The sequence below is a fragment of the Crinia signifera genome, chromosome 7, assembly GCF_055691185.1.
Source record: "Crinia signifera chromosome 7, ASM5569118v1, whole genome shotgun sequence".
Taxonomy (NCBI): Eukaryota; Metazoa; Chordata; class Amphibia; order Anura; family Myobatrachidae; genus Crinia; species Crinia signifera.
Window position 1 is genome coordinate 62209725 of NC_139223.1, and position 245987 is coordinate 62455711.

The 245987-nt window shown below is 46.4% G+C and overlaps 3 protein-coding genes, 1 long non-coding RNA gene and 1 other non-coding gene across 11 annotated transcripts; 2 read left to right on the forward strand and 3 right to left on the reverse strand.

The window, feature by feature from the left end:
• Window positions 1-5334: 5334 nt before the first annotated feature.
• On the reverse strand, window positions 5335-86869 carry EEF2K (eukaryotic elongation factor 2 kinase). Of its 6 annotated transcripts, none has more exons than XM_083153229.1 (19): window positions 86692-86869; window positions 76606-76928; window positions 62043-62093; window positions 59580-59680; window positions 55702-55762; window positions 53880-53917; window positions 51870-52041; window positions 43751-43900; window positions 43094-43226; window positions 42206-42333; window positions 41703-41904; window positions 40824-40891; window positions 40670-40741; window positions 37556-37615; window positions 19794-19928; window positions 19495-19683; window positions 12968-13092; window positions 11914-12095; window positions 5335-11224 (listed from the first exon to the last, which is right to left on the reverse strand). In XM_083153229.1, exons 2-19 carry the CDS (start codon window positions 76846-76848, stop codon window positions 11115-11117), a joined length of 2220 nt encoding a protein of 739 aa, XP_083009355.1. In that variant the 5' UTR covers window positions 76849-76928; window positions 86692-86869; the 3' UTR covers window positions 5335-11114. The 6 variants fall into 6 exon arrangements, with proteins under 6 accessions (XP_083009355.1, XP_083009356.1, XP_083009357.1 ...); XM_083153230.1 differs by having other exon boundaries at window positions 11914-12092; window positions 86692-86866; XM_083153231.1 differs by lacking the exon at window positions 62043-62093 and having other exon boundaries at window positions 86692-86867.
• On the forward strand, window positions 37188-171287 carry LOC146020257 (uncharacterized). 2 transcript variants are annotated; one of them, XR_014450759.1, is made up of 5 exons: window positions 37188-37207; window positions 37468-37611; window positions 62098-62143; window positions 78187-78336; window positions 169730-171287. It is a non-coding gene; the product is annotated as an uncharacterized LOC146020257 (long non-coding RNA). The 2 variants fall into 2 exon arrangements; XR_014450758.1 differs by lacking the exon at window positions 169730-171287 and adding an exon at window positions 86672-86791.
• On the reverse strand, window positions 92966-97176 carry LOC146019470 (uncharacterized). Its single transcript, XM_083151996.1, has 3 exons — window positions 97111-97176; window positions 93705-94108; window positions 92966-93628 (listed from the first exon to the last, which is right to left on the reverse strand). Exons 2-3 carry the CDS (start codon window positions 93984-93986, stop codon window positions 93275-93277), a joined length of 636 nt encoding a protein of 211 aa, XP_083008122.1. The 5' UTR covers window positions 93987-94108; window positions 97111-97176; the 3' UTR covers window positions 92966-93274.
• Window positions 118031-118112, forward strand: TRNAL-UAG (transfer RNA leucine (anticodon UAG)). Its single transcript has one exon. It is a non-coding gene; the product is annotated as a tRNA-Leu (tRNA).
• Window positions 155799-219074, reverse strand: SDR42E2 (short chain dehydrogenase/reductase family 42E, member 2). Its single transcript, XM_083153235.1, has 11 exons — window positions 218722-219074; window positions 218513-218608; window positions 197880-197937; window positions 196985-197103; window positions 193373-193448; window positions 183532-183614; window positions 181499-181636; window positions 171521-171586; window positions 168893-168956; window positions 157319-157392; window positions 155799-156260 (listed from the first exon to the last, which is right to left on the reverse strand). The coding sequence occupies exons 1-11, from the start codon at window positions 219046-219048 to the stop codon at window positions 156051-156053; spliced, it is 1311 nt and encodes a 436-aa protein (XP_083009361.1). The 5' UTR covers window positions 219049-219074; the 3' UTR covers window positions 155799-156050.
• Window positions 219075-245987: the final 26913 nt, after the last annotated feature.

The window sequence follows — 245987 nt, forward strand, 5'->3', positions numbered from 1 at the left end:
ACCATTAAAAATATTACCATATTAAAAGAAAAGACCACACTCATTTCTTTTAAAATAACTTTTTTTTTTACTGGCAAATATTACCACACTCATTTCTTTTAAAATAACTTTTTTTTTTTTACTGGCAAATATTACCACACTAATTTCTTTTTAAATAACATTTTAAATATTTTACTGTAAAATATTAAATATTTGGAACTTTTAAAAGTTTCTTCACACAATACAAGAAAAGACATGCCAAAAAAGGGTAACAAACAGAGTCCTGGGTGCTTCTTTCTGGTGTTATGCTGCCTTGCCCTAAACCTGAGGGCTATTCCTTCTTCGCCCCAATAGAAGCAATGCAAATAGGTATTTTGGTAAGGAATCTGATGTAGCGCCTTATTCCTTACCAAAAAAACTATTGACAAGAAAAGAAATGCCAAAAAAGGGTAACAAACAGAGTCAGGTAAAATGTTTGCCGTACACCTGAGCCTTTGGCATACATAACAATGAAAAAAGTGCACGTAAACATGTTAAAAAACAAGTGCCCATAAGAATTTTTAAAAGTGCAAGATGTAGGCTTTAACCAAACTGTGCCCACAAGGCGACTGAATGCTATAAATGTATTCAACATTGTTATTGCAATAATGCAATAAAGAACTTCGAAGAAAAAAAACCAAGTATTTCTTAGGACAAATTACGATATACCGTAAATTCAGGGGAGTCTAGGTTTGGCAGCAGCGTGTTGTCAAGGCTAGTGGTGTTTGCCTCACTATACTCTGGGTTTAGTGGGGCACTGGTAGCAGTGCTGGAGGCATAGCTAGTGGAAGTGTTGGGTGCGTGGCTAGCACCAGTGGTGGGGTGGTAGCTAATTGCTGTGCTGGGGGCGTGGCTACTGGGGCCTCTATATGGTTGAGGCTCTCGGTGTGGCTGTTGCTCACACGAAGTGCTAGGGGCGGAGGGAGTTGGCCCTCTACTGTATTGGCCATATGCATACTCATGGTGTGCTGGGTATGCTGGGGCCTGTGAAGCATGTGGCGGATACATTGGATAATGAGGAGGTGGCATATACCCACGATTAAGTATCCGTTCCAAGAAGGACAATTGTCTGTCCTGCATGTCCTTTAATTGATCCAAGAAAGAGTGCTGCATCTGTCTTTCATTTTCTAAAAACTTCTCCATACGAGCATCCTCATTGGCCTGCATGTCGGAGTCCATTTCACGCAGTTGATCTATTACTACTGAAGAGAAAGCTCTCGCTGCTTGATCGGAACGGTTTGCTTTTTTCTTCTTTGGAGGCACCTTGTAAACTGCAAGTGGGACAAACAAAAATACACTATAAACATTAAATAGCAGAGGTGTTTGCAGCCCTGTGCTTGCGGCCCTATCCCACCTGCACACTTGCGGCACTCTGCAACATATACCGTTGATTACTGGGATAAATGTTTTTTTTACTTACTATTTGAACGCAGTTTTGCTGTTTGATGTTCAGTCGCTTGCTCCGTTGCTGTTTCGGACCCCTCCTCCACCATGGACTGTGCGGTGTCAGAAAAAGCAGACCTATCAAGTAGACTGCACTCTTCATCGCCATCTTCCGAAATCAGGAGCGGAGAAGTTGGGCAGCACGGTGACATTGCCATGGTGGACTGTGTGTCAGGTGGCTCCTGGCTACTCTCCATTGGTGGCTCCTGGCTACTCTCCATCTGGCTGGCCAACGAGGATGACAGTGCCACAGGATTAATCAGAGCTGTGTTGCCAAATGCCCTGCAGCATAGATCGTAATGGACCCACTCGACACGTGCGGCACTGCTTTTTTTCCTGTTCTGGTCACAGACCTTGGTGAACTGCCTCTTTAGTGCTTTCAATTTGTTAAGCACTTGCTGGTGAGAGCGGTGTATCCCCCTAGACTCCAGCATCTGGGCAATATTTCTGTACAAGATTGCGTCTTTTACGGTACCAGTCACCTGGCGCTTGATTTCCTCCTTCACTTCAGCATCAGACCAATTGCTGGCAGCCATAATGAAGTTGTGCTGCGGGATTAGCAGTGTCCGCTGGGGAAGCCTGTGGTGCTGGCGGCAGAGAGGAAGGTGGCTGCTGGAGCAGCCTCTGATACAGCAGGGGAAAGTCAGCAGGACAGACATGCAGCACATGTGCACACAACGCTGTCCTCCGTGCTATGTGCGCAGTCTGCGGGGCTCTGAGTGATGACATCACTCACCAGCGCCCCAGCAGCACCAATCAGTGAAGATTTTTACATGCTCAGTCAAATAACCCGGTTAGGGAGCGTTTCCACTACCCTTGAAGCCGGGTGCGAACCGGGTGCTACCCTGATCATGACCTGGGTAGGATTGCCGGGGAATCCAAACCGGGTTATTTGAAAGGGAGCATTTCCACTAGCAGAAAAACCCAGGTAGAAGCGCGTCCCCGCGGAGATTACCGGGTTATTTCTTCTAGTGGAAAAGGGGTATAACATTTGTGATTTATTGCAAACTGCTGATTCCCACCCATAGAGTTCTATGGATAAAAATTCCCACCTAAGGGCCCTTTGACAACAGGAGGGCCCTCTTCCCTCCTGTTGTCAAAGCCCACTTCTCTTCACATTTCACTCTCACAGCTCTCCTATACTCCAACACTCAGTGACCATCTTCGTCTGCATACTCATGTCCATCATTGGCCTCAAGCCTCTAGTTGTATGTTTATTGAGTCCCCACTACTTATATTTAAGCTGTAATGTGTATTGAACTGTGGCGCTCTTTATTTGTACTCTATTTTTGTTACTTATTCAATGTTATGCCAAGTTTTGTCTCCCTGTATTGTTCCTTTGTACGGCGCTGCGAAACACTTGTAGCGCCTTATAAATAAAATAATAATAATAATACCTAAAGAAGCATATGGGCTCTGGTTAAGTGAAAGATCAGCAGAGATCAGCCAATCTGGAGAGTCCTACTTCGTGGTGCTTCCCGATAGGCTGGCGGGTCTCAAAGTGACACATGTAGTGAAATGTAATAGGATGAGAGATTCAGAAAGTGAGAAATTTGGTAAGAAATCTGCAGGTTTTTTGAAAGCTGCAATCATTTACACTTCAAAATCAAACTGCTATGTAAATGACTGCAGCTTTAAAAAAATGGAGATTTCTTAACAAATCTCTCACTTTCTCATACCTCCCAACTGTCCCGTTTTTTTGCGGGACTGTCCCGCTTTTTTGGGATGGTCCCGCATCCCTCCCGGGGCCGGCAGTGTCCCGCGGCAAGGGGGGGGGGGCAGTTGAGAGCCCACCCAGCCTAATGACAGACAGAAAAACTGGGCGTGGCCTAATCGTGGCTAATTTGTGTATGCAGCATGCTCATTAGCATAGACCACGCCCCCTTTTCAGCAGCGCAAGTGTCCCTACTTCAGAAGAACATAAGTTGGGAGGTATGCTTTCTGAATCTCTCATCCTATTACATTTCACCCACCATTCAGCAAAGAGAATCCATGTACAAACATGGATTTTCTTTAGTTTGTTTGGTTCACTTTTCTTTTTTTAACCCCTGGATGCCTACATGGATCGATCTACACTGGATTAGGTATGTGTAATTTATTGGTGACCAATGAATTTTACTGGACAATGGGCCAAAGAACTATGGGGACTGTAGGTAAGCATGTGTGGGTGTGTCACTATGGGCCTTATTCTAGTTCACTCTTAGAGGCAAATTCCTTCTTAGCTGGACAAAACCATGTGCACTGCATGTGGGGCAGATGTAACATGTGCAGAGAGAATTAGATTTGGGTGGAGTTTTTCTTCAAAGTGAGATCTATATTGCAGTGTAAAAATAAAGCAGTCAGTATTTTCCCTGCACAGAAACAAAATAACTCACCAAATCTAATTCTATCTGCACCTGTTACATCTGCCCCCCTGCAGTGCACATGGTTTTGTCCAGCTAAGAAGGAATTTGCCTCTAAGAGTGAACTAGAATATGTGAGTGCAGCATTTAATGAAAGCTATACTGTTATGGTGCATGTGTGTCCGGTCATTGTTGTTATATTTATTTTACTGGTGGGGCTACGGTACTAGCGGGCCCATTAATGTCCCAGATGATGGTACTTATGGTTCTCCATTGTCCATGATTTAGGACCATCAAATAATATTGTTGTAAAAACTGATGTGTTCAATACCTTAATTTTTGTGACAATCAAAAAGGTCCTGTTGGTTCCAAAGGCCTTTGTTAGGAGATGCAAAGGCAGCTGTGGCACAACCTATATGACTTGTGATGTCACTTGTAACAACTATCTGTTGAGTAGTGATAGTTGAACGCTTTTAATTGTAAAGTGCAATGGAATATGCTGCGCTATATAAGAAACTGTAAATAAATAAATACATTTTGTATTGTTATTTCCATCTAGGCATAGTTTCAGTAAAAATTTACTTATTTCTTCTCTTTTATTTGTAAGCCAAGCTTTCCTGCATTTTTGCGGAGCTTATTTAGAATATTTTGGGCATCCTGTATGTTTTTCGCTAGAAACACGCTATCATGGGTATATACGAGGGTGGATCAATAAGTACCCATGTTTGAAGGGATTCAGTATGAAATCCTGGCGGTCGGGATCCCGGCGTTCAAAATCCCGACGCCGGAATCCCGACAAGGGGGGACATGGATTGCCCCCCCTTGTGGGCTCGCTGAGCTCGCCACGCAGCGGGCCCGGTGCCTCGCTACGCTCGGCACGCTAATTTATTCTCCCTCCAGGGGTGTCGTGGACACCCACGGAGGGAGAAAGTGTCGGGATTTCGGCGGTCGGGATTCCAGCGTCGGGATTCTGAACGCCGGGATTTAAACTGCATCCCGTTTGAAGACAGGTGGCGTTGCTGAGGAAAGTTGATATTACTATCCTGTACTACCATCTTTCAAACTACGCCATACCAAATTTCAGATTGATTCATAGGTTAGTTTTTTTTCCAAAATGACAATGCACCAGCTCCCTCACCCGGAATTGTTGCTGCCAAATTGCATGAATTGCACTATGAATTGTTGCCGCATCCACCGTACTCGCCCGACTTGGCTCCCTGCAACTTCTTTCTGTTCCCTAACCTAATAACATGGCTCGCAGGAAAAAAATTCAGCTCAAACGAGGAGGTTATCATTGCTACAGAAGCCTATGTGAGCTTAACAAATCGTATTTTGAGGGTTTAATGAAATGGCAGGGACGTTGGGAAAAGTGTATTGAAAAACAACAAAAAAAATGCGTGAAATTTTCATCTTCATCCTTTCGTACTTATTGATCAACCCTCGTACTAGTTCTTTGAGTGTTTTCTGATTATTGACTGTAAAATATTGAACAGATACATTATTGATAACAAAATTGACTGGCACGATAATGTATGAAACAGAATTACTGTTTATTTGATCAAATAAAACAGAACATGGAAACAATTAATTAAAAACCCATAAAACATGCTTTTGCACATTAAGTCATTAGCACATTCGCTTTACCAAGCTTTTCTGTAATTATTAAAACATAATTTTGCTTTTTTTTTTTTTTTTGGTTTATACAAGTTATTATAATGAATGTATATTTTACACAGGCATTACTAGTACAATCCCTATGGGATTACAAAAAAACATTGCATATTTTTATTTCTTTTGTAAACATTGCATGTCGCACTACCCATTACATATAGGGTTAAAATTGGTGTATATATGAATGTATTCAGTGGTCGAAGTGGAAATTTTGAAGTGGGGGTATGGAAAAGTAAAGAGTGAATATAGTGCGCACCTTCGGACACCCCCCTGTCCATCAACGTCCCCTGCCAGACTGCCCCGTTGTACAGGGGTATTACAAAAGCACAATATGTGCTGCTGAGTGATCAGAGAGCATCCTGAGGGGGAAAAAAAACTTTTTTTTTTATCTTCAGATTAAAGTGGGGGTATGCCATACCCCCGTATACCGCCCCACTTCGACCACTGAATGTATTAATGAAAACGCTGTCATTGTACAAAACAAATTGACAATGAAATACAATTCATACTACTCTCATCATCTTAATAAAAGCCGAAATCTACAGACTAAAAACTCTCATTCAATTTAATTCACATAATTTGAGAGCGAAAAGCGATCTTTTAACCTTAATGTCCATGATTGGTGGTAATCCTGAGAATTTTCCGGGCTATGTCTCAGTGCCCAGACTGGCAATACCGGAAATTTCTGGGGATTGCCGCTGGTTAGAGCCGATGGCTGAACTCAGCACAGCGCCCCCTTTCTCTCTCTCCCCCCCCCCCTTCCCCCCTCCGGCTGTGTGAGAGTCTGCGCCTGTGTGGTCACGTCACACCGTTTGCCGGGAGCAGGGCTGGGTAGCGACTGACAGTGTTCAGCGGCACTGCCCAGACCTTGGACACAGCGTGGTGTTTTTTTCTTAGGTAGCACTCCCCCTAAAAAACTCACCCAGTGGGGAGCACTACCTTTAAATAAAACACCACTGAAGGGGTTAATGCATATAAAGCGTCTTTTTGATGGCAATAAACAAAAACATCTTATGGTTGGGATGCTTACAATCCATGAAAATACTATTTACCATTCTTAGACTATGCTGTAGATTTAATTAACATTAATTTCTTGAAGCTGCCAATCATCAATGGGTTTGTAGAGTTTACTATTTATTCCTCTTGGCATACTAAAACTATCACTGAAAGCTGCCATCATCAATTTATAAAATCCTCCTCACATTTTTTTTAGGTGAAGTACCGCCAGCTTCCACTAGAGGCCAATCGATGGACCATATTACTCCTTAACAGAAAATGAAACCAAAATGATGTTTCAAACTTCCTGGATATGGAGACAGAGATTGCAAGTAGAAGCAGATAGGGACTAAGCCGTAATTTTAAATGGCTTTTAACTAGTTTGTAATAAATGTCCACAATAGGGGGCAGCAAACCTCACCACTTTTTAGAAGAGCCATTGTGCTATTCTCATAATACACTTTCTACAACTCAGCGGTCAAAGCTATAAGGTTTCTCCAAGACAAAATTACAGCCCAAAAATGTTTTAAGATATTTAAACAGTGTTTTTTTTTTTTTTTAAAGTTCTACATTGGGCTTAATCAGTACAACACAGTATAAGTATATGTCTAGCAGGTGGAATATTCTATTCATCCCCCATTTGTAAGCAAAAAAACTTTTGGCCGGTGATTGGCAAGTTATACATGCCCTGTAATATCTCAGCCTTGCCTATACACAGATAACTACATTCTGCTTTCCATATGGGATATGTATCAGATGCAGCCATTGTGCTAAATTGGCAATCCCTCCAGAAGGACACAGAACACAGCCCTTTGACCTATTTGGGTAATTTCAATGAAACTACTGTACACATAAAACTGGAAAGTAATATAAGAATTTTATCTACAAATCTTGGATATTCCTCATTAGGGGGGACCTAAAACATTTCATTCTCTAAGCACCTCAAAACAATAATGAAAAATGTAAAAATGCAATTAGCTAATGAACAAAGGGACAGAAGTGAATAAAAGATTAATGACAGTCCTGTCATTACAATCCGCTTGTAGATTTTCAAACACAGAGGAGGTTAATTTAAACATGCAACATCATGGCAACATCATGACGTAAATTTTTGTTCCCGTCAAAGCAAAAACAATACTGGTCTTCCCCATCTATGTATATCTGCATGCGGCATGTGGACTACCTTAAGGTGGCCATACATCAGAAAGAACGGTCTTACAATCATGATTGTGTCCAATTTCCCTTCAACTCCCCTGCAGTCCTTGGTGGTTTTTGGACACACAATGCACTCACAATCTGTCATACAATCTACTGCGTGATTGTATGATTGAAGCTTCATTTAAATAGGGGGCTGGCCTACTAGGATCAAAAGTATATGAGTACCGAAAATCCATTTTTTTTATTTACCAGGTTGCCAGCAACTACCGATCTGCTCACATCTGCTGTGTTATGCCATTATTAAATAGCCCGAATGCAGCAATCCTGTAGTGACAGAATTGTGCAAAAGGACATCCACCGCTCTCTTCAGCCGCCCGCCCGTCTGCCGCTTGGATACCTCTGCGGCTCCCAGCATCTTCACTGCCACGGGCCGCCCGGAAGCTGCACCTCTCTTCTCTGCTAGTCGGGGAGGGAGTGTCACATGACTCTGGTTGTATAAGCCATCTAAAAGACAAATTGCATGTACTTAAAAGCACATGCAATCTGCTCCCAATCCCAATTTATCTGACGTGCAGCACGTCAGATCAGTGGACCAATCCTCCAATCTCCCGGGGCCGGGAGATTGCGTGATTGTATGATTGTGTACACACGATGTGCGCACACAATCTATATACAATCCATCTTACAATCAATTGAGATTGTATGATTGGGTACAATATCTTTCTGATGTATGGCAACCTTTACTGTTCAGAAACAATATGGAAAGAACTTACGTAGGGTTATTGCTAATATTCGAATGCTCTGCAAAACTTCAATAGAAAACTCAGGTTTTTATCTCAGATAAAGAAGTTATAAACATGGTAGAAAGAGCTAAATATATTTATCCTGTAGCAAAAGGGGTGTGGTATATGGTCCCGACAGTTGGGATCCCGACAGTCATTAGCCCGACGTCATTATCCCGACTGACCGGCTCAGACAGCGGGGCGAGCGCAACAAAGCCCCTTGCGGGCTGGCTGTGCTCACCACGCTGCGGGCACGGTAGCTCGCCACCTATTCTGTTCTCCCTCTATGGGGGTCGTGGACTCCCACGAGGGAGAATAGCCGGTGGCCATCGGGACCCCGAGTGTCGGGGTTTTGACTGTCAGGATCCCGACGTCGGGGTAATGACTGTCGGGATCCCGACTGTCGGGAAACTGTACGGCACCCTAGGAAAAGTATGCATCTGTGAGTAAGTCGTGTGCAATAGTGTGTGTATGAGAAGTATGGATATACATATAGAAATATTCAGAGATCTGCTAGGTCTAGAAGAGCAAGACAGTGAAAGTCAGAAACAAAGCTCCTATGTATTCACTGTCTGTGGAACATGATTGACTGGAAATGTTGTTGACCTGTTTGCAAAGGAAAAAAGAAGTATAATTTTTTGTTGACATTGCTGGCATTGGCCAACATGCCACCATCTGAGGATATATAAAGCACGTTTGCATTATGTGTCATAGGATGTTTGGTTTGACAGATGACCCACAGTCTTTATACTGTCAGCTATTAAACCACTATGGGTTTGGGCCCTCATTCTGGTTGACTCGATAAGCCGCAAAGCGAAATCATTCGATGGTTCCATAGAAAACAGGGCAGTCAGCCGCCCGCCCCCGGCACACCTCCTCCTGCCCACATTCCCATGAGAACGCTCGGTGCTGTCATGGGGACGCCCATCAAATGCTGGGCGATCCCATGGGCGACACCCAGGCCAGCAGACCCGCGCCTCCCGCCCGCACTGCTCCGTGTGAATGGGCCGGCGACTATGAAAGTCGCCAAGTCCATTCATCAAAAAAGTCTGCACATGCGCATAGCTGATTATGTACATGTGCAGAAACAAAACATTGCTTCACTGTGCGAACGCACGGGGGAGCGAACCTACCAGAATATCTCCCTTTGTGTGTTTCCACTTTAATTATTGTGACTGTGTCTCTATCTTAAGCAGTCAACTTAGGTATCAACCAATAGGGTTGAGGAGGAGCATGAGGAGGAGCATGAGGAGGAGCATTTAGAATTATGACGAGCGTGAGGCATAGTAACTGACTCTGTTCCAGTTATGTGTATGGTTTGCAAGTTGTGGTAAAGAACGGTAGGTTTGTTTGTTAAGTTTTAGCCTTAGTGGGTTTGGTCTGTGTGTGTGTGTGTTTCTTCTTGTCTGTTCTTTAATGCCGCAACCATTTAAAAGAAAAAAAAATTTAAAAAAAATTTATCATAGAATTTAAATGTCGGCACTGTTGTCCTTTTTTTTTTTATTAGCTGCTAAGTTATGTAAGTGTAGTTGTTTACAAATAATATGTAAATGATTAGGAGGCATACAGACATTGGGACCCATGCTTTGTGCTGAGCGACAGGCTTAAGCACAGTTGCTCAGCACACATCGAGGTGCACCCACAATGCTGTATTTCTGAGCGATTGCGCTGTGCGGGGCTTTGCCTAATTTTTTTAGGCAAAGCTCCGCGGTCTAGTAGGAAAGCCAGTGCAAGCACTGCTAGCTAAAGCGACGTGTGGGACCGTGCATCACCATCGCTGCCGGGCATACACATGGAGCAATCAGTACCCCATTTATAAGCAATCTAGTCAGATCACTTAGAAATGGGTCTGAAATTGCCCCGTGTGTACGCCCCTTAACACAGACATGCCCTATTCGTGAGTTTATTATTTATTTCTGTTATTGGCTTATCCCTTGAATAGATGTTTATGAGGACAAAAAGAATGGAGGTTTGTCCATGGTAAAATTAAGCTTTTGTATAAACCTTCCCTTCTGAACCAAATAAAAGTCTATACATGTTGGATGCAGAACTATACTGTACTGTATAGTTTGCGAGTAATGACAATTTAACAGTCTCGTATCTTAAAGCTACGAGACCTTCTAGCAAAATATTTAGCTAAGGAGACCCCACTTGCTAGCCAAAGCCCCATTTCTCTCACAGCTCTCTTGCAGCTTGTGATTGGTCCTATATCTATCTGTCCTCCCTCTAAACACAGCCATGAAATAACTTATTTTAGGGTTTCAGCATTTCAAAACCGCCCTGGGATAAAAGTGTGGATGGGTAGAATCCAAGTTGCTTTACAGACAAATTTTGCTTAATCCAAACACAGCAAAAATAAAGCAATATGGCAGCTAGGACTTCATTCCTGAGAGACGCTCCAACAACCGGGAGTGCACAGGACCTGGGTTAGCAGTTCGGCTTTATGTAATCTGCAGCGGAGAGAACGAGTAGCTCACCCATGGCCATATAAAGCGCACACAGTATCAGCCAGCACACACGGGGGCTACTGCTAGATCTGTGGGCATTCTCACCCACCAAACAACAGCTAACAAAACTCTTTCTGTGTCTCAGTGTAAACGTATTGGGTCCAGCGACCCATAACTCCTTCTGTAACAAATACAAGATATCATTCTTGTTTAAAGAGTATCTTAATATGCCCTTTGTGGGGTTTTAAGGTGGCATATTATTCCTCCATGAGGGCCCAAGCTTCCTCAGCCTTCTGGTAGTACTGGTTGGCAAGCCTTCCTTTCATAGCCTCCATTGCAGCTTCAGCGGCTTCTGTGTAAAGGTCACCTAGACGGAACATAGGATATTGTGAACAATTGAATAGCAACACGGTGTGTTATTTCCTGCCATGCAGAAGGGTTCTGTAGAGGAGGGATATGGAGATCCAAGTCAACCACACTCCTGATATACATCTGATGCTTGACACTATGGGCCTTATTCTAGTTCACTCTTTCTGACAAAATCCTTCTTAGATAGACAAAACCATGTGCACTGCAATTGGGGCAGATGTAACTTGTGCAGAGAGAATTAGATTTGGGTGGGGTTTTACTTCAAAGTAAGATCTATATTGCAGTGTAAAAATTAAGCAGCCAGTATTTACCCTGCACAGAAACAAAATAACTCACCCAAATCTAATTATCTCTGCACATTTCACATCTGCCCCCCTGCAGTGCACATGGTTTTGACCATCTAAGAAGTATTTTGTCAGAAAGAGTGAACGAGAATAAGGCCCTATGTTCTTACTGTAGGTCATTACCTCTATTGCAGTAAAGTACATTACAGTATTTAAGTCACAATTCATACTGGACTATTAGGAACATGCTAAAAATATAGCAGTGTAAGTCAATAGAAAGTGGATGATTAGAATGGGCAACTGAGAAAGGTAAGGGGGCAACTAGAAATGTTTGGCAAGTTGCAATAAGCACATTTCAGGGGCTGTTTCTAACCCCCAAAATTATACAAAATTAATATTTTACCTGATCTTTGTGGATCTTTCTCCAGTTCAAATCCTCCAGTGAGCAACATCTCAGCTTCCCTAGCGAGCAACAGGTACTTTGGTTCATCTTGGGTTCCATCAAATTCTCCGCCTTCGTCATAATCAGTCATGTTTAGAGCGGAATTGTACCAGAAAAGGGCCTCCTGCCAGTTTTGTAACCTGATGGTAGACAGTCAGGATTACGTATACAGATTAATGTACAGGCAAAATGTATTAATACTCTGCCTCTCTGCTACTCCATATAATAGTTTTAGTAGACCAGTAGAACATCCTCTAAACTAAACTACTTTCAAACATTTCTCGCTCCCCTTTAGATTGTAAGCTCTTGCGAGCAGGACCTTCCTCCTCATGAGCTATTCTTAGAATGATTTCTCTCCCCTTTGGTCGCATGTGAGGGGCTGTGTTCGAGTACACATCCCCTTGCATGGTAGTGAGGGAATTATGGGGCATTTGGCAGGGCGGCACGTACCTGTTCGCTAGGCTAGCGAAGCGGTCTGAATCAGGCCCTATATGTGCTCCTACTGTTATTGTGGGAGTCCATTATTTCAACATTGTTGCAAGTCTCAGATAGTTTGTATAGCACAAAGGAAGTGATTTTTGCATCTTGACAAAGCATGAAACCATGCAAGAGGTGCAAAAATTATTATTTTTGAATGCTGGGTAAATACTGGCTGCATTTGCATGTAGCCATGAACAGCATTATTATTACACTGAATTTAGAGTTTGGGCAACGCTCTGGCTCCTGCCGGGCAGCAAAACCCTGCACAGCCAAATGCCGTGCCGCACACAGTAGTTAATAATGGACACGATTGTGTCCATTCACACGGGGCGGCCATGGCCCGGCCGCAGCCGGATTCCACCACTGGAAGGGGCAGCTGCCGGGCTGTGCCCATCCCCACCATTGAAAACTTCTGAGTGTGGCACGGCTTCTTGGCCGTGAAATAGCCCTTTAGGCCGCATATTTTGGATTGCAGTAATGCATTTGTCACACCATATACTACTGAATGTGGTGTAAGTGCAGTGTTGTTAATGACCTGTCTTTTCCAAGATTTATTCCAGTGTCATATGCCCGAGCAATGTGGATCATGGATGGCCGATCAGCAGCTTCTGCTGCCATCAATAAGTAGTTGAATCCTTTAATTCTGTTTTCTTCTGTGTCCTTTTGGGGAAAAAAAGAGAGTTGACCAGCATTTCAACATGATCTTTAAATGACAAACTCAGCAGACAACAGGCAGAGCAGGCACAGTGGTGTAACTACAGAAGGTGCAGGGGATGCAACTGCTATGGGGCCAGGGGGCTTTTGGGGACGAGTGCCCAGCAGGCTATACCTGCACCCTTTTAATTTCGTTTTAGAGGTTTTTTTTTTTAAATAGTATAGTGTGGGTTGCAGCAGGCAGTGGCTGTGTTGGTGTCTTGTATCCGCCTTCAGTGGGAGTAGGAGCAGGGCACCAGGCACTGCAAAAGACACTCCACTGCTTGCACCGCTGCCCAGGTGATCCGCAGCTGCTACTGGAGTGTGGGAGACCCGGCCAGTGTCGAAGCTGCCCAAGAGGCCCAGGGCCGCTGCTGGTGAGTGTAAATCCCAGCACTGCCAGATGTACCCAGGCCACTTATACTGGAGGGGGGGATTATGAGAGAAAAAGTAGTCACTTTTAAACACCTGCTCTCCATCCTCTCCCCTAACTAAACCCCTCCTCGCCTCCCCTCCATCTTTCTCTCCACCTGCCTCTCACACCCCTCTGTCTCACCTCTTTTACTTTTTCTCCCCACGACCATTTCTCATCCCCCTCCCTCATCTCTTTCGTTCTTTTCTCTCACCCTGGGTGACATTCTATGATATGCGGTAAAATCCGCATGTTTTTTATCGCACCTAATCGCACTTTTGAAAATCGCAAGATTGGTCCGTTTTTCGCATATTTAATGAGATGCGAAAAACGGGCCAAATAGTGCGATTAGGTGCGATTTGATGCGATTTCTTTAGTCCTGAAAATGTGCGATTTTCAGGTCTGAAAATCGCACGTTTGCAGGAAATCGCAATTTAAAATAAAGAAAAAACAGCGCGGGGTCCCCCGCCAGAGCATAACCAGCCCCGGGCTCATTGAGCCAGTGCTGGTGACATAAAATCACGGTCCCCGACAAATAGGGGTCCCCTTGATTTAATGAAACCAGCACCAGGCTCAAGGTCCGGCGCTGGTTCCCGAAATACGGGGGACAAAATGACTAGGGGTCCCCCGTATTTTAAGAACCAGCACCAGACCCAACCAGCCAGCAGGGTAATGCCACAGCCGGGGGACACTTATTATATAAGGTCCCGCGGCCAAAGCATTATCCCCGTGGCTGGTCAGCATGGGCAGGGGTCCTGGGGAAGTGGGGACCCCCCAATGAAGGGGTCCCCCCCCTCCAGGACATACCAGCCCAAGCTGAAAGTCCGGGGCTGTCCCCGATGCCCCTGGGCGGTGGGCATCGGGCTGATGAAAAGTGTAAAAAAAAGAAAAAAAACTATTGTCTTCTACTGTAGAATTATGAGTCCCAGCAAGCCTACCCCGCATGTTGGGACTTGGAGAACCACAAGTCCCAGCATGCGGGGCATTAAAGGGCCCGCTGGCACTTGTAGTTCTACAGTACAAAAAATAGTTAAATAAAACACACTGACACCCTGAAAAATAAAAGTTTAATACATACATAACACACACATACTGATACTTACCTACCTTGAGCCCGTAGGTTGGTCCCTGGATCCTGGGTCCGGGGCTCCAGGACAGAAGAGTCCGGTTCCGGGGCCTTGGTCCTGGTTCCGGGGCTGGTCCGGGGTCCTGGGCTCCAGGGCTGATGTTTCTGGGGTCCAGGATCCGAAGTAGTCCAAAAGGGATACCTAAGGAAGGAAATCCTACTCACCTGGTCCCCGGCGACGACCTCGGCATCCTCTCCGGCAGACGCGCTGCTCCCGGCTGGTACCTGCTCACGGACTGGAGAGGCGCAGAGATGTTTCATCTTCCGCGCCTTTCCTCAGAATGATTCTATTGGCCGCCTAGTGGCCAATCAGGAGCCGAGAAAGTCGGCTCCTGATTGGCCCCTTTTGTCCCCCGTATTTCGGGAACCAGCGCCGGACCTTGAGCCTGGTGCTGGTTTCATTAAATCAAGGGGACCCCTATTTGTCGGGGACCGTGATTTTATGTCGCCAGCACCGGCTCAATGAGCCCGGGGCTGGTTATGCTCTGGCGGGGGACCCCCCGCTGTTTTTTTATTTTTATTTTCACTGTTTAACTTTTTTTTTGCACCAGAACCCTGCACAGATCGCAATGATCTGTGCAGGGTTCTGGCTAATTCGCCCATCAGAACCTGGTCTAATTTTTGGGCGAATTATAGACACATTTATACAAATCGCATACCATTAAATATGCGATTTGTAATCTTTTAAATGTGAAAACATCTGGATGCGATGTGCTGCGAAAAGCAGCCATCGCATTTCCAGTGTGTCCAATTTGTTGGCCAAAATCGCACTTTTTTCACATTTTCGCAGCTCATTAAATATGCGAAAATGGAAAAACATGCGATTTCGGCCGTTTTTGCAAAAAAAAAAATCGCAAAAAAAACCCCCCGCATCCCATAGAATGTCACCCCCTGTCTTTTATTTATTCTCTCGCCCTACCTTTTTCATCTTTTCCTATCGCTCTGTCTCTTTCATATTTTTTCTCTTCCTCCGTCGCTTTCAACTTTTTCTCTCACCCTGTATCTTTCATCTTTTTCTCTCGCCCCATCTCTTTCATCTTTTTCTCTCGCCCCGTCTCTTTCATCTTTTTCTCTTACCCCATCTCTTTAATATTTTGCTCTCCCTCCGTCTCTTTCATATCCCCCATCTTTCTACTTTTTCGCTCTCTCTTGATCCCCTTTTTCTATGCCACACCCCAGGTCTTTACCCTGCTCTATTCCCTTTCTCTCTTCCCTGTCCCTTCCCTCTTCCCCTGCTCATTCTCTTAGCACTTTTTAACTACCTCTCCATCTTACCTCCCTTTATTGCTCTGCCCCTAGACTATTTTTCACCTCTACTGTATTTCTCTCTTGCCCTCCCCTTTCCCTACTTTCCCCCTCTCTCTCACACCCTCTATCGCTCCCTGCCCCTCCCTCACTCTGTTTCTCCCTCACACCCTCTTGCTCCCTGCCTCTCCCTCTAACCTTCTCTCACTCCCTGCCTCTCCCTCACACCCTCTTTCACCCACTGGGGGAAATTTACAAAGATGTGAGTTCTATTTCACTCGAGATGTTGCTATGGGCAACCAATCAGAATCTACTTATTTATTTAGCACACTCTAGAAGATAATAGATAGTATCTGAATGATTGCCTATAGCAACATCCCATGTGAAAAAGTACTCCCATCTTAGTAAATAGCCCCCACTGTCTCTGTCTTTCACACACACACACACACACACACACACACACACACACACCCTTCCTCACACCCTCTCTCACTCCCTGCCTCTATTTCACACCCTCTCTATCTCTCGGTCTCTCTCTCTCTCTTGTGGCAATTGTGTGTGCGTATGTTTGTGTGTGTGGGAGGGCTCTTTCCAAAAAATTGCCATGGGGCCTACAGAGTTCTAGTTACACCCCTGGGAGCAGTTTAAGTGCCAAACTTCCACTGAACCACAGCCACCAAAAAGACACCTATCTTCCCATGTAATATGCTCTAGACAGAAAAAAGCCGATTGCAGAGTGATTTCCTTTAATGTTTTCCAAAAACGTTTTAGCAACGGAGCATTCATGTGTGGGAGAGAAAAGCATTCTGGAACTCTAGTAATTAATTAGCACCACCCAACATAATTACACTGTATGTATGAGTTCAAAGTCTCACATTTTTCTTTGTAAGCAAAGATCAATAACAGAGCAATAAATGCTCCAAACAGCATTCAACTATCTTTGACTTCCCTGCACTTCAGATCTCCCTAATCACTCATTGTGATCCTGCCAAAATACAAAAGAGTATCTCCAGCATAAAGTTGCTAAGCTTGTTGTTCACTGAATACAATTTAAGTTTTTGTTAAAAGCATCTAATAAAAGAGAATTCTAGTAAAACATTAATTCGGTGCCATCTGGCACTTACACTGGCTACACATATAACCTATTATATCTACCTATTATAATAGGCAATATTTTTAAACAACCGCAGCTACATGTGTTATATACAAGGTTGTAGCTACTATAGATGCAAGGAGTGCAGCTACTATGAGGCCCAGAGCTGAGAGGGGCCACCTTCCCTGTCATAGTTACAGGTGTAAAGCCCGGTACACATTAGACAACTCGCTGCACCACCGATATCATTAATAATACACATTTGACTACCCACAGCCATACCGATATCGTTAACGATACACACAGAGCCATATCGTTAATAATACTGTTCAATGACATCACCGGGACAACATGTAGGTTGTATGTAGCCAACATTTACCTGCATGTTCCACCGAAGGGGATGCGGGGATACGTTAATGATGTGCCGGAGTGTGCATCAACGATACTGAGCATACACACTACCCGGTTTTTTTACGGTATCGCTCAGAGGGGCCCTTCTGAACAATATATTTTAGAAAATATGGTCGTTTGTATGAGGCTTTATGCACAAGGGTGTAGCTACCATAGGTACAGGTTGTGCAGCTGCTATGGGGCCCAAAGCTGAGAGGGGCCACCTTTCCTGTCAGTTACATGTGTTATAGATAACGGCATAGCTGCCAAATGTGCAGGGAGTGCAGCTGCTATAGGACCCAGAGCTGAGAAGGGTTCACCTTCCCTGTCAAGTTACATGTGTCCCATACATGTGACACCATTGGGTGGTACAGAGGGGGCCTTATAGACTTTTGCCATGCTCCTCGACCTGCTCATTGTAATGTGGTATAAAATTAACTAGAGAGCATTATAACGTTATATAATGTGAACTGGAGCACTGTAATGTGGTACAATATGAAGTGGAGGCACTATAGCGTGGCCTATTATGAACTGGGGGCATTTTATTGTGACATAACATGAACTGTATTTTATGTCATAATGTGAATTTAGGTTATCATTATTCATAATGTGTACTGGCAGTATTACAATGTGACATAATGTAAACTAGGGCACTACTGGGATTCATAACATAAACTAGAGCACTAGTATGGGGCATTTGGGTAGGGGGCATTATGGGGGTGTGTCTCTAGAAGCATTGGGACAGGGACCTTTTTTTCAAACATGTTACTATGGGGCCTGCAAATTTTTGGCTACGCCCCTGATGTTACTGGTTGCCATGCCTTCACCATACAATACAGTACTGTATGAGTACTGAAATGATTGCCCCCTTTGCATCTAGTTTTAATAACACTTGCTACTGGTATGCACCAATGTAACTTGTGTTAATCTATTTTCCTATTCCATCCATGATTTTGAAGATATAGGATATCTTTGTATTGCCACTGCTTCCTGTACCATACCTAGTTTTCTCTGGTTGCCAAGAGATGTCATCTACCCTACAAATACATCCAATATCTACAGGATGTTCTATTTTCATGAAAAACATACTTTAAAAAAAGAATAATTTAATGGTTAAACATGGAACACCCTATTGTTGGGCAGCATGGCCGCTGGAATTAAGATGCAAATGCAAACTGTAACAGGCATAACAGGCCTCTGAGATGAATGCAACATGTCTGCATATCAGTCTCCCCCATTACCACCCACCAATGGTTCCTGACTGTGAATCAATTTGCCAATAAATCTCTGTTACAACCAATGGCACAAGATTATTGCAGTGCATGTGCATTGTGACTTAGGGCGGGATGTATTAATATACATTGCCGCCCCTCGCCACAATGCCAGTGCATATGTACTAACATATGCGGCTGGCATCACAGTGCGGTGACGGAGGCCCCCACAATACCTGTAATGTGGTGTGTGGGGGTCCCCGTCACCTCCCTGGCGCCTCCTCCACTCATGCCGGGACAGCTCAGCGTGGCTGTCCCCGGCGCCTCCTCCTCCCTCTGCAGCCGGAAGGATGTCCGGCTGCCTTGCTAGGGGGAGGAGGGGTTTACCTTCCGGGTCCAGGAGGACCTGCAGCAAGGTAAGCTGGAGGGAGGGGGAGAGGGGGTGATCGGCAGAGGCGGCGGACTGCGAAAAGAAGCCCATAGGCTTCTATAGGGTGTCGCAACCCAAAGGTCACGATATCCTGCTATGCGGTGATGCGGCAGCTGGGGATTTATACATTAGGAAATGTGGTAAACCCCCGAAAATGGGGCCAGATGTTTTAAGCTTTAAAAAGTGATAAAATGGACAGTGAAAAACAGTCAGCCAATCAGCTCCTACCTGTCATGTGACAGGCTGGGTTTGAAAAATGACAAGTAGGAGTTGATTGGCTGTTTGTTTATCACTCTCCACTTTATCACTTTTTGAAGCTTAGTACATCTGGCCCTTAGACACAGGTGCAGCGGTAAGAAGTCTCTCCATGGCATACAATGTGTCACCATCTCTGGATCAGGAAATATAAGCAATTTTTTTTTGTAGAAGAAATAGCAAAGGGCCTAGTTATAAAAGCCTTACCTGCACAGAGATTTCAGTCAGGATATGATGCGGCAGCTGAGAATACATGAGACCAAGGCCTATAATGGCTTCCAGTTCCCCACAGCGAGCAGCATGTTCCAGGTGGAATATGGCAGATACCTGATCCCAGTCCTGATCTTTTTCACAGAAACGCCCCGCTTCATGATAGCGCACCATTGCCAAGTGAACCTGCAAAATAGTATATCGTTGTGTGCATGTAACTTACTACACACAGTTGTTGCACTTTGCGTCACTTCAGTAGTGCTGATACACTAAAGGCTACTCCGTGTATCTTTTACCTTCCCGAGAATGGATTTCCCAATTTTCTTTTCAATCTCAAGGTCATTAAGTCTTTGGACTTCCACTGCGACACAGGACGATCGGTGAATGTGCACGCGGGATGCATGGAACTGGTTCCATTTCTCCACAGTCACCTAGAACATCAAGGATAAAGAACTGTTGTAATCATGAAGCCATATGTTATAGAACTTTCTCACACAACTCTTCTGCGTCACAGTGGAACTCATTTGCAAAGCACAATTCCCATAGTGCCCTGCAGTAAGGTGCACACACGCTGCTCTCAGGACATGCACCTGTAACCTAACCTGTGCCTGGGTGTGTGATAACGTGGGAAACTCTGAAAAGGAACACTGCAAAAATATATACATCAATGTCCAGCACCTCTTTATGAATTAAACATTTCCATGGTTCCCTTAAAATACAGCTTGTATTGTGAGGGGACATTAGTGTGAGGGGACATTTTATAACATGTTTTACTTCTTTGTATTGCAATGTATGAAGGGCACCCATACATTTGTTCTCTTCTGTACTTTGCAGATAAATCATTTATTAAACCCAACTCTTCCCCTTGGCCTGTGCAAATTTCGACAAACACTGTCGACCTGCTTCTGTATACCTATGTAGCTTGGTAGAAATATCAGATTCCTTAACCCCTTCCCGACATTTGACGTATATATACGTCATGGCCGGGATGTACTTCCCGACACATGAAGTATATATAAGTCATGACTTTAAACTGTCCCCGCGTCTATAGACGCGGTGACAGTTTAAACATGTCTGCTGTCCCTGACAGCAGACATGTCCCAGCATGTCCAGGGGGGGCGGCGATGCCTCCCCCCCCGTCGGCGATCGCTGTGATTGGCTGTTCAATGTGAACAGCCAATCGCAACGTTTTCCTGTGTTACCGGCGAATATGACGCTCGGTAACACAAGTGTCAATCACCGCCGGGTGTGAGGGGGCATGAGGGGGTCACCGGTGATGACCACACCTCACCCCACCTCACCCCACCTGCCCCCAAGGCTGTGATTGGTCCGTCGGACCGACGGACCAATCACAGCCAAGGCGCGTCATTTAAAACTAACGGTGATTGCGCTGCAGACGCCATTCCGGTCTGGAATTGCGTGCAGAGCGGTCACCGGCCACTCTGTAGTGCTATACATACCTGAACCTTGCCTGATACTTACCTGATCACCGCTGATCACCGCTGGTAGCGTGCTGCCAGCAGCTGGATGCTTCCTGGATCTTGTGACTTCCTGTGTGTTGCTGCTGCAGTGTCATAGAGTCACAGATCGTGAGAGATAGTGAGAGATAGTGACAGAAAATGATAGAGAGTGCTATATTTTGTGTCTGCTGCACCCCTTTTGTGCTGATCAGTATATCTGTGCTGATCAGCAACTTTTTTTTTTTTTATATATATATCTGTCAGTTGCACCAAAGGTTGTGCTGCCTGTGCAACTGACTGCTGCCCCCCCTTTTGTGCTGATCAGTTTAAATTAATTAACTGATCAGCAACTTTTTGGGGGTCCAGGTTTTTTTTTTTATATATACCCTGTCAGGTTGCACCCACAGTTGTCTGCCTGCTGCCCCTCACTGCTAATCAGTGTTGCATCACTGCATCACTGATCTACAGTTTTTTTTTTTTTTTTGGGGGGGGATTACAGTGGGGTTTTGTTTTTACACCCACGTTGCTTTTGTGGGTGCTTTTGTGGGTGTCCTGTGGCCGCTGATCAGTGACGTACATCACTGAACAGCATTTTTGGCACAGGGTTGATATAATTTTTTTTCTGCAGTTTTTTTAAATTGTTTTTTTTTTGGAGAGTGCTGTGGTATTTTTTTTTATTGTTTTTACACCCACGTTGCTTTTGTGGGTGTCCTGTTGCCTTTGAGCGCTGTTCAGTGACGGACGTTACTGACCAACATCTGTGCTCAATTTTTGGCGCAGGACCTTTTTTTTTTTTTTTTAACCCCTTCAATTTTTTTTTTTTTTTATTGGGATCAAATTCCTGTATAAAGTATTTTTTTTTCTGCACTACATACACACTACACACTACATACCCCCCGTGTTGAAATAAAGTTTGTACACTATACACGTGTTGAAACATTACACTTACAGAAACACAAAAATAAAAATGGCATCCCAAATGTCATCCCAAATGTCATCCCAGTCATCCAGAAGAATGTATTCAGCGGAGGAGGCATATGCCATGCTTGCCTCTGACTCTGACACAGCCAGTGATGCAAGCGGGGAATTTGAAGGATTCGTCTTAAGCTCCTCTTCCTCCTCTAGTGATGAGGAACCCCCTCAAAGACGCCCCCGTAGAGCAGCTGAGACCCCCCCCCAAATGATTGATCCCGTATGGACCCCACCACCAGACAATTTTGAGCCCCAGGTTCCTGAGTTTTTGGCCATCCCAGGAATCCAATTTGATTCAACAGGTCTCAGAGAAATTGACTTTTTCAAATTATTTTTCTCTGATGATTTTATAAATTTAATGGTGGACCAAAGTAATTTATATGCCCAGCAGTTTATTGCTCAAAACCCCACGTCATCATTTGCTAGGTGGACCCAGGGCCGCCAAGAGAAATCCTGGGCCCCGGTACAACAACTTCTTGGGGCCCCCATGGATGGAGATCCCCACACACTCTGCGGACCCGGTGTTACACCACTGCTTCCAAGGTGGATACACGTGCAAAAATGTACACTGTAATGTATATTACACATGTCACACACCCATTACATATTATATCACATGCCATAATGCTCATTACACGTTATGCCACACACCGTAATGCTCATTGCATATTAAGAAGTTAACATGCTCTACCAGGAGTTAACATGCTCTGCCAGGGGTTAACATTCTGTGCCAGGGATTAACCTGTCTGCCCTGATTTACATGCTCTGCCAGGGGTTACATGCTCTTTGCAAAGGATTTACACATACCCTCCAACATGGCCCATTCCATTAGGTACAAAATGCTCTGTTCCTGGACTTCCCTGCTAGTGGCAATTACAGACGTGAGCCTGCAGCACAGTCCAATATTCAAAATGGGGGGTCACATATACTGCCACCCCATGCATCACTGTCCTGGACACACTGGCAGTTGATGTGACACCCCTCTTTGAATTTTGGACTGTGCTGGAGTCCAACCTCTGTAACTACCACTGGCAGGGAAGTCCAGGAACAGAGCATTTTGTACCTAATGGAATGGGTCATGTTGGGGGTACTTGCCACCAAATAAAAAAAAAAACCTGTGTGTCCAGACCAGGGCCCCCCAGACAGGCCTGGGCCCGGGTAAATTGTACCTGCTCCCCCCCTCTCTCGGCACCCCTGGGTGGACCCCTGTAGATGCAGTAGAGATGATGACGTTTTGGGGTCTGGTGTTACATATGGGCATAGTAAAAAAGCCAGAAATTAGGCAATATTGGAGTACAGATGTTCTGTACAGCACCCCATTTTACCGTATGGCCATGACTCGGACTCGTTTTGAGACAATCCTTAAATTTTTACATTACACCGATAATGCACAGTGCCCACCCAGAGATGATCCCACCTTTGACCGGCTATTCAAAGTCAGGCCGGTCATTGATCATTTCAGTGCCAAATTTGCAGAGATGTACATCCCTGAAAAATTTATTTGTATCGACGAGTCCCTTATACATTTTAAAGGAAGGGTTAAATTCCGCCAGTACTGTGTGAAAGCACCTCAGGGTACACCCACAGGTTTAGGGTATATGAAGGGAAGGATTCAAGAATTGAACCGCCAGAATGCCCCCCCTCCCTAGTAGGTGTTAATGGAAAAATTGTCTGGGATTTAGTGCACCCCTTCCTGGATAAAGGTTATCATCTCTATGTGGATAACTTTTACACTAGCATCCCCCTGTTTAAGGCCCTTGGTTCAAGAGGTACAGCAGCTTGCGGTACTGTGCGCAAGAATTAAGAGGCCTCCCCAAAACGCACATTGCCCAAGTACTGAGAAGGGGTGAAAGCAGGGCACAATCCACCGAAAATATGTTGTTGGTCAAATATAAGGACAAGAGGGATGTCCTTATACTGACAACAATTCATGGAGACAGTACCACCTCAATCCCTGTACGAGGTACCAGTACCCACACCTCAAAACCTAATTGTATCCTAGATTACAATAAGTACATGGGCGGAGTGGATCTTTCAGATCAGGTACTGAAGCCGTACAGTCCCCTGCGGAAAACAAAAATCTGGTACAAGAAGCTGGCCGTGTATATCATCCAGATGGCACTGTATAACGCTTACGTGCTATTCCGTTCTACCAGCCAGAGGGGGACATTTATGCACTTTCAAGAGGAAGTCATAAAGGGCCTAATATTTGGGAACCAGCAGGCAGAGGGCCCCAGTACTTCTAGTACTGGCCCCCGTATTGTACCAGGGCAGCATTTTCCTAACGAAATCCCCTCCACTGCAAGAAAGGGCAGGACACAAAAAAGGTGCAAAGTTTGCTATAAAAAGGGAATAAGAAAGGATACTATTTTCCACTGTGAAACTTGCCCCGACAAACCCGGCCTATGTATAAAGGAGTGTTTTAAAATATACCACATCTCTATGGATTATTAGGTTCATCATTTCACCGTGCTTCGGGGGTCTTGCTAATGCCACATAGCACCCACCATTCATTCCACCAGAATCTGAGCTGCAAAATCCAAAAATCACTCCTTCCCTTCTGAGTCCTGCCATGCACCCAACTGGTATTTTTTGGTCACATATGAGGCATTGCCGTACTCGGGAGAAATTGGGGCACAGATTTTGGGGTGCTTTGTCTCCTTCATTCCTTGTGAAAATGAAAAATTTTGAGCCAGAACTGCATTTTTGTGTAAAAAATGTAATTTTTCATTTGCACAGCCCAGTTGTATCAAAATTGGTGAAACCCCTGGGGGTTTGAAATGTACACTATACCCCTAGATGAATTCCCTGAGGGGTGTAGTTTGCAAAATGGGGTCACTTGTGGGGGGGTTCCACTGTATTGGTGCTTTGGGGGTCTTGCTAATGCGACATAGCACCCACCAACATTCCACCAGAATCTGTGCTGCAAAATCCAAATATCACTCCTTCCCTTCTAAGTCCTGCCATTTTTTGGTCACACATGAGGCATTGCCGTACTCGGGAGAAATTGGGGCACAGATTTTGGGGTGCTTTGTCTCCTTCATTCCTTGTGAAAATGAAAAATTTTGAGCCAGAACTGCATTTTTGTGTAAAAAAAATTAATTTTTCATTTTCACTGCCCAGTTGTACCACAATTGGTGAAACCCCTGGGGGTTTGAAATGTACACTATACCCCTAGATGAATTCCCTGAGGGGTGTAGTTTGCAAAATGGGGTGACTTGTGGGGGGGTTCCACTGTATTGGTGCTTCGGGGGTCTTGCTAATGCGACATAGCACCCACCAACATTCCACCAGAATCTGAGCTGCAAAATCCAAAAATCACTCCTTCCCTTCTGAGTCCTGCCATGCACCCAAATGGTATTTTTTGGTCACATGTGAGGCATTGCCGTACTCGGGAGAAATTGGGGCACAGATTTTGGGGTGCTTTGTCTCCTTCATTCCTTGTGAAAATGAAAAATTTTGAGCCAGAACTGCATTTTTGTGTAAAAAATTTAATTTTTCATTTGCACAGCCCAGTTGTATCAAAATTGGTGAAACCCCTGGGGGTTTGAAATGTACACTATACCCCTAGATGAATTCCCTGAGGGGTGTAGTTTGCAAAATGGGGTCACTTGTGGGGGGGTTCCACTGTATTGGTGCTTCGGGGGTCTTGCTAATGCGACATAGCACCCACCAACATTCCACCAGAATCTGAGCTGCAAAATCCAAAAATCACTCCTTCCCTTCTGAGTCCTGCCATGCACCCAAATGGTATTTTTTGGTCACATGTGAGGCATTGCCGTACTCGGGAGAAATTGGGGCACAGATTTTGGGGTGCTTTGTCTCCTTCATTCCTTGTGAAAATGAAAAATTTTGAGCCAGAACTGCATTTTTGTGTAAAAAATTTAATTTTTCATTTGCACAGCCCAGTTGTATCAAAATTGGTGAAACCCCTGGGGGTTTGAAATGTACACTATACCCCTAGATGAATTCCCTGAGGGGTGTAGTTTGCAAAATGGGGTCACTTGTGGGGGGGGTTCCACTGTATTGGTGCTTCGGGGGTCTTGCTAATGCGACATAGCACCCACCAACATTCCACCAGAATCTGAGCTGCAAAATCCAAAAATCACTCCTTCCCTTCTGAGTCCTGCCATGCACCCAAATGGTATTTTTTGGTCACATGTGAGGCATTGCCGTACTCGGGAGAAATTGGAGCACAGATTTTGGGGTGCTTTGTCTCCTTCATTCCTTGTGAAAATGAAAAATTTTGAGCCAGAACTGCATTTTTGTGTAAAAAATGTAATTTTTCATTTGCACAGCCCAGTTGTATCAAAATTGGTGAAACCCCTGGGGGTTTGAAATGTACACTATACCCCTAGATGAATTCCCTGAGGGGTGTAGTTTGCAAAATGGGGTCACTTGTGGGGGGGTTCCACTGTATTGGTGCTTCGGGGGTCTTGCTAATGCGACATAGCACCCACCAACATTCCACCAGAATCTGAGCTGCAAAATCCAAAAATCACTCCTTCCCTTCTGAGTCCTGCCATGCACCCAAATGGTATTTTTTGGTCACATGTGAGGCATTGCCGTACTCGGGAGAAATTGGGGCACAGATTTTGGGGTGCTTTGTCTCCTTCATTCCTTGTGAAAATGAAAAATTTTGAGCCAGAACTGCATTTTTGTGTAAAAAAATTAATTTTTCATTTTCACTGCCCAGTTGTACCACAATTGGTGAAACCCCTGGGGGTTTGAAATGTACACTATACCCCTAGATGAATTCCCTGAGGGGTGTAGTTTGCAAAATGGGGTCACTTGTGGGGGGGTTCCTAACTTTTAGCATCTTATGGTGCCTAGAAACCTACATGGTGCCTAAAAAATAATCTCATAAAAAGGAGGCTCCAAAATCAAGTAGGTGCTCCTTCTATTATGAAGCCTGTGGTTTGGTCAACGTGCACACTAGGGCCACATATAGGATATTTATGAAAACAAAAGAATTGGGGGAATCAATTTTTAGTCACATTTCTCTAGTAAAATCTACTGTGTTCCTTAGAAAAATGGGTACTTGTTTCCTAGCACGGCCACAATCGTATGGATCGTGTACCTTTAAGTTAAGGTACACGATCCATACGATGGACCCGATTTCCTTTGAAATCAGGTCCATTTGGCCGGCTAGGACAAAATATCAGGGGCATCGCGTCGGTCGGGACCGTTAACAATGGTCCCGACGCGACCGACGCGATGCCCCCGATTTCCCCATAGGCTTCAATGTTAAAAAATATTTTAACATTGAAATCGTGTCGGGAAAGGTAAAATATCGGGAGCATCGCGTTGGTCGGGACCATTAACAATGGTCCCGACGCGATGCCCCCGATTTTTCTATAGGCTTCAATGTTAAAATATTTTTTAACATTGAAATAGTGAAAAAATGTGAAAAATGTGAAATGGGCCAATATGACCCATTTCACATTATAGATGTCCCCGTCGTCACCCCACGATAGACGCCAACCCGAAGCGTGGCGAGCCCACGAGGGGCGGCGGTGCGCGTCCTCCGACCTTTTCATTCCCCTACTATCCACGTCGGCGTGGAGTTGAGAATAGAATAGTGTGGCGAGCGCAGCGAGCCACCGAGCCCGAAGCGTGGCGAGCCCCGCGAGGTATACGCGTCCCCTCGCGGGGCTCGCTACGCTTCGGGCTCGGTGGCTCGCTGCGCTCGCCACACTATTCTATTCTAAACTCCACGCCGACGTGGATAGTAGGGGAATGTAAAGGTCGGAGGACGCGCACCACCGCCCCTCGCGGGCTCGCTGCGCTCGCCACGCTTCGGGTTGGCGTCTATCGTGGGGTGGGGTGTACGCCGTTAAATTTGGGGGGGTTGGGAATATTTTACATTGAATCCAATGTAAAATCGGGTCCCAGGGACCCGATTTACATTTCATTAAAAAAAAAAAATCGGGTCCAAAATCGGTCGGTCGCATCGCATGCGACCAAATCGCATGCGATGCGATCGACCCGATTTTTCCGACATGACCACCCCGATGTAAATCGGTGTGGCCGTGCTAGGAAACAAGTACCGAAAAATGTATTAAAATTGCAAATCTGCAAAAAAAAATGAAATTTTGAAATTTCACCTACACTTTGTTTTAATTTCTGTGAAACACCTAAAGGGTTAACAAACTTCCAAAATGCTGTTTTGAATACTGTGAGGGGTGCAGTTTTTGAAATGGCATCATTTATGGGGGTGTCTCACATACAAGTCCCTCAAAGTCACATCAGAACTGAACTGGTCCCTAAAAAAATCAGTGTTTGAAATTTTCTTGAAAATTTGAGAATTTGCTATTCATATTTTAAGCCTCCTAGTGTCCAAAAAAAATAAAAGGAGGCTGAAATAATGATGGAAACATAAAGTAGACATATGGTCTATGTTAGTTATTAACTATTTTGAGTGGTATGATTATTTGTCTCACAAGCAGAAAATTTAACATTTTGAAAATTGCTAAATTTTCAATTTTTTTACGACATTTTGGTATTTTTCACAAAAAAACACAGACTGTATCGACCCAAATTTACCACTAACTTGAAGTACAATGTGTCACGAGAAAACAATCTCAAAATCACTGAGATAAGTAAAAGCAAAAAAAAGTTATCCCCACTTAAGTGATACATGTCAGATTTGAAAAAAAGGGCTCTGTCAGGAAGGCAAAAACATGCTGCGTCAGGAAGGGGTTAAGCAAATCGGTATACAATCGGTCTGAATAGGATTTTGCAGTCCTAACCAACACCTACTTATATAGTCTTTCAAACAAAATGCATCAATGATTGTGAGCCAGTGTAGTACCTTCTTGCAGACTGTAGATGTAGCTGTTGCTCTCATAATTAGGGGTACATGTATCTTAGCAGCCCATCAGGGACAATACAATAATGTGGTCCATACACCAGATCATTTTTCCTCCAATCATACAACTGACCAACCTCCCAACTTGTCTGTCCAACTAAAACTCTGCCCCACACACCTAACCAACTATTTCAACAGACCAGCTAACCAGCCAACTCCTCTCCAACCGGAGATACTTCTGCATGTTTTAAAAATAGGTTTATATATGGACCCACAGGGTGACACGGAGAGGGTGTCAGCTCTGACGCGGGCACACATGATGAAAAGGAAGAGTGTATCACAGACACAAGTTGTGACAGGTAGAGGGTGTCAGGTGTTACACAGGCACATGGGGTGACAGGTAAAGGGTGTCAGGTGTTCCACAGGCACATGGGGTAACAGGTAGAGGGTGTCAGGTGTTCCACAGAGTGACAGGGAGCAGAGGGCTGAAGACAGTGAAAAGAGCTGCTGGCTGTTGCTGATTTACAAATTACTTCAGAGTTGGTCTTCACTTTTAACCCTTTGAGCGCCAAATTCATTTGTCAAACATAGGTGTGAAAATTGCCAAGCAAAATTTTTATTCATCATAATGACCTGTAATGTTTGCCATAAATATTTTTTTACACAACATTTTTTATTTGAATTTATATAACAAATGTAAGGGACGCTGGCATTTTTAGCAGATAATTTGCACATCTTTTACAGAGATGCTGGCACTTAAAGTGTTAAACACCCAGCAGATCCCGCATAGTAACAGCAATCATGTCTAACCTAGTAACATAGCAGTTTAGGTTGAAAAAAGACTTATATCCATCAAGTTTCTACTCTCCAAAAACTCTTCTGCAAGAGCTGATGGCTCTTTGGGTGCTGGGGAACTACAAGTCCCAGCAAGCCCAGCTACATGTTGCTCTGTACATTTAACCATAGAACTAACAGAACAGACATGATTGTATTTAATAACAATAAAGGAGGGCTCAGCTCCTTATGCTGTAATCCAGACAGTCTCGGGGAGCACCTACAGTCAGGTTCATAAATATTAGGACATCAACACAACTGTCATATTTTGGGCTCTATACACCATCACAATGGATTGAAATGAACAAAACAAGATGTGCTTTAACTGCAGACTTTCAGCTTTAATTTCAAGTGTATTTACAACCAAATCAGGTGAACGGTGTAGGGATTACAACGGTTTCTATATGTGCCTCCCACTTCTTAAGGTACCAAAAGTAATATAGGACAAACTAAACAATACTAAATCAAACTTTCACTTTTTAATACTTTGTTGCAAATACTTTGCAGTCAATTACAACCTAAAGTCTGGAACGCATAGACATCACCAGATGCTGGGTTTCATTCCTGGTGATGATCTGCCAGGCCTATATTGCATTGGTCCTGCTTGTTCTTGGGGCATTTTCTCTTTAGTTTTGTCTTCATCAAGTGAAATGCATACTCAATCGGATTCAGGTCAGGTGACTGACTTGGCCATTGCATAACATACTACTTATTTGCCTTAAAAAAACTCTGGTAGCTTTTGCAGTATGCTTCAGGTCATTGTCCATTTGCACTGTGAAGCGCCGTCCAATGAGTTCTGAAGCATTTGACTAAATATGAGCAGACTAGGTGATTCATCGCGCCTTACGGGCGCTCTTCACACCGGCGTAAGGGGCTACGCCCCTTAATTTGTGAACATTTGTATTGTGAGAAATATGGTTAGAATTGTATGAAAGATGCCCTGTATTGCAGCTTCTGGCAGTGGGTGAGGGTCCAGCGTGGCAGCACAGGAGTACCGGACGGTGGCCCTGAGTCAGTGTCTCCTCCTACTGGGTGGGAGTTAGGGTGAATGAGAGCAGGAGGCTGGGATATGAGGCAAGATAGGGGTTTGTGGGCAACACAGCGTCAGCGATTACCCAGTGGTGGAAGTTACGGTTCAGGAGAGCAGGAAGCTGGGTAGTGATAGGGGTGTGTGGGCATACGGGGGACTAAAGAGGGTGGTGGACACTGTGCAGCTTCTGCCAGTGGGTGAGGGTCCAGCGTGGCAGCACAGAAATACAGGAGTCAGTGTCTCCTCCGACTGGGTGGGAGTTAGGGTGCATGAGAGCAGGAGGCTGGGCGGTAAAGCATGATAGGGGAATGTGGGCAACACAGGGTGAGCGGGTCTCCACTGGCGAAAGTTACGGGGCAGGAGAACAGGAGGCAGGGCAGTGTCCTCCCACATTGATGGCAAAAGTATTCAACATCGGCCATAAACCATCGATTATTTGAAAATCATTGATGGTCGATGGGCATCCCTAGAACTGGAGGAGGGTGGGGGACAGTATGCAGCTCCCGGCAGTGGGTGAGCGTCTCCTCCCACTGGGAGGGAGTGAGCGTGCATGAGAGCAGGAGGCTGTATAATAGTGGTATGTGGGCAAGACATTGATAAAAGTTGTGGCGCTGGTGCAGAGGACAGTGGGGAAACCTGCAGTGCGGCAGCCAGGGCCGGATTTCCCACCTAGGGGCGGTACCTGCTTGTGGTGGTACAGGATCCCCCATTGTCACGGGGGTACGTGAAATGCGGGAGCGGGGGCCGCGGTGGTCCGCTGGGGGGTGGAATTGCCGGAAGGGGGTCTGGGGGGTCTGCAAATTGCGGGAGGGGGGGTGGTGTGTGGGGATCCGCGGTTAGCGGGAGGGGGCGGGGGTCCGCAAATCGTGGGCGGGGGCGCGGGGGGGCTTGAATCGTGGGAAGGGGGGTCCGCAAATTGCGGGAGGGGGGTTGTCGGGGTTAGTGAATTGCGGGAGGGGGGGTTGCGGAGGTCCGTGAATTGCGGGAGGGGCGCGTGGGGTGTCGTGAGTCAAGGGGGGGTGGTGCGGGGGTCCGTGAATCACGGGAGGGGTCATGAATCGCAGGAGGCGGGGGTCGTGGGGGGGCTGCGAATCGCAGGAGGGGGGGTGTGGGGGGTTGCCGTGAATTGAATGAGGGGGGCGTGAATCAAGTGAGGGTGGGCGCAGGGGGGTGGTGCGGGGGTCCGTGAATTGCGGGAGGGGGCATGAATCGCGGGAGGGGGGGTCGTGGGGGGTTCCGAATCGCAGGAAGGGGGGTATGGGGGGGTGCCGTGAATTGCGTGAGGGGGGCATGAATCGCGGGAGGGGGGGTCCCCGAATGTGTGAATTACGGGGCGGTCGCAAATCGCGAGAGGTGCCGAGGGGGCCCGCAAATCGCGGGAGGGGGGCACTACGGGGGGTTTCGTGAATCGCGGGAGGTGGGGTCGTGAGGGGTTGCGAATCGCAGGAAGGGGGGTGTGGGGAGTGCCGTGAATTGCGTGAGGGGGGCATAAATCGCGGGAGGTGGGGTCCCTGAATGTGTGAATTAGGGGGCGGTCGCAAATCGCGAGAAGCGCCGAGGGGGCCCGCAAATCGCGGGAGGGGGGCGCTACGGGGGGTTTCGTGAATCGCGGGAGGGGGCGGCGCGAATTGCGGGAGGGGGGTCGCAAATCATAGTAGGGGGGGGGGGGTGCCGTGAATCGCGGGAGGGGGGGTCGCGGGGGGCCCTTTTAATGCCGGGAGGGGGGGTCGCAGGGGTCCCGCGAATCGCGGGAGGGGAGGATGCAGGGGTCCTGCGAATCGCGGGAGGGGGCGCGCGGGAGGGAGGGGTCGCTGGGGTCCCGCGATTTGCGGGAGGGTCGCGGGGGCCCCGCGTTTCGCGGGAGGGGGTGGTCGCGGAGGTCCAGTGAATCGCGGGAGGGGTGGTCGGGTCTGGGACGGATATTAGACAGCACTTACATCGACAGCCATTACATCGACACCATTAGTTCGACAGCTCAATAGGTCGACATGGTTTTAGGTCGACATACCATTAGGTCGACATGTCATTATGTCGACAGCTCATTAGGTCGACATGTTTTTAGGTCGACACTGCCATTAGGTCGACAGAGTCTATGTCGACAGTCAAAAGGTCGACATGGGTTTTTTCACTGTTTTTTGGCCGAAATGTCGACACAGTCGACATGGACACAGTTTGAAGTGTACCGCAGCCGCTCGCTATGCTTCGGGCACGGTGCCTCGCTGCGCTCGGCACACTATTTTATTCTCCCACCACGCCCTAGTGGATAGTAGGGCATGAAATACCGCCTGGCGGCACATGTCGGCTCAATAAACAGTGAAAAAACCCATGTCGACCTTTTGACTGTCGACATAGACACTGTCGACCTAATGGCAGTGTCGACCTAAAAACATGTCGACCTAATGATCTGTCGACCTAATGAGCTGTCGACCTAATGAGCTGTCGACATAATGGTATGTCGACCTAAAACCATGTCGACCTATTGAGGTGTCGAACTAATGGTGTCGATGTAAGTGCTGTCTAACAATAGTCCGGATACCGGGGTGGTCGCGGGGGTCCCGCGAATCGCGGGAGGGGGGTCGCGGGGGTCCCGTGAATCACGGGAGGGGGGGTCGCGGGGGTCCCGTGACTTGCGGGAGGGTGGAAAGCGGGGGTCCCGCGAATGGCGGGAGGGGGGGTGCGGGGTCCTGCGAATGGCGGGAGGGGGGGTCACGGGGGTTCCGCAAATCGCGGGAGGGGGGGTCGCGGGGGTCCCGCGAATCGCGGGAGGGGGGACGCGGGGGTCCCGCGATTCGCGGGAGGGGGGGGTTCGCGGGAGGGGGGGTCAGGGGGGGTCCTGCAAATCGCGGGAGGGGGGCGTCGCGGGGGGTCCCGCGAATCGCGGGAGGGGGGTCGCGGGGGTCCTGGCAGAGGGTAGGGATGTGCAGGAGTAATGGTGGATGGTGGCTGTGGAGTAATGGTGGATGGTGGGCGTGTACTGTAGCCCTGGCTGGGCGGGGGGAGGTGATGTCAAGGGGGTGGAACGTCAGACACATGAAAGTGAAACTGTTCTACACAGGAACGTTCTCCACAGGGGTTGAGTGACAGATCTGGCTAAATATATAAGAGATAATATTGACTGGATCACTTCAGAATTCACCCTGCTGTTCTTCTGTCATCCACCACAGTTGTTTTCCATGGTCTTTCGGGTCTTTTGGTTTGCTGAGCTCTCCGGTGCATTCTTTCTTTTTAAGAATGTTCTAAACAGTTGATTTGTCCACACCTAATGTTTTTGCAATATCTCTGATGGGATTTTTTAGCCTAATGATCTCATATTGATAGTCAACAGCAAATGATTCCAAATTCAAATGTCACACCTGGAATCAACGCCAGACCTTTTACCTGCTTAATTGATGATGAAATAACAAGGGAATAGCCCACACCTGTCCATGAAATAGCTTTTGAGTCGATTGTCCCTTTACTTTTGGTTCATTAAAAAGTGGGAGGCACATGTAGAAACCATTGAGATTCCTACACCGTTCACCTGATTTGGATATAAATGCCCTCAAATGAAAGCTAAAAGGCTGCAGTTAAAGCACATGTTGTTTGGTTCATTTCAAACCCATTGTGGTGGTGTACAGAACCCAAAATATGAGAATTGTGTCAATGTCCCAATATTTATTGACCTGACTGTATACCTTAATCACCAGGGTGCTCCTCAGCGGCGTAACTATAGCACCGCAGCCCCCGCCACCGCGGGGGGGGCGCTGTGCATGTGGGGGCGCCGAGGGCTGCGGTGCTATAGTTACACCCCCCCAATCCCCCGCAGACTTACCTATCTCGCTGGTCCCGGCGGCTCCTTTCTTCTGCTGAGGACCACCACAAAATGGCCGCCCCCATATAGCACACAGTTCTCTGAAACTGTCTGCTGTATGGGGGCGGCCATTTTGTGGTGGTCCTCAGCAGAAGAACGGAGCCGCCGGGACCAGCGCGATAGGTAAGGCTGCAGGGGATTGGGGGGGTTTGCATGGGCGGCGGCGGGGGATTGGGGGGGGCGCCCCCCCCCCCTAACGGCGGGGGGCGCCCAAAACTTAGTTACGCCACTGGTGCTCCTATAGATGTGGCCACATATATACATACACCCTTCTTGTGCGTAAAATGCTGTGGTGTGACTCGGTAGCAAAGAGCATCTTTCGGGCAAAATGATGTGCGGCATGTCTATATTCTGTGTGCGACTGCGGCTGTATACCAAATGCTACATTACAGTGTTTTTCAGTATGAGGCTGGGTACACACCAGAATTATTTTGGCTCAATTCCTCTGATTTTGACACATCGTACGACCGATTTGATGTAAAACGATCCGATACGAATTGGAAAACCTGCTGCACTAAAGATTCATTATCTATATTGAATTGGGTACTGATCATGGTCAGATTGTGTACTCCAATCCATCGTGCGACCATCGTACGAAATTGTTTCACGATCGTTGCACGATCATGGTCGTTCTGGTGTGCATCCTACATAATACGGTAGCAGTGCATTTCATATGCAAATACAGCTAATTTTTCAATTATTAAGACTGAATGGCCTGTGGGCCAATCAGAACTTGGGGGCGGGACTTCCAGGTGACGGGGTGGAGCCATGCTCCTGTCCCGGCACCTTGGAAGAAAAAAAAAAGAAACATCGTTTCTCCTTTGCCATCTATGTAGAGCAGGGGTGGGGAACCTCAGGCCCGGGGGCCGTATGCGGCCCCTGTAGCCGGTCTGAGTGGCCCTTCCACCCGCCTGGCAGCTTTGCCGGGAGTCAAGTACAGGGGAATTCTCGCAAGAGGTCGGTAGTTCTCGATTCCTCATAATCAACAGCAGCCGGAGACTGTCAGTCCTATTCAGCGGCAGCCACCGGAGCGTGGGGCGGCTGCAGCAGGACAATTTGTAAGTCAATTTTTTACATATGGCCCTCGAAGGATTTTTTTCCCATACAAATGGCCCTTGGCACAAAAATGGTTCCCCACCCCTGATGTAGAGAAACCATCTGGTTGATGGCATTGATGGCAAAAGTATTCAACATCGGCAATAAACCATCAATTATTTCAAATCATCGACGGTCATCCCTATTTAAAATATAGACATTCTGATAAAGCAAAACAGCCATTCTGTAAAGTAACGCCTTTTTACACAATGACATATTTTCATGCACAGCCATCATGTTCATAGGGTAGAAGTCAAAATTTATATATATATACGCCTGCTTCTCACTTAGAACTTGTCTGACGTGCTACACTGTAAAACAACGCAGTATCACATGTTGCATGCTGTCATTTCACGCAGGAATAACCCTTTTTGCACAATGTTAACATCTGTATAGGACATTAACATCTACACTGAAGTATAAACTGATTATAATAATTATTAAAACAAAAGCCACATAATATATGGACAGTTCTGTATAGCACAGTATGGATGGATACCTGCAATTTGCAGATGGGTATATTATTCTGCCAATATGGAAAGGGGGGGGACTACGACAAGTGACCCGTTTTGGATCTTGACTCTAGGTACTATTTTATACATGTAATTTGGCACAGAGGTGTACATAGCATTTGTCCACTATGGTCACATGTGCTGGACACAATCCATAATGTAATATAAGACAATAATCATACAATGGCATAAATATTATAGGATGTATTTTTTTATTTTACAAAGGAGAACAATGTTATGGGACTATGGGCTGTGAAGAGAATGCCACATACTGCGTATGATGGTATCCATCCAAACATTACACCAGCAATAAAAATCCATTGTCAGGGCGACATGCAGAATCACCAGTTTACTCCGGGGGCTGTTTCTAAGGATCACATGGCCCTTACTAATAAGACATTTGCTCTGGTTGGAGAAAAGATTAGAAAGGGATAGATGAAGTGATGGGTTACATAACAAAAATCAACAAATGAAATGAAAAACAGAAAACAGCAGTACTAGGCATCGCATTAGCTAATTCATTTGTTTGTTTTCGGCTATCTACTAAGCTAAGGTACGTATCGGGAGGAAACACTGCTAAATTAGGACACAACTTAGATTTGCTGTATCTCCCTGGAAATGGCACTGCTGTGGTAACGTCAGGCATGCTGAACAGGGTTCCCACCCATCAGTAAATTTACTGACAGACAAAAATAAAGCGACACACAGTATGGCCCAGCTGCTAGCTTGAGTACCAATCAGCAGGATCAATGGGCAAGGGGTCAAACTGGTCACTAGAATGGCCTTCAGGCCGAGCATTCTGATCTCTTTTGGTAACACAGATTCTATTAGAACAGTCACAAGATGAGCACATGCACCAAGAGAGGCCATCCGTGGTCACCCAAACTGTATTTCATAACATGTCCGATAATTGTCTGACTGACTTGTATTATATTATTATCAGCCGCCGTGAGGATCAGTTGGACAATGCACGTGATCCTTCCTGTCAGGCTTAAGCCAGGTTTCACTTAATAAACTGCGGCAACTGTGAGCTACAGGAAAAATGTTCCTGGAAGTACTACAGTATATGACACTACACATTGCCAAACTAATGTAGGCGGGAAACTGTTCACGGACAGTCTTTCCTCAGCAGATACTGTAACTATGGTTATTTGATGTAACCTAAAAATATGTTACAGTATAAAAATGGTGTCTGTCAGTAAATTTGGCATTCAGTAGTAAGTAAAAACTATGCGCCTCATTCAGACCTGTTTGCTAAGCTGTGTATACTCGTCTTCTAGTGCTCAGGTCAGAGCCTCCCCGCCGAACGCTTTTTATTCATATATATATATATATATATATATATATATATATATATATATATATACATACTGATTTAATATCTGAAGTGTGAACTGCCGTTTCAGCTGTTTCATGGATTAAACAGAAAATGGTGAAATGTTGGGAAATGGGGTTGAAACGAAGACAACTACTGTTACAGCGGTCTTCACTTACCTTCCCAAAGCTGTCTTCCGACTCAGACTCCATCCGTCTCCGGCTATAATTTACAGGTATCTACATAAATGATAAATATAAAATGAAATTCAGGTTTTACAAAATACAGAGTATATTATCCATTATCTATTCCCCTGCTATAAAATGATCTGATGCTCTAAAGCCAGTAGGATGCCAACTTCAGAATGGACCATACAGTGGGCCTGAGTCTCAGCTGGGAATGTATACACACCGGCTTTTGCGAATATGTCCAAATGTCGCAGCCACCTGGATTTGTATGGGGATAACCAATGGCAGATTTGGCTATTCCAGCAGTTGTGTACAAAGACTCAGCATACATCACAGTGCAGTCGATTAGTGAAGTCCCAAGTAGCCCTATGGTGCCGCAGTATGGCTGCAGGAAGTAAGAACACAGAGCCATTGCAGCTGTAGCCTCAATCATGCACACAGCCTGCATTTTGGTCACAAGACCATCACAGAACATGCACAGCATTACTTAGATGCATGGAGAGGCTGCGGATAATTGCGGAAAAGAATCCGGCCCAATCTATTGCTCGATATTATTTGATCAGTAAGAGAGCTGGTTACATGGTTCATCTGTCCTATATAGGACAATGTCAATTCAGAAATACTTGTACACAGGGGCAATTTAAGATAGAAGGAGGCCTGTGCACAGCCCCCTCCAGTTTCAGAGAGCAGCAGAGTCTGAGCATTAGACTTTTATTTACGTGGTGCGGCTGGCCTGTGATGTCAGCCGCCCGCATAGCCATGAGAATGCCCAGCGTTTTCATGGGGACACCCATAAAACGCTGTGCGTTCCCATGGGCATTCCCGGTCCACGCCGCCATCCGCCCCAATGTATGCGAATGGCTCGGTGACCATGCAAGTCACGGAAGCCATTTGCAAAGGAGGCCTGCACACGAGAATAATAGACCCTGCGCAGAGCCCCAAACATCGGAATGGGACCAAATTCGCCCATTCCGATCAGAGCAGAATGAGGGTCATTATGACATTTGGAAAGTAACACTCTCCTTCCCTGCTTTTAATTATTAACTTTGATGTCTTAAAGATTGATTTTTGAATATACACAACTGCTCTGAGTGTGGGTTCTACAATATAAGAATGTTGAGGGAACCATTTAGATATAAATAATGTATCAGACGTTCTGCAGTCATGGCGCGTATAAATCTAATCTGCAGTTCCACTTAAGTGCAATTAAAGACTGAAAAAGCAGGAAGAGATTATTTAAGCATTATTCATACCGATGACTAAAATAAATTGATACACATAAAAAAACAAGTATCAAGTTGCTTTAACCCTTCGAATTGATGTTGTGCCGTCTTTCTGGTTACATTCTATGACCACTGACATGGACATAGCAACTGACCTTTTCTAACATAAGTGAAACAAGAATTTGCTGAGCATGACAGTATGTCTCTTCTATAGACAAGTGCTTGCATGCTTAGCCTTAAATTCATCTCCTGAATTCCTCTTTAGGGGACACTATAGCAAAACCAGTATTTTTGTCTTCTAACATGGAATAAAGAAATTCTTAGAAGTCACACTTAATAGGAAGAAACTTAATAAAAGATATAACAGTTTATTAAGTTTATTTGGTTTATTTTTTTAATGACCAGCCAGTGGGTGAGGGGCACCTCTCCTGCTCAGCACTTTCCTGCTCTGCAGGTTGATGTGTGCTTTAATTAGACATTTTGCTGCTGTGTGCCAGAAAGCAATCTGTGCCCCTTACCCACAGTGAAAGTGCATGCCGAAGGCGAGTGTCAAAAATGTAGCATAGTGGCTTAATTGGGAAAGGGCATGGTCATATAATAGTACCAATAATGCCAACACGAGTAGTGTGATTTATAGCATGCGACTCCAGGTGAGCTGCAGCCAGGGGACAGTAGAACAAAAAAAAAACATTCTCTCAGCCAATCAGTGGTCGCCCATTCCTCTGTATGTTTATTTTTAAAATGACCAGCCAGCCACCCACTGGGGATGCAGAGCGGGAAAGGGGGTCGGGGAGCACCTACCCATGTCAAAAATGCTTCACTGGGAAGGGTCGTGGTCACGTAACAGTACCAAAAAATGCCAACAGGAGTTGCTCCCCTTACACAAGGGGTGGATTGGGAAATAAAAGCGGCCATGGAAAAACTTCTAGAAGTGGCCTCACGTGAGTGGCACCAACACCATATAGGCAGGATTAATACATCACTACACCTGTGTGGAAGCCATTGGTTTCAATATGCTTGGCAGTCTGATGGCCCCCCGGACCTCTCAGATGCTGGGACAAATCACAAACCTCCACATTTCACACATTTCTCCATCAAGCAGACAAGTAATTCATTACCATAATCCGCTGAATATCACGTATACCCCCAGCCCTCCCCAGTGGTGCCCAGAAACACCCCAGGCATTGATACACCCCCAGATAGCACCCACTCCTGTGCCTTTAGCAGATGCCACTATGGATATAGTTGGTAGCCCACAATGGATATATATATGGGCGACCACAAAGGCTGTTTGTGTGGAAGGCAGAAGGGGGAACAGGGACACTACACTGGGCAGGGCCATATATTACACTTTCCCACAGTGTCAGCCCTGTACCCCTTCTACCATTTTTACACACCAATTTTTTGGGCTGCCAGTGCCCACTATATCCTCCACACCAAAGCCAGTGACAGCACATCCTCTCCACACTGCACTGTGTTTCCCACTCGGCTGCTCCTATCCACAGTAAGTCATGTTGCCACCTGCCGAGTCCCAGACTTGTGCCACCTTCACTTATAGGGTGGGAAGATGCCAGGAATCTATGTGGTTTCATGGAGATTTCCAGGCCTTTGTGATGGGCAGCTAGTGCATCCCCATGCGTGCTGTGAGCAGTCTGATGGTCAATGATCTGATTATGCATCCTGGGATGGTCAGATCAATACTGCAGCAGGAGGCATCTTGTAAGTACCATACAGATCTAAAATCGTTGTATCCAAGTAACCAGCAGTGATAGCGACAATTCTGTATAACCCCCATTGTAGCTACCGTATTTCTGGCTCTTGCATATCAAAGGTGACAATGGTAGTTTGAATTTCTAGTGTTGCAATACCAGTCCGAACTTACCCGATGCTCCATTTCATCAGATTCACTTCTCTTTTCACTGGGACACCCGCTATCTCCACCATTTTCAGAATCCTTTAAACAAAATACAGAAAAAAATTAATTTGTGCATTACTTATGTGCACTGTAACAAAGAAGAATATTACACAAAACTTACTCTGCGGCTATCTAGGCTGCTATTATCTTCATTAACCAAGTTGTCAACCTCGTTGAAAATGGGCCATCCTGTGCCAAAAACAAACACTTAATGCAAACATACCGAATATTAAGACAAAGGTGCAGAGCTGGCTATTATATTCTCACAATGTTACGATGGAGCCGCTCTCAATAGAGTGGCTCCCACCGCACTATGCGCTGCCCCCGCCGTCCGCCAGATTGGGCCGCACTCGCGCGCCTCATTCTTGGCAATGGGATGGCAATCCATCCACCAGTGATCGCCAGCTATCTAGATATGGTGCGTTGGCAGATTGACAGAGAGCGGTTCCATCTGTAGGGGTTATTTAGACCTGATTGCATGGCTGAAAATTCTGCAATAAAATCCTGCTACTTTTTTAATTGCCGATTGGTAGCCGGCCGTGTCCTGGGAGTGTCAGAAAGAATGGCAGACGTGCCCAGCTGTTTGAATGGAGCGTGTGTGATGTCAGCTCCGGACTTGATTCTCATGTTTCTATCACACTGGCTGTGTAAGTTCTGGACTACGCACAGACTGCACACAGTGGGAAAATCATTTGATGATGAGCGAGTTGCGAAATGATTTGCAGCTTATTAGAAGGCCTGCAATATTTTTGAAGGCCATTTGCAGGCTTGCACAAGCGGTAATGAGTGTGAGTGTGTGCGCGAGTCTGTGTGTGTGTCCCTGGCTTACATCTCCTAGCAGGTCCTGTGGCTCCCAGCAGCCTCGGAGCCTCCCAGCAGCCCCCTCCTAAGTGTAAACAAGGAGGGGGTCCACCTGTTGCCCATCACTGTATAATCAGACTAAATGCAGGTCTGATAACTGAGTTCCTCCTATTATACCATCAAAGGATGTTCTACTTACCATGCACATCAAATCTGTGTCCATGCGGGGTGACTGGGGAAGGCGAGTTGGGCAAGGAGTCAAACGTCATGTCGCTTATGTTCTCATCCCCAGAGTTTTCAGAAAAGCGGGATAACAAAGGTGGGCGGCTTCCAGACATAGTTCTCACCCGAGAGCTGCCACATTTCTCTTCTATGCCACGCACGACTGTCTGAGCAGATTGCTGTAACATTGTTGTAGATGGGATTCATTAATATCCAATGTTTTCAGTTGCTATTCCCAAAGCTTTAAATACATAAAGGTGATAAAGTGGAGAGTGATAAACAACCAGCTCCTACCTGTCATTTTTTCAAACCCAGCCTGTAACATGGCAGATAGGATCTGATTGGCTGGTTGTTTATCACTCTCCACTTTATCACTTTTTGAAGCTTGATACATCTATCCCTTAGTAGTAAATGTTGCAATATTGCCAATACTATATATCACACGTCATCTACTGGACTTTGTTTAGAACCGGTGCATACCAGAAGCTTGCTGCAGTTGTCTAAAACGGTTTTCTCCTGAGCAGAAAGGTCAAACGGCGTCAGTCGCATGCTTTTGCAGATTTTGTTGCAGGCGTGGGAATGAAAGAACAGGGCCATTCCTCGCACCCCTAAAGGCAAGTGGGAAGCAATATTTACAAAAAAAACAGAAGAGAAACCCCAAGATCAAAAAGTCAATCATTAAAAATCTATTTTTTTAAAGTATTCAATCAATATAATCAGCACTTTGCCGTCAATTCCTTAAACAATCTAAATACAGGACCTAAGTTTAGAAAACATGAAGCTTTCATAAGATTTTTCTTGAAAAATGAATGCTTGTAGGATTGGGCACATTTTGTGTAAGGAGAATGGGCATAAAATGCACCCAAAACAGATAACCGCATTTGGCTGTATGATAAGAGGCGCCCATGTCTGCAAGGGTAGCACATGCAGGAGTTTTACATTCTTCAAAGGCTGGTGACAGGAGAAAATAAGGTGCGCTTAGCGGGCGGGATTCTATCTGTCACAATACTGACGCCAGCATTCCAACTAGTGCCAGAAGACCGGAATACCGTCAGGAGGTGTAACACTTACAACGAATGTGGTTTGTAGGAGGCGCATTTGTGTGGCCTCTGCCTTATTGCACGTGGCCAACACTAGCACGCCCCCATCCATTCTCCCGTCTGCCTATCTAAGAGGAAGGAGGCATAAGTGCAAAATATGTTTGGAATGGATTTGCTCATTCTTAGTACAAATATAATCTCAATATGCCCAACATCAACCCCCTACTTGGGTCTCTTTTTGACAAGTTTCTGGTAGCAAGTCCCCCCGCTGTCCCCCCCACCCCACTGAGCCAAGTCAAAGTGGTGAACACATGGTGGAACATTATACCTAAGTTGCCGTCTCCGAAGTCCGTTCCGCTCTCTGTGTGGATTTGAGGATCTGTGTATAAATCGCCCACACCTTGAATGTCAACTACAATCAGCTGGTGCCCTGATCTCTCAAACGTGAAGTGACTGAAAGCCTGGAGAACAAAATACATTGATGCAATGAGGAACTTATAGACGACACGCATCTGGCCACACAAGTTAGTCATGCAACACTGTACACACCAGAAAGACATATTCTGCGTAGCAGAGTAGGAACATTATTAGGAATGTACAAAAATGGAGTGTTGCTCAAATCACTGAATTAGTCCATGACAGGTTCTTACAAAGGAGTGGCTAATCTAGACAAGAAAACACACAAATTTAATAGGATGAGAGATTCAGAAAGTGTGAGATTTGGGATGAAATCGCCAGGGTTTGTTTTTTTTTTTAAAGCGGCAATCATTTACACTTCAAAATAAAACTGATTTTAAAGTGTAAATGATTGCCGCTTTAAAAAAAAACAGAGATTTCTTACAAAGGGCGGGATGTACTAAGCCGAAAATGCAGTAAATAAATAATGAAATATACACTTACCTTACGTTCTCTGCTCATGTGAAGCCAACAGAACAATGGGACATTCAAAAACAGTCACTATAGCAGCGAACATAAATAGTCCTACCTGTGGGGTGAGACGAATGTTCTCATCTCGGACAAATCCTGAGTTGGAGTTATATTTAATATATTTGCCCTCGATGTAATGCTCTAAGTGGTACAATGGTTTGCCAGGTCTGTCTTTCATTTCAATGATGCACATCTGCATAATGTCCACCTGCCAGGTGAGTGGTTATAGAAAAAATAAGCATACACTGGTAGCAGACATTAGTAATTATAGCGTTACCCCAGGAATACTTCACATACTATAACACTGGATGTAAAAAAAAAAGTTTGTTCAGATTTTATTATTTACCTATAAATGGTGAACATGGACTTGTCAACACACAAATGTCATGACATTTGATGGTAGGGTTCAGCACTCTGGGATGGGTTAGGCTGCCGGAGGTGTCTGATGTGGTTATGTACATGGCAGAGAGTTAGGGAGCATTAGAAGGAGGGTTACGGTTTGGCACTAGTGGGGAGAATTTGTGCCAAACCCTAACCCTCCTACTAGTGCAAAACCCTAACCCTCCCACTAGTGCGAGGGTTAGGGTTTGGCACTAGTAGGAGGGTTAGGGTTTGGCACTATTAGGAGGGTTAGGGTTTGGCACTCATGGGATGGTAAAGGTTAGGCACTAGTGGAAGGGTTAGGCACTAGTGCGAGGGTTAGGGTTTGGCACTAGTAGGAGGGTTAGGGTTTGGCACTAGTAGGAGGGTTAGGGTTTGGCACTAGTAGGAGGGTTAGGGTTTGGCACTCATGGGATGGTAAAGGTTAGGCACTAGTGGAAGGGTTAGGCACTAGTGGGAGGGTTAGGGTTTGGCACTAGTGGGAGGGTTAGGCACAATTGGAAGGGTTAGGGTTTGGCACTAGTGGGAGGGTTAGGGTTAGGCACTAGTGGGAGAATAAAGGTTAGGCACTAGTGGGAGGCTTAGGGTTAGACACTAGTGGGGGGTTAGGCACTAGTGGGAGGGTTAAGGTTAGGCATTAGTGCAGGGCTGGGCAACACCGGCCCTCCAGATGTTAATGAACTACATATCCCAGGATGCTTTGCATTAGTTTTGCTATGTGGCCATGCTGAAACTGATGCAAGGCATGCTGGGATGTCTAGTTCATTAACATCTGGAGGGCCGGTGTTGCCCAGCCCTGCATTAGTGGAAGGGTTAGGGTTAGACACTAGTGGAAGGGTTAGACACTAGTGGGAGGGTTAGGGCTTGGCACTAGTGGGAGGGTTAGGTATTGGCACTAGTGGGAGGGTTAGGTATTGGCACTAGTGGGAGGGTTAGGTATTGGCACTAGTGGGAGGGTTAGGGTTTGGCACTAATGGGAGGGTTAGGGTTTGGCACTAATAGGAGGGTTAGGGTTTGGCACTAATGGGAGGGTTAGGGTTTGGCACTAATGGGAGGTTTAGGCACAATTGGAAGGGTTAGGGTTAGGCACTAGTGGGAGGGTTAGGCACTAGTGGGAGAATAAAGGTTAGGCACTAGTGGAAGGCTTAGGGTTAGACACTAGTGGGAGGGTTAGGCACTAGTGGGAGGATTAAGGTTAGGCATTAGTGGAAGGGTTAGGGTTAGACACTAGTGGAAGGATTAGACACTAGTGGGAGGGTTAGGGTTTGGCACTAGTGGGAGGGTTAGGTTTTGGCACTAGTGGGAGGGTTAGGTTTTGGCACTAGTGGGAGGGTTAGGCACTAGTGGAAGGGTTAGGGTTTGGCACTAGTGGGAGGGTTAGGGTTTGGCACTAGTGGGAGGGTTAGGTTTTGGCACTAGTGGTAGGGTTAAGGTTTGGCACTAGTGGGAGAGTTATGGTTTGGCACTAGTTGGAGGGTTAGGGACTAGTGGAAGGGTTAGGGTTTGGCACTAGTGGCAGGGTTAGGGACTAGTGGAAGGGTTAGGGTTTGGCACTAGTGGCAGGGTTAGGGACTAGTGCAGTGGTTCCCAAACTGTGTGCCGTGGCTCCCTGGGGTGCCTCGGGACACTTGCAGGGGTGCCACGGGTTGGTGGACCAGGACCAATTCAAATTATTTATGATCAATCATTTATGGACAAAACCAGTGCTGGTGGCTTCCAATCATAAAATGTGTACAATCAGAAGCAAATCCTGCCATTTAACATATAACTGAACCAAATAAGCACATATAAACACAATCTACTTAATTTTATATATATTTATTTGGGCCTAGGGGTGCCGTGGAAAAATTCTGATACTCTAGGGTGCCGTGATTTGAAAAAGATTGGGAACCCCTGGACTAGTGGAAGGGTTAGGGTTTGGCGCTAGAGGCAGGGTTAGGGACTAGTGGCATAGTTAGGGACTAGTGGAAGGGTTAGGGATTGGCACTAGTGGGAGGGTTAGGCACTAGTCGAAGGGTTAGGTTTAAACATTAGTGGGAGATTAAGGGTTAGGCACTAGTGCAGGGGTGGGCAATTATTTCGGCTGGGGGCCACTTAACACTACAGTGATTAATGGAGGAATTCTTCATGTCAAACTGTTCTTGGACAAGAGCAGGTGGTATCGCCATTCCGTCTTAAGTACAGAATGCACCAATCGCTCCAATCGTCCCAGAGGTTCCCAGTGGGGTTAAGATCTGGACTCTGAGCTGCCCAGTCCATCTGGGTTACCAAATTTTGTTTGTAAAACCTGTTGAAACAGCCGCACAGCATAACGTCACCCCCTCCATGCTTTACTGTAGGTACTGTATTTGTTTCTGGTCCATTGACCAATAACAACACAATTAGTTAGCTGGTTTGAGGGGGGTTCAGTATATGAACAAAACAGAGCACACTGCATTTTATTTTTCCCATACTATTAAAATGTATTTCCAAATTTATTTCCACAAGAAAAGCTGGAGGTTACTGGTTCTGCTGAGGGCTCTTATCTTTGACATGAGAGAGATTAGATGTCAGATGAGCTCAAACAAAAAGCAGTCTGCAGAAATGGAAGTGGCTGTGAGTGAGCCTGTGGGAACTGGTCACGTGGTCTGAGGTCACATGCTGATTCAGCCATTCCCCCTGCACCCAGGCTCACGTTTCAGTGTCTATAGAATGTAAATAAGGCTATGCACAATGCACTGCCTCACGTATGCCACGTCTCAGGCTGACACATGCTGTACACTGTGTACGCTGCACCCCAGCTGTCCGTTCCCACCTGCTCATGTTACTAGCTATAACTGGTGACATGCTGCCTTATGTTATAACATAACATATTACAGAGATACTGGAGATGCACCGACAGGATATAGTAGAAATGCAATATTTCTGCTGGCTTTGCAGTGCGAGTGTAAAAAAATGCTTGTAACGGTTGTGACACACCAAAACTTTCAGAAAGAGATATATACATACTCGCCCACATTCTATTTCTCCTCCCCGGGAGAAGGCTATTTGCGCATGTGAAGACCCTGAACATCGGGGAAGGGGCCAAATTCGGACTCGTACGAACAGGTCTGGGGCCCAGATTCTCTAAGCTTCAAAAGTGATAAAATGGAGAGTGATAAACAGCCAGCCAATCAGCTCCTACCTGTCATGTCACAGGCTGTGTTTGAAAAATGGCAGACAGGAGCTGATTGGCTGGCTGTTTATCACTCTCTATTTTATCACTTTTGAAGCTTAGAGAATCTGGCCCCTGAATTGGCCCCTAATTCTGCCCACACTGACCGTAATATTTTTGTAGTATTACCAAGTAATAGATATTACAAATGACTGAACAAGGATATCCATTTCAGGGTGATCTTTTAGATGACCCTGCATTGTTCTGCACAGGTCTGTGCCACAATAATAGTGATAACTGTTGTATAGAATAGCATCAGAATAGAAAACTGTGTCATGTGGGGACCTTAATGGTCGCAACCAGGTCAGCCATTAGGGGGGTCTTCGGGGACTCCAGTCCTGGGCCCAGACAGAAAGGTGGCCCAGGGCTGGAATACATCAAGTATTATTTCTCATAAACAAAGAGAATGGGATCATTGGATAGACAGTAATTAGGTTGACACCACTAGGTCGACATGCATGAAGGTCAACGTGACTAAAAGTCGGCATGCATGAAGGTCAACATGGGTTAGGTCGATAGGTCATTAGGTCGACCTGGGGATGGTCCAAGTCAAAAGGGCGACATGGGGTTTTCCCCTTTTTTTTGCTCCGAATTTCAACACAGTCGTCATGGACACTAAAACGTAGCACCGCGTCCCCTCACTGCTTCGGGCATGGTGTGCTGCGCAAGCCATGCTCGGCACACTATTTTATTCTCCCGCCAGGCCCTAGTGGATGATAGGGCATGAAATACCGCCTGTCGGCACATGTCGCCTCAAAAAAAAAGTGAAAAACTCCATGTCCAATATCATAGAGCAGGCTCTGAATTAATGTACAAGTATCCTCCAATACATTGGCATAACTCTATTCATATATTCCTCTATCCCTTCTAGCAGAATATTCTATAGAGGATCTACACTAATATAGTAACATACTCCCCAGAGAAATAATCATCGCACACTGCCAGTGCATTAATTTCACTATTATTTCCATAGAACAGGAAGAGAATCTTCCTTCAGTGTGGCACAAATACAGCATGTATCCCATACCAGCAGTAGCTGACATGTTACCTGGAGAACACCCTGTTTAGAGTTTGAACGTAAAGGCAAGGGTGCTGACTTCTAGGTGATACACTGGGCCCATGCAGAGTTCAATGTAAATTGTCTGTAGATTAATGTATAATGTGCACAGAAAGGACTGCATGTCTGGGTGCACAGCCGCTATATCTAACTATAATCTGTACACTTGCTTTGCTACTTGTCATTATCATCATGAGAACAGACTTGTGCCAGTCTATAGATTGGGCAGATGATATGCCTGGAAACAGGAGTACTTACACTTCCATCCAAGCATGTCATAAGTGAAATGGAACTACACCTTGATTCTGGCATATGCACACGACATACACATCCGGTAACAGGAGTACATTAAACTCAGCATCAGATCCTTTGTCTTGCAGCTATTAGGAAACTGTGCTAATATTCAACCTATGAGGCAAGAGGCATAAAATGTCTCAAGCCTCAATTATACGGCTAGATCCTATGGATTTAAAGGCTTTATTTTAATGAGTTCCAAATGGCTGCAATGTACAGACCATGGAGGAAATGTAATAGGGTGAGGGAATCAGAAAGAGAGAGGTTTGGTAAGAAATCTCCAGGTCTTTTTAAAGCAGCAATCGTTTACTCTGCAAAGTGGGGTTTTCCAGTGTAAAGGATTGCCGGTTTAAAAAAAACCCTATTACATTTCATCCCAAAAAATACGAAGGGGCCCATTTATTAAGGATCACATTGCACTGCGATCTGGGAGGAATATTACCGCCCAGGATTGCATTGTAAAATGTTATCCTAACGGAGGGCTGTATCATCTCTGTCTTGTAGGGACAGGGCTGCGATGAGCTGAGCCGGGCGCCGTTGGGGTCTGCGCATGTGCGGTTAGCACTGATCCCCTGCCGATCACACTGCCCCCGCAGCAGTGCAGTGTTTAGCCCACAGGCTACATTGGGCTACCGCCATCTCAGCATGGGATGCGATACGCTGCTGCCCGATGTTGATACATTGGGTAGCTTCGCATCCCCATAGAAACAACGTCCAGAAGCGGTGCAGGAGGGATCGCAGGAGGGATCGGAGATTCCTGCTGCAGTCCCTCCTGATACATTTGGTGGATTTTTATTATTTGCGGCTAACCCCCCAAACCAGGTGTTTTCAGGGATTTAGACGCAAATATTGAATGATAAATGGGCCCCTAAGTGGTTAAGATTTTATAACATATTTTAAGGAGAAGGAAAACCCTCAACCTCATCTATCATCTACACTGTGGCTGGGGAACTGGGCAGCAATAAACATACAGTACATGTCAAGGGGGGTTGTCCCAGGATTGGCTGTGAGCTGCTCACATGACCCTCTAGACCACATAATATTTTCTTTAGTGTTCTACAATATAGCAAAGCTTCCTAAGAGACAATCTAAACGTGCCTATACACCAGTGGTGTCAAACTCATGGCCCTTCAGCTGTTGTGGAACTACACTTCCCAGCATGCCCCGTCACAGATAATATATAAATGGATTGCTAAAACTGTGGCAGGACATGCTGGGAAGTGTAGTTCCACAACAGCTGGAGGGCCATGAGTTTGACACCACTGCTATACACGCTGCAAGGGTGCTGTGTGATGCGCGCTCCCATAGGCATCCCATCAAACAGCACATAAATTCTGTGCAGGCCGTGCATATTGTACCGTATATGGGCACCTTAAGTACGAAATCAAGGCACTCTGTGATGTTATGCGAAGAGGTTATTATTGTATTCTTGTCAGCTGAAAGCTGTTTATGTATTAGTCCATGGTGATAGATACAGTAGGTGCAACAGTACGTGTTTGGAACACAAGATCACGAGTTCCTGTATCACCGGTCTGCCAAAAAATTGTGTAAACCAGTTCATCATATAAGATTTCTGTGCAAACATTATGTCATATGGCTTCTGCGGCAACAGAAAAAGAGCACAGATCAAGACCGCTGAATGCACAATGGCCCTTATTCAGATCTGATCGCAGTACAAACTTGTTCTCAAAATGGGCAAAACCATGTGCACTGCAGGTGGGGCAGATGTAACATGTATAGAGAAAGTTAGATTGGGGTGGGGTGTGTTGAAACTGAAATCTAAATTGCAGTGTAAAAATAATGCAGACAGTATTTACCCTGCACAGAAACAAAATAACTCCCCCCATATCTAACTCTCTGTGCACGTTACATCTGCCCCACCTGCAATGCTCATGGTTTTGCCCACTTTGAGAACAAATTTATTCTGCGATCAGATCTGAATAAGGGCTAATAACTGAACTGGTGCTACAATATTCTGTACATGGGAGCCAGAATTGCTTAAGATTGAGGGATCTAACTTTGACATCACCATGACATTTTTTGTCAATCACAACCTAGAAGGATTCATTTTTATTTTTTTATTTTAAAAGTACTTTGTAAAAGTAATATTATGGAGAATGCAGCAGCTGCAACTTATATGACACAGACCGTATTAATATGGCTGTCTACTGCTCATATCATGTATGTGGGCTCCCTTTTTGTTTTGTTTATTTATATACAGTTTCTTATATATAGCGCAGCATCTTCCGTTGCGCTTTACAATAGGAAACAGTGATAAAACAAACTGGGTAGTAACAAACCGACATAGAGATAGGAGTGCCCTGCTCGCAAGCTTACAATCTATAGATCAACAACAGAACAAGAAGCCCCTGAAGAGGTTAAAAACAGAAATACTAAACGCTTGCAATCATTATACCAATTGTAGCTAGATTTGTAGGTTTTATTTGCTCTACAGATCGTGGATAATAACATCGGACTCTCTAAGACTACGGGCCTTATTCTGGTTCACTCTTAGAGGCAAATTCCTTCTCAAATGGACAAAACCATGTGCACTGCAGGTGGGGCAGACGTAACATGTGCAGATAGAGTTAGATGTGGGTGAGTTATTTTGTTTCTGTGCAGGGAAAATACTGACTACTCTGTTTCTACATTGCAATATAGATCTCACTTTGAAGTAAAACCCCACCCAGATCTAATTCTCTCTGCAAATGTTACATCTGCCCCACCTGCAGTGCACATGGTTTTGTCCAGCTAAGAAGGAATTTGCCTCTGAGAGTGAACCAGAATAAGGCCCTATAAGAGAAGACAAATATTATTAACTCCTCTCAGTACATGGGGCCAATTCAGACTAGCATGGTGAGCAGCAAATTTGGCCCCGTTCCTTGATGGTTGGGGGAGAGAACGCCTTCAGCGAGTTTTAGACTCATCGGGGTGTTCGCAAACTGATGGACAGACGGGGTGGTCGTTGGGGTCTGCCCTGCATTTTTTGGGCGTGCCCACAAAAACAGTGGCGTGGCCCTGCCTGTTTCAGAAGATGTCACATTTCGGCCATCACCATGCAGGATAAAAGTCTCCGTTTACTTTTATCTACGAGGAGAAATCACTTGATGGTGAGCCGTTTGGCGGGGAGGGGGGTGGGTGCGTTCAGCGGTGTTCACCTACCCGCTAGGCAGAGAATATACGCAGCCTAGTAAGCAGGTCGAAATTACCCTCATGGTATGACCGAAACAATTCTCAAGACAATAACCCTACCTGCTTGGGAGGCTTGTGTCGGTTGTACTCCTCCCCCCACAGTTTCGCCTCCATCTGAAGTCGGACATCTTCAAAGTACACATCCCTGTCAACCGTCTCCAGATACCGTTTGGCTACATAATTGTAAGCGCTTTTCCACTGCTGTTTGTGTGAGAAATTAGACAGCTTCTTCCTATTAAAAAAAAAAAAAAAGATTTGAACACATGTATCAATGTTAATTGAAATAAATCTCAAAGTGTTTTTTTAGTAAAGGTTATCCAAGCCTGGGTAGTTGGAAAAGTCACAGAGGCCCAAATCCAGGCCGCATACACATTACTGCTCTGCTTGGGTTTACTACTCATGTAGGTTGCACTAAAACCTCTCTCCCAGCAAAAGGTGTACAAGTACATGGAACGGCGAATGCTTCTGGCTGATTTTGTACATGGGTTTTGTAATGATTTTATTGAATGCACACTTGTGTTATATTGCTATACTGTTATGTAAAGAATATAATTTTGTGTATGCCTGGGTCTATATAACTACAGTATATCGTTAATTTTATAGTGCCAATGCTATGACCAATATGCCCTGAAAGGTTACATACTCGGAGGCAGTGGCACAGAAACAGTCCCCGCAGACCACGTGGTGGCTTTAAGAGGCGGGGTGGCTTGTGGGTTCTGGGGGTCTGCAGGGGCTATTGCTACACCTCTGATAAAACTTGCAGATACTTGTCTACAGCCCTGTCATGACTGCCCGAAATGAAAATGCCCTTTAAAAAATAGCAGTTATATAGGATGCTAGAAGAGGTGGCAGCCATTTTGAAAATGACCCCAGTGACAAGAAGCAGGACATGTGCAAGACCTGCAGTGGCACGGGGAAAGCGGATCTATAATGGGGGGGGGGGGGGGGGGTTGCTGGGATGTATAGCTATGCCACTGCTCACAGGAAGTTTCTGGCATGTTCGGGCACTCAGGTGTTTTGGTGGTTGGGAGTGGAGGCGCTTGGGCACGATCGGGTGCATTCACGTGTTTGTATATTAGGGTGTTCGTATGCGTTCAGACGCTTTGGTGTTCGAACACTTGGGTGTTCGGGAATTTGGGAGCTGGTGCGCTCAGGTGTTCGGCAGTGTTCGGGTATACAGGCGCATTCAGGCATGTTGGGATGCTCGAGAATGTTCGGGAGCTCGGAAATTCAAGCACTCAGGTAGTAGGGTGCGCTAGAGTGTTCGGATGTTGGGGTGCTTGGACAAATTTAGGCGCTCAAATGTTTGGGTGTTCGTCGCCCAGGAGATCAGTGGGGGAGCAGCGATGGGGCGGCGTGCATTCCATGGGGTGAGTCACATGTGTGTGGGGGAGCGACAACAGCGTACATCTACATGTCAGTGGAATGCATGGAATCTTCTGATGGAGCCCTCGCCAGCAGCGCAGCTCAGCCCGGGAAATTTCCAGCCATGTGACTGAAGGGGTTCAAATTTTTCTCAAATCTTAAGATTAATCTTTGTCTAAGGGGCAGATTTATTAAGCTTGGAGAAGAGATAAACTGGAGATAAAGCAGAGAAAAGGTAAAAGGAGATAAAGCACCAGCCAATCAGCTGTGTTTGAAAAAGACAGTTGGGAGTTGATTGGCTGGTGCTTTATCTCCTTTTACCTTTTCTCCGCTTTATCTCCAGTTTATCTCTTCTCCAAGCTTAATAAATCTGCCCTTAAATCTTTTGTCCAAAGCTTTCTAGTGTGTGGGCAAACAAATGAAAGTTTGTTTGATCTCTGTTGTTAAGAATCTTATCAGAGCCTGCTATAAAACAGCCCACATATCTGGTGTACAAACATGATCTGGGGTCAATGTTTTATTTTGTCTACGATCATTTTAGCTCTACAGTATTTGGGGTGAAATGTTATAGGATGAGAGAATCAGAAAGTTTTTTTAAAAGCGCCAATAATTTACACCGCAAAACCAGTTTGATTTTGCAGTGTAAATGATTGCTGAATTAAATTAAAAAAGACACTCCATATCATAAAAATAATCTTTACTTACATTCTGTAACATTCTCTCATAGCACCACGCCCAAACGGCTGTTAAAAAAAAAAAAAACAGAAACGGAACAACTGATATTAAGATATGTTTCTTTGCCTATAAATTATTGCACAATATCATTACTTTAACTCAAACACTAGCATATTTAAACGAATAAAATATGCATACTGTATGTCCTAACTGCACAAATATTGTCTAGAACAGGCATGGGCAATCTGTGGCTATGTGTGGGTTGTTAGGCCTACACCAACTAGGTCGATAAAGCATTGGGTCGACACCACTAGGTCGACAGGCCGCAAGGTCGACATGGGTCAAGGTCAACATGTGTCTAGGTCGACACAAGCATTAGGTCGACATGGGCAATGTCGACAGTCAAAAGGTTGACATGGGGTTTTTAGCTGTTTTTTGACCCGAATGCCGTCACAGTCGACATGGACACAGTTTGAAGTTCACTGCATCCACTCGCATCGCTCGCTTCACTCGCAAAGCTTCGGGCACACTATTTTATTCTCCCACCATGCCCTAGTGGATGATAGGGCATGAAATACCACCTGTCGACACATGTCGGCTCAAAAAACAGTGAAAAACCCCCATGTCGACCTTTTGACTGTCGACCTAGCCCATGTCGACCTAATGCTTGTGCCGACCTAATGACCTGTCGACCCATATCAACCTAGACCCATTTCAGCCTTGAACCATGCCGATCTAAACCCATGTCGACCTTGCTGCCTGCGACCTAGTGGTGTTGACCCAATGCTTGTCGATCTAGTTGGTGTAGACCTAATGACCGTATCCCTCTGAGGCTCCCCAGCTGTTGTGAAACAACACATCCCAGCATGCATTGCCACAGTTTTAGCATTCCCTAATAGCAAAGCTGTGACAAGGAATGCTGGTACTTGTAGTTTCACAACAGCAGGAGAGCTACATGTTGCCCATGCCTTGCCACCTCAGAAAGGGCAGGAATATGTAGAGTGAAAGTTTTACAGAAAGTCTGCATTTATGGGCAGATCAGGAACTGACTGGGTATGGGTCGACACCAAGAAGGTGGATATACAGTACATGAAATAGGTCTAAATGGCTAAGGTCAACAGGGTCGAAACATTGTCACAAACATTAGGTCGACAATGGGAAAGTCGACAGTCAAAAGTTTGTCCCGAATTTACAAGGAGGTCAACTTGGACACTGTATCAGTGTACCGCTGCGCTCGCCAGGCTTAGGGAACGATGATATTCTACCTCCACGCCCTAGTGGATGGTACGTTATAAAATAGTGCCTATCGGCACAAGTCGGCAAAAAAATAAATAAAAACCTTGAAAAACTCATGCCAAACTTTTCACTGTCAACCTCCTCATTGTCAGCCTAATGCTTGTGTCGACCTTCGCCATGTCGTGCTATTTCATATGCCGACATAAGCCCTGTGTATGTCGACCTTCATAGTCGCGACCTAGCAGCCATATCCTGCTAGACTTCCCTAGAGATGTTTTTCACTAAAAAAGTTTAAATATATGTAATTTAATAAAATGCTTTTGTCTGAAGTAAAGCAAAAATACAAAAAACTACAACTACAGTATACAGGTCACTGCTGAAATAACTAATCATCAGTTTAGTGGTTTATTTGCAATCTTGTCTTTTTTCCCTTTCATTAATCATTATTCAATCCTTCAAAAACAATACAGGTGTGGAATTGGCACTAATCATGTTATTATGATTTTACAGTATAAAGTTAGAGTTCAACGCAATGGGATGGATTCCAAATGACAGTTCTGGTTACCAGGCAACAATCTAGAGAAGGAGAACAGGAGTAATAGAAGGAAGCACATACCTGAGAGGCCATCTTAATCAACACGTCATCCTGCACCCACTGGCCGGACACAACATTGTACCTACAGACAAAGCATACATCTGATTAATAGTCCGGCTCTGCACCGCACAGTTGTCTGTTTACAAATTCGAATTTAAAAAATAATGGGGCCGATTCAGTGCCTAATTCAGCCCCAGCTGCAATGTTTTTGGTCTGCACATGCGCATCGTTGTCAATGCACATGTGCACTCCCCGGCTGCAAGCACCTTTGGCCAAGTTTCTCTTCGCCGAGGCTTGCGCAGCCCGAGTGACAGGCAGGGGGTATTCGCTGGGGTCTGCCCAGTGTTTTATGGGTGTGCCCCCAAAAACGGTGGACGCATCCTTAGAAATGCTGGACGGACCCCAGCAAATGCAGGTGTGCCCCTGCCTGCTCGGGGCGGGCATTGACATCACTAGACGTCAGCACCCGCCCCCTATTCGTCAGAAAGTGTATAAATGAAAAGTAAGCCTTGGCTTATCGTTCACAACGAACCGTGGAAACATCATTCGATGGTGAGCATGCGAGCAGATGTGTAAACATACACATCCGCTCGCAGTTTAGCACGAGGATTTGGGCCGCGGGGTGGGCGTGCGTGCGTGCTTTCAGCGGGGCGGCGTCACACACACACACACACACAACCTGGTAGGAAATCATTGGGCATGTGCAACAGCTCCATTCTGCCCGTTATACTGTATGCAATGGCCGGTCAGGTTTCTGGGCAACTGGAAACCTCCCCTGTAGTCGACAATCGTTGACATTTACTAAGATAGGAGTTCTTTTTCATTGCTATGGGCATCCAATCAGAATCTACTTCTTATTTTATTTAGCACTCCTAGAAAATAATAGATAGAGGGGGAGATTCTCTAAGCGAAAAATGCGGTAAAAACCCCGTTATTGGGGTTTTTACCGCATTTTGGGATGCTGTAACCCGGCGGGGGGGCATCGCCAGAAAAATCTGGCGATGCCCAATAGAAGCCAAAGGGCTTCTACCGCAACCCTCCGCCGCCCCGCGCCGACCCCCTGCCGCCCCGCATCGCCCCCTCCTACCTCACCTGTGTCCGAGCAGCACAGAGCTGTGCTGCCCGGACCTGTGACCTCCTCCCTGCACTGATCCTCTTCCGGGTGCAGGGAGGAGAGCCCGGCGCAGCAGCAGCGCCGGGTGTGTGAGGGAGAGGGAAGCCGCCGGGACCTGCTTGGACCCGGCGACTCTCACCGCAAAGGACAGCTCTTAACGCAAGAGCTGTCCTTAATTATCGCATATGTTGTAAATGCGATGGGCGGCAAAGGGGGGCGGAGATTCTTAGAGAATCTCCCCCAGAATCTGATTGGTTGCCCATAGCAACATCCCATCTGAAATAGAACTCCTATTTTAGTAAAGTGACTTTTGGGTAATATGTTCCTAAATGAAAATGAAGTTTGACAAGCTGATATTTTGCTGAATATATAAAAGAGAACAACAGAACATAAAGCACAGATAAAACGTACAAAATACAGTTGTTTGTCATATAAAGTAGTGAGATAAAGTTCAGCTATATGTAATTGCATGTCACATATTGGAATCATCCTATTTTCAGGACTGTTCTTTATCAGTGGTTACTAGACAGTTTAATGACATGAAGCATTTGCCGGACATTGGCTGGTTATGAATAACCACAATCATCTCTCTGTGCTATTCTTAGCTGTTCATGATGTTGCTGACGTCGCTGAGCTTTAGCTAAACCCATGTTTATGCTTAGCCAAGTCCCAGGCCATGGCCTATATACAACATGGATGTGAGAAAACACATAAACATACAGACTTTATCATAATGCTCCATAACCACATGAGCTGAACACATCACAGGGAAAGTGCCTCTTGTCATCATTCTGCACACATTTTACTTCTTTATTTTCAGGGTTGTTTTTTTTTTTATTTAATATTAACTTTTATATATTGGGTGAAATTTAATAGGATGAGAGATTCGGTAAAAAATAATACAGCAAAAGATCCTGGTAATAACTGCAAAGAGGTACATTTCAAGAGCTTGTGCCCCTATTTTACATGACTGCATAAGTAGGTTGCTCGGTGTGTACACATGGTGCATGCGATTTTGACTATATAGTCAAAATCTCATGCTGGATTGTACCGTGTGTACACAGCATGAGTTTGCTGGCTGACTGAGTGTCACAAGGAACCACTCCAAATTTACAGGGAACATTCCTGGAACTCAACCAGGTTTCCAGAAGCGAGGGAGCCAGCCTTTTAAAATGCAAGCACTGATACACAGCACTCACTGTGAATTGCAGCTATCATCTAGACCAGGGATGGGGAACCTTTGGGTCCCAGCTATTTTTGAACTATACATCCCAGCATGCCCTGCTACAGTTTTGCTATTTGCAAATGCTAAAATTGTTGCAGGGCATGCTGGGATGTGTAGTAGAACAACAGCTGGGAACCAAAGGGTCCCCATCCTTGATCTAGACAGCACAGTGTAGACAACAACACCATTTCAGTAATGCAAAGCTCTCTAGAGAAGATTTTAATCTCCTGGCAGATAATGCAGAAATAGCACACAGCAGTCTTTGTGTGCAGGTAATACTTTAGCCAGTAACAAAGGTATCGGCAGCCATTTATGTTCCCGTGTTTGTTTGTTTTGGAAACAAATAACGGAAATGTCTGCCATCGGAACTGGATTTTTTTTATCCGGCTGAAGTTGATTCAGATCCAATTGGATAATATTTTAAATAAACATGATGGCTTCTGAAATAAAGGTCTAAATTTGTTGGAACAGACCTCAGTGGTCACCAGGAGTGTGTGCAGAGAAACAGCAAGAAGAGCCACGTATTCACTACACTGGAGTATTAATAAAAAAATGGAACACAGTGGGCCAATTTATGACCATATCAAAGGACCTATTTATCTATCATTGTTTGTAGGATATTGGGTGGATTTTTTGGGGTGAAAAGAGGGGACAGCAAATAATAAGTACCCCCCAAGTATATTTACAGGGGGATTGCTTTTTGGCTGAATTGACCAAGCTCCGGAATATAATGCATTTCGGAGATGGCCTGTTAGCTAACGTCATCTAAAGATGGTGTTAACTATCGCCTATATGCTACACTTTGCAAGAGTTACCAGGAAAAGGATCCTATGGATCCCTCTCTGGCACTCTCCACTTGTGCAGACAGGACATGCGGAGTAGTGCACATGGCATTGCTAGTGCGATACATACACACTGCTTACACACTGCAGGGATGGGTCCTTTTGGAGGTCATGTCAGTATAGATGCATTTTAATACTGTACATTTGGGCAACAGTCCTTTATTATTTTCACAAATAGTGACAAGACTCAAGGACCTGATAACTATTACACATTCCCCTAAAAGCTACAAATTAAATGTTTACATTGTTTGTAAACATTAGCGTTGATTTCACTCATTCTGGACTCTACAGGTTTATTTACTAAGATGGGAATTTTATTTTTCGATGGGATTGGGCAACCAATCAGAATCTACTTATTACTTATTTATTTAGCACCTTCTACAAGACAATATCATCCGATTGGTTGTCCAAAGCAACATCCCATCTGAAGCAGAACTCCCATCTTAGTATATAAGCCCCTATTCATCTATCCGGCCATGCATGCTAGACACAAACACATGCTTAATGACATCTCTTTTGTGACAGATCCCACCAGGAGGATGATGATGATGATGCTGTATACCAGAGATGGGTCAGTATATGAAAGGATGACTATCACGATGTCAGGCAAAAGCTGTATCCTGACGTCACCTCAGACATGGCCTTGAGGAGCCTTGTACAGTCGTGTCAGGATACTTCATTGGAATTTTCTATCCGACTATCAGGAGCTACTACGGACCTGTGTCGGGTTGCATGTTCTGCTTCTATGTCTTCCAAGTGAAACTCAGCCCATGGGTCAGGCATCTGCTTGGCTTTCTGGATGGCATGTTTCCAGGCCTCCTGTGGATGGCACAGAAGAACCCATTAGTATTGCAGCCTACAGCAACAGCTGAATACTGAAAGGAGAATGTAAATTCAGTGAGATTAATAGAAACACAACTAGGTCAATGCATTGCTCTGAATGGATGGGAATGAGCAGGACAGTATATAGATGGAGAAACAGGTAGTAAGATGTGTTGGATGTAATACAATGCATGGAGACATTTATTCTGCAATACCTGTACATCATCAGCTGCAATTACACTAAAGAGAATAAGGTCAGATACACAATCTGGAATAACAGATGAATCCGTCACTGTACAAAATCTCTGGAACATGGAAAGCTAGTATCAGATGTGCATAAAGCCTGTGAGTGTCTGCACTCACTGCTGCCACATAGAAGTGATGTGCACTCGGAGGACTAATGCAGGACATTCTTCTGAGACGGTGCCTCATGCCTCAGTATCATCATTCATTTCTAGTGTACTGATCGTCTGTATCCCCATAACTATTGGTGCAGCCCTGAGTATAGCTTACGGCAAACAAAAGGCTTCCTAATACCACTTTCAGACAGAAACATCAACTAAATCACGGCTTTTACTCAGCATTTGAATATCAGGTTGTTTTGCAGGTGCCAGCCTGACCCCCCTTACACACAATACTGGGTAAAGCCTTTCTACCCAGTAATTTGCTGATTATGGGTATTTCTTCTGTGTGAAAGGGTCAACCCGGGTCAAAATTCCCAGGTCTTCTAGATACAAGACTCTGGCATAAAAGACATCTAGATAAAAGACTCTGGCATTTCAACCCGGGTTGACCCTTCCACACAAGAAAAGGACCCTTGTTGAAAAGCAAATTACAGGGTAGAAAGGTTTGACCCGGTAATTTTGTTTTTTGTGTGAGAGAGGTATAACCAGGGCTATTTTTCAGTAGGCTCCAGCAGGAACTGAGGCCCTAATTCTAGTTCACTCTTTCTGACAAAATATTTCTTAGATGGACAAAACCATGTGCACTGCAGGTGAGGCAGGTGTTACTTGTGCAGAGAGAATTAGATTTGGGTGGGGTTTTACACCTGCCTCACCTGCAGTGCACATGGTTTTGTCCATCTAAGAAATATTTTGTCAGAAAGAGTGAACTAGAATAAGGGCCACAGTTCCTGCTGGAGCCTGCTGAAAAATAGCCCTGGGTATAACAGACTAGTTGCACGGGAAGCAGCACACAGTAATTACATCGAACATTATAAATGTTTGGAACCTACAATTAAATGGTGAATTGTGATGATTCAAGTGTGGCTAACACAAGCCTGTGACATTGGTTTACAATCTCCTGCTGCACAATGCGGAATGCACATATATTATGGAGCACACAAGTACACAACACAGGTAAGGATTAGATGAAGGAGGTCATATATTCAGGGCCCCTGTTCTCTGTGTTCTCAATGTTCAGAATAAATATACTGTAGGTGAAGTGAATATTGTGCCCGATTCAGACCTGCTGAACGCATGCCTAGGCGGCATAGATTCGTAGCCTAGCGAGCAGGTAAACGCTGCCCCGCTGAACGCATGCCCCTCCCCCTGGTTGAGCGAATCCCTGCGTCATGATGAGGGCGGATATGAACACTTACACATCAGCTCGCATGCGGCCACACAAGGAGAAATCACTCCATGGTCGCTTACCATCTAATGACTTGCCCACCCTTATGGAAAGTAAGTTTGTACTAACATTGGAGATAGCCACTTTCTGACCAATCACGTGATGTCTGCCGTCTGCCCCAAGCAGGCATGAGCACGCCGGTGTTCACAGGGGTATGCCCAGCATTTCTATTGGCACACCCACTGTTTTTGTCCTCTGCTACCGCCCCCTGCATGCCCGTTATGTAGCGAACGCCCCGGCAAGGGTATACCTCACTGAGGGGCAGATTTATTAAGCTCGGTGAAGTGATAATGGGGCTGGTACTTTATCACCGGCCAATCAGCTCCTGACTGTTAAGTTACAGGCTTGGTTAGAAAAATGACAGGAAAGAGCCGATTGGCCAGTGATAAAAACCAAAACACTTTATCACTTCACCGGGCTTAATAAATCTACCCCAGTAGGCGCTTGCTGTGGGGGTTTTGCTCATGGGCATAATCGCGCATGCGCAAACACCCAACATCGGCCGGGGGAGTGAATTTGGACAACAGCGAGCAGGTCTGAATCGCCCCTATTGTTTCATGAGAAATATGTGAAATTATTATCATGTGTAAATTCCTTTATTTACAATAAAAATATAAAACAAAAATCAAACATGTTTGTGAATGCTGGGTGAGCACAGAGAATCAGGTGCCCTATATATATGTATTTGTTATAGAAGTGATACAATGACCAAATTTGTAGTAACACATACCCGGCCTCGTTCAGCCAAGCAGCCATGCTTAATATACCGGTGTTTGTCATTCTAGGAAATGCATGAAAAGCGTTAATGGGCCGTCACCAAAGCCACCCACAGTAAGTACAACACATACACAGCAAAGGGTAACATACTGCATACAGGGGACGACTGCAAACTGCATACAGAGGATGAAATAGTCCAGTATCTTATACCAGGACACTAGCGGAAAACACACATTACAACTAGCATTGTTCCAAACATGCCCTGAAAAAAGGTAATCATTAGTTACAACACTAACATCAAACGGGAACATCAACAAAATAGGTTTTTTTTATTGTTATTATTAATATTTTTAATAATAATAAATACTTTTTGTCACCTTTTACATTTAAATGTAAGCCGCCTCTTACCTGAAAAAAGGTGGACCCTCCTCTGGGTCCGCCTTCCTCTGCACTTTTTTGGGGAAATGTACTGTTTATGTGCCACCAAGCGTTACCTCAATAATGGCTGTTTTACGGTACCCCCAAACTTCATGCTCTTACCAGAATGTGAAATACCATACTCTCCAACATGGCCCATTCTATCAGGTACAAGATCCTTGTTTCTGGACTTTCTGCCAGTCGCACTTGTAGGTGCGGCTGTGGTACATTCCTAACATTCAATAGGGGAGCATACCATCTACCAATGCCAAGGCAAGGAAGTCCAGAACATTTTGTACCTTGTTGGAGGGTATTGCTGGCCATACATTACTACGACCAGCATCTGATCCCAATCATCTCACAATTTCCCTTGAACTCCATGGCAGTCCGGACTAACACATTGGTTTATTTTGACATACAATGCGCTAACATAGTACTTACATACCCATGTGCAGGGCTGCTGTGCAAACAGGGGGTGGGGGGGGGAGGCTTGGAGGGCATTGGGCAAACAGGGGGCTGGCACATGGGGATGCCCAGTGTTTCCTGGGTGTGCCCATAAAAATGGTACTGTACGGCCATCCTCGGCCCAGGTAAAAGTCAGATCAGACTGACTTATCTGCCTGTACTGCCGCATCCGAATGGATGTGTAAGCAAATACATCTATTTGCATGCAAATGTGGCCATTCATTCCGTAAAGGGTAGCCGATGTTCGGTCGCCTGGCGGGCGGCATTTAACCACTCAGTAAGCAGCGAATATACACTGCTTACCAAGCCAAATCACTCCCCCATACAGAGCCGGTGCTAGGGTGTCCGGCGTACTCCTGCAAACCATAAATTTTGTGCCCTTTCACATTGCCATTGCAACAAGCTGCAGCCCGATTGTGGGAGCATATGCAACATGCGATCCTATGGAGGATCTCGGGTGCATGTACTTGTATGCATACACTATCTCAGTGCTGTGTCCGCAAAATGTTGCAGGCACTAAAGGTGCCCATACACGCTGCGAGAATCGCATACGTTATGTGCTAGATTGCATCGCACCGCACGGCATGCGATGCGATCTGAAAGCAGTACAAAAAGTATGTGCATCACATACTTTTTTGTACTGTGCAATGCGATGCCTGCAGGAGCGCACAACGCATCGCAGTGGCACTGGCACAGCACACTGAGAAGAGGGAAGGAAGGGCGGCACTGCTGCCTGTTCGTCATTTGTTTGACAGCTGACAGACGCAAGTAGCAATGGGTAGGGGGCAGATCCGTACATGACATGTCATCCAGGCATTCACAGACAGCGCTTCATGCCTCAGCGCAAGTGTACATGAGGAGGAGGGGGCAGGTCGCAGAAGGAGGACAGTGTGTGCGCGGTGCAGGGAGCAGTTCTTTATACTGCCGCCTGCTGTCAGACAGGCGCTGCGGGCGGCATGCAGGAGGCAGTGACAGTGAGGGCTGAGGCAGCTTTAGCTGAGCAGGGAGGGAGACAGCGCCTTTTCAGCATGGCGCCTCCCTGCTTTGCAGGAGCTGCTGAGTGGGTAGCGCCGGCCCTGCCCCCATATGTGCAGAATTATAGGATCCATCTCACGACCTGCAGGCCTGCGCATCAGATCGCAATCGTACCGAAATACCTCACGATGTGCACAAAAACACACTCAATGCATCGCCAGAGCCATCAAAATCGCACATTCGGCAATGCAATCGCTCTAATGTACGGCCAGCATATGAAGTACAGATGCTGACTTGTATAACTCGGATAACTGGGGCAATACTGATTACAGAGCTGCAGTTTACAGGTCCTCTATTGTGTATTAGGTAACGGAAAGGTTAAAAGAATTTAGACTGTCTTTTTTCATATCTTCTCCTGTATTTTAGTTTTATGATCATTCAGCCTGTGAGTTGACTTAAGTGTTTAATAGCATTACAAAAGGTGTTTTTACGTTTGGCTTGGTGTCCCGGTTATTCCTGTTTTTCTTGTGTACACTAATGAAAGTTAGTAAGACGTGCTTTTACTGCCCAGTGTCACATGACCCATACGCCTACAACTTGCAGGAAAGACTGTGTTGTAGGAAGGGGATCACATATCTGTAATATCTCTGTGTGTGGCTAGCACAGTATGGCATCATGTGGGGGATACCGTGTTTACCAAATATTACAGATAAATGGAAGAAACCAATCAACTTCTGTCATTTATCTAGCTCAGTCTATGAAATGACAGTTAGAAGCTAGTCTTTTGCTATGGGTAACTTCATTGTACGCAACTAAACTATTATTGGCAGGTTGCATATGTGCTGCGATCACAATGTGCATACGCCAAGTGTCGCAGTGATTTTGTTCACAATGAGGGTTTCATAGAAAAATGATAGACAGGAAGTGACTGGAGGGGTCAACAGGGAGTGGCATAAAAAGAAACACATGGTATACTGGAGAAAAAGAAGACTCTTTGTGGGGGCACTCTTAGTGCATGTACATGAGTACATGCGTATACAATACCTATTGGTACCAAAAAAATGTGGTGAGTGGCTATCGAAATGGTGACACTGTTTAAAATTTAACTTTTAATATTTACGTTTTAATATAGATTGGTAATTAACACAAGGTATATGATTAAATTACATACAATTTCAACACACAATTAAAGTTAAAATATGCACTGCAACTAATAATTCTGTTACTGTCTGTAAATAAAGATTCACCAAAAGACAGTCCAATGAGTCCTTGCCTCGATTTATATACCAGTTAGATGGGTTGAAAGTTCATACAAACAAACAACAATCACTGTATTCACTGAAACCAAAGAATAGTGTTGATTTGAGGCAGTCTGTGTCACCTTATTTTAGTGATACAATTGGGATAAGAGCCTGTCAGCTCCTAGTATCAAAAGAGCTCAGTTGCCAAAATAGTCAAAAAAGGGGGACCCACAATGTTGCATTTGTGTGTAGATAGTATGAAGAGGGTATAGTGTTCTAACCCCTTAACATCTGCACACTCTTTTGTTGCTAGAACAGATCTAAATAAGTGTATTGACGACTGTCAGATTGTAAACAGGTATTGAGTAGAAGAGAGAGCTAAAGTAGGAGAGTGATAATTAGTTTGCAAGTGTCTATGTCTCACCCAAAACCCACCTTCCTACCATCATACGTTTATAGGGTGGTAGATGGGGGAGTCGGGGAGAGACTCCGCAAATGAAAAGAGTGGAGTGGCCACAGTACCTTCTGCTGCTCGTTTGGTCGGATCGTCCATCCACTGTTACTCTGCTGAGTATTGCAGTGTAGGGATCCAGCCGACTTTAGGAGTGAGAGAGGATTAGTTATCCTAGGATAGGAATTTAGAGTGTCTGACAGACAGAAAATATTAGTGTGTCAGAAAGGAGAGGTAAAGTAGGAGAGATCATTTCAGATCGCAAGTGTCTATATCTCACCCAATTTCTGCTTTCCAACCATCATAATTTAGAGGATGGTGGATGAGATAGTCAGGGAGAGACTCAGTTGATGAAGGAAGTAGATCAGATGGCCAAAGTACCTTCTGCTGTTTGTTTAATCCGACTGTGTGGTCACTGTTGCCCGGTTGGGTATTGCAGTGTAACGACACAGGTGATCTCAGGAGTGAGAGAGGATTAAGTTGCCCTCAAAAAGGGACTTTTAAAGATAGATTGATATAAAGTATACACAGTTGTATATCTATTATCTAGTATTCTAGCAACCAAGATGTGGAAATAATAAGAAGCAGATAGATTTGACAAAAAACTATATGAGCTGTTCTCTATAGACACTAATGTATATATACAGATCGCAATTTATCAGTTTGCCATTATTGAGATTTCTTGTTAATACAAAGTTTTTTATATACACATATTATTATATAACAGCTGTCAAATTACTTCACAGGCTGCTGGTCAACTGTGCTTTTCGAATAAATGTGACAGAATCACCAGATAAAGCCGCTGGATAGCGGTAATTTTGTGAGGATCACAATCTGTTGTTAATTTGTACAAGACCCTTTGATTAACCTAACATAACAGGATTTGGATCTTTCTTGAATTATTCACTCCACTTCAATTAAAAAATTGATGGTAATAATCAATAAACAGTGGAGTATCCAGTGCGGGACCAAAACAAAAAGACGTATAAAAAGAAACACCACAGGCATGGCCATTTTGGGTCTTCATTCAGCTACATTCTTGTATGTGGTAAAACATGAAGTTGAGTTGAGTTTGCAATGGCTCCATGATGCAGTTTAACTTACTAACAGTAGCAGCTCCACCGTACAAAGAACATGATACAAAGTGAATAAAGATCTGTGTTAAAAATATGTTTAGAATCTGATTGGTTGCTACGGGCAACATTTTATGGTACTTGTTTCCTAGCACGGTGCCCATCGCATACCATGCCATAAGGTATGCGATGGTATGCAAAGCGATATTCGGGAATATTACCCGGATTGTACAATTAAATTTCGCATAGCATCGCATGCCAGCAAATGGCATACGATGCGATGCGATTTTTAATTGTACAAGCACCCTGATGGGTGCTTACAATGATAAATGCACCCCCATTGTCCACACCACCTCCACTATCAACGCCAACCCGAAGCGTGGCGAGCGCAGCGTGCCCGCGAGGGGCGGCGGTACGCGTCCTCCGACCTTTTCTTACCCCCACTATCCACGTCGGCGTGGAGTTGATTTTAGAAAGTGTGGCGAGTGCAGCGCGCCACCGAGCCCGAAGCGTGGCGAGCGGCCGAGGAATACATGTAAAGTAATTTGCATCCGCTCGCCACACTATCTAAAATCAACTCCACGCCGACGTGGATAGTGGGTGTTTGAAAAGGTCGGAGGACGCGTACCGCCGCCGCTCGCCACGCTTCGGGTTGGCGTTGATAGCGGGGGTGGCGTTCAGAATGGGGGTGCATTTCACATTGTAAGCACCCATTAGGGTGCTTGTACAATTAAAAATCGGATCACTTCGAATGCATCGCATGCCACTATATTGCATGCGATGCGATGCCATGTTGTACGATGGAAATCGGAGGCGTCGTGCTAGGAAACAAAGTACCCATTTTATTTATTTATTACCAGTTATTATATAGCGCACACATATTCCACAGCACTTTACAGAGAATATTTATACATTAACATCAGTCCCTGTCCCAGTGGAGCTTACAATCTATATTCCCTAAGATATGCGGTCACTAGGTCAACAAGCATTAGGTCGACCACTGAAGGTCAATACGTGAAAAAGGTTGATATGTCTTTAGGTCGACAGGGTCATTAGGTCGACACAAGCATTAGTCGGACATTGGGAAGGTCAACAGTCAAAAGGTCGACATCGTATGGTGAGCGGACGTGGTGCACTTTTTCAGCTTCCATGCCGACTAGGTCGACATTAGAGTTAATTTTGTTGGCAGCCAATTAGCCTACCAGTATGTTTATGGATCGTGGGAGAAAACCGGAGTACCCGGAGTAAACCCATGCAAACACGGGGAGAATATACAAACTCTGTACAGTTAGAGTCATTGTGAGAATAGAACCCATGACCTCAGTGCTGTGAGGCAGTAACGCTAACCATTACACCATCCATGCAACAACAAAAAACCTGCACCTCAGTAAATGTACCCCATAAGAGGGTGTAATAAACCAGTTTGTCATATAGGATGCAGAAGGCTCCTGTACGGTTTGATGTGTGCTAACAGCTAAACGAGACTTGTAATGGGCAGTGAAAGAGGAATGAGCAGGCTGTAGCCTGTGCTTTCCTGGAGGGCAGGGATAATAATAACACTTTGGCGGATCATTACAGAAAGTGCAGGCAAATAATCCCAACATGTTGCTGAAATGGATTGTACATTATGTCCGGATGCCAAGGAATGGATAAAGCACATCACTTGCTGGAGTCACAGAGAAATAAATGTTCTGCAATGTATATCTAAAGTAGGTTAGTCATTGGTATGCTGCAGAAATATGCAAATGAGTATTGCAGGAGGAGTGAGTGACAGTGACGAATCACATTGTGACTGATGCAGAATGAGTAGAAAGCCATCTGTCTAGCGTTGTCTGTATTCACATTGCACATGCTCAGAATCTGGTCAATAAGTCAACAGCATCCATGTCACCATCCATATGGTCGACATGCTCAAATAGCAATGGAGTTCTTGTTTTACAATTTTTTTAATTTTTTGAACTTTTTCATAATGCCAAGCGCAGCGGTACACTATATGGGGGTCCGTGTCTTGAAACCTACACATTTACACCAAATGAAAACCTTTAAAATTCATGTTGGCCATTTCCATGTTGTTCTTTTGCTTGTGTCGACGTTGTCCATGTTGACCGTTTGGCGCCGGCCTAGACCCTGCCGACCTTTGGACTGTAGACCTTTTATGCCATAATGGCTCAGAGTGAACATAGACATATGGGGGCCAAATGTAATAGGGTGAGAGTTTCAGAAAGTGAGAGATTTTGGGAGAGCCACGACTCCCACAGAGGGAGAATAGAACCTGTGGCCAGCGAAGAGGAAAAATCATTCAACGGTTACTCAGCATCTAATTACTTGTCCGCTGCACGCCGCTACCGTGTAGCCCAGGACTTTCTCGGCGGCTGCATGTCGTCCTCCAAATAGGGACGGACGCTGACATCATGTGAAATCAGCCGCCAACCTCTAGCACAGTGATTTTCAACCGGTGTGCCGCGGCACACTAGTGTGCCGCGGCCAGCTGACAGGTGTGCCGCCATGCCTCGGGTCACGGCGACACACCAGCGGAGTTTCACTTTGACAGGGGGGACGGGCAGGCGGCTCGGCATCATCCGCCCCCCCTGTCAGTGTGCGTCCATGTGCGCACTGCCCGCCCGCTCACGGCTCCCCCGCTGTGCACTGTCCGGGACTCGAGAGACATGCTGTGCTGCTATGCAATAATCATATATCCCGCTGGACCACTAGCCAATGGGCGCTTGCGGTCCAGCAGCCAATCAACTGGTGGCTGCTGGACCGCGAGCGCCCATTGGCTAGTGGTCCAGCAGCGGGAGATATGAATATTACATATCAGAACAGCACGTCTCTCTCCCGTACATAGCGGGGGAGCCGTGAGCGGCACACTGGACGCACACTGACAGGGGGGAGGGGTCGTCGGCGTGTAAGCACAGGCAGGAGGGGGGTTTGCACACAGACGCACACTGGGAGGAGGAGGTGGGGGGGAGTGAGGTGAGCGGGCCGGCTAACCATCGGCTGGCTAACTTAGTATGGTGTACTCCCACCCACTCTCCCACCCTCCTGCACTCACCCAGCCACCCTCCCACTCCACTGCAGATACCCTCCCAGCCACCCTTCCACCCCACTGCAGATACCCTCCCAGCCACCCTCCCACCCCACTGCAGATACCCTCCCAGCCACCCTCCCACCCCACTGCAGATACCCTCCCAGCCACCCTCCCACCCCACTGCAGATACCCTCCCAGCCACCCTCCCACCCCACTGCAGATACCCTCCCAGCCACCCTCCCACCCCACTGCAGATACCCTCCCACCCTACTGCTCCCACCCTCCCTCCCTGCTGCACACTACTGGCGGTGCATTGAATTGCAAATAGCGGACGGGAGCCAGGAGTGGGCCACTGCACAGTTCTGTCCCCCTTGGCAACGAGCAAATTCAGTCCACCTTGGCATCGAGCATGAAGCCCCTGGCATTGAGCATGTAGGTAAGTGGCACTTAAGTGTCAAATGTGTATGGTGTGTTATATAGTATGTCATGGGCATTGCGGTGTGTTATATAGTATGTCATGGGCATTGCGGAGTGTTATATAGTATGTCATGGGCATTGCGGAGTGTTACATAGTATGTCATGGGCATCATGTGTGGGCTTATGTGTAATCGGAATTACAAAGTTCACTAAAATGTGCAATGGGCATTACGGTGTGTGGCATAACATGTAATGGCCATTATGGCATGTGGTATACTATATAATGGGTGTGCGGTGTGTTGGCATTATGTTAAAAATTTGGCGCACGCCTTCGGCGCGCGGTGTCCATATTATCCCTCGTTTGCAAGAAATTTGTTGAGTCCTGGCATAATGTGTAATGGCCATTGCGGTATATGGCATAGCTTATAATTGGCATCACGATGTGTGGCATAACTTGTAATGGCCATTAATGTGTGTGATATAACATGTAACTGGCATTATGGTATGCAAAATATCTGGAATATCTGATTAAAAAATGTTGGTGTGCCTTGGCAATTTTGAAGTCTTGTCTGGTGTGCCGCGACCTGAAAAAGGTTGAAAATCACTGCTCTAGCAGGAACGCCTCTGTTCACCAGGGCTCCCGGGCCTGCCAATCACCCTACGATCGGCTTCAAGCATCTGAAGTAGATAGTAGCAGGGCCCTGCTATACTTTGGTGGCAGCGTGTAAAATATAGCGTACATGTAGGTACCAAGTACCAGGCACTTTATCACTTCTCCTCCCTTATTACTGATTTATACATCTACTCCTAAGTCTCGATTGACTGAGACCCGCAGTAATTATAACACACAAAATAAATGGTCTCCTCCTATGAGTCCCAACCACTGCATTTCTCTTTTACACCACATCAAAGGTAACAAAAGCACTCCAGTGTTTAGATAGATTATTTGTGTTCTCTTTATAAGCAATAATAAAACTGTGAACATATAGGGAGTGAGGTCAATAAATCTCCACCATGTACTTAAGCCTAGCTGCGCTGTCTTATGCTATTTGCACAACAGAGGGGAGATGATTGGTGTGTTTGATGCAGTATTAAGCCAGTGATATTTGTCCTCTGTAAGAAGGCTGGGGGATTTCTATAGAGAAACTAGTTTTAGCTAGCTGCACTTACACATAATTCCCTCTTCATTAGTCTGAAGCATCTCTCTATACACCAGTAACCCTTCTATCAAGTACAGGCATCATTGTATAGAACAGTGGTCTCCAACCTTTTTTGGGTCGGGAGCTACTCGCGACAAAATAAACCGCCCGAAGAGCTACTAAAGTAAAAAAAAAATTTAAAATCTGCATAATATCCAAAAAAATGCCCCCGACACATTATGACACACACTGCAATGCCCCAGACACAATATGCCACACACTGCAATGTCCAATATGTCACAAACATACCTCCCAATACTGGAGGTAGAGGAGAAGAGACATCTGCGCGTGCCGAAGGCACGCGCCAAAAATTAGAGGGTTCAGCTACTACCGTGGAACTCCTGCGAGGCTACATCCCCCATTTTTTCCGCTATGGGGGCATGGTCAGCTCTCTAAGAGCTGTAGCCACATGGGGTGCGGCCATGGAAAATGGGGATGTGATACACATATGCCCTCAATAGTGCAGTGCCAGATACACATGACCCCAATAGTGCAGTCCGTGATACCCATTATAAATATGCCCCGCACCGTGATGCTCCATTATACAAATGCCCCACACCGTGATACTCCATTATACATATGCCACACCGTGATGCCCATTATACATATGCCCCACACCGTGATGCTCCATTATACATATGCCACAATGTGAGGCTCCATTATACAAATGCCCCACAGCGTGATACTCCATTATACATATGCCACACACACACGATGCCCATTATACATATGCCCAACAACGTGATACTCCGTTATACAAATGCCCCACAGCGTGATACTCCATTACACATATGCCACACCGTGATGCCCATTATACATATGCCCCACACCGTGATGCTCCATTATACATATGCCACAATGTGAGGCTCCATTATACAAATGCCCCACACCGTGATGCCCCATTATACATATGCACCACACTCTGTGATGCACCATTATCTATATGTCCCATACCGTGATGCTGCATTATACATATGATACACACCGTGAAGCTCCATTATACAAATGCCCCACAGCGTGATGCTCCATTATACATATGCCACACAGACACGATGCCCATTATACATATGCGCAACAACGTGATTCTCCGTTATACAAATGCCCCACTGCATGATACTCCATTATACATATGCCACACCGTGATGCTCATTAAACATATGCCACACACATGATGCCCATTATACAAATGCCCCACAGCGTGAAGCTCATTATTAATGAGCATCAAGGTGTGGGGCATTTGTATAATGGGCAACATGTGTGTGGCATCATGTGTGTGGCATATGCCCCACACACCTTGATGATTATTAATTAATGAGCATCAAGGTGTGGGGCATATGTTTAATGGGCATCATGTGTGTGGCATATGTTTAATGACTCATTAAACATATGCCACACACATGATGCCCATTATACCTCAAGCAGTGAAAACAGAATGCAGGCTGGAGTCACCCCTAATGTATTGCGCACACACAGTTTAAAAATGATTTTTACCTAACGCAGGAGTTGAGCAGGGCTGTGGCGTCGATAAAAAAAGTGCGGCATGTTGCGCGAATGTATACACTGGGGACGTCAGGAGGTCTCTTCCGACAAGTGAGGAACGCGACACATGAAGTCACTTTCTGACCTCCTGCCGCCAAGCGAGGATGCACTACGCGGCAGGAGGTCACTGCCGTCAAGTCAGGTCCAGCATTAAGTCCCTTTTTGACCTCCTGCCGCCAAGCAAGGAACCGCTATGCGGCAGGAGGTCACTGACAGCCCTGAAACATGCCGAGCTACTGGAAATCACCCGGCGAGCTACCCGTCGCTCGCGAGCGACGGGTTGGCGAACGCTGGTATAGAACGTACTAAATAAAGTATAGCTAGAATCTGATTGGTTGAAATAGGCAACACCTCCAATTGTCCTGTTTGAAAGGACTAATAAAGTTCCCCCACAGTAAACCATGGAAAACATTTATGAAATCTGTTAGACAATTATCACTTAATTATGTGTAAACATTCCTATTCTAGTATGTTCCAGGTATATTCCCTATTGCCAAGCCTTGAAGAATATTCTGCTCTTAATAAATGTTAATATTAATAATAAAAAAATAATTATAGGCAGCTAGGCACAAAGGGTGGTGTGCCCATAGCACCTCATAACATTATACTCGCCATTTTTTAGTACATTTAAGCCCCGCCTTCATAGTAGTGCTGGTAAATTAAAGTCACTGCGAGGGGATTTGGCGGCGGGGGTATTCGGCCGTGCCGCGCCTCACAGCTTACCAGTGTTCACAGTTTATCGAGTCAGCATGAATCAGGAGCTTTAGGTCAAAGTCTTCATAAAATATAGTGGTTACCTTTTGGCGGTAAAAATGTTTCCCAAAAAATGTAATTAGAATAAAACTATTTTTTATTTGTACATATTACAAGTGACTTGTAAAATTGTTGAATAGATCACACATTGTGGCCTAGCCAATTAGCTGTGGTAAATTACCTTGGCTACTGGATTCCATTATGCTTCGAGTGCCTCAAGAAAGTGCAGCCATCAGAGCCCAACACATGGGTCCTGCAACTTATCCCATGTGTTTAGTAAAAAAAAAAGGGCTTTTATAATGATCATTTCATACAAACATTTGCATTTAAGAACACAAGATACAAAATAAGCTTAAAGGCGATTTGGCACTTGATATGCCATTTTTACATGTGATTTACAGCATGTAAATAGTGCCCCCAGGGGAGCTGCAGAGGAAGTTCAATGTTCAAATGAATGGTAGTTTTTGTAGCGGCGGGTGGGCAGGAGATTTCAAAATTCCCAATCAGCTGCCACCCATTCTTTTGGATGGGAGTTATGAAATCTCCTGGCCGCCTGCCACTACCGCAGCCTGTTCCACACAGCATGCAGAGCGGGGAGAGTGCCTCTCCTGCCTGGCGCTTCCCCACTCTGCAGTCTATAGGTGTGAGCCAGCGGTGGTACCACTGGCACACACCTACAGACCTGATTGGATGCGATACATCACGGGTGCTAAAAAGCACCCGCAATGTACCACCGATGGGTCCGATTCCAACTCAGTTTATGATCTGCCTGTCCGACCGCCTACTCTGATCCGCACGGGATTGCGCGTTGGATATGCTGATTTCACCCGATTTCTCATCCCGATCAGTTGGAATTGGGGGTAATCGGGCCCAAATCGGACAAGAGTATGGGGAGGCCTTAGCAAGGGGACGCGGATTACTTTACATGTATTCCGCGTCCGCTCGCCACGCTTCGGGCTCGCTGGCTCGCTGCGCTCGCCACACTATATAAAATCAACTCCACGCAGACGTGCATAGTGGGGGTATGAAAAAGTCGGAGGACGCGTTCCGCTGTGCTCGCCACGCTTCGGAGTGCCGTGGATAGTGGGGGGGGGGGGGGGGGGAAGCGTAAACCTATTTTTTAGGACATACAATCATATTATTGTATACCTAATGTAATGGAATCGTACACCCTATAAAATCGCATACGATCGCATGTGATTTTGCGGGAGGTGCGATGCGAAGCGATGCCCAGGGGGGCACATAGCAGTGAATAACTTACATGAAAAAATCGCATCGCATATCGCATGGCACTAAAATGGCCCATGCGATGTCCCTACGCAGAATAGACGTCTTAACAAGATGTGGACACAATATATGGGAAGCATCTGGTCTGTGTCTCAGTGAAGTTCACTGATGGGAGTCTGTGTTATCACACACGACATGATTGCAGAGTGACCAGGTCTGCTATCGAGTGTCTGTATCCCTTTTACATGAGATAAGAATGAGAATGTCACCAAACATGTATAATCTGCTCAGAGTCTTTTAATTTCTGATAATGGGGCAATAAAACAGTCAGCATTCATTTCATGGAGATCCTTGTCTTGTGTCTGCTGGCGGTACTCAGATGGTCATGTGATCGTTACACACCTAGCAATTAGTACTGCATGTATTACAGACAGCATGTCACACAAAGTAGCCATAGACAAATACCTCCCGATCAATATGCCTGCGCGGTAATACCAATGATACAGGTAGTGGGGGAGTTATAGGGGTTTTTACAGCATTTTGGGATGCTCTAAAGAGCAAAAGCTGGCGATGCCCCATAGAAGCCTATGGGCTTCTACCACGACCCACCACCGCCCCGCACCGACCACCCTCACGTGTGTCCGGGCAGCACAGAGCTGTGCTGCCCGGACCTATGACCTCCTCCTCCCTGCACTGTAATCCTCTTCTGGGTGCAGGGAGGAGGAGAGCCGGCCCCCCCGCAGCATCAGCACCACCACAATCCGGGTAAGGGAGGGAGGGGGGACCTGCCGGCTCACTGCAAAGGACAGCTCTGATGGGGTCCCAGAGAAAAGTAGTTTGAGGACCCCTGTATTAGATAAACACATCTGTAGAATCTATAAAACACACCTCAGAGGGTTACAGTTGTGCCAAATTTAAGAAGCAGCAACAGTAAATAAACTCTTTTTTGATGAAAACATTCTGTTCTGTGCGGTAATCTAGTTGATCTACAGTTATGATTATTGACTGTATTATTGTAACTGGCCTATCGGTTAGTCTAGTTCACAGGTTCTCAAAGTCGGTCCTCAGGACCCCACACAGTGCATGTTTTACAGGTCTCCTCACAGAATCAAGTGAAATAATTAGCTTCACCTGTGGATCTTTTAAAATGTGTCAGTACTGAGCGCACCTGTCAGGTGACCTGGAAAACATGAACTGTGGGCCTAATTCAGATCTGTTCGCCTGTTTGCTAGGCTGCGTATGTTTCAACATCGAATTAGGGGAACAGTTTTTATGGGTGCGCCCTTCTTCCTCCCCCTGCCCGCCTTTCCCTCCCCTCACTTAACAAACGCCCCAGCAAAAGTAATGATTCTCAAAGGCGTTCGCACAGGGAGCTTGAGAGATTGAGAGATATGTGCTGAGTGATCTTTGTGTTAGAGAACACTGGAGATGACTAGATTTTAACTGGCGACAGCGAATCGCTGGACCGAGCATCGCTGTCGCTAGGGGGGGGGGGGGGGGTATACAGACTGGGTGATGCATGCTTAATTTCTAAGCAATCTAGTCAGATAATTTAGAAATAGCCCTACAATCGGCCCGAGTGTATGGGCCTTTCAGAATGATGTGAAATTGTAACCCAAGTACCTGGCACAACCTAAAGATTATTCTAGTTAGATAAACCCCTTTTTAGACTCTGCAAAAAATTTGACAAAACTCTTGGTGCAGGTGGATGGGCCAACAAATTACAATATGGTTACAAAGATTAGTAGTGTAGAAAGCAACATCTGCATCCAGTAAATTATTGGGACAAACCTTGAAACTAAAGCTCCTGGGAGATGAGCTGGAACCATATTGAGTTTCCTTTGTTAGGCTGCCCAAAAAGCGGGTCTTTTTGGTCTTTGTTTCGTGGTGTGATGATGGGTCATCTGTTATGGGGCAGATGATGTAGTTATCCTCCTCATCGCTGTCAGCCTTACTGTAATCTGAGCAGTGCTCTTTCAGCACGTGGGAGTTATCCAGACCCTCGATTCTAAACATGAGATCTTCGTCTGCCATTGTCGGTGGGAAGTAGGGAGTATTCGCTGGAGGACTGAGCTAGCCAGACTGCTGCTGTAGATTAGCATTCAGGAGAGGGCCTGCAAACCAATAAACACAAACCATAAACCATGAATGGAAAACCAGGGATTTATAATCCTTAGCGGCACAACATCACACAATATATATCACCATATTACATAAACATAAAGCATGACAAGATCTATCACATAACATTACACTACATACATCATATTAAGTGGTAAATTCAAATATATGCAATGTAAGATGGCATATTCCGGTTCGATGTATGGGCAATGCCTAGTGCGTACAAATCCCTTACATACGTTAGTCTTTCATCGTGCAGATTTCTACACACCCTCTGGAGCTATGAGGTGACATATACAATGTAGTTGCCATGTGTGGTGCTATTGCCAAGGTCAAATGCTGCTACAGCGGCACATCCCCAGCACTGCCCATACAGTAGGCCTATGTTGCATTCAATTGACTTGCCAACTAAAATATAACATCACAAGGTTTTTCACATCACATTGCAAACATCAAATGAAGAGATTACATATTACAGCCACCATTTTGTGTAGTTCTTAACAATATCCTTCAGTGGGGCAGATGTATTAAATCTGGTAAAGTGATAAAGTGGAAGGTGATAATGCACCAGCATCAACTCCTAACTGTCATTTTTCAAACACAGCAGATTGGCTGTTGTGTTATTACCTTCCACTTTATCGCCACTTTGGGCCAGATGCACTAAGCGTCAAAAGTGATAAAATGGAGAATGATAAACAGCCATCCAATCAGCTCCTACCTGTCATGTTACAGAGCGTGTTTGAAAAATGTCAGGTAGGAGCTGATTGGTTGGTTGTTTATCACTCTCCATTTTATCAATTTTGAAGCTTAGTGCATCTGGCCCTATATCTCTTCTCCAGACTTAATACATCTGCCCCATTGTTAGTGAAATACTGTATCTGCCTGATTTTATATATTTTACAATAATAAAAATGTTACTTATATAGTGCTTTTCCCCAATTCCAACAGGACTGTTGGCACTTAATATGTACTATGAATACAATACAGATATATAAATCTGCATGAAATACAAAAGGAAAAAAAAAAGAATAAAAAGGTGCAGCAGTCATTTTGAATCACCAATTCCAAGGACAATAATTATTTATCCTACACAGAATGAATAATCAAGTTCCCTTTAGAAAATGTCTGAGGAGTTGTTTTAATTGTCTTTTATTGTTTGATTATGTTTTTTTGTTTTATTTTGTTTTTTACTACTCGCAGTAGAACGCTTACAAACTCAGTGTTTGTTTTGTGTCTTCTTTTGTTTTCCAGGAGAAAATGGCCCCAGGATGATACCCTTCCACTGAACTATGCGGATGCTATCACATTTCATCATGGCAGAATACCAAGACATAGAACCACATATGTCTTTGTACAGAAAATCCTAAATGTATCTGTTACTATTTTGAGCAAAAGTCAAATGTAAGTAAATCCTGCTCATAAACAGTTTATACTATGTCCCTTAAGTGCACGTTCAGCAGCACAGAACCTGGTTATTTATACCATGATTTTAGGGTTTATAAAAAAAAAGAATGCATATGGATGTTTTTGTCTGCGCAAATCTTCATCATTCACAATCTTACATTGCCGAGTGACTGTTTAATGGGAGATTTGCTGGAAGGAATTCTGCAGTAATGTGAGAGTTGCTTTAGGTTCATACAGATCAGTACTGATCTCATTGTATATATATTTATACAGTGCTAGCAAATTCTGGTGAACCAAAGGCCCTGTATGTGCAACTGGAAGTCCTATTATGTCCTGATAGCCAATGGCAGTGACATCTAGGTGAGCCACTGAAGCACAGGTAAGCAGCATATAGACATGTGAGCACTATGCAGGTGGGAATGCAGCCTCTTTGTAGCCCCGGCTAATATTCTCAAACTAATGAGGCCTACACATGGGAAGATTTGCTGAGCGTTCTGAGCTAGAATCCTCAGCAAGATCGATCAGCACACAGCGATGTGTCAGCGCTGTGTGCAGGGCCGGTGCAAGGCACCGGAGCGCCCCAGGCGAGTCAGGGTGGGGGCGCCCCGGTGCCGGGGGAGGGGTACCTGTCCTGCGGCACTGTGTATTTAAAGCTGGCGGCGGCAGAGAGGGGTCCCTGCAGTTAACGAGCGCTAACCGCCGGGCTATGCGGAAGCGCTTCTGTTGTGAAAACACTGGCCGCACGCTGATTGGCTGAATCTCAGCCAATCAGCGTGCGGACAGTGTTTTCACAACAGAAACGCTTCCGCATAGCCCGGCGGATAGCGCTCGTTATTTCTTATTGACTGCAGGGACCCCTCGCTGCCTCCGCCGCCAGCTTTAAATACACTGCGCCGCAGGACAGGTACCCCCGCGGCACGGGGGGCAAAATGCCGCCCTCCAGTGGCCGGCGCCCTAGGCAAATGCCTAGATTTGCCTAGTGGTGGCACCGGCCCTGGCTGTGTGCTGAGCGATCTGTCAGGGGCAGTATTCTCTGGTGGGAACTCTGGCCCTGACCGGAATGCAGGATATTAATCACTGGGCGATAGTGACGCGCTGGGCCGTACATGGCTATCGCTATGGTCCCTACACTTAGGGGGTTATTCTGGTTTACTCCTTCTGGTCAACTTCCTTCTCAAATGGACAAAACCATGTGCACTGCAGGTGGGGTAGATGATACTTGTGCAGAGAGAGTTAGATTTGGGTGGGGTTTTACTTCAAAGTGAGATCTATATTGCAGTGTAATAATAAAGCAGCCAGTATTTTCCCTGCACAGAAACAAAATAACTCACCCAAATCTAATTCTCTCTGCACATTTTACATCTGCCCTCCTGCAGTGCACATGGTTTTGTCCATTTAAGAAGGAATTTGCCAGAAGGAGTAAACCAGAATATCCCCATTAGAGTGATGTAAGGGCATTTTCCAACGGATCTAATGAGATCACTTACGAAATGCCCTGAAATCGCCCCGTGTGTAGGGCCTATGACATACACTGAGGATGCAGCCAGTGCTGTTTATTATCATTTTGATGTTTATGAAAGAAAAGAAAATGACACCATTCTCCTTCCATACAAAGCAACAAAATATTTCTTAATTGTGTTACAAACTGCAACTAAAAAGAATATCAGTGGAATTCTGGGGTAGATGTATTAAGCCTGGTGAAGTAATTAAGTGGTCGGACATAACGCATCAGCCAATCAGCTCCTAATTGTCATTTTTAAACCCAGCCTTAACCCAGACTTAACAGTTAGGAGCTTATTAACTAGTGCGTTATCATTGACCACTTTATAATTTCACCAGGTTTAATACATGTGCCCCTCAGTTTTTTGTGATGAGTGCAAGGTAATGATGGAACAGTGTGGTAACAGTACTACCGATGCATCGCTCAGTTTACCGAGAACACTCTTAATGGGACAGTAAATGATGGGTCACAGTGGTATTGGCAATGTGTGGTGCCCCATCATTGTGTTTAGTTATAAAATATGTTTCTTCGGTACTGGATTTACCATGAACAAAATAAATTATAATCTACATGACATGCTGAGACCCAACACCCTGAATCCTGCTGCACCCTGACTCCTGTTGGAGAAATTGCCCATAGCAACCAATCAGTTGGTCACTGTCATTTTATAAATCGATCGCTAGAAGTGGATTGGTTGCTAGGGACAACGTCTCCCTTTGCTCTATTTAAAAAGTTTGGTGCCTCTCCCTCTTTTGGGGAGATTCGGCCGGTATCCTGCACCTCCGGCGACCTCGGACGTTATTACCTATGCCCCACATAGAGCTCTGTGGGTGTTATAAACAAATATTATAACAGCTAAGATGTCGCCGCCAGGCAGCAGCAGGACCATATGCTGAAACATTTCATTTGGCAACATTTGGATTTGGATTAGTACTGTAGGTGGCATTGTTCTGTTACTGAATGCCAGAAGACAAATATTGTTTTGTAAGGAACTTCACTTTCTGCAAGTATCGCACATCCATTTATACTGTATACATCTCTACATGGTATCTGCAGAAACAGACTGAATGAGCGTTCTAAAAGATTAATAAGAGCTGTAGGAAGTGCTCCTATTTCATTGGTGACCGCACAGCATCACAGCGTTATGCATCTGTGCTCATCATTATCAATGGATTTCCAATAAGTAATGATCGCGGCCTGCTAGCCTGGGGCAGCCAATGTGCAAACCCTTCAGTGATTACAGATAGCTCCTTGTGCTTTACATATCTAGTCGTATATATCACATGCAGGGAAATACATTATAAGGCATAGTCAATAATAATGAAGGGGGTTATTCTGGTCCGTTCGCACGGGGCGGATGGTGGTTGCGCAGGGTCATTTCTGCGCATGTGCATACACCAGGTGCGTGTGGCCATGGCGAACAGACTGTTCACCAGGTGCACATACCCAAGGCCGCGGGCAAGGGGCATTGGGCGGCGTTGGATAGTCACGTCCATGGGAACACCCAGCGTTTCATGGGAGATTCCATATAAACGCGGGATGCTCCCATGGTGATTGGCCCGTGAAATCACCGGGTGTCAGCTGACTGCCCACTTGCTCCCGAGGCTGCACGCAAATCTAAGTGACCTGAGAGTCACTTAGATATGCGTGCACACTCCACATCATTCAATGGTCGGCGACCAGCGAATGATGTGGGAGTTTACCCGCAGGCTGCAAATGGATGTTTATTAGTGTTCCCACTAGGCTGTTTTAGCGGGGCGATGCGCCCTGCCCGATTTTTAAAGGGCAAAGTGCACCCTGCCCCTCTAGCAGCACCCCGCTAAAAGAGCCTGGTGCCTGCCCCGACGGTGTGCACAGGGAAGCCCAGTGCCGCCGTAGACGATTATGCCTGGCGCTTCCCCGGCAGCACAGCAACTTCGCCGGGCCCGCCCCCTTTAGTGACGTCGCGCCCAGGCACGCCCCTTTTGTGATGTCGGCGGACCGGGACCGCCCACAACTCTGCCGTGGGCGGGCCTGGTCCGCCCCCCTTGCAGCGGCGCCCTGCCCGCACAAAATCCTAGAGTGAACACTATATTAAACATCCATTTGTAGAACCTGCGTGCGAACACACACTGAATTTGGGTGGTACAATAAAGTAAGGTAACAAGACCTCTCACGTGTGTAATGTTCTCTAGTTCATTCTACTTTCCCACTGTGTCACAGCAGGTAGACCACTGCTTCTCCTCACAGCCATCAGACATTGCCTCATATCAGTAATAGGGTGGGATGTACCAAGCATTTGCAGTACATCCCACCACACATCGCAATGCTACTAAAAGCATATGTACTCTTGCGAGAAGAGCCTCCCTTTGCGAAACATCCGGCGCAGTGGTGAGCGGACTCTCCCCCTCCTCCGGTGCTCAGATGGCTGCAGGCTCATTGCACCAGGAAGGGAGATGTTCCGGTGCTAGGGAGGAGGAGTTCACTGGTCTGTGCAGCACAGTAGGAGGCTGCTCGAACATCAGGTGGGGGGGGCTAGTCCGGGTAGTACGAGGATGCGGGGGCAGTGTGGGGCGGCGGGGGACGCAAGAAGAAGCCCATAGGCTTTGATGGGGTTATGCCAAATAGAGCAACTTTGTGGGACTGCTATGCTATTACTGGAGCCTGTCCTCGTATTTCACTCCTATTTCCCTATAGATTGTAAGCTTGCAGCAGGGCCCTCCTTCCTCAACCTACGTCTGTTTCACCCAGTTTGTTCTTTCAGTGTAAAGTGCCAGGGAATCTGTTGCGCTATATAAGAAACTGTAAATAAATAAATATATAACCCCCGTGGCGAAGACCAGGCAGTGGGGCTTTAGTGAATCTGAAAATGCAGTAAAAACCCTAATAAAAGGGTTTTTTACCACATGTTCAGTTTAGTACATCCCACCAATACTGTCCCAACATTAGTTGTAAGATGGCGGAAACATGGTCAAACACGTGTTGAACAATGTGATCACATTTCTGCATCTAAAGAGAACATCAGCAGATGAAATTCATCATCAACTTGTCAAGTTGTACAGTAATAACGTCATGTCATGAAACAGGTGGGTGTTGGTGCACTGCCAGTGGGGGAGGTGCTGGGCCGGTGGGATCACTGATCATCTTGAACGTCTGACGTGCCATTTGCACCAAACTCAAACATGTTTTCATGCCATGTCGCTATCACCGTACCTTGACATTTGCTCTTTAGACACAAGAATCTGATCACACTACATGTTAGGACAGTATGGGCGAGATGTACTAAGCCTTGAAAAGTGGTGATAAAATGGAGAGTGATAATTCAGCAACCAATCAGCTTCTACCAGACATTTTTCAAACAGTCTGTGACATGGTAGTTAGGAGCTGATTGGCTGCTGGTTTATCACTCTCCATTTTATCCCTTTTCAAGCTTAGGGCGGGATGTATTAATATACATCGCCGCCCCTCGACGCCCAGATGCTACCACATATGTACTAACATATGCGGCTAGCATCGGGGTGCGGTGACGGAGACTCCCCCGCTATACCTGTAATGTGGTGTGCGGGGGTCTCCGTCACATCCTGGTGGTTGTCAGTGTCCCCCGGCGTCTCCTCCTCCCCCCTGCAGCCGGATGTCCTCTCGGCTGTGACACCTGCTGGGGGAGGAGATCGATGGTGGATGGAAGGGGGGGTCGTGTGGATGGCGGGCAGTGGGTGGCGATAGAAGCCCATAGGCTTCTATAGGGTATCGCCACCCAAATGTGGCGATACCCTGCCCGGCGGAGACGGGCGAACAGGTAATGGTACATAGGAAAATGCGGTAAACCCCCAGTTTTACCGCATTTTCCCTTTAGTACATCCCGCCCTTAGTCAGTGGCAGCTCATACCTTATTGGGGGAGGGGGGCTGCCTCTGGCCGCAGCGGGGGTACCTCCTCTCCTGGGTTCCCAGCGCCTGTGCTTTGATGACAGGTCCCGGGACTGGCGCATGCGCAGTACCAACATCTGTACTGCGCATGAGGCCAGCTTTTTTGGGCTGCTTCGGCAACTGACAGGCACCGGGACCAGCGCGTGTGCAGTACTGATATAGGTATTGCGCATGCGCAATCACCGTTTTTGCACAGCAGCCCACAGAGAGGCATCCCAGAGGGAGGGAACACCTCCCAATGGGACTGCCTTTGTGACTGGCAGGTCGGACTTCCAATAGGAAGTCACTGTCAGTTACAGTGAAGCCAGTGCAGTCTCACAGACTGCATCTGGCTTCACTACAGTGGCGGATTTTACCTGGGGGGGCTTCAGCCCTGCAGAACATAGGTAAAAACCGCCACTGAGCTAAGTACTTCTGGTCCTGTGACTGACATGGGCAAGTCTAATGGCTGTGAGGAGCAGTGCTCTTACTGCTCTGGTGGGAAATCAGAGGGAAATAGAGAACATTACACACGTGAGAGGTCTTATTATCTTACTTATTGACCCACCCTTGTAATTATTGACTAAGAACTCCTCCGAGTGATCTGCTGAAACACAGTTGAACTGTCTGTAAACATGCAGAGCTGTATTTGTTAGTAGAAGCATATAGAAAGCCTTAGATGGAGGGACAAATTCGGTGTGTGACCAAGAGACGTGACATTATAATTTGGTATATATGAGACGTCATTACAAGCAGTCACAACGACACAGAGCTTAGGTGATATCATGTAATACGGACGCACACACCAGCTAGCTATTTTCATGTCAGTAACACATTCCCCCCTCCCTCCAGCCCTCCTGGCACACTTCGCAGATTGCTGTGCACACACCATGTGACTGCTATGTGTGAAGAAGGAACACAAGTAGAAGTTTTAATGCTAGTGTTCCTTTAATGTCAGTGCAACCCAATGGAACTTGGGCGTGGAGTTGAGAATAGAAAGTGTGGCGAGCGCAGCGAGCCACCGAGCCCGAAGCGTGGCGAGGGGCCGCGAGGGGACTCCGGTACCTGTGAAGGTATCTGCGTCCCCTCGCCACGCTTCGGGCTCGGTGGCTCGCTGCGCTCGCCACACTTTCTATTCTCAACTCCACGCCGACGTGGATAGTGGGGGTATGAAAAGGTCGGAGGACGCGTACCGCCGCCCCTCGCGGGCTCGCTGCGCTCGCCACGCTTCGGGTTCACGTTTATAGTGGGGGGGGGGTGGCGTGGGGGTGCATTTAACATTGTAAGCACCCATTACGGTGCTTAAAAGCACCCTTTAGGGTGCTTATACAATCTTTCATCGTATAGGGGGCAAAGGCATGCGATGCGATGCGATTAAAACATCACGCGATGGGAATCGGGGGCACCGCTATAACACACAAGTACCAGGGATTTTTCAGTTTTTTAAATTTTTTTTACATATTTAACTGGTCCCCTGGTGGTGCCCCGATGGTCCCACAAGGGGACCATCAGGGCACAAACACAATTATAACTGTGTGTGCCTTATTAGTATGATAAAAAGGGTGCAAAGTAACAATATATTTTGTTGCTCCAAGATCCTAAATGCAAAAATGTCATGCATTGTACCTATTACTATTATTGTTTATTTATACAATGCTACAAGGGTTTCATAGCACCTAACAAGACATAAATCAGCAAAAAAATAAGAAGATAACTAACTACAGTACAAGGCAATTTAAGACAAGTACATGGTAAATAAAAACAATTGCAGCAGGGGAGGGGACAGGACACGCGTGTGGTGTGCAGGCCCGACAGTTGGGATTCTGATAGTGCCAGATACAGTCCATATGGAATATTGCAAGCGGCACTCAGAGACTTGTAGTCCACACTTTAAATAGGTGAAGCAAAGAAGTGCTTTATTCACATCAACGTTTTCGGGGTCTCCGCCCCTTCGTCAGGATCCTGCGTCAGGATTTTGAGTTCAAAACGCATCGCTTGCAGCTCAAATCGCACTGTGTTTCTTTTGGCTTGCGATGCGAAGCGTGCTCCCATGTAGTTCACATTGTAAGCCAAGAGAGTATGTTCAGACAGTACTTTTTGTACTAGATCGCATCTATTTCAAATCGCACGCTGCTGTAGCGTATCACATGTAATTTGAACTAGATGCGATGTGATCTAGTACAAAACGCACCTAGCACCGTATGTGGGCACCTTAAGGAAACATAAGATGGTTTACAATTACCACCAAACACATATAGATAATAAATTGTAATTTCACATGCATGTTTGCCCTATATTTTTTTTCTTATTTGAGTACAAGGTCCAACAAAAGCTAAACTACAATACTGACATCCTCATACCCTTTAGTCAATTGTCTGCCTGTTTTGCATCCTGCGCCAGCACAGCAGGAGCTTACTGTAGGCTGACAGGGAACTTGCTGATTCCTGTTTGTTTTTCGGTGCCATGTGGCCAATCCATAGCTTAGTATCATGGCACCATCAGTGCGAGCATCTAGTGCCTGGCAGGCTTTCTTGGCACATAATATGATATAGTTCTCCGTAAAGGCATCATGGAAATAATTGGACGCATGTCCATCAGCATGTCATAGCCATATAAGGTATTATTGACATCTGAGAACTGTATATAGATGTATATGTAAATAGACACTCCTACTTCAAAGGCCAGGCCCACTTTAACAAAAACACACAAGTAACATACAACCCTTTACATGACATAATACCATATGGATCAGCATTTTGAAGATAATTGTATACATTATTGCATTCCCTGGATTTTACCAAAGCATTGCTGTACATTAAGCTCCATAGAATGTAACCAGCCATTGTTGTGCATGTAAACAGCACTAGTTAGTACAGTAGTAATACAGATCGCTGCATGCACATGTAATAATGACTTACTGTATGCATAATCTTGTAATGTATATACAGTATAAGAAGAGAAGCCTTACCCTGCACAGATGGCACACCCTAGCACAGCTATTACAGCTGGGAGAAGGCTGGATAGTCGGATTAGGACCCTTGGTAACTGCACAGGAAGCCTGCACACAACTCTGCAGTGAATGCAATGAAATCCCCTTTCTTTCTGCAGAATGAGCAGCAGGAGGAAGGAAGAGCTCTACAGACCCTGACACACTATTTGTGCTGTCTGTTGGCTCCTCCCAGTCCCCGCCCACTGGCTGACACAACGTTAATCATCTGGTTCGCAGCTCATCAATGGAGAGGGTCCAGGAGCACGTTGTCCCGGAATATGAAGTATACGTTTATGATTTTTGTAGCAAATATTGAAGATCTGATATGTATAGCAATGCAAAATAAACAAACACAAGGTAATAGATTAAATGGGGAACGTTTAAAAGTATAGCTGAGATTAAATTTATAACAAAAAGTTACAAATATTTGTTTAAATCATTATAACAACAACAACAATGTGACTTATTACAGAACCTCGTACAATTTACCATCTATGTGTCGTGTAAAAAAGCCCCCATACACTAGGGCAATTTACATGCAGTTTGGGCACTTTCCATGCGACTGGACGATCAATCACAGTAAAAGAGCCCAAATTGTAGGTGACTGACAGCAGGTGGGATGAGATTTGCGATCCCATGCGTATCGCACTGGAGCCTACGAGCTGCACCGTCTGCAGAAGCAGTCTGTCATATGTAAGGTTGCCTCAGCACAACCTTACATATGCGTGCACATTTCACATCATTTGATGGTCGCCGACTATCGACTGATGTGGGTGTCCCCCCGCAGCATGCGGATGATTCGCAGCGTGTGCTGGGGAACACACACTGCGAAGGGGGGCGGCAGCCTGGCATTAATCGGGCGGAGTGTGGTGGACTCGCAAGGCTGCGAATTAGCATTTCTAATCAGCCACAATAACCCCCACAGTCTGTGAAGCCCCATGTTTCACATCCTTTCCACTTGAATGAAAGTGTATGCAGATTAAAGGTCCAAACACACGGGGCGACTATGCCCAGCATGTATGGACAGCGATGATGTCCATCATCGCTGGGGGGAAAGCCGCTCAGTGCATACACACGGAGCGGCTTTCCCCCTGCCCTGCACCGTCAGCAGGGAGAGGACGGCTTTGCATAGTGCGGTGCTATGCAAAGCCATCCTCAAAGCCGCTCATCTGCTGGTAATACCAGCAGATGAACGGCTTTCCCAGCGATGATGCGGGAGCACGCAGCAGCGCTCACCGCTCATAGCCGGGGCATACACACTGGGCGGCATTGAGCTGTTTTGAGCGACTTTCGGCTCAAAAACGCCCAGTGTGTATGGGCCTTTAAGACCAGAGAGAAATGTATCAGTAACATGTGTAAAAGGCTTTGGAGATGTGTACAGTGAGCGAGGTATAGTATTGAATGCTCAACGGAGAGGTACCGCAGGTCTTTTCTACCTGCTGCAATCAGAATGTACAACTGTCATGGTCTGTAGAGACCTACATGTTCTTAAGGCCCCCATACACTATGCGATTTTGGTCCGATTTCATCCGATTTCGGCACTTGGTGCCGATAATCGGATGAAATCGGCCCAAAATCGTATGTGTGTGATATCTGATCCGATCCGATGCGCGGTCCCGTGCGCATCGGACCGGATCAGGGAGGTCGGACGGTCTGTACATACGATCACGTCCGACCTCCCTGTATGCATATGCCTGCCACCTGACAGGCATATGCATGCAGACACCGGGCGGGTAGCGGGTCCCTGAGCACCGGCTGACTGACCTGGCCGGGCGGTGGTGCGTGCGGGCAGCGGCCAGCGGTGGTGGGGGCGGGCGGCAGGTGCGGTGAGCGCTGCTGACCTGGCCGGGCAGTGTACTTACACATAGCAGCAGCGAGGACGGGCAGCGCAGTGGCGGCTATTATATTTTTAAAATACTTGTCAAATGACCGGCCGCTCTCTGATTGGCTGAGAGCTCTCCGGCCAATCAGAGAGCGGCCGGTCATTTGACAAGTATTTTCAAAATATAATAGCCGCCACTGCGCTGCCCGTCCCCGCTGCTGCTATGTAAGTAAGTACACTGCCCGGCCAGGTCAGCAGCGCTCACCGCACCCGCCGCCCGCCCCCACCACCGCTGGCCGCCCCCACCACCGCTGGCCGCCCCCACCACCACCGCTGGCCGCCCCCACCACCACCGCTGGCCGCCCCCACCACCACCGCTGGCCGCCCCCACCACCGCAGCCGCCGCTGCCCGCCGCCACTGCCCGCCCCCACTACTGCCGCTGCCCGCCCCCACTACTCCTCACTGCCCTGCAGCTCCCCGGGTTTTTTTTAACATGGGATAAATCGCATGCGATTTATCCCATGTAAAAAATGGCACATCAAGTGCCAAATTGTATGTGAGCCTCCCGGGGAGCTGCCGGGCGGCTCGCAGGTAAATTGGGTCCGACTTGTCCCTAGGACAAGTCGGCCTAATGTATGGGGGCCTTTAGATTCTAGATTTATATTGTTTGGACTTCTTATCTTATTTGCTATTTTCACCCTTATCTGTACTTGAACCTTGCTGTAACAATTGTAAATTTCTCCATTGTGAGACGAATAAAGGAATTCTATCTATCTATCTATGAATCTGATGCGCAAACTGTAAGTTTCACAGTGGCTGCTGCAATTGCAGGTTTTGTTTTCCATAGCACAGAAGTGAAGCACTGTAATCTGCTCTGCTTGAATTGTACAGCTGCAGTTACAGGCAGTCCAGCAATTCGAATCATTGTCACCCGTATATAGCAGTGATGTTATTGTAATAAAAATAATATTGCACATTGCATGCAGTGGAAATCTGGGTCCACATATAAGGACCAAGGACAATCTGATCATCACTGGGAATTCATGGTTGTGCTCATTTAGCTGGAATGGCAGAAAAAAAAGTGCCGGTGTGCATAGGATTACGATGAATCAAAGGAATATGGTCGCTAGGTCAACACTATGAAAGTTGACATACATTAGGTCGGCCACTAAAAGTTGATACATGAAATAGGTTGACGTGACTAAGGCCGACACGGCCAGAAGGTTGACACAAGCATTAAGTTGACAATGGGAAGTTCAACAGTGAAAAGGTCGACATGAGCCGACAGGAGGTATTTCATACCCTACCATCCACTAGGGTGTGAAGGAAGAATATAATAGTGCCCGAAGCATGGCGAGGGGACGCAGAACACTGATACTATGTCCATCGACTTATGTCAACATTTTTAAGGAAAAGTGAAAAACGGTCGACCTGACTTATGTCGACCTTCATACAGTCGACCCTGTGTTTCTTGCAATGCAATTGAAGCAAGTCGAATAAATAACTTGCTGATGAACACAAATTTACATGAAGCACCTGTCTGCCATACTGTATATTGACATAGAAACGGTACTAAGTGGAACCTGACCTTTAACCACACACTGCAACTTGACCTGTCTTGAGATGTCATGATATGTCACATGACTGTCCTAGAGGTCAGGAACCCTGTAAAGCTGACGCATGCTAATGTGATGTGATGATGCTCAGAAGGGTGGTTCTTACATAAGATCTAGCAGCAACACCATCATTGATGGATGGCGAGCATCTGGAATGACCAGTCACGTACTACTTCCTAAATACCGCGTAGCTCAGATTTCACTGGGGTTGTGGAACGGTATTAAAGAAGCACAGTGGTGTATTAGGTCAGGACCAAAAGTATTCAGATGGTAGCTACACATTCCTTTGTTTGTTTTGGTAGTTGTTTACAGACACGTCTACACTGCAAAGTCTCAGCCACAACAACAACAACACAATATATCAATCTAATGGTGTGTACACATGGTGCAATATGATTGCTCAGCTATTGTGGCTTAAGCCCCGTACACACACAGTGCGAATTTTTGAAAATAATCACTAAGCAACCATATACCCACGTGTACAGGGCGACGGTCACCGGGACCAGCGACCAGCCCTGTGGTGGTTGCTGGTCGGAGGATCATGCTCCTCCACCTAGCTGCTTCCCCTGGCAGTCAGACGTTTCCATACCTCCCAACTATCACGCTTACCGCGGGAACATCCCGATATTCGGGGACGTTCCCGCGTCCCGCCCGGGGCCGCCATTGTCCCGCGGTGGGGGGGACAGTTGGGAGCCCCCCCAGCTTGCCGAGAATAGACGCTGTGCACATGCGTACAGCGTCTATTCAGCGCCGATGAGCGGTGAAAACGGGGGCGCGGCCGGAGTTCGCGTCACCCATGAGGCCACGCCCCCCTTTTCTCGAGGCCGCGCGAACGTCCTGACCTCCCAACATCAAAAGTTGGGAGGTATGCGTTTCCCTGCCTTTCCCCCTGGCAGTGTCTCATTTTTTATTGGCAACCATCTCTGGACGCTGATGAAAACGGGACACTGAACAATATAGTGCTCCGTGTGTATGGAGCTTTAATATCTCTCAGCAATATATTGCTCAGTGTACTGTTGTCATCAGAGACCACCGAGTTTGTCTGAAAATTGCAAGCGTTTCTGTCTAAAAAATTTTTAACCTCTATTCAAATTTATTTATGATTGACATGGGTTGTGGGCAGTCCTTCTGGAGTGGATAAAAAGGTCAGGGGCCATTTCAATTCTTATGGTGCATGCACACGGTGAGATTTATTTTCTATTATTTTCTATTAGATCTGGGTCTGTATCTGGGTCAGGTGCATACACACGGTGAGATTTCACTTTCTATTCGACCTCTATCTGGATAGTCTTTCCTGCCAAACTATTTTTCTATTAGATTTCTATAAAATTTAGCTTGAGCCTCTAGCCATGCCCCCAGCCCCCAGGCTGCGGGAATAGACGCAGTGCGCATGCGCACAGCATTTATTCCCCGCTGCTCAGCAGCCGACAGGGGGACTCCCAACAGCCCCCCCTCGCCGCGGGACACTGCCGGCTGCGGGAAGGACGCGGGAATGTCCCCGAAAACGGGGACATTCCCACTGTAATCGGGACTGTTGGGAGGTATGCATATGTCACTTTGTGTACCCTCAGATCCAGACCCAGATCGAACAGCATTAATGCTCTGTGGCTAGTTTGTTTAGGTTATACCTGCTGAACGTTGTTACATTCTAGTTTGCTCTGCTTTGTATTTGACTGGTATATGGTCATTAGGTTGACACTATTAAGGTCGATATACATTGGGTTGACTGACCTTAGGTCGACATATGGATATGGTTGACATGGCTAAGGTCAACAGGGTCAAAAGTTCGGCATCAGCATTAGGTCGACAAAGGAAAGGGGTTTTCACCTTTTTTTGAGCCGACAGGTGCCAATAGGCATGGAGGGAGATTCTAATAGTGTACCAAGCATAGCGAGGCACCGTACACGAAGCATGCCATGTGAGCCATGTGAGGGGATGCGGTGCGCTTTCCTGGTGTCCATGTTGACTGTGTCAACATTCGAGACAAACGAAACATGAAAAACCCATGTCAACCTTTTGACTGGCGACCTTCCCAAAATTTACCTAATCTTTGTGTCGACCTAATGACCCTGTAGACCTTACCCATGTCGACATAAGCCCTGTCGACCCAATGCATGACAACCTTAGTTTGACCTAGTGTTCCCGCTAGGCTGTTTTAGCGGGGCGCTGCGCCCTGCCCGATTTTTAAAGGGCAAAATACGCCCTGCCCGTCTCGCAGCGCCCTGCTAAAACAGCCTCACGGGGAAGCCCAGCGTCGCCGTTGATGGCGATGCCTGGCGCTTCCCCGGCAGCACAGTGTATTCGGAGGGGCCGGGCCCGCCCCCTTTGATGACTGTGGTGGCCGGGACCGCCCCCTTTGATGACAATGGCGGCCCAAGCACGCCTCTTTCATTACGGCGGCGGCCTGGGCACGCCCCCTTCATGACGTCGGTGGCCCGGGCACGCCCCTTTCATGACGTCGCAGCCCGGGTACGCCCCCAGCTGTGACGTCGGTGTGCCCGGTCTGCCCCCAGCAGGGCACCCGGTGTCACTCCTAGAGTGAACACTATTGACCTGTTGAAACCTTGTGTTTCTCTGCCTTCCACATCAATGTGGAGTGGGAGAACCTGCACAAGGGGGTAATGTAATAGTCTGCGCTAGGGTACCCACTTGGCCACCCAGTACCTTCACCCAGGAGCCCACTCCGTACCTTCACCCAGGAGCCCACCCAGTACCTTCACCCAGGAGCCCACCCAGGAACTCTAACCTTCACCCTACCATACAGGAAACGTCACAACACTTTTTATTTTCTTTTAATAGAGAATTACGCTCAGGCCTGAAATCACACTGCCAACATCATTTGGTGCCAAGAAGAAGATACATAAAGTTCCGTACAGTGTTTTTTGAGGAACACAAGAAGTACATGGCTTGTCCCAGCAACCAGTTTTCATATTACTTTTTAATAAAATAAAAAAAAAAACCCACTAATTTAAAAAAATATTCAGAACTTTTGAAAATTGGGGTCCCAATCAGCTGAGAGCAGTCCACTCGACGAGCTGGTGGCTTGGGTGAGGGGTTGGTGTTGGCTGGCAGCCAGGGCAGTGGAGTATCTAACGACGGATGAATATAAGGGGGTGGCGGCGATCATTGACATTGTAGGGAGATTGTGCATGGCGTAAAGTCATCATTGTCAGTCAGTATATTACTGCTGACATGTGACATTACGCTATATATAAGGCACTTAAAATGTCCTTGTTGGGTCTCGGACATTTTACGCATGTCATGGAGCACAATGTTCGCAAAGGCATCAAATTCATCCAGCTGCCTCAATTTCTTAAGCAGCTCCTCCTCTGTTGGTGCTGTCGCTGACCTCCTTGGAGCCATCCTCCTCCTGGGGCTTGGAGGAGGCAGAGGGGATGCTTGGTCCACAGTAGAACTCTCGCTCAGGTTGGCGAAACAGCTGGGCAAGGGGTCCACTTCTAACTTGCCCGAAGTAGCCTAGAGGAAAAAAATAAATTAACATTTGCATGGCATGAAAATTATACAGTTGCTGGAAAAAATAAAGTACTCTTACTAGTAATGGACTCTCTCGAAACATCTGTTCCGCCGGCAATGGCTCCATCATAGAATTCAGCAACTCTTCCTTTGGGCCTTGGTCCAGAGCAAAGAGGAGCAGGTCATAGTACCAGGTCTTTGGTTTCCGGATGTTGTCTGCCCCAGCTCCAGAATGCTGCGACTCCTTATACTTCTTGTGCTCTTTCAAAAACACTGCTTGGTAGTTATGCATCTTTTTCTTTACCGTCTGGTCCGTCTCGATGTTGGCATTGCTATTTCGGGCCTTGGCATAATCCACCATTTGTTGATAAGTCAGATTTCTTCATTGTTTATTGCTGAAGTCCTTGCTGGTGGTTCTCCAAAGGCACTAGTTCTCTCTGTATATGTTAGTGAACCAAGCCCAGAATGCCTGATCAGACATGACTGTTAAAACACAAGTAGGATAAAACTGGTTAATGTACTTACATTTTAGCAAAAATAAAAAAAAATCTAAATGATGTGACATGTAGCTGGCTGCGATTTTCTGACTTTTGTGAATTTTGGACAAAAAACAGCCAAATTCGCATGATTTGTGTAATTCGCACATGTAATAGAGTGCGAGTAGAGATTTAATTTGCACATTTTGTTGTCAAAATCTCACTTTTTGACATACCACCAAATTTGCACACTTTAATTCCCATTCAGATAAAGTATACAATTCTCATGACAAAGTATACAATTTGAAATGTAATAAGGTACAATTTTTGGTAAATGTTATCAAAAATAAACAAATAGACCAAGTTCAGATTGGCGAATTTGACTGAATCATGCACAGAACAATGAGATCTGTGCATGGTTCTAACCATAAAAATGTGTAAAATGTAAAATATTTGAAAAACAAAAATGGCGTGGGATAACCCTTCCCGAGCATAACCAGCCCTGAGCTCATTGAGCCGGTCCTGGTTCCAAAAATATGGGGGGGGGGGGGGGGGGGTTGGGGGGAGAGCATAAGAGCCCTGTACTTATAAAACCAGCCCCGGTCTCTTGGACAAGTCCTGGTTTAAAAAATATGGGGGACAAGAAAACTGGGGGTCCCCCATATTTTGGAACCTGCACGAGATCAAACAGCCAGTGGTGTCATGCCACAGCTGGGGGACACTTTTTATGTAAGGTACATGACCACTGTGGCTGGTCAACAATGGCTGGGGTACCCAATAAATGGCTCTCCCCTCAGACTTCACCCGTCCAAGGCTAAAGCCCGGGGCTGTCCCCGGCATCCCAAGGCGGTAGATGCAGGCTGATGTGTGTAAAAAAATATAGGTCCGGGGCTGGTTCCCAAAATACGGGGGACAAAATGACTAGGGGTCCCCCGTATTTTAAGAACCAGCCAGCAGGGTAATGCCACAGCCGGGGGGAGACATTTTAGGGGGCGGGGCGTATGCAAATGAGGGCGCGGTTTATGCTAATTAGCCGCGACCTCATTTTCATACGAGAATAGACGCTGTGCGCATGCGCACAGCGTCTATTCTACTAGATTGGGGGGTCTCCCAACTGCCACCCCCCGCAGCGGGACAATGCCTGCCGCGGGTGGGATGTCGGGACAGGACCCGAAAATCGGGACTGTCCCGACGGAATCGTGACAGTTGGGAGGTATGGGAGCAGGTGAGTAGGATTTGCTTCCCTAGGTACCCCTTTGGATTACTACGGATCCAGGACTCTTCAGCCCTGGAGCCCCGGACCCGGACCAGCCCCGGAACCAACCGACGGGCTCAAGATAGGTAAGTATCAGTGTGTTTGTGTAATGTATGTATTAAACTTTTATTTTTCTAATGTGTCAGTGTGTATTTATTTAACTATTTTTTTTTCTGTGGAACAACAAGTGCCAGCGGGCCCTTTAATGCCACGCATGCTGGGACTTGTGGTTCTCCAAGTGCCAGCATGCGGGGGAAGCTTGCTGGGACTCATAGTTCCACAGGAAAAAAACAATCGTTTTTATTCTATTTTTTTTACACAATCATCAGCCCGGTGGCCACCGCACAGGGCCACCGGGGACAGCACCAGGCTTCAGCCTGGTCAGGTAAGTCCTGAAGGGGGGGACCCCTTTATTGGGGGGGGGGTCAAAACTCCCCCAGGACCCCTGGCCAGGCTGACCGGTCAGAGGGCTGAATGCTTTGGCCGCGGGACCTTATATAATAAGTGTCCCCCGGCTGTGGCATTACCCTGCTGGCTGGTTTGGCCTGGGGCTGGTTCTTAAAATACGGGGGACCCCTGGTCATTTTGTCCCCCGTATTTTGGGAACCAGCCCCGGACCTGGAGCCTGGGGCTGGTTTTAAAAAATCAGCGAAGCCCTATTTGTCGGGTTTCCTGATTTTTTAATACCAGCCCCGGCTCTTTCAGCCTGGTGCTGGTTACGGCTGTGGGGGGGACCCCACTCCGTTTTTTTTTTTTTGTCACCCTGCCAGAGATGCTGCAGCTATGGAACGCCCACATGGGCTTTCCAGATTTGGCAGTATAGTCGCAAGGACGGCAGCATATCGGTCGAACGTGCGTACACACTGCACTTTTGTACCGATATGAAGCCGTCCTGTCGGATGAAAATTAAACAGCAAAGAACCGTCGACTGACCGAGTATGGACGGTCAAGACAGTTTTTTTGCCATTTATCGCTCGTACGGGACAGCGTACACACATATACAATTGAACGGCTGTCCGACCCAGAATGAAAGAACGGCCCGACAATTGTATATATGTGTACCCAGCTTAAGCCAATCTTGAAAACGATTTGCCATTTTAGAGGTAGCCAGTGAAGGGATTGTAGAATGGGAGTTATGTGGCAGGAGCGGGGCTGGTCAGTTAATAGTCTGGCGGCTGCATTTTGTACCAGCTGCAAGCGGTGCAATTATTTTAATGGGAGACCCAGGTAGAGAGCATTGCAGTAGTCTAGGCGTGATGATATAAATGCATGTATGACATTAGGCAGGTCTTCTGAGGGAATTAAGTGCGTGATTCTGGCTATATTCCTTAGATGATAGAATGAGTATTTGATTGATATTTGGCTGACACCTGATGTTTAATCATGCTGCCAGATACCGATGAGGCCCTCTTTTTCTAAATGGGTGAAATGCCAAATTGATGTCGGGCAGCATGGTAATTCTTTCTCCTGCAGTGGAGACATGCAAGGAGATTTGTTTTCTTACACATGCCCCTGCATGTTTAAGAGGGGAATCCTCATTGGCAGAGGGGCAGGCACACTAACTGTGATCCAGGCCAAAGAGAATCACCCCCTGTATGTATGTATATATATATATATATATATATATATATACACACACACACACACACACACGCATGCACACACAGGCCCGCCGACAAGGGGGGTCTGGAATCCTGGGCCCTGAGGGGGCCCAGACCTGGTCCTACAACTATAAATACTAAATAGCTCCTTACCAGCTATCTATCTGCCTCTGAGTTCTATCCCCTGTAGGCGTAGTAGTGTGTGTCCATCAGCTCTGCTGCAGCCAGACTCTGCAGTGCTCTGGTCTCGGACAGCAGGGGCTGCTGGGACATGTAGGTTTTTTTTAAGTGTCTGGCAGCCAGGCACTTAAAACAAAACTACATGTCCCAGCAGCCCCTGCTGTCTGGGACCTGAGCAGACCAGACTAATGGATGCCTGAAAGCAGTTCTCGGTAAAATGAGAGCATGCCTGGTGCACTGCCTGTGCGGATTAGGGGAGGAGGACCCAGCAAGTCACAGTGATTTTAAAGCAAACCCTGCAGCAAGGGATCTCCCTGTCAGCCACCACCACAGTGAGTACTTGTATTATATGTTCTTGTTCAGGCTGATCTCTCTATTGTTCTCTCTCTCTATTCCTCCTTTCCCTCTCTCTCTTCTGTTTCTCACTCTGTCACACACTCACCAACTTTGTCACACACTCTGTCACACACTCACCAATCACTGTCTTTTTTGACAGTCCCGGGCCCCATCATTTCTGCCCTGCACACACACACACACTCTCTCTCACTTTACTTTGGTACTCAGAATAATAGGGCTGAAACGTTGACTACCTGAAGCTGCTTTAAATTGTCTTTACGATTTTGGAATGCTGCTGCTGTCTATCAATCTATCTATCTAGTACATGGGGTAGCAAACTCCAGTCCTCGAGAGCTACCAACAGTTCACGTTTTCCAGCTCACCTCACAGGTACACAGGTGCACTCATTACTGACTGACACATTTTAAAAGATCCACAGGTGGGGCTAATTACTTCACTTGTGATTCTGTAAGGAGATCTGGTAAACATTAACTGTTGGTAGCTCTCGAGGACTGGAGTTGGCTACCCCTGATCTAGTATATAGACGGGAAACGGTCATCTGTCAGACCAGACTTAGGTCGACAGTCATTAGCGCAGCGAGGCACCATGCCCGAAGCATTGCGAGCGAAGCGAGCGGCTGCGGTTCGACTCGAACTGCGCCCATGTCGACTGTGTCGACATTCGGGTCAAAAAACAGTGAAAAACTCATGTCGACCTAATGACTGTCAACCTTAAGTCATGTCGACCTTGAGCCATGTCGACCTTTAACCCTGTCGACCTTGGGGACAGTCGACCTTCCGGGGTCGACCTAATGACTGTAGACCTAAGTCTGTTCTGACAGATGTACCGCTTCCATATAGACTAGGTCAGTAGATATATATTGGGATGCCCGATGACTGACCGATGGTTGGGATCCCTATGATCAGTATACCGATGTCGAAATCCCGACGGCCTGACAGTAGGGTTACCACCTAGTCCCTTTAATTCCGGACACATATTAATTACACAGGTTCTGTGGCTGGCTGACTTCAAGACTCCACTTCACCTGATTTTAAACTGCCACAGAACCTGTGTAATTAACATGTGTCCGGAATTAAAGGGACTAGGTGGTAACCCTACCTGACAGTCAGGATCCCAACAAACGGGCTATTTACCCTCATGGGATCCATGACCCCCATAGAGGCAGAAAATAACCTGTGATGAGCCACCAAGCCCGCAAGGGGCTTTTTTTGTGCTCACCCCCAAAAAAATCATTCATCTCGGGTAGGAGGGTACACAATGTGATATATGTGATATGCAGGAGGGGGGATGTTTGAAAAGTACAGGGTGTCAAAATGCACACACAGAGGCAGGAGGTAAGACACACAGGGGTAGTGGCCTACAGGAGGGTCAAACACAGAGGAAGGTGGTACAGTACTACAGGGGGTCACAGTGGTGGTAGGGGCAAGAAGGTGTCACACACAGGCATAGTGGGTTCAGGGGGTCTCACACAGAGGAAGGATGTAGAGAGTGGGGAAGGCGACACTTACAGGGGACGTGTGGTACAGGAGGGTTATAGACCAGGGATGAGGGTCGAAGAGGGTCAAGGTGTCATACAAGAGAATAGGGGGTAATACACCAGGGGTGATGGGGGGTGAAAAGGGTCACACACAGAGGAAGCAGGTAGGTTGGTCATACGGTTTCACACACACGCACACACACTCTGGGTACAGAAAAGAGGGTACAGTGCTCCAAGGGCACTTACCAAGCAGGGGGTAAGCTCCAAGCACAGGGTCAAGTGGCAGGGGAATTCATGCTGGACATAGCAGCAGTGTCATCCCTGTGCGGATGCTGGAGGCAGGCCCAGCGCTGTGTTCCCATCATGGTGCGGCTACTGGAGAGGAGGTGGGTGCCGGACTGCTAGGCGGGGGAGAGGGTTGCGCAATATCTCTGGCGTCTGGGGGGTGGGCAGCGCGGCGGCGGGATGCAGATCTCTGGCATCTAGGAAGAGGGTGGGGGACCCGGGAGGTCGCAGGGCACAATGGGGCAGATGTATTAAGCCTGGCGAAGAGATAAACTTGAGATAAAGTGGAGATAAATTGGAAGGAGATAACGCACCAGCCAATCAGCTGTGTTTGAAATATGACAGTTGAAAGTTGATTGGCTGGTGCGTTATCTCTTTCCAATTTATCTCCACTTTATCTCAAGTTTATCTCTTCGCAAAGCTTAATACATCTGCCCCATTACCGGCTATTGGTGGCGGGCGGGTCGGCGCAGGACACACGCACATCTCTGGCACCGGAAATGGGGTGGGGGAGGTCAGTGCAGACCAGGGTACATCGCCGGCGGCTATTGAGGGGCGGGGCAGGACCCAAAATGATCTCTGGCGTCTGAGGGGGGGCGGAGGTTGTCGCTGCAGTGGGTGCCATTGCCTTTTTTTTTATAGGGTGCAGGGGGAGCAGCGGGCCCTACCGACAGCTTAGGCCCCTTAGCAGCTGCACCCACGGCAGTTTTGCCACTGCGCTCCCCCCTCTGTGAGACGGCCGGGATCCGTTGTCGGTATACTGACCATCGAGATCATGACCGTCGGCCAGTCATACCACACCCAGATATGTATATAATTTGTGCATCAATTTATACTTGTTTAATGGACCAGGTGTATTCCGATTCACCTTAGTCTCAACCCCATGAGTCTATGCACCCCTCTCTGGAAACCCCTACTTGCAAATCCTGCATTTGCCCCTTTTCAACTATGATACTATGTTTCTAGTAGAATGACTAATTCCCGTTGGCCCTTGATTTTCTTGTTAGCTATGATTTTGTGCAATTAGCCCAGATCATTAAGAAGGCATTTCTATAAAATCTGCTAATTTGCAGATGACATTAAAACCATCTGTTCATGCTCTACATAAGCTTTCAAAAACATTATTATGTTAATTAATATTACAAATAAATAATGATTGTATGAAAAAAATAATTCTCTTACTACTTAGAAATCTATTCTGCACTTATACGAATGGTCTCATGCCAAGCTATTACATTTGGCTTATATTATTTATCTTCTAATAATTACACGTCCCCAATTTCTACACCCATTCCACATCATATTTATTGAACTGTAACCTAGAAGTTAACCTTTTTTTTTTTTTAGAACTAAAATTCCAATACTCATATGCAAAAGAAATTCATATATTTCTGAAGCCCTCTGCACATGTTCCCACCATGCAGGTGCAAAACAATAACAGTGGGGCAGATGTATTAAGCCTTAACGAGATAAATGCAAGGGTGATAAAGAGAGATAAACGTCCAACCAATCAGCTCCTTACTAACTTTTTTCAGACACAGCCTGTAACATGGCAGTTAGCCGGTGATTGGCTGGACGTTTATCTCTCTATCACCCTGGGCCAGATGTATCAAACTTTAAAAAGTGATAAAATGGAGAGTGATAACAGCCAGCCAATCAGCTCCTGCCTGCCATGTCACAGACTGTGTTTGAAACATGTCAGGATGGAGCTGATTGGCTGGTGGTTTATCACTCTGCATTTTATCACTTTGTGAAGCTTGATACATCTGGCCCTTTGGCCTTTATCTCTTGTTAAGGCTTAATACATCTGCCCCAATCCCCTGTTTCACACTTTTATCAAATGGTTCTTACATTTTCAATTTCAACTAGTTCCACAGCAAGCTTTAGGGTTGCATCTGGTACATAGAGTTGCATATAGGTACATGTTTAAGGTTGAGCAAATCCTTTTTGGTAAAAAGGTACAGTTTATGCAGCCTAGTGAACAGTTCCAAATTAGACCACATGTCTTGTGGATTTCTCTCTGCGGAAGCAGGTTTTATAATGAACCAGCAATATAGATTCCCTCATCTATGAATCATCAAAACATGACCAACATGGTGAAACACAATGGCACTTGAGGATTAAAGGTGCCCACAGACGCATCAATTATCGAATGCGTTTTGTACTTTTTAAGCACAAATTGCATCTTATGTACAATTATTGGATGGTCCAAAAAATGGGGATTTGGGTGGTCTCCGTGCGCACTATTTTAACTGTGGAGAAACCTGCAGCCCTCTGTTGCCAAAGAAAGAGTGCAACACTCACTCTTAGATATACTGGTTTTGAGGAGGTAGGTCAACAGGGTAGGCGCATGTAGTCCACAGTGGATATGTAATAAATCTGGACCCACAATGGGATTATATTGACCAGATACATTTATTAACAAAACAAATGCAATTGCAACAAGTGCATGGATGCAATGCAAAATAAACAATACAAAATAAACAATACAGTTAAAAAGTGCAGTAATTTTAGTTCCGCTTCCGGCTTCAGGCAGGACGGCCGCGTGAGGGGAGAGCTCCGTGGACGGCGAGGAGGGCGGCACCCCTAACTCGCTGGATCGCGGTCCCCAGCAGCTCAGACTAGCGGCAACGTTCACCGGAAGACAGCGCGCAGTGCATGGAGGGGTCTTTACCTCCCATGCCTAAAAGACAGACCCGCCGCACATCAGCAAAGCCGCAGACGCAGGCTTCCAAAATGGCGGCCGCACCTTCCTCCCTGGCTGGCAAAATCCCGGCGGAGAAGCAGACAGAACAGGGACAGGCAGCCCAGCAGCAGCACAAGAATAACGAAGCCCTAGCAGAGGGGAAGCGGGCACCTGTGCAGTTACAACAATTTCAGTACCAGCCACAGCAGAAACAGGTACCAGGCACCCCACACTCCCCTATCACTGACTACCAAAGCACTCCTGAATGCCTAGTGCAGGACACAGGCAGTGGTGATGAGGAAGACACAGATGCTGGGGAATATAAGGGGATGATGAAGGCTATCAAAGCAACGATAGCACCTATGTTTAAGGAGCAAGTAGAGGCATTTAATTTAAGCTTTGCTGATCTGAAAGGACACATGTCACAGCTTACACAGAGAGTATCACAGAATGAGGTGCAGATTGGGGCAACATTTCATGATGTACAAGAGTTAAAAACCCACAATGCTGAACTGCAAAAATCTGTATATGCTTTAACCAATAAGGTCGATGACCTTGAAAATAGATCAAGGAGATCGAACCTCAGATTAGTGGGACTCCCAGAGACGGTCAGAGGCCCTGCACTGCATCATTTTGTTCGCAACACCCTGCCATCCCTGCTGGGAGTACAACAGGACTGCACGGATATGGTGATAGAAAGAGCCCATAGGCTGGGGCCTGAAAAGGAGGGAGTAAACGTGAGACCAAGAGTCATAATATTTAAATGCCTTAACTATTTACATAAGGAAACTTTATGGACAGCCTCGCGAAAGCTAAAGTCATTGCAGTGGGAAGGTCATAAGCTGCATTTATTTCAAGACTATTCGGCGGAAGTGACCAGGGCGCGGAAAGAATTTACCAGCATTTGTTCAAAGCTTATTGCAGACAAAAAGAAGTTCGCCCTGTTGTACCCCGCCCGTCTTAGGGTGTTTGAAGGGGACTCATTCAAGGATTTTTCTACAGCAGCAGATGCCAGGGCATATCTCCGGATGGAGAACGCGGAATCTGCCCAGCCGTAAGAAATATAAGTGGCACAGCTGGCTAATGTATCAGCCACAAGGCTTTGGGGGTTGATATTTAATAGTAATTTGCACGTGGTTAATTCTAAAAGAACCTTCATGGCTTGAGGCCTTTATATGCACTTAGTACTTTAAGATGAAAAAGCTAATAAGTGTGATTTATGTATGGTTTACATGGGATACTAAGGGGAACGTGAATTACATGTTATAAATTCTGTTTAAATATTAGGGGTGCCGACCCGACTACGCAACCGGGGAGATTGGTTAGCTCTGGTTAACCCGGGTGCGTAGCGATAGACGGAGGTAAGGCAATTGCCGTTAGAAGGTTGTTGGGGAGGGAGGAGCCACAATATTTAGGCTCATCCCTCACTGCTAGAGGTATGAAAGTTAAATTGCACTGCATGAGAGCGATTTTATTCGCAGGGGATTTTTGGGGGGTGGGGGGCGGGGGGATGGGAAAGTTGCGGGTATGTTTTTCTGTGGTTTGTTTAGGGGGGGGATGGGGGGGGGGTGGGACTCAGGGCCGAGTGCATTTTTAGTAGGGAATATTCTTACAATAAGTTAGATGTCTAATTTGAAATTGTGTTCTTGGAATGTGGGAGGGATCAATTCCCCGATAAAGAGAAAGAAGCTACTGTTATACCTTAAAAAGCAAAAAGCAGACATCGTCCTGCTACAGGAAACACATCTCACTGATAGTGAGCATGAAAAACTGGGAGCAATGGGATTCAAGGTGGAAGCTTATGCTTCCTTTAATTCAAAGGCAAGGGGGGTGGCGATATTGTCGAGGAGGGCATTGGGGGCGGAGGTTGCCAAAACCATTAAAGACCCGGAGGGGCGCTATATTCTTGCAGAAATGACAATTCAGGGGGAAAAGTATGTGATATGTAATATATATGCACCTAATGTTTACTCAAAAAAGTTCTTTACTGCTTTATTGACAAAATTGTACTCATATGCAGACTCACGATTGATTCTAGGGGGGGATTTTAATATAGTTGCCAAACCATCAATAGATAAATCCTCTAAACCCAAACGAAAACCCACTAATCCAGCATTAGGCATTGGGGATATTTCATCACAACTACAGGTAGTAGATAGCTGGAGACTACTACATCCAACTGATAGAGAATACTCCTGTGTTTCCGCAGCTCATGGGTCACTGTCACGAATTGACTACATACTTGTGTCTACTGGCCTCTGTGGGCGTCTCCTAGAAGCTGGAATGGAACCGATAGTTTTGTCGGACCATTCCATGATATGGATAATGCTAGAAACGGAGCTGGACGTTGGGAGGCACCGCCAATGGCGGTTTCCCTCGTACCTAGCGTCGTCAAAAACGTTCAGGGATGCCCTGGAGGCCAAGTGGATGGAGTACCAACATAACAATGGGGAGCACAATTCAGACCCACTGTTGAAATGGCAAGCGGCAAAGGCAGTTCTCAGAGGAGAAATCATTTCATACGTAAATAAACATCGCAAGGACAGGACGGCGGATTTGTTTAGGGCTCAAGAGCTATTGACCTCTGCTTATGCTAATTATAGTGCATCCCCTACCATGACACACAAAAATGACTACATGCAGGCAAAAACTCAGTTTGATGCGTTGCTGGAATCCCAAACCTTGTCAAGTATAGATAATACTAATTTTCAATTCTACCGGCACGGCAACAAAAATGGACGTTTGCTGTCCAATTTAATAAGAGGCACAAGAACATCTGCACACATTAAAACCCTACATACATCAGGGGGTAATAGGGTACACAAAGGGCCAGATATACTTGAAGTATTGAGGGGATTCTACTCTAAACTTTACTCCCAGGGAGAATTAAATCAGGAGGAAAAAAATAAATTTTGGAACTCGGTTTCCATGCCACAGATTTCTACAGCTGCGGCGGAACGAATCATGGCCCCCATAACAGTAGAAGAAGTGACACAGGCAATAACCAAATTAAAACCCCTTAAAGCCCCTGGGCCTGATGGTTATTCAGGGGAATTTTATAAGATTCTAAAACCTAGGATAAGTGAAAATCTGACAGCAGTCTTTAATGCCATACTTGAGGGACAGCAACTACCGCTGTATTTCAATTCGGCAGTAATTAAGGTGCTCCCGAAGCCGGGAAGGGACCTAGAGGAGCCGGGGTCTTATAGGCCCATCTCGTTATTAAACACCGACTATAAGTTGTTAACCAAAATTATTTCTGAAAGGATTAAGTACATTTTGCCTACAGTTATCTCCGAGGATCAGACCGGGTTTATACACGGCCGCCATTCGGTGGTAAATGTACGCAAGTTACTGTCGGTGGTCCAGAGGCTAAGGGAAGAGGGGGGCTCGGGTGACCGGGTCATAATATCTATGGACGCCGAAAAGGCATTTGATCTGGTCACCTGGGACCATCTGTACGAAACGATGGCTAGATTTGGATTCCCTCAGACCTTTATTCAACTGATAAATTCCCTATACACCTTACCCTACACACAAGTTGCATGTAACGGATATATCTCACTCCCTTTCCTTATTCAAAAGGGGACGAGGCAGGGGTGCCCGCTGTCCCCACTCCTATTCGCAATGGCTCTGGAACCACTTGCAGTGGCACTTAGGGCCAATCAGGGTTTTAGGGGGATCACTGTAGGAAACACAGAATTAAAAGTCAGTCTCTTCGCAGATGATATGCTGCTATTTGTATCCCGGTTATCGGAATCCTTACCGGCCATTAAGACATGTATTAATGGATTTGGATCTTTTGCAGGTTATAAGATAAATTACCACAAATCAGAAATATTGCAGGTATTAGGACCTCAGGTAGCAGAAATACCGAGACACGTCATAGCCCCCTTCAAGCTAAATTCTAAAGCCATTAAGTACTTAGGCATAAATGTCCCAGGCAATATTGGTGATTTATACAAACTAAATTATTCCTCTATTATTGGAGAGTTGGAGAGACTGCTGGGGATTTGGAAATCATTACCGATATCAATGCTGGGAAGGGCGGTAGTCATACAGGTTATTGCATTCCCAAAGATCTCATATAGCATCCAGATGCTTCCAATTAGGCTATCCAGAACTGACATACAGAAAATTAATAAAATATTCTTCTCCTTTTTGTGGCAGGGGAAAAAACCACGTATTTCCAGACATAAAACATATCTTAAAAAAGCTGATGGGGGGTTAGGAATACCAAATGTGCTGGCCTTCAGCCAAGCAGTCCACATGAGGTATGTATTGGACTGGCTTCAGGGGTCTGATGCATACACACACAGGGCACTAGAGGGAGACATAGTCTCACCATATTCATTAGCAGGCCTGCTTCATGTCCCTAGAACTAAAATTCCACAGCAAATATTAACAAATATATTGTTTAAAGACACATACTCCGCATGGTTATTCATTAACAAAAAATTAGGCCGCAGCCACCAGAATACAAAATATGATACACTATGGGGAAACCCAGGATTTACTCCAGGAATGTCGGAATTAGGATATGATAGATGGAAAAAGCAAGGGATACTGGCGGTCAAAGACGTATTTGACCCTGGAGGAAAGCTCCTATCATTCCAAGAAATAGCAACTAAATATTCATTGCCCAACAGAGATTTCTTCATGTTTTTGCAGGTCAGGCACTTTATTCAATCTAAAAAGGGTCCTATGCTGGAGGCTGGTACTCCAGATGTGATCCAACAAGTGTTTGCTTTGAGCTCCACGGGTCCTTATAGGATAAAATATATATATGGGGAAATACTGCCGACTTCACCTGAAAAGGTTTGGAACGCTATGGTACCAAAGTGGCAGACAGACATCCCAGGGGTTACTTCAGGTGAAACACTCCATGAACATATGGGGAAAACACTTAAAGTCTTACATTCCACTATGCTGCAGGAAGTCCACATAAAAACTCTGCATAGAGCGTACATCTCGCAAGCCCAGAGAAAATACTTTATACCTGGGGAACTAGGAATGTGTCTTAAATGCAAGGGCTCTAATGCCACATTCTTCCATCATATGTGGGACTGCGGGAAAATTAGGAAATTTTGGGACAAAGTAATGATGTATATTAATACCACATGTGGAATAAAACTTACAAAAGACCCTTTGGCAATGCTTTGCGCGAACTTCTCCAATTGGAGCATACCTGGCCGAAAAACTGAACTGTTCCCTCTCTTAACCATAATTGTGACAGTTGCAAAGAAAGTAATCTTGCGCAGTTGGACTAGCCCATCTCCTCCATTTCTGCAGGATGTAAAAGTAGCACTAACACAACTGCTATATTTTGATAGGAGAGCCACACTGCCGATGGTGGAGGTAGGCGTTAAGAAATTTTATGCAAAGTGGGGAACATTTATAAGATCATTGGGTGAAGACACACAGAAACATGTCATGAAAATATTTGAGGGCACATCTTGGTACTTACTCAGATCATTGTCAAATAACTGAGATGCACGGAGTCCTAGAGGGGGGAGGGAATGGGAGGGAGGTTGGGAGTTTATGGGGTTAAGGTTAGTTAGGATAGAAGTAAGACATTTGTTATGTTCAAATACTGATAGTTATTGTATAAGTAAAAGGTATATTTAGGGCGGTAATTGAAAGAGTTGGGGTCAATACAGAGACCCAGGTAATCTAAAATATTATGTCCCGCATAGTTTTGAATAGGAGATAGAAAATCCAGGTAACATGTTACAGTAAGCAAAATAATTGTGACTCAAGATCCCTTTTTGTATACAATTGTTGTGCTTTATTTTGTGATTTTTTTTTTTGAGTTGTTCTGCGAAACAAATATTACAATGTACAGAAAATGTTTTACTATGGAAATGTTTTACATTGAAAAATTTAATAAAAAACGTTTTATAAAAAAAAAAAAAAAAAAAAGTGCAGTAATTTTTTTAAAGTGACAATGCAGTATTATTCAAAGTGCATGTACAAAAGGATTTGACGGGGCAATCTGTCCTTGTTATCTCACCATTCCAGGGTGGTGCGGTGGGCTAGGTGCTAAAGTTGGTAAGTCCCGGGTAGCAGGATGAATGCACCACCGCACAGGCTTCGAATGGGGATAAAGATGGAATTTGTCAGAGTCCTCCCGTCAGCGTCTTGGCATCCTCATAACATGTTTCGGAAACTTGGTTCCTTCTTCAGATGTGGATCCAAATTCCATCTTTATCCCCATTCGAAGCCTGTGCGGTGGTGCATTCATCCTGCTACCCGGGACTTACCAACTTTAGCACCTAGCCCACCGCACAGGCTTGTGGGTCCAGATTTATTACATATCCACTGTGGACTACATGCGCCTACCCTGTTGACCTACCTCCTCAAAACCAATTATTGGATGGTGTTTATGGGCTTGTGCGATGCGATGCGCGTTCCCGGGAGCCCGATATTGTATGTCTAAAAAAGTACGTGCTGCACGTACTTTTTAGACTACATCTGAAATTTAACATTACAAACATGGGTTCATCACATGCATCCAAGTGCACATCTCATAGCAAGCTGGAAGAAAAATTGTATAGAACCATTGTACAGTCAAAAACGCATAGCACAGTACAATTGTAGCGTCTGTGGGCACCTTAAGGTTAAGCACCCCAGGTACAGAGAGACTCTGTAGTTTCAAATATTTGATAAAATATGTGAGTTATCAATAAATCCACTTCCTGGGACTTGTTCTTCCACCATGAAAATATGTATTCTGCTTTCTTAATAAACAGTGAACACAATGATTACAGCATACCTCCCAACATTGATGAATGGGGAGGAGGGATGCTTCGCACTCCTTCGGCGCATGCCTGAAATTTTTGGGCTGTGACCTTGTGGCAAGGGGGTATGGCCCTATTGCTGTGAGGCCATGCCCCATGACTTCCAACTGCCCCCCCACCGCGGGACACTGCTGGCCCCGGCAGGGACGTGGGAATGTCCCAAAAAAAAAGGACGTTCCTGCAATAAGCGGGACAGTTGGGAGGTATGTTACAGGTTCTGCTTACCTTTGGTGACACTACTTCCATTTCCGTTGTGCTGGGGCTGTTAGCCCTGGAGGTGATAGAGGACTGTAAATGCAAAATAAATCAGCAAATGGGTTTTCAGTCTAGAAAATCTAGAAAAACTCTATTGGGTACATTTGCAAGCAAGTGTCTTCACTGCAGAACATTGCATCCCTTGTGTGTGGGATTGTCTTATAGGTAAATTCAACTTTGTCACAGGCATACGTGCAGACTATCTCTCTCTGCTGTAACATCCACATGCTTTTGAACTCTATTGGGTACATTTGCAAGCAAGTGTCTTCACTGCAGAACATTGCATCCCTTGTGTGTGGGATTGTCTTATAGGTAAATTCAACTTTGTCACAGGCATACGTGCAGACTATCTCTCTCTGCTGTAACATCCACATGCTTTTGAACTCTATTGGGTACATTTGCAAGCAAGTGTCTTCACTGCAGAACATTGCATCCCTTGTGTGTGGGATTGTCTTATAGGTAAATTCAACTTTGTCACAGGCATACGTGCAGACTATCTCTCTCTGCTGTAACATCCACATGCTTTTGAACTCTATTGGGTACATTTGCAAGCAAGTGTCTTCACTGCAGAACATTGCATCCCTTGTGTGTGGGATTGTCTTATAGGTAAATTCAACCAAATATCTGATCTGTGTAAATAACAACAGTACCTTGCCTGTGTGTAGTGAGGCATGTATTTTTTTATTCTAAAAGAGATATAGTATCCTGGAATGCCAGAACTGTTTTTGTAAGCCACTTTTATTGCTCTGTATAGCAGGGGGTGGGGACTGAGGGTGTAGATTCTTCCAATTATTGGAAATTGGGAAGAAGGCATTGTTAGAGTATATTAGTTCTCATTGCATACGGCTGTGGCCGGATAGGCTGTGGCCATAGTTTAGCTGTGGCCCTGTATTGAAGTGGACCGTTTTAAAGTGGGAAAACAGAGTCATAACTACGAGCGTTATAAGTGGACCGTTTTAAAGTGGGAAAACAGAGTCATAACTACGAGCGTTATAAGTGGACCGTTTTAAAGTGGGAAAACAGAGTCATAACTACGAGCGTTATAAGTGGACCGTTTTAAAGTGGGAAAACAGAGTCATAACTACGAGCGTTATAAGTGGACCGTTTTAAAGTGGGAAAACAGAGTCATAACTACGAGCGTTATAAGTGGACCGTTTTAAAGTGGGAAAACAGAGTCATAACTACGAGCGTTATACCTGCGTTACACCGAAGGAAAACTGAAGGCAAACTACTACAATTCAACAAAAACACACATGGACTGCATTGATACCTCAAGAGTATGTAATTCATCTCCAATATGCTCTCTTTATTTCTGTGTTATGCAAACTCTTGTATGATTTGAAAAGTTCTGATTTAATGAATTGTTTGTAATTGTTATTACTTGTTTGGTGAAGTTGTTCAGTGAAGTATAGTTTAGTGTTGCATTCTGCCTGATGTCTACTCAAACACAGTGCAAATTATCTCCTTCACAGTGCAAATTATCTCATTTGGCCATTAGTGTTCAGGTGTAGCCTGACCTGAACAGACTCACTATATTCTTAGAATTAGTGACCTGCAGCTTTTCTGAACAGTAAAAAAATAAAAACAGACATTGAACAACATCATCAAACAGGTAATTTCAACTTTAGATTTTGATTTTGTACTGTATGAACATGGCTAGGAATAACAGAGGCACAGGCAAAATTTTTAAAACTATGTGTGCAAACGCTAGAAGCCTAGGAGACAAAATTCCTGATCTAATCGCAATAATGACAAGGGATGACCTAGACATTGTGGCTATCACAGAGACATGGTGGAATGAGAACCATGGCTGGGACGTAGCTATACCAGGATACAATTTATTTAGGAAGGACAGAATGGGAAGAATCGGAGGAGGGGTAGCAATGTATGTAAAGAAAAGCATAAATGCTACTTTAATACAAAACATTGAAGAAAAAACTGAGGCCCTTTGGGTGACCATAGAAATGGGGGAGAAGGACATTATTCGTACTGGGGTCATCTATAGGCCACCAGGCCAGGGGCAGGATTTGGACAGGAGCCTATTGCTTGATGTCACTAAAATTGCTTTAAAGGGGGAAGTCATAATCATGGGAGACTTTAATCTACCTGATGTGAATTGGGAGGAGTCTTTTGCAAGATCATCTACAAGTGGCAAATTTCTAAATTCCCTACAGGGAGCCTCTCTCAAGCAATTGGTGAGGGAGCCTACTCGCAAAGACTCAATATTAGATTTAATACTCACAAATGGTGACAGGATATCAGACATATATGTAGGTGAGAACCTGGGATCCAGTGATCATCAAGCAGTATGGTTTAGTATCAAGGCAGGGTCCAACTCCAGTCACACAAAAACTAAGGTGTTGGATTTTAGGAAGGCTGACTTTGCAAAAATGGGGAGATGTTTAAGCGACTCATTAGCGGATTGGACGAACTTGAAAGGAGTGCAGGAGAGGTGGAGAAAATTAAAAAGTGCAATACTAAAGGCAACGGACCTTTGTATCAAAAGGGTTAAGAAAAGTACCAGGAAAAGGAAGCCAGTGTGGTTTACAAAAGAGGTATCAACTAGTGTAAAAGCAAAAAAGATGGCCTTTAGGACATACAAGCAGACTCAAAATAATAATGACAAAGAAGTGTATCTTGCCAGACGCAAAGAGGCTAAGAAAGTGATCAGGCGTGCCAAGGCACAAGCTGAGGAGAAAATGGCTCAGTCGGTAGATAAAGGAAACAAAACTTTTTTTAAGTATATAAATGAAAGGAGAAAATCAAATGGAGGAATAATAAGACTGCGGACAGACACTGAGAATTTGGTGGAGGGAGACAAGGCAATTGCAGATCATCTAAATAATTACTTTTGCTCTGTATTCACTATAGAAGGAGAAGGGAAGGGACCACAGTTAAGTTGCAAGGACATTCATAAAAATAAGGTAGATGGAGGTACATTTACTAGGGAGAAAGTCCTAACAGAACTTTCAAGACTGAAAGTGGATAAATCAATGGGGCCAGACGGAGTGCATCCAAGGATACTAAAAGAACTAAAAGATGTGTTGGTAGCGCCATTAACAGATTTATTCAATCAGTCACTAGATACAGGTGCAGTTCCAGAGGACTGGAGAAAAGCAAATTTAGTTCCACTGCACAAAAGCGGAAGCAAAGAAGAAGCAAGTAACTACAGACCAGTAAGCCTTACATCAGTAGTAGGGAAAATAATGGAAACACTATTAAAAGAAAGAATAGTGGAATATCTTAAATTAAACAACTTACAGGATCCAAAACAGCATGGTTTTACTGCAGGGAGATCATGCCAAACAAGTCTCATTGACTTTTTTGACTCCGTGACCAAAATACTAGATGAAGTGGGGGCTGTAGATGTGGCATATCTAGACTTTAGTAAGGCATTTGACACTGTCCCACATCGCAGGCTGCTAAATAAACTTGAAAGTGTGGGATTGGATTATAAAACAATTAAATGGATAAGAACCTGGTTGCAGGATAGGAAACAGACAGTTGTCGTAAATGGAGTGCATTCTATGGAGGGACATGTTACCAGTGGAGTACCCCAGGGATCTGTACTTGGACCAGTGCTCTTTAATATCTTTGTTAGTGACATTGCAAATGGTATTGAAGGGAAAGTATGCCTTTTTGCAGATGATACAAAGATATGCAACAGAGTAGACACACCAGGAGGGGTAAATCAAATGACTGATGATCTAAGTAAACTTGAGAATTGGTCAAGAGAATGGCAACTACAGTTTAATGCTAAAAAATGCAAAATTATGCACTTGGGACTCAAAAACCCAAAGGCTCAATATAGTATCAAGGGTACTATAATGGAAACTACTGAGGAGGAAAGAGATCTAGGAGTCACTATTTCAAGTGACTTAAAGGCAGGGAGGCAATGTAACAAAGCAATGAGGAAGGCTAGTCAGATGCTTGGTTGCATAGGGAGAGGAATCAGTAGCAGAAAAAAAGACGTAATAATGCCACTTTATAGGTCATTGGTATGACCTCATCTGGAATACTGTGTCCAGTTCTGGAGGCCATATCTTCAGAAGGATATAAATACATTGGAGAGTGTACAAAGAAGGGCAACTAAAATGGTGCATGGCCTACATCACAAAACTTACCTGGATAGACTAAAAGATCTTAACATGTATAGTTTGGAGCAGAGAAGGGAAAGGGGGGACATGATAGAAATCTTCAAATATATCAAGGGTTTTAACATAGTACAGGAGGGAAATTTTCTTCAAAGGAAAACAAGTAATAAAACACGAGGACATGCACTGAAACTGGAGGGAGGTAGGTTCAGGGGAAATGTTAGAAAGAATTACTTCACAGAAAGGGTAGTGGATAAGTGGAATAGCCTCCCATCAGAGGTGGTAGAGGCTAAGACAGTAGAACAATTTAAACATGCTTGGGATAGGCATATGAATATCCTTACAAAGAAATAAGGATTAAAAAGGGTTGAGTTTACCTGAAGGGTAAAAAAGGGGCAGACTAGATGGGCCAAATGGTTCTTATCTGCCGTCAAATTCTATGTTTCTATGTTTCTATGTTTCTAAAATGTCAGAAGGGCTGATGGCCAACTGGGCTAGTGTGGACATCTGAAAGGTTTTTATGCGCATGTGCAGCACACAGTGCTCGCACACAGAGGTCCGAGCAGGAGGCGCGGAGGTGCGTGGCGAGGCAAGTGGATGTCAGCTGCCCACCCTGTCCGAGCACAGGGCGCCCACAGTCTCAGATCTGCGGCGGGCGGCGTCTGGGGGACTCGCAAGGCTGCAAAATTCGCAGTCTTGTGAGTCAGCCAGAATAAGTAGATGAACCATGATGTAAAGCGACGCTCAGTGACTTGTGGCACACTGCATCAGCTGCAGTCAGTCCCCAATGAGGTGTGGTTGCACTGATTCACACTGCCTGGGGCCACTGTTAATGTAAGATTTCTCTTTTATATAAATTAATGGATTGGTAAGAAGAGAGATATTTGGATCCAATATAAAAAATGATACATCTATAACATTTGGTGGTGCAGCGGGTGGCGCTGACCTGTTCGCTAGGCTGCGAGTATATGCAGCCTAGGGAACAAGTCTGAATCAGGCAATTTGTCCGGTGCTCTTGCTCCCATGGCTTCCCGAATGAAAGACAACTGTCTTTAAACAGTAGGTTATCTGTATAACATGTCCTGCTGTCCAACATGTTCTATAAATGGGCAGATATTTATACGCTGCCAAGGAACTGCTGAGAAAGACCTTGTGCAGAGATGCGGTTATCATCCTGACAGACAGGATTCTGAATGTCTGCTTTCCAACACAAGACTGAGTGCTGGAATCCCGACATTGATGAGGATGCTGATGTCAGCATACCCAGGTCCAGTATGTTTATGACCAGTCATGCCTACATAACGCCACACTTCCGAACTGTCCCGCTTTACGCAGAAAGTCACGTTTTTTGGGGGACGTTCACACGTCGCGCCAGGGGCCGGCAGTGTCCTGCGGTGGGGGGACAGTTGGGAGTCCCCTCCTGTCACCCGTGAATTGATGCTATGCGCACAGTGCCTATTCATGTCCCCGTAACTGGGGGCGTGGCCTCATGGGAGCATCGCGACTTCCCCTTCCCAAAATTTTCGGAAGCGTGTCTGGCGTGCACCAGCATCCCTCCTCTTTCCTCCTCAAAGTTGGGAGGTAAGTAACGTTGGTGACACACAGATGGGCTACCCGAGTGTATGGTGGCATGATCGCATCACAGTGGCTCCGCCCCACTCTACAGTACAGAGAAAACAGGTTTGGGCTGCTTCTCATGACCACGGAGGAGATAATGGGAGATCAGCTGCCATCTGTAAATGATAAGATGATGGAAGCAGGAAAGGCTGGGAAAGAGAGGCCGATAACATATGTGCACAAACAAGTAAAATAAATACAGCTCCCTCTGCATGCACCACAGCGAGCAGAAATAAAACACACAATCAATTTACTGTGTAAACTCCTAGATGATTAATTTCTATCCAAATCTTCACCACCCCCATTAATTAAACAATTCATTATTGATCACAACTGCACCAGGAAAATAAGCCAAGTAGAGGTGACACTATAGAAACACAGTGCAGTACAGTTCAACATTGTATTAATGCATACTTGCCGACCAGGGCCGCCATTAGAGGGGTGCTTTGGAAACAACTGTCCTGGGCCCCGCTGCTCTGACAGGGGGTAGGGCCCGGGCCGCTACATCCCTGCAGCACAAAAGGCTGCCAGCAGCCCCTTTCACTTAACAGCTTGTCTCCGCAGGTTGTCTCTGGTCGCCACCTCAACAGTGGTGGGCTGCGCGTCGTCTGTAGCCCGCCAACACACAGCCCCCTCCCACGTCCCATCATTGCTGATTCAGCACCTGCACGTCTGCCCTACTGCCTGCTGCCATTCACACAGGTAGTGCAGTGGGCAGCAGGAGCAGGGAGCCCCCAGAAAAAGCCCCCACAGCGCTATAGTGACATGACGTAATGATGTCATGCCGTGCACCAGATGACGGGGATCAGTCGGAAAGTGGCTGCCCATTTGCCTGCCGGTAAATAAATAAAGAGGGGGCACCATGCAGAGATCACCTTGTGGGCTTGCTGCACTCGCGGCTTGATGCATTTTGACCACCGGGATCCAGACTGACGGCGAGTCATCCGGCACCCAATAATGGGTTTGGCATGATTTGTCAATGGGCAGGATACCAATGGTCAGTATACCAACATCGGAATCCCAGCCGCCTAACACCAATATAAGGAAAACACATATTAACAATGACAATAACCAATACAGCAGCCACTTGTTTTAATCAACAATTAACTTTACTTTACTTTATTCACACTTCTTATTTTTTTGCGTGTTACCTATGAGAGAATCATGGAAAAAACATAATTCATAGTACAGGAATCTAATTAAAAGATGTATTTTATATGGGAATGGGAAATCTGACAGGTCTCATATTTCTTTCTTTGACCGTTAGTAGAAGGGATACGGTTCGTTTTATCGAATGACATTAGGTCGAATGTCATTTGGTCGACCCCACTAGGTCGAATGTGTAAAAAGGTCGACATGGGTTTATGTCAAACTTCCGACTATGTCGACTGCCATTAGGTCGACTGGGGTTAGGTCGAATTGCTCTTTTTGGGTTTTTTTTGGCCGAAATGTCAACAGTGTCGACATGGACACTGTTGACATAGTGAATCGGACCCTCGCTTCGCTCGCGATGCTTCGGGCACGGTGGCTCGATTCGCTCGCCACAGCTTTAATAACCTCCTCCACGCCCTAGTGGATGGTAGGGCATGAACCACCGCCTGTCGGCACATGTCGGCACCAAAAAAAAACCAAAAAGAGCAATTCGACCTAACCCCAGTCGACCTAATGGCAGTCGACATAGTCGGAAGTTCGACATAAACCCATGTCGACCTTTTTACACATTCCACCTAGTGGGGTCGACCAAATGACATTCGACCTAATGTCATTCGATAAAACGACCGTATCCCAGTAGAAGCTATTCTGTTATGAGGACAGGTGGCACTGTTCCTCCTATAATAAGTAATATAAGGAACTTGTGGAAGATGAATGCGGGTGGCGGCTGTGGAACATGCCTTTTGCATGTGATATACTGCATTTGATCCCATTCCCCTCTGCCAGGAGCCTGCCTGAGTCGGGGGTTGGACGTGCAAGCAGAGCTGATCTCCGACTCCAATCCAATGGGTATGGGACCGTGAATTGGATCGGATCAGATGTCACCCTGCGATATGGTCACTTTTCCCACGATTTCTCAATCTGTCGGACTGGGGTGAAAGTGTATGGCCAGTATAAGATGGCACATCCACACTTTAATTAGAAGTGCTGGAAAGTGGGTGTTGGTGTCAGTGTGGATTTGGGGTGGGGTCAATAGTTTGAAGCTTTGTCTAGGGTGCCGCGAAGCCTAAAGGTTCGTACACACTGGGCGATTTTGCCCAGAGTGTATGGACAGTGATGATGTGACAATCGATGGGATGAGTATCGTTTAGTGCATATACACTGAGTGATTTTCCCTCTGCAGGGCGCTATGGAAAGCCATCCACCCCATCACTCATCTGCTGGTAATACCATGATAACAATGATAATGCGGGAGCTCGCATCAGCGATCACTGCTCATCGCTGGCCCGTACTAGGCATCCCTCTCCTGCACCACACATTGTGCGCTTGTATGGACTCCTGCTCCCCAGGCTGAAAGTAGCCTGACAATAATATTTACACAAGAGATTCCCAGAGTTTTACACTGTAAATATTAGTACTATGCAAGTAATGGTGTGTACACACGTTATGGTGTGTACACACGTTAGATGTGCCTTAAGATCCTATCCACGATCTGATCAGATAGGATTGTGGATAGGATCTTAAGGCACATCCAATTTGCATCCTATCTTGACTATATAGTGCAGATCTGCACTATATAGACAAGGCAGCCAAGACTTTCTGGCTTCCGATACGTGAACGCGCATCGGGATCGCAAGGGTTAAAACCCTTGCGATCTGCATCCGATTCCGATCCAATGTTGACTATATCGTCAACATCGGAAAGGAAATCGGACCGTGTGTACACAGCATTAGACAATGAAGGCAAATATCTGCTTGCTATAAATTGCCGACCATTCTCGCCATGATGCAGCTGCAAAGTAACCATCATAGGACTACTTTGTGTGTGCGGCTACACTTGCAGTAATAGCCCAAACAGCAGCACATAAAAGGTTAAATTGTCTAGAGAGAAGTGGGAGTGATCCCTGTGCATCAACCAATGAATTATGTGAACAACAGTGCCATCCAGTGGCAATAAGTGGATTTGCTGCAGGACAGGAAATTTCTCTTTTCTTTTACGGAAGGGATTTTTAGCCATGGAAATAGTGAAAAAAAAAGAGTAGAAATAGAATTAACCCCTAACTTTAGGTTACCACTTTGTACATTTTGCATACTGATGATGTAAATTGAGAAAATATTCTCATTTTGTTACCGGGAGTTATATCAACAAGACAGCTTGTTAAGCTGAGATTGGTAGCGTGGCCGAGTGGTCTAAGGCGCTGGATTTAGGCTCCAGTCATTTCGATGGCGTGGGTTCGAATCCCACCGCTGCCATTTTTTTTTTTAATCCATTTACGGAATTATTATAATATGCATATGTCACCAAAAATGAATAAAATACTGAAATTAATTGGAAAGCAAAATATTTGTTGTTTCATAACACATCAACACATTAAGAATTGTGCCTTTGAGCCTGTCTTTCAACAGCAACTCTGATCCTGTCTGTCCTTCGGGGATACGAACGGAATACAGGTTACACTGAATGTGTGTGTTATTGAAAGAGTGCATTTTTTCCCCAGGAGACCTAATATGATTGCTATATAAATAAAAAAATAAAAAAAACCTCCAATATGTGTGTATCTATATATATATATATATATATATATATATATATATATATATATATATATATATATATATATATATATATAACTGAATCATTTTCACACCCCCATGAGTTTTCGACAATAATTGGAAAACATTTCATAGTGTCTCCTACCCTTCCCTTTAATCCCCCCTCCCCCCCTTCTTCCTGCATGTGGGTCAATGGGTCGACAAACTTTGGGTCGATGTCTTACTGTCTCTAACGGATTATATTGTATTATTTGATCATAATATTTTAGTATTGTAGTGAATCTTTTCCCTGTCAATAATTTTTTTGGGGAAAACCTTTAAATCACATGTTTTGGGTCAACCACTGAAGTTCGACACCTGAAATAGGTTGACATGCCTAAGGTCGACATTGATGGGACACAAGCATTAGGCCGTCAGTCAGAAGGTGAACATGAGTTTTTCACTGGTTTTGTCCCAAACGTCGACACAGTCGTCATGCTTCGGCACTATTCTACTCTCCCTCCACCCCCCCATGAAATACTACCCCTTTAGAATGTAAGCTCTCATGAGCAGGGCCCTCTCTCCTCATGTGCCTTTCTTAGAATATATAAACCTCTGCCACCCTGATGATTGCTTCAGTGTCCTGTCCCCTGATGCAACTATCCATATTTACCATGTAATTGTCCTAAATTGTCTTGTACTGTAATTCGTTATGTGTTTTTGCTCATAACTATACTCTGTAAAGTACTACATAATATGTGTGCGCTATATAAAAACCTGTAAATAAATAAATACTACCTGTCGGCTAAAAAAAGAAGTGAAAAACTTATGTCAACCTTTTGACTGTCAACCTAGCCAGTGTTGACCTAATACTTGTGACTACCATCCATCCATGTCAACCTTAGACATGTCGACCTATTTCGGGTGTCAACTTAAGCCATGTCGAGCTTCAGTTTTTGACCAAATGCATTTCGACCTTTGCTGTGTCGACCTCGTATTATTACTGTGTTATTATATTGATGCTACCCCCTTATGGCACGTTATACATACAAATATTTATTTGTAACATTATAATGAATCTTGTGCCTCTTGATATAATTGTATATAATAAAATGCTGTAATTTACTTTATTATTATTCTGATTGTATTGATGTTTTACCAGCATATGTCACTGTTGCTATATTTATTCACAAGGAGGATTAAACTATTATGTGTCATAGGCAGGGTCAACTAAGCCCCACCTCATTCCAAGATATCGATCATACAGGGTTTGTATAAAAAGTAATAAGACCAAATTCAGGATAAAATATTTATTGAAGATATCGCTACAAAGAATTACATTTTCTTCAAAATAAGACCCTTGTGCGTCGAAACACTTCTGCCAACGAGTTGTCTAAGCTTGGAAGGCGCCCTGGAAGTCCTTTTGCGGAACGTCCTTCAAGCAGCGCGTCAAAGCCTCTTTGAACTCTGCTATGGTCCCATGGCATTTATCACATTGTCCAAAAACTCAGGGTCTGTTTGAGTGCTCTGCAAAAGATCTTCGCAAACAAGCACACGGTTTTGCTTTTGAACATCTGTCAAAACTTTTGGGACGAGCTTGGCACAGATATTTCCCATCTGCAAATCCTTGGTAATGATGGTTTTTATCAATTCCTACATGGTCTGCGTTCAACACACCGTGCACATTGTCCTCGATTCTGCTTGTGGACGGGTGGCCTGTGCGGAGTTCGTCTTCCACATTTCTTTGAAGCACTTTCTCTTTCAATGGTCCCGGTGACACAGCTCAACATTGGGATGTAGGAGGGTCCGAAGGAGCCAGGCACCTATCCTAAAGCTTTAGAGGGTAGGCTCCTCCCCTACTGCATCCCAGACTCTTCAGTTCGTGTTAGGTGCCCACTGGAGTGGGTGCTATTCTAAAGGGCTGCAGGAGCAGCCGAAGAATTAGAGTAGTTAGGGTTTTTTATTATTTTTTTTAACTTTTCACTCTAGCTAGGTAGGCACACTGTGAGGATTCTCATTAGTGAATCCTCACACTGCTAGCGCAGCAGGAGCTGACAGAAGCGCGTCCTGTCAGCTCGCTGTGCACAGGGGAGACGCTGTCTGGCCTCCCTGTGCAGCGCTTACAGCTACAGGGCTCCGGGGCTGCCTGGGCTCCGGAGCACTCTGAAACCGGCTTCACGCTAGGTGGGGATCATGGAGGACAGGCGCTCCGTGATGGCGGCGGCCATTTTCTGCGGAGCTTACACACTGAGCTCCTATATGAGAGGACAGCAGTGTGTTACAGGCATGTTCCAAATGGTCCCCGGCCGAGGGGGAGATACTGGAACTAGGAGATCCTACTAAGGGAGCGGCTGTCTGGGGGTGGTTGGCGCCAAAAGTCACGGACCCCGCAGCAGCAGGGACTTGGTCTCTTCCCTCACTGTTTTGACGCCATTCGGAACGCTTGTAGCGGAGCTGAGCTGGCTGACAGATCCTGACAGAGTGATTGGATTTCCTGGGCATCGCTTTCCCTATCTGAAGACTACAGACAGCTAAGTGACTGAGTACATTGGCTCTGTGTAAACGCCTGTACATTTGCGCTGTGACTGTGTTAATTGTGAACATCATGTCTGTGCATCAGTCTGTGGTTTTGGGGGAGGGAGCCCCAGATACATTGAGCGCTTGCAGTGTTTGTACACTGAAATTTATCCCTGAGCAGATGGCCAAGGGGGGCTTGTGTATTGCTTGCGCTGCTGTGAAACCCATGGGGAGTGAACCCCAGAGAGTAGAGCAATTGGAACCAGCGTGGGCCAGTGCCCTGGGCAGGTCGGTTAATGCTTTAGTGCAATTGCTGGACAGACAGAGTGATGTCTTGGTAGATTCTCAGAGACCTATGTCATCATCTCAGCAGTCCTCTGGCTCCTTGCCTCTTACCCAGGCAGATCCTGGTTTCATACAGGTGATGCAGGATACTGCAAAGGGGATCAACAGGTTTAGTGACTTGCTAGACAAAATTGATGTTGATGCTGTTGACAATATTGGTTGATGAAGAGGATGGAGCATATGCAGACATCCCCTGGGAGCAGGGTGATGATTCTGAGGATTCCTCAGCCGCAGGGGTGGAGGATTTGATTACAGCTGTTAAACAGGCGTTAAATTTGTCTGTGGAAGATAAAACTCCTGCTAAAGGGGTATTTAAATGGCAGCGTAAGGAAGCTTTTACCTTCCCTTCAGACGAAGGTTTACAGGATTTATTGGAAGGGGCTTGGAAAACGCCCGATAAAAGGCTGCTGATGCCTAAGAGATTCTTAAGTCTATACCCCATGCCTGAAGCTGGGTACACATCTATACAATCCCTTTTTTTTGCAAGCGTTCGGCCGACCGTACTCCCGTCGGACCGTCCACAAACAACAGCCGACACGCGCGTACACACCTGTACAATTTACTTGCGACGTCTGATGTACTCCCGTCCAAACAGTCACAAGAAAAGGATTGTACCACCGTACACACTCTCCCGATTTGGGCTATTCACACTTCACATGTGACCAAAATTATAATAATGGGCTGGGTTAGGGCAGCAGTCACCCTTTTACCTATTAAAAAAAAAAAATGGCGTGGGGTCCCCCCCACTGCTGTAACCAGCACCAGGCTTAAGAGCCGGGGCTGGTATTAAAAAATCAGGAAACCCGACAAATAGGGCTTCGCTGATTTTTTAAAACCAGCCCCAGGCTCCAGGTCCGGGGCTGGTTCCCAAAATACGGGGGACAAAATTACTAGGGGTCCCCCGTATTTTAAGAACCAGCCCCAGGCCAAACCAGCCAGCAGGGTAATGCCACAGCCGGGGGACACTTATGATATAAGTTCCCGCGGCCAAAGCATTCATCCCTACTGACCAGTCAGCCTGGCCAGGGGCCCTGGGGGAGTGGGGACCCCCCCAATGAAGGGGTCCTCCCCCTCCAGGACTTACCTGACCAGGCTGAAGCCTGGTGCTGTCCGAGATGCCCCTGGGCGGTGGGCATCGGGCTGATGGAATGGTGTAAAAAATAGAATAAAAACTATTGTTTTTTCCTGTGGAACTATGAGTCCCAGCAAGCCTCCCCCGCAAGCTGGGACTTGGAGAACCACAAGTCCCAGCATGCGGGGCATTAAAGGGCCCGCTGGCACTTGTAGTTCCACAGAAAAAAAAATAGTTAAATTAATACACACTGACACATATGAAAAATAAAAGTTTAATACATACATACATTACACAAACACACTGATACTTACCTATCTTGATCCCGTCGGTAGGTCCCTGGGTCCGGTACGGTGGCTTGATTCCGGGGCTGGTCCGGGTCCGGGGCTCCAGGGCTAAAGAGTCCGGGGTCCTGGATCCATAGTAATCGGAGTAAAAGTGTCTTCTGGCGACCACCCCGGCATCTGGCGACCACCCCGGCATCTGCTGTTCAAGACGCGCTGCTCCCGGCTTCTGTGGTACCCGCTCTGCCTCCGCTGTATACTAGAGATGCAGAGGTCTTTCTCCCTCGGCGTCTCTGCTCAGAATGATTTCTGGCCAATCAGGAGCCGAGAAAGTCGGCTCCTGATTGGCCAGAAATCATTCTGGAGAAGGACCTCTGCATCTCTAGTATACAGCGGAGCAGAGCGGGTACCAGCAGCCGGGAGCAGCGCGTCTTGAATTGAAGATGCCGGGGTGGACGCCAGAGGACAGGTGAGTAGGATTTGCTTCCCCAGGTACCCATTTGGATTACTACAGATCCAGGACCCCAGACTCTTCAGCCCTGGAGCCCCGGACCCTGGGACCTACCTACGGGCTCAAGATAGGTAAGTATCAGTATGTGTGTGTAATGTATGTATTAAAGTTTTATTTTTCTGTGTTATCAGTGTGTGTTTATTTAACTCTTTCTTTTACTGTAGAACTACAAGTGCCAGCGGGCCCTTTAATGCCCCGCAGGCTGGGACTTGTGGTTCTCCAAGTCCCAGCCTGCGGGGGAGGCTTGCTGGGACTCATAGTTCCACAGTAAAAGACATAAGTTTTTATTCTATTTTTTACACCATTCCATCAGCCCGATGCCCACCGCCCAGGGGCATCGGGGACAGCACCAGGCTTCAGCCTGGTCAGGTAAGTCCTGGAGGGGGGGACCCCTTTATTGGGGGGGTCCCCACTCCCCCAGAACCCCTGGCCAGGCTGACCGGTCACAGGGATAAATGCTTTGGCCGGGGGGACTTGTATAAAAAGTCCCCCCCCCGGCTGTGGCATTACCCTGCTGGCTGGTTTGGCCTGGGGCTGGTTCTTAAAATACGGGGGACCCCTAGTCATTTTGTCCCCCGTATTTTGGGAACCAGCCCCGGACCTGGAGCCTAGTAAACTTTAACTAGTAAAAGGGTGACTAAAATGTAGATGCAGTAACCCGTCTATATAGAATTTTAGTCACCCTGTCGGCTGACTAAAATTCTATGTAGACGGGTTTGCGCCTAAATTTTAGTCAGCCGGCAGGGTGACTAAAGTTCTATATAGATGGGTTTGCGTCTAAATTTTAGGCACCCTACCGGCTGACTAAAATTTTGACGCTAACCCGTCTATATAGAACTTTAGTCAGCCGGCAGGGTCTCATGCAGATCTCTGGGAGAAAGTTCCAGTGGTTGATGCTTCTGTGGCACGTTTGTCAAAAGCTACTGTTTTACCAGTGCAAGGGGGAGCAGCTTTTAAGGACCCCATAGACAAAAAGCTGTAGGGTAACCTCAAAGCAATATTTGAAGGGGTGGGATATACCCTTCGTCCTCTGATTGCTTCAGCCTGGGTCTCTAAGGCCATGATTGTGTGGGCTAATGATTTGTGCACTATTTTACATGCTGACCCTTGTGTGTTGTTGCTTGCGGAGAAGCTGAAAGCAGCAGCAGAGTATGTGCTGGAGGCTGAGGAGGAAGCTCTCAAAATGGCTGCTAGAGTTTCCACAGTGTCTGTCAATGTCAGGAGAGTGCTCTGGCTTAAGGCTTGGGAGGCAGATAATGAGTCTAAAAAGGCCTTAGAGGCATTAGCTTTTAAGGGAAAGCTGTTATTTGGATCTGAGCTGGAAGAGATTATTAAGCAGGCCACAGGTGGCAAAAGTACCTTCCTGCCTGCCCCCGCAGCCAAGCAGACATCAAGATTTTCTGCTTTCAGGCCGTCCTTTCGGCCCTCCCCTAGAGGAGGTGCGTCCTTTCGAGGACAGTCATTTAGGGGAAAGTTTCAGTCCTCCAGGGGTAAGGCCCCAAAGTCAAAATATGGTTCCTTTAATAAGAAACCAAACACCAAAGGAGAGGACAAACCCTCCGCATGACTGCCAGGGGATTTGCACGGCGGTGGTCAAGGTGGGGGGCGTCTATCACAATTCAGGGACGCATGGGCATTGTTAGACCAGGATTCCTGGGTATTAGACATTATAGCCCAGGGTTACAGAATTCCCTTCAAAGGTCTTCCTCCGAGAAGATTCATTCCCACCCCACTACCAAAGGAGGCTCGGCTCCGTACGGCTCTTTTGGGAGCGGCTCACTCTCTCTTAGAAAAGGGGGTGGTGATTCTGGTTCCCAGAGCGGAGTGGAAAAGAGGCTTTTATTCCACCCTGTTTCTGGTGCCCAAACCAGACGGGTCCTTCAGACCATTTCTGAATTTAAAGTCACTAAATGTCCATTTGTGGGTGGACCATTTCAAAATAGAGTCTCTACGGTCAGTGCTACTAAGCCTGGACCAGGGAGAATTTTTGGCGTCCATGGATGTCCAGGACGCGTACCTTCATGTTCCTATACACCCAGAACACCAGGCTCTGTTGAGGTTTGCTATAGGAAACCTGCACTTGCAATTCCAGGCGTTGCCCTTTGGACTGGCAACAGCGCCAAGGGTATTCACCAAAATAATGTCTGTAATGGCGGCTGTGCTTCGACTGAGGGGAATCACGGTGATACCATATTTGGACGACCTGCTGTTCAAAGCGGAGTCAGCAGACATGTTGCAGTCACTTGGCAGAAGCCATCAGTTTTTTGCAGGCTCACGGCTGGCTTTTAAACTTACAAAAGTCTCAGTTGGTGCCGTCACAGAGACTCCAATTCCTGGGAGTTGTGCTGGATACCCACCTACATCGGGTATTTTTACCAGAGGCAAAGGCCAGGGATCTGGCTGCCTTGGTCCAGGAGATTCTCGGCTCTCGGAGCACATCAGTATGGAGGTGCCTCAAGCTGCTGGGGAAGATGGTGGCGTCTTTCGAGACGTTGCAGTTCGCCAGGTTCCACTCTCGAGTGTTCCAGTGGAACATTTTGACGACTTGGTCAGGAAACACGCAGACAATGAAGTCAGAACAGATAGTGCTGTCTTCAGAAACTCGATCCTCCCTGATATGGTGGACAGAGGTGGATTCCCTTCAGTGGGGTCGGTCCCTGCAGTCCTGGAGCTGGCTGGTAGTCACTACCGACGCTAGTCTCAGGGGCTGGGGGGCAGTAGTCTTGGACCTGCGTCTGCAGGGCTTGTGGACACCAGAGGAGTCTGCCTTACCGATCAACATCTTGGAACTGAGAGCTGTGTGGAAGGTGATTTCTCTGGCAGGAGACAAGTTACAGAGGCTCCCTTTAAGGATTCAGACCGACAACGCCACAGCTGTGGCATATCTGAATCACCAGGGAGGCACACGCAGCAAGCTGGCTATTTGGGAGGTGTCCAGAATTTTCTTGTGGGCGGAACAGAATGTTCCAGCATTATCAGCTATATTCATACCAGGAGTGGAGAATATAGAGGCCGACTTCCTGAGCAGGGAGGAGCTGAAGGAAGGGTAATGGAGCCTGAACCCACAAGTATTTCATCAGATTACTTTGAGGTGGGGAACCCCGGATGTGGACCTGATGGCATCCAGGTTCAACCATCAGGTACCCAGGTTTTATGCCAGGATGAGGGACCCACTGGCAGAGGCAGTGGATGCCATGACTTTCCCCTGTGAGGGGAATCTTCTTTATGTTTTTCCGCCAGTTCCAATGCTGGCAAGAGTGTTGAAAAAGATACAGGCCCAGGCAATCCCAGTGATTTTAGTGGCCCCAGATTGGCCAAGGAGGTCCTGGTACTCGAGGCTTCAGAGATTGTCTGTGGACTCGTGGCATCTACCTCTGAGGTCAGACCTTCTAAAACAAGGACCGTTCAACCATCGAGATTCAGCTCGATTAATTTTGACGGCCTGGCTGTTGAAACCGCCATTTTGAGGAATAAAGGATTCTCAGAAGCGGTGGTTAACACAATGATAAAAGCCAGAAAGTCAGTGTCTTCTGCAAATTATTATAGGGTCTGGAAGACCTATATTCGATGGTGTGAAAGACAAAAGTCACACACATCACGATTTAAATTGGCAAAATTGTTGGAGTTTTTGCAGGATGGCTTTTCCTCCGGGTTAAGCCTTCAGTCACTCAAAGTACAGATCTCGGCCTTGTCTATTTACTTCCAAAGAAGGATTGCATTATTACCGGAAGTACAGACCTTCCTGCAGGGGGTGTCTCGGTTGAAGCCTCCCTACAAACAACCAGTAGAACCATGCGATTTATCTCTGGTTTTGGAGTGTCTTCAAAAGGCACCTTTTGAACCATTAAGGTCGGCTGACCTTAAATTCCTTACTTGGAAACTGGTATTTTTGTTGGCAGTGGCGTCAGCAAAGAGAGTATCGGAGTTGGGAGCATTGTCATGCAAGTCTCCCTTCCTTATATTTCACGATGATAGGGCTGTCCTTCGGACAGTACCCCAATTTTTACCAAAAGTAGTCTCTGCTTTTCATCTAAATCAGGAGATAGTTCTGCCTGTGTTTCAACCCCCAGAGGGTTCAAGGAAAAGGGACAAATTGAGGAATTTGGATGTTGTGCGCGCCTTGCGCGTTTATGTGGACAGAGTTAAGTGTCAGAAAGACTGACACCTTGTTAGTTTTGTATGACATACATAAAATTGGTTGGCCTGCTTCTAAGCAGACCATTGCTAGGTGGTTGCGCTCTGTTATAGCGTTTGCATATACTAAAGTTGGTAGGCCTGTACCGGCCAGGATCAATGCGCATACCACCAGGTCGGTGGCCACCTCTTGGGCGGTTCGACATGGGGCTACAGCTGAGCAGGTTTGCAGGGCTGCCACTTGGTCATCTGTTCATACCTTTGCCAAATTCTATAGGTTCCATGAGTTCGCGTCGGAGGACGCATCATTCGGGCGAGCAGTGATGAGAGCTGCAGACCTGAGCGTACCCACCCAAAGGACCGGCTCTGGAACGTCCCAATGTTGAGCTGTGTCACCGGCACCATTGAAAGAGAAAAAGGGATTTTTGTAAGAACTTACCGTTCGAATCCCTTTCTCTGATATGGTCCCAGTGACACAGCGATCCCTCCCTTACGCTCAGTAAGTATGCCAGGTTCATGATATTTCATGTTATATGGTTAAAAGTTATTTTTGAGAAATGTGCATATAATGTGTGCAGGTGTTTGTACTGAGTTAATGTATTCCAGTGGCTTTGAAAGATTGAACTGAAGAGTCTGGGATGCAGTAGGGGAGGAGCCTACCCTCTAAAGCTTTAGGATAGGTGCCTGGCTCCTTCGGACCCTCCTACATCCCAATGTTGAGCTGTGTCACCGGGACCATGGGGCCTTATTCTGGTTGGAGCGTCCGGGCCGTACGCGTACGTCCCGGGGTTTTTCACGATCTGCGCATGTGCAGATACGCTAATGCGCCGGCGCGAACACCCCACAACGCTTACGGCCGGTGTCTCAACGTGCGAAAAAACCTGTACGCGAGTGTACGGGTAATGGGGCGGCATAGGGGCGTGTTGATGGGAGCGGCCGAAATAATGAGGGAAAATGGGCGTAAATATGGGCGTACACGGGGGTGTGCACCAAAAATGAGCGGTGCTACTACCGCACGATCGACTAAGGCACCGTTCATTTCGGACACCAAACAGGCGGCCGCCACCCGCCAGCTCAAACCACCCCTACAGATACCGCATGCCAGCGTGCGCCTGAGTTGGCTAATTAACGCTGATTACTACTCAAACACATACACCTGAATGTAATAAGCAATGCTGCAGTCTATTAACTCCAAACCATGATTTCACTGCCTGCAAGCCACACATACAGCACGCAAACACATTGGAAGCTTATGTTTCTATACTTCTCCACATTTAAAGGTTTGTTTAATTTAAGGTAAGAATCTTTTTATACGCTAAGGTAGGTATTTGATAAACAGACACATTCACTACGTGCTTTCATAGACTTTACGCAGTAGCACACTCAATCTACACAAGTCGACATGTGTCAACGTGTTCACTCTAATACTAACATAGGTTTTGTATTTAGGATACAATAACATAAACCACATCTAACACCTACAAAGGATGTTTCAGCAATGTTTGAAGCCCATGACCACTATTTTCCACACAATCTTCAATTGAGTTAATAGAAAACAATAATTGAATAACAATTAGAATAATTAATTAATTGTCAGAATTCTAGTTGAAAGGCAAGATTTGCAGGTCCATATATGTGAAGGGTATGCCAGCGTGCACGGACGTACGCTCACTCTCACGAGCGGTGACATAAGCTGAGTTTTCCATTGAAAACAATAGGGACCCGTCCGTGCAAACTGGCGTACGCTCAGATCTCTGCAAGAAGTCGGTGGGGAGACGGAGGAAAGACGGCCGTACACGGCGCCGTACGCTCAGTTGTACGCCTGTTGTCGGAGTGCAAGGGCTGGCCCGTCCGCGTACGTTGCCGTACGCTCATTTGTACGCCACTCCCCTTCTACGTTATTTCTGCCCGTACGTAAGCGGCTGATTTGTGGGTGGACTTAACCCTAACGGCCGCGTACGGCTAGCGTGCGGTAATGGCGAACGTACGCACGTTTGGCCGCTCCGACCAGAATAACCTCCCATGTCAGAGAAAGGGATTTGAACAGTAAGTTCTTACAAAAATCCCTTTTTGCCATCTCAAAACAGCAGGTTTTGATAGGCTTTTACTCCCGAACACTTTCTTGATCATGGCCAATGTCTCCATAGTCGGTTTTCCAAGTCCCACACAGAATTTAGTGGCATAGCACTGTTCAATAGAACGTTGTATTTTTAAGCTTTAACCGAGCCTAGGGATAGGAGTCCACTAAAATCACAATAGAAATCACATGGAAGCTCGTAGGCGACTGACAGTTGGTGCATGTTGAAGCTGAATTCCCCCTACATCGAACCCGCCTGGAGCATGCGTGCTGAAATGTACATTTGCATCAGAAAAAAATAGGTCTCATTACTTTTTATACAAACCCAGTATAATAATTTTCAGCTATATTTTCAGTCAAACTGATACATTACTCGAACAAAGGAGGAAGATGTCAGTCGCGAGGTTCTAACTGGCATTATACCGTTGGTGGAATATAAACACCGACAGTGAGTGACGGTGATCCGGTGTATAGACTAAGGTGAATGTCCATCTGCGGGCCCTCAGTGGACTCCATACCAGCCACGCTGAAACGATACCCAGTACTGACCCCTAGATACATCCCATAATATTTGGGTAACGGGAAATAGTCAGTCACATAGTAGTATCGTCTGCAGCATTATGCATGTACCTGACAAAGGGCATTACCACAAGTGATTGACCAAACTTTCCCCACCACAGAAGCCTAACCCTTACCTCCCTTACTCCTGCAGCCTAAGCCTAACCTCCTCCACCCCTGCAGTCTAACCCTAACCTCCTACACTCATACAGCCTAACCCAAACCTCTTCCACCCCTGCAGCCTAACCCTAACCTCCCCACCCCTGCAGCCTAACCCCCCCCCACTCCTGCAGCCTAACAATAACCTCCTCCAACCCTACAGCCTAACCAAAACCTCCCCTACCCCTGCAGCCTAACCCTAAACTCCTCCACCCATGCAGCCTAACCCTAACCTCCACCCCTACAGCCTAACCGAAACCTCTTCCACCCCTGCAGCCTAACACTAACCTTCCCCACTCCTGCAGCCTAACCCTCACCTCTTCCACCCCTACAGCCTAACCCAAACCTCCCCCAGCAGCCTAACCCTAACCTTCCACACTCTTGCTGCCTAACCCTAACCTCCTCCAACCCTGCAGCCTAACTCAAACCTCCCCCACCCCAGCAGCCTAAGAGAACTCGGTGTGGAACATATTCCCCACACGAAAAGAGGGGGAAATAGATATCATAGACTCTGTAGACAAGAAACAAAATGGATGTTCAAGATTAATTCGATTTACCCAGAGGGTCTTAATGAAGCAGTGGAATTTAATAATATTAATACATGTGTGTTTTTTGTAGTTTTTTTGTACCTTCTTCCAGTAACACCAACCAATGCTGGCTTATATATATATATATTTTTTTTTTGAGGGGTCAAGGGAATAAAAAGAAAGGTGTGGAGAGAATAGGACCAATGAGGGGATGAGGGAGGGAGTGTTAGGGGGTAGGGAGTATTAAGTATATTCTAAGTAATCCAATTAAAACCATGTCGAATATCTCTGTTATTTTACCTGCTGATGATTGTCATAAAATAAAAAATAAATACATTTCCTCTTTTAATTCATCATCACTCTCTGTATAAAAATTAAATAAGATCACTTTAATAATAGGGGAACAACAAATCATATATGATATGTTGCTATCCTTGTTTGCACTTTAAAACAGCATCTAAATGTACCTGTTCTCTGGGCTAATAATAGAGGATATATTATATTGTTTCATCTTTGCTTTGGAATGTAATTGCTATATAATCTTATAATCAGCTTGCTGGCCCTATATATAAATCTATAAACATTTGAGACATTCAGAAAATTATATTATTATACAGCTTTTAATTGTACATAATTTCTTTTACAGTTTAAAATATTAATATCTTGCATAGTTATGCTCATTTACAACAGAGTGACCAGCAGCCTGTGTTACCATGACAATGTGTATACAATCAATATTGGAGCTGTGGACACGGGAAGATCTAGGTGCCGGTAACCATGCGTTCCGGCACCTGGAAGTCTCCTGCGTTCCATGGACCTGAAATACGTCACCCTCAAGCCGGACCCCAGAGGAAAAGCGGAATTACCTCTACTCCGGGTTCCTAAACTTTAGAATAAACGTTCTTCTATTTCTAACACTAGTTTCCAATAAAATTTAGAAGGGAGTCATTAAGGTTTGTCTCCTGCGTGTCATTTTATATGTATTTTTTTTTCTATTAATATGTTTGATTATTGGGATTGCCTGCACAGGTGTGGGTGTTAACTAATCTAATACAGGTATAAAATCCCAAACAGTCAGAGCAGCAACATCACCTTGAAAAAGCTGATATAATTCAGCGAAATGCGTTGGTGCTGCTTATTGAAGAACCACCCACCTGGCTAACTACTTTGGCGTGAACTACAAACCTCTCCTCTAATCAAGTCAGCAACAACTATGGACATCTAGTACCAACCAAATTGGTAACAAACCACCTGGGACACCACCCCACCCATTGGGAAGCTCCACAAGGTCTTAGATATTCCTCCGGCGGCCCCTTACCAACATTGCACAACCGCACTCTAGTGAGGACAACTGGACCCAAGCCCGAAAAAAAGAACAAATATTCAAGTGGTAAGACTGCATAAACTGCATTTAAGCCATCTGTCCCCAGAGCCGGATTAACAATGGGCCTGATGGAGCTATAGCTCCAGGCCCACTCTCCAAATAGGCCCATTTTGTAGCTGAGGGTCAGGGCTTTCCAATGAGACCAGCCCCGCGTTGCTAGCCCCCCGGGAACTGGAGATACCGCCAGGCAAACCTGGAACGTTTTCCCCATAGGATAACATGGGACCCACTAATTCCGACCTACACCCAGTTCAGCGGCTACCAGTTACCCCTACAGCATCACAGAAACTTGAGGTTGATCTCAGTCGAACCCAAATCGCTGGGCCTTCAATCTAATACAAGGCTGGATCCATATGGGTTAATTTTTTTCATTTCTGAAATGTAATTTCATGGCTGTTCATGTTGTTTGAGGACAGATTTCTCTGGAACCAAACGGCCCAGTTTCACGGGACCAAAATCATTCGAAGGCTACATGTAAATGGGTCAGTTGGTTCCGAAGATATAGCTGGTTGTTTAAAGGGGGGCAGGGGTGGTTTTATCTCCCCCTCACACCAGAAAATGCAGGGACTAGGCTGGTGTAAAAGGGGACAGCCCGGGACTGTCCCTGCATGATCCTGGGACCATATTCCTGGGTAAGTCCCTGCATTTTCTGGTGTGAAAGGGGTATTATTTCAAATAGCCAGGACATGCAGTGCTCTGAATACAGCCAGGCAGCCCCCTGCTCTCTGCCCAGCTGTCAATGGCTGCCATTTCTGCCCGGCGGCGGCTGTCCCCCAGTTATCGCGAGCATGTATTTCCCCTTGGCAATAAGCATGTAATCCCACATGGCAACGAGCATGGAACCCATGGCAATGAGCATGGAACCCCTGGCAATGAACATGAAACCCCTGGCAATGAACATGTAGGTAAGCAACACTTATGTAGCATAATTTTTAATAGGCATTATGGTGTTTGGCATAATATGTAATGGAGATTATGGTGTGTGGCCTAACATGTAATGGGCATTATGGTGTAAATTTTTAATGCCCGCCTTTGGCGCACAATGCCCCTGTTTATGAAGCATATTGTGCATTATTGCTCAATCTGTTTGGTATAGTGCAGGCATGTCCAAACTATGGCCCTCCAGCTGTGAAACTACAAGTCCCATCGTGCATTGCCACAGTTTTGCAATTAGGGAATGCTAAAACTATGTCAAGGCATGCTGGGACGTGTAGTTTCACAATAGCTGGAGGGCCACTGTTTGGACATGCCTGGTATAGTGTGTATTTTGGCTCAATCCATGTGGCATAACGTGAATTTTGACTCAATCTGTGTGCCATAGTGTGAATTTTTGCTCATACGGTGTGAACTTTGTCTCATTCCATGTGGCATAATGTGTAAGAAGCAAGTACAGTATAAGGGGGTTACTATTGTGTTGCATGATTTGTATAAGGAGTATATGGTGTGGTAAACTTAGGTTACCACATAAAAGGTGCTGACATATTGTCTACCAAGTTTCGGTTTTCAGTATTTTTTTATGACTGGAGTGCCGCCTCACCCTGCAAGTATCTTAGGACATCGCCGTCCTGCGGGTGCACCTTTGGAGTGCACCCGCCAATATATCTCCCTGCATTTTTCTTATGCCAGCCCCCTGCCTTTTCCAGACATACAGGGGCGGATTGGCCATTATAATTACCGGGAACTTTCCCGGGAGGCCGATGCTCCTGAGGCCGAATTTAAAGTTGCAGGCAGCAGGGGCAGCACTGAGCAGTTCCCTGAGGCTGGCCCCGCCCACCACACTGTGTGCTGCGTGTATCCAGCCCTGCTCTTCCTGGTCCTGCAGCAGCTCCTCTACGTGCTCTATGCTGCCTCCCCTAACAGAAGCAGTCACAGACACTACAAAACAGATCGTTGGGTGAGTGCATATTGGGTGTAATATTGATGCAGGGGCTGTGTGTAATGTACTGGGTGTAATTTGGTTGAGGGGGGGAGGCTGTGTATAATGTCCTGTTTGTAACTTAGGGGAGGGGGGCCTGTGTATAATATCCTGTGTGTAATTTGGTTGAGGGGGGGGGGGGGGGGGAGGGTGTATCTATGTATGAGAGCGGCAGGGTGTATGTGTGTATGAGAGCGGCAGGGTGTATGTATGTATGAGAGCGTCAGGGTGTATGTATGTATGAGAGCGGCAGGGTGTATGTATGTATGTATGAGAGCGGCAGGGTGTATGCATGTATGAGAGTGGCAGGGTGTATGCATGTATGAGAGCGGCAGGGTGCATGTATGTATGAGAGCGGCAGGGTGTATGTATGTATGAGAGCGGCAGGGTGTATGTATGTATGAGAGCGGCAGGGTGTATGTATGTATGAGAGCGGCAGGGTGTATGTATGTATGTATGAATGAGAGCGGCAGGGTGTATGTATGTATGAGAGTGGCAGGGTGTATGTATGTATGTATGAGAGTGGCAGGGTGTGTGTATGTATGAGAGTGGCAGGGTGTATGTATGTATGAGAGCGGCAGGGTGTATGTATGTATGTATGTATGTATGAGAGCGGCAGGGTGTATGTATGTATGTATGAGAGCGGCAGGGTGTATGTATGTATGTATGAGAGCGGCAGGGTGTATGTATGTATGAGAGCGTCAGGGTGTATGTATGTATGAGAGCGTCAGGGTGTATGTATGTATGAGAGCGTCAGGGTGTATCTATGTATGAGAGCGGCAGGGTGTATGTATGTATGAGAGCGGCAGGGTGTATGTATGTATATATGAGAGCGGCAGGGTGTATGTATGTATGAGAGCGTCAGGGTGTATGTATGTATGAGAGCGGCAGGGTGTATGTATGTATGAGAGCGGCAGGGTGAATGTATGTATGAGAGCGGCAGGGTGTATGTATGTATGTATGTATGTATGAGAGCGGCAGGGTGCATGTATGTATGAGAGCGGCAGGGTGCATGTATGTATGAGAGCGGCAGGGTGTATGTATGTATGAGAGCGGCAGGGTGTATGTATGTATGAGAGCGGCAGGGTGTATGTATGTATGTATGTATGTATGAATGAGAGCGGCAGGGTGTATGTATGTATGTATGAGAGTGGCAGGGTGTATGTATGTATGTATGAGAGTGGCAGGGTGTATGTATGTATGAGAGTGGCAGGGTGTATGTATGTATGAGAGCGGCAGGGTGTATGTATGTATGTATGTATGAGAGCGGCAGGGTGTATGTATGTATGTATGAGAGCGGCAGGGTGTATGTATGTATGTATGAGAGTGGCAGGGTGTATGTATGTATGAGAGCGGCAGGGTGTATGTATGTATGTATGTATGTATGTATGAGAGCGGCAGGGTGTATGTATGTATGAGAGTGGCAGGGTGTATGTATGTATGAGAGCGGCAGGGTGTATGTATGTATGAGAGCGGCAGGGTGTATGTATGTATGAGAGCGGCAGGGTGTATGTATGTATGAGAGTGGCAGGGTGTATGTATGTATGAGAGCGGCAGGGTGTATGTATGTATGAGAGCGGCAGGGTGTATGTATGTATGTATGTATGAGAGCGGCATGGTGTATGTATGTATGTATGAGAGTAGCAGGGTGTATATAGGTATGTATGAGAGTGGCAGGGTGTATGTAGGTATGTATGAGCAGGGTGTATGTATGTATGTATGAGAGCGGCAGGGTGTATGTATGTATGAGAGCGGCAGGGTGTATGTATGTACCCTGTTTCCCTGATAATAAGACCTACCCCAATAATAAGCCCTACCCTTATTTCTGGACAATGGTCCAAAATAAGCCCTACCCCGAAAATAAGCCCTAGCTTAATCCCCATTTTGCCCAGTCCCTGTGCTAAACTCCCAGCTCCGCTAACCCCCCCCCCCCCCCACCCACGCACATGTAATGGATGCTGCTGCTACGGTAGCAGCCCTGGTACCGCTGAAGCCTCTGCTGACATCATTTTCAGGGATTTTACCCTATTTTTAAATTTAATAAAGCCCTACCACCAGTAGCCTAATGCAGTGGTAATGCCAGCTATACATGGCATTACCCTGTAGAGGCACATCGGCTTCTTTCCGCAACACTGGGAGCATTGGTAGAGGGACTCCCGGATCACAGACCTGGAAGTCCAGGCACCAGAGTGCATCTCCACGGGCATCTCTTTTTGGGAGAGCTGTCCTTTGCATTACAAATCGGATATGTTAGTGTCTATGCGAAAAGTATTGGCACAATCGATGGTGGGATGTACCGCAAGTGGTTGGTACATCCTGCTCCCTGTCTCCCTCTGCCTTCTGTCACACTTTTACCTGTCCTTAGGTCTCCTCTATTGTATCACCTCACCAGTTTCTTTCTCCAGTGACTCCCGCTGCCTGTATGCTGACAAGTGTGTGTCCAGACTGACGCTTGATGTTATGGGCGTGGAGAAGAAGCAGTGAGGCACCTGTAACATTACCACCATTTGCTGACCAGCTGTACAACACTCGGGGACACTGGTCATCACAGGAGCAGGTGAGCAGAACATAGTGACTGGGGAATATGTCCCCCTCTCTCTCCCATATGTCTCCCTCACTCACTGACCCTGGTAAGAAAATGTATGAATGTTTCTGGATGCACCCACCTCATAGCAGTTACCCACTGCCTCCTTTGTCACCCTCTGATTCCTCTTTCCACCAATATCGCCCAGTCACCTCTGTCTGCCCTGACACCCACTAGTGACCTGGGAACATGCCCCCCTTTCTCTCCCCATGTCTGCCTTGCTCTCTGCCCCTGGTCTCGACTCTCTCTCTATTTCTCTCTGTCCCTGGTCTCTCTCTCTTTCTCTGCCTCTCTGCCCCTGGTCTCTCTCTCTTTCTCTGACTCTCTGCACCTGGTCTCTCTCTCTGCCTCTCTGCCCCTGGTCTCTTTCTCTCTCTGCCCCTGGTCTCTCTCTCTCTCCTTCTCTGCCTCTCTGCCCCTGGTCTCTTTCTCTGCCTCTCTGCCCCTGGTCTCTCTCTCTCTCCTTCTCTGCCTCTCTGCCCCTGGTCTCTTTCTCTGCCTCTCTGCCCCTGGTCTCTCTCTCTCTCCTTCTCTGCCTCTCTGCCCCTGGTCTCTTTCTCTGCCTCTCTGCCCCTGGTCTCTCTCTCTCTCTCTCTCTGCTCCTGGTCTCTCTCTCTTTCTCTACCTCTCTTCCCCTGGTGTCTCTCTCTTTCTCTGCCTCTCTGTCCCTGGTCTCTCTCTCTCTCTCATTCTTTGCCTCTCTGCGCCTGGTCTCTTTCTCTGCCTCTCTGTCCCTGGTCTCTCTCTCTCTCATTCTTTGCCTCTCTGCGCCTGGTCTCTTTCTCTGCCTCTCTGCCCCTGGTCTCTCTCTCTCTCCTTCTCTGCCTCTCTGCCCCTGGTCTCTTTCTCTGCCTCTCTGCCCCTGGTCTCTCTCTCTCTCTCTCTCTCTGCTCCTGGTCTCTCTCTCTTTCTCTACCTCTCTTCCCCTGGTCTCTCTCTCTTTCTCTGCCTCTCTGCCCCTGGTCTCTCTCTCTTTCTCTGCCTATCTGCCCCTGGTCTCTCTCTCTTTCTCTGTCTCTCTGCCCCTGGTCTCTTTCTCTGCCTCTCTGCCCCTGGTCTCTTTCTCTGCCTCTCTGCCCCTGGTCTCTTTCTCTGCCTCTCTTCCCCTGGTCTCTCTCTTTCTCTGCCTCTCTGCCCCTGGTCTCTCTCTTTCTCTGCCTCTCTGCCCCTGGTCTCTCTCTCTTTCTCTGCCTCTCTGCCCCTGGTCTCTCTCTTTCTCTGCCTCTCTGCCCCTGGTCTCTCTCTTTCTCTGCCTCTCTTCCCCTGGTCTCTCTCTTTCTCTGCCTCTCTGCCCCTGGTCTCTCTCTTTCTCTGCCTCTCTGCCCCTGGTCTCTCTTTCTCTGCCTCTCTGCCCCTGGTCTCTCTCTTTCTCTGCCTCTCTGCCCCTGGTCTCTCTCTTTCTCTGCCTCTCTGCCCCTTGTCTCTCTCTCTGCCCCTGGTCTCTCTCTCTTTCTCTGCCTCTCTGCCCCTGGTCTCTCTCTCTCTTTCTCTGCCACTCTGCCCCTGGTCTCTCTCTTTCTCTGCCTCTCTGCCCCTGGTATATATATATAGTATAAAACACATTCCCAGCAGCAGGCCCAGAAGTGTCCCAAATTTATAGTTTGCAGGGAGGCGCAAAAACACCCTAGCACCGGCCCTGCTCGGGGTGATGCTGCAGGGGGAGGTGATGATGAAGTGCAGGGGGGGTTATGATGGTGCAGGAGGGTGATATACATATATATACAAATATACCTGCTATCTCCTGACCCTGTCACCCCAGCTTCCCCTGTTCCCCGCTATCTCCCTGTCACCATAGCCTCTCCAGTCACCCCAGCTTCCCCAGGCAGTCATCTGCTATCTGAGTCACCCCAGCTTCCCCAGTCACCCGCTATCTGCTACACCCCAGCTTCCCCAGTCACCCGCTATCTCAGTCACGCCAGCTTCCCCAGTCACCTGCTATTTCTGTCACCTCCAGCTTCCCCAGTGACCCACTATCTGCGTCTTTCTCAGTCACCCGCTATATCCTGGTCATTATTTAATTACTGCTCCCGGCATATGGTATACTATGTAATGGGTGTGTGATGTGTAATCGGCATTACATTGAATTTTTTTGGCGCGCGCCTACGGAGCGCACTGTCCTTGTTGACCCTCCTTTAGAAAAAAGTCCTGGCATCATAACGAGTAATGGTCACTGTGGTGTATGGTGTAACGTGTAATGGGCATTACAGTGTGTGATGTAACATGTAACTGGCATTACAGTGTGCAAAATCAAGAATGGAATTGAAGCAAAGGTTAAAAAAAATGATGGGGCGGGTCAAGGGGAGGGGCTTGGACAGGTCAAGGGGAGGGGTTGGGGCGGGCCTAGGGGTGTGCTACTGATCCGGGAATCTCTCAACACTACAGGAACCAGGTGTATGTATGCATGAGTGCGGCCATTATTGATTTGTTGCCGCCCACATGAGGCCACTTCCAGAAATTTTCCAGGGCCACTTTTAGTCCCCAATCCGCCCCTGCAGACATATATAATTAGTTGAAAGTATTTACACAAATAGAGACACACCCATGAGCAGAACACCCAACCAGAACACTGGTCACCCCCCCCCCCCCCCCCCCACACACACACATTATTAGGTTCTGGCCGCAACCCCTATCATTGCGCATAATAGGCCCTTGATCATTTTCAGCTCCAGGCCCATTTAGACCTTAATCTGTCTCTGTCTGTCCCCCCATTTAAAGCTGACCTGTATACACAGGAGGACTGTTTAAAGCCAGTGAAACCAGTGAAATAACCGGGGAGGGCTCTTCTTTCGTCCTCTTTTTTAATCTTGTATGTAATGTCAGTTATTTGATTTTTTATGCTATTATAATAAATTTGCAATTTGTACAGGCAACCCCATGCAATTAATTTAATTATTTAATTCTCCTAGCGCTGCTTTTTTCTTTTTTGTTTAAACAATATACAATAAACCTACAGACACAGAGGCGGATTGGCCCGCCGGGAAACCGGGCCATTTCCCGGTGGGCCGGTCCAGATTTGTCCAATTATCCCCCGTGGCCGGGCTGCCACTTTCCCCCCTGGGCCGCCGCTGTGCAGCTCACAGTAAATATGGCCGCGGCCGGCTGCGGCTTTGACTAGTTGTAAGATGGCTGCGGCCGGCCGTTGGTCACTCTTGGTTGACGTCATTACGTCACCAGCGACAGCTTCCAGCATGGGAGCATGCAACAGGCGCGGCGGAGCCCGGAAAGCGGTCCCTTCCCCGCGCCACTACCACCCCCGTGTCAATGCAGGCTGCCAGGGAGAGGATGCAGGCTGCCTCCCACCCTTTTGAAAGCTGCGGGGTAAGCTAACTGGTGATTGATGCTAAAGGCAACGTTGTCAATCACCCCCCCCCCCCGGTCACTAGCAAACCCCCCCCCTCCTCCTCCCCCCCTGGTCATCAGCACCCACCCACCCCCGTCGCCACTAGCAAACCCCCCCCCTCCTCTGAGGGAGCCGCCAATTTACTGAGGCGGGGAAACGCGCTAGTCAAGACTTTTTGGCTCTGGTACCAGCTTTTCTATCCCCCATCTGTGGACGTTAATATACTTGGTTTTTCACTACACCAAGGTGGGACTGTGACTTTGCATGAGGTCAGGAAACTATAGCTTCCTTACTATTTAGGTGGACACCTGTGCACCCATAAACCTTGATGCAAGGAAGCAGGAAAAAGGAATACATCTATGTGAAAGGAGTGGTAAATATACCTGCACTAACTAATTGATCTCTCACTAAAACCTGCATTTATTCTGCTGTATGGAACGATCATACTAACAAAGTGATTGAATGCATCTATGTGAGGAGTAGTAAATCTACTAACACTAACCAGCTGATTTCTCACTAAATTCTGCATTTATTTTGCTGCATGGAACTGTCATACTAAAGCAAATTATTGTTCTCTTAACAATTCTACATATATTTCGCTGCATGGAACTGGCATACTAACTAAATTTCAGATGTGCTTCAGATTTCAACTAATATGGACTAACTAACACCTCATTACTTCAATGCATGTATCAAACTAATCTTGCTAGAGAGCATATTTTATCGGTTTATATGATTTTTGTATAGTTTTTTTGTATATTTTATATTATTTGTTGTATGTTTGTTTTATCCATTTTCTTAAGTTAGGATTAAAATGTATTATTTCCTTTTATCCCGTTTACTGCATATTAATTGCTTGGAATAGAATTACCAATTATGATCCCTACTGGTTGGGTTAAGGATAATCAATAGGTTATTCTATCTGAATAGAGAGACCTTGCCCTTTTTTTTCTTCCATTTTTTCTTTTTTTTTTTTTTAAATTCAGTATTTCTTTATTTGATTTTCAATTTGTATCACATCATTTCATAAAAACATACATACATACATCATATTCAAAATCTTGGCCCAGCATACAATGCTAACATTATCCCTCAATTTCAGGATTATTTCCATTGTGTTTTTTGCTTCCCATGCTTGGTCTCATTGGTTTCAACCTCATTACTCCTCCATACTCACTTTCCATCCTGTTACACAATATTCCCACCTCCCCCCTGGTTGCCTGTACCCCCCTGCCCCAGTCCTTTGTCTTCAATCTCCCCTATTCCCTAATTATTTTTTCTTCTTTTTTTTCCTTTTTCTTCTATTACTATCATTATTAATGAATTAACTATACCTATATCTTCGTCTATATCTTATAGTGTTCTGATTGTGTCCACTGTGACCAAGTCCTTTCGAACTTGTAAGCATTTCCACTCCTCCAAATGTGCATGTCTCTCTCGTGTTCTAATGTATTATTCACTAATCTTATCCATTGATTCAGTTCTGGTCCCTCCTGTGCCATCCACTTTCTTGCAATTAATACTTTTGCCATTGCCAACAGTTTTTCTAGTAGCCGGTTATTTATCTCCCCTGTACCCATATCATTGTTGATTCCAAGTAGACATGTTCTTGCATCATATCTTTGTTCTGTCCCCCCCAGCTTATTCAGCGTGTGACTTATCTGTTCCCAATACCCGTTAATCACTTCGCATTCCCAGACCATGTGGAAGAAAGTTCCTTGTTGTTTTTTGCACTTGGGGCACATATCACTTTTATTAGGGTCATACTTTTTTATTCTGTCAGGGGTAACATACGCTCTATGTAATATGTAAAGCTGTATCTGCTGGAATCTGATAGATTCCGTTGCTCTAGATGGAGAGGCCAATGCCCTCTTCCATTCTTGGTTGTTCAAGTTTCCCAAGTCCGTCTCCCACTTCTGTCTGACCATCTCTATTTGGGGATTATCAAGTTCATTTACCAGTATCTTAGATATTTTTTCCACCTTCATCCTATTTTCTCTATCCAACATTTTCTTTACTGGGGAATCTACCACGTTCAAAGCACCACTTCCATTTCTAATATTGAGACTGCTCCTTAATTGCAGCTACCGGAAGAAAAATCCTCTTGGTACTGTAGCTTATATTCTACTTCCAGTTGGTTATAGCTCTTCAAGACCCCGGCTTGGTATACTTGAGCGATATTATTTATTCCTACTTTAGCCCAGGGGACCCTGATCTCTTCTTCACCTATGTCATTCTCTTTGTTTCTTTTCCCTCCTGCTTGTGTTTTTATCCATATGGGGGTTTCGGGATCAACTCCTTCATGGCCCATTATTTTGTTTGCACTATCCCATACTCTTTTTGCTTGTCTTATTAATGGGTTATTCGTTTTCTTTGTGTTTCCTGTTATAATTGCTTGCCTAGCTGACATTTTCCCACAGTTCTGTGATATTATTTTTTTTATCTGAGCATTCTCTTTCCCCCCAATCCAATCCTGGATGTGGGTTAGCTGTGCCGCAATATAATAAATTTGGAAGTGTGGTAATCCCAGGCCCCCCAAGCTTTTAGGTCTTATTAAGGTGTCTTTTTTTATTCTTACCCTTTTTCCTGCCCATATTAATGAGATGGTGATACTATCTATTTTCCTAAACATTTTCATAGGTATGTATACTGGTGAATTTTGAAACAGATATAAAAATGTTGGCAATATCATCATTTTGATCAGGTTGACTCTCCCTGTTAAGGCCCCCATACATTAGTCAGACTTGTCCTAAGGACAAGTCGGACCTGATTTCCCCCTGCAGCTCCCCGGGAGGTAGGACAAGTCGGACCTGATTTCCCCCTGCAGCTCCCCGGGAGGGGGACACACGATTAGGCACTTGATGTGCCAAGTTTTGCAAATGATACATCGCATGCGATGTATCATTTGAAACTCATTTGCAACTCCCGGAGGGAGCAGGGGGGCTACGGAAATCGAGGTGGCGGGCGGGGGACACTGCGAGGCGGCTGGGGGGCGCTGCTAGAAGCGCAGAGGCAGCGGACGCTGCGGGGGCCGGGGACAGTGACACAGAGACGGCAGTAACATAGAGCCGGCCGGGCAGGGGGAGCCAGGAGCTGTTAGTACTGAAAAAAAATAGCCCATACAATGAATGGGCAGCCTGTGATTGGCTGAGCACTCTCTCAGCCAATTGCTGACTGGCTGAGAGAGCGCTCAGCCAATCACAGGCTGCCCATTCATTGTATGGGCTTTTTTTTCCCAGCGCTGACAGCTCCCGGCTCCCCCTGCCGCCTGTGTCCCCCGCAGCGTCTGCTGCCTCTGCGCTACTAGAAGCGCCCCCCTGCTCCCTCCACCCCTTCGCCGGTATCCCCCGCCTATCTCCCTCGCCAGCATCCACCGCCTCTGTGTCCCCTGGCCGGCTGCGCATAAGATTTAGCAAATCTTATGTGCAGCCGGTCCGACCTCCCGACTCTGACCCGATGCGCACGGGACCACGTTTTAACCTTATCTTGATACATTTTGATAAGCGGTTCCAGATTTAGTTCCAAAAACTGTTCTGGTTTGTTTGATATTATTATCCCCAAATATTTTGTGTCATCCACCCATCTCAATGTTCCTTCGCTGCCATGTTTTGCCTTCCCTCTTTGTGGGATGATGTTAGATTTTTCCCAATTAATTCTTAGTCCTGAGTACGTCCCAAACTTTTCTACTATATTCAAGATTATTGGCAGTTCTTTTTCATGATTATTTAGATATATCAACATATCATCTGCGTACATAGATATAATCTCCCTTTCTCCCCCCATTTTCTCATATCCCTCTAATTCTTGGGTGGACCTCAATATACAGGCCAGGGGATAGAGGACACCCCTGCCTCGTTCCCCTGGTTAGCCGAAATCGTTCTGTCGTATATCCATTAATTTGGACTCGCGCCCTGGGTTCTCTATACAATAGTTTAACCCACTTTATGTACTTCGGACCAAATCCATAGTTCTTCAGGGCCGCCCAAAGATACGTCCATTCTATTCGATCATATGCCTTAGCAGCATCTAACGACATGACCGATTTTTTTTCCCTCCCCCCTTTTGATTTTTTATCTGTATATTGGAGTATAATCTTCTTATATTTTCCTTCGTACTCATCCCCTTTCGGAACCCCGCTTGATCCAGGTGGATGACACTATTTGGAGGACACTCTCCATTCTTTGGCCCTTATTCTGATTGACGCGGACTTTACCGCGTACTTACGGATCGCGTCTTTATGGCGTCTGCGCATGCGTGGAGAACGCTACGCGCATGTGCCACGCCTTGACTCGGTACCAGTTCGGCCAAATCCCGTCCAAAACTGTTCACCGCTATCAGTCGGGAAATAGGGGCGTATTATGGGCGTCATGCGGAATGACACATGGGCGTAGTTTCAAAGTGGGCAAAACGGGGCGGAAACATGGGCGGACACGGGGGAGTACACTTATGTTGGGGGGCGTACATTCGGAAACCACTCCGAATGCACGCGATCAAAAAGGGCAGAAATGTGCGGTGTCCACAAGTGTACTATTGCTTTGCGGACACCACTCGTTCATGCGGTAGGCGAACGTACGCCTAATGACTACAACCATTAACACCTGAACCCAATAGAATCTACTCCTTTACTCATTACTCACTAATAGGACGCTTGTCAGTGCTTTAATTGAAACCATTGCTGCTTCAAGGAACCCGTACTAAACACCCACATATGCTGTACTTGTCAGACACTTTCAAACTGCTAACAATGGACATGACAGAATATTAATACTAGCAATACACATGTGTATTTGACATGTACTCATGAAACCACACATTTTGGGTAAAGTAAACACATTTATTTATATTCATGTCACAGTCAATGCCAGTGTGATGCAATGACCATAAAATAATACATACAAACAATAAACAACATGGCAGGAATGCCGCAAAATAAATAATAATACAAAACAAATATAATTGCACACAGATGGACTCCAGCACCTCCTATGTGCCACTGCACATGCAGCCAGTGGGAAATGAGGAGGCTGCTGGCCCTTCTACAGCAGGGCAAGCTGCACCTGACCATTCAACAGCAGGGCACCCTACACCTGGCCCTTCTGCAGCAGGCCAACCTGCAGCTGGCTCATATGCACCATCAGCAGAATCATTTGGAACACAACCGGGGACTTCACAAGATAGTACCATGGCCATCACTTCAAGTACAGCTGACAGTAATGCCAGGCAAAAGAGGGCAACAGGGGAACCACAAAGGACATATGAAGCAAGGGCTCAGCTGGTTCCCCTCAGCACGTGATTGGACACAAGAAGCTGACACACACAGCACAATGGAAGATTTGGGAACACATAACGGCGGAGATTAATGCAGCCACAAGTTCATTTCCGACCACGTTTGGCCTTGGTAGGCTCCTTGGCCTGTGCAGCAGCTCTTCGGGGACGGGCAGATGCTGGGGCAGGTGGAGCAGATGATGTGGAGGGGTTGGCTGGTCTACCCCTCCTGCCAGCAGGGAGTGTTGCCGCTGGTAATGCACCAGAAACGGATGCCATTAGGACCCTGTTGCTGGTAACCAGCTCCACCATAAGCTCATTATGGTGGAGGAGGAGATCATTTTGGCGGGTGGCTTGCTCGGCCAGCACCTGAGCACTTGCAGCCATGGCCTGCATGCTCGCAGCCATGGACTGCTGGGTGCTGACCAAGCTCGCCAGGATCTCCTCGGTCCTACGCACCCGTTCTGATGCCAAGTCTCCCTGCTGGTTGATGTCCCCAAGCACCTCGGCCAAGGCGGCCAAATCGGCTTGGCCCGATGCCTGCTGCTGCACAGGCCTACCTCTGGGGCCAGGTGGCACGGACTCCTCCACCTCCTGAACAGAGTCGTCACCAAGCGGTGGGGTGTCTGTGGGAAAAGATAAACACAATTAGGAGACATTCTACGATAATTACTTGCACAAGTTTATGGCATGACCAATATTTACCTTCCAGAAAAGACGCAAACACTTCAGCTGGGGCCTCGCTATCCATCGTGCTCACCCCCCTGATCTCCTCAACTGATATACAGCTCTCGGCCATCACCTCCAGGGGGGTGAGCTCTAGCCCTGATGGCATGGGGCCGGCCCCAGATGTCTGGCTGTGGTCCCACCGCTTGGTCAGCTTCCTCTTCAGGTTGGTTTTGAAGTCCTGCCACCTGCAATGTAAGTTGACATATTAATACATGTCACTCCCAATGTTAGCTGTTGCAGCCATTGCTCTGTGCTACATATTACAACATGTGATTAATGTCCCATATATAATATTACATGCAACTAGGATATCAACCGTTACAATACACATTCACAATCACCCTACTCTAACTCTCAACGAAATAACATGGCAATAATGTATGTGTATCGTAACAACCTCACGGCCCATTTGCTAAATGCATCTAAGCATCAATTCAATCATTACTTGGCTATTACTGGCCACATGTATCACAAAACAACTTGCCTCTTCTTCACATGGTCCGTCTCACGAACTTGTGGCGCTACTTCATTAATCTCTGCCGTTATCTGTTCCCAAATCTTCCATCTGCGTGTGTGTGTCAGCTTCTCGGATGGACACTCTATCCAATCACGTGCTCGGGGAACCAGGATGGCCAGCTCCTGTGCTTCATATGCCTTATTTTTTTTGGGTGGTTCCGCTGTTGCACTGGCTCGCCCCTTGCCACGTCCCTGGCCACGCCCCCTGGCACCAGTCGCTGCACTTGAAGTGCTGGCCATGGTACTACCTTGTGAAGTCCCCTGTTGTGTTCCAAACAATTCTGCTGATGGTGGATATGAGCCAGCTGCAGGTTGGCCTGCTGCAGAAGGGCCAGGTGTAGGTTGCCCTGCTGTAGAATGGTCAGGTGCAGGTTCCCCTGCTGTAGAAGGGGCAGCAGCCTCCTCATTACCCACTGCCCGCATGTGCAGTGGCACATAGGTGGTGCTGGAGTCCATCTGGTCAAATAGTTGCTGCAGCACTGGGTCCACCTCTGGTTGGGATCCAGCCATGTTAGCAACAACATTGTCACCTTCTAATACACCTTTATATACTGTTTGTGTAATCTGTTTGGCGTACATCAGCGGCAGCTGCGTTCCGTGCGTGAGCGTACGTCGCTGTTTTTTCGCGCCGCATACGGTGGCGGAAATTCCATTGTGTAAAACCTGGCGAAAGTTCTACATGAAATACTGGTCACCAATGCTAACATTGCATAGAATCTTCTGATACACCTGTGACTATTGCACAATACACATGCTATTTGCTAGCATGACATGACATTTCATTCATGACTACTGTGGTATTGTGGCGTTTTAGTGCAAGCTAAAAGTAGCCCAATCCCTTAGAGAATCCAGCCCACAAGTCATGCAATACTCATCTCTACTGTTATAGACCACACATGTGAGAGCCCTATAAATAGTGACTTCCTGCTAGAATCATTTGTCTCCAGATCTGGACTTGTCAGGGTCTAAGGTAAGCTCTTCCATGCTCCTTGTAGATATGATATCCATTAACAATGTAAGTGTATGAATGTATGCACCATTGCCTCACTGACTACAGATTGTTGGGCCAGCAAAGTGGTGTATCATTATTGCAACATGTCACATGTTCACTATTTCACTCACAGGTCTTCAACCTGTGTGGGTTCATCTATTGCAGGACAACATGTCCCAGCAATAGATGAAATGTGTCATAGTACATGATGTCGGCAAAAAATGCTGACACCTTTATCTGTGTGTTTTGGACGGTGTGTATTGAGTTCATATTATTGTGTCATCATTAGAGAGTCAAATGGATCTGCGGGATTACACGGGGCGGCCATCTATTGTACGTATTGAAGGCTACAAATCAATTTGTAGTCTGATATGGCCATTATGTGCATAGGTGCATCAGTATTTATGTTCATTTCTTTATAGGTTGCAGAAGCTATTATGCGCTACATGGAGAGGAGGCTAAGGGCACTTGCGGCTCTCCCCACTCGTCGCCCAAGGAGGCCAGGACGTGCTAGAATCTATCGCACACGGGTGACTCTGTTTGCTATGCCCGATGATGAGGTACTTACTAGGTACCGGTTACCCCCACATGTAATTCTGGATCTGCTCACCCTAATTCAGAGTGATTTGGAACCTCTACACGGGATCACGACAGCAATTCCGCCTCACACACAGCTGCTGGCGGTGTTGCATTTCTGCGCCTCAGGATCATTCCAACAAGTAGTGGCAGTACTTGCTGGAATATCTCAGCCGGCCTTCTGCCGAATCCTGAGGCGTGTGACGTCGGCCATGTTCAGGCGCAAGGGGCACTTCATGGCCATGACATTTGCCACCGAGACCCTGCGCAGAAGCCAGCAGGCCTTCCATCAAATTGCTGGCTTCCCTAATGTGATAGGGGCTGTGGATGGCACCCATGTACCATTTGTGCCTCCATCTCGAAGTGAGAAGATATATAGGAACCGCAAATTGTTCCACTCACTGAACGTGATGGTGGTATGTGGCCCATCCATGGAGATTCTCGCCTTCAACTCGAAGTTTCCCGGAAGTGCCCATGACTCTCATGTCATCCGACAAACCGGGATATGGCAAAGACTCCAAGAGCTGGAAGGCCGTGATGCGTGGGTTCTGGGTGACTCCGGTTACCCATGTACGCCCTGGCTACTTACGCCGTACAGCTACCCAGCACCGGGCCCACAGGAGGCATTCAATCGGGCGCATGTTGCCACCAGGCAAGTGGTGGAGCGCTCAATTGGCCTTTTAAAAGGTCGATTTAGAGTGCTCCACCGCACTGGTGGTGACTTACAATATGCGCCTGAAATGGTGTCGAGGATCGTGGGCCTGTGTATATTTTTCCACAACATTGCTGTGCGGCGTGAGATACCCTTTGATGAGTGGGAGGTACCATCTGAGCCGCAAGATCCGCCCATGCGCCCATCCCGCGCCCCTGAATGCCGGAGGGGATACCAGCTGCGGGACTCTGTGGCGCAAAGATACTTCAGGTACATGTTATCGAGTTCACAGAACACACCAATTATTGTACAAATCACCCCTTCAAATAAGTACAGTGTGTTAGTTGTCAGTGTTACAACACGAAAATTAGCCAGCCTGCCCTCCTAATGGCAAAGAAATAGGAGATATTTATCATATGTGCTTAGTTTTGGGGGAAGTTAAATATTGGTGGCAATTATTATACCTTGTTCAAGGGATCTTATGTGTTTGTTATATCTTCATTATTGTAGTTGATACTATCCCTGATGACTGGTGAGTACATTGATTTATTCTGTAATGTGTTTGGGATTTTTTCATGTGTTGATGTCTGATTTGTTTGCATATATATATATATATATATATATATATATATATATATATATATCTATATATATGATATTACAATTTATTCACATGTTTCTACATTTCAAGGAGCAGGCAGGCAGGCAGGCAGGCAGGCAGGCAGGCAGGGCTGTTGTATAATGGTGGTCTCAGGATACCTGCAAGTGTGTGTATGTGTCTTTTACACATAAATGTACGCATACACATAGATGCATAGAGTAAATACTGCTAAGTACAGCTATGCGTTGCTAAGCTATAGCACGCGTTGCTTGGCGGAGCGAGGCGTCATTGGATTTGCTAAGTGCATACACACTGTGTATTATATATATCAGATTTGTTCATTGCCATACATCAACACTACTGTTTGGAAGGCAAGCGAATTTGTCACCATTTGTGTTGGCGCAGAGACGCTGTTCATGTAAAGATGAACAATAAAGTTATTAACACAAATAACTGTGATCAACCAATGCCACCAGCTGATTGGTTGATAGATGCCATTGTCAACATGGCGGAGACACGAAGGGCTGAACCCTTCACACATGCGGAGCTGCGGGTTCTTGTCTCCGTCATGGAGACAAGGCTGGGCCGTGCAGGGCCCTTTATAACAAACCGGCATAAGCGGAGGGCCTATGCTGCGGCAGGGCGCCGAATTTACGCCCGCACTCGGGTGCGGAGGTCCCTCGGGCAGCTGGAGAGGCGGTGGTCGGACCTCCGCAGGCGCCAGCCCCAGCTGCTTCAGCAACTCAGGGGCGAAATTGCTGAGTGTGAGTATTTTAGCTATGAAATTTCGCACTTACAACATAGCATCTAGAAACAATAAAATGTGTCTCATGATAAGTGGGTGTCCATGGGTTTAAAAGTCCATAGACTGTTATGTGTGCTTCTTCCTGGTTAACATGCAGTCATGTGGCTTTTATATGTAATGCCATAGCATTGAGGATTATGATGCATACAATGTGCCAGATCTAATATGTGTTACACATTGATAAATGCCTGGGTTGTAATGTGTGAACAAATTACTACCAATCACATACTAATTTAAATGTCACTATTTGGAATCCATTAACAGTAAGGAGCTACTTTCCTGCATCGTTTGCCATCATTATCACCCTGCCATGTATGTCTTGTTATGGATTAATACATGTGCCCCAATGACCCCACATTGACCATGATGTTTTTTTCTAACACACAGCACGAGCCCAAGCACAACAGGCCCGGGAAGAGGCGGAGGCAGCCCTGGCACAGGAGGAGGCCCAAGACCCGGAGGAGGAGGTGCCGGCAATGGTGGAGGAGGAGGAAGTGGAGGAGGAGGAGATGGTGGTGGAGGAGGAGGAGGAGGAGGAGGAGGAGGAGATGGTGGTGGAGGAGGAGGAGGTGCGTGAGGAGGTGGTGGAGGAGGATGTGGAAGCGGAGTTGGTTGCGGAGGAGGAGGTGTTGGTGGCGGAGGAGGAGGTGGAGGAGGAGGTGGTGGTGGTGGAGGAGGAGGAGGAGGAGGAGGAGGAGGAGGAGGAGGAGGAGTTGGAGGAGGAGGTTGTTGGTGCAGAGGAGCTGGCGGAGGAGGGGTCTGAGGAGGCCACGGTTGCCCCGGAGGAGTCGGATGACGATGGGGAGGAGGCGTGCCAGGCCCCGGAATATCAGCAGATCGGTATGTTAACATAATGCATCATTCATGAAGTAGTTGTACTGGTATTTGTTATGTAGCACTGTTGATAAAAAAATTTTTTACCATACTATTCATATAGACCCCAAAGTGGGTAGCTACAGATACAGGTACGGGTTAGATGGGGTGTCCAAGGCATCCCTTTCATCCAGGACACCTCTGAATTACACCGGTTTGTGGGATGGGTTGGAGCTCCATTTTGACTGCCACATAACCGTTGTAGTTAAACAGGATCCTGGAGTAAAGGGATGAGTGGATCATTTGTGGATTAAATTCACCTGCTGCAAGCGTTGATTATGACCCATCAAATAGTGGAATCTATATTGTTGGTGAATGTTATTTATAAACTCTAGGATGTATGCTATAAATGGAGTATGGCCCGGCCTACCTTGGAATGGAGTCAGAAGTTGCCAGTGTCCCAGGAGCCTCCTCGACCTAAACACCCCCTGTAGTTCAGATTTTTTTTTTGCCGTCACAGAATTGTAGGTTGGTTTAGACAGAATTATGATTTTGAGGATGTGTACTGTGCATTCCTGACATTTGCATAACTCCCATGCCACGAACCATCACTGAACTTAGACTGAGCAGATTGTGACAAGTTCTTATTGACGGAGGCCATGACCTGCTTGTCATTGGTTAGTCATGGGTGGGTTGTGACTGAGAAGAAACAATATGACTGTTATGTCTTCTGCAGAGTAAAGTGTATAGGCCAAAAAATACAGTATGTAGTAAATAAGTTAGCATGTATGTATATATGTATGTGTCATATCTATTTATCTATGTGTGTCTCTATCTCTCTACATCATGGGTCCTCAAACTGCGGCCCTCCAGATGTTGTGAAACTACAAATCCCGCCATGCCTTGCCACAGTTTTAACACTTCCTTATAGCAAAACTGTGGCAAGGCATGCTGGGATTTGTAGTTTCACAACATCTGGAGGGCCGCAGTTTGAGGACCCATGCTCTACATAGATATATATATATATATACACACATGTCACCTAGCATTTGTGCAATTTATGTCGCAGTATGTGAAATGTATGCAAGAATAACATGACTAATTGTTGCCCCTTTGACATGCCCACAGATGACACCACACCGGCTGATGAGGGGGTGCGTGGGGCCCTCCGGCGACTGGAGCACCATCTGCGGCTCGCTCAAGCAGACCTGCAGGACCTGAAAGACCTGCTTATTTAATTTATAATTTTATATTTTTTTATTTATGTTAATTCTGTGGTTCATTAAATTCTTTATGCAAGTTCACAGTTGTTGGTTTTATTTGCACTTTAAATAGTATATGTGTAGATTGTTTATAATCTTTTACACAGGGTGTAATACAAAGCATTGCACTTACATTGCTGTAAGGGTTAATGTGTGCAATGCATGTGTTAGGCATGCTTGTAAGGATATATTGGCATCTAATTGATTCCAATTCCAAATAAGCAGTTTTTTATGAGGATAGGTAATTGAATAAGTGGGTCATGTGATGTATTGCAGAAGATACTTCATAGTGGGTTGTTTGGCGTAAATACTCCGCTTACGTGCGGTAGCACCGCTTGGCTCCCGTTCGGATGCGGTATTCCCGAGCATACTCTGTAATACTCTGTAATACCGTGCCGAATCGGAGTGTTTCTCCCGCACACGCATGCTTTGTATGTCGTCCGTAAACACGCCCTGTTCTTAAAGAGTGAGTCCGTCCGAATGCGGAGGACACGTGGGCGTTTCGACGGACGATGGCCGCATGCGGCAAAACGCCGTGGCGTGCGGTCCGCTCCGTAAGAATGCGGGAATTTCCGCACAGATCAGAATAAGGGCCTTTGTGATAATATTTTTGCCAAAATTTTTGCATCTCCATTAATCAGGGATATCGGTCTGTATGCTTCCGTTTTACAGGGATCCTTACCTTCTTTTTTTATTACTATTATTACTATTATTAACACTTCATCCATTGATTCGGGCAGTCTGCCTTCTTCCAAGCTGATATTAAATAGGGCGGTTAACCGTGGTGCTATTTTCTCCCTATGTTTTTTATAAAGTTCTGCCGGTATTCCGTCGCACCCTGGCGCTTTGTTTCTCGACAGTTGATTAATGGCACATATGGTTTCCTCTATTGTTATGGGTAGCTCAAGTATCTCCCTCTGCTCCCTATTTATTTTTCTTCTTGACTAAGTTTCTGCACCTAGGCGCAGAAAATGCTTCCTTTCATCTATTGTTCTCAGCTGCAATACAATAGAAAGAACAATACAGCAAGGGCATTAACAGGGGATTAGTGTGACTGATCTTTCTCAGTAAATCATATTAAAGGCCAAGAAGAAAGAGGCTCCATCTGTATTGAGCACTTTGTTTTATGTACCTTGCACTTTTTGTATATGAGGGTTGCCTCGCAACCGCTCTGCCCCAGCAGTGTGAGGTCACCATGAGAGCGACGGGAGCTGTTCATGTGCACATCGGTTCATGGTGAAGGGATAAAGGAATGTACCTTTGAATTGTTTTATATACTTCTGATGAATTTTTCAACATGAATTGAAACGTTAAGGCAGGGGTTCCCAATCTTTTTCGAATCACGGCACCCTAGAGTATCAGAATTTGTCCACGGCACCCCTAGGCCCCCCAAAATATATATAAAATTAAGTAGAGATGTGTTTGTATGTGCTTCTTAGGTTCAGTTATGTGGTAAAAGGCATGATTTGCTTCTGATTGTACACATTTTATGATTGGCAGCCACCAGCACTGGTTTTATCCATAAATAATTGATCATAAATAATTTGAATTGGTCCTGGACCACCAACCCGTGGCACCCCTGCAAGTGTCCCGAGGCACCCCAGGGAGCCACGGCACACAGTTTGGGAACCACTGCGTTAAGGCATTACAGTCTCTTGAGTGATTTTTTTTATGCTGCGAGTACCGCCATCCCCCCCCCCCCCCAGGATATTTGTGTTATTACCCCCAGGAAGGCATCCAGGACTGAATCGAAATTAAGAGTGGAGTGCTGACACTCACGTCCTTACTATATATACATTATACTTGTCTACATGACCCTCTCCTTCAGGGAGAAAATGCTCTGTTCCTGGACTTACCTGGTAATGTATGATGCCATCACCTGTGGTGAAACACCTTTCTTACTAATTAATTAGCTCAATACAGGTGATTACCATTTGCCCCCACAGCAGCAAAAATGGGGGTATGGCCTTGCAGTAGTGATGCAATTTGTAGGCCAGGCCCCCTGACTATAAGGCCATGCTCCCAAACTTTGGGTGCGAGCCTACAGAGTGTGTATGGGGTCCTGACTTGCATGTTAAAAAAGTTTGAAAGTATGCCAGGATTTTCTTGTTAGCAAAACAAAACAGGTAAGTAGCGCTTAATGGAATAAAAAAAAAAACTTTATAAAAAGTGAATTGGATTGACTTTACAATTTTAATAACATTAGATAAATAACAGTTCAAAACATAATTCATGATAAAAATGCATACATGTGATAAAATGATGCTGCACTAAGTCACCCTGCTCATGAGTTTAAGAGACTGGTGTGTTAATTCCTATGAATACCCTTAAGTAGTTCAAGAAGCTTGGTGGCGAATATATCCAATTAAATCCTCAAGCATTGTGGTTCGGCAGGAAAATGGATGGTAGCTTAGCAGTTTTCTACTGGAGAATATGTATATTGGGATTTTGCCTTATTCCATAGGATTTGAAAGGTCCTTGGGGTGTAGTGATCTGCAATTGGCCAGCGTCCGATTTTTAAAAAGATGGTCTCTGGGGCTAGATTAGACACTCTTCCAAGAGTCGGGGGTGGTGGTGGTGGTGGTGGTGGTGGGGTGCTGAAGCAGTCAAAAGCAGAAAGTCGCTGATGTGTTTCTCTACACCAGGTAGCCTTTATCAAAGGTCATTGATGAAGCACTACTTACCCGTTTTGTTTAGCATCCAATCTACCTGTACAGGTATATTGACAATCCGGTTTCTTGGAGTGATTCCCCTGTAACACTTGAAGATAGAGAGAACAGACTGCTGTTCTGCCCTAGGCCCTCCACAGCCCAGCACAACGCAGTTCGCTATGTTGGGGGAGAGAGCATCAATTGTCTCCTCTTCCTGCTCAATCACTATGGCGCAATCCATGCCCTCACCTGTTGGCTCATGAAAGCAGTACACACTCCTCCACCCCTCTGAACACCCCTGAGTGTAATCTCTTCCAGGCATTTGCCTTTTCTTCCCAGTGTAACATATATAGTGACCCCAAGATGGCTACCTTGCCTGGTACCTTTGTGGGCAGGATGAGTAATCGTTTGATTTGACGTACACCCAATACAGTTGCCGCTTTATTCTGGTCACATATTTACAAATGAGTTATGATAATAAATAATAATAATATCAATAATAATAATAATAACAATTATAAAACAATCACTGTGAGTTTACTGCCTTAAGGTCATGAGGGATCTGCTTGCCAGCTTGAGTACTGAATGAAGAAATATGATACCCCTTTCACTCCAAGAATCAAATTACCAGGTTAAAGCTTTTCAACCGGATAATTTGCTAAATAACCCAGGTTTTTCAGTGGTGTGAAAGGTCAACACCGGTCTTAAATCCCGGCACTCCGACACTGCTCTTGATCAGGGTCAGAGTGCCGGGATTTAAGACCCGTGTTGACCCTTTCACACCACCGTAAAATCCGTTTGTTTTTTTCAGCAAATTACCAGGTTGAAAAGCTTTAACCCGGTAATTTGCGAGTGGTGTGAATGGAGTCCGGCTACACCCGGCAAAATGAACTAGCATTTAAAAATGTGTGAAAGGGGTATCACAGTATGGCCGCCCAGACAGTATATGTACAGCAAGAGTAAACCGTTCACATATAACTCAACAGTAAGGCTAAGCCAGTGGTAGCCAACTCCAGTCCTCAAGAGCTACCAAAAGTTCACATTTTCCAGACACCCTAGCTGCTGCAAAGGTGCACTCATTACTCACTAACACATTTCAAAAGATCCACATAGTGGAGCTAATTACTCCACTAGCTCTTGAAAACTGGAGTTGGCTACCCCAGGGCTAAGCCATGATCATGTGTTTGTTCAAGAGTCAGCAAGCCAATGGAGTGGCCATCCAATACACCAGACAGGGTGTAATCCTGCCTACAGGTATTCATATACTTTCCAGAAGTAGTGCAGTGCTGGTTTCAAACTGTATGCAGTGTGCACATAAAGTGGTTGACCCCATTTTCTCCAGAATCCCACTTTAATGTGTGTTTCATGTGGAGGTACACAATTTTTAGGCTCTATGCAAGCAAGAGTAGGCACAGACAAATAAATAAACAGAATAAGACAAGCCATATGTTTGTAAATTTCCGCCTTTCTTGTGATGGGTTGCTCCGTCTTTTGATAAATAAGTCTACACAGTCAGCAAAGTAGAATTTCTTTGGGTTGTAGCCAAGCTCTTTCCGAGCCTTGTCTATCCGGAAGGTGTGCATCACTGCAATTTTCATTACCTGTAAAGGAGAAGACAGCTTCACTGGTGCAGGGAACACTCCGGTAGACTTTACCCAGTGTATCAGATGCAGTTATAATGCAATTGTAATACTTTATACTGATAGTAAACCTTTATTTTTGGCAGCTAGACCTAGAATACTGAGAAAGGTGAACTCTAAAACTGAAAAGGACTCAGATAGGTCAAGTGTTGAACAAAAAAAGTAGTATAGGCATGTAATGGGTTAACCCATTCATGCTAAGTTACCTGGAGATGGTCTCCTTCAACAGACAAATGAGTAAACTCATTTTGTATGTTGGTTGAGTAGTACAAAGTATATTTAAATGAAATCCATAATAGTGGCCTGATAAGTATAATAAGTTTTTCTACTGATGTTGTTTTTCCCAAACCGGTTCTAATGGCCCACTCACAAGCAAGGCTATTTCTAGTGCCGATCAAGCCGTGCAATTCCACAGGGCACCTATGGCCATGGCCAGTGTTTGTTTCAGACAGTATTATATGGGGACGGCCATACTGTTGATAATGTCCCACCTAAATGGCCTCGGAGGAAATACCTCTGAGCTATGCTAAAGCAGGCAGTGCCCATTTTGGGAGGGACATTCACACTACAGTACATTAACCATACCTCCTAACATTTTGTCTTTCCAACCCGGGACTCCCATGAATAGACACTGTGCACATATTTACCACCGAGGAGCAGAAAGTGACAGGGAAACACAACCCCACACACACACACCACCACCACCACGGTGCACTATTGCCCATGGTTGGATGGGTGGGTCAGCGGGATAGTCCCCAAAAAATGGGACTTTGCATGAAAATCGGGACAGTTGAGAGGTATACATTAACACACCTACAGGTGCACCAACTGCATACTAGAACTCTTCCATAATGTCTGGGACACTATTACTAGAATAGTTGGAAGCGAGAGAGGAAAAGTGAAGGGTGGAGTCATTATGGAAGAAACACTGTGGAGACAGACTGGGGAATATCCAAAGTAAAGTTATTGGAAATCTGCATTTCCATCTGACACCTGTACCTAGATTCAAGTTATCTTACCTCATTTCTGGTCAGTAATGGGTTTAAGTCAATAAAAGGACTTAAGATAATGTGCACATATTCCAATATGAGAGCTACATGGGATAAGAAAAAAATGTAAGTTTTTTTTTTCACATTCATTAAGGACAATAGTGTAAGTTATGGTAAATGAAAAAGTCCTATGTAAAGGCATTATGTTATTTCCTTGTAATATACCTGCACCATTTAGACATGGTTATTCGGCTAGCTGCGTATTACTTAGGATGACGGGTTGTAAAATAAATCAACTGACCATCTAAAATCCCAGTATCACCAGGGCACATCGCCAGTGTCAGACTGGGGCACAAAGGGTCCACCAGAGAAGCAGGAGGTAGGGGCCCAGCTTAGGTGGTGTGATTATCCATAACATAGACACCTGACCAACCATAGTTGTGAGCATGCAACAACAGGGTATCTTTATAAATGAGGGGGTAGGGGTTTATCAGGACCATTTAATTTGACTTCCAAGATGGCTAGTCTTGGGGTAGTTTCCATAGAAACAAACCATAAATCCATTTCCATGCTCCACCAAGTTAATAACCCCTAGAGGAGGAGGTGACGGTCCACTGGTAAATCCTCTTATACAGCTGTGGGACAGTCTGATCCTGCCCATCACAGTATGACCAACTGCACAGATTAAAGTTGATCTCATTTGTAGGGCCACTGATAAAAGAGGTAGGGGACGTCAACAATATACACAGGTCAGGGATCTTAGTTGGCCAGAGAGACATGCCCTCTAGTTGTTAGGCGATGCACAGCTTCTTCACTAGGCCCCGGCATTCACAATGGCGTGTGATCTCATCCTCCACATGATTGGCCAGTCTCTTAGTACTGGTGTTGACAGATAGTTTGGTGGCCCAGCTCAAATGGAGTATGCAGTAGATGACAATAGCAACAGTGCTACCAACAGACCATTACATTATATGCAGTACAGGTATATACTGTACATCATCTGTGCTTATGTCGCCAAGCTGTGGGTTGAACTTTACAATTGGTGTACTATTGGTGTACAGTATTGCTTACTTACTGTACAATATTTATTGGTGTACAGTATTGCTTACTTGCAGTATTGGATATGGTGAATGCTTAAAACTAAGTTCATAATAATATATAGTATTGTGACCGGACGCCTGCCCTTAGCTCTGGCTACGCCCTTCGGGTCCACAGATAGCGGTTCCTGGTCTCACGGGACCTGGCCAATAGGGGATTCCCTGTTACCGTCAGTAACCGCCTGTTACTGACTCCACCCACTACGCAGTGAGCGGGGTTATCGCTGCCACCACCAGACTCCTACTACGTGGCGTCTGGAACCACGGATACCTCCTCAGGCCCAACCGCTGGCCCTGAGTACTACCTGCGTCGACACACTGCTGGTGTCGACTGGTCCCCCACTGGTCACGGACCAGACCTCTGCTTTGGTAGCTGGCAGAGCGGAGACTCGGAGACGCTGGATGCTATGCCCAGAACAGCCGGAGAACGGAATTATTGCAATTAATTCTGTTGGTCGCAGATGAAGCAGACTTCTTGGGCAAAAGATGGTTTATTTGCTCAAGTAGAAGCTCTGAAGAGAGCCCTCTCCTAGGTCCCTAGGAGGTACAGCATACAAGTGATGTTACAGCATTCAGATACAGGCAGAAGTACAACAACTTGGGCTCACAGGCCCTGCTTATAAAGACAGAAAACACACTGGCATTGTCAGATCCTCCCCCATACATTTACAATTTGCATCTCAATCTGACATGTTACTTCTAGTGCATAACGAACCAAGATTACATACTACAAAGGATGAGTCCAATTTCCTTAGAATATATAACTTCCAGGAACAGGGGAGATATTTATCTACTGGACATGTTTACATAAAGAAACACAAATGTCTGCATTACCAACACCTCACACAGGATGGCCTGGGTTCAGCGACCCATCACATACAGTACATAAATTTGTTTCCTTATCACCTTTTACACAGGGCTTCAGACACAGAGCCTACTCCCTGCTGTGTATTGGACACTCACAGACCTTCTGACAGTTTAGCATCTCATTTCCTCATCACCAAGATTTGCTAAATTCCTTCCCCCAGAAATGTACTAAGTGCATTGTAAGTCCAGAATGCATTCCTCAATATTCAATACAATATACACAATATATGATGCAGTCCTAGCTCAGTGCCAAACATATATTTCATAAGTACATATAATCTGTGCCTGGTGCCCAGCAGCAGGCTACAACTTACATCAGCACTGCAGAAGGGGTCCTGTCCCAGCTCAGTGCTACTCATACAGTTTAAAACATGTCAAGTGCCCTTGTTCTGAATAACGGCAAAGCACGGAGAGTTAACCCCTTCAGTGCTGTAGCCGCCATTAACCCCGTGTGCCGGGCTCTCCGGCCACACTTCTTCCCCCCCCTTCAAGCGGGAAACCAGAGGGCCATGTCCCAACGACTTGGCTCCTGGTCCCGCAGCCCATTTGGGGGTTACTGGGAGTGCCTGGGGGTGTTGGCCCCCAGCCTAGACGGTTCCTCCAGACTACAGTGGGCCATATCCGGTTGGTGCTGAAAGTCCACACAGTCACCACAGTGTCCAAGTCCGAGGCCCCACAACAACAGTCTGTCTGTTTCCCCCAATGAAGGGGGCAAACCTTCATCAGGTGGGTGTTCCTTCACCCCAGTGGGGTGCCAGTGGCACCATCTGTGCCAAAGCTGGTCTGCTGCATACACAATTGCCACCCAGTGTGTCCAAATTGTGGCATACCCCACCTCCCACCATAGCAGTATTCTGCTCACACAAGCCACAGGGTGCTCCTGCCCACATGGCTCCTCCTGGCTCAGTACTGCTCCCAGTCCGTGCAGTGACGCAATAGTCCATACCACAGTGTCCTGGTAATAAATATGCGTCATCAGCACTGGAGCTGGTACCAGAGCCTCCTTCAGCAACTGGAATGCCAACTCACAAGCAGGTGTACAGTCCACTGTCTTGGGAAGACCCTTCCTAGTCACTACTGTAAGGGACGTCGCTACCAAACTAGAGTCAGGGACAACTGGTCTGTAGGGCCTTACAGTTTCTAAGGTCAGTACCTGTCTGGGGGTTGTGGGCTGGGGACAGCCTCTGGTCGCCTCTACCTTCACTGGTCTGGGCCTACCCCTGTCTCCTCCCACACTATCCTCCAGGCACTGCACCCCTGTCACTTCTCCCGGGCACCCGTCTGCAACAACTGTCAGACCTGCCCTCCTGTCCTCCTCAAAGGACCTACGTCTTGGGGAACCCACTCTCTCTGGTGTATCCCCTTCTACCTTCCTGACTACCCTGGGCCTGAACCATTCGTGCACACTCCCTACCCCCACCCCATCAAGGCCGCTGCGAGCTTGGCACCGTATGCCTGTCAGTGATGGGTCAGAGAGCGGAGCCTCCTGAACCCCCTGCCAGTGCCCCTCACTTTCTCCTAAAGGGGGACACTCTACAGGGGTATCCAGGTTTGGATGTCTAGGGTCATTCTGGTTTGGGTCAGTCATGTAAAGGTCAGTGTGGTCACTCATACTCACCGCTGGAGTTTGCAGACCACTAGGAACAGGAGCATCGCTGGGCACCCTCACAGGATACAACAAGCTGGCACACACATCCTCTGCGTTGCTAGGGGACGTAGGCACACCAGAGGCAAAAGGCATGCTGGGGAGATGCGCTGATCTAGCCGCTGTAGTCTTTTCCTCTGGGCTGGTTGATGCTGTGGTTGGCTGTGCTGGCAGTTGTCTGGCCGCTGTGGTCTTTTCCTCTGGGCTGGGCTGTGCTGGTGTCGATGGTAAGGACTGTAGTCTGGCAGCTTGACTCCAGGCGATGGCGTTAGCAAATGTAGAAACGATTCCACCCCCAAGATCATTCCCCAGGACTGTTGGGAGGCCATCCATGACGGCAACATCTCGCAACTCTGGTCCAGCCCCCCAATCCAGGTAGACTCTGGCCATGGGTACCTCTCGCTCCGCTCCATCTGCCATTGTAACTTTGGCAGTGCGACCATGCAAGATTGCAGCAGGATCAATCAGTCTGGGGCTCAGTGATTGAGGCCCCAGAGTCTCTCAGGCCTTCCCCCTGCAGGGGCCCCACTTGGACTGACTGCAGGTGCCGCCACATATTCTGTAGAGGCCGCATGGCCATGCAGGTGACTCTATCAGCAGAGTCTTCCTGCTTCTCACCACACTCCATCGGACTGACTGGAGGGGGTACAGTCTCTGTGGGCTCATCTCCACGGGTCAAGCAAGCAAGCTGGGCTCCAGCACTCGGAATTGTAGCACGAATCTGGGGTGCCGGCAGTGTGGGACAGTTCATCCTCAGATGTCCGATTTTCCCACAGCTGTAGCACTTCTTGACCAGGTGGGGCTCCGATGATCCCTGATTACTCGCAGAGACGCTGCGGGGCGCTTGCTGGCCAAGAGCACCCGGGTTGGAAGATGCTTGCTTTGGGGGGCGATGAGCTGAAGAGGGGTGTCCCCCTGGTGGTACAGTCCTTTGTAGTGGGCTGCTACTTGGGCGTTTCAGCCCCTGTGACCGAGTTGCCACATACTTGTCCGCTAGCTGGGCAGCCATCTTTACACTGGGTGGCTCCCGATCTAGCACCCACTCCTTCACTTCCTGGGCACACCTGCGGTAGAACTGCTCCCTGCAGATCACATCAATCAGGGTGTCCCAGGTTGTGGCCTTTGATTCCTGCACCCACTTCACCAAGTACTGCCGCAGCTGGGTGGCAAACTGCTCGTGGGTGCTGCCCGGATTCTTTGGCAAGTCCCGAAACTTTTTCCTGTAGGACTCAGGAGTTACAAAAAACCGTTGGAGGAGGGCCTTGGCGACAACATCATAGTCCCCACAGTCCTCATTGGCCACTCCTCGATAGGCCTCCAAGGCCTCTCCATACAGGGTGGGTACAAGGTGTCTTACCCACTCCTGTTTGGGCAAATCATGTAGTTTACAAGTCCTCTCAAAAACTTGCAAATGTCCATCAATATCCCCATCGCTGTCAGCAAACTTAGCAAACTGAATCCGTCCCACTCGTGGGTAGCAGCTGACAACGGCGCCCGGGGTACCACAGCCTGTGGTGCCCGCTCCGCATGCCACATCCGAATGATGAGCATGCGTTCTTGTTCCGTTGCCCTCTCCCCTAATTCCTCTAGCCGATCCGCTAGGCTATCCGCGCCGTCCACCCTGGGATGCGGGGATCCTGGCCCTGCTAGGGAATGTTGGGAAACGTGGCTGCTGCTAGAGGGGGCGGGGCTTGTGAGTCTCACCGGGTCCAGATGAAGGTCCTCTGTGTGGCTGTCCTCCTGGACACGGTCACCATCAGCGTGCTGCACCTCCTCCCGACTCGACTCCTCCAAGCGCTTGAGCGCCACCCTCATTTCGTTTACAGTTGCTTTGGAAGGGATCTCCACACCCTTCTCCCGACACACAAACTCGAGGTCATCCTTCGACATTCCATTGAAGTCCGCCATCTTGCGCGTTCTCCTGGCTGCCGTTACTCTTCCCTGAGTAACGCGGCTTCTCCAATCGGGTGACTGAAGAGCCGCCTGGGTTATCCCACCGGCTTGCCACCAATTTCTGTGACCGGACGCCTGCCCTTAGCTCTGGCTATGCCCTTCGGGTCCACAGATAGCGGTTCCTGGTCTCACGGGACCTGGCCAATAGGGGATTCCCTGTTACCGTCAGTAACCGCCTGTTACTGACTCCACCCACTACGCAGTGGGCGGGGTTATCGCTGCCACCACCAGACTCCTACTACGTGGCGTCTGGAACCACGGATACCTCCTCAGGCCCAACCGCTGACCCTGAGTACTACCTGCGTCGACACACTGCTGGTGTCGACTGGTCCCCCACTGGTCACGGACCAGACCTCTGCTTTGGTAGCTGGCAGAGCGGAGACTCGGAGACGCTGGATGCTATGCCCAGAACAGCCGGAGAACGGAATTATTGCAATTAATTCTGTTGGTCGCAGATGAAGCAGACTTCTTGGGCAAAAGATGGTTTATTTGCTCAAGTAGAAGCTCTGAAGAGAGCCCTCTCCTAGGTCCCTAGGAGGTACAGCATACAAGTGATGTTACAGCATTCAGATACAGGCAGAAGTACAACAACTTGGGCTCACAGGCCCTGCTTATAAAGACAGAAAACACACTGGCATTGTCAAATCCTCCCCCATACATTTACAATTTGCATCTCAATCTGACATGTTACTTCTAGTGCATAACGAACCAAGATTACATACTACAAAGGATGAGTCCAATTTCCTTAGAATCATACATGCCTACCCTCCTGCATTCTGCAGGAGACTCCCTGAAATAGCAGCAATCTCCCTCTCTCCCTCATTAGTCTACCAATCTCCCTCATTTCACCTAGCCCACATTACACTGTTACATTTTTTAGGTAAAAACGGAATTAGAGACAGATATTTACATTGAATCATCAGCGCCATTTCCCAGTAGCTCTTACTAACTGCTTTGGGGCTCATCTACATTTGGATATAAGTCATTTTAAAATATTCCTCTTAGATGTAGCAGTACACACCCACACTTCTAGGTGCCACGTTCACAATCTCTTTTCACAATCTCTCCTTATATGCAACTAGACATGCCCTTTGGGTAGAGCCTGACATGCCCCCTCAATAGGGTTACCACCCGTCCGGGATTACTCCGGACAGTCCGGTATTTCAGGCCGGCGTCCGGAGTCCGGACGGGTGGCTGTCCCGGACTATACAATGTCCGGGATTCAGGTGGCCCTGGCAGCAGCAGCTGCAGCACTGTCCGAATCTACGGGGTTAGCGGGGGGGTGGAGGGAGAGACAGCTCTGTGTCATCAGTGTCCGTCAGCACAGGCAGACAGGGGGTCCCTCCAGGGTATGAGAAGTCGCCGGCGGGGTCCCTCCAGCGCATGGGAAGTAACCGGAGGTGTCTCCGCTTAATTTCTATGCGCTGGAGGGACCCCGCCGGGACTTCCCATACCCTGGAGGGACCCCGTCTCCCTGGGCTGTCGGACCATGTGATGCAGCAGCAGTACCTGTGTAAATGCAGGAGGAGAATGCCAGGGCTCAGTCCTTGGCGGTGCTAGCCTCAGCAGGGTATAGGAAGCAAGGAGGAATTCTCCCTGCTGAGACGAGGTGAGCATAATGCTTCTCACCCTCGGTCCTGCCTGCCACAGACACTTCGCTAGTTTTATAGACTGTGGCAGGCTTTACAATCAACCTAAATCCTCACAGTAAGGTATATTATAGTGAGGCTTTAGGTTGATTATAAAGGCTGCCACAGTCTGAGCTGAAAGTGAAACTAAAGATTCACGTGCACACTGCACTTGTGTGTGTCCAGAATCCGGACAGCTGCACCTGGAGCCTGCCTGCCTGCCTGCCACCCCAGGTCTGACTCTGAAACTTCTAGGATTATATATATATATATATATATATATATATATATATATATATATATATATATATATATATATATATATATGTATATATATATATATATATATGTATATATATATATATATATAGATGTATTCCCACACATGGTAGAAAAATGGCCTGCACACCAGTTTATGCAAATTTGAAAAAAGCTTTATAAGCAGAAAAAGTCAAAAAAGATAGCACATGGCAACATACTGTTCAAAAAGTTTTGTAACAAGTGGGAAGGTTACTTATCAAAGGTCCAATGCATCCATGAAAACTGCATACTCTATGGGACACCCATCACCACTTCAAAGCAGGTTACCCGACAGCCTGTTTCGGTGGTGCTACCACCTTCTTCAAGGGTACAAAGCAATACTGAAAATGCTGCCATTAAATAGAGCACCAAATGGCGCCAAAATCCACCAAACAAACCTCACCTGTTGATTACATACACCTGGGCTAGAAAACGTCACTCAAATGCCGCTGGAACGCAGGAAGTGTATCATGGAACGCACAGATACTTCCTGTTGCGTTAGAACATATTGCCAGCAATAATAACATAAAAGCATAAAAGCATACCGTGGTGTCCGGAGTTGTGGTGAACACAGCTAAAGGGTGACGCTCACAACAGAATGCACCGCCGCTGAACGATGTTCAGCACACCTACGGTGCGCTTCCCATCAGCAGCTGAACAGCGCGACTGTCTCCGCGTCACTTCCTCCTAGTGGAACGCACAGAGCAAGGCAATGGAACGCACAGCCATTGCTCTGGCTCCCACCGCTGTCACTCATTACTCACAAACGGAACACATACGGCTGGCCGTAACTAGCACAGCCTAAATAAATATTCATATTATACTGGCAACCACTGTATATTAGATGTGACTGGTGTCAGCCTTTGGTGTTGACAACAGTGAGGAATTACTGTTTGTATATGATTAAGGCCACCATATTGTTGCCCCATAGAGAACCATCACCATGTGACAGATTTAGTATGTCACCAAACTTTTAAAGGGAACAACGTGTGTATGTCAGAAAGACACACGTTGTTCCCTTTAAAAGTTTGGTGACATACTAAATCTGTCCAAGTCGGGAGGGACATGTATGTCATCACATGTTGTTACTTTATATCACATGGTGATGGTTCTCTATGGGGCAACAATATGGTGGCCTTAATCATATACAAACAGTAATTCCTCACTGTTGTCAACACCAAAGGCTGACACCAGTCACATCTAATATACAGTGGTTGCCAGTATAATATGAATATTTATTTAGGCTGTGCTAGTTACGGCCAGCCGTATGTGTTCCGTTTGTGAGTAATGAGTGACAGCGGTGGGAGCCAGAGCAATGGCTGTGCGTTCCATTGCCTTGCTCTGTGCGTTCCACTAGGAGGAAGTGACGCGGAGACAGTCGCGCTGTTCAGCTGCTGATGGGAAGCGCACCGTAGGTGTGCTGAACATCGTTCAGCGGCGGTGCATTCTGTTGTGAGCGTCACCCTTTAGCTGTGTTCACCACAACTCCGGACACCACGGTATGCTTTTATGCTTTTATGTTATTATTGCTGGCAATATGTTCTAACGCAACAGGAAGTATCTGTGCGTTCCATGATACACTTCCTGCGTTCCAGCGGCATTTGAGTGACGTTTTCTAGCCCAGGTGTATGTAATCAACAGGTGAGGTTTGTTTGGTGGATTTTGGCGCCATTTGGTGCTCTATTTAATGGCAGCATTTTCAGTATTGCTTTGTACCCTTGAAGAAGGTGGTAGCACCACCGAAACAGGCTGTCGGGTAACCTGCTTTGAAGTGGTGATGGGTGTCCCATAGAGTATGCAGTTTTCATGGATGCATTGGACCTTTGATAAGTAACCTTCCCACTTGTTACAAAACTTTTTGAACAGTATGTTGCCATGTGCTATCTTTTTTGACTTTTTCTGCTTATAAAGCTTTTTTCAAATTTGCATAAACTGGTGTGCAGGCCATTTTTCTACCATGTGTGGGAATACATCTATACTAATCTTTATATGATCTGGCACCCACTGTTGGAAATAGAATCTTTTTGTGTGCGGTTTCTCTACCTGTATATATGTATATATATATACAGTATATGTATATATATATATATATATATGTGTTAAGTGAGGGAACAGGAGGGATAACTTTGATGGGAGGAGGAGGGATAATTGTGATAGGAGGGGTAAAGGGGAAATAGTGATGGATTAAATGTAAGGATATGTATGAAAAAAATTATAATTAATAATGTATGGGAGGGGGTGCAAAACATTTTTTGCCAGGGGGACGCAAAATTTCTAGTTACGCCACTCCACTGATGTGACCGATCCAGCCCAGACCTGGAATACACACCCCCTTGGTAATAAGGGTAATAGGTATTTATTCTCCCCCTTGGCAATGGGCATTTGCACCCCCCCCCCTTTGGCAACATGCATTTGCACTACCTAGTGGCATCGGGCATGAAGGCCCTGTCATCACGCATTAAACCACTAACAATTAACATGTATGTAAGTGGCACTTATATGGCATAATATATATAATAGGCATTAGGATGTGTGGTGTGTGTAATGGGCATCACAGTGTGTGGCATAATGGGCATTACGGTGTTTGGAATAATGTGTAATGGGCATTGCGGTGTTTGGGATAATGTGTAATGGGAATTATGGCATGTGGTATACTATGTAATGGGTGTGTGCCATGTAATCAGCATTACGGTGAATTTTTTTTACCGCACGCCTTCGGCGTGCACTGTTTGTCCCTCCATTACAAAAAATTTGTTGAGTCCTGGCATAACGTGTAATGGGCATTTAGGTGTATGGCATAACATGTAATGGGCATTATGGCATGTGGTATACTATGTAATGGGTGTGTGATGTGTAATCAGCATTACGGTGTCTGTGTTGTCCCTATCTTAGAAAAAAATTGAGTCCTGGCATAACAAGTAATAAGCATAATGTGTAATGGGCATCACGCTGTGTGGCATAAGATGTAATGGGCATTATGGCATGTGGTATACTATGCCATTTTGTACATTATGTAATGGGTGTGTGACGTGTAATCGGCGTTATGTTGAATTTTTTTGCCTACGGCGCGCACTGTCTGTATTATGCCTGCTTTACAAAAAACCTTTACAGTCCTAGCATATCGTGTAATGGGCATTGCGGTGTATGTCGTAACATGTAATGGGCATCACGGTGTGGGGCATAACGTGTAATGGGTATTACTGTGTATGATGTAACATGTAACTGGCATTATGGTATGCAAAATCAAGAATGAAATTGAAGCAAAGGTTTAAAAAAATTCAACATAAGGGGGCGGAGCTGGGGCGGGACATGGGCGGGGCAGTGGGTGTGTCAAGGGGCGGGCCAATGTCCGGGAATCTCTCAACAAAAAGGTGGTAACCCTACCCCTAAATGTGGCACTGTGCAAAATTCTCCTGCCAACTATAATCTCCCTGAAATTAGTTTTCAAAAGTAGGCAAGTATGCTTAGAATATATAACTTCCAGGAACAGGGGAGATATTTATCTACTGGACATGTTTACATAAAGAAACACAAATGTCTGCATTACCAACACCTCACACAGGATGGCCTGGGTTCAGCGACCCATCACATACAGTACATAAATTTGTTTCCTTATCACCTTTTACACAGGGCTTCAGACACAGAGCCTACTCCCTGCTGTGTATTGGACACTCACAGACCTTCTGACAGTTTAGCATCTCATTTCCTCATCACCAAGATTTGCTAAATTCCTTCCCCCAGAAATGTACTAAGTGCATTGTAAGTCCAGAATGCATTCCTCAATATTCAATACAATATACACAATATATGATGCAGTCCTAGCTCAGTGCCAAACATATATTTCATAAGTACATATAATCTGTGCCTGGTGCCCAGCAGCAGGCTACAACTTACATCAGCACTGCAGAAGGGGTCCTGTCCCAGCTCAGTGCTACTCATACAGTTTAAAACATGTCAAGTGCCCTTGTTCTGAATAACAGCAAAGCATGGAGAGTTAACCCCTTCAGTGCTGTAGCCGCCATTAACCCCGTGTGCCGGCCACAAGTATTGTGCTTTAAATAGGGCATAGTCTCCTGTAGCTAAAATAAATGATAATTATAGCCATTATGTATACCTGCAGCATAGACCAGAGAAATGGGCAGAGTTATCCAAGGATCCGGGAAACCCAGTTTTTTAAACTGCAAATATAAGAAAAGCAGTCACTGTATTGGCATTGTACATGTGTGGCATAATTGCAGCGCAACCTTTTGTAGGTTTGCTGCTCCAACTGGAAAGGTCAACAGACGCCTCACACTTTAAGACAAACATTAATTACAACTTTTACGGTTTTTCTGCTACTGCGCATTTTGAACGATTACCCCGGAAATAACAAAAATTCCTTATTGCCGCAATGTATAAATAAAAATATTACAAGTTAGCTTACTGATACTCAGCTGTCTGTGACTACTAGCATGAGTAAGGGGTACCTGGCAACTACGACAGGCCAGTTTTAAAACTAAAAACTAATAAATCAATTCAGATCTCAAAAATACCTAATGAGAATAAATCACTTTTTGAAGGATTTTGATCTGTTCTTGCATCTTGCGCATGAAACAACACTGCTTAGAAAAGCAGTGTGAGAAGTGCACCCTGGGGATACGGTCAATAGGTCTACAGCATGATGGCCGACAAGCATTAGGTTGATACCATAGGTCGGTCTGTAGTTGACAGTCAAAAGGTTGACATGTGCTGACAGGCGGTATTTCATGTCCCACCATCCACTAGGGCGTGGTGAGAGAATAAAATAGTGTACTGATCGTAGCAAGGAACCATGCCCGAGCGCAGCAAGCCATGCGAGGGGACGAGGTGCTATATTTAAGTGTCCATGTCAACTGTGTAGAAATTTGGGACAAAAAAAAAGTCCCCATGTTGACCTTTTTACTGACGACCTTCCCCATGTTGACCATTCCAGAACCCGTGAGAGCCGAGGCTGAGTGTTGGGTGGATCGCACCGCCCCCTTCAGACGTACCGTTCAGAATCAGCCCAAGAACCAGTGTAGAACCGGCCGAAGGAATACCCCCTGAGCCTGAGACGAGGTGTTCGGTCAAGGGCACGTAATGCGTGCCACCCCTACTGTACCGACAATAGTGCTGCTCGCACATAATGTATCATTGAACATATGTGTAATGTGTATAGCGTTAAGAGTTGTAAATGTGTAATTTATGCATGTGGCCCCCTCCAAAAAGGACAGTGGACATTTGGGCCCTAAATTTAAAGTCAGAGACTTTCTTCAGAACATTCATAGCCACCCAAATCGATGCCCGAGGACAGGCATCCTTCAAGTGAGGAGATGTGTGGCACCCCAACCTGAGGTACCGTGGAGGTGGTTGCGTGGAGGAGACAGCCTGCATCGGGAGCTCCAAGGGAGAGAGGCAGCGCCTCCAGCTGAAAGAACCAGAGCGGGAGCCAGCAGACCAGAGGGGCGATTGAGTGCAGCAACGCTGTGCTGCCCACACTAGTGCGCCCTTCCGGCAGCAGAAGCAGCGTGCAGTGCCATTCCCTGTCAGCGGCGGCCGGAACGGAGACCGCGGCACTTAACAGCCAGCTGACTGGACATTGGGAGATGGAGTAGTGACGGGCAGGAGCCTGCAACTGTTTCCAGCTCACAGGTATACCTCCTACCCGCCACCCCAGGCAGACACTCGCTGTACCCGCCACCGCAGAGAGGCCTCTTCCCTACCTAAATGTACCTGCATGTGCCCTTCCCAGCCTCACCTCTGGGGGGGTTAAGTGAGGCAGCACCCCGCTCCAGCCCCAGTGCCCCTGCCGGGATTAGAGAACACACAGCCTCATTTAGGGGTGGAGTAGCCCGTGTCACCAGGTGCAAGGGACTTCTAGAGCCGGAGGGACTCCTGGATCCCGTAGTTACCCTTAAGGAGCCTTGTATTACCCCCCTCAACTGTATTGGAGTTACTTTACCATTTCACGTAAATCCACGTGGAGCTAACTTTACTGTTTGCTGTAAGGCACGGCTGTGGTCTCTGTGCAATAGGGAAAAAGCACCATCTCGTGGCCAAAGTTGATAATGCCAGGATTTAGTCCCAGTTTATTGTTAAAACTCCCGGAAGTTGCCTGCATCCTAGGAGCACCACCTGAGAGAGTAACCACAAGACCTTGTGCACAAGGGGACTCATTCAGGGATTGCAGAAGAAGAATACGTCCTCAGGTTATATTGAATGTTTCATTGTGTCTGTATTTTTGTTACATATAGTGTTTTCTGTGTACAGTAATTGCACTACAGTGAGTGGCCACTTGTGTTGCTGGGTGAGAGGGCCGTATTCCCAAGTACCCGGTTACGGTCTACGGGATCGACCCCCTCACTCGGTGGTGACACAACGTAAGATAGACTAAGGTTATGTCCAATTATTTTTGTGAGACTACCCCGCTAGGGGGGTGTGAAAGTACATACTATTGATCAATACTGGTTGGTAACATTATAGTCCTAGACTGTTTATCTATGTACCATTTCTGTGTTACTAAATAAAACGTAAGTGTTGTACCTGACCGGGCGCCTCACTCTGGTGTAAGGAGGTGTGATCTTCTCAGCTGACACGAAAAGCGAAAAGGCGACTTCTAGCAACTCAGAGGTAACTCTTACTTACACTCCACCGTGACCTTCACACATACCCGCATCCTGAACACTTGATTGTATCTTTTCTGTGCATGAGATCTAATATTCTGATTTTACCCAACTTTACTTACCATTGGCTGGAACCACTCGTGAAAGTTGACATCCTCCCCGTCATGGATATAATAGGCCTTTCCACTCTGAAGCACAAAGTGTTAAATTGTGAAAAACCAATGACAGATTCACCAGCAAGTATGGCCAGTACATCTGCTGTCACAGACATGCAGAGTAGTTGGTGTCACTACAGCAGGTATTTACTTTTGGACCCCCTGCTCCCTGTACCTATGATGCTAACTGCAATAGAACATACATTATGCATTATTATTTGAATATACTGGTGGGTGTTTACAAGCAAAGAAAAAGGTACAGTTGCCATGACAAGCAAATATCCACACATTTATGGGGTACGTCAGCCAAGCAGGATTCTGAAGAAAAGGTATATCAGAGATTATTTTTCATTCCTAAAACAAGTTTTACACTATGGCAGGCATGTCCAAAGTCAGGCCCGGGGGCCAAATGCGGCCTGTGCTGTCATTTCAAGCGGCCCGCAGCCTCCAGCTGGAAGCTGGCAGAGCATCAGATGTGGGAAGCACAGGACACTAAAGGTGGGTCCCGGCGAGCGCTCCTTTACCTTGCTGTCTGCTGCAATGAGGAGGTGCCGGCTGCCACAGTCAGATGTGTTTGGCATCCTACCCCTGCTACTGCAATCTTATAACACCCTACTCCACAATCACCATGACAGCAGTGTTTGGGGAGGGGGGCAGCAAGGGGGAAGCTTGCTCCTGTAACATGCAGAGCAGAGGAGGGCAGCAGCGGGAGCCCAAGCATCTCCTGTCCTTGCAGTGCCTGCTTTGCCTCTCCTTCCTCTGGCTCACACAAGGGGCTGGGAAACATACAGGAAAGGGAGGGGGCAGAGCGGGGGACATACAGTGAAGGAGGGTCAGGCTGGGGGACATACAGTGAATGGAGGCAGTGATGGCCATTCAGAGAAGGGGGAGCAGGGGCAGGCTGGGGGACATACAGTGAATGGGGGCAGAGTGGGGTACATAGTGAATGGGGGTCATACAGTGAATGGGAGTCATACAGTGAAGGAGGGTCAGGCTTGGGGACATACAATGAATGGAGGCACTGATGGACATTAAGAGAAGGGGGACAGAGTGGGGAATACAGTGAATGGGGGACATACAGTGAAAGAGGTAGATTTAATAGGGACATCAGACATGGTTCATCAACCACGTTGATGTGGCTCATATGTACAGTGTATATCACAATATAAGTTAAGTATATAGATCCTGGATGTCTCTGGTTGCCTAGAATTATGACAATCACAGCTGTAACGGGTGATTTTAGTGACTTTCCAAGAGGGCAATTGTTAGTGCATGTCTGGCAGAAGTGATGCCAGAATGGAACTACAAGGTAATTACATTTACAAAGGGTTGCAGTCTTTGTAAACATTTATAACATGGTTATGATATCCAGGACTGTCAGCATGTTGCACTCTCCCCTGACTGACCCACAGACAAAAGGGCCCCATACATCAGCAATTTATTGTGACAATTTTCAGATATGGAGATGATTGCCACAATTAATTTTAGATGTGTGGGCTCCCCCTTTTGGCAATCCCAATCAAAATCGCCAATCGATTGCTTAATCAGGTTTTTAAACATGTTTAATAATCTGGTATTATCTGCAGATCTCTTTTATATGTGTGGGCATTCCCAATTCGTCTTCATCTATTTACATTATGAACAGCAATCGATTGGGCAATTTCCAGATATGAAGATGCAATCTTTAGATGGAAAAATCTGCCGATCACTGAAATAAATCTGTAATGTGTGGGCAAAGTCAGATAGATTGTAAAATCCATTTATCTGGCCAAAAAATTCCTGTATCTGGAAATCCATAAATGTCCACACATATAAAAGAGATCTGCAGATAATACCAGATTATTAAACATGTTTAAAATCCTGATTAAGCAATCGATTGGCGATTTTGATTGGGATTGCCAAAAGGGGGAGCCCACACATCTAAAATTAATTGTGGCAATCATCTCCATATCTGAAAATTGTCACAATTAATTGCTGATGTATGGGGCCCTTTACCCATGAGTCTCACCCATGACTGACCCCCAGTACACCACAGAATTACGCATGAGTCTCACCCATTACTGACCCCCAGTACAACACAGACTGACTCTCTGCACTTTTGCACTCAACCCTGACTGACCCCACTACACCACAGACCGATCCACTGCACTCACCCCTGACTGACCCACACTGCACCACAGACTGACCCTCTGTACGCTGAACTCTCCCCTGACTGACCTACTCTACACCACAGACTAATGCTGGCCACACATCAGACCAACTTTCCTCCAACCAACCAACTAGTTGGTTGGATGGAATAAAAACCTGGTACTGGATAGGAGCAAATGTAATTTGTAATTAAGTCATTTGTTTCTCAAATCGGAAAATGGACAACAACTGTCACTCAGACAATGTACTGTAGTTGTACCTATTTTAATTAAACTATTTCACTGAATGTTTTTGTCCATTCTCCTGAGTTTGTGAGCAAATTGCTTATTGGCATTTGCCCTAATACAGTACCAGATTTTCGGTCCAACCAACCAACTAGTTGGATGGTTGGAGGAAAGTTGGTCTGATGTGTGGCCAGCATAAAGCCTCCGATCATTGCACTTATCCCTGACTGACCCCACTACAGCACAGACTGACCCTCCATGCACTGCACTCACCCCTGACTGATCCCACTGCACCGCACCTCTGCACACTGCACTCACCTGACTAACCCACCACACTACACCTCAGACTGGTACTACGCTAGAGGAATACCCTGTATTCAATGTGCTACACTGCCGGCTGACACTGTGTAGTCCACAGTGCACCACAGGCTGACTGTACCACACACTTTATCATATTGACTGTGTGCAGTTTACATTAGATTAGAGACTGACCCTGGACACTTTACACAACACTGTAGGCTACTTCTACTATAATATCTATAAGCTTGACCACACCACAGACTGACCATGTGCTCACTCTTTAGTTTTACTATAAAAGAGATCAAGACTGATACTCTATAAACAAAAATGAAGCGTGCTGCAACAGTCACCGAGTCTATGCACAGCCCACCCTCCAGTGTTGACTTTACATAGTGTCTAAAACCACAAACATAAATTAGTTAGACCACACACTTCACCGAATTAACCTTTGTGGCTATTTAGACAGAGCAGAAAATCCCTCCCTGTTCTAAACAGAGCTCCGCTTGACTGACAGATCAGTGGAGCTCAGCCAATCAAGGCTACATATTCAAATTTCATAATTTGTCAGGGAATCCTATTTTACATTAAAAGTACATCAAATTATATATTAATTAGTGAGCGTCAAGGCTGTGGCTTTTTGTAGGTGAGACTATAGATTGCTATGACCTAATCACACAACCGTCCAGCAATGTGTTGGAATATGCACTCCCTGTCTCAGGTAATATGTGACTCATATCACATCTATCTACCGGGCTGGTCCCTCCTATAGAGAGTATTTGTGGTATGCTATACAGTGCATTAATTATTGTTAATGTAATTAGTCACACTTATACATACCTCCCAACATGACCCTCTCCTGGAGGGACAAATTGCTCTGCTTCTGCACTTCCCTATTAATGTATGACTGCCATCACCTGTGTTGAAGCACCTTTCTTATTAATTAACCTGTTCAACACAGATCATGGTAATCATGCATTAAGAAGAAAGTCCAGAAGCAGAGCATTGTGTCTAGGGATGCCAATCCCGGGGCATTTTTTCAATCCCGGGATCCGGGATTGAAAAATGCTCAATCCCGGGATTCCCGGGATTGGCATCCCTAACTGTGCTGTGCTGCATATTTGTGGATACCCACCCCCACACCGGCCGACCCGCACATTTACTTACATTAGCGGGCGGCCGGCCGGGAGTGGGTTCGGAGGTGCACGGTGCCTCCAGGCTCGTGCACCTCCTTCTAAGCAGGCAGGGCAGGCCGGAACGAAGTGGCAGGGCAGGCCGGAAAGGAGGCGGGTGGGCGCGCGTGCTGAGGAGACGAGAGGGGGCGGGCACAGGAGAAGGCTGCGCAGCGTGACCTCTACTGTCACGCTACGCTGGCCGCACGCAGAGGTCAGGATTCGGGAGCCGGGCAGCGTCTGAGCGAGTGCTCAGACGCTGCCCGGCATTAGACTGCGCATGCGCAGTCTAATCCCGAAATCCCGGGATTGGATATTCCAATCCCGGGATTAAAATCCCGCATTTTTTGAGGCCAAATCCCGGGATCCCGCCGATCCCGGGATTGGCCACCCTAATTGTGTCCCTCCTGGAGAGGGTCATGTTGGGAGGTATGCTCATACTTGCCTACCTGACCCTCTCCAGGAGTGAGAAAATGCTCTGTTCCTGGACTACCCTGGTAATGTATGATTGCCAGCACCTGTGGGGAGCAAGGTAATTGACAAGAAAGGTGTTTCACCACAGGTGATGGCAATCATACATTACCAGGGAAGTCCAGGAACAGAGCATTTTCTCCCTCAAGGAGGGTACTTATGTAGTATCTGGGCGTCCGATTTAGAAATCAGGTCGGATCGGTAGCATCGCATCGCATCGCATGCGACCAAATCGTATGCGATGCGATGGTCCCAATTTTTCCATAGGATTCAATGTTAAAATGGTCTGAGTCCATTTTAACATGGAATTTAATGGGAAAAAGGGGTCCTTTTCCTTTCCCCACTATCCAAGTGGGCATGGAGTCGGATATAAACCTGTGGCGAGCGTAGCGTGCCACCGAGCCCGAAGCGCGGCGAGCGGACACAGAATACTTTTTAAGAAATCTGCGTCCGCTCGCCACACTTTATAAAATCAACTCTATGCCCACTTGGATAGTGGGGAAATGAACAGGACCTTGTTAACATTGAATCCTATACAAAATCGCATCGAATCGCATCTGATTGTATGCCTTAAGGTAAGGCATACAATCAGAAAATCGGCAGCCCAGATACTACATAAGTACCGGCAAGTATGGTCACACTGCATTCCCTCCAACATGACCTATTCCATTAGGTACAAATGCTCTGCTTCTGGACTTCTGCACTGCTGGAACACCGTTATCATCACTGAACTAGTTCAACACAGGTGACTGCAATTATCAATTAGTCCAGACACGGAGCATTTTGTACCTAATGGATCATGTTGGAGGGTATGACACTGCTTCAACGGTTACGGTATAAATGGTAGACAATGTCTGGGTTGACAGTCACTAGGTCGACGACTAATGTGCAACAGTGACTAAGTCAACACCTTGAAATGGTCGACAAACCTAAGGTCAACATCGACAAAAAGTTGACACAAGCTTGTGGTTAACATAGACATGGTCAACATGAATAAGGTTGAAATGAGTTTTTCACATTTTTGTTGCCAATGTCGACATGGTCACTGTATAAATGTTCCGCCAGCGTTCACCACACTACTATATTCCCACTCTATGCCCGCCTGGATAGTAAAGTATAAAAAAACACCTTTAGTGAGGCATGTGTCGCCCTAAGTCTTGTCGACCTTTAGTGGTTGAATGAATGTACAGTATGTCGACCTTCATAGTGCCGACCCATATAGAGGCTGAGATCTACAGGGCTTAGGCTGTAATGCACATGCGCAAATCTTCGGGGAAATGGTGCGGTGGATATTTTCAAAGCGCTTTTACTGTCATCGCAGGGCTCCGGAGGGGTAAGTATACAGAAAATGGGTGCAGAGTGTACAGCATGGGGCCCCTCCTGGACTCAGGCGCCATGTGAACCGCACACACTGCACCCATTATAAATACGCGTAAAGTATATTTCCGGCTTTACAGTGTCCGAGACAAATCTTAGTTTGATCACTGAAACTACTTTACTTTATGAAGACATTTGGCTATAAGATGTAATGCCTTAAGGTGCGTACACACGGGGGCGATTTTGTCCAAAATCGCGGGAAATATGGTCGCTGAGCGTAATGGGAGTGTGCACCGGCGATATATCGCCGGGTGCGCGCTCCAGTTTTTGCCCCTGTGGTGATCGCTGGTCGCAGGAACATGCTCCTGCGACCAGCTGATTACCACTGCCGGGCTCCCCCCGGCAGTTTCTTTTTCATCAGCGACCATCTCTGGTCGCTGATGAACAGGAGAAACTGAGCAATATATTGCTCAGCCATATATCGCTCAGCAATATATGGCTGAGCAATATATCTCCCCCGTGTGTACACAGCATTAGAGCAGAGGTTGCTAAAGACACTTCTCAATGCAACTGTCTAGGTTTTAAGTATATCCATGGTTCAGCACAGATCGTCAAATCAAATTCACTAAGGTACTAATTAAGGGGCCCATTTATCATATAATATTTGCGGGTAGTTCCCCCCAAAACACCACTTTTGGGGGTTAGTCACAAATATTAATATTGTTCACGCTAGGCTGTTTCAGCGAGATGATACGCCCTGCCCGATTTTTAAAGGGCAAAATGTGCCCTGCCCCTCTAGCAGTGCCCTGCTAATACACCACAATTTTCTCTCTGAGGAAGCCGCTGAGGCTTACAGCAGCCGGGAAAACGCGTAAGAGATTAAAAAGAACATCCATTTCCTATGCATTGAGACTGTAACCTGGTACCTGCAGACGTTCCATATTGGTGCATACTCTGTACATACTCCGGATAAAGACATCTAGTGTCAGCAGCTGGGAGGCACATAAGCTCACCGTACATGCTACAATCCTTCAAGGTATTTTACAACTATCGTCTGGCCAGACTAGAACATGATGACCCTGCAACCTTATGGTGTGTTATTAACATCCATCTACATCCACCTGCCTAATACCAATACTAAAGGTGCCCATACAACTACAGGTTTTATTGTCAGATCTGGCCGGTTGGAACAAAAATCTGGTAGTATCTGAATGACAATTTGTCAGTTTTCCAGCATTTCCAAGCAAATATTGTAGTCAACTGCCATTTGCTCTCATCCATTACCAGGTTTTGTTCGAACCAGCAAGATCTGACAATAAATCTGTAGGTCAGGGGTGGCCAAACCTGTCCTCAAGATCTACCAACGGTGCATGTTTTCCAGGCAATCTGTGGATCTATAGCAGGAATGAATGCAGCATGTTTGAAAATGTGACCGTTAGTATTGACTACAGCTGTGCACCAGCTAGGTGATCTGGAAAACATGGACCGTTGGTAGATCTCGACAGAGCCGGCCCTAGGCATAGGAAAACTAGGCAATTGCCTAGGGCGTTTGGAATGCCTAGGGGCACCAGCAGCTTCTGCTGCTTAAAATGATATGCAGCATGCCTATATTCTGTGTGTGAGTGAGGCTGTATCTGCATATGAAATAGTGTATTCATGGAAATCACTGTAACACACCGTATTCAGGTAACGACACAGTTGCACGCAGAATATAGGCATGCTGCATATCATTTTAATCATCGGAAGCTCCTTGTGTGTCCTGGTCACATAACAATGCAAATAAGATTAATTTTCAGCAAAAAAAGGCACCCAAACTTTAGCAGGACTGGCCAGGAGCTGCATGGCCTATTGATGCAAGATGTATGAGGAAACATCTGTATCCAAGCAGAGGCAGAGGTCACAGTGTTAGTGGCTGTGCGAGTGCTGTCTGCGGGTGGGTTGGTTGTGCAATAGTGTTCAGCATATGTGTAAGGGGCATTATGTGTGTCATGTATAAATGCATTAATAATGTGCGACATATGTGTAACAGGCATTATGTGTGTCATGTGTTTAAGGGCATTAATAATGTGCAACATATGTGTAATGGGCATTATATGTGTCATTATGTTTATGAAGGGCATTAAAAAAGGTTGGCATAATGTGCAAGGGGCATTATGTTTATAGGACATTAATAACTTGTGTCATGTGTAAGGGGAATTACTGTGTGGTATTAACAGGGGTGCCGAGAGAAAGGGGTAGGGGGTACAAATTACCCAGGCCAAAGTCTGATGGAAGGGCCAAGTGGGGGCCCCGGGCCACCTCCCCTTAAGTGACAGCAGCAGCTGCAGCTCTTCTCCTCTGCCCAGCACACACTGCTTTGTGCTGGGTTGCAGTGTGGCCATGGAGGTGCTTAATACCCCGTTCTCACTGCAGCCAAATTCCCGGGTCTAGCATGTAGACCCGGGAATTTTCCTTTTAACACAGGATTTTGGCAGTGTGAACGGGTCCCATACCCGGATCTCAGACATGGGTAAAACCCTTCTTTTTACCCGTGTCTGAGATCCGGGTATGCAGACATGGGTCGACCCGTTCACACTGCCGAAAAACCTGGAAAAGCTGTGTATTTCTCACTCGCAGTGAGAATACAGCATTAAATACATTATTTTATCAGGATTTTTTTTAAGGGTATAATGTGAATAATGTGAGGAGTAATGTATATAAGGTAAAGTGGTACTACTGTGTGTATGTGATGTGAATAAGGGACACCATCGCATGATATAATGTGAATAAAGTTGCACTACTGTGTGGCATAATGTGAATTGGGGGTACTATTGTGTGGACATGCCCCTTTCCAGCAAGAACACACCCCTGTTTGGGCCGCGCACCGAATGTGTGCACTGTTTCTATTTAAAATATTGCAGGTAGGAGCACCAAAATAATGACTGCTATGATGAGGGTTGATGGGGCTGGAAAAGGGGAGCAGGGTCAAAGGCGGAACTAGTGGCGGTGCTAGGAGGCACCAGCCAAAATCTTGCCTAGGGCGTCATTTAGGCTAGGGCCAGCTCTGGATCTCGAGGACCGGTTTGGCCACCTCTGCTGTAGGTCTATGGCAGTGACAAAACAGGACTGTTCCTAAATACCAGCTTACTAACTAAGGACTAATTTACTAACATCTGTATGCTCCAAATACATTACCAAGCTTACTAACAAGGAAAGCTTCTAATCCTCAGCAGTGTGGATCTATACCCAAAAGGGCTTTTTAACTATATTAATGTGATTGTTACATTTCCTTTTATGTAATTTAGTTTTTATTGTCTTATAATTGTGGCCACAATTGAATTGTTTAGCTATATATATTTTTTTTAGTCAAAAAATATTAAATTGATATATATATTGCAGTTTAATTTTTCTCTACCCTGCTAAAACAGCCTGCTGCCTGTCCCACGTCAGAAGCCCTGGGAAGCTAAGCACCTCCGTAGATGCCCGGCACTTCCCCGGCAGTGACTTCAGCGGGGCCAGGTCCGCCCCTTTTGGTGATGTCGGTGGGTCAGGCCAGCCTCCGTTTGTGTTGGCGGAGGCCAGACCCACCCCCTTTTGTGATGGCGGCTGCTAGGCCTGCTACCTTTCATGATGTTGAGGGCCCGGGCCCGCCCCCTTTTGTCACGTCAGCGTCTCATGCCCGCCCACAACGGTGACGTCGGCGGGCCCGGTCTGCCCCCTTTATGCTGCCCCGTGCAGCACTGCCCTGCCCTGCCCAGTTCCTAGAAGGAATCCCTGAATTAAGTATTCCCTGAATGTACGATGAAGGTATCCATCCTGCTCACATCTATAGTTTTCTGGTTTTCTATGGGGGCATCGGATCCCAGGGCTACCACAAGTTTGAGATGGCGGTAGCCCATTGTAGCCTATGGGCTACAGGCTGCATTGCGTGAGGCACATCACCCTCACGCTGCTGTCACCCAATATTCAAAACCCTCACCCACGTTGCTCATCACCCTCACGCTGCTGTCACCCCCTATATATATATATATATATATATATATATGTGTGTGTGTGTATCAGGTAGGGGCCCCACTAAATGGCTTTGCCTGGGGGCCCACACTTCTGTTAAGATGGCTCTGCCCTTGCAACTACCACTGACTCCACCCTTTGGCTTTATTTACACCAAAACATAATTTAAACAAACTATTCCCGGATTCCAGAATTGTTGCAGTGTTATTTACAGTAACATTATTAGAACACTCATTGCTTACTTATAAGATGTATTATGTTTTGTAGAATGTTACTGTTCTGATAAGTAAAAGGAATGATCAAAAAATACTATTACTACAACTCACAGCTATATATCCTTTACTGGCGGTCAGCGCTTCAGCGGCAAGTACATGAGCTTCTATCAGATTGTACAAGTGAATCCAGTTCATCTTGGTCCGATCATTCCAAAACTTAAAGCACAATAATCGTTTCTCGGCATTTGCCTGGAAATACACAAAGAATATATTAGGGCAGGAGGGTAGAAACTGGTCCTCAAGATCTACCAACATTTCATGTTTTCCATACCACCTCTGGATCTTTACAATGTGTAGATTAGGAATGAATGCACCACGGTTGAAAATGTAAGATAGTGGCCAGCACTGTTTTAGGTATAATGACATTATTATCTAGAAATGAGTTCATTACATTTGTTAAATCATATTTTTCAGGTTATTCTGTCCCTCAACATTTTATCCTCACCTTGGTTAAATCATATATTTCAGGTTAGTCTGTCCCTGATTTTTCAGGTTTGTCTGTCCCTGCTTTTTCAGGTTAGTCTGTCCCTGCTTTTTCAGATTAGTTTGTCCATGCAAGAAGGAAAGACAGACATGTTGAGGAAATTGAACCATGGCGCAGTGTTGGAGATAAAGGTATGCAGGAAGAAAACTATGAAACTGATAGAATGCATGCTCTATGCAATGCTCTACAGCCCCACCCCCTAGATGTGATGTCATGATGTCACAGATTTAAGGGTAGGTCAGCATAGAGCTTTGTAGTGCTCCTCCACATTTGATAGGGGGAGAGGAGGGTGCAAGATGCCATATTGCGATAGATGTTAGAATAGACTCCCACAAATGGCGGCTTCCTGTCAATCAATTTACGGATAGCGAATACAAATAATGCCACATTTCTTGGCAAAATGGCCTTGCGTATGTGCGTTACACATGTGAAGTTGTTCTACAATTAGCTGCTATGTGAAATCACAGGCGAGCGATAAGGTCCGAATAACCCCTACATTTCTGTATTGGGGTGTGGTATATGGTCCCAACATTCATTAGGCTGACGTCAGGATCCCGACTGGCCGGACTCAGACAGCGGGGCAAGTGCAACAAAGCCCCTTGCGGGCTTGCTGTGCTCACCACGCTGCGGGCACAGTGGCTCGCTACGCTCGCAACCTACAGTATTCTATTCTCCCTCTATGGGGGTCGTGGACCCCCACGAGGGAGATAGCCGGTGGCCGTCAGGACCCAGAGTGTCTGGGTTTTGACTGTCGGGTTGCCGACGTCGGGGTAATGACTGTCGGGATCCCAACTGTTGGGAAACTGTCCGGCACCCCCTGTATTGTACGTGCAGGCTCCACTCTCTCCCCTGCACATGCAGTGAGTAGGCTCTGATGGTGTGCCACAGACCTCTGGGAAAATGGCAATAAATGTTCTATGAATTGTGGTGACCTAGAATGCACATTGCCACTTCTGGGCCAAATGACCTGTGTACTTGGAATGAATATCTCCTTTCCTTTTTGTTAATAGCCAGCCCTGTTCCTGTCTCTGCAAACAATAACCAGGGCCGCCATCAAGGGGGGTACTGTGGGCACAGCTGTCCTGGGCCTGGCCACTCTTACAGAGAGGGAAGGGCCCGGACCACTTATTCTGCCCATGGAAAAACCCAGCAGTCATGACTCATGCCCAACTGCCTCTGCTGAGCTGCCCCAGCTGAAGCCCACTGCTCCCAGGGTGCTTCTAGAGTGTAGGCTTCTCCTCCACCTCTGGATGCTGGTGGCCATTTAAAATGTGGCATCATCTGGTGAGCCAATCAGAGCTTGCGTACCAGCAGCCGGGCCCCAAGCTCCGGATGGCTCACAAGTCGATGCCATATTTTAAATGGCCACCAGCATCCGGAGGAGGAGGAGAAGCATACACTCTAGAAATGCTCCAGGTGCAGTGGGCTTCAATGGGGGCAGCACAACGGAAAGGGAGGGGACAAAAAGAGCTGGGCGGTGATTGGGGGGACGACGACAGGACTAGAAGTCAGACCCAGACCCACAATTTCTGTTGGCAGACCTGACAATAATCCCTACTAGTATAATCTCCCATATAATCTTTGAACCTTGATGACATACAACCAGTCTTGGCAAATGTCTTCTCTCATCTGGTCCATATATTCCTGGAGGTCGCAATACACAAGTGAGAAGTTTATTGCCTCCTACAACAACACATAAAAAATGTGTAAGTGCAATTAAATAACATCTGTTAATAAAGCTCAAAGTAATTACTTCTATTTCTTATATTTACTTCCATTTGATCCAGAACACAGTAGCTAAAATACACACTGCTTCAAATAAGGTTGCTCTGGAAGATACACATATGATGCTTTTCTGGTACTAATCTAGAGTTAAGCAGGCCATACATCTACAGATTTCTTGTCAGATCTGGCTGGTTGGAACAAGATCCAAAATCCAAACAGTTTTTCTGTTTTCCAGCATTTCAAAGCAAATGGTCAACTGTCATTTGCTCTCATCCATTACCAGGTTTTTGTTCCAACCAACCAGATCGGACAATCAGTCTGTATATGTATGGCCAGCTTAAAGGTGTGCATACTGTACATCTACAGATCGATTGTCAGATCGGGCTGGCTGGAACAAAAACCTGGTAATACCTGATTGACAGTTTTTGACAGTTTTCCAGCATTTCAAAGCAAATGATCAACTGTCATTTGCTCTCATCCATTACCAGGTTTTTGTTCCAACCAGCCCAATCTGCCAATCAATCTGTAACTTACTGTAAGTCATTAGCGATATTAATGATGCAGCATATATAACAAGTACATTAGCAAAAATGTTTTAAAAAGTAATACATACAAGACAACAAAAATAAGCCAAGTACTGGGTTGGTGCACTGGCTAATTGTGCAAGGGGTATAAATGACTGCAGCAAAGCCCTCATTTTGCATACAGGCCCAGGATTGCTCCACTATAATAACATTTTGGGGTAAATTTACTAAGAGGGGAGTTCTATTACAGATGGGATTTTGCTATGGGAAAGCAATCCCATCTTAGTAAATGTACTCCTTTGGGTGTTGACCAGTGGGTCTTAGCAGTCCTTTCTATCTGTAAGAGATTGGAAATACAATAACCAGTCCAAGAACTAATCAGTCAAACACCTCATGCCAGTTTTGAGGCCAGGGGATAGCTAAATAGGTACTTGTTTCCTAGCACGGTGCCCACATTTTCAACGTATGCAAACGTAGTTAAATCGCATCGTATCGCATACCGCAATATAGGGGGAAATTTACTAATATGAATTCATAAAAAATAGGTGTATTCGTAGGCAGAAATACACCTATTTTTTACACATTTGTATTTTTGGGATTTAAAATACAGCAATTCGTATTCTTAAAGATGGGACATTCGTATTTGTATTTACAAATACGAATGTCTACACCATCGATAGAATACGACAGGAATAACCATTCAAAAGAATGGTGGTTCCTGATTTACTAAGCAGCCGTATTGATAATACGGCTGCTAATTGGCGTGAAACAGCCACGAAAATACGACAGGAAAATACACTTTGATTGTCCTGTCATATTTGCTTTAAGCCTGCACGGATCAGTCAGATCCGTGCAGGCTTTAGTGTTAAAAAATAGAAAAATAAATAAATATAAAAAAAAAAAAACAGCGTGGGGTCCCCCCCACAGCTGTAACCAGCACCAGGCTGAAAGAGCCAGGGCCGGTAATTAAAAATCAGGGAACCCGACAAATAGGGGTTCCCCGATTTTTAACAACCAGCCCCAGGCTCCAGGTCCGGGGCTGGTTCCCAAAATACGGGGGGCAAAATGACTAGGGGTCCCCCGTATTTTAAGAACCAGCCCCAGGCCAAACCAGCCAGCAGGGTAATGTCACAGCCGGGGGACACTTATTATATAAGGTCCCGCGGCCAAAACGTTAACCCCCTGACCGGTCAGCCTGACCAGGGGCCCTGGGAGAGTGTGGACACCCCCAATAAAGGGGTCGCCCCCCTCCAGGACTTACCTGACCAGGCTGAAGCCTGGTGCTGTCCCTGGTGACCCTGGGCTGTGGTCACCGGGCTGATTTCAGTGTAAAAGAATAGATGAAAAACTATTGTTTAAAACTGTGGAACTATGAGTCCCAGCAAGCCTTCCCCGCAAGCTGGGACTTGGAGAACCACAAGTCCCAGCCTGCGGGGCATTAAAGGGCCCGCTGGCACTTGTAGTTCCACAGTAATAAAAATAGTAAAATAAATACACACTGACACAATGAAAATAAAACTTTAATACATCCATTACACACATACTGATAAGTAAGTATCAGTATGTGTGTAATGGATGTATTAAAGTTTTATTTTCATTGTGTCAGTGTGTATTTATTTTACTATTTTTATTAATGTGGAACTACAAGTGCCAGCGGGCCCTTTAATGCCCCGCAGGCTGGGACTTGTGGTTCTCCAAGTCCCAGCTTGCGGGGGAGGCTTGCTGGGACTCATAGTTCCACAGTTTTAAACAATAGTTTTTCATCTATTCTTTTACACTGAAATCAGCCCGGTGACCACAGCCCAGGGCCACCGGGGACAGCACCAGGCTTCAGCCTGGTCAGGTAAGTCCTGGAGGGGGGGGACCCCTTTATTGGGGGGGTCCCCACTCCCCCAGGGCCCCTGGCCAGGCTGACCGGTCAGGGAGTTAATGTTTTGGCTGCGGGACCTTATATAATAAGTGTCCCCCGGCTGTGACATTACCCTGCTGGCTGGTTTGGCCTGGGGCTGGTTCTTAAAATACGGGGAACCCCTATTTGTCGGGTTCCCTGATTTTTAATTACCGGCCCTACTCCTTCACCTTGCAGCCTGCACGGATCTGACTGATCCGTGCAGACTGCCTCTACTAATTCGTATTAGTGGCCGTATATATGGCCAGCTAATACGAATAAGTACAACATCGGAGGGTTACAAAGCAGTCGTATATGACTGCTTTGTAAATCCCCCTCCGGAACACGACTTTGCATACGACTGAAACAGTCGTATGCAGTCGTAGGGGAAATACTAATACGAAAAACTAGGTTTTTCATATTAGTAAATTTCCCCCATAATGTCATACGATACGATGCGTGCGATGCGATTTCAGTCACTCCTGTTCCCACTCACTGTCTTCCGCTTCCTGGCTCACTGATAATCCCGCCCCCTGTCACATCCTCACAGAAATCACTCTGAGGTTATTTTGTGAGAGAAGTGGATTTGTATTTGTGAGCTAGTGATTGATTCTTGGTGATTTGCTTATTTTGACTGAAATGGCTGCTGCGCAGAATAAATTTTCATTGCTGCAGACGGAGGCGGAGGCAATTGAATTCTTCCAGCGCAATAATCTTTTTCCGGTGGCGGCGAATTGCGCCAATAGACACAGTATGCGGCTGAGTCTCAAGGAAGGTATGTGGCGGTGCTATGTGAAGGTTTGCCGGCTAAAGGCAAGCCTTAGAGAGGCACACTTTTTCCCCGGGTGCCCCTTACCCTTCCTGACATTGGTGAGGTTTATCTACTCCTGGACGCAGGAGATGACCACGGTAGAGTACTGCCAGCAGCAGCTTCATATGTCCAAGAAGACTGCAGTACTGTACAATAAGTGGATGCGGGAGGCCTGCTTGATGGATCTAATGGCGCAGCCGCAGCGCTGTATTGGTGGGCCAGACCGCATAGTAGAGGTAGACGAGACCTTATTTGTCAGGAGGCAAAGCAATGTAGGCCGGATGTTACCCCAGCAGTGGGTATTCGGGGGAATCTGCAGGGAAACAGGGCAGTGTTTCCTGACAAAGGTGGCCACCCGTAATGCCAGCACATTAATGTCGGCTATAATGGACAACGTAGAGCCTGGATCTACAATATATACAGACAGTTGGAGGGCGTACAGCACAGACCATCTGCGATTGGCCGGATACGAGCAACGCCCAGGTGAACCACAGATACAATTTCATTGACCCATCAACGGGGGTACATACGCAGAACATTGAAAGGATGTGGGGCGCATGTATATGGCGCAATAAACATCATCGGGGCACCGCAAGGCACATGTTGCAATCATATTTGGAAGAATTCATGTGGCGGAAAACTTTGGGTGGGTATGACCCTTTTGAATGTATCCTCCACGCCCCCGCCACACTGCTACCGAAGGACAATTAAATTATTTGATCTTGATTACATGGTATTAATTAATCTTTCCTGTTTTAATTCAATTGTTTGTATTACCTGTTATTTTATGGTTTATTAGTTTTTTCAGTAAATTATACTTCTTAGTCAACACATGTCGTCATTACTGTGTCAGTTGCATGATTTTGCAGGGGTGAATGTGTTAATAAAACACCACCACTATCCCTGGCATCCTGAAGCGTGGCGAGCGGTGGCGGAACGCGTCCTCCGACCTTTTCATACCCCCACTATCCACGTCGGAGTGGAGTTGATTTTAGATAGTGTGGTGAGCGCAGCGAGCCACCAAGCCCGAAGCGTGGCGATATGAAAAGGTCGGAGGATGCGTTCCGCCACCGCATCACATCTCATTGTAAGCACCCATCACATCTCATGGCATGGGTGCTTGTACAATGAAATATTGCATCGCATTTCCTGCCATTCGATCCTAAGCAATATTTTATTCTATAAGCACTCCTGTGCAGTTAACATGGACATCGCATCACATCGCACGCATCGCACAGCACTATAGATGGTACGCGATGCAATGCGATTTCACTACGCAGAATAGCACACTAAGCTATATGCGTAGTGGGCGCCGTGCTAGAAAACAAGTACTGCTAAATATTATGTATTCAAACACAGCTTCCAATATTCCAAAGTCAAGACATAACTGTCCACGCCCCTAATCTGTCCAACCACACCATTATCAATACCACGGACAACATCTATGTTGCTAATGGGGAATAAAGACTGCTCTATGAAACAGTGGATTGTTAGGGTGTTGAGAAGAAACCACTGTGATGAGTTATAACACTTCTAGAGTTTTTCCTACTGGTAGAATCTATAGATGTTAGTATAGGTGCCAACAGCGGGGGTGATTCAGGTTCACTCGCAATGCACTTTTGGGTCCTTATTCTGGTTCACTCGCAAAGGCAAATTCCTTCTCAAATGGACAAAACCATGCGCACTGCAGGTGGGGCAGATGTAACTTGTGCAGAGAGAGTTAGATTTGGCTGTTTTATTGTTTCTGTGCAGGGTAAATACTGTCTGCTTTATTTTTACACTGCGATATAGATATCAGTTTGAAGTACACACGCCACCCAAACCTAACTCTCTCTGCACATGTTACATCAGCCCCACCTGCAGTTTACATGGTTTTATCCATTAGTAAACCAAGGGCCTGATTCTGGTTGACTCGCTTAGTGAATGCCCACCCCCCCGCCGCTGCACGTACATTCCCGGGTCATTGCAAATGGATGTTTTGCATAAACATCCATTCCCAAGGGAGCGTACGCGCGACCATTGAATGACTGTGCCATCGGTTAGCTTACACTGACTTATATTTGCGAGCATCTGGGATACAGATGGGGCAGGTGCTGATGTCCTGTGACTTCAGCAGCCCCGGCAGGCAGCTGCCCACCTGTGTTCACATGGTGTTAGCGATCCATGCTGAATAGCCCCCAATTGTGGAAAATATTCTTTCTACTTGAGCTGATAACGCTGCAGCTGTTAGCAATTGCTCGACAGTAACTAGGTTGACAGTCAATAGATCTCAGATGAATGGTCAACAGGCCACAAGGTCGACACACCAAAAATGTTGACATGGTCAAAAGGTCGACACAAGCCAACAGGGAAATGGTTAACACACCTATTTTTTATATCAGGGTCGACATGGACTCCCAATTAGTGTAATGCATTTCCCTTACACTGTGCCATTCCCAATTATATTCCACATGGATCATATAGCATGAAAAAGTCCCGTCCCGTCCCCCCCCCACGAGCAAATCCCCGCACTAGCAAGTGGCTATCACATTCTTACAGAACATTCCTAATTTGGTGAGCAGCAGCAGGAACAGCAAGGATTCTTTTTTGTAAATCACACCAAAAATCTAAAGGTAACATGTATTTACTAAAATCCATTGTTTACTTTTTTGGTCATCCCACATATATAATTGTACAAACCTTAAGTATTAGGGATCTTTCATGACAAGAGTCGCATATGAAACCCAAAATATCCTTGTTAGCTGGTTTTGTCAGTATTAGAAGTGACTTGTGTCTATACTACAGGTATCAGGTGGAGTGAGAGCGAAGTGTAACCTGCTCCCAGCTAAATTTATCACAGTCTCACCCGGGCACCTGGTATCATGTTGCACTTTACATTAATTTGTTGTACAGTGCCATTCCTAACCTTATCGCTGCTCTGAGCGTCTTAGGTGCTGAAGTGACTGCCTGCTATGGAAATGTCTGGGGTCTGCCATGAATAATTCTAGTAGAGTGTATCGGGTGTATCGGGTGACCGCTGCAAGGCCTGTGGCTGACAAAACAATTAGAAGCAATTGTGTAAACAGAAACTTATAATGTCACTTTCTACTCAATAAGGGAATTCGTGACTACAGACACGCCGGTCAATATCCAGGGCGGCAGCTTCTGAATCCACCTCACTTTCTACCAAAAAGCTAAGCGATCTTATTATTCCTTTTTTTGCACGAAATAACATATATAACCTTTTTTATTGTACTTTTAAAAAATTGTCTCCCCTTTTTTTATTGTACTTTTAAAGCAATATATGCATTTCCCCCTTTTTTTTGTACGTATACACCGTATTTGTATGTTCAGTCTCCTAAACCCGCATAATAAATCTTTGTATTTTTTATATATACACCTACAGTTTTATTTATTTGAAAACTTAAACACCGGTCGCCAAGGTCAAAAACCTTTTTTCCAATTACTTCCTAGTATTGAGACGGTACACCGCCACCCAATTTGACCTGAGCAGACGCCCCATATCTAAGGGAGTGTTTATTACATACTATTTTACATAAATACCTATCCCGTGTCCTACTGTGCTTTATATCTTGGCGCTGAATCCCTGTTCTTTTTTATCTATATATATATATATATATATATATATATATATGTACGTGCATAGACCGCACTCACACTTATTTGCTTGTAGCTGCGGGGTGCCAGACAAGAGATAAACGGGGTGAGCGAATATCCCAGTAATAGTCTGTGGTGTATCCACACCGGCTGAGGTATGGAATGTCAGGCACTCGCCTAATAATAATCAAAATCCAAGGGTCAGGTAAAAGTCCAAAAATAGTGCAGTTTTATTTCAACTATCCAATATAGTCATAATTTTCTCATAACATGCCATAACATAACATATATATATGAGAAGAAAAGAAGGGCACAAGCTTCAATATCAACGTGAAACAATCTTTACTATAAAAGCTTTAAAAACGTACATGGTAAATTTAAAACAAGCCATCTCACTGTCCCCGGATCCCATTCGCTAGTTCATAGGCAGTGTGTTAAGCATCTTGCGGTGGCAATCTCCTGCTGTGATCCCTCCTGTCATGCATGCAACGGCATCCCTCATAAGTGTCTATGGGGGATACAATGCTGCCCAATGAACCAATGTCTGAAATGCAATGGCAATACCCCATTGTAATCTATGGACTTCTTACTACAGCGCCAGCTGGGCAGCATGGTCAGCCAGGGGTCAATGCTAACCACGCATGCGGGGATTCTCCATCACCCGGCAGAGCAGATCGCAGGGACTGGCTCCTTTTGGAGCTCCTGTCCCTGCCTCTGCATGGACATACATACTGGTTTTAGGATTGCATATTGCATTTGCTATCCATAGTAAATGGGTCCTTATATCAACAAGTCATGCATGGCACTGCAGAAAAACACTATGGTTGACATGTAATAGAATGAGAGATTCAGAAAAATTTGGTAAGAATTTTTTTTAAAGCAGCAATCATTTACATTTCAAAATCAAACTGGTTTTGCAGTGTTAATGATTGCCGCTTTAAAAAAATTTCTTCCCAAATCTCTCACTTTTATTGTCAAAACAATAAAAATGGTCAACATGCATTTTCAACATAGTCCTAAGGTCAGCACAAGTAAAATGTAGACATAAAAAGATCGACATGGGAAAATAGGTTGCTCTGAGCAAACTTACATATTCATGTGCATTCGGGGGGGGGATGGGCGGGCAACTGACATCCGGTGCGGTGATGTCAGCTGCCCGCCTCCCTGCAACTGCGTCATCGGCCCATTATCATGAGAATGCCAAGTGTTCTCATGGGAACACCCATAAAATGCTGGGTGATCCCATATGCTAATAGGCCACACTGCCACCACCCGCCCATCGGCCGCAAGTATGGGTGTTTGTTCGCCATGGGTGCAGAAATGTGCATGGGCATACCGCAAACATCGTCCCCTTGCGAACGTAAGCAGGCCAGCGAATGGACCTGAATGAATTAATACATACAGTAGGACAAATGTACTTTTAGACAAGGCCTGGATATCTAACCTGACCCATACGTAAGAAACAGAACCCTCTTGTTGCATGACATCAGAAGCCACTGAGACCAGAAGGTTCTGTTTTCAGGAAAGGCCATGTGGTTCCATGGTTATCTATATCTATAACAACAATAGTGTCTTCAGCGCCCTATGGATGTAATGTCTATTAAAAACAATTAAATGTATAAAGAAATATGCTTGTGGCTTCTTTTCTGAAGAATATTTTTATTTTCAGAGAGCAGCAATCAATACCCGACGCATTTCGTCTCCTTCAGAGACTTCATCAGGGGTTTTGTTTACAATCTCGAGTATTACTACTTGTGCTAATCTTGATTCAAACAATTTTCTGGTCTTTTGTATTAAGACTCCCAATGGGTGCGACTGGCAAAAGATCTTTTGGGCTGGTAGGCTTTAACTTCATATACTTAATATGGAGTATAATTTGCTTAGGCGGATGATTTGGTATTGACTATAATAGTGAAAAAGATTCGCCCCCTCTAAGTTTTTGGGGAGTCTCTTACTCCACTGCAGTATTAAAACTATTCAGACTCGGAGACTGTTATTGGAACAGTTACTACAAGTAACATTTGGGTGTGTGTGTGCTCCTTGGAGTCCTGCCAGCAAGTCGGGGCGCTGAAGACACTATTGTTGTATTTCTGTGTTGGTTCTTACTAGTAGGGAACCGAGTGTCAACAGCGACCACCTATTTTTTATTAGCGCAACTTCGGAGATTGTGTTTTTTATATACAGGTTGAGTATCCCGTATCCAAAATGCTCGGGACCAGGAGAATTTTGGATAACGGATTATTCCGTATTTCGGAATATTTTAATATTTCAATTATGTATTTTGGAGTATCTTGCATGTATGCTGTGTAAACACATAAAATACACACAAATATATTTTATTAACACATAAAATACACACAAATATATTTTATTTGTTCAAAAAACAAGGTTTCAAAACATGAAACAAAATTTGTGTACTATCTCAGATATTGAATTTGAATGCCAAGCAATCATTGTCTTGCACATATATAGTGCCAGTTACATATCATGTCACCAGTAGTGCTGTTACATATGTCCCCAGTGAGTTTTTAGCAAAAAAAAATATTTTTTTTTCACTTTCTGGAATGTATGGTTTTCGGAATAATTCGGATAACGGATACTCGGATACGGGATACTCAACCTGTATATATATTATCTATATATATATTTATTCAAAATAACTGAAACAGTTCAAATGTGCTCATATGTTACAAATTGTGTCCCATTAAAGTACATGATTATTCTCTATTACTAGCACTTCTTGAACACCCGAAAAACAAATTATATTCTTGACATATCTTATTCTCTAATAAAATAGAAAAAGCATTATTGTTCTCTCTATCTTTTGGAGCAATTTTAATTTTAATTATATATTCACCTGATTTAGCATCTCAGTAGTACTTACAAGAAGGCTTACCCATTAGTGGAGTCCCATTGGCTGCCAGGATCATTTGATCAGCTATTGTCTTTGTCTTGGAATAATAATCCACCTGCTGAAAATGAAACAGTCAAATTAATAAAACATGTCAAACAATTTTAACAAATGTATTAATTGATTAATTCAAGTGATATCCCATCAATGATAGTTTCAGTAGAATTTACTGTTAAAGAGCAGTAGGAACAGCAGGATTAAGTGATATCCCTCGCACCAGAGCCGAACACATGGTTGTTACAAGAAGAGATTGTGACCATGACAATCTCACCATCATGGACCTTCAGATAATGTCAGTGGCCATTGATTTTGAAGCCTTCCTCATAGCTTTTGAGCAAACTAAGTGAGTCAGCTGCTGAAAATTCGGGCAAAGAAGTTGGCACACAACCTAAGTGGCAAGGCCCAGTAAGCTTATGTAAATTTAGAAGAGGGGCAAGCCTTAAGGTGGCCATACACACGCAGATTTATCTTCAGATCAGACTGGTTGGTACAAAAACATGGTTATGGATGAGAGCACATGACAGTTGACCATTTGCTTGGAAATGCTGGAAAACTGACAAACTGTCACTCACCCATAACCATGTTTTTGTTCCAACCAGCCAGATCTGAAGATAAATCTTACTAGTGTATGGGCACCTTAACTTAAGGTGCCCATACACGGTGCAATGATCGCACCCGTTATGGGAAGGATCACATCACAACGCATGCATTTTGCATGCGATGTGTTGCGAGAGCAGTACTGTCCATTGTACTGTGCGATGAGATGCCCGCAGCAGCGCATCGCACGGTCAAATGCACCGTGTATAGGCACCTTCAGATTACATTTTGTCCAATGTTTGCTGGTCCATTAGTATATGGGAACGCTTAGCGTTTCATGGGTGTTATCATGCTAATGAGGTAATGACGGACATGCGAAGGGTGGACAGCTGATATCACTGGATGTCAGCTGCCCGCTCACTTGCCCCCGAGCCTACACGCATATGTAAGGTTGCTCAGAGCAACCTTACATATGCATGCACCTTCCACATCTTTTGATCGAAAGATGTGGAGGGTCCCAGTAGCATGCGAATAGATGTTTATGTAAAACATCCATTTGCAGGCAGTGCGATAGTGCATGCCTTGCAAATGGGGGGCCGGCGTACCACCACTCCCAAGGCGGGATCTGGTTCACTCGCAAGGATGCGAATTTGCATCCGAGCGAATGAACCAGAATAACCCCCATGATGCCAAGTGAATCTTTACTGACTCGCACCTGTAAACACGGACTAAAATCTATTTAAACTGGGATGCAGTTTAAATCCCGGCGGTCGGGATCCCGGCGTTCAGAATCCCGACGCTGGAATCCCGACTGCCGAAATCCCGACACTTTCTCCCTCGGTGGGTGTCCAGGACACCCCTGGAGGGAGAATAAATTAGCGTGCCGAGCGTAGCGAGGCACCGGGCCCGCAAGGGGGGGCGATCCACGTCCCCCCCTTGTCGGGATTTCGGTGGTCGGGATTCCGGCGTCGGGATTTTGAACGCCAGGATCCCGTCCGCCAGGATTTAATACTGAATCCATTTAAACTGCTATTCTGGAATGCGATGGGAGACAAACATACACGTGTACACACAGCACACGTATACACGTGATTTAGTCCTGAGAGCACTAATTGGGGACATCGTGGAGTGAGATTCTGTGCTTTAACACCATGAACTGGTATGCACATTCAATACTGCTTCCCTTATTAGACTTAACTCAGGGTTAGATCCAGAATGCCCAAGTAGGGTAGTCCAGGTAGAGAGCATTTTGTCCAGGTCCAGGTAGTGCAGGGTTGTCTACCTGACCGTCTCCTTCAGGAAGAAAATGCTCTGTTCCAGGACTTCCCTGGTAATGTAGGATTACCATCACCTGTGGGGAGCTAGGTAATTGATAAGAAAGGTGTCTCCCCACAGGTGATGGCAATCATACATTACCAGGGAAGTCCAGGAACAGAGCATTGTCTCCCTGATGGAGAGGGACAGGTAGGCAACCCTGAGGTAGTGAGCATTTTTCTCCTGGAACGTTGGGAGGTATACACAAGCTAATATACAGTCCCCTTGTTTTAAGTGCCCCAGACCCACCCAAAGCTTAATTCGAACCAAATGTTTAGACCAATATCCCCTATGCTGCAATGTATCTTAAATGACATCATTAGCAATGCTCCAGACTTGGAATTTCATTTGTCTGCAGCTGAGGCACAGAATTTAAGGCATTAAGGCATAGCCCGGAAAATTCTTGGGATTACCAATTAAGAGGGTAAGAAGGAACAATGCCCTCCCTCCATATAAATAAAATGATCCAGTGATCATATGTGATCACCAGCCAATAATAACTACTAAGGGATCCATAATTTAAAAGATGTGAGTCTCCTCTTTCTGAAATGGGTGCAACATATTTTATGGAGAGACCATGCACTGTGTCGGGAAACATGATGTTTCTCTAGTGGAGAGGGTTTTCTCTGATAATCACACTGATCAGCAAGCAATAACCTCTATGAAACATATCGTTTGTAAGGGTGCCCCCATCACTCTAGAAGCCACTTACCTGCTGTCCTGTACGATTACAGTTTGCTGTCACTCAATAGTAGTTGGCGGCAGTGGCTGTGTACTGTAGCTGTGTACCATAGGTGACAGCCCGCCCCCCCCCCCCTCCCCAGTCTCCTCACCTCCTCTGCGCCTGGGGGAGGCCGGTGTCATTACCCGCACACACTTCCTCTAGTATCCTCGTCAGTCCTTGGAAGCTGAGGCTGGTGACGGAAGGCTACAGTATGTCAGCGGATGGGATGTCCTCCCTGTTATGCCACATGTGCGCACGTCACTCCTGGGGAGCTGCAGTACTATGCATGGCGGCGCATAGTGGCCCCAGGTAACCAGTCTGCACTATTGTCATGTTTTACTAAAGAAGGGGGGGCGCCACAAATTTTTTGGCAGGGGGGAGCTAAATTTATAGTTACACCCAGTTGCGTAACTATTAAATTTGCGCCCCCCTGCCGCAAATTCGGGCAGCGCCCCCCCCCCCCCCCCCCCATAGCGTTAACAAAAAAAACCCCAGGTTTAACAACCCCCCCCGTAGGGTTAACAAACCCCCCAACCCCTTGCAGCCGGTACTTCCTGCCGCTTCTGTCAGATCCCGGCTCTCCCGGCTCCTGCTAATAAAAAGTGACACTCAGAAAATGGCTGCCCCCGTAATGCAGACTCCTCTAGCAACCTTAAAAATGGTCTGCTGTATGGGGGTAGCCATTTTCTGAGTGTCACTTTTTATTAGCAGGAGCCGGGACCCGACAGAAGCGCCAGCGGCAGGAGGTACCGGCGCACATGGTTGGTGGGGTTTGTTAACCCTATGGGTGAGGGGTTGTTTTTTATTAGCAGCCGGGACCCGCAGACAGAAGCGCCGGCGGCAGGGGCAGATGGCAGCGGGTAACCATAGCCCCGCAGAACCCCCGGTGCCCACACCTTCTCAGCGCCTCCCCGTCACCGCGGGGCCTGTGGGGCTATAGTTACACCACTGGTTACGCCACTAATCTCTCATCCTATTAAATTTCCCCCTAAGTTTGTTGTCTAAAATGAGTCAATTATTACCTTCTCCAGTGGGTAATAAGGAATGGTTTCCTCGTCACCTTCCTCTATGTAGTTGCCACCAAAAACCACATTAACTGTACTGGTGTAGATTAGTCTGGGGATGTTTCTCTGTAAACAAACTGCATGGAAACATGAAAGCATAATACATCAGGGTATATACAGCTAACTTACATGTGAATAAGTGCAAGCTTCCCAGTGACTTTTAGTCGCTTTCTGGATCGAAAGCTGTTCCCATGTTGGTCTCTGTCCCATAATTGCTCAAACCAAATATGTTCTCTACATAAAGCATTGCACCTATTGAGTCATGAACACTGGAGTCACTTTGCAGCTGAGTTGTATTCATCTATGTCACACACACACACACACACACATACACAGCCAAAATACATGTTTGTTTAAATAACTGTCATAACTCTTTGTGCATCCTTGTACCAGCACCATACATGGTGCAAGAGATCTAGACAGATTAACCAATGCCCAAGCCCCTAGGCTTTCAGATACTTTTCGGTCCCCTCTGACACGTCTATCTTCACCCCACTACAGCTGACATTTGTGAAACAGAGCTTATGCCATTATTTACACTTTTAGTATTCACATAGGCACTCATACCTAGAAATAAATTCTGCTGGCACTGTCTCCTCCACCGCCATTGTCTCAAAACATACCTCCGCTAACTACGACCAAGCCTTGCTAAGACTCATAGTTCATAGTGCCTTTACCATTGGTAATAGAGCCTCAGCAATAAAACACCCTGTGGGGCCCCTGAACTCCAGCCTAGTCAACCTAATGGATCATGTGGCCCTGGTCTGGTCACAATATAGACCTGTGCACGCCTCTGAATTGGCTAATTTGTGTTACAGCTACAATAATATTAATTAAAAATAACAAAACTTACCATCAATAACAACCTGTGTTCCTCCAACGTTTATAGATTCAATCTGTTTCTTCTGTAGCTAAAACCAACAAGAATAATCTGTGTATGATCAAATAATTCTACTGGATTCATTTTAAGGAATGTACAGTATGAATCCCTGTAACCAGGGCCGGTGCTAGGGTGTCTGTCGCTCTCCTGCAAACCATAAATTTTGCGCCCTTTCACATTGCCATTGCAACAAGCTGCAGCCCGATTGTGGGAGCATATGCAAAATGCGATCCAATGGAGGATCTCTGGTGCATGTACATGTATGCATACACCATCTCAGTGCTGTGTCCGCAAAATGTTGCAGGCACTAAAGGTGCCCATACACGCTGCGAGAATCGCATACGTTATGGGCTAGAGCCCATTGCACGGCATGCATGCAATGTGTGTGCGATGCGATCCGAAAGCAGTACAAAAAGTATGTGCAGCACATACTTTTGTACGGTGCGATGCGATGCCAGCAGGAGCGCACATCGCATCGCACTCTGCTATTGCAGCGTGTATGGCTACCGTTAGGCACATAACCCAGCTCTTTATTTTAAAAGTGTCTAAATTAATATAAAGAAAATCTACAATTATTAAAAATTTTGTTATAAACATGTATAATAAAAGACTCACTTTTTTTTTGCTGTTTAACTGAGGACACCATCACACCCCTCTCATGACTGAGGGGGAAAAGAGGTGAGAGAAGGAGGAGATGAAAGAAGAGGGGAGTGTGGTGTATATAGTTTCTATTGCTGTGTAAGTATCCCGTGGAAGGATATAACAGATCTTAATTTCTTGTGTGTAAGTTGGCGTATGAATACCTGTAATGTATGTAGTTCCTGCCCTGCAGTTTATGAGTAAAGAAGCATGCTGAACTTCCTGTGTCCTCCTTCATGAAGGTTTGATATAAAATAAGTTACAGACTTAACACTGGCGACGAGGATAAAACCTATTCTTCAGTATTGCTCCAGTGATCAGTGGAATGCCAAAGGACTGACTCTACACAATTGTGGGGTGAAAAAGGGCAGCACATGCAGACAGCCATCACTGAATACAGGAGCACGTGAGTTCTATCATTCTTTCTATACAGAAGAGAGGAAAGAGGACATTAAGGCAAGATGTCAGGATATATTGGCACAATAGCTGCTTTTGATGGAGCTATAGAGGACTGGACTACATATATTGAGAGAGTGGAATTGTACTGTGATGCTAACTGTGTGCAGGCTAACAAGAAAGTAGCAGTCTTACTAAGTGTGATGGGGGCCAAAACATACAGTTTACTGAGGAGTTTAGTAACACCTGAGAAGCCAGCCACCAAGTCATTCACTGACATTGTGGACATCTTACAAAAGCATCTAAATCCTAAACCATTAGTGATTGCTGAAAGATTCAGGTTTCACAGAAGAAATCAAAGTAAAAGTGAAAGTGTGTCTGAGTACATTGCTGCATTAAGAAAGTTATCTGAACACTGTGAGTTTGGAGCAGGGTTATCAGATGCCTTAAGAGACCGATTGGTTTGTGGGATGATAAGTACAAATACACAAAAGAAATTGCTGGCTGAGCCTAAACTGACCTTAGAGAGTGCACTATCCATAGCTATTTCAATGGAGACTGCAACCAGAGATGCATCAGAATTGCAACAGAAGGCTCCAGAATGTTCTACCACTCCAATTCATTGGAATCAGAGACAGCCCTGTGCCTGCTGTGGGAAGTCCTCACATGAAGCCAGTCAGTGCTGGTTTAAAGACAAAGTATGTCGAAATTGTAAGAAAAGAGGCCATATTGAAAGGACATGTCAGTCGGGGAAAACACCCAACTGCTCAAAAGCATATAAAGCCTCTGGGAGAAAATATACAACACCCCAGGTGCATAAGGTAACCGACAATGAATCCGACTCTACTGATAGTACTGGGACAGAAAAAGGCTTAGGCAGCCTAGATGTGCACTCTGTAACGTCAAAAGAGTGCCAAGTGATGTGGGTCACCTTAAAAGTAGCAGGTATTGACTTAAAAATGGAATTAGACACAGGCGCTGCTCTGTCAGTGATAAATGCAAAGGATTACAAACGCTTATTTGCTACAATTCCTTTAAAGAAAACATCAGTGAATCTCCGCACATACACGGGCGAACTGGTGTCTCCACTGGGAAAAATAAAGGTTTCTGTGACATACAAAGGCAATAATCATGAACTGTATTTATACGTACTTCCACAGGGTGGGCCGGCACTATTGGGTCGTGATTGGATAAGGAAAATTCAACTTGACTGGCATTCCATTCACACGTTACAGTCTACCACCTCCAATGTATCTAGCAGTGATGCAGCTACCAAAGGGCTCTCAAAACTGTTGGATGCTGTACAATCCATTTTCCAAGAAGGAATAGGCACATTAAAGGGCATCAAGGCGAATATAGAGGTGGATCCACAGGCAGTTCCAAAGTTTCATAAAGCTCGTACAGTACCATATGCTATTCGACCAAGGGTTGAGAAGGAATTACAGAGATTAGAAGACACTGGTATACTCTCCCCCGTGGAATGGAGTGAATGGGCTACGCCTATAGTTCCAGTAGTAAAGAAGGATGAAATGGGAAGTATCCGAATTTGTGGCGATTTCAAGATGACAATAAATCCAGTGCTACGAACCGTACAGTATCCTTTGCCCAAAATAGAGGACATCTTTGCATCCCTTTCAGGGGGTGACCGCTTTTTCAAAATTGATCTAGCTCAAGCGTACTTACAGATGGAAATTGAGGAAGCGTCCAAGAAATATCTTACCATCAACACACACAAAGGCTTATTACAATATAACCGTCTTGTGTTTGGACTATCTTCAGCCCCAGCACTATGGCAGAGATCAATGGATATAGTCCTACAAGGAATACCAGGAACACAATGTTACCTGGATGACATAATTGTAACAGGCAAAGATGACGTGGACCATCTAAATAATTTGGAGAAAGTGTTAAATCGACTACAGGAGTATGGACTCAGAGTAAATAAAAACAAATGTGCATTTTTCCAAGAAAGCATTTCCTACTGTGGACATGTAATCGATAGAGAGGATCTACACAAGTCGGCTGACAAAATTGAAGCAGTACTGCAAGCACCCCGGCCCCAGTCTGTGTCGCAGCTAAGATCTTACTTGGGTCTAGTCAATTATTATCACAAGTTCTTACCAGACATCTCCACAGTCCTACACCCACTAAATGCCTTATTACAGAAAAGTGCTCGTTGGAAGTGGACAAAAGACTGTGAGGAAGCTTTTGCAGAAACAAAAAGATTGATTACATCTGATAAAGTCCTTACTCATTTTGATCCAACACTGCCGATCAGACTGGCATGTGATGCCTCACCATATGGCATTGGAGCAGTGTTGTCACATCAACTAAGAGATGGAAGTGAGAAACCAATTGCATTCGCCTCACGGTCCTTGACTGCAGCAGAAAAGAATTATGCGCAAATTGATCGAGAGGCCTTAAGTCTAGTGTGGGGAGTGAAGAAATTTCATCAATTTTTATACGGACAAAGGTTCACATTAGTAACTGATCATCAACCATTGGTGTCAATTTTTAACCCCCAAAAGGGAGTTCCAGTCATGACTGCTGCTCGTCTTCAACGTTGGTCATTATTCCTGGGTGCACACTCATATGACATTGAGTTTAAAGGAACAAAACTACATGGCAACGCTGATGGTCTATCACGTTCTCCCTTGCCCCAAGGCAATGAAGCCAGTGACCAAGATGACCTGGACATTTATCACAATATGTTAATAGAACAGCTACCTATAACCAATGACATGATCAATCGGGAAACAAGGAAAGACCCAGTCTTATCTAAAGTAATGGAATTAACTCTCAAAGGTTGGCCTAAACATGGCAATGCTCAATATTACGGTTTTTCAGCCAGGAGGGATCAACTTTCTGTCTGTCAAGGAACTCTGTTGTGTGGTTCCAGAGTGGTAATACCACCCAAACTGAGACAAAGAGTGTTGGAAAATTTACATGAGGGGCATCTGGGCACAGTAAAAATGAAGAGTCTTGCTAGAAGCTATGTGTGGTGGCCAGGAATCGATGGGCAAATCAAAACATTGACAAAAGGATGTGAAGGGTGTCAAGGAGTTCAAAATTCACCATCCACAGCCCCACTGCACCCCTGGGAATGGCCATCATCTCCATGGCAGCGGGTACATATCGACTTTGCTGGTCCATTCATGAATTGTATGTTTCTTATTGCAGTGGACGCTCATTCAAAATGGCCAGAGGTAATAAATATGAAATCCACTACGTCTGAGAAAACAATTGCTGTTCTGCGAACCATCTTTGCCAGAAATGGTCTACCAGAGCAAGTATGCAGCGACAATGGACCACAATTCGTGTCGCATGAATTCAAAAAGTTCATGCGAGATAATGGCATTAGACATTTCACATCAGCTCCACACCATCCAGCCACTAATGGTTTGGCTGAAAGATTTGTACAAACATTCAAAAAGGCTATCAAGTCCGCACACCAGGAACATCTGCCTTTACAACATAAGATTGACAACTTCCTTTTCATATATCGTAGAACTGAGCACTCTACTACTGGTCAACCGCCTGCTGTGCTGTTTATGCAGCGAAACTTGCGGTCTCAATGGGACTTGATAAAACCAGATGTGAGAAGAAAGGTACAAAACAAACAGTTTCAAACGGTTTACCAGAAACCTACACGATCCTTCGACATTGGCCAAGAGGTGCTTGTCCGTGACTACAGAGGAGACAAATGGCAACCGGGCATAGTTTCTTCAAAATCTGGCCCACTGATGTATGTGATTGAAGTTGGAGGGGAATTGTGGCGTCGACACATTGATCAAATAATTGAGGCCAGGAGGCAGATGACTTGTGAGTCGGAATCTGGACACAGCCAAGCTAGTGATGTAGGGGTTTATGTTTATCCCCATGGGCCTGGTACAGAGACTGTTCCTGACACTGAGGAAAATGTATACCCCTCTGGGTTGACTACAGAGACTGTTCCTATGCCTAGAATGGAGTCACCTGAACAAGAGGTTCCCCTAGTGACAACAACTGACCCTGAACCTTCTGGTGTGACTTCAGTGGAACAGCCTGTCTCTAGGGAATTTAAACATCGTTACCCAGACAGAGTTCGTAAGGCACCCCAAAGGCTTGATTTGTAGCCTTCTGGGGTAACATATACCTTGTGTAGTGCTACATTTACAATTTGTCTGCTTGTATCTAAGTTGGGAGGAGTGTGGTGTATATAGTTTCTATTGCTGTGTAAGTATCCCGTGGAAGGATATAACAGATCTTAATTTCTTGTGTGTAAGTTGGCGTATGAATACCTGTAATGTATGTAGTTCCTGCCCTGCAGTTTATGAGTAAAGAAGCATGCTGAACTTCCTGTGTCCTCCTTCATGAAGGTTTGATATAAAATAAGTTACAGACTTAACAGGGAGGAGATAGAGAGGGCTGAGTGTTGAGGACTGGCAGTGGCACTGGCACAGCACACTGAGAAGAGGGAAGGAAGGGGAGCGGCGCTGCTGCCTGTTCGTCATTTGATTGACAGGCACAGAGAGCAATGGGTAGGGGATGGATCCGGACATGACATGTCATCCAGGCATTCACAGACAACGCTACATGCCTCAGCGCAAGTGTCCGTGAGGAAGAGGGGGCAGGTCGCAGGAGGAGGAGAGTGTGTGCGCGGTGCAGGGAGCTGCTCAGCCTCTCCATACTGCCACCCACTGTCAGACAGGCACTGCGGGTGGTGTGCAGGCTGTGTGCACTCGCAGTGCAGGGAGCAGCTCTTTGACAGTGGGTGGGCGGCAGTATAGACAGGCGCTGCATGAGGCAGTGACAGTGAGGGCTGAGGCAGCTTTAGCAGAGCAGGGAGGGAGACAGCGATTTTTCAGCATGGCGCCTCCCTGCTTTGCAGGAGCTGCTGAGTGGGTAGCGCCAGCCGTGCCTGTAACCCATACTTGCCTAACCTCCTGGAACAGCCGTGAGGCTACCGAAGATTAGGTTGCCTCCCCGGAAGCAGGGCAAGTCTTCTGGACCCAGCTGCCACCTGCTCTCGGCCTCCTATTTAACTGCAGGAGCATCAGGGCAGCTGGAAGATTACATAATGTGCACGGAATTGCGTAATTTCAGGACTTGTGGGCCTGATTCAGCAGTCAGAACAGCAGCTGTGTCTATGGATCAAGATGCTGTTAGTAAATATTTCAAAGCAGCAACAGATGCTGTGAGTAAATAGACACCTGCTGCCAGTTTATGTAATGTAACATGTCATCACTGGCATTAACATCGGTCATCTGAGTAACACTAAGATTATCCAAGATGGCCACTTGCCAGGCTGTCGGGGCCAGGAAATGTGTACCTACCAATGTAGATCTTGGCCTCGCCACCCCCAGAAAACAAGGGGACACACCCTGGCTGCAGACACCACATCATTGGAGATGTACATAAACCATCAGTTACTTTCATCTACAAATCAGGCTCATTGCACAAGAGGTGTTACAGTTGTGGCTTAGAATATTGACAGCAGAGCCCTGTTGAATAGCAATGTTTAGAACCATTTTATATGTTCTGGCATCTAACACTACTTTGCACCACGTGTGCACGCCCCCAAGGTCGCAGACATGGCTGGTGATGTCATCAAAGTATTGGCCGGTGATGTCATCAAAGTATTGGTCGGTGAAGTCATCAAACATATTTGTTACCATAGTACAAACAAATGGATGTTGTTCAAGTTGATCGCACCACAAGACTGCTGCACTGTGAACACCAGGGGTTACCAATCCAAAAATGGAGCATACAAATACGTGATGGTGTATACACTTGCGCTGTCTTAATCTAGTAGATTCTAGCTGCCTTCCTCTCAATGGAGGTTCATACACGAACAGAGACAAGGGAGAACTGGTCAGTTATTAAAATCAGCGAATCAATGGCGAGCAGAGGTATTTCCCCCTTGCAACTGACCTGTCTACCAAGCCCTATAGGCACATAAAGGTTTCTTTACACCGTTCTCTGTTCCCTCACTCCCAAATAAATTGAGCTCACCTTATTGCTGGGCCCTATGTTCCTGGAAAGGTTTCTTTTCGGGTCAGAATCCCACCCGTCAATTCAGGTTTAGAGAAGAGGATGTGTGCCAACAAGATGGAAATTGGCACTAGATACCCAGGGTAGTAAAACACTATTCCTCCTCACCAATGCGTTTCGGGCCTCACAATAGGCTCTTTTTCAAGGAGGCGCTCACTAGGCTTGCCAGGGATGCCGGGGACAGAGCTGCAGCTTGCAGGGACAGTACGTGACTACGCTGCTTGACGGGGACACTACGCTGACTACGCAGGGCTGCCACTGGGACACTACGCTAACTACGCTAGGCTACAATCATTCAATTTATCGAACAGATGTGGTTGAAATCAAATGATTGCATGCAATATCTCATAAGTGTATCGGCTATATTAGGTTAAAATGATTTGCCCAAGGAACCCTTTTGCTCTGTGGTTTAATATTCCTCTTCTCCAATAAATCAGCCTTCGATAGCTTAAGAACCTTTTCATTTGATTTATATAGATGTTTTAAATGATAGCCTCTGTGTTGACCTCCTCTTCATCACTAACAATCGACAGATACATAAGATTTGCGAGTAAGGTGACTCTTGTATTAAAGAATTCATATGACAGCTATTATGTTCCAACAGGTTATTATGATCTGTAGGCTTAGTGTGTATTGAGGTCAACAATTTACCATCAACAATACTCACATCTAAAAAAAAGTGACACGTTATCTATGATGAATGTGAATTAAACAAAATGTTGCTTCTTCTTGTGTTTAGTGAATAGATTAGACAACATGCTCTTGGGTCCTGACTCCTGACCATATGAAATGATGTTATGCAAGTATAAGAACAAACTGTTTTAAGGTTTGGATCCGAGAAAAGTGATTTTTCTCCTACACTTTTATTCCTACATCATGAAACATACAAGGGTGCTACCACTGATCCCATTGCGCAGCTGTCAGTTTGTAAATAAACATAGCCATATAAATAATTACATGTCATAGTCAATTCTAATAGTATTAGGAAAAATCTATGGCCCTTATTTTGGTTCACTCGCAGAGGAAAAATCCTTCTGAAATGGAAAAAAAACATGTGCACTACAGGTGGGGCAGATGTAACATGTGCAGAGAGATTTTGACGACGAAGGGTTTGTACATCAGTCATACATAGATACACTTGGGCTCTTATTTTGTTGGAGAAATCATTCGCTCGCAGATCTGAGACACCTCTATGGTGTCTCAGACCTGAAGGCGCCCTGTGTGAGGACAGGCTGCTGACAGCTGCTGACTTCAGCTGCCCGCACCCGTGTCACTGGGCATGGGAACGCCCATTAAACGCTGGGCATTCCCATATGCAAATTACCCAGCCTGCCGCCCCAGGCCCCCTGCTCGGACTGGTGTCACATGCGCATAAAAACCTATGCGCATCGGTATTACCCCCCTTGATCTTGTAATGATGGTAGCATTTTAATGTGTTTGAAAATGTGGTGGTGTCCTTTAATAAAGACCACGCTTTTTGTACACACGTTTGCAAAAAACATCTAAATAAATGGATAATGGTTGATATAGTGATCTCCTGGCAAAAATAAAAGGTCTGCCTGGGGGATTCACCTCAGTTTTGTGCACCTTTGTTATGGTATAAAGCAGAGGAACCACTGGGTTTTTACCCTACAATGCTTGTTTGATTTCACTTGATATAATACCCTCCTCACAACTCATAGGGGTTTCCATAGAACTGCCATCTTAGTAAATAAACCCGCTTGCGAGCAGGTCTTTACGTTATTTCTTAACCTTTTGAGTGCCATCTTTGCTGTGAGAGATCCTCAAAATGCCAGAGCCTAGTGGGATTAGAAGATAACCTTTTCTATGTTTCACCATCACTTAATTGGCAATATACAGTATTTCAGCACAGTAGTCTCTCTTAATCATTAATGTAATTGACCCGCCCTTATTGGATAACAATGTCCTCATCTTTGCTAAGATTTTTGAGCGCTGTACGTTTCTTTATGGACATATTAAAAGAGTTTACATGTATTGGTGGTAACTTCAGGTGTCACCATATCATTAAGCATTCTAGAAAAAGTTTTAATAGAACTGTTGGATGACAAAGGGTGATATGACGAACCAGGTTGTAATGCTTTCAGCTCAGGTGGAATCTGTGTATCACTGCAGTGCTTGTGCTTGCATTAGTCTTACCACTAAAATGTTCTTTGAAATGGAGTGTTCTATTCAATTTAAGGGTTTATAAAGGTGTTATTTGTATTGCATCTCAAAAAATGGTTCTAAAACATTAATATTCAACAGGGCTCTGCTGTTGTTATTCTAAGATGCCTGAGTGCCACCTCTTGTGGAACTTAAACATTGGTATTGCCTCAGGGCTCTACTGGGAATACACTAGATGCTTTTTTTTCTTGTCTAACACGGATGCTTAGCAATAACCCCATATATATATATATATATATATATATATATATATATATATATATATATATATATATATACATAGGAATCCGCACACAATTCACTGGTTCATCCCGGTAGTGCTCACTCCAAGGCACAAGTCCACAATATAGAATTTTGAAAGGAGGGCACTCACCAATTCGCAGATAAAATTTCTTATTTATTCAATTCATTAAAATATTGAACCTCAAACAGTCGTCAACGTTTCGGTCCGCATTTCAGACCTTCTTCAAGACTGACAGTATAGCAGCAAGAGATCATACTCCAACAGAGACCTAATTCACACTGGACCCATGATGAACCTATATACCCGCCTACACAGGAAGTGCCATCCCATAGCCAATGGGGTTGCACTCTATTCTAATTATATAAAATAAGTGTCTAGGCTCATATACCACTAGATTCAAACATGTACTGTACCACTGGGTATATATAAAACCTATGTGATGCAATAAGAACCCCTCTATATCATCGGCACAAAGCCCGCAACAGTGTAATCTATTAGCGCGGCGTGCGTTCCAACTCAGTGGAACGCACCGCCATCTTGTTTCCGCTACCAGCGTGAAACTGTAGTGGAGCCGTACCTATTGTTACTACATCTAGCCCATCAAAGCCATTGATGGATGCGTATGTGCTCTACCCTTATTTGTCGTCATAGGAGAGGACGGGCCGGGTAACCGGACCGATCGTCCGTGTAGGCTCTTATCTGATGGTAAAGCGTGTCCCGGATATGACGCGTATTATATTATATTATCAGGAGTGAGAGTAATAAAGAGGAGATAATATAATTTCACTAAGCTACATATCCACGTATGATTGTAAATCTTTATAGATAACCACTGCTTCACAAAATAAAATAAAATTAAAGTACCACGAATAACACCGAGATTCCTATTTAATTATTTATTTATACACTTTCTAATGTATTATCACTGCTGCTATATGTTTGCACCACTGCTGCTATACACTATCGATGCACTCACCAATGATTCACATCGATCCACATGCTGCTATAATCACTGCTGCTATATATTATCAATGATTGCACCACTGCTGCTATGCACCATTTTTATCCCTTAAACCAGGATGCTTCCGTTGTTTAGGGTGCATTACCTGCCGCTCACTCGCTCGTGCTGATTCCTTCTGCCACCCTTTTAGTGGCAGACGATACCTGATCCGACATAGGGTAACCTGTACGACACGGTACATAGTGTACATGATTTCGTGTCCGTGCGGGTTACACTATGTCGGCAAAACAGAGCGCACGTTGAGAGATCGGATGGCTGGTCACCGCTCTTCGATTAAGGCGGCATTGGAGAGCGGGCAAAGTGACCAGCCTGTTGCCCGACATTTCCTCATGGCCAAACATACTCTACCTATGCTGAAATACATCATAATAGATCATATACCTTAGGATATTAGACGTGGCAACCGAGCCCTGAAGTTGCTGAGATGTGAATCACAATGGATTCACAGGCTCAACACCTTAGCACCGAAAGGGCTTAATGAATCTGCTGGACTTCATGTATTTATCTAATTTTTTATTGCTCCAGTATCATCCAGTATGTACTACATTTTGATATTTTGATGACTTAGTCTGCCATTACTATATTGACTGCAAGTTGTCTTGATCTTGCTGTTATATTTGCCATTTTTCTCCCTCTTCCCCTTTTATTTGTTTTTCAGGGGACGACTTGAAGTGTCGACATATGCTAATGTCGTAAATTGTCTTTTTTTCCTGTTTATGTGCATTCGCTTCAATAATGATATGATGTTTTTCCTATGTCTTTGCAAATTGCACTTTTTTGGTGTTTAACTATGTCTTTTACTTATTTTTTGTACTTTTTGTATGATTGTGTTTTTATGTACAATATTTCACCATTCGGGCTCATCATTGTATTTAAGCGGTTTCCATGGTTATGCTGTAGTGTAACGGACTGAGTCATTTGACGTGCACCTGTGTGGGCTTAAGGGTGACGTCAGCGCGGTGGTTTCTGCCGGTTGACGCACCCGTCCATTGCGGATGACGTCAGACAACGTACGCACGTTTCGCGGCACCTGGACGCCGGGGGTGTGTTGGTATGTACCTATAAATTACCTGTTTGTGTGTTAAATTTTTATTGTGTCCTGAAGAAGAAGCATACATTAAAGAGCTTCGAAACGTTGGCAGAACTTTTGTCCGTCTGAAAATTTCTTTATAGCGAGTGCTACCACTACCTGGCTGTTTATATATATATATATATAGGAGAATGGGGCAACAGGGCGGCACTCCAAGGCAGAGATTTATTCTGGTGCAGGGTCCATAATAGAAATGCAAATACACTTACCCCCCCAGGGTGAAGGAGTTCAGACCAGCACTCAATGTAGTAGTGAAGAAAAACGAGGGTTTATTTCAAGTACATCAGAAACAAACAGCAGCTGTCCCGACAGCTGTTTCTACTGGGCTTATGCCAGTTGTCATCAGGGGAACAGAAGCACACAGAATGAACAGCATATATAGCAAAAAAAACGCCAAACTGACATGCAAATGAGGTCCAATTAACCTATCATGTCATTGATGACGGCCCTGGTACAGTGACCTATGTGTGGGCGTGTAGTACTGTTCAACTGACAGCGGGAGTTCCCTGCGCGTCAGAGAGGAATGTCTCTGAGCGCCAGGACCCGTCATCAGCTGTGTGCAAGTGGCTGGTTGCTGTGGTGACAGACGCACCAAGCAGCGGCAAGAAAGTGTGGGGAAGGGAGAACGGCTGTCCTGTAATCCGTGCTGTAAGTAGCGATGGCAGCAGCCTGCTGTCTATCGCTCCTTTGTAGCAGGGAGCAGCCTCAGGGATGTCTCTGGCTCATACGCAAGCGGCATCACCATCAGCGATGTCCGCTTCCACGGGACAGAAAGTGTCAGGCGGGCTAGTGTGATGTGTGAAGGCGCCGGGAGACTCTGTGGCACAACGGGGCATGTATGACATATACGGCAATAGACATAGCGGCATCACCGTCAGCGCTGTCTGCTTACACGGAGTAGAAAGTCTCAGGCTGGCTTGTGTGATGCGTGTAAGCGCTGGGAGGTTATGTGGCACAACAGTGCATGCATGACATATACGGCAATGACCATAGAGAGTTGGATATCATGAATCCAAAAAAGACTCAGTGTATAAAAAAGCGAGTACCACAGTAGGAGAGCCACAGTCCATTGCATTGGACACTGATTGGATAACATGAATCCATGAAAACAAGCAGAAATACAGCGAGTGTGAAAGTAGGAGAGCTGCAGTATTCAGTGTAGCCCAACCTTCCCAAACCCATTCTAATGTGTGGGAGGTGGTAATAGAGGGCGGTATATGCAATATATAGTGACTGAGGTGTACCATAACTGTGCCCACAGGTGAATACAGGGCAAGAGGTAGTAACGTTGATAAAGTACGTGCTCAGTATACGGCTATAGGAAAGTGCAGAAAGGTCATGCTGATAGCCTAATAAGCAGCCACAACGATATGGTGTGGGGAACCTGGGTGAGTTGAATCAAAGCCAGTCTGAATCACCAAGGGAGGTCGTAAAGCTACACCGTGGCATGCGCAGAGAACGTTGCCCATCAGGGCCAGAGCGCCAGACACACACGGAGGTGCTCAATGCTGGTACAATTGCACGACAACATACAGCAAACAGGACAATGAAAAATAACATGATTAGAGGAAAAAGGAGAAAAAAAACACTTGAAAAAGCACACTAAAGAAAACAACTCATTCTAAAATCTTCATTGAGTCCAAGAGGGGACATGCAGTTCAGTCTAAAGATCCACTGCAGTTCTCTTTGAAGTAGAAGTCTGTCTCTATCACCTCCTCTTCTGAGGGGTGGTATGTGATCTATGATGAAGCATTTGAGTTGCGTGACAGTGTGAGATTTAGAAAGAAAATGTCTTGCCACTGGGAGGTTTTTCAGATCATTTTGTGCATCCTGCGTATTGTAGCATTTCTTAATGGAGGAGCGATGTTGACCCAAGCGTTCTTTAAGCATTCTAGTGGTTTTGCCCACATAAAGGAAATTGCAAGGACATTGGAGGGCATAAATCACATATCGACTGTTACAGTCCAACCGATGTTTAATAGAGTATTTGGTCCCGTCTTGAGGGTTAGTAAAGTGTGAGCCGGTTTGTATGAAGTTACAATTCGTGCATCCTGCACATTTGAACGTGCCTTTTTTGTGGCTGAGCCAATGGGTTTTGCTCGCCGGGGCTGGTCCAGGTGCTGTCTTCACAAGAAGATCCCTGAGGTTGGGTCCCCTTCTGTATGCAAACCTGGGCGGTTGTGAAAGTTCAGTGGATAGTACTGGGTCGCTGGCAATCAGGTGCCAGTGTTCATTTACCTTGCTGCGTATCTGGTTGGAGGCCACCGTGAATGTACTGCAGAAGTTCAGAATCTTAGACTTCTCAGGTTTTAGTTGCTCTTTGGTCTGGAGAAGGGTTGACCTCTCCAGTGCTGTAACCCTCTGAGTTGCCATGTCCACTTCCTGCTTACTATAGCCCATTTCAAGGAACCTCTCTCCCATCCGTGTTAGAGCCTCCTCACAATCGTCCCCGTCTGAGGTGATGCGTCTGACTCTCAGCAATTGGGAATATGGGAGCCCTTTCTTGAGGGGTGCTGGGTGGAAGCTATTAGCGTGGAGGAGAGTGTTTTTATCGGACTCTTTGGCATAGATGGTGGATTTGATGGCAGTACCAACAAGGGTAATGGTAACATCAAGGTAGTTAATGAACTTCTCGCTAAAGTTCATGGTAAATTTAATGGTACAGGGGAGCGAGTTGAGATAATCGAAGAATTGTAGCAATCGTGGCTCACCTCCTGTCCAGAGCAGAAACAAGTCATCGATATATCTGACAAAAAAGAGAATGTGGTCCTTGTATAGGGGGTTCCCCGTGATGTGTTCAGACTCAAAGGCCCCCATCACAATGTTGGCATATGATGGGGCCATGTTGGAACCCATGGCTGTCCCCTGTTTTTGTCGGTAGAAACAGTTCTCAAATAAAAAGTAGTTTTTGGTCAAAATGGTTTCAATCAGAGTGAGTAGGTATTCGACCGGTGGTCCACAATAATGTGGATTGTTGGTTAATGCAGCACGGCAGGAGTCCAGTTCTAGTTGATGGGGGATGTTGGTATAAAGACTGCATACATCCCATGTTACCAGTAGAGTCCCTGGTGGAATGTCCTTCAGTACTTCGATTTTTCTGAGGAAGTCACTGGTATCCGAAATAAAGGATGGAATCTGCTTCACCACCGGTTGTAGGTGGAAATTCACCAGTTGTGATAGCGGCTGACACAGAAAGTCCCTTGCTGAAATAATCGGCCTGCCGGGTGGTGACGTCATGGATTTATGGACCTTCGGCAGGGTATAGAGGAATGGAATCTTGGGGTGTGTCTGTCTCAGAAAGTCTGCCGTTTCCTTGTTGATATATGAGTTGTTGAAACCAATTTGTATTATTTGATCGATGAGTTTCTTGAATTGCCAGGTAGGGTCATGCCCAAGTGCTTCATAGCAAGTTGAATCCGACAGTTGGGTACCAGCCTCATGGGTGTAATAGTCACGGTTAAGGAGTACAATACCTCCCCCCTTGTCAGCTGGCCTGATGATCAGGTTGGAGTCCCTGGACAGAGATTTGATGGCTTCTTTCTCTGCTCTAGAGATGTTGTGGTACGAAATCTTTTGTTCCTTGATGTGTGGGTTGGTATCCCTTTTCAGCAGCCTGGTAAATGTGTTGATGGAGGCATTCGTTGTGGGGGGGTCAAATGTGCTTTTGCATTTCAAATTGTAAGTTGTATCAGTCTGGAGGATAGTGTTGACTGATGGTTGCTTTAGGAAGTGATCTCGCAGCCGGAGTTGTCTCCCAAGTCGATACATATCAACCTGCCACTTGAAGAGGTCCTGTGTCAGTGTGGGGACGAAAGATAGTCCCTTGTTGAGCAGCGAAGCCTCTGCTGGAGAGAGATGATGGTCCGAGAGGTTGAAAACTTCAGAGCCCAAGCTCACTTTGCTGATTTCTTTTTTCCTTTTTCTCCCACCTCGGCGGGTGGGTAGAGCAGGTTTTTTGGCGGTCTGCGAGTACGTTCGCCACGGGCTAGGTATCTAGCTTCCTGCGTGCTGCCTGATGGTGCTTCGGAGTCACTCGTGGATGTATGAGAACGACTTTCAATATCTGTAAATTGAGCAGGAGGGCGTCTGCCAACTCCCCTTCTCTGTTGTTGGCGAAATTTTCTGGGTTCAAGTCTAGAAAACCAAGGATATACCCTGTTTTCCTTGTAGTCCAATTTGACTTGTTTATACTTTCCCTTTTTGAATTTCAACAGGTTGTCTTTAAACTTCTCAATTTCAGTCTCAAGTTTTCGCAGGAGCTCGCTCTGGGGTTCCTGCAGTTATCAAACAACAATTATCCTTAAAGCGCTGATGTCTGTAGGGATTAGTAGGGATTAGTGTCCAGGATATATATTTATTCAGGCTTGTGCTGCACTCCTATTTAGGGCCCTTCCAATTTAGCTCAAGCCGCAAAGTACATAGGAAAAGAAAAGGAGGCGCACCATAGTGTAGTATTTAAGTTTAATAGACAAAACTTTACTGAAAAGATAAATCTCACATAAGTACGTGTTATAATCAAATAACACGATTGCGCATAAGAACAAGGTATATCACCAAATACAGCTTTCAAAAGCGGCACACTGCACTTTTCAGCCTGGCTCCTGGACCCGCCGCGTCACCACATCTCCGCGTCACGGCTTGCGTTCTTCAGCTCCGCCCAAACGCATTTCATCCTACGGGACTTCATCAGTGAGTGACGAAGTCCCGTAAGACAAAACGCATTGATATACCTTGTTCTTATGCGCAATCGTGTTATTTGATTATAACACATGTACTTATGTGAGTTTTATCTTTTCAGTAAAGTTTTGTCTTTTAACCTTAAATACTACACCATGGTGCGCCTCCTTTTCTTTTCCTATATATATATATATATATATATATATATATATATATATATATATATATATATATATATATATATATATATATATAAGATAGAACAGACTTTCATTTGCGCTATGTGTAACAACTGCAATCTATAAGACATACCTGTTGTGTGCGGAGAAAAAGACCAAACATGACTTCATCAGTGATTCCGATACAGGGTTAGGGATTATCAGTTGTTTTTATGTTTCTCTTTTAATTATACTCCTTTTAATGGAAGTGTGCAGGGGCGAATTGGTAACTAAATCCAGCCCATGACAAGTCTTGAAGCAGCCGGGGGGGGGGGGGGGGGGGGGGGGTGTAGTAGCGCTAGTGACCTAGGGTGGTGTGGAGGGGTTGCGGGGAGGTAGTAACGCTACTGACAGGGGGGGATGGAGACACTACTGGCCCGAGGGGGGGGGTGTGTGCTCCCGCTGCTTACCGGCTTTGGTGCCATGCTGCAGCGATTCTGGTCACTACACAGATGAAGCAGTCGCGGGTGACGTCAACCAAGAGCGTCCACCGGGCAGCCGCGGCCATCTTCAGACTGGTCAAAGCTGCGGCCGCTCGTGGCCATATATACTATTGGCAGCATAGCGGTGGTCCGGCAAGGGGGAAAAGCGGCCAAATCTGGACCGGCCCACTGGGAAATGGCCCGGTTTTATTCTACCCACAGGCAGCAGAATAAACACCTGTTACAAACCAAATGGAGATTCAAAAGTATAAGATCCTTATGAAAAAGAAGTGAGAAAGTGCTGTGGGTTTGTAAATCAATTTGAAGAACAAACAAAATAAAATATAAACATTCTGTACAGATTTCTAAATATAAAGACAAATCCTTATCCCAAAGTTCATGTCCAATGGAGAAGATATTGCATTAACAATATCTCAAATTATCATAACCCTCCACCCTCCCACTGATTTATTATCTTTTTCTAGCTGCCATTTCATCATCTGGAGTGGAAAGTGTTCTAACATCCACACCCCAGCTCCGCCCCCCTTCGCCTACATAATTATCGCATATGCTCTAACATATGCGATAATTATGGCAAAGGACAGCTCTTGCGTTAAGAGCTGTCCTTTGCGGTGAGTCAGCGGGTCCCGCCGGCTCCCCCCTCCCTCCCTTACCCGGTGTTGCAAGCCGCCGTCCGGGCTGCAGGACACCCTGATGGACGGCGGATGCGACGCAGAGTGAGGATGCCGGGGACGTTGCCGAGCAACGTCCCAAGCCTCACTCTGAGACGGAGCGTTGGGACATTGCCAGGCAACGCCCCCGAGCTTCCGCCCGTCGGACACGAACGCGCGCGTCTGACGTCAGTCAGGCGGCGCGAATTTCAAATAAATAGCCGGCGTCTGCTGGACACAGACGCCGGTTATAGCTTTTGGGTGCATTGAGTGCATTGCTCTGCCCAAATTTACCTTCCCGGTTCCCTAGGCTTCCTAGGTCTTGGATCCTTATCCAGTGTTCAGTCCTTCAGTGTCCTGCCCTCCAGTGTCCAGTCCTCCGGTGTCCTGTCCTCCAGTGTCCAGTCCTCCGGTGTCTTGTCTTCCAGTGTCCTGTCTTCCAGTGTCCAGTCTTCCAGTGTCCAGCGTTCCAGTGTCTGGTTTTTCAGTGTCCTGCCTCTATGTGAGCTTACGGTCGGCCCTCATCTTCCATCTCTAGTGGGTCACGTAAGTGCTCCTGTGGAGCCTGGGTCTCTTTCCCTTGTTATTTGTGACCCGCCGTGGTCTGGCCCCTCCGTGGGCTTGGTATTCTTTGTTCAGTCATTTCCGGTGGCCCGTCGTCGCCGTGCCCCTCCGTGGGTTCTGTGGTATCTGCCCCTACGGTCTCTTCATCCGTACCTCTCATTTGGAGCCTTTAGGCAGGGAACATTCCGTGTGGTTTTCTGTGTTTTGAGGAGTCGGCCTCCCTGTTGTGCTCCTCTGGCCCACTTGTGTCTGCGACTCGGTCGCTCCCCGGTTTGGCCAGGTGCCGGCAGTCAGGGGCTCATCTCCCAGCTAGGCCCGGTAGTTAGCAGTCCTTTTGAGTACCCTGTGGCAATTGTCTACCCTTTTTCTGTACCTAAGACCTAGCTGCATCGGGGTTGGAGCGGGCCTAACTCGCTCCTTCGGACGCGGCGGCCACAGGTGAAGCCTAGCTCTGCAGGGGTTTACCATCTGCCTCAGGGGCTCAACAGAGTTAGAGTAGCATCCGCTGTGGCCATCCTAACCGGCGGTCCCGGCTGCGGGCTCACGCCTGACCTCCTGCCTTCATCAACCAGCAGTAATACCCTAGGTCCCCGTGGGCATCATAACGCCCGGCGCTGCTGCGCCGGGCTCTCCTCCTCCCTGCACCCAGAAGAGGATCATAGTGCAATGAGGAGGAGGTCACAGGTCCGGGCAGCACAGCACTGTGCTGCCCAAACACAGGTGTGGGGGGGGGGGTTGGTGCGGGGCAGCGGGAGTTGGGTAGGCGGTGGGGCGGGGCGGCAGTGGGTCACGGTAGAAGCCCATAGGCTTCTATGGGGCATCGCTAGATTTTTCTGGCGATGCCCCCCCGAGGCGGTAACCCGGTGGGGGATGTTTAGAGCATCAGGATTTTTACCGCATTTTTAGTTTAGAGAATCTCCCCCTTAAAATGCCTCTGAGAAAGCCACCTGGACATGTTTATCAAAATAACTCTGGGCCACGGCCAGGGACGAATTAAGGTCTGTGGGGGCCCTGGACAACCAAATTGTGGGGGCCTCCCTCACCGGAGTAGTTATTCTCACTGGCCATTGGAGTCGGAGCTGCTGCATGGGCACGGCCTCTTCATGGCGCCTGGGACACGGGGTGATCAGACGGAGAGAGCAGGTCACCCCGGAGACAGTGTGAGAAGAGAGCAGGGCAGTGGGGAGATGCGGGGCTGGCAGGTGAGTGGGAAGTCTGACTGTTCAGCCACTGCAGGGACCCCCTACCCGCCTGCCTGACACCCACCCACCACCCACTTGGAGTGTGGGGGCCCCAGGGAGACCACCCCTAGTTGCCCCTTGGTGGATCCGCCACTGGCCACGGCGGCTGCCTAGGGACAGGTAGAGAGATTTTGTTTTCCTAGCACCAACAATCATAAAGCTAAGGCTTTAGCAGTACTTCAACTTCAATTTAAATTGTCATTCTTTTACCCCGCTCATAGGCGGAACTGCCATTGCTGTGGCAGGTGCTATGCAATGGAGCCACTGAGAATTAAGGGGCCCACTGCTGCCCCTGTCACTCTCTTCCTGTCACCCACTGTTTTTCCCTGTCACACTCTGCCTCGCCCTGTCACTCTCTGACTCTCCCTGTCACCCACTGCTGTGTTGCATATTGAGAACTTGGGTTTGGGTGGAGGAGGGGAGCCCAAATTATATTTTTGCACCTGGGTTTACCTTTCACAAGTTCTGTTTAAGTGGATGACACTTAGAGGCTCTCTCTATTGTTTGGTGGTCACTATACTTTTTTTTGGGAGGTGGGAAACCCAGGGGGGATAATTCTCGGGTATTATGCCTGAAAGTGGTACTACTCAATGTTTTTCTACTCACAGCTGGGTTTTTTGTGTGGTAAATTCTATTCTGATTTCATATGTGGTATCTGGATATGTAATGCTGTCTTATTTATTGTTGATGTTAGGATTGTAACTCCCAGAGGTAATGGAGGCACTAGCCTCCGGGCTCCAAGCCCTGAAGTTGCACCTTTACCTGTGTGGTTCCAAGTGTGACCACTGCTCTTTCAATGGAGCTCTGCAACGCACCTGCTGTTGCTGGATAATAGAGTTAATTGGCTCTATCCCAGGAGCCCTGCTAACATCTGCAATAGGGGACAGGTACTTGTTCTGGACTGTGAGATGGGTTGCACCGGCGAGTGAATGCTGATGCACACATTTACACTATTGCGGGAGGGGGCACCAAACTTCAGCTTGCCTCCGGGCCACTGGGAGGAACTAATACTATATAATTTCAGTATTGCTCTATTATTACCTAACTTATTATTAAAGTAATTTTATTAAAGTAATGTTAAATACTTTGGTAGATTTCTGCAAAATTAATATACATTTTACATATCATTTAAACACTTTAAAAAGACATTAGAGAGACAGAACACTTTTGTTAAAGTCACGGAGGGAAGTAGTAACGGTCACTCACTTGCTGATATCCGGACATTCCAAAGGACGCAACATGAAAAACACAGCCAACTCCTTCACAAGCTTTGTACAGAGAATCATAATCCCGTATGTCCCCCTGAAACACAAACAAGACATGCACACTATAGGGCGTAAGAACCCTTCTCAAATCATTAATCATTTACATGGCATCTTATTTTTCTATTTATTTTACACTATGGCCGATGTTACCTGTATGAATGTAGCACGACTTGGCACTTCGCAGTCCGGCTTGTGTATATCGAAAAGAACAACTGCGTACCCCAACTTTATTAGAGTACATCCGAGGTTGTGTCCCAAATAACCAGCGCCCCCCGTGACCAGTACTTTTGTTATCTCCCATGTGCCAGTGTGTGCGCCTGGCATGCAGGAGGAAATCCTAGTCTGATATGGCACCACACCATTCAATCTGAAGGTTCTTATTGGCAGCTTGTTCTTGAGGCATTCTGAACACATCTCTTCCTTCTCAATCCGGTTCCTCAGTTCATCTAACTCACACACAGATTTTGTTTCCCTCATGACTATAAATGGTATCCAGATGTAACCAATAACCTGTGGACAAATTAACAAAAAAAAAAAAATAGAACATTAAATGACAAAGTAGTACAAACAGTGGTGTAACAACAGCCCTGCAGACCCCTCAGTGGCGGGGAGACACTGAGTAAGTGTGGGTGTCGGGGTCTGGGGGGGCTACAGCCGTGACCTGCAGATCAACTTTTCTGTGGTTCCAGCTCTACTCCTGCTGCTATGAAAAATAGAAGCTACACATCTGATCGCAAAAGTTAGTCTGAACTGACTATTATTTCCTCCGCAAATCGCCAAAAACAGGGGGCTGACATTTATGTGCTTGCATTTAAGCGGGTGGACTGCATCTCAACTGCCTCCGAGCATCTCAACTGCGCCAGATTTTTTACGCCATATGGCTTATACACGCTAGGTGTACTGTATGAAGACACACCTGTACAAAAATGTTTCCAGTATACTGAAGATCAGTACTTTGAACATGATATCACAAGTGCAGCCACACCTGAATGACCCCCTGTGAGCAGCCTGCCACGCCCCCAATGTAAGAAGAAGTGTTAAATAAGATTTTGTAATGCTGTGAGTCGAGGTATGGGGATATCAGTGGTTATAAGTTATAGTCCTTACTGCTCCTATCAACTTATTGTGCTATCAGCAAGTGAGGAGTCGCAGAGTCTGCACCTTGTACATCAAACCCATCTTGTAACAGAGAAATGCAATCTAACATGACACTATCACCAGGAAATATAAGACCACTGATAATTTGAGCTTAGAATGACCGTGCTGCTACAAATACAGGGAGCTATGGATCCTTCAGGGTTATTCTGGTTCACCCGCATCGCTGCAAAGTTCGCAGCACTGCGTGTGATTTAAACGCTGCCCGCCATTTGCATGCTTAGGGGGTGAGGACCACATCATTCGATGGTCATCGACCACTGAATGATGTGGAACAAGCATGCAAAAATAAGACACCCTCAGGCGTCTTAGCTTTGCGTACGCCCAGTGCGAGGACAGGGTGGGCAGCTGCCATCCGGTGATGTCAGCTGCTCACCCCCGGCAGCCGTATCACTGCCTCATTTCCATGGGTATGCAAAACATTTTCATGGGAACATGGCCCCGGGAGAATCGCATTGAATCTGCCGCAAAATTGCATGCGATCGCATGTGATTTTATAGGGTGTGCGATGCCATGACATTAGGTATACAATAATATGATTGTATGTCCCAAAAATAGGTTTAACGCACCCTCCCACTATCCACGACACCCCGAAGCGTGGAGAGCGCAGTGAGCACCGCGAGGGGCGGTGGAACGCGTCATCTGACTTTTTCATTCCCCCACTATCCACGTCGGCGTGGAGTTGAATTTATATAGTGTGGCGAGCGTAGCGAGCCACCGAGCCCAAAGCATGGCGAGTGCAGCGGGCCCTGCGAGGGGACGCGGAATACATGTAAAGTAATCGGCGGCCGCTCACCACGCTTTGGGCTCGGTGGCTCGCCACACTATATAAAGTCAACTCCATGCCGGCGTGGATAGTGGGGGAATGAAAAGGTCGGAGGACACGTTCCGCCGCCACTCGCGGGGCTCGCTGCTCTTGACACACTGGATAGTGGGGGGGGGGGGTGCGTTAAACCTATTTTTGGGACATACAATCATATTATTGTATAGCTAATTTCATGGCACTGCACATCCTATTAAATTTTGCGGAACATGCGATGCAATGCGATGCGATATAGTGAGGTACAATGAGGATTTACATTAAAAGTTCGCATCGCATGCCGCTATAATTGCCCATGCGATGCAATTTCCCTACGGTGCCGTACGTAGGAAATCTGGGCGCCGTGCTAGGAAACAAGGGATCCGATATGTAATGCCGGCGGTCGGAATCCCGGCGGTCGGAATCCCGACACTGGAATCCCGACCGCCGAAATCCCGACATGGGGGGGACGTGGAGCGCCCCCCCTTGCGGGCTCGCTGCGCTCGCCACGCAGCGGGCCCGGTGCCTCGCTATGCTCGGCACGCTATTTTATTCTCCCTCTATGGGTGTCGTGGACACCCACAGAGGGAGAAAGTTTCGGGATTTCGGCGGTCGGGATTCCAGTGTCGGGATCCCGACCGCCGGCAAATTGACTGCATCCCGAAACAAGTACCCATCTGTGCTTAATAGATGTTACTTTGTTATTCTCCCCTATAAGGAAAGTAACCACTGTTTAATACACTCATAATGAGGTCAATAGGATATTAACACTAGGGAGCCAGAATGAAACCAATAAATACAATCTAGATGTAGGTAATTAATTTACTGTGTTAATATTTTATTGCTGGATATATATATGGTATTCAGTCTGTAATACTGTTAATTGATAAAGACACACTGCTACTGATTTGGCTTGGGATCATTTGGTCTACAGCATGATGGTCGACAGTCATTAGTTCAACACCATTAGGTCGACATGGGAAAAGGTCGACATAGTTCTAGGGCGAAAAGTCATTAGTTTGAAAGGTCGTTAGTCCGACCGGTCATTAGTTCGACAATGTCTAGGTCGACAGTCAAATGGTCGACATGGGGTTTTTCACTGTTTTTTTTTACCTGAATGTCAACACAGTCAGCATGGACACACACACTATTTTATTCTCCCACCACAACCCAGTGGACGGTAGGGCATGAAACACCGCCTTTCGGCACATGTCGGCTCAAAGAACCGTGAAAAACCCCATGTCGACAGAGTGGGGACAGGATGACGTCACTAAATTATATCATTAACGGTATCATTCAGTGTGTATGCACTATATCGTTTTCCGGGAGGTCAGCAGAAATCGTTAACAGAATCGCTCATGAAGCATATCATCTAGTGTGTACCCAGCTTCAGATATATAGGGTAAGCCTTCATTCAAATTTTAAAACTTGAAATTTATTTCAGAAGCTCTTCATTATTACATCTGTATAAGTCATTCTTTGAATTACTAAAAAAAATTACAGTAACAGCCCAGCACAGCACACAACACTTATAACACATATTTTATACGGATGTATTGCACGACCAATAAAGGTTCCACTTACCTGATAGATGTTGTCACTCAGTGTAACATCCAGCTATGATAAATAGCCTAAAAGACTTCACTTCCCTCTTATTCATCAACAGAACTCACCTCCTGTGCCTGGTTTATGCTCCTGGCCAAGTACAATTAAAATGTAAACTAAATGTATTTACTACTCGTAGGTCACAGCTACATTGTCATACTGAATGGGAGAAGAGATAAGCTTCAAGCGCCCTCTAGAGGCTTTAAAAAATATGCCATGGCATTAACAGCCTGATTCAGGCTTGTTCAAAAGGGGTCGAATTCATCCCCGTTCCGATAGTGCGAAGGTCTGCGTATGCGCAAGTAACATCTACCCCATCTGCAGTACACATGGTTTTGCCCATCTAAGAAGGAATTTGCCAGAAGGAGTGAACCAGAATAAGACCCTATATGGGCCAAATTTGCACACATACCGTATTTAAAATATCTTTAATGTATGTTTGTCTTTTTATGGTCCTGAAAAAAGTTTGGTCTCTGAAACGTCCAGCAGCAACTTTTGACTATGTGTCATTAATACCCCTATCACACTTTTTGCACATGAACGTGCATCGACCCGGGATTTAGCTCAGTGTGAAAGGGTCTTGAAAGAATATCCCGGGATGAACATCCTGGGATTTCGGAATTGACCCGGGATTCAGTCAGTGTGAATGGTCCCATACCCGGGATTGGGTACACGGGACTTTAAAAAAGCTGCTGATTGGAGCTTTCTTGGGCTCACGAATGCTGATGTCATCTTTCAGAGCCCTGGAGTCCATTTCTAATGACATGCATATGTATTTGCAGGGATTTCCCGGGATCAGTGTGAATGGGGCTGTCCCGGGCCGATCCCAGGTCTGAGTGCAGTGTGAAAGGTAGAGTACCAGGTAGAGTCCCGGGAAGCATCCAGGAACACATTCCCGGGTATTACCCGGCTCTGCGAGTGTGAAAGGGGTATAATTGAATTAGGTTGAGAGTCTTCTTAAGTGCCATCCATTGTAGACTGTATGTAACCTAGTAACATAGTAATTAAGGCCTAAAAAAGTCCATCGAGTTCAACCTATCTAACTTGGGTGCCGGACGGGGTCCCGACAGGCATTCACCCGACGTCGGGATCCCGACTGTCAAAACACAGACAGCCGCGTTCCTGATGGCTGGTGGCTATTTTCCCTCGTGGGGGTCCACGACCCCCATAGAGGGAGAATAGAATAGGTGGCTTGCTTAGCGAGCCACCGTGCCCGCAGCGTGGCGATTGCAGTGAGCCCGCAAGGGGCTTAGTTGCGCTCACCATGCTGTCTGGGTCCGGCCAGTCGGGATCCCGACGTCGGTATAATGACTGTCGGGATCCAGACTGTCGGATCCCTATACCACACCCATCTAACTACTGACTTGAGTAATGGTGTGTACACACGGCAGGATATGCGGTGAGATGCGAGTCCCGATGCGATCAGTTCGCATTGGGACTCGCAACCCCTGGCATGCTAGAGGGGCACAATTGCACTATATAGTGTTGCCTGCCCTCTCTATCTGGTTGCCAATTTGCGCTCACACGGGAGCATGCATCGGCAGCGCATCAGGCTCGCAAGCTCTAAAAAAGCATGCGATTTGGCTTCCGATGTTCCCTATATCGGGAACATCGAAAGCCAAATCTTACCATGTGCAGTAGCGCACGCAGGGGGGGTTTCTGAGTACCCAGAAACCCCCCCAGGAGTCTAAGGGCCCTAGTCTTAAAGCTGAGGGTCCCCTCTTTCCATGGGTACAAGAATTTTAAAAATCGGCCCTTGGGAACCGGAGATATATGACTTCAAATCGGTGGTCCCCATCCAAGCCGGTTAATTACTCTTTCCAGTCAGATATTTCAGGTTCTGTCTGACTTACAGTTTTTCTGAGGATATATTCCAAAAGCTGGGACTCTCCCCCTTTGATGGACACTAGTAGCTTGTCTCTACTGTTCCCAGAACCAGAGACATCAGCCTTCCAGCAGCTGGTTACTGCTCCAGCTCCACACACCTGGTATGTAGTTTTATATACTCGTTGGCGGATTGCTCTGCCTCCTGAACTCTGATCCCCTAGTGCCCAATACCATTTGGTAGGTGGGATTCTCTAGTTTTTAATTCCATTAAAATCTAAGAAACCTATTTCTGGGAACTGGAGATATCTGCAGTCATGCAAGCTGTCCTCCCACCGTAAAATTATGAATAATAAGCCCACTCCACTATACACCCCTCCTCTGCGTATTAAACATCCTCTACCACCCTGGAAGTTATGTATCAGGGCCCCTTCATTCAGCCCAATGCCCCCTTCTCCCACCCCATCTCCCACCATCTGTGCAGTAAAGGGGTAATTAGTGGAAATTACTGATCCAGGCCCTACATGCTGAGCGGTTGATATAATACCCCCTACCACCCGCGGGACATCAAAGCTTTCCCCACCCCTACCACTGGAGGATCGGTAGGTGCCCCAATACATTGCTATGCCCAGGGGTCTACACTGCTGTTGACGCCCCTGTATGTATATATTATATATATTATATATACACACACACACACACACACACACATATATATATATATATATAATTTGTTATATAATATAATATTATTATTATTTATATATATTTGGTCTATCTATAATACTTTAACTGACCCGGCATATACTGGGTCACCTAAGTGTCCATCTCCGTGCTTTGCTCCGCCCCTCTGGAAACCCCCTTCTGAAAATCCTGCGTTTGCCACTGATGTGTACACATCATAAGTCATTTCTATATGATTCCCTTACTTAGTGGCCAAAAATGTATCCAGTTTTGATTTAAACTCATTAACAGTAGTTGCTGTAATCACCCTCACCGGCAATGAGTTCCAGAATTTTATGGTGAAGAATCCTCATCTTAATTCAGTATGGAATTTATTTTCCTCGAACCTCAGTACATGCCTAAGTATAGGCCTGTTAGTGAACAAATCATCTCCCAGTTCCATATGATTCTGAAGAACATACTAATCATATCACCTCTCAACCTCCGTTTCTCCAGTGAAAACATATTCAGCTTGGTTAACCTATCTTTGTACATTAGTGATTTGGGTACTTATGTACTACCAGGGTGCCCACTAAGCAATTTACTTAGTGGGCTATTCTGCGTAAGGAAATCGCATTGCATCACATGTCCCGTTTTAGTGCCATAGATGCATGCGATGCGATCTTCCCAAGTAATTTATTCACTGCTCTCTCGCCCCGGGCTTATCGCATTGCACGCCATCGCACCTCATGCAAAATCGAATGCGATTGAATGCGATTTTACAGGGTGCAATGCCATTAACTTTACTGCACTGCAATGACATGCAATGTGATTTTTCGGCACCCTACCCTTGCATTGAGGATGTTACACTGTGAGTACCAGACATTTAGACATTATATATTGCAATGCGGGCTGGCACGCAGTGTTCCATTAAAATAGAGAATGCCCCGCTGCCTTCTCTCATGTATTCATGTATAATAGTATAGGTCATGGGTCTTCAATATGCGGCCCTCCAGATGTTGTGAAACTACAAATCCCAGCATGCCTTGCCACAGTTTTAACACTCCCTTATAGCAAAACTGTGGCAAGGCATGCTGGGATTTGTAGTTTCACAACATCTGGAGGGCCGCAGTTTGAAGACCCATGGAATAGGTAGTATGGCGGCACTCGTAGGACTTAATTTTGGCAATGAAACTTACAGACCCATAAAGCTTTAAGACTAATGGGTCTGTGAGTTTCTTTGGCAAAATTAAGTCCTACGAGTGCCGCCATCCGCCATACTACCTAATATATATATATATATATATATATATATATATATATATATATGTATATATATATATATATATATGTATATATATATATATATATATATATATATATATATATATATATATATATAAAATATTGGACAAAAAGGGGTTGTGTCCTTCCCTGCGCTGTGTAGGTAGCTGCACTTCTAAGTACCTCGCTGTTAATAGAGGTACAGAATAGAGATAGAGAAGAAAGGGTATAGAAGTGCGCTTATAGAAGTTTCACCCCAAAATTTTTTTTCACAAAAAAAATATATAAAATGTATTTCTTACAGCAATAAAAAACAATAAAAACAATAATATTTGATTCAAGCTTTTGGTACTTATGTAGTAACTGGGCTGCCGATTTTGAAATCGGGTCCATCGCATCGCATCGCACCCGACCAAATCGCATGCGATGCGATGCGATGGACCCGATTTTTCCATAGGATTCAATGTTAAAATGGACTGAGTCCATTTTAACATGGAATTCAATGGGAAAAAGGGGTCCTTTTCATACCCCTACTATCCAAGTGGGCATGGAGTTGGATATAAACCTGTGGCGAGCGTAGCGAGCCACCGAGCCCGAAGCGTGGCGAGCGTAGCGAGCCCCGCGAGGGGACACAGAATACCGTCCCCTCGCGGGGCTCGCTTCGCTCGCCACGCTTCGGGCTCGGTGGCTCGCTACGCTCGCCACAGGTTTATATCCAACTCCATGCCCACTTGGATAGTAGGGGTATGAAAAGGACCCCTTTTTCCCATTGAATTCCATGTTAAAATGGACTCAGTCCATTTTAACATTGAATCCTATGGAAAAATCGGGTCATCGCATCGCATCGCATCGCATCTGATTGTATGCCTTAACTTAAGGCATACAATCAAAAAATCGGCAGCCCAGATACTACATAAGTACCAAGCTTTTCACTTCGAATGGTCTTGTGTTTGATACCGCTTAGTGCCAAATGGTTAAATGGTTGTAGCACCCTTAGTGGGTGCTATAACCATTTAAATGAGTATTCAGGCTGGACAATTAGAGGCAAGCACACCGTTGATAGATGAAAAAAGTGAATAACTTTATAGAAAAATAGCAGGCATAGGTCCAACATGCAGTACAGTCATTTTAGTAGATACAGTAATGGAAACCTATACTTTACAGAGAAGTGCATAGTAGACTGCAGGGATGCCTTGTTCAAGCTCTACAGCTGTTTCGGTGTAGATTCCACCATCATCAGGAGCATGCTGGTGGTGGTGGTGGGGGCGCAGCGGCAGTTGGCAGAGGTTTTGCCTAGGGTGCCAAGAACCCTTGCACTGGAACTGAGCATAACACATGTTGGGGACTATATGTAAGGGGACTATAATATAATATATAATATATAATATATAATATTAATATTACCAATAATTAGACCTAAGCTGCTCATCATTTGGTATGAGATGCTGAAATAAAGTATTAATGTTACACGTAGATGTACAGTAAGTGAGAGAGCAGAGGTTAAATTGATACTATGTAACCAAGGTATGGATATTTTATAGATGTTACATCGGCCTTATTATAAGTTAAATAGTAATCTGCTAATTACCATCCTAAATTAAATATTGTTTTAAGAGCTTCACCCATTCTAATTATACTATTTTAAGGTTTATTGTAAATTACTTGACCTTAATCTGCATCATTTTATAGAACTGGTAATACTGTTGCAGCACACACATATTCTGCAGCGCTTTACAGAGAGAATATTTTCAACAATCAGACCATTCCCTGCCCCAGTGGAGGGGTGCCGGACGGGGTCCCGAAATTCGGGATCCCGACAGGCATTCACCTGACGTCGAGATCCCGACTGTCAAAACACAGATGTCCGTCCCCGCAGTGAGCCCGCAAGGGGCTTAGTTGCGCTCATCATGCTGTCTGGGTCCGGCTAGTCGGGATCCCGACGTCGGGATAATGACTGTCGGGATCCTGACTGTCGGACCCCTATACCACACCCCCAGTGGAGCTTACAGTCTATATTTCCTACCACATGTACACACAAAGGCATTCTAGGGTTAATTTTTGTTGGGAGTGAATTAACCTACCAGTATAAGTTCGGATTGGGGGAAACCAGAGTAACCAGAGGAAACCCATGCATGCACAGTGAGAATATACAAACTCTGCACAGTTAGGGCCATGGTGGGAAACAATCCCATGACCTCAGCACTGTCAGGCAGCAATGCTAACCATTACACCATCCGTGCTGATGACAGTATAATCTGACTGCAACAGTGTATTAGAATTTACCTCTAATACATGTAGTACCCAATACTCTATTTTGTCTCATTGCTAAATAGTCTTTTATTACAGGGTACTTGTGTAATTATACATACATTCACTATTAACTCCATTGCATCACAATGCAGACCTGTCTATCACACATCTTACCAGTTACTGCCACCTAGAGAACTTCCTGTAACCCTTCATGATGCAGTGATGATTCTGAAGACCTAACAACACGGTTCATCTCATGCGGCAATCTTTTCCCACCGCCCCCTCTGAATCCACCTCTGATGTGTTCCAATCCCTCACAATACTGGTAGGAGCTTTGAAGCATAGTGCAATAGTCCTTATTAATTATGTTCATCATTTTTCAATATATACTGTATAGCCATTTGTGCATTCCTCCCAACTGCCCCGATTTCCACAGGACAGTCCCTTTTTAGGGGGCTGTCCGCGTCCCACCTGGGATGGACAGAATACAGAGATGGGAAGTCCCCCTGCAATTCACTGCTGTGCATTTTGCAGGGAAACGGTCATCTGTCAGACCACACTTAGGTCGACAATCATTAGGTCGACCCCGGAAGGTCGACTGGCCCCAAGGTCGACAGGGTTAAAGGTCGACATGGGTCAAGGTCGACATGACTTAAGGCCAACATGGGCCAAGGTCGACATGGGTTTAGGTCGACAGTCATTAGGTCGACATGAGTTTTTCACTGTTTTTTGAGCCGACATGCGGTATTTCATGCCCTATCATCCGCTAGGGTGTGGTGGGAGAATAAAATAGCGTGCCCGAAGCATTGCGAGCGAAGCGAGCGATGCGAGGGGCTGCGGTTCAACTCCATCTGTGTCCATGTCGACTGTGTCGACATTCGGGTAAAAAAACAGTGAAAAACTCATGTCGACCTAATGACTGTCGACCTAAACCCATGTCGACCTTGGCCCATGTGGACCTTAAGTCATGTCGACCTTGACCCATGTCGACCTTTAACCCTGTCAACCTTGGGGCCAGTCGACCTTCCGGGGTCGACCTAATGACTGTAGACCTAAGTCTGTTCTGACAGATGTTCCGCTTCCATATAGACTAGGTCAGTAGATAGATATTGGGATGCCTGATGACTGGCCGATGGTTGGGATCCCTATGATCAGTATACCGATGTCGAAATCCCGACTGCCTGACAGTCAGGATCCCAACAAACGGGCTATTTACCCTCATGGGATCCAATGACTGTAGACCTAAGTCTGGTCTGACAGATGTACCGATTCCATTTTGCAGGACTGTCAACTTTTATGTGTGTAGTGCACACACAGGCAGAGGAGGTCAGTGGAGTAATATTTTGTGTTGAATGTCTTTGTTGAAAATCACCATCCTTGTGGTCTATACACTGTTATATTGTAACGCATATTGGTGGCATGCACATATTTAGATCTAGGTTTAAGATGTCAGATAATGTCAAACATTTTAACTGTCTGTGGTACCAAGTTGCCAACTAATATCCACATTTATAGTCAGATACAGTAATTGTCACTGTGTAATATATGGTGGAGAGTATGGTGCTGGGAGTGGGTATAACCCAGATCCAAACAGGAGGGGTGCCTGTCCAGGGGTGTTACGTCTGGTGTGGTAGGGCCATCTCAATGTATGAACTTACTGAGCTGCTGCCCTAGGGTCCAACAATTCTAGTGGCCTCCGATCAGGGAATTGCTGGTGCTCCCAGAGTATCTTGGGAGGCTAGTAGAGATTGCTGCCTGGCTTTGATTGGAAATTACCCAAATTCAGAGCTGCTGGGAAACATTATCTACCAGCCTGCAGCCCAATAGTTACTGGCTGTAAGCATGCTAATTTCTGGATAGCTGATAGCAGGCTGAGAGACACCGCAGGAATTTTTTTTTTTTTTTACTTAAGTAGGGGCATTGCTTTGCCTAGGGGCCAAAATGCCATTAAGATGGCCCTGTGGTGGGGATGCGAGTGACACTTGTTACCAGAAAGATGAGGAGGGAGAGATTACAGCCTTCATCTATGGTCAAGGGATGTAGTAAAATCCGAACCGGTCCAGCCAGGAACCCTCCCGGATGGGACACTACAAACCTTGGAATGCCAGTGTTTTCTACCTTCTGCCCAGGCTACTGATGCTAGTGTTTGTAACCTCCTGTACTGCATGGTCTTTGGAACTGACCATATAATAGGGGACAGCCCTGATCCAGCCAGATGTAACAGGCATTTATCCTCTAGGTGGCGGATGTTCCCACATTAGCAAATTTGTGATACTTTGGGGGAAATTTAATAGGATGAGAGATTCAGTGAGAGATTTGGTAAGAAATCTACAGTTTTTTAAAGTAGCAATAATTTACACTGCAAAACAAGTTTGATTTTGCAGTGTAAATGATTGCCGTTGGAAAAAAACCCTGGAGATGTTTTACTAATTTATTTGTATTTTTATCTCTATTAAATTTCACCCTATGGGGGAAATTTACTAATATAAATTCGTAGAAAAAAATCGTATTTTCCTAGGAAAATACAAATTTTTTGGGTGTATTCGTATTTTTGGCATTTACTGTATATACTCGAGTATAAGTCGACCCGAATATAAGCCGGGGCACCTAATTTTACAACAAGAAACTGGGAAAACGTATTGACCGAATATAAGCCGAGGGGGGCTTTTTCAGTATAAAAAATGTTCTGAAAAAGTGGGCTTATACTCGAGTATACACAGTGTATACACAGCAGTGTTTTATGTGTACAACGTTTTTATGTGTATAACGCTCCACCCCCTTGACATCACCTCCCCCCGCCCAGCCAGGGATACAGTACACGCCCACCATCCACCATTACTCCACAGCCACCATCCACCATTACTCCCGCACCCCCCCCCCTCTGCCAGCACCATCCCCGGACCCCCGCGACCCCCCTCCCGCGATTCGCGGGACGCCCCGCGACCCCCCTCCTGCGATTCGCGGGACCCCCTCCCGCAATTCGCGGACCCCCCTTCCGCGATTCACGCCCCCCTCACGCAATTCATGCCCCCTTCCGTGATTCACGGACCCCCACACCCGCCTCTCTTGATTCATGGCACCCCCCGTGCCCCTCCCGCGATTCACGGACCCCACAACCCCCCCTCCCGCAATTCACTGACCCCGACAACCCCCCTCCCGCAATTTGCGGACCCCCCTTCCTGCGATTCAAGCCCCCCGCCCCCTCCCGCTAATCGCGGATCCCCTCCCAGCAATTCTCCCCCCAGTGGCCCCCCGTGACCCAGCATTTCACGTACCCCCGTGACAATGGGGGATCCTGTACCGCCACAAGCAGGTGCCGCCCCAGGTGGGAAATCCGGCCCTGGCTGCCGCGCTGCAGGTTCCCCCACTGCCAGAAGTGTCCCCACCTCCCCCCGCCCAGCCAGGGATACAGTACACGCCCACCATCCACCATTACTCCACAGCCACCATCCACCATTACTCCCGCACCCCCCCCCTCTGCCAGCACCATCCCCGGACCCCCGCGACCCCCCTCCCGCGTTTCGCGGGACGCCCCGCGACCCCCCTCCTGCGATTCGCGGGACCCCCTCCCGCAATTCGCGGACCCCCCTTCCGCGATTCACGCCCCCCTCACGCAATTCATGCCCCCTTCCGTGATTCGCGGACCCCCACACCCCCCTCTCTTGATTCATGGCACCCCCGCGCCCCTTCCGCGATTCACGGACCCCACAACCCCCCCTCCCGCAATTCACTGACCCCGACAACCCCCCTCCCGCAATTTGCGGACCCCCCTTCCTGCGATTCAAGCCCCCCGCCCCCTCCCGCTAATCGCGGATCCCCTCCCAGCAATTCTCCCCCCAGTGGCCCCCCGTGACCCCGCATTTCACGTACCCCCGTGACAATGGGGGATCCTGTACCGCCACAAGCAGGTGCCGCCCCAGGTGGGAAATCCGGCCCTGGCTGCCGCGCTGCAGGTTCCCCCACTGCCAGAAGTGTCCCCACGGTCCTCTGCACCAGCCTCACAACTTTTATCAATGTCTTGCCCACATACCACTAAATTATACAGCCTCCTGCTCTCATGCACCCAGTGGGAGGAGACGCTCACCCACTGCTGGGAGCTGCATACTGTCCCCCACCCTCCTCCAGTTCTAGGGATGCCCATCGACCATCAATGATTTCAAATAATCAATGGTTTATAGCCGATGTTGAATACTTTTGCCATCGATGTGGGAGGACCAGATGGTTTCCCTACATCGATGGCAAAGGAGAACCGATCAAGTTTCAAATTTTTTTAAGGTGTCGGGACACGGAGCATAGCTCCGCCCCCCCACACCCGGAAGTCCCGCCACCAAGTTCTGATTGACCCACGGCCTATTCAGTGAGATACTGTATAATGGATGACCATCGATAGCTACAACAATCGATGGTTATCCAAGTAATATGTTACTACTATCGATGGCAGGGTGCAAAATCGCCATCAATGCCAACCATCCATGGCGTCTGCACCAATGCCTATCCTTACTCAGCAACAGCCAAAAACTTTTACTACCCCTCATGCCCACACACCTCTATCACTGCCCTGCCTCCTGTTCTCCTGTCCCGTAACTTCCGCCAGTGGGGACCCGCTCACCCTGTGTTGCCCACATACCCCTATCATGCTTTACCACCCAGCCTCCTGCTCTCATGCACCCTAACTCCCACCCAGTAGGAGGAGACACTGACTCAGGGGCACCGTCCTGTACTCCTGTGCTGCCACGCTGGACCCTCACCCACTGGCAGAAATTGCACAGTGTCCCCCACCCTCCTCTTTAGTCCCCCATATGCCCACACACCCCTATCACTACCCAGCTTCCTGCTCTCCTGAACTGTAACTTCCACCACTGGGGAGTCGCTGATGCTGTGTTGCCCACATACCCCTATCATGCCTCATAGCCCAGCCTCCTGCTCTCATGCACCCTAACTCCCACCCAGTAGGAGGAGACACTGACTCAGGGCCACGGTCCTGTACTGCCACGCTGGACCCTCACCCACTGGCAGAAGCTGCACAGTGTCCCCCAACCCTCCTCTTTAGTCCCCCTAATGCCCACACACCCCTATCACTACCCAGCCTCCTGTTTTCCTGTGTCGTGACCTCTGCCAGTGGGGAGCCGCTGACTCAAAAACACCCTACTATACTATTGCACACACACACAGGGGCGGATTGGGGACTAAAAGTGGCCCTGGAAAATTTCTGAAAGTGGCCTCATGTGGGTGGCAACAAATCAATAAAAGGCGGAGCCAACATTACAGTAGGCGGGATTATTATATCACTATACGTAGATACATCGTTGACAGGCAAAACTAATGCCACATTTTCGTAAAATAGGGAATTCAGCCGAAATTCCACACCGTAACGCCTATTACGTGTCACACACCCATTACATAGTATACCACATGCAACGATGGCCTGCTAGTGCCGGACCCCCGCCCCCCTCAACTAACGACTACACTACGGCACTATGGCTAGTGCCGTACAAGAACCGTTGTTAGTGTTACCTATGATTTTAATGCTAGTCCACAAAGCAATTTACTGCTTTGTGGGAGATCCTGTAGAGAGGCAAGGAGAGCGCGGAGAGAGACAAGGAGAGCGCAGTGAGAGAGACAAGGAGAGTGCAGAGAAAGAGACAAGGAGAGCGCAGAGAGAGAGACAAGGAGAGGGCAGAGAGAGACAATGAGAGCACAGATAGAAACAAGGAGAACACAGACAGAGAGAGAGAAGGAGAGCGCAGAGAGAGAGAGAGAGAGGAGAGCGCAGAGAGAGACAAGGAGTGTGCAGAGAGAGAGACAAGGAGAGTGCAGAGAGAGAGAGGCAAGGAGAGCGTGGCAAGGAGAGCGCAGAGAGCGAGAGACAAGGAGAGTGCAGAGAGCGAGAGACAAGGAGAGTGCAGAAAGCGAGAGACAAGGAGAGTGCAGAAAGCGAGAGACAAGGAGAGTGCAGAAAGCGAGAGACAAGGAGAGCGCAGAGAGCGAGAGAAAAGGAGAGTGCAGAGAGCGAGAGAAAAGGAGAGTGCAAAGAGAGAGAGAGACAAGGGGAGCGCAGAGAGAGACAAGGGGAGCGCAGCGAGAGACAAGGAGAGCGCAGAGAGAGACAAGGAGAGCGCAGATAGAGAGACAAGGAGAGAGAGAGAGAGAGAGACAAGGAGAGCGCAGAGAGAGACAAGGAAAGTGCCGTGAGAGAGACGAAGAGAGCATAGAGAGAGAGACGAAGAGAGCGCAGAGAGAGAGAGAGCGCAGAGAGGGACAAGGAGAGCGCCGAGACAGAGAGACAAGGAGAGCGCAGAGAGAGAGAGACAAGGAGAGCGCAGAGAGAGACGAGGAGAGCACAGAGAGAGAGACAAGGAGAGCGCAGAGAGACAAGGAGAGTGCAGAGAGAGAGAGGCAAGGAGAGCGTGGCAAGGAGAGCGCAGAGAGCGAGAGACAAGGAGAGCGCAGAGAGCAAGAAACAAGGAGAGCGCAGAGAAAAGGAGAGTGCAGAGAGAGAGACAAGGGGAGCGCAGAGAGAGAGAGAGACAAGGAGAGTGCAGAGAAAGACAAGGAGAGTGCAGATAGAGAGAGAGACAAGGAGAGCGCAGAGAGAGACAAGGAGAGCACAGAGAGAGAGACGAGAGCACAGAGAGAGAGAGAGACGAGGAGAGCGCAGAGAGAGAGACAAGGAAAGTGCCTTGAGAGAGAGAGACGAAGAGAGCATAGAGAGCATAGAGAGAGAGACGAAGAGAGCGCAGAGAGAGCGCAGAAAGGGACAAGGAGAGCGCCGAGACAGAGACTAGGAGAGCACAGAGAGAGAGACGGGGAGAGCACAGAGAGAGAGACGAGGAGAGCGCAGAGAGAGACAGACAAAGATAGGAGAGAGAGAGGAGAGCAAAGTGACAAAAAGAGGAGGGGAGGAGATAGAGCAGAGAGGGAGAGAAAGAAAGAGAGGGAAGAGTGGGAAAAAGGGAGAGGAGAGAGTTGAAAATGGTATGTGTCCCCCCCCCCCCTTTTCTTCTTCACTTTCAACATACAAGGCAAATAGTGTACCTGGTCAGGGGGGCAACAGCGGGTACCATAGAGGAGGCGGGTCCATTGGTCCCGTAGAGGAGGCAGAAGCGGCAGGTCCCGTGGAAGAGGCAGGCAGAGGCGGCAGGTCCCGTGGGAGAGGCGGAGGGTTCTGTGCGGAGGAAGATCGGGCAGCAGTGGGTCACATGGAGAAGGCCATGGAATATGAGGCCGCGAGTCCAGCGGCGGCAGAGCCGGCCCTAGGCAATTTGATGCCCCCGCTGCCCTGACACCTGAATGTATGTCGCTGCATCCCGCATAGGTTTCTATGGGGGATACAATGTTGCCAATTTTCCCAATATCTAGAATGCTTCCCATTCTGGATATTGGTCCCTGCAGCTGCTGCCAGGGGCCTATGGCTACCCTCTGTACTGCCGGGTGGGCAGAGGGTTCTCTTGGAACCCTCCCTGGAAGTGGCCACTGTGCAGTATGCAGACCCCTGGCAGAGTAGGTCGCAGAGAAGGTCTCATTTCGGAGCTCCTGTCTCTGGATCTGAACAGTAATGCATCCTGCCAATATGATAACATATTGCAGCGTGATCCTGGGCAGTATGGTCCCACCCAGATCACATTCCATATGCGATCCATCATAAATGGGCCCATGTAGCCTGTTCCCTTCCTTCTTATTGACCTGCAAAGTTGCGAAATTTGCAGCTTTGCGGGTCATCTAAACGCCGCCGTCAGATTTCACACATGCGAATGGTTGTTTTGCATAAACATCCATTCGCAGCCTGCGTGCGGAGCAGAAATCATTCGATGGTCAACGACCATGAAATGATTTCTCAAGCACTCGCAGATCTAAGTCAGTCTCTGCTGCCTTAGATCTGCAACACCCCTGTACGGGAAGAGGGTGGGAAGCTGACATCCAGTGACGTCAGTAGTCAGCTGCCTGCCCCCGGCACCCGCATCATGGGCGTTCCCATTGGGCACAACCCATGCCCCCACTACTGCATGCGAACAGGTTGGCGAATAATCAATTTGCCGCACCTGCACGCACAAATCGGCTGCACGTGCACAACATCACTCCCCTGTGCTAATGCGCAGGGGAGCGAAACAACCTGAATGAGGGCCATAGCCTGTTACACACACACACACACAGCCTGTTCCTTCACACATACAGTACATAGACACACACACACAACCTGTTCCTTCTCACATACACTACAGTACATAGACACACACACACAACCTGTTCCTTCTCACATACACTACAGTACATAGACACACACACACAACCTGTTCCTTCACACATACACTACAGTACATAGACACACACACACACACACACACACCACACAACCTGTTCCTTCACACATACACTACAGTACATAGACACACACACACACAACCTGTTCCTTCACACATACACTACAGTACATAGACACACACAACCTGTTCCTTCACACATACACATACAGTACATAGACACACACACTCAGCCTGTCCCTTCACACATACATAGCCCATACCTCCCAACAGTCCCGATTGTCAGGGCCTGTCCCGCTGTCCCACCCGCGGGCGGCAGTGTCCCGCGGTGTGGGGGGGCTGTTGGGAGTCCCCCCTGTCAGCTGCTAAGCAGCGGGGAATAAACGCTGTGCGCATGCGCACAGCGTCTATTCCCGCAGCCAGGGGGCTGGGGGCATGGCTAGAGGCTCACAGAGCCTCTGGGTCATGCCCCCATAGCGGCAAAATGGGGGCGTGGCCTCGTGGGAGAGCCGCGAGTATAGACCATGCCCCCAAATTAGGCCACGCCCCCTTCCCCCTCCGGCGCGCAGAAGCAGCGTCCCTCCTGCTGAACTTCCAGGGTTGGGAGGTATGATAGCCTGTTACACACACACATGCTTTTGTCTGGTCCCCCTGTCCCCCCACATGCATTACCTTTTGTTGAAGTGGAGTGACCACAGGAGCCAGGACCAGGAACTTGAAGCAGGAAAAGGACAGCCATCACTCAGGCTGCCCGGGCGGGTTTAGGCAAATAGGGGGGGGGGGGGCCCCTAATCGCGGACCCGTGGCCACGCCCCCTTTAAAAAAAATCCTGTTTGTCTCATGCTGCAGGAGGGGGCCAAGAGCTGGGCACTGCTAGCTGGCCAGGCGAGGGGGAACGGTGACCTGAGCAGCGGAAGGTAATCTCATGCTGCTCAGAGCTGTGCATAGGAGAGGGGCGGGTGGAAGGAGGTAATATGCCCCTGCTAGTGCACGCTACAAAGCAGAGCCCGCCCCTAGGCAGTGCAAACGACTAGGCAGTGCAATTGCCTAGTCTGCCTATGCCTAGGGCCGGCTCTGGGTGGCCGGACCTGCAGGCAGTAGCAGGTCACATGGAGGATGTGCCTGCCAGGCAGCATCATGATCACACCAGCTTCTTCCTTCCTCTCTCTCTGCTGTTTTTTGCGCCGGGGCTGTCACATGACGTGTAGTCCCGGCAGCAGCATTTGGAGAGGCTCAGACAGAACAGCGGGCGGGAGGGGGCGGGCCACTAGCTCGGACTGCACTGCAGCCACCCACCTCCAGTGACGCTGCCTGCCTCTGAGCGGCTGAGCACAGCCCCTCACTATAGTTGTGTCAGTGCGTGCGCATGCGCAACAGCGATGGCGGCCTCAATAGTGTCGGCCTCCCGGGAAAGTTCCCGGCAGATATAATGGCCAATCCGTCCCTGCACACACACCTCAACAACACGCACCCCCCCCACACACCCACAAATGTCATTGTACTCTCAACACTATCAATGTACATCTTACTCGGTAACCGCTTTTTAATTAAACAAAACAATACACACCCCTTCCACATCATATGCTCTCTATTTAACACATTTCACCTATAACTCAAGTTGCAATACAGGCATCTTTCATACAATTCTAACCATCTTTCTCACAATACAAACGTTCACAAATTAAGGGGGCGCAGCCCCTTTACGACGGTGTGAAGAGCGCCCGTATGGCGCGATGAATCACCTAGTACATATATATATATACAAAATTTGAAATCAGGGCACTCACCAAGCAATACTTCAAGTGCTTTTTATTCCATCACAGCAAAAGTGTAGTAAGCCGACGTTTCGGACCTATTAAAGGCCCTTAATCAAGGCGTCCTGTGTCCCACAAAGAATGCATTCTGCTGCAACACTTTTGCTGTGATGGAATAAAAAGCACTCGAAGTATTGCTGCTTGGTGAGTGCCCTGATTTCAAATTTTGTGGATTTGGACCATATTGAAAATGTGTGCCTGATGGGAGCACCACCTGCGATGATCTATTAACGTGAGTGCATTGGAAACAATACTGCATATATATATATTTTTTCTTTCTGTGTTCCCTGCATACATTGATAAATGATTGTCTCTACTTTTTGGACACTCTGGTCGGTCTTCCCTAATGATTGTCCCAACTTTCTGGGCACCCTTCTGCAACCTGATCCCTTTCTCACATTGTCCCTTAATAATTATCCCCTTTCTGGGCACTCTCCTTGCACCCTGCTCCCTGTGGGCAGCTTCCTCCTGGTCACCACTTGCCCTCCCGGGTCCCATTGGCCGGTGCAGAGTAGAGGCACCATCTGCCATGACACAAGCAGATAAAAGCCAGGAATGGGTCAGCCTCAACAGCATGGCAGGCATCGTGTCTCTCCCCGCTAACCTTCTCCAGTAGGGGTGCAGGAAGAGAAAGCCACCCGCCGTCGATGCCAAGAACGCACTCATCTTCTGCAGCCTGATCTGGCAAGCTCTCTGGGACTACTGGGCTGCACAGCCCCCCTGTCCCCGGTGCTCATCTTCCCTGCAGAGCACCAGCCTTCCATAATGCGGAACGAGCATTACCTCTACTGCCCGCCCCTCCGCCAGGACGGTCATAAACAGTGGCAGGTGGGGAGTTTGACTGGGGCGGTACACCTGTCAAACCGTAACGCAGGTGTTCTAAGGCGAGCTCAGGGTGGACAGAAACCTCCCGTTGAGAAGGGCATCACCGCTGATACTATTCGCCAGCAGCAGGGTCCTCCGCTCTAGCGAGCCGCCTGCCCTCGCACCTCGTCATCATCCTCCGGGTGCTCCTGCAGGTGGGTGTGCCGTGCCAGCACATCAGGGGCTTTCGGAATTTGGGGGCGTGGCTTCACGGCGTGTGGCAGGCCCCAGCGTCTGAGAGCGGAACGCTACTCAGAAGGATCTCCTACCCATATGCTGCGAGGAGTTCACCTACGAAGGGGCTATTATTGTCCGCTGGACCAGAAACACTGGGTATGTGGGCTACAATGTTATAAAAGGAGCTTAGAGACACTGCCACGTCCTATGACCTATCTCCTCAGCAGGCCACAGCACCCACAGGATCTGGTCGCCAGGAAGGAAAACCAGGTTGCCATGGCGACCTGGCTCCCGGAGTTTGTCGAGCCCTGCCGTAAGGACCTTTATTGTGCCATAGATGTTAGGTCCTTATGGATGGGCCCAGGAAAACACTGGGCGTTCCCATGGGAATGCAGACAGACACTTGCCTTCTGGGGGTGGGCAGCTTATGTCACAGTACATTAGCCACCTCCCCATTCTCGGACCCAAATGCTGCAAGTCTAGGTCAGTCCAGATTGACTTAGGTTTGCGAGCAGGGGAAAAAGTAATTAGATGGTTCGCAACCATGGTAGTTAAGCTACCCTACGAATGGATGTTAATGCAAAACATCCATTTGCAAAGCTGCGGGGATGTGTGGCAGTCGGCGTTGGAAAGCTCCCCATGTAGCGAATTCTCACTGCTTAGTGAGTCAATCAGAATAATTTAATTTTAAAAGTTACATTTTATTCAGTATTATAGGACTTTCACCCATATCTCTACTTACTATTCTTGTATGGGTGTTTTAGGACAGTGGGTAGCACCTTCAAATTGAATTATAAGGCATTGCTCCCTCGAATATATATCGTGCAATGGAATATGCTGCGCTATATAAGAAACTGTAAATAAATAAATTACATAGGTTGGAGCTGAGGACGGGGCTCAGACCCCGAAACGTTCTCCTACCACCATAAATATATGCTGCAACTATTAACTCCTCTTGTTAGTGCCGTTTGTTCCTGCACTGGGATTGGATGTTTTTAAATCAATAGTTTGGCACCGCAAGCAAGTTGATTTGTCATATGGAGTGCCGGCAGAGTTGGATCTGTATATATATATATATAAAATGTGGAGTGAAGAGGGTCACTTGTATGATAAATTAGAACTTCAAAACTGGAGCAGGATTCATTCTTGTATCTGTGTCTTTTCCAGCATGCCTGTACACCCAGCATGATGGCTGCCTGTACACCCATCACATCTGCTGCCTGTACACCTAGCACCATGCGCCAATACATCTGCTGCCTGCACACCCAGCACCAATACATCTGCTGCCTGTACACCCAGCTTGATGCGCCAATCCATAGGCTGCCTGTACACCCATCACCATGCGCCATTACATCTGCTGCCTGTACAACCCAGCACCAATACATCTGCTGCCTGCACTCCCAGCACGATGCGCCAATACATAGGCTGCCTGTACACCCATCACCATGCGCCATTACATCTGTTGCCTGTACAGCCAGCACCATGCGCCAATACATTTGCTGCCTGTACACGCAGCTTGATGCACCAATACATCTGCTGCCTGTACACCCAGCACCATTACATCTGCAGATGGGAGTCCTATGATTTAGCACCATCCAGGATGCCTGTTATCAATTTAAAGCCAACAGCATTCCAGCCAGCAGAAATCCGGCATCAGGCAAGCGCAGCAAAGTATGGAAGCTGGAAGCCGCGGCTGGCGGAAGACAACAGCTGAAGCAGCCGCATGCTTCCAATGCTCCTACCAACAGCAATATGCACACCTCTGTGATCCCCCCCACTGCATCTGTACGATTGGTGACTAATTGTAAAGTTTGGTACTTATGTTAGTTGGGCGCCCATACCCCCACTATCTATGTCCGCGTGGAGTTGATTTTATATAGCGTGCCGAGCCCCGCGAAGGGATGTGGAAAACTAAGCAAATAGCTTAGTGGGCGCCCAACTAACATATAAGTACCTAAAGTTTGCATCCCAGACTTACGTGCTGAGACCAATCACCCCAAAGCCTGTGCACATGTGGGTTCCACCAGAGTAGGGTCATGGCCAAGTGCAACACAAGACCTGGTGTGACAGTCCATACACAATGACCCAGTATCAAACTGTCCACAATAACTTTCTATTACATTGGCCACATGTAGAAAAACCCATAAAAGTGATCTTCCATCATAATATCCCAGAGTTCTCTCTAAAGGGCTCTACACACGGAGAGATTTGTGCCAGAGATTCATAATGGGAGCGTCTGTGATTTCAAATCTCTCACAAAAAGGGTTTCGGCAACTTCAGGGGAATAAAGTCTCTTCAAATTGAAATAACGGGTTGGAGTAGAGCATGGGTCTTAAACCTGTGGCCCTCCAGATGTTGTGACACTACATGTTCCAACATGCATTGCCACGTTTTCCTATAAGAGCATGCCAAAAACCCTCAGGGCATGCTGGGACATGTAGTTCCACAACATCTGGAGGGCCACAGGTTGAAGACCTGTGGAATAGAGCCTGGTGGAGTGTCATCGTCTTTGTGTAGAATAGAAATAAAATAATAATAAAAAAAGCATAGGGTCTCTCCCCCCCCCAATCATGTTCCACCCTGGTTCCCAAAATACGGAGGAGAAAGTGAGTGGGGGTCTCCCGTATTTTGGGGACCAACACCAGTCTCCACTAGCAAGAGGTGTAATGCCAAAGCATTACCCACCCTAACTAGTCAGCCCAGGCCGGGAGTTTTTGGTAAGGTGGGAACTCCCCTGGGTGGTAGGTGCAGGGTTGATATAGCATGTTTAAACAGTAATATTGTCTTTTACAGTAGGACTACAGGTCCCAGCAAGCCTGTCCTACATGCTGGTACTTGGGAGAACCAAAGGTACCAGCATGTGGGGGATTAAAGGCCCACCAGCACCTATAGCCCCCTGTAAAGGAAACATTAAAATAAAAACACAATCACAGGTTTTTAAATATTTTATTAAACTGCATCTTGTCTTCACCCAGTGGAGTCTACGCTCCCAGGCTTCTGCAGAGTCTTCACCTGGGGCAGCAGCCTTTTAAGCTCTTTTGCATGGCCGCTGCTTCCCAGGGCTTCAGCCTATTCATCTTTGGGTACTTATGTATTATCTGGGCTCCCATGTTAAATGCACCCAATTTTTTTCATACTCCTACTATCCAACTACGCATGGAGTTGACTTTATATAGTGTGGCGAGCGCATCGAGCCACCGTGCCCGAAGCGTGGTGAGCGCAGCGAACCCCGCGAGGGGACGAGGTCTCATAAGAAAAACGGGAGCCCAGATATTACATAAGTACCCATCTGTGTTCTTCACCTGGGTGCGGCGGCCTTTTGAGCTCTTTTGCATGGCTGCCACCTCCCAGGGCTTGTTCTTCTGGAGCTCTTCTCTGCACCTCCCCTGTCAGACTGGCCAGCTCTAGGGGGCGGGGCAATGACACAGCAAGCTTGATTGGTTGGCCACAGCCACAACCAGGGTGAGTTTAATGAGGGTAAGGGTGGGGGTGAGAGGGTCTGGGTTCCGCGAGTGAGGGAGGGGGATCTGGGTGCCGCGAGTGGGGTCTACACACAGCGGTTTACATGCATTTTAAGGCATTTTCTGAGTGATTTAGTAAAAGAACAGATACTTGTTTCCTAGCACGGCGCCCAGATTTTCTACGTACAATACCGTAGTGAAATCGCATCGCATGGACCATTATTATATATTTTTTTTACTTAATTTATTCACTGCTTATGTCCCCAGGGCCATGATTGTATGTCCATTACTCCACTATCCACGTCGGCATGGAGTTGATTTTATATAGTGTGGCGAGTGTAGTGTGGGTTAGCACATGCTGTAAACACCCGGGACACCACCTATCTCTTTTTTTTTTTAAATTAATGTCTTGTAAACCATACAAATTTTTTTTTATCTACACTAACACTAAAGATAACTTTATGTGAGAACTGCTACACCACATCTACGCGAGTACGGGTACGCCACCCATTCATTTAAAGAAACCAGTGATATATGTATGTATCCCGCTATCGACTCTGTGATGGTGCGTACACATGGGGGCGATTATAGTAAATAGCGCTGGAAACATGGTCGCTGAGCGACCATATTGGCAGCATTTGGAGGGTGCACCAGCGATAAATCTCCGGGTGCGCGCTCCCGTTTTCAGCCCCTGAATGGTCGCTGGTCGGAGGAGCATGCTCCTCCGACCAGCGACTTCCCCTGCCTCTTCTCCCAGCAGTGTGACATTTTCATCTGTGACCATCTCTGGTCGCAGATGAAAATGGGTTACTCTGCAATATGATTGCCAGCGATCATATTGCCCCGTGTGTACACACTTTAAGTTAGGTACGTTTCAAGTGAGACGCACTTAAAACGAATTAGAAACATAAGAAAATTAGAAAAAAAAAAAACCAGGAAAAATAAGCAGATTTACACATTGTTCTTTTTTTTAATTTGTTTTATTGCATCATACAAACCCATGACTGGAGAGAAAGTATAATTGCTAATAAGATCAGAAAAGGAGAGAAGAGAAGAAAGAAAATATCCCAAACATCCAGCAGGATGTTTTCTTTTGCAGCTGTGGCTGAGAGCCAGGGGGTGCACAGTGCAGCCATGGGTGCATCTGCCAGGTGGGTGAGATAGAGGGGAAGGGGTGCAGCCGTGGGTTCTGCACGGTATCCTACTGGTATTTAAGGTAGGACTTCATGGTCACATATTGTTTGTACACCTTGACAAAGGGGCAGTTTGGAGCCTCGAAACGTTGGAATAAAACCATTTTTGACACGATTACAAATCCTGCTGAGTGCCGCTGCTTGCTAGCTATCGTCATATATATATATATATATATATATATATATATATATATACATATATATATATATATATATACACACATAATACTTGGTGGCTCCGCTTGTCCTCCACATCCTCTGACCTGTTCAACCTCGCAGCGGCGTGCAGCTCTGGCTTTCCGCGAGAGGTAGCAGACAGGTCCCAGCAGTGCGCAGCTCCGGACACCCATGGGAGGTGGCAGGTGGGTCCAGGCGGTGCGTGGCTCAAGCTCCCATGAAAGATGCCATGTGGGTCCCAGTGGTCCATGGCTCTGGTCTCCTGCAAGAGGTGGCAGATGCGAACCCTGGAATCATGGAAAAAGAGAGAATGAGAGGGAAAAAAAAAAAGACAGCAGGGGAGAGATGAGGCGACAGACAGGGTGAAAGAGAGCAAGGGCAGAAAAAAAAAAAGGAGGAGAGAAGGGGAAGGAGCAGAAAAGAGTACAAATGGGGTGAGGGGGGGTGAGAAAAAAGAGGGGGAGAGAAGCAAATCAGAAATGATTGAGGTGAGAGGGGATAGGCGAGAAGAGAGCACGCAGTGAGCCGAAGGGGGGCGGACAGCCAACAGGGCGGGGGTGGACAGACACGGGGTGAGCCGCGGCTGAGAAGTAGGTGCGCAGGTGAAGCCATGGACGAGAACCGGGGGTAGCCCCGGGTGAGAAGGAGGGGTAGCGGGAGCAGCCGCGGGTGAGAACTGAGGGGGGGGGGAGGTGTGCAGCCATTGGGTGGATGAGATGGAGAAGGGGGCACGGGTGAGGGGTGCAAACACACCTCACTGGTAACACAATGGCTGCTCACATAGTGTATACACAGTCACACCACAACAGTAACACAATGGTCAGCATCATGGTAACACAGTGATCAGCAGTAGGCTGGCCACATAGTGTACAGTGCTGTGTGTATATATACACACACACACACACATCACACCAGTAACGGTGCACAATGGTCAGCAGCTGTGAGCGCCGCGTACAGAAAATCAATAGCTCAGAGTAATACCCCTTTCACACTGCAGCTATAACACAGTAAATTGCCGATTTTTAACCGTTTCAAAACGGTTATAGCTGCAGTGTGAAAGTGCCAGTTTCAAATTACCGGTTCAAGAGAACCGGTAATTCAAAACGTTTAAAAAGCAGAGTCCTACACATTCAGACCCGTTTTTTCTGCAGTGTGAATGGGTCTGAACCTGTATTTTGGACCATACACACTGGACCCCCCCCCCCCCCCCGGTACCTGGCCAGTGGAAACTCGCGCCCCCCCCCTCACACCTGAGGCATCTCCCACACCCTCCCCAGGTACCTGGGGAGACAGCAGAAGACAGCGGAAGTCTCCATCAGAGAGGCGTGGGTGAGGGTGGCCCGAGCAGCGGCCGCTCCGGGAGCGCGCCTAACAGGCCTCCACAAATCATCCCAGCTCCCGCAGGTCGGAGCGGAGGGGGTGAAGGCAGCAGCCGCACAGCAAGATGCCCGGGGAAGGGAGGTAGGTACTGGTCTGCCTGTTGGTACGACGGCGGCGGTGGGCTGCTGCTTTGGCTGCCGCCTCCGGGTCACCCCCTGAGCAACGCAACTCTAATGCCCAGCATTGGGGTAGCTTTGCTTGGTGTGCTTGAGTGCGCTGGCAAGCACCAGGGGAGGAATGGCATATTACTGATTAATTACCGTGTACCTTTCACAACGGGTTCAATGTGAAAGGTACAAAAACGGTAATTAACCAGTAATATACCGTTTACAACATGCAATGTGAAGGGGGTTAAACTTGCTCTGACTCGGTTAATGAAACGTTTAAAAAACCGGGTCAGAGCAGGTTGTGCAATGAATGTGAAAGCAGTATAACTTTCCATCCCCGGAGCGCTGCAGGTCCCGGCGCAGAAACTCCCCTCCCGGCAGGGATAATGCCGGTCAAACCGCTCA

Excerpts from the sequence above, each read along its gene's own strand:
- EEF2K (XM_083153229.1), bottom strand. The coding sequence starts at position 76,848 with ATGGCAGACGAAGATCTCATGTTTAGAATCGAGGGTCTGGATAACTCC. Across the intron at positions 42,334-43,093 it reads CTTCGGAGACGGCAACTTAG|GGGTGCGAGGAATGGCCCTG; the intron begins GTATAATGTTCC and ends ACTTGCCTTTAG. Across the intron at positions 12,096-12,967 it reads ATAAATCTTGGAAAAGACAG|CAGGTTACAAAACTGGCAGG; the intron begins GTCATTAACAAC and ends ACTGTCTACCAT.
- LOC146019470 (XM_083151996.1), bottom strand. The coding sequence starts at position 93,986 with ATGGTGGATTATGCCAAGGCCCGAAATAGCAATGCCAACATCGAGACG. Across the intron at positions 93,629-93,704 it reads TTCGAGAGAGTCCATTACTA|GCTACTTCGGGCAAGTTAGA; the intron begins GTAAGAGTACTT and ends TTTTTCCTCTAG.
- SDR42E2 (XM_083153235.1), bottom strand. The coding sequence starts at position 219,048 with ATGAGGGAAACAAAATCTGTGTGTGAGTTAGATGAACTGAGGAACCGG. Across the intron at positions 197,104-197,879 it reads AACACAGGTTGTTATTGATG|TTTGTTTACAGAGAAACATC; the intron begins GTAAGTTTTGTT and ends GTTTCCATGCAG. Across the intron at positions 193,449-196,984 it reads CTTATTACCCACTGGAGAAG|CAGGTGGATTATTATTCCAA; the intron begins GTAATAATTGAC and ends TTTCATTTTCAG.